At 37.1% G+C, this 288,358-nt stretch overlaps 1 protein-coding gene and 1 non-coding gene across 10 annotated transcripts; one reads left to right on the top strand and one right to left on the bottom strand.

The window, feature by feature from the left end:
• Positions 1–46,484: 46,484 nt before the first annotated feature.
• LOC131066905 (varicose-related protein) lies at positions 46,485–193,342 on the top strand. 9 transcript variants are annotated; one of them, XM_058001800.2, is made up of 14 exons: positions 46,485–46,982; positions 47,541–47,819; positions 79,648–80,147; positions 113,460–113,509; positions 113,747–113,897; positions 114,051–114,275; positions 115,758–115,886; positions 121,231–122,772; positions 122,962–123,297; positions 123,692–123,796; positions 153,876–154,043; positions 187,341–187,478; positions 187,705–187,839; positions 191,929–192,286. In XM_058001800.2, the coding sequence occupies exons 3-14, from the start codon at positions 79,848–79,850 to the stop codon at positions 192,058–192,060; spliced, it is 3,411 nt and encodes a 1,136-aa protein (XP_057857783.2). In that variant the 5' UTR covers positions 46,485–46,982; positions 47,541–47,819; positions 79,648–79,847; the 3' UTR covers positions 192,061–192,286. The 9 variants fall into 9 exon arrangements, with proteins under 9 accessions (XP_057857783.2, XP_057857782.2, XP_057857777.2 ...); XM_058001794.2 differs by lacking the exon at positions 191,929–192,286 and adding an exon at positions 192,314–193,342 and having other exon boundaries at positions 46,489–46,982; XM_058001795.2 differs by lacking the exons at positions 46,485–46,982; positions 191,929–192,286 and adding exons at positions 47,001–47,311; positions 192,314–193,342.
• On the bottom strand, positions 162,003–162,073 carry TRNAT-AGU (transfer RNA threonine (anticodon AGU)). The gene has a single exon. It is a non-coding gene; the product is annotated as a tRNA-Thr (tRNA).
• Positions 193,343–288,358: the final 95,016 nt, after the last annotated feature.

Here is a 288,358-nt window from a genome sequence, read left to right as displayed (position 1 = left end):
TAGTTACTCTCAAATAACCCTATGCATACTTGGGTAACGTCTCTATCCAGAGGGTTAGGCAATAATCCTAGCTAGAGGGAGAAGTGAGACCATGACCAAATGAAAATGGTAATTTAATAGCTAGCATGATAGAACTTATCTATTCATTAAGAAATATAATGAATTTGATACCCTATGTTGACTAAATGTGAACTTCGTCCAGTTAAATCTTGTGTGACCCATTATTGTTAATTAACAATATGCAAAGTTAGAATGTTTGGATAATTCCACCAAGTCAAGTTAGCCAGAATTTGAGTAATTTTGTAAAAAGTCGAGTGGAGTGGTGAACAATTATTGCACATTCAGCGTGCTTTGCAATTATATAAAAACCTTTGGCCAAGGTGGACAATGTTTTGAAAGTGCTTGTTAGTTCACTATATCTAGATACACTTCCTAGTCAAAAGGTCACACTAGTTAGGAGGTACCTATAGTGTGTGACCAACTACAGACTTATAGGTCTAAACACTAGGCTCATATGGCAATTAGACCTAGTCTTGTGTTTTCACCCTCATGAAGGGTAGAGCCACTTTCATAAGGAAGGTGTGTGGGGGACCACCAGGTCTATGGTAGGAGGTAAATCACCATGATGATGCTCTGCCTCCTACAAAATAAGTTGAGACTTGTACAAGATTTCATATTTGAAAGCAAACATTTATAAATTCGAACCCTTCTCATTTACCTATTGCATAGTAATTTGTATTAGAAGAAAAGTAGAAGTTAATTTTGTTGCTTATGTCAGTTGATGCTTATGATTATTTAATATCTCTTGATTTAAATTAGTTACAAAATATTTTAAATGTTTTAATTCATGCAAAATATGGCAATTTTGTTTATGTAAATTGAAAATTATTTTCTTATATTTTCATCTTGAATTTTCTAGTATGTTACACCCATGTCTGCATCCCTCTCCCCAATGATACCCTCCCTCTCCTCCTAAAGGGTAATGAGACTTGCATCTACTTAGATACACAAACGTAGTTAAGCCCTAACTTAAAACCATATCAAGAACTGTAATGCCCGCCAAAATACCCTAGAGCAATAAAGCTAACTAACTAATTTTTTTTTACATCTACCAATACATCATGTACAACCATCTACACCTATGCATTTAACATCCATTAACAAGATAAACACATATTCATTCATGAACATCATCATAAGAACACATACTACACAAGCAGAATTAAACATATCAATCCATCCATTAATTTCTCCTAGGGTATCTCAACGTCACTACTTAAAGATTAACTATTTACTCAACTACAATCTATCATTAACCAATTCCCCATTAAACCTTTAAGGTTCAGTTTAAAGCACTAATACCAAATGTTCCTAATCCCAATATTACCTTTTATCATCATTAACTCATTACAAACATTATCTTTAACTAGACTAATCCATTCCATAACTTAAGATGCATGTAGAAAAAATCTAATAACAACCGTTATTCAAACTTATATCCCAATATTTAGATACACATAATGAATATCCAATTAAAACATAGATGCAACAAATATTATTACAACATAACCAAATTACATCATATCCTAACATATGTGATTACAAGATTCTCTTATGGAAGATGCATAGTCTCCAAATACAATATTAATGTCTCATGATACATTAGTGTTTCCTAATCTACAAAATACATGTGCCATAAGAAACATTTACATCAATTTGCTACAAGTATCAATCCTTAAACTGAGAGATAAGAATCCACCTCCATGCACAAGAGCATCAAACAAAGAACATCCCAATGGAAGAAGGCATCAAACCACCCGACAATGTGGAACCACAAGGAACCACCCCCCGTGCTAGGAGATGACACAAGATCCCATATACACTCTAAATCTAGGCTAACAGCTAACAACCAAAGGATACAACAAAAACCACAACACAAGGCTAACTTAAAGCTCAAGGTAAACATAAGACCTCTAGAGGCATCTCGCAATCCAAGACTCAAGGTGTTAGGACCTACATGTATGGAAAGAGTGTCATCGCATGCAACCACCATGGGAACCTATCTCGACATCCATGATACCCATGTGGAGCCATCTCAACCTTTAAGGATATCTAGGGAGTTTGGCTTACCTTGATCACCAAGGTCTACCCAACCATTCTCAGATCCATATAATCATCCCAAGGACATGAGTTGATGCCACAAATATATTTCTTATCTTGTTATGGTGATTTACCTCTACCCATCCCAGATTGATTAATTACTTATATTATCACTTGATTACAAGGTAAACTTCCAAAGAGATATTATGGCAGTCTAGACCCTAGATAACCTAGTAGTCTAATCCTCATAACCCCAGTCACCCAATTGGAAGCCCACTTCCCCTAACATGCACCTAGACGTTAGGTTAACAATAATGTACAATACATAAACATGGACTCTCAATTCAATCTAACCGGATAACCAAGATTTATCAATCAATATAAAATTATGAGACATGAATAACATATGTCTTCAGCCATATAAACAACATGGAACATGCATCATGCATATAATATCAACAAAACAAGCCCAAAGAATAATAACAGCAAGGCATAGCACTTCTTGCTAAATTTACCAAAAGGTGATGGTCAATTTAAATCAACAATACAGTCTCGGTATAACTCAGGCCACTTAGAACACACTAGCACAACCTTTGGACAAACAACAAGAATAGACTGGAAACCTAGAAATATGATTTAGAAAACATCAAAGTCAAAATATGTACAAAATAGTGCTTTTAACCCTTGGAATGACGCTTTCATTAAATAGATTAGCGTCTATATTGGACAGTATAGTGCTTTTACTAAATTAGACATTGCTTTTATATAATGTTTTGACGCTTTTATCAGACATTAGCACATTCACACAATAAAATGATGCTTTTGAGAAACAGATTAGCGCATTCATAAAATAGAACAACTCTTCTGATAAATGAAATAGTGCACTCGTTGTATTAGCGCATTTGCACAAACACTCAGAAACGGAGAACGAAAAATACGATGGGGATAAATAATTCATCGAGTCTTCAATAGAGGTCGAAATCATGATCAAAAGAGACGCCAAGTTAAATAAAAATTAAAAGGAACAATCTAAACTGAGAATGAGATCAAGATATGAAAGCAAATCGAAGTTCACAGAAACGGCCTTCTAGTAGAGTCGAGTAAATAAACAAATCTCAGACATTAATAGAACTCCCTCACGAGATGATTAAAACTCAAATCAACACAGAACCAAGCAAACTCTCCCATAAGAAATACAATCCAGGAAACCAAAATATGCATAACACTCAAAGAGCAATGGCATAAAACATACACAGCAAACACATACACCTCCTATGCAAATATTTTTCCCCAGTACTATATATATATATATTTATTGAAGCTATAAAATATTTCCATAACATTAATAATCCCAGCCTAGCAAGAAAGCAATCCTTCTCAGACGAAGTAGACAGACTTTTTCAAAAATAAAACGCAAAGAAGGTGTGCTCCAACTTGGAAGTTGATGAGATGGTCTGAGAAATCCGATGAAGAGCCACGAGCGAGATCCAAGTCAAGCAAATCTCCACAGTCCAAAATCCAAAATCTCTAGCAATGCAAATTTTCCGTGCATGGCCAACCCCCGTGAAATCTCAGGAACTCAATATAAAAAAAATAAGCCATAACCATGAAATAATGTCGACCAATCAAAATATTGCATAAAAACATATAACTTACCAACCCTTCTCAAAAACCAAGGTAAGAATAATAAAATATTATTTAATCAACTTACCCCAAACTCACAGCCAATAGTAAAATAGGGTAGGTAGAGAGAATATATTAATTAACCCAAAAGGCTAAAAAGGGGAATTATAATATAAACAACCGATGATAATTTAAACCATGGGCACAATTAAATATAAAAGCCCATTAATAAAATAACCAAAGGTGTATAGACAGATATCCCAAATTAATAAATAATAAATATCCAATAATCATAAGTCAATAATATAAGATCTCTTATTAATATTAAATATTAATATCAACTATTTATTTAATTTATTATAAACTATGTAATTCTATTAATTTAATTTAACATTATTAAACTATGTAAATCAATTAATTAATTAATAATCAAATCAATCAATAATCAAAACACTACAAACCAATCCAACATAGGATAACTCAAGATACCACTGAAGCTAAACAACAACTCACACCAAAACACTAAACTAACAAGGGTAATCAACTTAAACCTAGAGTGTAGAATGGGTTTTAATGTCATCACCAATCAATTTGCCATTGGGATAAGACACGCTCAAACCTATGAAGCCAAGTGGAGTAGATGTCTAGTACCTGCAAACCCGTCACTTACCAACACAAGTGCAACAACATATACCATAACATATATCATAAAATAGGTAAACAAGTGAAGAGAATTTCAGCATGCTCGCGATGAGTGATATGACATTGTCTCTATCATGAATACAATAGAAGACACTCACAACCAAGCAAGCACTATCATAACCATCACTGCATCCAATATAATCATCAAATAGGGTTAGTACATAATAAAATACCATCAAATCACCATAGCTAAATATCATCCATATGAAATCATAATGTCAAGTGCAAATATAATATGTCTATCATCCATAATGAAGCATCCAGATTAGAAATAAATCCATGAACAACTAGCAATAGCATCACAAGGTAGTCTAAGCTATGGCACTATAGTCTATCGATGCACAAAAAGGAAAGATGAATCAGGGAGGGGCACTACATCCTCCTCCCCTTGTCCCAGGCTTACTCCTAGAAGCCTGAAACAAGTAGGGAAATAACTATCTGAATTGCGCTACATCCTCCCGAATCATCAAAAAATTATCACTTGGGTCCCATTGGACCCTTACCTACTCTATGTCATGACCCCTGAGGATAAACTCCTGATGTTGTAGAGCGTGCATGGTCACCAAATAAAGTTGTTCGACCATGACCAAAAACTCCACGACGGCACTTTGACGCTCACCCTAATGGTTATCCACCACTGCAAATATGCAATTAGATCTCCCTGCATCACCAACTATGGGTTTTCAAGTTGTTGGCTGCTGAACAGATGTCTAAGTAGATCCTTGAGGACAACTCACTACATAATGTCCATGTTGACCACAAGTGAAACAACTCCCTCGAGTGAATCCATAGCTAACTATGGGTGCACTGGGCTGCTAAAAGCTACCTCCACTAGAGTTATGTTGAGAACCCTGCATTGATTGAGACTCCTGAAAGCGAATAGCACACTGCTTGCTATGCTCCCTATCACTCTGTGATCTATACCTGCAAGAAAAATTCTAATTCTAAGAGCTCTCCTTCTGCTGGAAACATTCACCCTTAGACGATGGAGGGTCACTCCTAGAAAATCCTGACGCTCGCGACTGCGCACCTCTCGCCACTTATCCCGAAACTGGAGAACTAACAGTCTACACACTAGGCATACCTCCTAAAGTCAAAGTCAGGTTCTCCTCAACCAAGTACATCTTCTCCATACCTACCTCCATAGTCTTAGGCTCGTGAACCCAAACCTCTCCATTGATGCGGTCACTAAGACCTCTAACAAAATGTTGCACTAAAATCACCTCATCATTCGCGATCCCAGGGTATTGCTTAAGCTTGAAGAAGTTATGCTCGTACTACTCAACCATCATATCTTGTTGCCTCAAATTGTGAAACTTATCAGCCTTCCTCTGCCTCCAAAGATTAGACATGAATTAGGCATGAAACCACTCCAAAAAAAACTCCCAAGAAATTGTCGCAATATCCAAATGCAACTGTTGCTCCTCCATACGCCACCAAGTTAAATCAAAATCATGTAGATGCATAATCACACACCTACTCTTGGTGTTACTACTATACAGATGCATAGAAAAACACCTTCCCATATCCAAGAGCCAAGTCTCTACCTCCATGCCATTGGTAACACCATCGAAAGTGGGGGGACGATACCTAAGAAGATCTCTCATGTGAACTTTTGCAACCGTATCTTGATCAAGTATTGCATCAACTCTCCTTCGAGGCAAATGTGAATGCTCCCTCACTCACTCCTGATGTACCTCTCTATCCTAATGACTAGCAAGGTGAGATCCCTCTTGCTAATTCTCATCCTGCCCAACCCCAAATGATCAAGAAGTCCTTGAAGTACATTAACCAATTGCTTAATCGCATCACCACCTTGCGCTCCTTCCACCTGTTGATCATGTTGCTGCTCCACATGACGTGACCCTTCAAAAATCTCAGGACGAGGATTCTATCGGGTTCCCATACGACCACCACGACCACGACCTCTACTTGTAGCAGGCATCTTGTCTAACTAGGACACAAAGAACTATAATATAAAATCTAGGGCAACTAAATGCAAGAAAATAACAAGTAGGGATAAACCACTAGGCTACCCCATGCTAAGTGTTATAATGCATAATGGGCTCATGTGAAACAAAAGTACCCAGTGTATGAACATGGGCTCTAATACCAAAAGTAATTCCCTCCAAAATCCCTAGAGAAATAAAGCTAACTAGCTATTTATTTTTTACATTACCAATGCATCGTGTACAACCATCTACACCTATGCATTTAACACCCATTAACAAGATAAACGCATATTTTTTCATGAACATAATCATAAGAACATATACTACGCAAGCATAATTAAACATATCAATTCATCCATTAATTTCCCCTAGGGTATCTCAATGTCACTACTTAAATATTAACCATTTACTCAACTACAATCTATCATTAACCAATTCCCCATTAAAACTTTAAGGTTCATTTTCAAGCACTAATACCAAATGTTCCTAATCCCAATATTACCTTATATCATCATTAACTCATTACTAACATTATCTTTAAGTAGACTAATTCATTCCAAAACTTAAGATGCATGTAGAACAAATCTAATAACAAACCTTATTCAAACTTATATCCCAATCTCTAGATACACATAATGAATATCCAATTAACACATAAATGTGATAGAGATTATTACAACATAACCAAATTACATCATATCCTAACATATGTGATTACAAGATTCTCTTATGGAAGATGCATAGTCTCCAAATACAATATGAATGTCTCATGATACATTAATGTTTCCTAATCTACAAAACACACATGCCATAAGAAACATATACATCAATCTGCTAGAAGTATCCATCCTTAAGTCGAGAGATAAGAATCCACCTCCACGCACAAGAGCATCCAACGAAGAACATCCCAATGGAAGAAGGCATCAAACCACCTGACCATGTGGAACCATAAGGAACCACCCCCCATGCTAGGAGATGACACAAGATCCCACACACACTCTAGATCTAGGTTAACACCTAATAACCAAAGGATACAACCAAAACCACAACACAAGGCTAACTCAAAGATCAAGATAAACATAAGACCACCAGAGGCAACTCGCAATCCAAGACTCAAGGTGCTAGGACCTACATGTAGGGAAAGAGTGTACTCATTGCATGCAACCACCATGGGAACCTGTCTCGACATCTGTGATACCCATACAAAGTCATCTTATCCTTTGATAATATCTAGGAAGTTTGGCTTACATAGATCACCAAGATCTACCCAACCATTCCCAGATCCAAATAATCACCCCAGGGACATGAGTTGAGGCCACAAATCCATTTTGTATCTTGTTATGGTGATTTACCTCCACCCATCTCATATTTATTACTTACTTATGTTATCAATTGATTACAAGGTAAACTTCCAAAGAGATATTCTGGCGGTCTAGACCCTGGATAACCTAGCAGTCTAATCCTCATGAGTCACCCACTTGGAAGCCCACTCCCCCTAACATGCACCTAGACCTTAGGGTAACAATAATGCACAACACATAAACATGGGCTCTCAATACAATCTAGTTGGATAACCAAGTTTATCAATCGATATAAGCTCATGAGACATGAATAACACATGTCTTTAGCCATATAAACAACATGGAACACGTATCCTGCATATAATATCAACAAAATAAGTCCAAATAATAATAACAACAAAGTATAACACTTCTTGCTAGATCTACTAAAAGGCGATAGTCAATTTAAATCAACAATATTGTCCCGGTATACCTTAGGGCACTCATAATACACTAGCACAACCTCTGGATAGATAACATGAACAGACTGGAAACCCAAAAATCTGATTGAGACGTCGACAAAGTCAAAATACATAGAATAACGCTTTTACCCCTTGGAACGACGGTTTCGTTAAATAGATTAGCGCATATACTGGACAATATATCGCTTTTACTAAATTGGACAACACTTTTATATAATGTTTTAATGCTTTTATCAAACATTAGCACATTCACAAAAATAAAATAGTGCTTTTGAGAAACAAATTAGTGCATTCATAAAATAGAACAACGCTTCTAATAAATAAAATAGTGCATTCAATGGATTAGTGCATTTGCGTGAACACTCAGAAATGGAGAACAAAAAATATGACAGGGATAAATAATTCATCGAGTCTTCAATACAAGCTGAAATCATGATCAAAAGAGATGCCAAGTTAAATAAAAATTAAAGGAACAATCTAAACTAATAATGAGATCAAGATATGAAAGCAAATCGAAGTTCATAGAAACAGCCTTCCGACAAAGTCGAGCAAATAAACAAATCTCAGAGACATTAACAGAATTCCCTCACGAGATGATTAAAACTCAAATTGACATAGAACCAAGTAGACCCTCACATAATAAATACAATCCAGGAAACCAAAATATGCACAACACTCAAAGAGAAATGCCAGAAAACATACACAACAAACGCAGACACCTGCTATGCAAATATTTTTCCCTAGTACTATATATATATATATATATATATATATATATATATATTCATTGAAGCTATACAAATATTTCCATAACATTAATAATCGTAGCGCAACAAGAAATAAATCCTTCTCAGACACAAAGTAGACATTCTTTTTGAAAAATAAAATGCAAAGAAGGAATGCTCCAACCTGGAAGTTGATGAGATGGGCTGAGAAATCTGATGAAGAGCCACAAACAAGATTCAAGTCAATCAAATCTCCACAATCCAAATTCCAAAACTCCAACAATGCAATTTTTTCCTGCATGCCCAACCCCCATGAAATCTCAAGAACTCAATATAAAAAAAATAAGCCATAACCATGAAATAATGTCGGCCAATCAAAATATTGCATAAAAGTATATTTCTTGCCAACCCTTCTCAAAAAACAAGGTAAGAATAATAAAATACTATTTAAACAACTTACCCAAACTCACAACAATAGTAAAATAGGATAGGTAGAGAGAATATATTAATTAACCCAAAAGGGTAAAAAGAGGAATAATAATATAAACAACCAATGATAATTTAAACCATGGGCACAATTAAATATAAAAAACCCATTAATAAAATAACCAAGGGTGTATAGACAAATACCCCAAATTAATAAATAATAAATATCTAATAATCATAAATCAATAATATTAAATCTCTTATTAATATTAAATATTAATATCAACTATTTATTTAATTTATTATAAACTATGTAATTCTATTAGTTTAATTTAACATTATTAAACTATGTAAATCAATTAATTAATTAATAATAAAAACAATCAATAATCATAACACTACAAACCAATCTAACATAGGATAACTCAAGATACCATTGACACTAAACAACAACTCACACCAAAATGCTAAATTGACAAGGGTAATCAACTTAAACCTAGAGTGTAGAATGGGTTTTCATGTCATTTTCGATCAACTTGTCATTAGGATAAGACACGCTCAAACCTGTGAAGCCAGATGGGGTTGATGTCTGGTACCTGCAAACCTGTCACTTACCAACACAAGTGCAACAACATATACGATAACATATATCATAAAATAGGCAGACAAGTGAAGAGAATCGCAACATCATATCATGCTCGCAATGAGTGATATGACATTGTCTCTATCACAAATACAATAGAAGACACTCATAACCAAGCAAGCACTATCATAACCATCATTGCAACCAATATAATCAGGAAATAGGGTTAATACATAATAAAATTTCATCAAATCGTCATAGTTAAATATAAAACACTCATATAAAATCTGTACATATAAGAGTCTATCATCATAATAATCTATGAATGTCATCACCCATATGAAATCATAATGTCAAGTACAAATATAATATGTCTATCATCCATAATGGAGCATCTAAATTATAAATAAATCCACAAACAATTATCAATAGAATCACAAGGTAGTCTAAGCTATGGCAATATAGTCTATCGATGCACAAAAAGGAAAGATGAATCGAGGAGGGGCACTACAAGAACATACATATGAAAACATTATATCACATTTTCATTCAAACAAAAATTCATTCATTTCATTGTAACTCGTCTAATTGATGTACTCACATATCTTCACATATATTGATCACATCTCTATTATGTAACAAAAGCAAATTGAATTTGTTCATCAGAGAGAGTGGTGTAACACCTCGTGACCCTTAAAGTTGAAATTTGTTGTTTTCATTGTCTTTTCAACGGTGTTTGACAAGTGGGATATGTTAGTAATAACATATCTCAACCTTTGATATTTTCTAGTATGATTATTTATTTTCTTGTATTATCATTTATGTGCATATAATGATGTCATTTTGTTGGAGTGGCACTACGAATTATCATCCCTACACATAAGGAGGCTAGGATGACATGTTTCCTATTTTTTAGGAGAAAGCACCCGACTTTGTAGGCCATATATGTTAATGTTTAATCAAGCCAAAGATAGAGTAAAAAATGGAAAGTTGCTTTGTCAGGCATGAGTTGTGCTTGTAGGTGGTTTGCATGCGAATGTGCTTTACAGGTTGAGTTTTGTACATTGCATGCAAGGAGGTGTTATGCGTGCAATGTGGAGTTTTGCATGCATGCAATGTTAGAGATTTTACCACATGGTCTTTTATAGGCATGCACTTTAGAAGCTTCCTTATTTGCATTTGCAAACTCTATAAATACATTTGTTAGGATTGGAATTGTAATATAAGATTATTTGCAAGTGTTGTTATCTGCTACTAGAATTACTTGTGTACTCTTGGAAGAAAGTTGCTTTGAAAGTGTATGTAACTAGATTGTTTACTACAATACATTGAGCAAGCTTTTGGAGTTATGGGTTTTTTTCTCTCAAAACAGTTTTCCCCACATACATTTTTTGTTCTTCACATTTATTTGTGGTGATGTTATTTATATTTCTTTTAATGTGTATCTTCTTTATAGTAAGTATTAAATGGTTTATAAAATTTACATAACTTTCTTGGTAGATTGGTTTAGGAAGCTTTTTTTGTATACCTTTCTTTCTCGCATACGTTGCTTCTTTTCACGTGTTATTTTATTTTCTTTCTTTAAGAAAATGTTAATCAAATGTATCTTGAAAATTAAATCATGCATGAAATATTGGATGACTCCCAACTTGCTTAAGAAAGATTGAAATAATTTTAATAAGTGAGAGGGAATGTGTGTAAAACAAATTTAACCTATATCATCATAGATTGTATCCTTATACAATTTCGTCCTCGGGCCTCAGTTTAGCATTTTGACCTTTCGTGTTTTGACCAAGTTTGATTATGCTCATACCAGCTTTAAATTTAAATCTTCATGCTCATGTAGCTTAGTGGTTAGGAATTTAGCCCTGATAGGATGGACAAGGACGTTCTAGACGCCCTTGTCCCACTTAAAGGAGCCTAATTTTGGACCTAGCAATGGCTATAGAATTTGAGCAGGAATTCCCTTCCCATATCAATCTATCTTGAAATTTGGCACATGTTTGATGAGTTGAGATAAAAAATAAATCCTTACCACCTCATTTGAATAGATATTTAAGAAATAGGCCTAGTTCCTTGTTTGCATGGATAAATTTGTGAACACTTATTTTTCACCTTTACATTTTGGTGAACCCAACATAGTGCTTGCTTTAGTTATGATTTTCATTTTTCAGATCTGATTTGTATACATTTAATTAATTTAAATTTGCAATCATTTCTAAAATACATCATTTATGCACTTACATTACATAAATTTAGAGGTTTAATTCACAAAAAAACCCTTTTTTTTTCTTATAAAACTAACTTGTGGGTTACTTAATTTCTGGTTTGTATGCTCAGATCTAATTATTATTTTATATTATTTACAAATTTAGAAGCATTTATTGATCACATTATCATTTTTTTAGTGAATTTAGTTTTTTAATCAATCATTCTATTAGGAAATTCAATTGTTTAGTCATATGCTTAGTTTTCATTTTCAATTGGATAAGAGGCATTATGCGTACAAATTCATTTCATTAGCTTTTTCCTCTTTGTATAAGTTTTATCATCCTCTCTCCCACATCCAACATCTTGGTGAGAATAATTTATAGACTTATGGCTTCCCAAACTTTAAATACTATGGGGTGTGAGCCTGGCTTGAATAACCTATTCCATGGGAACTTGGGTGAATCCTCCATTCCTACACAAGATATACCTAACATCATGGAGAGCTCCCCTCACACTTCTCATGATGAGGATGGCTCCTTAACTTGAGTAACTATTGACTAATTCTGGAAGCTTGACCATGAGTTGAATAGGCTTCAATAATGGATGAGTCAAGAACACTCAAGTAGTGATGCAATCCCCTTGATTGAAAGCTTGAGGAGGATGATTCAAAGTGATAAAAATGGCATCGTTCATATTGTTGATTCTAATATAATGCCAATGAAAAGTTGTGCCAAATCCCATGGTATTTATAACCCTCAAAATCAAGTTGAGAATTCCATCATTATGTCTACATCTTTGTCTAATGTGCCTACATGTAAATCTTCCATCATGGCTACCTCTACACAATATGTCAATCTACACATGTTAGCAATGGGGGTAACTCTATTAATTAATACTCCTACATACCTCCTTCCACTAGCTTTCCATTTATTTCACAACCATCTCCCATATCCACCTACCATAATGTTCCACCTTCCTATTCTCCAGATCCACCTATTTATCCTAATGTTACACCTCCATCACAATCCAACATGCCCGGTTCCACCTCATCTACTGAAGCCACTATAAATAATTTATCTCAAAGTGTCTCATCCATACAACAACAATTGGCTTCTTTATAACCCAGTCTAGATTTAATTTTCCTACATGTGATGTAGCTAGCTCGTTGATGACATTGTATGTGTTATTACTCCTCAATACATTGATTTTCCCCATTTGGAGTTATACGATGGAAAAAGTGAACCCCAAACTCATGTAAAAACATTTCAAATATTGTGTAGTGACTTCTCTCATGATTATAAACTTATGACAAAACTATTTACTTATACCTTTAGAGTAAGGCTTTGCAATGGTATTGTTCCTTTCCTCCTTGAGCCATTGATTCTTTTCAACAATTGGCTAATGCACTTGTGCAACATTTTCAAAACAATATTGGTCCTCATATTACTTTAACCGATTTGATGCATTATAAAAAAGGAGCTAAACATTCACAAATTTATTATATTATGTTTGATTATGATTTTCTTAGAATTTTCATTAATAATTTGCAAAATGATCTTAGATATAAGATTTTCTTTTTTTCTGATTTCCAATCTTTCACACATTTATGCACAGTGCTTCGTAATTATCAGCTTCAAGTGAGTCAATTTGAATTTGCTTCATCAATGGCTCTGATTGATAACAATGAGGGTACCTAGAAAGAATCATTTGAAAAGCTTAAAAAACAAAGCAATAATTTCATCAAGATCAACAATAATTCCCAATCACATTGATACATAAGTGGTGCCCACAACTTAAGGTGTGGCCCCTTTATCATCAATTTTTACATGTCACAATTTTACTTTTGTTGAATCATTTCATAGTATCATGCTTAAGTTTTAATGATAATGTGATGAGGCTTCCTCTCATCGAACCCATAGATCTCTCCAAGTCTTTTCCATCTACCTTTGATCCTAAAGCCTTTTGCTAATACCATCGCCAACTTACCCATGATATTGATAAGTATTATAAGTTGAAGCTTGTGATCTAAGACCTTATTGATTCAAATACCATAAATGTGGAGGGTGTGAATGATAAAGGGAATTAATCTATAGCACCTCCTTATCAAAACCTGTAAATATTTTACCAATCCTTTGCCTTCTCATTATACCAATATCATTGAGCATAAACCTCTAGTTAATATATCGTGTAGGGGCCATAAATGTTATGAACCTTATTGTGTAGTTAAAACCTAAACCTAAACCTTGCATTACCTTTGGCTCAAGGGATACTATTGACGCACCCAATGGACCATTATACATTATTGCAAAAAATAAAGGAAAGCTCTCACGAGTAGTGTTGATTGATCCAATATGTATGGTGAATGTTATTAATGAAGAACATCTTTATACTCAACAATTTTATCAAGATACTTATGACAAATATAGTGCTATGATTAAGATGCATGATGGCTTTATTTTTTCCACTACAGGTTCCATCACTCTTCTTGTTGAGGTTGGCATTAAGTGTTGGGATGTCACCTTTGTTGTTATCCCCTCCTCTAACCACTTTTGTGTGAAGTTGGGGCATCTCTGGGTCTCTATTATTAAATTAATATTTTTGACCATCCATAAATGTTTGAAGTTCCCTCATGATGGGTGTATCATCATGATCAACCATAGTCTTCACAAGCCCTTAGCAAGACGTGGAACTTCACCTTAGACTACTTTTGGCCTCAAAAACCTGAACCTTTAGAACCCTAAGAATATCTCCTTTTTCTATCTTATAAAAAAATCAAACATGAATTGGATATTAAGCTTGAGTAAATCTAAGGATCCTTCACCTATGGATATTCTTTCTACCCATCCTAGACCTGGACTTATTCCTACTCCTTGTATCCCTCCCATATATGCTATGGTCCCACCTCCTACATCATATAAAGGAAAACACCCAGCATCCTGCATCCCTCAACCTAGTGAGGTTTCTTTCATTTCTCCCCTACATGAGAAGAAAATAAGCCTATGTTGTTTGACCCCAAACATCCATAAGTTTCAAGCAAAACAAAGATAAATCATTTTGTGAGAGAATGTCAACAAAGATGTTGTCACAAGGCTCATGAACTTGCTTTCCAAACCATATCCTACCCTAATATGCCAAATGTTGACTTGATCCCATTTGTCCAACTGTTTCCTATCCCAAGGGAGGAAGTTCATCATAATCACCCACGTCAAAAGTTTAAAATTGTCTAAGCAAAATTATGATTCATTTCATGTGCGCATTAAAGATGCTATTATGATTTTAAAATTTGGATGATTTGATGATGATGCTGAAGATAATAATGTTAATGATGCTAACAATATTGATGCTAATCATTTTGAAGATACATATGAAATTATTTAGATTAATCATGAGCTATCTTTGGGATTTTCAAAAGCATTAATACTAGCTCCTTGTGACAAACAAAGTGACTTATCATTAGAGCATGGTCCTTGTTTGGAATTTTCTATAGCTCCATCTACCGTGCTTGTTGTGGCTCCTCTTGCATCTTGTCCACTATACCTAAAAGGTGTTGAACAAGATTGGGAGGCTGATGATTTGCTAGACTAGCTTCACATGTGTAGTGGATTCTCTTTTATGTGTTTTCTTGTATGTAATGTATTGCTTGATATATATGTTTTATGTTAGTTTCTCTTTGGATGACCCTTATTACTCAGTTGGCATAAGGTAATAAAGAATTTGGATCTTTTGTGACATTCTTCTATTTATATCTCCATTCTTCTATATGTGGTATTCATGTTATGTCGAGTGAATGTGTTGTTGTTGTAAATCTGCCTTTATATTGTTTACTTGGGGACAATGCAAAGCATTGAGATATCTATTTTTGGTATCTTCCATGTTGACCCAGAAATACATTTTGTGTTCATCTTATGTGCTCTTCTTCCATTGTGCTTTCTTGCATTTTCAGTACCTTTGGGGGATGAGGTTGATTCAATACAACTATACTTTATTTATCAAATGTGCATACTGACCGCAATTAGTGGATCCCTTATGTGCTCTATTTGTGTCATGTGCTCCATTTTTTTTGTTTTGTCCTTGCTTGGGGGAATATTATTGTGGCAACATGCTTGTCTTTTAGATGCATGTATGCTACTTTAAAGAAATTACTCCCACTAAGGTATGTGCAATTGCGTTAACATGGGGGCATACTCTCTACTCTTTTTTACACTTTGTGCACACACCACAAAGCTTGGTTTGCACACTTTGATCACACACCATGATATGTCAATTTATTATTTAGATTACTTTGCAAACTGAGCCTTTTGCTAGTAATATTTTGCATTGATTTTTTTATTCAATTTTTTCTTTCTCAACATGACTCATAGTAAACATAAGCCAACATAGTCACGTTCTCTCTTCTCTTCATGTGTTGTTTCTTTTGTCTTAATATTAGATTGATAAGATCCTAAGTCCCTAGGGGCTTGGTGTGTCTTGCCTCTTTAATATCTTAATAAAAGTTTTTCAATGCTATATAGTATTTACCAAGAGTATGAATGTAGGCTCATACTCCTACTAAAGTGGGGGCTATTTATGTATTGTCGTAAATTGTATCCTTATACAATTTCATCCTCACTTAGGCCTCACTTTAGCATTTTGGCCTTTTGTGTTTTGACCAAGTTTGATTCTACTCACATCTGCTTCAAATTTCAATCTTCATGCTCATCTAGCTCAATGGTCTAGAATGCAACCTTGATAGGCTGGACAAGGATGTCTCAGACACCCTTTTCCCACTTAAAGTGGCCCAACTTTGGACTTGACAATGATCATAAAATTTGAGTGGTAATTCTCTTCTCATATTAGTCCATATAGAAATTTCACACATGTTTGATGAGATGAGGTATAAAAGAACGCCTTACCTCCTCATTTGAATAGATCTCTCCTTAAGTTTCCAATTCAATTTCTCAAGAGCAAGATTCAATTTAAAGTGAGCAAGTGTAGTGTCATAAAATTGCGACCCTAGCAATTTTAACCACATCTGAAGTCCTCACCTTAGTGACAACATCTTCCTTCTCAACCGGGACTTATCTCTGCATTTCCACCTTGAACCTCTCTTTGTTAAAGCCCTGAGATGGCCTCAGGACCCTGTCCAGACCCCAAGATAGCGCAGGACAAGGGCATGGCGCCCCTGTCCCCCCCTCTTAGGGTGGTCCCCAGACATGTCTCCCTGGTCTTATCTGCATTTTGGGATTCCAAACTTCCCCGATGTCAGCATTTGGTGAATTGATCCTCTGAGGCATGTATAAAAGGGAGTTGGTCCTCTCATTTTCATATACATGAATGGGCGATACAAAAGAGACAAGGGAGGAAATATACACAATAGGCAAATTTCAAGCATTCACCAAGTTCTCTCCTTCATGTGTCTTCTTCATTCATCTGTTGGAGCAATATTTACAACATTCATTGGCAAGCAGATGTGTGTGTGTTAGGGTTTTGTAATGTTACATGCCATTTCATACAACATTTGTGATTACATTCAAGAAGAAAAGAAACCATTATCAATAAATTGCAGATCTACAAGGTATACATTTCCATTGTTTACATTTAAGAATTTGCAATTACTTTCTTTCAAGATTGATTCCTCAACCGGGGTTTGATTGAGGCAAACCTCTATCCACAACCCTTCTTCCCCTCTTTTTTGTGTGTTGGTTACAGGTGTTCAGCTGTAATTGCAGGTTTGGGCCTCATTTGCAGAGACGGAGAAACCCTTTTCGTTTCGCAGATTTTTTAGAGGACTGTGGACACTTTCAGCACGCTCCCAACAACTTTTCCTCAAATTCGTAGGGTAGATCTATACCAGTCTAGATATCTCATATCCAAAGTTACAACGCAATCCCGAACTGGTAACCCCTCATTTCACTCATTTCATCTCTCTTTTCTATGTAGTCAACAAGTCATCTTTCTCATTTACAAAAGAGGGTAAATCACACTTCAACCCTTGCAATCCACCTTGAATTCACATCTCTGTTTCACTTGGATTTGGATCTAGTGGATTCAAGCCCCTCTTTTGAATGTAAAGTCCTTCCAAGTGAAAATCATCCTAGTTGCTTCCTTTCTCTCTCCTAGGTGGGGAGTCACTAGGATCCAATTTTCCACTTTACATTTTTGTGAACCCGACGTCTTACACATTAATTCTGAATTCTCATTATTAGATTTGATTAAGTGTAATTTGAATTTCAAATTTTTATTTCCAAGTTTGATCTATTTGCAAATTTTAGAGGTTAATTGCATTGAAACCCTAATTTTTCATTTTATTAAGCTTGTAAAGTGCAAAACTTTAATTACTTATTTTAGATCTAGTTTTTATTTCACAATCGCAATTCAAATCTGTCTTGTTATTCTAAAAATTCAGTGGTTTACACAACAAAACCCTAATTTTAAAATCCTTTTATTTTCGACCTTTGACTGCCAATTTGCCTGATTTACACATCTCTAAATCAACTCTTTTTTTGGATTTTGTAATAAAATCATAATATCTATCATCCCTGAAATTTTTTTTAAAAGTTGGTCGGACTATGTGCACTTTCAGCATGGTCCCTAGCTTTTTTACTGAAATTTTGGGAGACGGAATTGACTGTATTTTTCTACTTAAATCTAGAAAATTGGCGTAATTTATCAATTTTAACACCTCCTAAGGTCGAGCACAAATTCAAATTTCATCAAATTCAAAATTTTAATTAATTTTCATAAAAAGGTCCTAATTTTAGATATTCTTTTCCAACAAATTAAGATTTTAAATAAGAGACTTTCAATGGCAACTAATAAATTGGATTGACTTGCTCTTTCACATATGATCACATTGCTTTTTGCATATATTTACTACAATCATGTGTCAGATAAGAGTTTCTTTGATTTCCTATTGCTTCTCTTTATTCATAGCACTTGGTCATATTATGTTGTTAGGATTTCCAAATTATTTTATTTTCAATTAGATCTCAAATCTTTCATGTATCATTTATGTTTCATTATAGTGATGTTGTTAACAAAATGCATTTCCTATGTTAATCGCCTTAAGGATTTTGTAGATCCTAAACCTAAAGATCCTAGCCCTTGTACCTCTCCTAGGGTATATTATGTGGATGAGATGAGACCTAATGCTTTAACTAATGCTCTCTTTAAACAAGTGCAAGGATTGGAAAGTGACAAGGACCCATCTTCTTCTACACATACCCTTGAGCAAGGGGGCAAAATCAAAACATTAACATTCTTACATCTTTAGATCCTCCTTATTCTCCTAAGACCTATCTTCAACATCAAAGTATATGTAGGGAGGATGATGTCATGCATTTTATTCATGATCTTTCCCCTTGCATAGAAATAACTAAAAATGAGCTTCTAGATGATGAAGATGTTCATCCCCAATCCCCCACAAAGGATAAGCTTGATAAAGGAAAGGAGATTGTCATTTCACATGATACTCCTTATTCATCTACAAATCCTTTTCTTCCCCCTTATACATCAGACTTCAAAGAAATTCATGATCCTGTTCCTCCATCTAGTCAATTGCAACATTCTTATAGTCGTAACTTTCATATCATCACAAATCAAGGTTTTAAAGGACATGGAACTGGGAAATTTGAGCAAGGAATTTGTGTCCCTATAAATCTTCCTACACACACTACTACAAAAGTCCTAGGAAATGATGCTCCTCTTTCTACAGATGAACTCCTTAGGCTCCAAAATTTTGAAAATTATCTTAAAAAATAACAAATCAAAAGAGCCCGCAAGAATGCTTCTTCTTCAAAACATCCTTTTTGTTCATTTCATCAGACCCATGACCATAATGCTGATGATTGCCCCGATTTTCAAAAATATATTCAAGATGGCATAGACAGCGGAAAAATTAGAATTGTGGATGATAAACCTCCTTCTTCTACTCATTCTTCTCCTTTATGTCAATACGATATCTATCATCCTGCAAGACTAGCTGTATGAATCTATTGGGAATTGAAATATGATAGAAACATTTCCTTTCCTCCTCAACATAAAAAACAAAAATCTTAAGCAAGTGAAAGGTATTGAATATTGCATTTTTCATGATTCACATTCACATTCTATTGGGAAATGTTATGGATTTAAGAAATGTATTCAAAAGCAATATGACCTTGCACAAATTTCTCTTACAATAGATCTAGATGTCTTCCTTGACATCAAAATAGGGCCTTAGCACTTATTTTCTCTTCATGTTTCTCCTCACCCTTATCACATAAATAGTCAACTTGTTTGGGGGCTTTTTATCATTTGTCGTGGTGTTGTTTCAACTTTACATACTCCGGGGCAGCAACATGAAGTTCATTTCTCTTCATTCTTTCCATATGTTCATTTCTTTCTTGGTGCATTATACATTATTAGATCTCTTTTCTAGCACAAGAATCATTCCTATGTGAGCATATAATTGTTCTTGGGTTTTTATCTTTGCTGAAGAGAAATTTCTTTAATGAGTAGTGCTCTTTTTCTCTTCCCTTCACTCTCTTGGAAACTTACCTCTTCTACGGTCTTGATTATTAGCAATCAGGATATGCCCCTTGGCATGGAATGATCTCTTGAGAAGCATGTATCCCTTCCTTGAGAGGATTTGTTCCACTAGGAAGGAATATCATTTGCCAATACTCACCATTAGAAGATGTGTAATGTTTCTCTTTGTCTTCCTCACTTGGGGGGCAAGGATTTTCCCTCCTTTTTCTCATGTATCACTGTTTCCTTTAGGGGCTGCATTTTTCATATGTGATTATCATTTCTTACAATGGTACGCTCTTATGATTAATTCTCCTTAGGGAATATGTGATACTCTTACTATAATATTACCACTTCTTGAGACATGTATTTTACATATACTAATGTTTTTTCATGCATGCATTCATGTAAGTACATTGTGCATTTGCTTATGTTTAATCTTTCTCTAGAAGATTCTGTAAGCTCTTCTCATTGTCCCTACACTTGGGGGGCAATGATTTCTCCCCCTCTCTCTATCTCTAAGGATCCACTATTTCCTATGTTGTGGATGGTGTGAGTTTTATTACTTGATGTCATTCCTTGTGTGGAAATGTTGTTGTTTGATCAAGGGTTCTCTCTCATAAAAGAGGTGTAAGTCCTTGACTATAATCTCTTTCACACTTGGTAATATACATCTATAATAAATTCACCTATCCCCATTTGGTTAAAAAGTGAGTCATCCTTCATCAAGAATCCCTTTCACCTAGCAATAGGAGGAAGGATTGCATTCATGTTCTCTACTGTGCTTCATTCTAGAAGATGTTATATATGTCTAAGACAACTCCTCTTGGGGGTAGATGTATTTTGAACAAAGATCTCTTCTCTTCCAAGGATCTCCTTTACACTTGAAAGAAGATATCTCTTTTCAACTATCTTATCCTTGCCTGAAGAGTATTCCCTCTCTTGCTTGGATTTATGACGTTGTTGCATAGCGAATATATTCTTTGTGATGAAGGTAGGTATCCTTGTTCTACTTTCCTTAAGATATCAACAACAACCTATGTTGACATCTTAAGGGGGGGGGACCCACACTTCTCATTTGAACTATACTTCTCGCATGCATTGTATAGTGGGTCATTCTCAAAACTAGAGCACGGACTCTTAGAGCAAGATGACGTTGTTTTTTCTCTTGTATAGTGGGTCATTCTCGGAACTAGAGCACAGACTCTTAGAGCGAGATGACGTTGCTTTTTCTCTTGTACAACGGGTCATTCTTGGAACCAGAGCACAAAATCTTAGAGCGAGATGTCATCACTTTTTTCTTGTACAGTGGGTTATTCTTGGAACCAGAGCATAGACTCTTAGAGCAAGATGATGCCACTTTTCTATTATGCAGGGTGATTATTCTCGCAACCATAACACACATGCTTAGAGTGAGATATCACGTCTTTTTTATACTTGTACTATACATTCTATACAGGTTGTAGCGTACTCGGGCATAGACTCCCATAAGGTGCTTCGAACCTCACTTGCGCACACATGCGCTTGAGGTTGGGTAGAACTAACAGTGTTCTCACTCTCCTCCTTTACATGGATCACCCAGACAGACTCTGGGGGCTATATTTCCATGTCCTTCTCTCTATGGATCACCTAGTTTTAGGGGAGAGATGTCCATGGTTCCCTTTGTTTGCCTTTCTTCTCATGGGTTACCAAAGTGTGTATTCATTTCCTCTCTCTTCTTCCTCTCATGAACCCATGCCATTGTTTGTAAGGTTAATACTATACTATGTTATTGAGCAAAGAACCTAGTCGGTAAACCCTAAGGAACCTAGTCGGTAAACCCTAAGGTTATCGCTATCGGTTAATGAAGGCATAATGTCTACCGAGTGAAGTTTAGTATTTACCAAGTTGCAACCGAGTAATAACAGAATGCATTGAATGAATAAAAGCATTATTTAATGAAGGAAGCTGATGAGCTGGTTATGATTAAATGATTGTTACAACGTGTATAAAGGTTGTTAAGGATCTATGGCAATGAAAGATCAGCAGGAAGATCTACAACTCAGATTGAACCACAATACCCTAGCACAAGTTCCAAGAAATGTATGCAAGTTCCAAGGTGGGGTAAAATGTTTTCAGATCGAAGGATACATTGAACCTGGTCAAGTTTGAAGATCTGATGGCTATGATTGATCATGGGAAATGTGATCAAGGAGATTAAGTGGTTGGCAAATTGTTTATAAATAAGGAACTGTTGATAAACAATGTATGCGGGCAAGTGCAAGCACAGGGATGCTACATAGTGATTACCGAGCATTGAAGCTTGAAGACCTATTTTGATAACAGAGTATAGAGCCCAGCAGAAGGACAAGATAAGTCCTATGACTAGATTGTATTGAGCAAATAAGAATCTGCTTTAGCATTTTTAGATGTAAAGTTGCAGATATATTTTTATTACTGTTATTTTGTAAAGTGACAGAAAATCTCTTAACCGAGTGGACTTAACAATCTTATTTGTAAAACCCTCTAGCAAGGTCACATTTTGATTGAGTGTTTGAAATCCTTTAACAAGGTCACTTCTAACAAGGTAAAGATCCTAACAGATCTGAGGGAAATCCCTTAACCGGGTCACATCTAGCAATGTGTTTGTAATCTTTAATAGGATTTTCTTTTAACCGAGCATACTCCAGAAGAGTATATTTCTTAGTGGGTCCGAAATCCCATAGTGGTTTTTCCCTGTTTGGGTTTCCATGTTAAATCTGGTGTTATGAGTGTTAAGATGTTTATATGCTTATGAGTTTGCATGTTTAGCAGTTTTGGTTATATTATTGAAGTATATGCTACCGAGGTTGAATCTGTTGTTTTTATGGAAGATTAAGTTTGTATGATTCACACCCCCCCCCCCCCCCCCCCGCCTTCTCATCTTGTTAGCTTGCAATTTGTACTTAACATTAAGTATCAGAACTATCAATTGGTATCAGAGCTTTGGACTCCGGAAGAAAAGTTTAAAGGTACTTGAGGCAAAGATCCAAAGATGTATAAGAGGGATGCACTGAAGCTGAACAAGTCAAGTTTCTCTACATGGCAAAAAAGGATGAAGCTAAACCTATCAGGAATTGGAGAATATGTTGTATATTATTTGGAGAATGATTTCATTACACCTACCACCTATCCATTGACAATGGAAGAGATAAAGGAAAAGCAAGAACATATTCAAGCAATGATTGAAATAACATCTTCATTAACCGACTCAGAGTTTAATGATCTAGAAGGCTGCAATGATGCCAAGGCAATGTGGGACAAGCTCATATCTGTGTATGGCGGTGATGAACATGTTCAAAGAGAAAAAGTGGACAGTCTAAGAGGACAACTTGAATCTATGAGGATGAATGAAGGTGAGAACATAACCCAGTATAGTACAAGATTAAAGGAGATTGTCAATCAAATCAAAGGAGCAGGTGGAACTATTAAAGAAAAGGATATAACAAGTAAGTTGTTAAGAACCCTTCTACCAGCTTATGCAATCCGAGTCTCTGCAATCAATGATTAGAGGTCTGCACCCAATATGCCAGTTTCTTTAGATGCTACTATTGGTAAGCTACATACATTTGGGTTAAGTAACTTTGATAACAATGGGTCATCGGTAAATAAAGTTGAGTCTGCATTTAGTTCTTTTCATATTGGTGAATCTGATGATTACAATGATAGAATAAGTAAGTACACTAAAGGGGATCACAGTGGAGCAAGTGAGAGACTTCACAAGAACATGGAAAAAGTGCACAAACTGTATGAGGAAATCAAGAAGAAAGAAGAGTTTGAAGCACTATTAGCCAAAAGGTTTTTGAGAGGCAAAGGTAAGTATAAAGGAAAACTACCTTTGAAATGTTTCAATTGTGATAGGATAGGACATATGGCCTCAAGCTGTCCTGACAAAGAATCTAGTGAAAAGAGAGATTACCGAGATGACAGACAGAAAGATAATCATTACAGAGGACACCGAGACTTCAGGAGAAGAGATAAAAAGACATGCCTAATAGCTAATGAGGAATCTAATGATGATAAATCATACGAAACTGATACAGAGGAAGTTGTTTATGTGGCTATCAAAGATGGATCGAATGAAGAAAGGTATGAAGAAAAATCTTTAATATCTCATATAAATACTAATGATTCTTGGATCATAGATAGTGGATGCTCACATCACATGACAGGTGATAAACACAAGTTTGTTATATTAGAAGATTATGATGGAGGCTATGTAAGATTTGGTAATGATGCACCATGTCCAGTAAGAGGTAAAGGATCTATAACACTTCTTGACAATGCAAAATGCAATAATGTTTATTGGGTTGAAGGTTTGAAATACAATTTGTTGAGTGTAGCACAACTAAACAACACAGGTTACCGAACAGAATTTCAGAAAGGAATTGTCAAAGTTCATGACAAGCATGGAAAGTTAGCTGCTACCGAGAGACAAACAAAAGGTAACACATTTCACCTTGACTCAACTCGGAATAAGTGTCTATATGCAAAGATAGATGATACCTAGTTATGGCATAAAAGGTTTTGTCATGTAAATTTTGATAATCTGATCAAAATAAACAAGAAGCACCAAGTAAGAGGTCTATCGAGTCTTGAAAAACCTGAGAATGCTATGTGTTGAGGATGCCAGATGGGTAAAATGACAAGATCAAGCTTTACAAGTAAGTCCTACACTTCTAAGGGAATTTTAGATCTTGTGCATACTGATCTTTGTGGTCCTATGAAAGATTATGATGGAGGCTATGTAAGATTTGGTAAGGATGCACCATGTCCAGTAAGAGGTCAAGGATCTATAACACTTCTTGACAATGCAAAATGCAATGATGTTTATTGGGTTGAAGGTTTGAAATACAATTTGTTGAGTGTAGCACAGCTAAACAACATAGGTTACCGAACAGAATTTCAGAAAGGAATTGTCAAAGTTCATGACAAGCATGGAAAGTTAGCTGCTACCGAGAGACAAACAAAAGGTAACACATTTCACCTTGACTCAACTTGGAATAAGTGTCTATATGCAAAGATAGATGATACCTGGTTATGGCATAAAAGGTTTTGTCATGTAAATTTTGATAATCTAATCAAAATAAGTAAGAAGCACCGAGTAAGAGGTCTATTGAGTCTTGAAAAACCTGAGAATGCTATGTGTCGAGGATGCCAGATGGGTAAAATGACAAGATCAAGCTTTACAAGTAAGTCCTACACTTCTAAGGGAATTTTAGATCTTGTGCATACTAATCTTTGTGGTCCTATGAAAGATTATGATGGAGGCTATGTAGGATTTGGTAATGATGCACCATGTCCAGTAAGAGGTAAAGGATCTATAACACTTCTTGACAATGCAAAATGCAATGATGTTTATTGGCTTGAAGGTTTGAAATACAATTTGTTGAGTGTAGCACAGCTAAACAACACAGGTTACCGAACAGAATTTCAGAAAGGAATTGTCAAAGTTCATGACAAGCATGGAAAGTTAGCTGCTACCGAGAGATAAACAAAAGGTAACACATTTCACCTTGACTCAACTCGGAATAAGTGTCTATATGCAAAGATAGATGATACCTGGTTATGGCATAAAAGGTTTTGTCATGTAAATTTTGATAATCTGATCAAAATAAGCAAGAAGCACCGAGTAAGAGGTCTACCGAGTCTTGAAAAACCTGAGAATGCTATGTGTCAAGGATGCCAGATGGGTAAAATGACAAGATCAAGCTTTACAAGTAAGTCCTACACTTCTAAGGGAATTTTAGATCTTGTGCATACTGATCTTTGTGGTCCTATGAAAGATTATGATGGAGGCTATGTAAGATTTGGTAATGATGCACCATGTCCAGTAAGAGGTAAAGGATCTATAACACTTCTTGACAATGCAAAATGCAATGATGTTTATTGGGTTGAAGGTTTGAAATACAATTTGTTGAGTGTAGCACAGCTAAACAACACAGGTTACCGAATAGAATTTTAGAAAGGAATTGTCAAAGTTCATGACAAGCATGGAAAGTTAGCTGCTACCGAGAGACAAACAAAAGGTAACACATTTCACCTTGACTCAACTCGGAATAAGTGTCTATATGCAAAGATAGATGATACCTGGTTATGGCATAAAAGGTTTTGTCATGTAAATTTTGATAATCTGATCAAAATAAGCAAGGAGCACCGAGTAAGAGGTCTACCGAGTCTTGAAAAACCTAAGAATGCTATGTGTCGAGGATGCCAGATGGGTAAAATGACAAGATCAAGCTTTACAAGTAAGTCCTACACTTCTAAGGGAATTTTAGATCTTGTGCATACTGATCTTTGTGGTCCTATGAAAGATTATGATGGAGGCTATGTAAGATTTGGTAATGATGCACCATGTCCAGTAAGAGGTAAAGGATCTATAACACTTCTTGACAATGCAAAATGCAATGATGTTTATTGGGTTGAAGGTTTGAAATACAATTTGTTGAGTGTAGCACAGCTAAACAACATAGGTTACCGAACATAATTTCAGAAAGGAATTGTCAAAGTTCATGACAAGCATGGAAAGTTAGCTGCTACCGAGAGACAAACAAAAGGTAACACATTTCACCTTGACTCAACTCGGAATAAGTGTCTATATGCAAAGATAGATGATACCTGGTTATGGCATAAAAGGTTTTGTCATGTAAATTTTGATAATCTGATCAAAATAAGCAAGAAGCACCGAGTAAGAGGTCTACCGAGTCTTGAAAAACCTGAGAATGCTATGTGTCGAGGATGCCAGATGGGTAAAATGACAAGATCAAGCTTTACAAGTAAGTCCTACACTTCTAAGGGAATTTTAGATCTTGTGCATACTGATCTTTGTGGTCCTATGAAAGTTCAGAGTTATTATGGTGATAAATATTTCATATTATTTGTGGATGATTACTCAAGGATGATGTTAGTAATGTTTTTTAAAGAAAAATCAGAAGCTTTTCAAATGTTTAAATGGTACAAGGCAAGAGTTGAAAATGAAACAGGAAGACAACTGAAATGGCTTAGATCAGACAGAGGAGGAGAGTTCACATCTGATGAGTTCAACTTATTCTGCAATGATCATGGTATAAAAAGACAAGTCACTGCACCGAGAACTCCACAACAAAATGGAATTGCTGAGAGAAGAAACAGATCTATCGTGGATTGTACCAGAACCCTGATGATTGAAAAGAAAGTGTCACAAACATTTTGGAGAGAAGCAATAAGCACAACAATTTACACCTTGAACCGAGTACAACTGAAGAAAGGAACTTTGAAGACACCTTATGAGATCTGGTATGACAAGAAACCTAATGTAAGTTATTTTAAAATCTTTGGAGGTAGATGCTATGTTCACAAAGATGATAGAAATGGCAAGTTTGATCAGAAAAGTGAAGAAGGAACATTTCTAGGTTATTCTTCTAGAAGCAAAGCATTTAAATGTCTGATCAAATCATCTAACAAAATAGTAGAAAGTGCAAATGTGAAAATTGATGAATTTGCAGAAAGAAATGATGAAGGAAATTCCAAGGAACCAAAAGATTATGATGAATTTTTCTATGTTCAACCGACAAGTCTTACCGAGAAGACTACTAAAGAAAATGAAGAGAATATCCAGTTACTGAGTGATGAAGAAGATCATACAGAGCCTACCGAGCCTGTATTAGCCAAGTATGTCAGAAGGAATCATGCATCAAGTTAGATTATAGGAGATAAGAATGATCCAATGATGACAAGGAACAAACTGAGACATAACACATGTCTGATATCTGAATTTGAACCAAGAATAGTGAAAGAGGCATTTAACACTGAAGATTGGATAAATGCTATGACAGAAGAGATTGATCAAATCAAGAAGAATGACACATGGACACTGGTCCCAAGACCGAAGGACAAAAATGTAATTGGTACAAAGTGGATTTTCATAAACAAGCTGAATGAAAAAGGTGAGGTCATTCGAAATAAAGCAAGACTAGTTTGCAAAGGTTATGCTCAAGAAGAGGGAATTGATTATGGTGAGACTTTTGCACTTGTGGAAAGACTTGAAGGAGTAAGAACATTGTTGGCATATGTTGCTTACAAGAATTTCAAGGTATATCAAATGGACATCAAATCTGCATTTCTGAATGGTATATTAGAAGAAGAAGTTTTTATTGAACAACCTGAAGGATTTGTTGAAGGAAAGAATAAAGATCAAGTATGTAAATTGAACAAAGCATTATATGGTTTGAAACAAGCACCTAGAGCATGGTATGAGAGATTGCACTCTTATTTAATCAAAATTGGTTTTATAAGAACTAGTGAAAACAGTAACATGTACATGAAGAATGATGAAAATGGAATACTGATCTCAGCCATATTTGTTGATGATATTATCTTTTGTGGAAATGACTCTTTATGCAAGAACTTTGGAAATGAAATGAGCAAAGAATTTGAGATGTCATTAATCGGTGAGATAAAGTATTTTATAGGTTTACAGATACTACAAATGAAAGATGAGATTTTCATTACTCAATCCAAGTACATAAAGGAAATCTTTAAGAAATTTGGAATGGAGGATTCAAAACCAGTAAGTACTCCTATGACTACCAACTGTAAACTATCAAAGAATGATGAATCTGCATCTGTTGATGAGACACTTTACCGATCCATGATTGGAAAGCTGCAATATGTTGTTCACAACAAGCTAGATATAGCACATGCAGTAGGTATAGTTGCAAGATTCTCTGTAGATCCCAAGGAAACACACATGACAACAATCAAGAGAATTTTCAGATACTTGAAAGGCACTGAAGATTATGGCTTAGTATATCAGAAAGGAAATATTTTTGATTTAAAAGTTTATACTGATGCTGATTGGGCAGGCAACATTGATGATAGAAAAAGCACAAGTGGAGGAGCTTTCTTTTTAGGAGAAAGACTAGTGAGTTTGCTTAGCAAGAAACAAGGATGTGTTTCACAATCAACAACAGAAGTTGAATATGTTGCTGCAACATTGAATTGTACTAATATAGCATGGATCAAACAACTATTGGAAGGTATAAATGAGAAAGTTACCGAGCCAGTAACTATATTCTGTGACAATACTAGTACCATTAACATTTCAAAGAATCCTGTTATGCACTCTAAGACAAAGCACATCTCTATCAAATATCATTATCTTAGAGAAGAAGCTCAAGAGAAGAAAGTGGTGTTGGAGTATGTTAGCACAAAGGAACAAATAGCAAATATATTCACCAAGCCACTGCCAAGGGACACTTTTGAGTATCTTAGAAGTCAGTTAGGGGTCCTACCCCTATCTTCCATTCACTGACCGAGTTCGGTGAAAGCATCAGTTCGATGACTCTACAGAATATATTTTAGGAGTTGATGCTGATTTACACACTTTAGGAGGTTTTCTAAAGGTGTGTAGGAAACAATAACAGGGAACAAGAATTGAAGACAAAATGCTCTGACCAAGACTAAGTTGAGACCGAACAACAAAGGAAATCACTTCATACAGGAAGAAATTATGTTTTACTTTTCTTTTTGGCATTGTTGTCAAAGGGGGAGAAGACTAATGTATGGGGGAGAGCATTTCAACAATCTGAATCTGAAACATTTAGGTCAAATCAATTGGTTTTTCCATCAATGCCAAAGGGGGAGATGGTTGGCATTATAACAGATAAAGGGAAATTGTTGGCATTCCAATTACAATGAGAGATTGTTCGCATTTCAATAAGGATATTGAGAAGGTTGTTGATGATTATGGATATAACTGATTAAGGATGTTTATTGTTTTAATATTATTATTTTGTCATTGATGTCAATAAATTGATTTTTTGATTCAGTATGATGTTGTCATATCTTAAGAAGTATGTTTTGAAGATAGTTAAGACGTCGGTAAAAGACACAAAAAGAATGTGATGAATAAGGGGAGGAATAAGTTATTCAATGGGCAACCATTACCGAGTTAGACAATGATGAGATCATGATGTTTAGATTGTTTTTTGATATCCTACATATGCTATTGTTTGTAAGGTTAATACTATACTATGTTACCAAGCAAAGAACCTAGTTGGTAAACCCTAAGGAACCTAGTCGGTAAACCCTAAGGTTATCGCTATCGGTTAATGAAGGCAGAATATCTACCAAGTGAAGTTTGGTATTTACCGAGTTGCAACCGAGTAATAACAGAATGCATTGAATGAATAAAAGCATTTTTTAATGAGGAAGCTGATGAGCTAGTTATGATTAAATGATTGTTACAACGTGTATAAAGGTTGTTAAGGATCTATGGCAATGAAAGATCGGCAAGAAGATCTACAACTCAGATTGAACCGCAATACCCTAGCACAAGTTCCAAGAAATGTATGCAAGTTCCAAGGCGGGGTAAAACATTTTCAGATCAAAGGATACATTGAACCTAGTCAAGTTTGAAGATCTGATGGCTATGATTGATCATGGGAAATGTGATCAAGGAGATTAAGTGGTTGTCATATTGTTTATAGATAAGGAACTGTTGATAAACAATGTATGTGAGCAAGTGTAAGCACATGGATGCTACATAGTGATTACCAAGCACTGAAGCTTGAAGACCTATTTTGATAACAGAGTATAGAGCCCAGCAGAAGGACAAGATAAGTCTTATGACTAGATTGTATTGAGAAAATAAGATTTTGCTTTAGCATTTTTAGATGTAAAGTTGTAGATATATTTTTATTACTATTATTTTGCAAAGTGACAGAAAATCTCTTAACCAAGTGGACTTAACAGTCTTATTTGTAAAATCCTCTAGCAAGGTGACATTCTCATTGAGTGTTTGAAATCCTTTAACAAGGTCACTTCTAACAAGGTAAAGATCCTAACAGATCTGAGGGAAATCCCTTAACCGGGTCACATCTAGCAATGTGTTTGTAATCTTTAAGAGGATTTGCTTTTAACCGAGCATACTCTAGAAGAGTATATTTCTTAGTGGGTCCAAAATCCCACAGTGGTTTTTCCCTATTTGGGTTTCCATGTTAAATCTGGTGTTATGAGTGTGAAGATGTTTATATGCTTATGAGTTTGCATGTTTAGCAGTTTTGGTTATATTGCTGAAGTATATGTTACCAAGGTTGAATCTGTTGTTTTTATGGAAGATTAAGTTTGTATGATTCACCCCCCCCCTCTCATCTTGTTAGCTTGGCATCTGTACTTAACATTAAGTATCAGAACTATCAATAATGTGGATCTAAACCGAACCATAGTCATAACATATAGTGGCAGTATTTACAACACTTATGCCCACTTGAGTAAGACATCAGTAAGTATCGTGTGCCTACTTTTCCTCTGTCGTTACGCTCATCAACATTTCCACTGATTCAATCTTTCAGTCACCTCCTTGAATATCTCTTTCTGCAATTGGCATGACAGGAGAGCCTTCTCAGCAGCATCAATTTATTCATGCAATTCAAAAGAAAGAACATACAAGAACATACACATCTATTTTAATTAATCAAAACATCTATTAATTTCACACATGATATTGCCTAAGACAATCTGCATGGCAACATGAATGAATAACATGGTTGCAGGAATAAACTAGCAAAGACAAAACATGTTTTAAAAGGTTCAAGGTAACATCTGAAATACATATAGTCAACTTTTGATAAATCATTACTATCATGTAAATCAAAATATAAGAAAAAATTAAGAGTTATGGGGATAAAAATATGCTAATGTCTCAACTCATCATGCCCCCTAGCTTAAGGTCTTGTTGATCCTTCAGCAAGAGGAAAATTCTTGATTCTGGCACTAACTCTTAAGTCACCAGTGGTTCCTTGACCTGTTCCTCCTGAAGCTAAATTCCAATAAAACCCCTTCATCTTTTCTAGTCTGGACCATCTGGCCTCTTCTGTAACTGCTTCATAGAGCTTATCTATAACCTTACATCCCAATAATGGCCACATAAGGATAGGGGGCTGAAAGATCAAAGGTAACCAATTATGGTTTTTCATCCTGCCCAGTTGGATATATTTAGGGGCTCTTTGCATAGCCACATGAAAATTTGACAGTGAATGAGGTTCAGCCTGTTTCAATTCCTCTGGCAAATTATTCCAATGCTGTGTTAGGTAGTCAATTGTAGCTGCACTTTCATTCTGAATTAGATGTTCATATGCTTGGAATATTTCTTCCCTCATTGGCAACACTTGATTCCTTACATATGGCCTTACCAATAGCTTCTGCCATTCATAATAAAGAACTCTTGGCTCTTTTGCTTCCTTCCTCAGTGGTAATGGATAATCAAATTCAATATTCTTATGTGTTCTGGCCTGTGCTCCCATGCTGATCTCATTCTGAATCCATGACATTAAGGCTTTTATATGGATATCACCAATGTATAGCAAGGGATTCCACTCACTGTCAGAAGTTACAACATAGTTATGCAAGTAAAGTTCACACAATAATTTTTTCACAGCTGTTGGGGAAGTCTTATAGGCATCATAAAATTCCTTAGGGGTTTCTAAAGAAGGGATAAGGTATCGGATAATGCAGTTTAATTGAAAATTTAAGTACCGCTCCTTCAAATTTAGAGCATAAACTCTTGGCGGTGCCCTACATTGCATTAACTCAGGGACCATATTAGTGATTGTGTCAACTTTCACTTCTAATTCTTCAATTTTATTCTCTTTTTTTCTATTTCCCTATGTTGCTTGTCAATAATCCCCTGTAATCTGGCCCTCTCTATCTCCCACTGCCTATAGAATGTTAATGCAATAGATAAACTAGTGAGAGATGATGGAGGTTTAATAGGTGTTACCTTAGGATGTGGGATTTCTTCAACTGATTCCTCAAGTTGTTCCACCACATATGCCAGACTTGAAAGTCTGCCAACATCATCCTCCTTTTGAATTTCAACCTCTACTGGGCTCTCTTCTTCTGATGCCTCCACTGAAATAACCTCCATTGCTTGTCCTGCTGGATGAACTTTTTGGGTACTACTCCGAGTCCTTCTTGCATAAACCTTTGGAGTGGCTACAGGAACGATTTGTTCCTGTGGCTTTACTGCAGGGGTATTTGTCTTCGGTCTACACCTCTTGGCTGCAGGGGAAACTTGAGTTGCCTGTGGCTGAACCATAGGTTCATCATTTGCATTAATTACTTCTAATTCTTTCCCTGTCGCTTCCCTTTGAAGAAGTGGAGGGCTGCTCAATGTTTGTTTCAACCATCTCTTCCTTTGTAATAGTCAAAGCTCCTTCGGTGATAAGAGATTCATTCCCTCCATAAATTATAGGAGAAGAGGGTTCTCCTATATCCTCCTTTTCAACTGCTAACTCATCTGCAACAGGAGCATCTTCTACCCTAAACTGTAGTATGTCTTCAAATACCCCCCATTCCATCTGTGAAACATCCCTAAGAGAATGTTCTACTAGCAGTTTTATCAGACCATGATGGCTAACATAATGATTTCCATTCTTCAGTGTTTCTTCGACACTTGTGGAAATGAAGTGGTATAAAAAATTTGGAACATTCACCCTCCGGCCATGCCATAAATGACTAAGCAATTTGAAGTGGGTTGAATGTAAATTTGAATACCTCCCATCATAGGTAATATACTTCATTATATATAGGGCCACCTGGGGCTATTCTGTCGGAAGGGATACCCTTCTAGTTCCTTGCTTGTTCACTATTAGAGGTCCATCTGTGGGGCATGTAAATTATGCTCTGGCGCTTCTAGCATCCTTTGATTTGGGAAATAGTTCTCCCTCCTACAGCAACCCCTTAACCTCAACTATTCGTTGCTCTATAGCAATGACCCTTAATCCTTTAACAATAGCCTCCCCTTGATTGAATGAATGCATAAACTCATAGGCAATTTCCTCATTATAATTTGTTATTTTCAAAAAGTAGACAATCCAACCATGCAGTCAGAAATAATGCTCACAAAGAGCATCCTGTAGCAATGCATCATGGATTATTGGTTCATGGCGGATAGGATCTCCACCCATGTCTCACTCTGTTAATGTAACAATTTTTGCAGCTGAAAATGAGCAACTGGAATACTCTACAGGTTGAAAATGTTTGATTGAAACTTCCTTACCCACTTCCAGTTTTGGCGGCATAATTCATTACTTTCTTATGCCAAAAATATCTCATTAAAAGAATGATGGCAAGCAATAAAATCAAGGTACCAAAAAGGATGAATAATTACTAATTTTGGAAATCAGACCATAAAACACCCCCCAACTTATTTTGGCACGTGTCCACACATGCTGAAAGGATTTAGGGAAGTGTACGCGGATTTAGCAAAGGCAATAATCATAATGAAGTCATAAATGCCTAATTAAAAAAAATAAAATATGTACATACCTACAGTCGTGCGAAAAGAATGGCAAAATGAAATGATTTGACATGAATGAAATGACAGATGAAGAAATGAGATGGGATGACGTCGATGGGAAATTTATTTATGGAGAATAATATTTCCATAAGACATGGAAATATCGTTATGAAATGACGCTTGGAGAATTATGAAGTGGCAGGTATGTTCGCTGCAGAGGCTACACGAACCTTACCCCTAATACTTTCTTCTATTGCAGTAGGAACTTGCCCAATTACTGCAGGAACTTGTGTTTGATCCTTGGTGAATTACTGCAGGAACTCCTCTTTGGTGGCAGGCTCATGATAAAGATGCAATCTGTGACCATTTACTAAAAGCTTAAACCGAACTGGGTCAATTGTGGTCAAACGAACAACTCCATTGTTGAAAACTTCCTCTATCTCATATGGGCCTAACCATCTGGTTTGTAGCTTTCCCATAGTATCTTTATATCTTGAGTCATATAACAGTGCCTAGTCACTTGCTTTAAACTTTTTCTCCTTGATGTATTTATCATGCCACTTAGCTCTTTGATTTTGAATTAGTTCTGTCTACTGGACAACCATTTTTCTCCACTCATCCAAAGCATTCAATTGTTGATTACGATCTCTTTGTGCTTCAGAAAGTATCATATTTAATTGTAAAGTTGTCCTTAGAGTTTTATGCTCAAACTCAATAGGCATCATTATTCTTTTTCCATACACCATCTCAAAAGGTGTAAAACCAGTTGGTGTTTTCCAGGTTGTTCTATATGCCCAAATTGCTTCTGAAAGTCAGTGAGACCAGTATTTTTTATGAACAACCACTGTCTTGGTAAGAATAGCCTCTAAGTCCCTATTTGTGACCTCTACTTGTCCATTGGCTTGTGGATGATATGGGGTAGATTTTTTGTGCCTTATATTGTATTCATTGACCAAGGATGCAATCAATGTAGAACTAAATTGTGGTCCTTGGTCTGATACAATTTCCCTTGGTACTCCATATCTTGTAAATATCTCTTCATAAAGGAACTCAACCACCTTATTATCTCTTGCATGTGTCATGGCTCGAGTTTCCACCCATTTGGTGACGTAATCAGTACATACCAGAATGTAAGATTTTCCATTAGAAGGGGGATCAATTGGACCAACAAAATCTAATCCCTATTTATCAAATGGTGCAACTAATATTTGTGGGTATAATGTCATCTCATCATATTTAGTAGGTCTCCCCATGCGCTGGCATCGGTCACATTTCCTTGTATACTGTGTTGCATCCTTATACAATGTTGGCCTATAATATCCCGTGCTCAGTATTTTGAGTGTTGTTCTCTTAGCAACAAAATGTCCTCCACATGGCTCATCATGACATGCATGTAGTATATCACATGTTTCATCTTCTCATGACTTGGTCAGGTCTAATATAAAACAAACAATCAGCAATCCATGAGAAGTTAAAGCTTTTCTCAACTAGCAACCTTCTTTCTTTAGGAGAGAAATGAACTGACATTTTAGCAGTAGCTAAATAATTGGCAATATCAGCATACCGGGAAGTGTGGGATTTTATAAGGAATAAATGTTCATCCAGAAAAGCATCATCTATGGCTGTAGGATCTTCCTGCAACTGAAGCCTTGAAAGATAATTTGCAACCATATTGGACTTTCCTGGTTTATCAATAACTGTGATATGAAATTCCTGCATCAAAAGTAACCAACGAGCTAATCTACCAGTAATTGAAGGTTTACTCATGAGATATATGATTTTAGTATGATTAATATGCACAAATATGGGATATCCTGTTATATAGTGCCTGAATTTGTTGAGTGCATATATAACTGCTAACATTTCTTTTTCAGTGATTGTGTAATTTAACTCAGGCCCCTGCAAGTTCTTGCTAATATAATATATTGCACTCTCCAAGTTATCAACCTTCTATCCTAAGACTGCTCCTATTGCATAATCATATGCATCTGTATGAATTTGAAATGGCAAGGACCAGTTCGGACCTTTAAGAATTGGTGCTTGGGTCAAAGCTTGCTTGAGCTTTAAGAAAGCTTCATTGCATGTGACAATCCATTTAAATTCAATATCCTTGGTCAGAAGAGAATATAAGGGAATTATAATTTTGTTGAAATCTTTGATAAACCTTCTATAATATGCAACATGACCAAGAAAACTTCTGACATCTTTTTGCTTTATTGGTGCATTGATATTTTGAATAACTTCAATTTTTGTTGGGTCAACCTGTATTCCTTTTATAGAGATATGATGACCAAGGACTATACCTTCCTGCATCATCATGAAGCACTTTTCACTATTCAATGAAAAATTATAGTCTTCACACCGTTGCAAAACTTTCTTCAGGTTCTCTAATGCTTCTTCAAAGTTTGAGCCATAAGTTGTAAAATCATCCATATAAATTTCCATGCTGTCTTGGGAAATATCTGAAAATATGCTTATCACTGCTCTTTGAAAAGTAGCTCGAGCATTACATAATCCAAAAGGAAGAACAAAATATGCATATGTTCCCCAAGGACAAGTAAATATAGTCTTTTCTTGATCCTCTGGGGCAATTTGAATATGGTTGTAGCCACTGAATCCATCAAGAAACGAGAAGTATCTCTTACCATCCAAAGAGTCTAATACCTGATCCACAAACGGTGATGAAAAATGATCTTTTCTGGTTGCTAAGTTCAAGGCTCTGTAATCAACACATACCCTCCATTTTCCTCCTTTCTTAGGAACTATTACCAAAGGTGATACCCATTGACTGTCAGAAATAGGGTAGATAAATCCAACAGTCAACAACTTTTGCAATTCCTCCTTAACTATTTCTCTTAATGCAGGATTGATTCTTCTTTGTGGCTATCTAAGTGGTCTACAATCTTATTTTATGTAGATACAGTGGGTATAAACTGTTGTATCAATTCCATGCATATCCTTGTAATCCCATGCAAAAGCATATTTATGACATTTGAGCAAATCCACAAGTGCCACTCTTTGAGCTTCCACAAGATTATTGTTGATATTCAAATATTTATTTGAATCAACCTCTATTTTGATAGTAAGATCAATCGGGAATATATCAGAAAAATGAGAAGTACAAACTTCCTGCGGCAACAAAGTATGCAATATATCAGTGACTGCAGGAAAGTTTGAGTCTGCAGTATTTGGTACTAACTCCTGCAATTATTTCTCTTGTCTTAACTCATTTGTCAAAAAATTATAAAGGATTGAGTCCTCATCATGAAATTGGATGAATGCTCTTCTATTAATCATCGTAAGGTGATTGATAGAGTGAACTCCTTCAAAATTTTCTCCCAAATTAGGCCAAACGACCTATTGATCAAATTGGGGTTGAGCAGGAGAATACAAAGCTAATGTTTTGGTAGAGTTCCCATCTGAAATAGTCATATCCCCTGATCGACATCCAATATATGCATCAGTCGTAGCAAGCCAAGGTCTTTCCAGAATCACTAGATATCCTCCCAATGTGGCCTTTGGAGACAAGATCATAAAGTATGAAGGATATTCCCAAGAATCCAAAGCAACAACCACATCTTCAATCATACCATCAGGTCAAACTATAGAACTGTCAACAAGTTGTAGGACTGTAGGTGTAGGTCTAAGACTAGTGATTTCAAGTCACTGCATTATTTCCCTTGTCATAACATTAATGGCTGCCCCTAAATCAACCAAAACATTTTTTTATCTGAGTGCCATTAATGACAATATTCACAAAAGGACTACCAGGATCAAAATACTTAGGAATTGAAACTTTTCCTAGCATGATATCTGCTAGTTGACCCATTACATGCACTGTTTGCAGATCTTTCCTCTTTCTGCCAGGCTTTTTTAGACATACTTCCCTAAGTCCCTTATTGTATATAGGAACATCCTTTATTTCTTGTAACAATGGAATTTTAACACATACGTGTTTCAGTTGATCTATAATATCAAAACTTTGCTCCTGTTCTGTAAGAACTTCTTTTTCTTGCAACATATGGGGAAATGGGGGTAGTTGCTGATTTGAGGTATTGTGATTGTTGGACTAGATATTTCTTGTTCTTTGGGTATTTCAGTTATAACTGGAGGAGATGGATTAGGCAGAGTTGTCCCAGATCTGAGGTGAATATCACTTATAGATAACAAATAGGTTGGGTATTGATCAGGATCAACTGAATAAACTTGTGTCATTGCTGAGATTTACTATTGGGATTCAACATTGGTTGAGTGGGCAACTGTGTAGGTTTAGGTGGAACAGTAGTGGCTGCAGGGGGAGGCATTATTGCAGGTGGTTGTGGCTGTTGACTAGGCTGTTGATATCCAAAAGACTAATTAGTCCATGGTTGACTCCCCCTCCATTGAGGAGCAGGTTGCCAATTGCCTTGAAATGGCTGCCATTGTGCCTGAGGTAGAGACCAATTTCCTTGTGGTTGCTGCCACTGTAGAGTTTGATTAGAAAAATGATGGCCTTGGCCTTGAGGACCATACCAATTTGGATAACTACCAAAATTTTGAGCATATGGAGATTTCCATTGATTATTTGGTGCATAAGAATTCCCACTATAACTAGAAAAAGAAAGTCAATCCGGAGGCGTACCTTGTCTTTGAAAATTTGGCCTTCTTTGAGCAACATAGAAAACTTGTTCATCATCACCTTGTATTAGCTTGAAGTCAGGAACCTCAATATTTGCAACCATTTTACATCTGCAGTCCCTTTTCCTTTGTCTACAATGAGGGCAAGATTCTGAAAGAACTGCATCATCTTCCTCATGCTTCTTCTTAGCTGAGAGTGTATCCAATTGAGTAGCCATATTGTTTATGATATCCTCCTTAAAGTCCTTCAACAAATGGCTAAGTTCCATTCTAGAAACTCCAGTACTAGATATTGATGAAGAAACTCTTGGCTTGAAATGCCTATTTTTTTTAGAAGCAGATTTGGTTCATACTTCTTAAAAATTTGTCCTATGTCATTCCATGTGGATTGTGTAATGTCATCTCCTCCCATAAGATCCAAAGAATCAGTGCATTCATCACGGATTCCCCTTAAAAATATCAGCTTGAGGGAATCTTCATTTAGAGTACTATGCTTGGACTTTTTGACACTAAACATAAATCTTTCCAGATAATCTTCAAGGCTCTCATCTTCTTTCTGTGTCATTCTAAAAATGTCATCCCAATGGCGATTAGTGCCTCTACAATAATCCTTGTACTTTGAAAGAAACAATCGTTTCATCTCTTCCCATGTAGTAATTGTGCTACTCCTCAAGCTCATAAACCATCTTAAAGATGATTCTTTCAAAGTAGTAGGAAATATTTTGAGTCTATGGGCATTTTTAGTATAATCAAAACTCCTATAGAGAACATCAAACTCAAACAGGAATGTGTTTGGATCCTCTATCACTAATCCATAGAATTTAGGGGGGGAAGAAGCCGAAATGTTCTTGAGATTAGCATTATCATGCTGGTCAGAGATAGGAAACTCAAATGTTGGATCCAAAGGTGGGGGTGGATTATTTCCACCACGAGGTGGATTTCCTTGCATTGGACTTGTAGGGGGGATTACTAGATGAAATTCTTCTTCTGGAGGTCCAAAAAGGAAATGGAGGGTGTTCTCAAGAAAGTCAGATTCAAGGTGGTTCAAATTCTCTGGGGTTTGATAAAGTTCAGCAAAAGGATTTATATCCGAGGAATCAATTTCTGCATGATTAGGATGACTGGGTAGAAATCTACCTAGAATATCTCTTCTTCACCTATACATGCAGGTTCATAAAATATTTTCGAACAATCAGGTCTATCAAAAAGAACAATTAACTGAAAACTAAAGAGATAATAACCATAATAGGTTCTTAGTTTGACACCATCCCCAACAACGGCGCCAAAAATGTTCAACCCAACAATAAGAATAATAATTCTAGTTGAAGTCTCAACCCGAAGTTTGGACATTCACTTTGTGAAGTTACTATTTCCATAGCTGGTGTTCATTTGATTGTCAACCCAAGGACGTAATACTTGAAATGGGTCTACACTATATATGCACTAAGTTCTTGCGATAGCTACCCTGCATTATTGCAACAACTAACATGTATGCGGGAAAGGTAAGCAAGAATTGAAACTATTGAAAGGCTACAGGAAAACTTCTGCACTAACATAATTCATTTAAGAAATACTAGCTAAGTTCAATGTTGCCAAACAGGAATTACTTTGTTTTGGTTTGGCTGTAGGAACAGTCAATGGACCTGTTTCCAATGGCTGCAGGAACAATCAATGCAAGAACGTCTACTGCAGCTAAAGAGGAAAAGTAATTTTAACAAAGGCACATGAACACTCACCAAGTGGGCCCCCTTGGATGAGTGCTTCCAGGCTTCCAAAACAATTCTAGGTGCTTAGAATAACATATCTTTATTCATGGTTCATCAAAAGTCATTACATAATTCAGAATCAAAAGAAACTCAAAACACTTGTAACTTTATTTCTAGAAATCCTCTGCTCCGTTTCTTCTCTTTTCTTTCTAACCTACGAAAAGAGATAAAGACCTTTATTTAAAATAAAACAACTACTTCCTACAACACAAATCACGCCGATGAGAAGAGGCGAATAATTATTCAAGAAAGGAAACAACTGGAGTTAAGTCATTGATAATGTGGATCTAAACTGAACCACAGTCATAACATATAGTGGCGGTATTTACAACACTAATGCCCACTTGAGTAAGACATCACTAAGTATTGCGCGCCTACTTTTCCTCTGTCGTTCCTTACGCTCATCAACATTTCTTCTAATTCAATCTTTCAGTCACCTCCTTGAATATCTCTTTCTGCAATTGGCGTGATAGGAGAGCCTTCTCAGCAACATCAATTTATTCCTGCAATTCAAAAGAAAGAACATACAAGAACATACACATCTATTTTAATTAATCAAAACATCTATTAATTTCACGCATGATATTGCCTAAGACAATCCGCATGGCAATAGGATTGAATAACATGGCTGCAAGAATAAACTGGCAAAGACAAAACATGTTTTAATAGGTTCAGGGTAACATCTAAAATACATATAGTCAACTTTTGATAAATCATTACTATCATGTAAACCAAAATATAAGAAAAACTTAAGAGTTCTGGGGATAAACATATGCTAATGTCTCAACTCATCACTCTCCTTGTCAAAGCCCTGAGATGGCCTTAGGACCCTGTCTGGACCCCAAGATAGGGCAGGCCAAGGGCATGGCACCCTTGTCCCCCTAGGACAGGGGTGTGGCGCCCCTGCCCACCCTCATAGGATGGTCCCAAGATAGGTCCCTCCGGTCCTATCTACATTTCGGGATTTTGAACTTCCCCGATGTCAGCCTTTGGTGAATTGATCCTCTGAGGCATGTATAAAAGGGAGTTGGTCCTCTCATTTGCATATACATGAATGGGCGATACAAAAGAGACAAGGGAGGAAATATACACAATAGGCGAAGTTCAAGCATTCACCAAGTTCTCTCCTTCCCGTGTCTTCTTCATTCATCTGTTGGAGCAACATTTACAACATTCATTAGCAAGCATATGTGTGTGTGTTAGGGTTTTGTAATGTTGCATGCCATTTCATACAACATTTGTGATTACATTCAAGAAGAAAAGCAACCATTATCAATAAATTGTAGATCGACGAGGTATACATTTCCATTGTTTACATTCAAGCATTTGCAATTACTTTCTTTCAAGGTTGATTCCTCAACCGGTGTTTGACCGAGGCAAACCCCTATCCACAACCCTTCTTCCCCTCTTTTCTGTGTGTAGGTTGCAGGTGCGCAACTGTAATTGTAGGTTTGGGCTTCATTTGCAGAGATAGAGAAACCCTTTTCATTTCGCGGATTTTTCGAAGGAACTTGGACACTTTCAGCATGATCCGTGACAACTTTTCCTCAAATTCGCAGGGCAGATCCATACCAGTCTAGATATCTCAGATCCGAAGTTACAACGTGATCCCGACAACGTGATCCCGAATTGGTAACCCCTCATTTCACTCATTTCATCTCTCTTTTCTACATAGTCAACAAGTCAACTTTCTCATTTACAAAAGAGGGTAAATCACACTTCAACCCTTGCAATCCACCTGAAATTCACATCCTTGTTTCCCTTGGATTTGGATCTAGTGGATTCAAGCCCCGCTTTTGAATGTAAAGTCCTTCCAAGTGAAAATCATCCTAGTTGCTTCCTTTCTCTCTCCTAGGTGGGGAGTCACTAGGATCTAATTTTCCACTTTACAACAAGCACTCAATCATTTTCAAGGCATTGAAGGAGAGGTCAAGTAGTGAGATTTCAAGCATTTAAGATGGTATCAATGATCCAAACATTGTGAAGACATCCTACATTCTACATGACAACATCAACCTTTACACAATGACTTCAAGACAAGATCCATCGAGGTATCACATTCTAATTTCAATTCAAATCTAGCCTCTACCCCCAAAAGACACGCCTTACATTTCAATTCTAGTTCAATACATTTCTTTTCAGTTTCAATTATAGGGTTAATACAAAACTCGAGGTTTGACCTAGGAAAATCCCTATTCCCAACATAATTTCTCTTCTTTTGTGTGCAGGTGACAAGTTTAGAAGTTGTAATTGTGAAATTAGGCAGATTAGTCAAAGAAAATTAGATCTAGCTTTTGTAGGAGCGAAATGTGAAGGACAAGGTTGCCCCACAAACCTAAGTCCAACAATTTTTTGAAGAATCTTTATGAGGATATTTAGAGTTACATTATGATCCTAGAAAGAAAAATTTCATTCGCATTCGACATTTCAAGGATAGGATCACTCGGAGTATCCTTGTCCTACACTTTCAGGCTCAGATTCTAGGCACAAGTTCCACTCTGCTCCCTGATTCCAGATTTGTATTTACATTTGCATAGCACATTTGAAATTATCTGTTTATGTTAATTTATGTCAATTTTACGCCTTTAGCCCAAGATCTAGCATTCAATTTACATCTTTCCATAGCTAATTTTCAACTCAAACTAAGGAGACTTGAATTTGTCTTGTCGCTCAATCCTTTTCAATCTGATCTGTGATTGAGCCAAAATGTTCACCCTTTCCTTTAATATAATGTTTGGGAAATAAGCCTAGTTCCTTGTTTGCATGCATAAACTTGTGAACACCTATTTTTCCCTTTACATAACCTTTATTCGATTTTTATTCGATCAATATTGATTCCTTCATAGGAGACAATAAAACCTAGTAATTTTCCATCCACAACTTCAAATAAACTCTTTTTTGGATTTATCTAACGTTATACTTGTAAAGTTGAGTGATTCTTTAGGAAGATTTTAGTTTTAATTTATTTTTAAAATTTTTTAATCAAATTATTTACAATTTGGGATAAGGATAAAGGGATAATTACTAGTAATATAAACAATGTATGCATATAAAATTTGGTCTCAAGGATGTAAGGGCTTCACAATGTGTTGTACATTTTTTGTTTTGAAAAACCTAGACCTATATAAAAAAAATCTTATTTGTAGAAAACTTAATTGTGTGGAGTAAAATTTGAGATTGGTAGATCTAGATTTGTCATTACTAAGCAAATAACTATTGGAAACATTTAATGGCAAAATCCATGTTGTAGGCACCTATATAACTTTGACAAAAATAAAAAATCTAAAATTAATCACATATTTGGATAACTTTGACAAGTTCACCACTTTGTGTGAGTTTAGTACTTTATGAGTAAGAAGTTCACTATGGCAAACACATGTTTGCCACTTTCGTCAAGAGGCAAATGTGTCACCAAGGGTGGAAACCATGACTATTAGGCCAAAAAAACATAATTGAATGTACATAGCAAACACCAAAAGACAAACATAAATGAGACACATTGAGTTTTAGAAGGAAAACACATGACACCTTACCTTGGAGACATCCATTGGATATGACTTATTTTTTAGATATTTAGTCATCATTGGACTTGCCATGTAGGCTCATCCATTTTTTGGTTCCTTAAAAACATCATAGGCGATATTTGGCTTAATGCAATATTACATGATCTAGGATAGGATTGCACCTTTAACACGACCGCCTTTGTGATTCTATCCCAAAACCGCATCTTCTCAAGTTCTAGCCATCTCATCCTTTTGGTCAATAATTCAATCCTAAATTTCTATTTGCAATCCTATGCCAAAATGCTATATTTCTCAATGCTCACATGATCACAATGTATGCAACCCTAATCTCTTGTATTAAAATTGCAACATATGTTTAATCACACTTTCAACTAACTTTATCAACTCAACTTTTTATATATCTAAATTATCAATTACATTTAATGGACTATATTTATTTAACACATTCTAGATATATTTGAAAAATCATTTATTTCCCTTAAAAATTATTAACCTTGATGAAGATAGCTTCAAGATTAGATTGTGTGTTAGTTTTTGCATCAAGGTTTCAGATCACCCCCTATGACCCATCATTGAGATGAAAGATCATTTATTTCCCTTTAAAAATATTAACAATATTAACCTTGATGAAGAGCTTTTGGATTCAATTGTATGTTAGTTTTTATGTTAAGATTAATATTTTTCTCTGCTAGCACTACTTCATCTTGATGATGGATCACGAAAGGTGATCTGAAACATTGATGCAAAAACTAACACACAATCAAATTCAAAAACTATCTTCATCGATTCATGGATTGTAGAAAATCAATATATTTAATATTAACTTTAACAAAATACAACTTAAATACAGTGTTACCCGAGGACACGTTTTTTGGGAAAAATCAGGCGTCCCGAAAACAAAAATGTCCTAAGGACGGGGGGATGGCAAGGGATGCCTCCTCATGTATTAACTATTACATTACATCATTTATATGAATTTATGAATTTCGACTCTCATTTGAACTCTCAATTGATAGATAGATAGATAGATAGATAATTTTTAACGTCCATGAGGCTAAACATAGCCTATGGGACAGCCTGCCAAATTAAACCAACTTCAGTAACTCATTTCTTTTCTTGTGCAAGTTGACGATGAGCACTCCCAACTTCTCAATGTACTCCTCACTGAATAGGCTATGCCAAGAGCAATCAGATAAATATTAACAAATTTGTCCTTGCTGTCCTTGTAAACATCACATTCTAAAATAAAATGTTGTTCAGTTTCCACATTCCTAGAATTACAAAAAGTGCAAACTCTCTCTTCCCAAGCCTCTTTTGCTATATATAATGTATACGATGAATGATTTATCAATGTTATCATATGAATATTTGAAATTTCCTTATGTATTTTAAAATTTCCCTCTTTTTTATATAACCATCACTTTCTCCAAAAATGACCAAAGAAAAATCTGTCTTGAAAATCCGTTTCCCCATCCCTATTCCCATCCTGAAAACTCAAGATAACATAGCTTAAATACAATATTAACTCAACCAAATTACAAATGAGTAACCCAATTGACAATATACTAAATTCAATTTACCCATATCCTAAAGTGTCCTCTTAGTCCGGACAGACTACCAACACCCTTGATTATCTTGTCTAGCTTTTGAGAAAGCCCTTTTAGTTTGTTCTCCAACATTTCCCATGTATTTTCTCGGCTTGTTTAACCATGTACCGTACAAGAGACGAATAAGTTTACCTTGTGAAAGCAAGGAATCAAATCAAGTGAGAAAACGTCATATTAAGTATTGAGTGGACAGAGGAGCTGAAAATGAATGTGGTCGCCAAGGAACAATGGCTGTACTGGTTGAGGTCCCATGGAGGATAGAAAGTGTCCCACAATCGACTTTATAATATCATTATCCTGCTCTCCACAGTGTGAAAGGGTAGACTTTGGAGGAGGCTTGTACAGGGCAAGTAGCCTGTGAGGACGATGGTGACATCAAACGGTCAAGGCCAATTTGAGAAGCTAGTCCACATGAGTTGCCATGTGGTGTCTGTAAAGCGACTTAACTCAAGACCCAGAGCACAGGGATGCAAACAATGGCATGGCGCTGTCGAATGGTCATCAAGATAAGGACATGGCGGACTACGCGGCGGACGAGAGAGAAGAAAACGTGAGTAGTGCAGACAAATGGCCAGCAGCAGCACTCACTATTTATCAGGTGAGTGGGATTCTTTCTGACTTTTGGGTGAACGGGTCATGTCATGTCGTAATCAGTATAGGAATGGTTTCGGTGGCATCGTTCAACAAATTCATCATAATGACGGAGTTACTGAGGGAAGAAGCAAGGAATCAAGGAAGGAGAAGAGTGTACACAGGGGTTCAATTAATAACGTGGCAGAGGCTGCCACCCTGACATCTCAACGTTGAGACATCTTCTGGTTGATCAGATCGTGAATTTCAGCCCTTAACATGATCAAATTTGCAGGCAATGAATAAAAAATATGTTGTGTTTGAGAGAGTTGTTGATGAATTGATGATGATGACGATGTATGGATTTGATTACACTGTTTATTATAGTTTAAATGTCGGGATTTATATTAGGCCCGATTCAGTTTTTCAACTTTTCAATGATTTCGTAGATCGGTTCTTCTGTTCATGACAATTTAAAGGAAAACTAATTTCTAATTTAAATTTAAATTTATTCATTATTTTATAATTTACTTAATATAATAAGTTATTTCTCCGACAAAATATTGATATTAGTCTTTAATTTCAGCACGGCGGCTAGGCTTTGCGGCCGCCACGTTACTCATGATTGTGATGGTGATGTCGATGTCTTGTTGCGAACTTCAAAGACAATTTTGTCGTCCTCCACTGTTCAATTTTTTTCGTCAAAACCCTCGAAAAAACAAAGCAGAGAAGACATGGACAAAGGAGAAGAGTTTTAGACGATTGGCAACATATTACAGCATAAATTCTACATTTTGTCTTTGGGTTGCAGTTAATCGTTTAGTTTTTTGCGCCCAAGATTCGGGTCAGATTGCATTGGTATAAGGTGAATTTAATCAGCTTCCTTATGCATTTAGTCAGCAGTTTCCTCGTTTTAAAATTCTTTCAACTTGTATTGTTCTGGAAAGTCATTGACCAAGGGAATTAGCAGCTCTTGCTTGCATTTCAGTCCCTTCACAGATGGTTTTTTGTAATTTCTGTCAGGTCTAATCGCATGCTCCACTATGCATTCTGCAAATAGTAATTCACAACGATTTAAAAAAATTTGGTACATTATATATGTAAATTGCTGTCTATTTGAATTTTATTTATGGTTATCTGAGAATTAGTTAGAGAAAACTCAAACCGGCTATTTTATGGACGGTCTTAGACTCAACCATTCGATTTTATGCATTTTAGCGGTATTTTAAAAAGCAAAGGAAAATGAGGTTAGATCGTATCTTTTGCTTTTGAGGCCAGGTATGAACTACTTGACATAAGAATTCTGTTTTTAAAATATCAATTGAAATATTTTGTGTTATGGACATGTTTATTTCACAATTAATTCCTGTTTGGTTAGAAATCTTGGTAAAGCACCCGAGTAGATGCTTACACATTGTTGATTTTTGCTTTTAAGCTATTACAGAGTAGTCAATAGAGACGATTGGGCATGTGTCAGATCTACGGAAGGCTTTTCTTTTCAAAATATACAGACTAATTTGGACTATTGTTTACGATTTCTTAGGTTGTATGTGTATTTCTTCAAGCGCATTAAGATTGATAATGGCAATGTGCTTCCCCAAAGCAAAGGACATACCATACTATAAATCCAAACAGTCACTAGATTACAAAAAGCTTAGAGGCTTGTGTACATGTGTTTCAGTTTAACTATTTGCTTACAAGAGGGCCTCTGGTATGAAGAGAGAATCTTGCAAGTTGAATGTGCCAGAGACGTGCAAAATTGAAGTTGATGGTCACATTTTTTTGCCCAGCAGAGAAAGAAAATTCATGAGCAAGGGGAGAGCAACTTTCCTCTTGACTGTCCTACTGCTAAGTGATAGAAGGCATAGTGGTGTGCTAGTGCATAGAAGATGCTGCCACGCGGTGCCCTTATAGAATCATAGAAGGGTGGGCTTTTTTCTCTTCGGGTTTGTCTCTTTTGGGGGTGGTGGGAGTTCAGCTCACTCTTAAATTCTTTCTGTAATTCTTCTTCTGGCATTCTCTGACAGGAGAAGGGAATTGATATCTTGGAGGGTCTGCTTTTGTTGCTTGATGATTATATTCTGCCTATATATGCAAGTATTTGCAGGTTGTATCCTTTGTTGTTGTTTTCCAACTACATGAAGGAGCTTTCCAAGCCCTGTTTTGGGTTTGGGGCTCCTTTGTCTAAAAAGCTTTTGCCTTGAATATCAATAATCCATAAATCTGGGATCCCTCTTAGACCCTTTGTTGATACCATGGGCTCCCCCACCTTCAAACTTGCCGCATTCTTTGCCAAGCTGATCTCTCCCCTCATAGGCCATTCTGGTTCTTTCATAAAAAATTCCACACTTGTGAATTTCATCAAAGACAAAAAGCTGGATGACAATGACCTTTTGGTTAGTTTCGATGTTGTTTCCCTTTTCACCAATGTCCCTATTCCTGATTTCATTGAGTTAGACATAAGACTAATCATGAAGTGGCCTCTCTCGTGGAGTTATGCCTTAGATCCACTTCTTTCACATTCCATAACATTGTCTATAAGCAGCTTGATGGAGTGGCGATGGGTTCCCCTCTCTCTCCTATCATAGCTAACCTTTACATGGAGCATTTTGAAGAAGTTGCCCTCCATTCCTTTCCCGTCAAGGCCAAGTGGTGGAAATGTTATGTAGATGACACTAATGTTTGTTGGCCACACGGTCTTGAAAAGCTTGAAGAATTCCATGCCCATCTTAACAACATAGACCATAGCATTGCCTTCACCAAAGAGCTTGAAACCAATAACCAATTCCCTTTCCTTGATACTTTGCTTATCAGGAAGCCTGATGGATCCTTAGCTCGTTGTGTCTTACGCAAATCTACCCACACCAACCTTTACCTTCATTCTTCCCATCATCAACCAGCCCAAAAAGCTGTTATCCTCAAAACCTTAGCCACTAGAGCTTCGTATCTGCGATCTTGAGAACCTAGACCAAGAAATTGCCCACCTCACCTATAGGTTTCGAAATTAAATGGTTACAAAAGTAAGCAAATCAAGAGAGCTTTCAATCAAGCTCGATGTAAAAGTATTCAAACTTATGTTCAAAAGTTGAATTTTAAGGATTTTGTCTTTCTTTTAATTCCTTAGACAATATCCAATGCTATTAATGTATGCTCTCCAGTTATTTCTGATTATGAACTGAAACTTCTTTGTTTGTAGGTGGCTGTAGATAATATTTATTGATTTCGATATTTCTCCAGCATTCTTCACGGCACATATATATAGGCATTGCCTTGTAAGATCAAGGCATGCCTTGACCGGCCATGTCTCATGACATGTCCGATCAAGACATGTCTTGATCAAGGGTGGTGCCTCTTCATAATGCAAACCGATAACTATCAGTTAATATAAATGCTGATACATAACAAATGATAATTGATGCCAATCGGTTTGTGATTTAATGCGGTTTGATTATTTTTGTAACCGATAATGAATTGGTTAGTTTCTAATGCAATTTGAGTTATCATTAACCGATCACTAATCGGTTTATTCTTAATGCCATTTCATGGTAATCGATGGTAAATGCAACCCAATTATGGATCGGTATAAGAGCAAAAATATGTTAATATGATAACTATTGTAGTTATCATATGACAACACTAATTAGTGTTGTCATATGACAACTAGAATAGATATGCAGAAACGATTACAATCACAACATATAAATGAAATCACTGCATAGCAAATACAATCATATCTCGATCGATGATAAAAATGCTTATAAAGATGATTATGATGTCTACCATTAGCATGTAGATTTATCGATAGGATAGATGATTGAATGAGAGACTTCATTTATCTCTCATTCAATCATTTACCTTACCATGTTAAGATATAGCCCTCGTGAATCTAACTGATGGTAAATCGGTTATTATCTGGAGAGTGATATATTAACAGAGCATACAGTTTGGAAATTAAACATAAACAAACTAATTGTTATGAACGGTTGCCTCCGTAGGGGCATGTCCATATGTGGCAACTGCTCCCTACGTAGGCAACCTTTACTCTTGTATTTAAACCGGATTCAATGATGGAGACGATCAATAACTCATGGCAATTAGTCTTCCAGAATCGTTGTCATTATTCTTCGATCCATATTTCACAACATGGTATCAGAGCCAGCATATTAAGAGAATAAATTAGACAACCATATTACTCATAAGCATTTATCGGAAGTAAATAACAAATCGATGCAGAGGCTATATACGCAGAGGATATATCCGACTAAGAAAATATTCAAAATGTCAAGTAATATGAGAGTGGAAGATAGACTCGAAGGAGCCTCCAACTTCGTTTCCTGGAAGATACGAATCATTGCCATTCTTGAAGAACTAGAATTAGTCTTACATAGAAGAAAATCTAGACATGCCAAATGATGAACCAGAGAAATCTACTTGGAAAAGGCGTAATAATAAAGCAAAGAAAATAATTATTGACTCAGTCAAAGGTCATATTGTTGGTTGAAAATTTTGTACACTTGGGGAAATATACAAAATTGTGGTTTCAACCACAACACACGAGTAAAAACTCTCCTAATTAAGGGAAGGCTCCCCCTATCTAACTACAACTTGGAAAATAAAATGGGATGGGACAGCAATCTTTCTTCTTTTTCCAAGAAAGACAATATCCTTTTCTCTTCACAGAAAAGGATAGCGATTGAATAACAACAGTAACCACTTTTAAGTGAAATAAGAGAAAGGAAATGAAGTTTCCTGAAAGCGCAAAGACTTCCGTCACTTCCTTCGAGACGGGACAGCAATACCAAGCTCAAAGACTTGACTATTGGAATTCCTATCTACCCTTTGCTATACTAAATTTTACAACGAATAAAAGATAACAGCTCAAAGACTGGAATAATCTATTCTTTCAACACAAAGACAAGAACTAATGCAAGCTCAAAGATTTGCTGCTATTTCTTATCAAACAGTAATTTTTCCTCAAGAATAGACGCAAGCTCAAAGACTTGCTGCTCCTTCAAGAGAGTTTCCTATTTTAATTAATCTTCTCTACTTGTAGCTCAAAGACTTCAAATCAGATTGGACTAAGCTCCTTTAGAAACACTTGGCATAGAAGAAATAAAAGATTCAAACTCAAACATGTAGCTCAAAGACTCAAAACTTGAGTAATCCTTTATTATTCTTCAAAAACTTTCAATCCACATACATAAGCTCAAAGACTTCTTGCTGTAAATTTGGCAGAGTTTTGCTTGCTTTCCAAAAGATATCGATTACAATAGACCCCTCAAGTATTTATAGAAGAGGAGCCTTGAGAAAAAGGTGGGAGGATCCTAACTAACTTGAGAGATTCTCTCAACCACCAAGACTCATTCAATAAATAACTGAGACTTCATTAACTAACTAAGAGTTACTCCAACTAACTAAGACTTATTCCAACTACAGTCCTAATCGGACACAACTTGTAGTTGCCTTACATGTAATTACAAAAGTGCAAGTAATGTGTAACTTGCATTTTACAAAAAAAAAAACTTTTACATGTAACTTGTCAAAACTAAATTACAACTAAAGATTACAAAAGAGGGAAAATTCAACTAAGTGTTGAAAAACACTTAAGTTGCATTTTGTGAAAACACAAATCCTTGAAATTTTTGGATGCTTGCTTGTAATTCATCGGGATTTGGTTCATGGGTGTTTTTGGCAACAACCATAGTTTTCACAATAGTGTCGTGACAGCGGAGGAGCGCAAAATTGTTTTTATCCAGGATAGACTGGATTTCATGCAGAAAGGCTTGGTGTTTCATCAATGCTTGAATCGAAACTGCCGAGAATTGTTCGCTCCTCCATTCATTATGAATCCTCATCTGTAAATCAGCAAGAACTTCTTCTTCTGGAATCAGCTCTCCATCCTGACTTACTATGTTGCAAGAGGCCCTTTCACAATGTGAGACAATACCTCAGTAAACTTCACCCCGGAATCTCCTTGCATCACCGATCTCCTCAATGAGGGATTTAAGAACAAGGGTCTTGTTTTCCAGGAGTTCTTCAAATTCCAAGTACATGACCTTGGAAGAGATGATGGCATGCTCCTGCAAAATATTCAACTGTTGTTGGGGCATGGTACGCCAGATTGTCAGACTTTTCTCAACACTTTCCAAGTTCTTTTTGAAAGTATTAGAAGTCTGATCCAGTTTCTCCTCAATAGTCTCTAGTTTAGACATTATTTGAAAAATGTCTTTTATTACTTGTACACATTGATCATGAAGTTGATCAACCCAGGAATCCAGTGCTTGTACCTTTTGAGCAGCTCTTTCCACTCCACGAATCGATTCTTGGGAACCAGAAGAACCTATGGAGTTACTCCCTTCAGCAGCAGGTTTTGTGATTTTATGAATGGCTGCCATAAGCTGTCGGTTTTCCTCTTCTAGCTTGTCTTTCTTCGCTAGAAGCTCATCACACCTTTGCACCAGTGAAGCAATGGAAAATTGAGCATCATGTTTAATGATCTCATGCGTTTGCTTGCCCAACTCTATCCTCGTAACCTTATAATCAGTAGCTGACATTTCATCAAGTGGCTTATCTACAATAGGTTCCACAATTTCAGCTACTTTCATCTTGTTACTGTCAACCGTTACTCTGGAGATAGTCTTGGCCTTCTTAGCAACTTTAGATATGGACTGTTTTAGTTGCTGATAGTCAAAGGCATCAGGTGAGATCTCTTGCTTCTTCCTTTTCAGGGTGAAAGAACTAAGCCACGGAGGCAAAGTCATCAACTCCCTTCCAGTAGCAGCCGTAGGCAAAGGAGAAGTAGTTTTTATTTGAATTACCGTGGTCATCCTAGGAGGAATATCTGTTTGGACAGCGACCACGGTTTGCTTAGTTACCAATGGGCATGAGGATTGCCTCATGAATTCTTCAAAACCAGAAGTGGAAGTATCAATTTCTGATAACTGAATGCAAGTAGGAATATCTTCAGGAACTTTCAACACACTTTCTTGTTGATGATCAGGAGATGGCTCGTATGCTGAAATGGGAATTGCATTATGAGGAGACTCATCCACAAGCAAATCAGGAGGAGAAAGGGGCGTCTCAATGGAAACTGGAGGAATGGCCTCATGAGGCGAGTCTGAAACTGGAGACTTAGAAGCATCATCAGATTGCTGCCCCTCTTCTGGATTATCCAGATCGATCACCTGAACATGGAATCGTGATTTTTCCTTCCCACGAATAGTCGTCTCCTCAGGAGGAAGCACTACTGCACGATTGACTCGTAACTTGATCCTTGTGCCCGAAGATGAAGCACCCTCCTTGTTGTCAATCTAAATCTCAAATTTCCGTCCAAGAGGCCCTGTAGAATCATCTTCTTTACCAACTTTGATTTTGATAAGTCTAATAGCATTACTTTTCAGCCATGCGTTAGTGTTGGCCAAGATAGGCTGAAATCTGTCAAGGATGGAGATGCACTCTTTGTGCGACCATTGGATCAAAGGAAGTGGAGCTTCCTCAACCCTCCGTGAAGTGTATTCAGGATCAAGTATATGCCCGTCATCAATCATCCCTTGTGGGATATCCGCCAAGTTCAAGTCAACAATTTGCTCAACAGTGAGCCTGTAGTAATCCATCTTGAGGACTTCGGCTTCTGTGTGGAGATCTACCCAGATGTCTTCAATGTGATGAACATGCACAAAGGATTTCTTGATCTTCTCCTTCATACCTTTATAATCAAAATCAGCTCTAGGTTTGAACCTTTTAAGCTTGATTTCCTCCAATTCAGCCTCCATGGCCTTAGCCTTCATAGATGTGACAAGGGAGTATCGGTCAATTTTCAATGGGTTTGTGGTAGAGATCCCCATTCCAACCTTGTGCTTAGCAGACTGAAAAGTGTGAACAGCCATGATCTGTCTTCCCAACTCCATAAGAATTATCTTATCGGTTGGGAATCTTTGAAGCATGTATGGCTGACCATCATAGCATCCTATCCTCATATAGGTGAAGGTGGGAAATTGCAGGAACAAACACCCATACTCAGACACCTTGACCCATGCCTCATCTGATACTCTTTTGTTCCTGAGATTTCTGTCAAATTGACACATGAAATATCCGAAGAATGCATCTTGGATCCTTCTGAAATGCAATCTGCTGGGTTTCAACGACAATTGGTCATAATATTCCCAAACTGGTATAAGTGAGCGATCACCCTTGGTAGAAAGACCTGGAAAGTGTCTAAGTGATGCTGCTAAATATACCAAATAAGAATTCATGAAGAAGGTCATGGTGGTAGGAATTGCTGCAAGTTGTTCGCACAAGGCATCGCTGATGACTTCCCCCCATGAAATGTGATGTGACTGCCGTATGAACATAATGAACTGATACATCCATGGCTCAAAGACATTGTAATGCTCAAGGCCCGTCATCCTGCTGAGAAGAGTGATGGTGTCTCCTATCTCCCATTTGGAATCACAACGGTATAACTTTGCCCACCTTGGGAAGGAAGGACGTGGCTCTTGGATCCACCTATTGATGTGCCGTTTGCAATCTTTTTCCCTCTTCACGTAATATTCCGCTGCACTTTCTTTGGTGATTTCCATATAAACAGGTGCAGGAGGTATTCTGAAGACCTTCTCGATTGTATCCGCATCGAGACGAATTATAGCTTCACCATCATCATTTTTGATGACTCTTGATTCCTTGTCAAAATGATGGGCGCATGCAAGAACGAACTCAGGTTCTAGGGCAGCCACTGGGAAGGAAGATGCATGATGGATATGGCTGTCCAACAGCCGCTGCAAGTTATTATCCTGTGGATCTTCTACCCGGTTGATGAATTCTGCCATATCAACGTGCCCTATCTCCATGTCTCTGATGCGATCCAAAGGAGAAGAAACCTGGGAAGGTGCAACCTCATTCTGATATTTGTCATATTTGTATTTCATTTTCTTTGGAGTTGGAGATGCCAGCAAATATGACATTGATTGTGAAGCTGGAATACTGTGATGAAGACTTAAAAGGGTTAAGGCAACATCATAGTCAGCTGCAAATATCATTCTTCTTTCTCCAAATGGGTAAAACTTTGATCCTTGAAGAACTTTACGATTTTGTGAGAGGAAGAGGGGAAATATGTAGAAATGGGAAAATTTCGACTTTGACCAATTTCGGATCTTGGGAGAATTTTCGCAAGTATACAAGTTGGAAAGGACATATATGCAATCGGGGTTTTAAAATCCGAATGCAAGTACACTTGTAAATTCGAAAATGGAGAAATGGACGAAAAATGAGATTTTGACTTATGGGAAATGATGGAAATGGAAAGTACGGATATGGGGAACATGAATGGATAGAGATGGGAAAATCCGGGAAAGTCATTTTCATGAAAATGGGAAGAACTCTTCAACATGTAATCTAGTTTTCAAAACCCGAATTTGCAAGGGAGGGGTATTTCACACTTTTTAATTTGGAATTTTAACCAAAAATGGTTAAATTCCTTAACCGTAGGGGAAGAACAAGAATTTCCAGCGAACTTGTAATCGAGATTAAAAATCCCGAATACAAGTAAAGAGGGAATTTTTAGGGAAGAACAATGCAATGCAAAAATTGCATACCAAGGGAAGAATCCTCTCACAAAAACCGATTTTTGGGGTAAGAACAACACATAATTAAAAATGCAACTAAGAAGGAAAATTAATAAAACAAGAAAATAATAAAATGAAGGAAAGAAAGGAAAGAGAACATACCTTTCTTGAAAATGCAAAATGCTTCTCCAATAATGCAACAATTCTTGGAATGAAGAAGCAAAATCAATTAATAGAAGCAATCCGTAATGCAAAACCTTTATCACGTTTTCGCAAGAATGTCTTATATGGAAAAACGTGGCAGCAAACAAGAGTAAAATGTCATGGAAAATGCTTGAATACTTCTTAACCCTCAACGCCTTGGTACTTCAAGCCAAAACGATTCATCCCTTTGAAGATTCGTGGCATCAAATGCTTCCAAAATGGAGACAAAGGAATCACGTGTTAGCTGAAAAACGTGGTATTTGATGCATTTTAGATGGATCATTAAATCGCTTAAATCTTATCCCAAACTCCACGCCTAGGTGAGAGAAGGGAAAACGATTTAGGAGAATGCAGATTTGTGGAGTGAAAAAGGCCTAAAATGTGGATTGAAGGAACCACGTGTTAGCTGATTTAGCTAAAAAAACCAGTAACAATAAACCCTAAATGGCGTAAAATGTGTTTGTAAATGCATGAGAATAGGATAGAATCCTAAACGCCTTGCATCTCCAACAAATCTCCACAAAAAATCGCTTTGACATCTTCAACAAATCCGTTTTTCTTGCAAATCGGGTTTTTGGAGACAAACAAGTTCGAATTGCCATGAAACAATGAAAATCGGGTTTTGGGGAGGAAATAATAAGTTTGAATTTCACTTTTTCAACTTACAAACCAAAATTGGGATTTTTTAGACAAATGACAAGTTTTATTTTTCACTTTTTCACTGACTAGCCAAAATCGGGTTTTTAGGAGCAAATGACAAGTTTTATTTTGTCAAAAAAGCACTTGCAAGGCATAATCGGGTTTTTTGGAGAGGAATACAAGTTTTAATTACTTGTATAAGGGAAATAAATTCCCTACAACAAGTTAGAAATACTTGCACATATGTAATGGGGATTTAAAATCCCTATTACATGCAAAAACCATTCAAGTAGGGGTTTTTTGACCAAACTGCAAGTTTACTTGTAATTGAGTCAAAAAATCCCTATTTTAACTAAACAAGACCAAAAAACAACAAAAAAGACAAAAACAAGAAAGGGAAATTTAAAATAAATTGCAAGTAATCATCTTTTAATAAAGATGCACATGTAATAAGCTAAAAATTCCCCTACAACAACCAAAACAATGAATATCATTAAAACTTGCAGTTTGAAGAAAATTCTCCACCTGCAGTCGGGGTTTTAAAACCCGAAATTGAAGGAAAGACATAGCAAACGAACCCAGAATTTGATGAAATTCGAAACGTAGTTCGAGGATGGATTGAGGATTAAGCCATCTAAGGATTCGTCAAAATTCTGCCTCGGGAAGCATGCCATAGAGTAAAAATTTTCATTTTTCACAAAAATTTCATGTAGTGGTCCTTCATTTTTGGAAACAAAAATGAGGACAACACATATTCTTCCATCTATAGCCAGATTGCCTAAAGCATATGAAGTATTTAAAACCATTAAAAATACATATGAAGTTAACAATGCGAGCAAAATATTAACCTTGAAACAACAACTTTTAAACATAAAGATGAATAAAGATGATACAATATCTACATACTTTTCAAGGATATCTAAAGTAAAAGACCAATTACAAACTATTGGAAATGAGGTAGATGATCAAGAAATCTCTCTCATAGCCCTAAGAGGATTACCAATTTCATGGGAATCCTACATTCAATGCATTAGCAAAACACCCCCCTTACCCAAATTTGAACAACTTAAGAATGAGTGCATTCAAGAGGAATCTCGACTAATCTCAAGAGGATTAGGGCCAAATAAAGAAGGAGAAATCCAAGCACTTAATACAAATACCTTCAACAAAAAGAAAAAGTTCTCCAAATGGAAGAGAGGAAATAAAAACCATCAGAAAAGAGATATGTCTAAAATTCAGTGTTACAAATGCGACAAATATGGGCACACATAGGAATTGTCCAGAAAGGAAGAAAACACAAGCTACTCTAGCCGAAGTCAAAGGAGAAAACTCACTTTTCTTCTTAGCCCTATCAAGCGAAATAAATACAAATAAAAACACTTGGATCGTAGACAGTGGAGCATCAAGGCATATAACTGGATTTAGAAATCAGTTTGAAACACTTAACGGGCACTCACGTGAAGAGGTTACTATTGGAGATAACTCCACATATCCTGTGAAAGGAATTGGGACCTGTACTATCAAACTAAGAAATGAAGTATCTCTACAACTAAAGGATGTTCTTTTTTGTACCTGGAATAAAAAGAAATCTAGTCTCAATCTCAGGCCTAGCTGATCAAGGATATCGGGTTACCTTCAATGAAGATAAAGTTCTACTCTGGCCTAAAAATACAAATATAAAAAATGCCATAACAGTAGGTTCAAGAGATGGTAGCCTATACAAACTATGCAGTGATCAAAAGGAAGCACTAAATCTTGAAGTTTCAAATAATAATGAATTATGGCACAAAAGATTAGGACATCTAAGATATAGTGCTCTATCCAACATAAAGAAGATTACTTCAGGACTGCCCCAACTAAAATCTGAACACACAGGCATTTGCAAAGGATGTGCCTTGGGAAAGAATGTGAAAGTTTCTTTTCCCTCAAGCGAGCACAAATCAAAAGTTATTTTAGAACTAATTCACTCAGACCTATGTGGTCCCATGTCAACACCATCCCTAACTGGATCCTTATACTACATAATCTTTGTTGACGACTACTCTCGAAAAACATTGATATATTTTCTGAAGTGCAAAGACTCAAATGCAGTACTATCTAAGTTCAAAGAATTCAAGGCACTAGTAGAAAACCAGTCAGGGAAGAAAATTAAGGTGTTAAGATCCGACAATGGGGGAGAATATACATTTGACAACTTCAAAGACTTTTGTAATTCTGTTGGGATTAAGAGGGAGTATACTGTACCATATAATCCACAATAGAATGGAGTAGCAGAAAGAAAGAACAAAACCATAATTGAAGCAGCAAAAGCCATGATGCATGACCAAAACTTACACACTTCATTCTGGGCAGAAGCTTCAAATACAACAGTCTACATTCAAAACATATGTTCGCACTTAGTTCTAGAAAACATAACTCCTGAAGAAGCTTTTACAGGGAACAAACCAGACTTAAGTCATTTAAGGATATTTGGCTGTCCCGTATATATACATGTTCCTACAGAAAAGAGGACAAAACTAGAACCATCCGGAAAAAGAGGTATCTTCATTGGCTATAGTGAAAATACTAAAGGATATCGCATTTACATTCCAGGGAAAAAATCTGTTGAGATAAGCAGAGATGTAAAGTTTGAAGAAAACACTACACTCAAAGAACCTGAGGATGATAACATTACTAAAGAAGAAGAAGATCACATAACTGAGATTGAGAGGGAGAATATCATAGAAAATTCTGAACCTTCAGACACTGAGAGGGAGGACATCATAAGAGCTTCTGAACCTCTTGTTGATGAAAATATTGAAACACTCAATAACAAGAAAAGACCTCTATGGGCAAGGAAAATAATTGAAGAGAATAATGTAGAACCAAATGAAATTTCCAAAGAAAATAAGAGAACAAGAACTCTAAAATGTTATGCTGCACTTCTAACCGAACTCACAAATTCTGAACCAACAAATGTCAGAGAAGCCTTATCAAAACAGGCTTGGAAAGATGCTATGGTTGAAGTATATCAATCTATACTAAAGAATGATGTTTGGGATATAGTGCCTAGACCAAAAGACAAATCAGTTGTCTCATCCAAGTGGTTATTCAAGATCAAATATGCATCTGATGGCAGCATTGAAAAACATAAAGCTCGCTTTGTGGCCAGGGGATTCTCTCAGAAAGTAGGAATTGATTATGAAGAGACATTTGCCCCAGTTGCCCGGTATACGTCAGTAAGAACAATCATTGCAATTGCAGCATCCAAAGGATGGAAAATTCACCAAATGGACGTAAAGACTGCCTTCCTAAATGGTTCAATTGAAGAAGAAGTATATATAGAACAACCAGAAGGATTCACCATACGTGATAAAAATTGCTATGTTTGTAAACTAAAGAAAGCTCTCTATGGGTTAAAACAAGCACCTAGGGCCTGGTATGCAAGGATAGACAACTATCTCTCCAAACTAGGGTACTCCAAGAACCTAGCAGATCCCAACATCTACTTCAAGGCTTCAAATGGCAATATAATTATATTGGTCCTTTACGTGGATGATCTTTTGATAACAGGAGAGGATAATCTCATTGAGAAATGCAAGCAAGATCTAGGGCTTCTACATTATTTTCTTGGATTAGAAGTATGGCAAAAGAATAACTACATCTTCCTAAATCAAGGAAAGTACACCACAAATATTCTAACTAGATTTGGGATGGTGGAGTGTAAGCCATTAGCTACACCAATGGAAACTAATTTGCACAAGCTGAAAATTGAGGCAGAAGATTCAGAACTTACAGATCCCACATTCTACAGACAAATCGTCAGTTCACTTATGTATTTGGTAAATACTCGTCCTGATATCTGTTATGCTACAAATGTATTAAGTCACTTCATGTGTCAACCTAAGAAGATACATCTAATGGCTGCTAAACACATTCTAAGAAATTTACGAGGCACAATCGGACTTGGCTTAAAGTATGAAAATGTTGAGATTCAACTTGAAGGATATTCTGATTTTGATTGGGCCGAAAGTACCACTGACCGTAAAAGTACTACAGGGTGTTGCTTCAAGCTTGGTTTTGATATGATATCTTGGTTCAGCAGAAAACAGTCAGCAATTGCACAAAGCTCCACCGAAGCAGAATAAATGGCAGCCTCCATGGGAGCTCGTGAAGCGGTATGGCTAAGAAAGTTATTATTTGGATTATTTGGAAAAACTCTGAATTCAACAATAATTCACTGTGATAATCAGAGTTGTATCAAGCTCTCAGTAAATCCAGTTTTTCACAATCGATCCAAACATATTGAGATCCCTTATCACTACATAAGAGATATGGTAGATCAAAACGTCATAAAACTAGTGTACATTAGTACTGAAGAACAAAATGCTGATATCTTCACCAAGCCACTTGCAAGATTGAAGATAGAATACTTCAGAAGTAAACTTGGTATGACTAGATTATAATTGAGATTATTAGGATGAAATTCCTACCATGTGTAATTTGTTCATGATTAAATAAATAAAATGTATATTGCAATATTCTAACTATGTTCAAGAAGATGACTATCTTCTTATGTTTAAGGTTACTATTTCAAGGTGACGATCTTGACAATAGTTGACCAAGTGTCAAGATTGACTACATTAAGTTGTTGGCCCGGAGTGTGTTGGATATCTTGATCCTAAAGTATGTGATCATCTCACGATTGACTTCTTAAGTGATTGTCCCGGACTGAGCCAGATATCATGATATTGAGTTTATTGTCATGACAAGACTATATTAAATGTTGTCCCGAATTGTGTCGGAAGTCATGACAGAATATGCTCCCAAGAAAATTACTTAGATCCACTCCTATTAAGAGGGAGTGTTAAGATATAGCCCTCGTGAATCTAACTGATGGTAAATCGGTTATTATCTGGAGAGTGATATATTAACAGAGCATATAGTTTGGAAATTAAACATAAACAAACTAATTGTTATGAACGGTTGCCTCTGTAGGGGCATGTCCATACGTGGCAACTGCCACGTATGGACATGTCCCTACGTAGGCAACCTTTCCTCTTGTATTTAAACCGGATTCAATGATGGAGACTATCAATAACTCACGACAATCAGTCTTCCAGAATCGTTGTCATTATTCTTCGATCCATTTTTAACAACATACCAAAGCTACATTGTTTCAACACTCTCTCTTAGCTAGGGAAGATAAATGGAGATCTATGTAAACATTGAAATAATCATCTAATTATATAGCATCACATTTCTCATAATAGAATGTATTACATGACCTCGTAATACAAAAGATCAAGTCACATATGCTCGTGACATGATGTATCACATAACACGTGATACAAAAATATATCACATCATCTTGTGATATAGAGATATCACATAGCACGTGATATCAATATCCCATAACACGTGATACCTTGGATATAAAATAATTTGAGAATATTGAATTCTCTTATATCCAGGTTATGGTATGTGCACTAACATTACGTCACATAATGTCTACCATAACATATCATGGCACATCCATGAGTCAAGATGATATCAAGTCAGCATGATATCAACATTACAAGATCATCACCTTGTAATGTTCAGTACAAGTGTTCATTATCTAAAAGATCATCACCTCTTAGAAATGGACGCAGGGGGAGGAGCCCATAAAGTCATAACACGACAAAAGAAGTTTACACATTAAACATCTTATATATTAGTACAAATTATAAAGCAAATTACAATTCAATCATACCGAGTACTTTGCTGAAGTGTTCAACTTTTACTCTGGATAGAGGCTTGGTTAGTATGTCTGCTGTCTGGTCTCTTGTACTGATATACTGCAACTGAATCACATTCCTATCCACTATATCTCTCACATAGTGGTAAGGAATCTCTATGTGTTTGGATCTATCATGAAATACAAGGTTCACGGAGAGTTTTATACAACTCTGGTTATCACAATGAATTATAGTAGGCTTCGGTGGCTCACCGAATAATCCCACAAGTAGTTTTCTAAGCCATATAGCTTCTCGTGCAACCATGGAAGTTGCGATATATTTGGCCTTTGTAGAACTTTGAGCTACTGAAGATTGTTTCCTGTTAATCCAAGATATCATGGCTGAACCCAAACTGAAGCAACATCCTGAGGTGCTTTTCCTGTCAATCACACTTCCAGCCCAATCCGAATCAGTGAACCCATGAAGATCCAAATCAACTTTCTCATACTTGAGTCCATAGTTAAGAGTACCTTGAAGGTATCTCATAATATGTTTCACTGCCATAAGATGTATCTCCTTAGGTTCACACATGAACTGGCTCAAGGCATTTACTGGATAACAGATATCAGGTCTAGTATTGACCAAGTACATTAACGATCCAATCATTTGTCTGTAGAGAGTGGGATCTACCAATGGGGAATCTGCTGTTGCCTCCTTTAGTTTGTGAAGATTAGTTTCCATAGGAGAAGACATGGGTCTGCAGTTCATCATACCAAATCTCTTCAATATGTCTAAGGTGTATTTTCCTTGATTAAGCACAATACTGTCAGAGTTTTGCCAAACTTCCAATCCAAGAAAGTAATGTAGAAGGCCTAAATCCTTCATATTAAACTCATATCACCTTTGACTTTCTTGAAGTATAGATTCGGATCTGTATCATTCTTTGAGAATCCCAATCCTTGAAGATAGCTGTCAATTCTTTCATACCAGGCCTTGGGAGCCTGTTTTAAACCATATAGGGCTTTCTTTAATCTGCACACGTCTTTGCATTGTGGATCTCAAATCCTTCTGGCTGTTCTAAGTAGACTTCCTCCTCAATTTTACCATTCAAGAAAACAGTTTTCACATCCATCTGATGGACTTTCCAACCTTTGGCTGCTGCAATGGCCAGTACTACTTTGACTGAGGTGTACCTAGCAACTGGAGCAAATGTCTCATCATAGTCTATCCCTTCTTTCTGTGAGAATCCCCGGGCAACAAATCTGGCTTTGTGTTTCTCTATGCTACCATCTGCGGCATGTTTGATTTTGAATAGCCACTTGGATGAAACAATAGATTTCCCTTTTGGCCTAGGAACAATTTCCCACACATCATTGTTAAGTATGGATGTATATTCTTCAGACATTGCATCTTTCCAAACTTGATGTTTAAGAGCTTCTGGTACACTAGAGGGTTCTGATTTGGAGAGATCATTCATAAGGGCTACATAGCTAGAAAATCTTTGGGGCCTCTTACTTTCTCTATAAGTCCCTGAAGGAGATGCAAAGTCCCTTGCATCCTCCATTGTTTTGTGAGCCCATAGAGGTCTTTTCTTAGAGATTTGTTGGGGAGGAATCTGTACTTCATTTTCTTCTGAGCACTCCCTCTGAATCTCAGGAGTGGGATCCTCTTCTAGGTTTGAAGATGGAGCATAGATTTCAGACTCAATAGAGTATTTAGCCCTTTTGAAGGCTATGTCTTCTTCAAATATAACATCTCTACTAAGTTTGATATTGCTATGTCCAGATACAAAATTCCATAAGCTTTAGAGGTTTCACTATATCCAACAAAGATTCCTTTTCTTCTAGAGGGTTCTAGTTTTGTCCTTTTCTCTTTAGGTATGTGAAAGTAAACAGGGCAGCCAAATATTCTGAAGTGGGTGATATCTGGCTTTATCCCGGTGAAGACTTCTTCAGGGATCTTGTCTTCAATGTGGGAATGAGGACATCTATTTTGTATGTAAACAACAGTGTTGGAGGCTTCTGCCCAAAGGTGAGTTTCTAAGTTCTGATCAAGGAGCATGGCTTTGGCTACTTCTACAATGGTTCTATTTTCCTTTCAACAACCCCATTTTGTTGGGGGTTGTAAGGAACAGTGAACTTTCTCTTAATCCCAACTTCTTTACAAAATTCCCTAAAGATGTCTGAGATATATTCCCTCCCATTATCAGTTCTTAGGACTTTTATTTTCTTTCTGGAAGAGTTTTCAGAGAGGGATTTGAATTCCTTAAATCTCTTGAGAATCTCTTCAGATTCTTTACATTTAAGGAAGTAGATCCAAGTCTTCCTGGAGAAGTCATCAATGAATATTACATAATAAAGGAACCCTCCTAATGATGGTACAGACATTGGCCCACATAGGTTAGAATGAACTAGTTCCAAAACATTGCTCGTTTTCCTAGAACTATTCTGAAAGGAATCTTAGTATTTTTGCCTAGGGCACACCCCTTACATGTACCGAAATGGTATTGTTTTAACTTAGGCAAACCAATTACTAATTTTTCCATTGAACATAAAGCATGAAAGTTTAAATGACCTAATCTTCTATGCCAAATTTCATTTGAATCTAAAATCTCATGTAGTAGGGCTAGGTTAGATTCAGTACATACCTCGTATAAGTAGCCTTTTCTATGCCCTATGGTTATAGCCTTTTTGATGGAAGAGTTTTGTGGCCATGCTAGAACTTTACCATTCATGAAGGTTATTTTGTACTTATTTATAATCTCTATTTGCCCATCAGTGTGAGGGTGATAATTAGTGTTGGGTGTAAGCTTGGTCCCCGTCAAATGAGAAAGTGCCAAAACAGACTAAGGAACTTGCTATCTTTGTTAGACACTATATTTAAGGCAAATCATGAAGCCTAATGATGTAGTTGTGGCTAGGGGACCTTATTAGGCAACCCAACCATGCAGCCCACATTCACACAACAAAGCCATCCATCCATAAAACACAACATAATTAAAATACTTTTTTCGTTGATGCTTTAGAAAATTACATTCCTCTACAGGTTACAAATTTGGCCTTACATTTGCGTCCTTTCACTCTCATACTCTCTTTACCTCTCAGCCCTTTGCCTTTGCTCCGATGCTCTCTCTCTCTCTCTCTCTCTTTGCTTCCCAAAATTCTTCTCGGTCTCGGCCTGAAACTTATTTTTAGCTGGCTAAAGATTCCTAATAGACCATTTCTTCCCCCTCATTATGGTTCCATCATGGGGAAGTTCAACGTTCGTACCAAGAAGTTTAATTGTCATGCAAGCAATTGAATCTTCATAGACTTATAATATTTTGCCACGTGTCGACTTTCTCATTGTGAAGTCTAAACAAATTCCTTCCATGCCTTGTCAAGGTTTGGGGTTTGTTAAGAACCCGAACCTTCAACCCCTTTCAATCGTGCATTAATAGTTTCACTAGATGCATGATGCCATTCCTAGTGTTTTGGGGTGTTGAGGTTTGGTGGGAACCCAAACACCTTTTCATTTGGTGTGGTTGATTCATTGAACTTGTCGATAGCTTGATGTCTTTGTTGCTTGTTGAAATGTTAGGGATCCTTGAAATCCCATGCCTTCACTTTTCGGTCATTGGGGCATGCACCTAGTTGAGGACTTGATGAAAAGCTTTGTGGGTTGGGTATTAGGGTTTGGAAGATACCTCTACCTATTTTTCTTTTGTTGGCTGTTGGGTAAGGACCTTCTTGAAAATTTGATGTAGCCTTGTGTATTGGTATGTTAGGGTTTGGTAGAAATTCAAGCACCTTAACTTTGTGATAATTGGATTAGCACTCTTGTTGATACTTAATGGAACCCCTACTTGTTGGGGTTGTGTGACCAACCAAAAAAACAAGATAGAAAGAGAAGAAATTCCAGGTTGAAATTCGAGGTTTTTCTCTTTCTATCTTGTTTTTTTGATAAGCAATGAAGCCTTTGATATGCTTAAGGACATCATCCTTAATCCTTTTTCCACAAAAATATATTCCTGATTTGCTTATATTTATTGAAGTATTTCAGAGGACTTGCCATTGGTATATAATGGATTGTTCTCAAGACTTTGTTTTTCATCTTTGACTTAGGGATGAGATAAACCCTATCCTTGTGGAAGATGAGTTCATTTGCTACTCTGAACTTGTCATCTTGCAACTTTTCTTCCAAAATGTTAGTAGTAAAAGAATAATTGGTATATTCTACTATAATATCAACTTTCCAATCAACAAAGATGTTGGACACAAAGCATAAAATTGGTTTTATAGCCAAAGCGTTAGCTACTACATTTTCTTTCCATTAACATACTCCATGTTGAAGTCATAGGATTGAAGCTTGCTTGCTCATTTTTGTTGCCTCTCATTCAGGGCCTTTTGGCTAAGGAAATATATTAAACCGTTGTGGTTTGTCTTCGCGACAAATTTGCCACCAACTAGGTATTGCCTGAACTTAGTTAATGCATGCATGATGGCTAACATTTCTTTATCATAAATTGAGAACTTTTTTCTGCTTCATGTAGTTTCTTGCTCTCAAGTGCCTATTTTGTAAAAACACTTCTTCAATCCCTATCATGAAGCATCACACTCTAGTGCAAAGGGAAGTGAGAAACAAAAAACAACTAGCATAGGGCATGATCTCATTACTTCTTTGAGTTTATTGAAATCTCTTTATGTTGCACTAGTCTATGCAAAGGCTCCTTTCTTTGTCATATTTGTTAAGGGTGCTGTTGCCTATAAAACCCTTTAATAGATCTCTTGTAATAACTAAAGAGGCCAAAGAATCCTCTTAGCTGAGTCAATGTCTTTGGAGGAGGCCAATCTGTGATCGTTTGTATCTTCTTGATCTACCTTAACTCTTTGAGCACTGATGACATGCCCTAGATAATCTCTATCATCTTGAACTTGCATTTGGTCTCCTTCGCAAATAATGTCTGTGCCTCTAGAATGCCAAGCACTTCATTTATGTGCCTGTTGTCACAAAAGTTTGTACCCTTGTTGAGCTATCAACTCAGCAACTTTGTGAAACATGGAAACAACCTTGAAGTGTGGGACCTTCCGCAAGGGGGTTGAATCTCCGGAGAAGACTGACTTACTTCTTAATCTAAGTGTAGGTGTTGAACCAACTCACACTCCAAATTCTATTTCTAAACCTATCCTAACAGCCTGTAGAGGAAAAGGGAAGAAGGAAATGCTAAAAGAAAGGAGGTGATACACCAAGATAAGAGATGTTCCTCTCCCCACTCGAAATGACACAAAGAATCAATCGAAATACTTTGGAGATGCACAAACTTTAGTTGCATGAATGACCACAAATGCATGTATGGAGGCTAGGATTAGCTAAATGTCAAAATGGGATAAAGGTTTCCCACAAGTCACAGTAAGAAACAAGTTAACACAACATATACATGAGAGAAATTCACAAAATATACAGTTATAATGAAGGTAAGAAAACATACACAACATGCATAAGTTAAAGAGAGGCAAGAATGATGATTTCAATTCATTCTTAGGCCAATGGCCAAACTTACAGTTGCGGAAATGCAAGAAAATATACAAATCTTCAAGAGAAGTGAAAGAGTCGAGAGTAGCTCAAGCCAGGAGGGAGAGAACCCTTTACAATGAGGCTTAATAGCCTATAGCAAATTGGTCACAAATAAGAGACCAATGGTCAAAGAGGGGAAACCTTGACCTTGGCGTGCACAAGAGAATGTCAGTCTGGGAAGGTAGGGAAGTGCACAGTTTTGACATGGTTGTGCGTGCAAGGCACCCATCCATACCCTGACAAGGCAATCCCAAGAAGGAAAGCACTTCTAGAAGGTAGATTGCCTGACATTCCAAAGTTAGAGTGTATAGACCTGACGTGAAGGCCATCAAGTAATCATAAATAACCATGGCCTTGGACTCCACTTAATGGCAATTGTGCAAAAATCATTAAAAGTGCCCTTGTAGCTCCACAAGTGAAAGTAGACAAGTCACAGGAGTTGGTGGAGCATTAAGAGCCTTGAGTGTTGATTACGCCATTTGGAAGTGTTGATGTCACTAGAGGTCCAACGTCGAGCCTTCAGGAAAACACTGCAAGGGAAGAGGAGGCAGGAACCCCAGAGTTTGAAGGAATGAGAAGGAGGAGGAGGACTCTAGGTTTCGGGGTTTGGGGAAGATGGGATACCTCTCCCCAAAAAGGAAGGGGTAGATTGGTTCCTCGGACTTTGGAATTTGGAAGGAAGGGAAGGCCGAGATTCCGAGGTCCGAGGAGACGAGATACCTCTCCCCAAAAGGGAAGGGGTAGACCGGTTCCCTGGACTCTGGAATCCGGAAGGAAGGGAAGTTCGAGATTCTAGGGTTCGAGGAGACTTGATATCTCTCCCATAAAGGGAAGGGATAGATCGGTTCCTTGGACTTTGGAATCTTGAAGGAAGGGAAGTCCGGGATTCCAGGATACCTCTCCCCAAAAGGGAAGGGATAGATCGGTTCCTCGGACTCCAGAATCCAAAAGGAAGGGAAGTTCGGGATTCCGAGGTCCGGGGAGAAGGGATACCTCTCCCCAAAAGGAAAGTAATAGACCGGTTCCCCAAAATTCGGAAGGAAGGGAAGTTCAGATTCCGGGGTCCGTGGAGACGGGATACCTATCCCCAAAAGGGAAGGGGTAGACCGGTTCCCTAGACTCCGAAATCTGGAAGAAAGGGAAGTTTGGGATTCCGGGGTTTGGGGTCCAAGGAGACGAGATATCTCTCCCCAAAAGGGAAGGGGTAGACTGGTTTCCCAGACTCCAGAATCTAGAATTCCTAAGAAAGAAAAGGGAAGGAGAAGGGACCAACAAACTCCAAGGTACGAGGGCAAGATGCAAAGGGGAAGGCTTGAAGACGCCTCCTGACAAGATAACACTTCAACATTTCATGATTCCATTGGTTTTGTGCTTGATCAACTGGGGCAGTGCTGGTCCATAGAACATATCTTTGACCGACTCTTGCCAATGGACCAATGGTGTCATAAAATGACAATAGTATCTTAGATAATCCTTGCATGTGTTGCTATAGATGAGGATATCATCAAAGAATACCAACACAAACTTCCTCGATTGCTTGTCAAATACTTGATTCATACAAGATTGAAAGGTGGCAAAGTGCATCAGTCAAACCAAAGGGCATGACTAGAAACTCATAGCACCCAAAGTGACACTTGAATGCTGTCTTGTGGATATCTTCATCTTTGACCTTGATTTGATGGTATTTCAACTTGAGGTCTATTTTTGAGAAATATACCACACCTTGTAACTCATCAATTTTCTCATCAGCCTTGGGAATCGGATATCTATTTTTGATTGTCTTCTTATTTAGGGCTGTCTATATACATTCTCATGGTATTGTCCTTTTTGACCAAAACTATGGAAGAAGAAAAGGGACTCGAGCCAGGCCTGATATGACTCATGTTTAAGAGTTTTTTGATGATCTTCTCAATCTCTTATGCTTCTTGGAATGGCGATAAGGATTAGTGTTGATTGGCTTGGTGACTCCCTTAAGCTCTATTACATGTTGGAAACCTTTGCCATGTGTTTGTCTTGGAGCAATATCACTTAAGAACTTGCAATGCTTATCTAAAATAGACTAGATATTAATATGACAAGACTTCTTGCCTTTAGAGAAGTTGTGTTTGTTAATAGACAATGGGTTGCCCATGCAACTTGACCTCAACGAAAAGTTCTCTCCCTTTTTTATGCAAAAACAACTTTGGGAGCTCAATTTGCCATTCCATTGAACACTACCTCTTTTCCATCTACTTGGAGCTTTAATTCCATGGTTTGATAGTTTTGGTAAATTCTTTGAGGGCATGTAGCGATTGCATTCCCAAAACCACATCAGTCTCTCATATGCCAAAAATATAGAAGTGATTGCTAAAGTTATGATTGCCCAAGGTGAGGCTTAATTGTCGAATCTTCTTCGTGCAGGTTTGTTAAGCCATTTGCAACTATCACATTGAATTTTTTGAAGTCTTTTGTCTTTAGATGCCTCTTGGCTACCAATCTTTTATCAATAAAGTTGTGGGTTGCTCCATTGTCCATTGTCAACTATCATAATAATGCTCTACCCACATAGAACTCCTTGGACTTTGAAGAGAAAGTGTGGCAAAGGCACCTCCTAAAGTTTTTTCTTCTTTTCATTTCTCAAGTTCTACCCTTCTCCATCGATCTTTGGCTTAGGCTCTTTGGTTCTAAATTCCTTGTTTGAAACCACTTCAATGTATTGTACCTGGCCTCAACGAAGACATCTATGTCTAGGTATTGTTGTGCGTTGCACACGCTCCCTGTCGCCGACAGGGTCCCCCTTCTTGTTTTTGAGCCTTTCGTCTTTGCCCTGTTGAGTTTCGCGCAGAGTGTCTCGCGTCCTTTCGAGCAAGTCTGCACTTGGTCCGTAAAGTGATGGTATCGAAGAAAAGAGCCGATGAATCCACCCGGCTAGTCTAGCCCTCGGGCACTAATGCCAAGAGTTTGTCCGAAATTTTGAAAATCGCCTTGGATAGGCGTAAGGTGATGGAAATTGGCGAAGCTCGCCAAGCAAGAGCAGTGTGTCTAAAGGTCGCACGAGGACCAAAGTCGCCGTTTCTTCGCACAAAGAGCTATGAAGTAGATTGCGTAAGGTTTGTCTCCGCGATGTTGGTGGGATTTAAGTAAAGGATGATTTTCGCCTACTGGTGAAGGAGCGAATTTTCTGGCTAAAATGCCAAGGCTGCGAAACTTGCCTGAATGCCTTAGAATTCCGAAGCCTCCAAGATCCAAATTTGTAGAATCTAGCGAAAATTGGTTTGAGGTTCGAATTTTTATGTAAGTTTTCAAAATTGCCTTGTGGGCCAAATTTCGGACCCAGAGGCCAAAAGGGTTAAAATTTCACTAAGTTAAAAGTTGCTAAAATCGCCCAAGGGGGCTGAATTTCGTACCTTGGGGCGAAAATTTCAAAATTCGATGTTTCCCATTTGGTCCGAAAATAATGTAAAATGCTTTTAAATGTTGCAAAAGGTAGCTCCAGGTCTGAAAATCACTTAAAATGCCCAATTTCGGACCCTGGGGCGAAAACTGGAGAATGTGAAATAAGGTGAAAGTTGCAAAAGGCTCCTCCAGGTCCGAAATTTGCTTTGAAACCCCAAATTTGGACCTTAGCTCCAAAATTTCAAAATAATGACAAATCGCAAAAGGTGCTGAGAGCTCCGAAGTTTGCAAAAGGATGGTAAAGGTCTGAAATTCGCCTTAAGCATCCATTTTCGGACCCTAGGGGGTAAATGGGAAAGTGTATCGAGTTTGAAAAAACATGTTTAGGTTCGAAATTTCTTTTAAAATTCGCGAAAAATGTTATAAGGTCCAAAAATCACTTAAAGTCCTCATTTTCGGACCCTGGGGCGAAAACGTAAAAAAACATGAAATCTTGCAAAAGGACCCTCTAGGTCCGAAATTCGCCTTAAGTCCTCATTTTCGGACCCTGGGGCGAAATATGAAAATATGAAAAGCGTCGAAAGTTGCAAAAAGCTCCTCCAGGTCCAAAGTTCGCTTTATAACCCCAAATTCGGACCCTTGCTTCGAAATTTCAAAGTGCATCGATTTTGCATAATACATCTTTTGGTTCGAAATTCACATTAAATCCTCAAAATCGGACCCTGGAGCCAAAAGTGAAAGGCGATGAAATTAGCGAAAACATCCAATAGCTCCGAGATTTGCAAAATCATTCCCCAGGTCCGAAATTTCGATAAATACAAAACGCTGAGAACTCCGAAGTTTGTTTCAAAATCGCGAAATACACTTCAAAACGCCCAAAGCTCCAGCAAGTTAAAATCGCGAACTCTCCAAATCATAGAAGGTGTTAAAGCTCCGAAGTTCGAAGGGATGAAAGCATGCGAATATAGGCGTTTAGGTCCAAAGTTTTGAAAATTCGCGAAGCATGCTAAGTGCTCCGAAAGTCTCCAGTTCGAAAACCCCAAGACCTCCGAAATTCGCCAAAGGGTTGGAAATCTCCAAGCTCGCAAGAGACGTTGAATCTCCGAAGTTCACGCGGACTGGGTAAAGGCAAAATTTAAATTTCAAAGGGCCTCCAAAACTCTCCAAGGCTTGAAAATAAGAAGATAAATGCCATTCAAATCTGATAAACCCCCTCCACGCTGCTGCATTTCATAAAGGAAACCACGTCCGATTTTGTAAGGCAAAGGAAGCTCATTTCGTGCAATCCAAGGTAATTCATCCTTTTTGAAGTCTATTTAAGGGACTGGTTTTCCGTCATTTTTGTAAGAAGTTCTTGGATTGTTGCAAAAGCTCTGGTGAAATTTACAGGAATTAATGCAAAGAATTAAGACTGTTTTCAAGTTTCCTTGTGAGTGCATGTTCTCCTTCTCCACTTAATTTAGAAATCTTTCAGTTATGTTTATTTCCTTTGCAAAGCGTTTTTCAAGCAAGCATCTGATAGAATCCTTGCAGTCCACACCATTAGGGAACGGCTGATTGCCTTTCTTTCTGCATGGTTAATCTGGACCTTTCATGCTTAGTTCGGTTATCAAACACATACTATGAATGTAAAAATTCTAATACTGTAATTGATAACATGAAAATCTTGTTTCTCCTTTGAAGATTGCACTGGATTTATGCAAACATTGTGCTTAAGTAGCTGGTGATGTTTAATCTAGTTTCTTGGAGGTGTCTGTCTGCTTGACTGAATTTGCTATCTTAGTTAGAATTTACATTTCATGTCTCTCTCTCTCTCTCTCTATCCTTCCCTCCTTTTTCCCCTTTTTTAATCCAGAAAATCTGCAGTCCCACCAAAACAGTATCAACTTAACCGAAATCATTTGATAGAAAGATTATGAAAGTTTCGGGGAACCTATCTATAAATTACCCATTCAACGTAAGTCCCCCTTGTGTTTCCAGCATAAACACATCAGACCACTGAGAGATCCCGCAATCAAGACCTGACAAAAGAAACCTTGAGGTCGTCCCCTTTGATCAATACAAAAAAAAAATAGCATTAGGGACTTCCTTATCTCAAGAGAGGATAGGATACTCAATTGGTCATTCTATTCTGCGTTGGCCGTATGGAGTTTGCAGCAATGCGATTTCAGACATGTCATCAGGTACGTATGGTTCCTTGCAAGTGAAACATAGCTTCGTTTGGCTCAAATCATTCTTGGTCTCTTCCTCTTTTTTTGGATGGCATATTCTTTGTTGGAGTAAATCCTTTTTGAAAAGGCTTCTTTGATGGAGGGTCTTTTGTTTGGAATTTACTTTTAGGCATTGAAGTCTCTAATGTCAGGGCTTTTGGTGATCTCTTGCAAAGAGGGTGGTTCAAAAGCCTTTACCAAACCCTTAAGAGGTTTGGATAGACCTTCCATAAAAAGTACAATGAGCCTTCTCTTGGAGACATTGCGAACTATTACAATCATTCTCTAGAATTCTACCACATAGTTTTCCACAATTTTGTGCTGTTTTAGCTAGGTAAATTCCTTGAGATGAATCTACGGGTCCTTTCTGTCAAACCGTTCAATTACTCTTTTGCTAGACTCATCAAAGGTATTTATAAAGCTATGACCCTAGTTGACCAACCCATGATACCACCATTCATGTGCTATGCCCTCTAGATGAAGGTTGGAAAACATAACTAGTTTCATCTTCAGACATGGATTTAAGTTACATATTGTGTCTAATTTTTGAATTTAGGCATGAGTTGTACACTTATTTGAGCCATCAAAAGTAGGAAGAGTTAGCTTTTCCAATGTATGTTGTAAATCTCTATTATGTTGATTTTTCATAGGTCTTTATTCATTCCTTGGTCCACTTCTCATCTTTAAATTGTAGAAATTTATGAGGAATATTTCTCCCTGAATTTCTGGTGTGAAAGATTTATAATCATTGTAGCAAGTTGCAGTTCCATCTACAATTGTATTTTTCTCTTCAAAGTCGTGTGGTCCTTCTCTTCATTGGAAAGCAGGTTGAGAAGGATTGGTTGTAGGATCAATTATGGTTTTGTTGTTGTTGTTGTTATTATTTTCTGAGGCATTCTCTTCACTTGTATGATTTTGGGCTGCTTTGGGTACATTAAGATTCTTCATGGTTTGCAAAAATTGTTCCATTAAGATATCTTTAGACTCTATATCTCTTTTGTGTGATGTCCCCTTTTTTGAACTGAGTCAAATTAGACGACTTGAAGCCTATCTTTATTCCCCATAGGCTTAAAGGAATAATTGCAGGGGATTTATATAATAATAATTCATTAAGCTGTTCAAATGCACCATATCTTGGAAAAGGATACTTAATTTATTATTATTAAATGGGGCCAAAAAGCTAATAAAATCATAAAGTGAAAAATGGTGAATATTCAAATAAAAGGGATATTAATTACCTAAAAGATGATTAATAATTGAAAAGGAAAAATGACGAATATTCAAATAAAATAAAAAAAAGTAAATTTTAATTACTTTTAGGGTTTGTTGGAAAAAACATAAAAAAATTAAACTATTGGAAAAAGCCTAAGTTGCCGGTTTGGGTTTGAGAACATAGTACGTCAGTACAGCAAAATTTTGAAAAGGGGTTTGGGTTCGTTAGTACAAAAACAATGTAATATATATATATATATATATATATATATATATATATATATATATATATATATATATATAGGCCTAGAAGCATGAATTAAGATTAGAATGCCACATAGCATCATATACATCAAATTCAATATCAAAATGACAAAATAATATTATCGAGTTCAAGTATCATTGTTTCAACAATTGGAACTATAGTTTTAATTTTTAAAGTTTAATCATCAAATGGTTTCTCTAAATCATCATCTTCATTCTCATCCTCCTCATCATTGACATTGACATTAGATGAACCAATGCCAATACCACTTGCACTTGCACTATTAGTTTGCTCGCTTTCCAAGTCATTAAATGCAACAAGCTGAGAAGTGGAAGCATTCAAGTCAGTTTGCTTTGGCTCTATATCCCACATCTTTGACTCCCCTTGCTTGTAGTCATGTTGCTTGTGTGAAAGAAGACGCAAGTTGGAATACACATATACTAAATTCTCTTCTCTTTTTGATTGCAATCTATTGCGCTTTACTGAGTGGATGAAAGAGTATGTGCTCCATTTTCTTTTTGATGCAGATGAACTAGCAACCTATGAAGACAAAGTAAACAATTAAAGCTATAAATTTATAAAATTAAAATTTATTAGCAACCTATGAAGACAAAGTAAACTCTAAATAAAAATTACTTGTGATAAAACTTTGACTGCGAGGGGTTTTAGGTTTTGGAAGCATGTTCCATGGAAGTACCACCAACTATGAGCATCCTTCTTGAATCTATGATGAAGAGCGTCAACACATAGATTATTTCCGTTTGCAAATTCTACGAACTTATTTGTAATCACATCTCGCACATCATCTTCATGGTAGACTCTAAGGAATGTTGCTTTGTACCCATCAGACACTTCTAAATTTCTCCATGGTGCAAGCCTTCTTGGTTGATCAAGAAACTGATTGCTATAGTACTTTGCTATCAAGGAATAGGCAAGAAGATGTAAGGGAGTGGTCGTCTTATTCCACCTCACTACAACAATTGCTTGCACTTGTTTGAAGAATTTCTCCTTAGGGTCTTGCTCTTTTGCATTTATAATGCACTTCATCTGCTCAAGCATTGAGTCAATGCCATCATAAATCTCTCCACTGCAAGGCCTATCCATGTCAGTGTAGTGAATCATGCCTATAATGGGCTCGGTAAAACTAAGGAGATATTTCTCAAGATCCCACCATGAGTCATCCAATATTCTTTGCCTAATTCTTGTTGCCCTCTTAGTGTTGCTTTGCTTCCATATAGTCCAATTTTGGCTGATCACCATATTACAAAGTGTCACTTTAACTTTCACAAGTCGTCTCAAGATGATTGTGTTAGATAAAAAATGGGTCTTAGCAATGTATAACAGAAATTAAAGCCAAATTTAAAAAAAAAAAGACAAACTTTAAAGAAGAATACACATTTTAGCTTACACAATCAAATTATGAACATTGAAAATAAAAAAATCAGAAAATGTAAAATTAAATTACTATTTCACTTGCCTTCAATAGCTCCAAACTCAAAAAAGATCTTAAAATCCCTTGAGACATGTGGTGGTTTGTGATGAAAATCTAGATGTCCTCAACATCTGCATACACCTGTTTGATCTGATCAATTTTATTCCCAATCTTTTGTAGCATAAGATTGAGTGAATGGACTGCACAAGGTGTCCAAAAAATGTGGTGATAGCGTTCCTCAACCAACAAACTAACAACTCTACAATTTTTTGCATTGTCCGTTATGACTTAAACAACATTATGGGGTTCCACTGTTTCATTGGCAGAGATGAGAATATCTGCAATAAATTTCCCATCTTTTACTTGGCCCTCACAATCCACAACTTTCAAAAACATTGCCCCTTTAGGGGACACTGCTATGACATTGATCAAGGGACGATTTTTGCAATCTTTCCACCCATCTGAAACAATGGATACACCTGTCTCAACCCATGAATCCCTATGGGCTTCAATGCATCTTCAACCCCCTTCTTTCCAACAAGGTTCCACATACCTTCTCATAACCTGGGCCCTTATACCCTCTTGGAGCTTCATTAACACTTTCCAACATCTTTTTCCAATATGGGGAGCGAACAACATTGAAAGCCAACCCATTTGCATATATGCATCTTGCTACATCTTGGTCGGCAATGTCTTGACTCTCATTTTGAAATGCAGTTTCTAAAGGTCCCTTTGATCTTTTGCATGCAATGGGTGCTTCACTTTTAGGCTCATTTGTGAAAAAAAAGGGTTGGTTTTCTACTACAATATTGGGATGAGATAGGGGCTGCATTTCCTTTGTTTTTTTTTGGAACTGTTTTATTTAATCTATGGGCTTCTCTCTCTTTTGCTTCTTCATGCTCTCTAATATATTTCAACACCGTCTCTTGTGGTATAGGCACACCATTTTTTCTAGGGCATTTTTTGATGCCTCTTCTTGATTTTCCACACAAATGGCCTACCACCAGATAATATGAACTATTACGTTCTTTATCACATCCTTGGCATTTCCAACGGAATCCCCCACCTCTTGGAAGCAGTTGTATCATGTCAACATACTTCTATAGGGGATAATTTGGATCTGATCTGTTTTGTTTGTTCATTTGTGCCTATGGAGGAAGAGGTAGATGCCATTCTAGTTTCTATGGCAAGAAGTTATGTGAACGCATTAAAAAATAAAAACAAAATAATGAAAAAAAAGGTAAACTAAACAAATGATGTTTCATGTTTGTGAAACAAAAATGGTTGAAAAAAATGTACAAAAACCTACCTCTTTCAGCCAATGGAAGCTTGCAAATGTGTGGAAATGATGCTGCAACACTTGTTCAAGCTTCAAAAATTGATCTTCAACTCCTTCTATTTGATGTTATAACCCAAACCTTGCTCAACTTGGAACGAAAAAACTGATGTTTGCAAAACAAATGAGGAAAAATGAATAAAGTTTGTGTTTTGAATGTCACTTTTAGGGTTTTACTTTCCATTTCCAAGTGGCGGATTTCAAAAATTTGGTAAAATTTGTGAAAAAGAATCATTTTTGGGGCGCCCAGCCATCTGGGTTTGCCCAGGCCGAATTGGCTTGCTCGGGCAATGACCCTGGCCGGATCCGCAGGTGAACTGTACCAAGATCCAGACCTGGACTGATACTAGGCCCCATACCTGCTAGACCTTGCAACATAGTTTATTATTAAATTATATTTCAAAGTGGGGACATTACGTAAACACACACTCACTCGCTCACACACACACACTAATAATATGGACACACACACAAACACACCCCAGATTAGTGAACCAAACCCTTAAACTCAAACCTGAACTGGTCACTCACACACACTCACTCTCTATCTCTCTCTCTCTCTCTCTCACACACACACACACACACACACACACACAAACACACACACACACATAGACAATAATGATATGGTCACACACACCCCAAATCAGTGAACCAATCCCTTAAACTCAAACCTGAACTGGTTACACACATTCACTCACTCACTCTCTCTCTCACACACACACACACACATATCATGCCCCAACAATAATATGGACCCTGTCCATTATGAGACTTCGCTTGAATTAAATTTACATTTTTTGCGTCCATTCCCAGGGAAATCCATTTACAGAATAGATATGCCCATTACATCTCATACAAAAGGCTTTGTATGCATGTATTCAAAATCTTATACTGATACATGCATTTAACATGTAAAGCAAAATCAAAATGAAGAGCTATTTGTCACAAGAAAACTTAAAAAGTTAAATCCAATATTAAAATTTTCAAGACAAGTCATAGCTGTTTTCATGTGCCAACAATATATAAATTTATCCTTTACTTCGATAAGAAATGCTCAGATTTTCAGCATGTGAAGTAGATGCTTTTAAAGTGATAAAAATGAGAACAAATTGAATAGTAAGAATGGATGCAAAGACAGCTTTTTGGTTTAATCTGTTTATGTTTACACTTGCATACTAATATTTTAGGTGCTTGTATAACTGTAGGTATCCATTTTGCTAGAATTTCAACAGCATCAAACACTATCCGTTGCTTCCTTGGACAGACAACTAAATTTCTACACCCAGCTCCATTTTTGTCATAATAATTTGCTGAAACATCCATGGTTAATGAGTCTCAGCCTCAGTGAAATGATTTCTTTTCAAATTCAAATCCCACACATTTCTTCTCAGCATTATCCAAGCATATGAAGCTACCCATTCAATATTGTTCATCTATAAATATGTCAGGCAGTAAGAGTCCCAAAGGTTGTTATCTTTCGGGAGAGCATGTGGTGTATTATGTTGACGACTGGCTCCCTGTACAAGTCAATTCAGAACTGGTACTTTTTCCAAGTAAAGTTTTACAGCATCAAGATCGAACTTTAAAGATTGGGAGTCAAATTTCAGCAAATAAGCAATATATTGGCTATTGCATTCAATCGGGGACAATTTGCATCTATAACAGGCAAACAGGACATCAATGCCTCCTTCAAGGGCATCAACAGGTTTTTATTTCTTTTAGCCTTTTCTTTGCAACAAAAAAATTAATATTGTAACTCTTTTGAAGGTCTAAGCAGTAGCACTTGTGGATGTAGTCCTAAAGAAGTCATGTTCATTGAGTTTTGCACTGCCTGTGCCCTAAATAATCTTTTGAAAATTTCAAATTTTTACATACATTGTTGGCACACCTCTTGGATTACCTTCTGCTCTTCATTTATTTGATTAAGTCTTAGGTTGAATATTCAGTTTTACCAAATCCTTTCTATGATATTCTAAGTATTCTTGAATTCTTTTCCATGGATATGATGATTTGATTAGATTTTGGATTATCCATTTATGTTTTTGGCATTGAGAAAATTAAAAATTCAATCTCGGGAAGGCAAGCAATTTTACTGAACATTTAGAACTAGCTGGAGAAAGGAAAGTAGATCAACATAAAGGTGCTAGAGAATTTTAAACTATAGGTTCAGCATTCTGTAGTAATACTGTACTTGTTGTGCCGACAAGTGAAAGGAAAAATAGTAAATAGTAATTACCAACCACCATTTGTAGTCTAGAATCACTTTAGTCAGATTCCATTTGAATAATTAAAGATTACCATAATGACAATGATGGAGACCCCAATACCTATAGAAATTAATTGTAGTAGTCATTCCCTGGACAATCAGTAAATGCTCCTAATCATCTCAAGACACATTGCATCCTTAAGGGATGACATGCATGAAGAATGTAGCTTTACATAAAAAGAGAAATATCCTATTTAGAATGATTACAATTGTGTGTTCCACCAACTACTGAAGTGCATAAATCTACAAAAGAAAATTATATTAAGCAACCGGCATGCCATAAAAGAGAAAATAATTTAGATATATCTGTGCTCCAGTAGTAAGTAATGCATAAAGAAAATAAATCTTGGTTCTTGTAATGTCCCCTACTGGGTTTAGGCCTGTTTTAACCATAACTAATCTATTTCAATATACTTATAACTTAAAACTAAATTGATTAGGAGACAAATCTATCATAACATGAACCAACTCTGTGATATTCCATAGTTCAATTAATTTATCAATTATTAATAAGTAAATTGTTCATCTACCATACTAGATGATTAATTCTATCATACCAGATAATTAATTTTATCATCCATAATTCTTAATGCAAGTGTCAACCTTTGTTACTACTTAAGTTCTAAGGAAGAAGAGAATATTTATGTTACCAAAGTGCTTAGAGACCAAAATACAATAGGCTCCCTCAAAGTTTACGGATCCAAGCCCTTACCCTATCTAGGGACCATGCCCGCAAAGTTTTCAGGACGTTGACCCTTACCCTATCTTGGGAATCATCTTATTGAGTGGATTTAGACTGCCCCTCTTTGGAAACAACTTTATCCCTAACTTTCTTAAATACTGACAGTAGTAACAAGCATTATATATAAACATATTCTTCTTATTGTTATTAACTTAAGAGTTCTTTCTGATTTACATTCTAATATTGTTATTTGTCTGATCAAACATTATATCTATACATATATATATTAGTATGACTGTCATACATATTGCAGTCTATATTAATATTACTATTAAAATCTGCATAAGAACATTATCAGGCTTCATATATTAAGCATACATATTAAACACATCCCCATGCATACCACCAAGAACAAATATGCTACTGACTGTAACTTAATAACAGTTCTGATCTGATTCGATCCATGGTGATGTTACTGGATGCTTTTGATTCCTTTCCTTTCTATCTCTCAGTGTGAGGGAGAGGTCACACCTCTTCATCATGTATGCCCTTTGGCAAGAGACACACTCTTTCACCATTAACACCCTCTGAAAGAGTGCAACTCTTCATTATTTCTGCCCTTTGAAAGGGACACAACCTTTCACAATCAGATCTGCACTTTTGATTCTCCAATTATCCCCTTCTCAAATGCTCGTCTCCCATTTATACCTCATATTTGGGGGAGTCGCAACTTATCATTTCATGCCTTTTGACCATTCATTAACTTAATTAAATTTTAATTATAATTAATTATATTCTTTTATATTTTTAATTTAAATTTTATTTTTGTTCTTTTGTATTTGAATTTTATTATTATTATTATTATTATTTATTATTAAATTCTATTTCAAAGTGGGGACATTACAGTTCACTCACTAACCCTTCGACCACTTGTTTTCTATCTTCCTTTGTCACGACCCACAAAATAATACAGAAATTCTAACACCAATCTGAAATCGAAACAAACCCCTAAAACATTCTATCTTCTGCAAACTTATAAAAGCTTCAGAACTAAAGAACTTTACCCACAAATCTGATGAAACTGAGCAAGAGAAAACTCTCAACTTTGAATCCATAAAGTTAGTCCATTTTAAATAAAATCTGAACTAGATTAATCATTCACAATATTAAATCTACTATATACTATTAACCACATAAACTATATATGCAGTTACATAAATAAAAGTCATAACTACCATAAACTGTTAGTTTTAAGCAATCAGATGTTAATCTTAAATAATCAGGTTATAACAGAACAGTAACAGCAATAAAAACACAAAACAAGACACACCAATACCCTGGGAAAACCTCCCTCTTGGAGGTGAAAAACCCAGTCACAAAGTACAATGTGTATTATCTCAAATGTAGGCAATTACAAGGCAAGTGTGCTTATCTTAGATTGCTGTTCAACCAGCAAGATAGCAGATCTGAATTCCTCTTTATGTGATAATGGAGATTGCAGCCCTTATCATCAACATCAAATTCGCTCAAGGCAAGTCTTCATTAGCTTCGCAAGATCTTGATAGCATCACCTAACAGCCAGCCTTCACACAATGGATGAGGAGCAAGTTCGCACAAGAGAGAGAGAGAGATCGCCAAATGTTGGAGAGCAGATTACATGTGTTGACAGCCTTAAGAATGATTCGCCTTGTATGTAAATTGATTCATTATGCTGTGCAAATGACTTGCTTATATACTTGACTTGTGGTGTCAAGTCTCAAGTCGACTTGCCTTGTTAATTTAATAATAATATTATGTATATCGTCCAAATAGGTCTTGACCTATTAAGACGATATTGCTTGATTGCCTTTACCACACGCTACATGAGTTTGGGCCCAACCCAATTACATAATCGCTCAAAATACATATTGGGCCTACCCTATCTACAAGTTACATTCAATATAGGACCACAAGTTACATCGCCCAATTAGGGTCAGACCAAATTACAAGTTACATTTATAGGGCCTGTCCTATCCACAAGCTAAATTATATATAGGTCTTGCTCAAGCAAGACATAATTACAAGTTACATGTATTTGGGCCCAGCCCTAAGTTCGATTTACATAATAGATAATACATGTGTATTTTAATTGTCATTGACAACATTAAAATACAATAGATAGGTATCCAAGCTAGCTACTATTTCAACACTCCCTCTTAGCATGACCTTCATCTTGCATTGCCCGCAAGGATGAATGCATAAGCTCCATAGAGTATACCTGCAATAAAACACATAAATATCATGAACTCATTTCATGATGTCCATCTTGCATTGCCCGCAGAGGATGGAAGAGGTATTACACCTCAGCCTTCTCCCAGAGAAGGATACACTGTCACCTTGCATTGCCCGCAGAGGGTGACTCCACCTTGCATTGCCCGTAGAGGCATCACTAGGATTGAGACTCCCTCTCAATCAATATTGTGTTCTCTACAATTCCAAGCTTCTCTCTGAAGTACTCAAACTTCATTCGAGCTAGAGGCTTGGTGAGAACATCAGAAACCTGTTCATCAGTGTTGATATATTTCAGCTGGATGGCACCTCTTTGTGCCATATCACGAATATAGTGATAATGAGTTTCCACATGTTTTGACTTGTCATGAAACACGGGATTATCAGACATTTTAATACAACTCTGATTATCATAATAAATAACAGTGGATTCCCAAGGTTGTCCGAACAACCCAGCAAGAAGCTTGTGAAGCCAAATTGTTTCTCTAGTTGCCACACTTGAAGCAATGTATTCAGCTTCTGCAATACTCAATGCAACTGAGGATTGTTTCCTACTGGCCCAAGAGATCATAGCAGAACCCAAGTTGAAACAGATTCCTGAAGTGCTTTTCTTATGAGTAACACTTCCCGCCCAATCAGAATCAGAGTAGCCTTCCAAATTGATTACTGTGTTGATTGGATACTTCAGTCCATAGCCAACTGTTCCACACAAGTATCTCAGGATGTACTTGACTGCCACCTAGTGAACATGCTCTGGCTTGTTCATGAATTGGCTAAGTGCACTCACTGCATAGCAAATGAGTGTTGACTAGATACATCCAGGATTCAATCAATTGCCTGTACTCTGAAGGATTTGTAAAATCAGAGTTAGCTGAAAAAATACTCAACTTCTTCAAGTTAGTTTCCATCATACCAAATCTCTTCAATATATCAATAGTATATTTTCCTTGACTTAGAATAATTTCATTAGGTTTTGCCACACTTCTAACCCTAGAAAGTAATGCATTAGACCTAGATTCTTCATTTCAAATTCAGTAGCGAATTCTTTCTTACACCTAATGATGAGACTATCTTCACCAGTTAGAAATAAATCATCCACATATAAAACCAGAATTAGCATTTCACCATTAAATACTTTAAAGTAAATGTTAGGATCAACATCATTCTTATAAAACCCTAAACTAACTAAGTACTTATCAATTCTTTCATACCAAGCCCTAGGAGCTTGCTTGAGACTGTAGAGAGCTTTCTTCAGTCTGCACACATGAGTTTCTCTATTATGAATCTCATTACCTTCAGGTTGTTCAATATAGACAACATTAAGAAAACAGTCTTTATATCTAACTTCCAGCCTGCAGCATTAGCTATAGTGGTCCTAATATTAGTATATCTAGCAGCAAAAGCAAATGTTTCTTTCTAACTACATCTAGCTTCATATTTTCAAAAACTTCCATATGGAACTCTCTTTTGATTCTTAATATAAAATTGTGGTAATCAAGTCTCATGAAGATTGCATAAACTAAGAATCAAGGAAGCCATAAATCAAAGATGAGAAATGCCAACCTTTTCCCTACTTCACTTTTACGAAATGGACCTATAGTACAATCATTATGATCAAGGCATACGTTCAAGTGAAGAAACCAAGCTCCCTCTTAAGCTTGAAGGCATGGTAGTTCAAGAAACTCTTGAAGAGAAAATATCCCAATAGAATGAATTAACATGTAAAGTAACTTATCTAGACTTCCACCATTGATAACATATGTCAAGATTGCTCAAAAAGATATTGCCAGTCTATTATCAACTTTAGCCATAGAGTAAAGCTACACAACATTCTAAAATTGCTTTCCATAGTTGAATAACAGAGAGTTAGCTTACTTCAAAAACATTTTACAAAATCCATAAGCAAGGTATATAAGCCTAATTGTCTTTCCAGCTAATGCGTAAAATCAGATATGAGTATCGACCACTCAAAAGGATACACATTGTAGTTGAGCACAAGCGTATGATCGAAAGCCAACTTCAATAAGTTAGATACCTCATTCATCTTAGGTTTCATCATCAAGAGAATACTTACTTCAAAGAATGTAATAGGCAGTATGCTTAAATTGAAGAGATAGTGTCGCAATGAATATTATGTAAGGATGATGAAAGCCATGACAACATGAGGGCCTATAGCTGAAGAGAACCAAGTGTTACACAGTCACAACCCTACATGACAACCTTATCCAAAACATAAAACAGAACAGAAAATGCAGTCCATACGATGTCAAGAGATTTGATGCAAATCAAGAGACACACCATAAGAGTGTATAATTCCAGAGCAACAATACTATTGAGCATTTCAAGACTTACATAGAATACAGTGCATCAAAACTATGCAACAAGTATCATAAGGGATCAGATCATAATATGAAGATAGTAAGGTCAACATTGGGCATAGATACTAAGTAGGATGTCGATCACACCAATGACTGAGGTTCCATGTTTTTGAATCTCCTATAAATTTATTCGTCTTTCTATTTGTGCTTGCCATCATAATACTCCTAGATTTATATTTGAATACACATGTTGAAGTCTTAAGTGCCAAGGATGTATTTAGATCAATGCATCAATTCAGATAACCACATCAAATAGGTTGAGAGCTAAACATACTTAAAAAAAATAGAGAGCAGGGCATAACTATCTTCAATAGTTCAAACTGGATTAGAACAAATTCTTAACACAAGAACAAGGCTCCAACTAGGGTGATTATTCCAAACCTTAGGAAGAAAGTTAGGCAATACTAAGATCTGAAAACAAGTGCACAAACCGACATATGAAAGTACCCTCAGATGAAGTAGTTAACAAGCAAGAGAACCTTGTGCACTAATAAGACACTAATAACAATAAGGTAATCAGATGCAAATCTCCAACTAGGTGGACCCTATAATTGAGAATAGAGGAATGAGGGCACCTGAAATCTTATTCTTGTTATCGTCCCATCGATGTCTTTAATTTGTCAAGCAGACATTGCTGTTGAACTTTCTGATTCACGGTAGACTTCTTGAATTGCTTTAGCTTATCCAGATCCGAAGGCTCAGTCAGATCCTTATCTTTCACAAACTGTAACGAACCTTCCATGGTGTAAAATTTAGGGCACCTTCAAGTCTGTCCTCGACTTTCAGACCTGCAACCATCTTGCAAAACTAACAACAAAATGAAAGTGAAGGACAACTAATAATCAGATTATTTAGAATTAACCTAAAGCTCTGATACCATGTTAGTTGTTGTCCTCAATTTTTGATTTCAAAAATTGGACTATCACATGGAAATTTTTATTAAAAAATGAAAAATTTTATTCTATGGCACGCTTCCCGAGGCAGAAATTCGCCCCATCCTTGGATTGGATCGATTGTTGATCCATCCCCAAGCTACGTTTCGAATTTCGTCGCGTTTCGAGTCCGTTTGCTATGTTTTTGCTTCAATGTAGGGGAATTTTTCGATAATTACCAGTAACTGGTAATTTGTTTTTCAAAACCCCCTTGAAGCTTTTGGTCTTGTAGGGGAATTTTTCTCAATTTACAAGTTTTTGGAAACTGGTAAGAAGGGTTTTAAAACCCCCTTTATTAGTAGAATGACTTTAAGTGTTTTGTAAAACTTGTAAATGGGTTTTTAAAACCCCTTTACATGTTTTTATGACTTAAAAGTTATTTTTATTTTTAAATAGAACTTGTAAATGGGATTTTAAAATCCCTTTACATGTTTTAAGTAAAATCACTTGTAAAGGGAATTCTATTTCCCTATTACAAGTAATTTAACTTGTATTCCTTTTCTAAAACCCGAAATTTGCCTTAGAGGCAAAAATATGAACATTTTGAAAACTTGTTGTTTCATTTCTAAAACCCGAAATTTCTCCCATGCCTTTGCAAATTGATTTGGGTTTGAATTTTTTGGAGGAAGGATAGGGATTCCTTCCAAATGCGGATTTGCTGCAACTTTGAAGGATTCAAACCCTTGTTCTACGCATCTATTTGTTCTACGCATCTATCAAACTGATTTTCGCCATTTGTCTTCTTCAACGTTTTTTCTCTGAATCATGTATTTGTGCCATTTGCCATGGTTTGGAGGTTCGAATCTACCCTTTCCTAAGGCGTTTTTGATTTAATCATAAATGCGTTGGATTTCAAACTTCATTCAAACCGTTTTGTGTGCGTTTTGGGGAATCGATTTGCAAAAACGCCCTAAAAACCAGTCACGTTTTTTGCAAGTTTCACACCTTTCTCATTCAAGTTATGCTTTCAATTCTAAATCATTTTTGCTTTCTCTTGTATTTAATGATGAATCAAATCATTTTCGAACTACTTCCTTGGCATTTTTCATGGCATTTTTATAGCAAATCGGTTTTTCTTTGGTCACCATGCGTGGCCAAGTTTCTTCCTTTGTTTAAATTCTATTTAAAGGGTTTCATCTTCCATGTTTGGTTGACTCTACAAGCTTGGATCTCTCCTCATCTTTTCAAGGTAATTTTTATTTTTGTATTTCTTTCTTGTTTCTTTCCTTGCATTTTCTTGTTTAAGTTTTGGTTTTGTTCATGTTCATATTGGGTTTATGAGAGGAAATTCCCCATTTTACAAAGAAATTTGTAAAGTAAAAGTTGTTCTTCCCCATTGAAAATTCTCCTTCTTTACTTGCATTCGGGTTTTAGAAACCCAATTGCAAGTAAGAGGAAAATATGTGTTCTTCCCTTTTTTGGACAAAGACTTAACCTTCTTTGATCCAAAAGATCAAGTTTCAAAACAAGAAAAATTTGTTCTTCCCAATATGTTCTTCTCAATTTGCAATCTTCCCAATTTGCAAAGAAATTTGCAAGTGTGAAAAGTTCTACCTAAAAATGTGTCCTTCCCTTTGTTGGACAAAGACTTCACATTCTTTAGTCCAAAAATCAAGTTTCAATGATGAAAAAATCAAGTTCTTCCCAATTTCGGGTTTTGAAATTTGGATTGCAAGTTGAAAGTCCTTCCCATTTTGGCATGACAAAGTTCCAAGTGATCTTCCCGAAATTCATTTTTACCTATCTGCTTCCAATTCCCTCATCCGTACTTATCATCTTCGTCATTTCCCGCATGCCTAAATACCTTTTTTCCGTCCATTCCTTCGATTTTCAGTTTGTAAATAAGTTTGCATTTGGATTTAGAAAACCAATTGCAAATGTGTTCTTCCCAACTTCCAAACTGAAAGTTCATTCTCCTTCCATTTATTCATGCTTTGTGTTTTGCAAGTATAATTGCATTCGGAATTTAAAACCCGATTGCACGTTTGTAATTCCCTCTTGTGTACTTGCAAAACATGTTTCAAAACCCGAAATAAGTCCAAAGCTTATTTTTCCACCTCTTATATCTCCTCTCACAAAACCAAAATACGAAAGTTGAACTTTCTCATTTGGAGGAGTGAAAATGTCTAAAGATACTGACTTTGATATTGCCTTGATACTCTTGGATTTACATTGCAGCATTCCCAGTTGTTTCCAGATGACAGATGTATCATCATCTCCCACTCCAAAAAAGATGAAATACAGGTATGATAAATATCAGAATGAAGTTCCGCAGTCACAGATCTCCTCCTCTCTTGATCATATCAAGGATACTGAGATAGGGCATGTTGACATGTCCGAATTCATACAAAGGATTGAAGATTCGGAGGAGGGTGATATGCAACTGTTGCTGGACAGCCATATCCATCATGCCGCATCCTTTCCAGTTGCTGTCCTAGAACCATAATTTATTCTAGCATGTGCTCATCATTTTGACAAAGAGACACGAGTCATTAGAAATGATGACGGGGAAGTGATCATTTGCCTGGATGCAGAAGCTATAGAGAGGGTTTTTAAAATACCTTCCAAAACCATTTATATAGAGATCTCTAAGCAAAGTGCAGCTGGATACTTTGCCAAAAGGGAGAAAGACTGTAAGCGTCATATGAACAAATGGATTCATGAACCTCGCACTGCGCTTACCAGATGGACAAAGTTATATCGGTTTGATTTCAAGAATGAGATCGGTGATACTATTACTCTTCTTAGCCGTATGATGGGATTGGAGCATTCCAATGTTTTTGAACCTTGGATGTACCAATTTATTATGTTAGTAAGGCAGTCTCAGCACATCTGTTGGGGTGAAATCATCAGTGATGCTTTGTGTGAACAACTTGCGGTTGTCCCTACTACCTTCACCTTCTACATGAATTCATATCTCGTGTATATTGCTGCATCACTTAGACATTTCCTAGGTCTTTCCACCAAGGGTGACCGCATGCTTGTACCGGTTTGGGAATACTATGATTAGTTGCCTCTAAGATCAAGTAGGTCTCATTTCAGAAGGGTTCAGTATGCTTTCTTTGGTCATTATTTGTGTCAATTTGACAAGAACCTGAAAAACAAAAGAGTCTCAGATGAAGCATGGGAAAAGGTGAAAGAATATGGTTGTTTGTTTCTCCAATTTCCAACTTTTACCTACATGAGAGTTGGATGCTATGGCGGGCAGCCTTACATGCTCCCACGGTACCCAACAGATAAGATTATTCTCATGGAGTTGGGAAGGCAGATCATGGTTGTGCATACACACCAGTCAGTTAAGCACAAGGTTGGCATGGGTATTTCTTCCAACAACCCATTGAAGATTGGTCAATATTCTCTAATGACTTCAATCAACGCCAGGGCTATGGAGACTGAGTTGCAAGAAATCAGACTCAAAAGATTCAAACCTAGAGCTGATTTCGATTACCGAGGCATGAAGGAGAAGATCAAGAAGACCTTCATCCATGTACACCGGATAGAAGATATTTGGGCTGATCTTCGTACCGAAAAGGAGTTTCGCAAGATGGATTACTGCCGACTCACTGCAGAACAGATTGTGGATCTAAACCTCGTGAACGTGCCACAAGGTATGATTGATGATGGTAACGTTCTTGATCCTGAGTTTGTCAATCAAAATGTTGATGAGGCTCCGCTTCCTTCTATCCACTGGTCCCACAAGGAAGGCACTTCTATCTTGGATAGATTTCAGTCAGTTCTTGCCAATACCAATATTTGGCTAAAGAATAATGGTGTCAAGCTCATTAAGATTAAGGTTGGGAAAGAAGATGATTCTACAGGTCCTCTTGGGCGGAAGTCTGAAATTCAACTAGACAACAAAGAAGGTGCATCCTCTTCTAGTACGAGGATTAAATTGTGAGTCAGCCGTGCAATGGTGCTTCCTCCTCAGGAAATAACAGTTCAAGGCAAGGAGAAGCCACAGTTGGAAATTCATGTGATTGATCCTGAAGCTTTAGAGGAAGAAACTCAATCTGATAATGCTCCTCAGTCACTTTCTACAGAGTCTCCACATAATTCTCTTTCTTCACTTCCTATTGAGGTACCCATGTTTCCTCCTGTGATAGATGTGAGCTCTCAATCTGCCCCTTCAGTTTCAGAATCTTCGCAGAACGTCCTCCCACTTTCAGCAGCAGAACCATCTCAAGGCCATCCTCAGGAAAATTTGTTGAATATCTTTTCAGAAGATCCTTCATATGTACCTGTGTCTGATATTGATACTTCTATGACCTGTTTTGATGAGTTCATGACATCTTCATCACATCCTGTCGTCACTTAGCAGACTATGGTGGCTATCCAGACGGACACTTCTCCCAAGGTCACCACTGTTATTCAAACAGAAACTGCTTCTCCCTCTATCCCAGAATCAGAGTTAATGGCTTTACTTCCATGGCTTAGTTCCTTCACTGCAAAGAGGAAGAAGCAGGTGATCTCACCTGATCCCTTCGACTACCAACAGTTGAAACAATCAAAACCTAAAGCTGTTAAGAGGGCAAAGACAGTTTCAAGGGTGATCGTTGATGAAAACCGGATGAGAGTGGCAGAGATTGCTGAACCAATATCAGATAAACTAGTTGAAGAAATGCAAGCAGCTGATTATCGGATCACCAAAGTTCAATTGGGTAAGCAGACTCATGAGGTGGTCAAGCACGATGCTCAACAAACAGTGGCTAAATTGGTACAACGGTATGATGAGGTGTTGACCAAGAAAGATCAACTGGAAGTAGAGAATCAAAGACTCATGGCAGCTATCCAAAGTATTACTCAACCTTCAAGTGGAGAAGGCCAAGTACCTATTTCTTCCAGGGTCAGCGAACCAATCCAAGGTATCGAGAGAGCCGCCCAAAAGGTTCCAGCCTTAGACACCTGGGTTGATCAACTGCATGACTTATGTTCACAAGTCATAAGACAGGTATTTGAAACGATGGTTAAATTGGAGATCATTGAAGATAAGTTGAATCAAATCTTGGGTGCTTTCAAACTAAATTTGGAGAAGGTTGAGGGAAATTTAGTTTCTTGGCGAAAGATGCCTCAACATCAGTTGGGCGTTCTTCAGGTGCATGACGTAATTCCTTCCAGAGTCACGTACATTGAATATGAGGAACTTCTGGAGAACAAATCTCTTGTTCTCAAATCATTCATTGAAGAAATTGATGAAACCTTAAAGTTGCGTGAAGCAGTCTTTCAAGATGTAACCTCCCATTGCAAAAAGGCATCCTGCGACATTTTAAATCAGAATGATGAGCTGCTGCCCGACGAAGAAGTTCTTGCAGACCTGCAACTCAAGATTCATGATGAATGGAGAATTGAGCAATTCTCAGTCGCTTCCATTCAAATATTGATTAAGTATTAAACTGAGTTGCAGGAAATCCGGTCAGCATTGGAAAAAGGCAATTCCACGCTATGCCAATGCCATGATGTCATCGTAAAAACTAGGGTGGTGGCTATGAACACTCATGAACCAGATCCTGATGAATTGCAGAAAGTTATTCAGAAGTTCGAATTGTTCGTATCTTCAAGAGTTGCAACTTAAGTGTTTTTAACACTTGTTGTAAAATTTTAAAATTGTAATTTCAGAATTGTAGTTTCCCTTTCGGCAAGTTGTCATCACTTGCATTTTTGTAATTACTGGTAAGGCAACTACAAGTTGTGTCCGATTAGGACTGTAGTTGGAATAAGTCTTAGTTAGTTAATGAAGTCATAATTAGTTGTTGAATAGGTCTTGGTGGTTGAGGGAATTTCTCAAGTTAGCTAGGATCCTCCCACCTTTTTCTCAAGGCTCCTCTCCTATAAATAGAAGAGAGGGTCCTTTGTAATCGATATCTTTTGGGAAAGCAAGCAAAAACTCTGCCAAATTTACAGCAAGAAGTCTTTGAGCTTATGTATGTGAATTGAAGGTTTTGAAGAATAATAAAGAAAGATTACTCAAGTTTTGAGTCTTTGAGCTACAAGTTTGAGTTTCATTCTTTTTATTTATTCTATGCAAAGTGTTTCTAAAGGAGCTTAGTCCAATCTGATTTGAAGTCTTTGAGCTGCAAGTAGAGAAGATTAATTAAAATAGGAAATCTCTAGAAGGGTAGCAAGTCTTTGAGCTTGCGTATGTTCTTGAGAAAAAATTATTGTTTGATAAGAAATAGCAGCAAGTCTTTGAGCTTGCATTAGTTCTTGTCTTTGTGTTAAAAGAATAAATTATTCCAGTCTTTGTGTTAAAAGAATAAATTATTCCAGTCTTTGTGTTGTCGTCTTTTATTCATTGTGAAATTTAGTATAGCAAAGGGTAGATAGGACTTCCAATAGTCAAGTCTTTGAGCTTGATATTGTTGTCCCGTCCCGAAGGAAGTGACGGAAGTCTTTGTGCTTTCAGGAAACTTCATTTCCTTTCTCTCATTTTACTTAAAAGTGGTTATTACTGTTCATATTCAATCGCTATCCTTTTCTGTGAAGAGAAAAAGATATTGTCTTTCTTAAAGAAAGAAGGAAGACTGCTGTACCATCCTGTTTTTATTTCAGTTTTAGTTAGATAGGGGGAGCCTTCCCTTAATTAGGAGAGTTTTTTACTCGTGTGCTGTGGTTGAAACCACAATTTTGTATATTTCCCCAAGTGTACAAAATTTTCAACCAACATTAGTTTTAAGCAATCAGATGTAAATCTTAAATAATCAGGTTATAACAGAATAGTAACAGCAATAAAAACACAAAACAAGACACACCAATACCTTGGGAAAACCTTCCTCTTGGAGGTGAAAAACCCAGCCACAAAGTACAATGTGTATTATTTGAAATGTAGGCAATTACAAGGCAAGTGTGCTTATCTCAGATTGCTGTTCAACCAACAAGATAGCAGATCTGAAGCAGATCTGAATTCCTCTTTATGTGATAATGGAGATTGCAGCCCTTATCATCAGCATCAAATTTGCTCAAGGCAAGTCTTCATTAGCTTCGCAAGATCTTGATAGCATCACCTAACAGCTAGCCTTCACACAATGGATGAGGAGCAAGTTCGCACAAGAGAGAGAGAGAGATCACCAAATGTTGGAGAGCAGATTACATGTGTTGACAGCCTTAAGAATGATTCGCCTTGTATAAAAATTGATTCATTATGCTGTGCAAATGACTTGCTTATATACGACTTGTGGTGTCAAGTCTCAAGTCGGCCTGCCTTGTTAATTTAATAATAATATTATGTATATTGTCCAAATAGGTCTTGACCTATTAAGACGATATTGCTTGATTGCCTTTACCACACACTACATGAGTTTGGGCCCAGCGCAATTACATAATCGCTCAAAATACATATTGTGCCTACCCTATCTACAAGTTACATTCAATATAGGACCACAAGTTACATCACCCAATTAGGGTCAGACCAAATTACAAGTTACATTTATTGGGCCTGTCCTATCCACAAGCTAAATTATATATAGGTATTGCCCAAGCAAGACATAATTACAAGTTACATGTATTTGGGCCCAGCCCTAAGTTCGATTTACATAATAGATAATACATGTGTATTTTAATTGTCATTGACAACATTAAAATACAATAGATAGGTATCTGAGCTAGCTACTATTTCAACATAAATAACTACATTCGTCAATACCATCATGGTTGTTAATTTACACAACCAAATAAAGCAAGTATGCAAACTTGTCATCATAGAAATTTAGGGCTAACTGTTATGGTAATTAGGTTTCATAATCAGATGAACATATATTACAAGAATGTCATCACAAAATTTAGGGCCGAGACACAATTAGGGTTGTGACAAAAAGGATCATACTTTCGTGTATCTGAATGTTGGGCAAGTGTACCTTCAACCATCTTCTCTTCATTAGGCTCTTCTAGTACATTTTCTTTAGGATCAATTTGCATACCAGGAACCCAAGGCTCCTTGTATGCAAAGCATAATTTCTTCCTTCTCACTTCATTTTTCACCTCCTCATCTAACTCAGCGGTTGAAATCTTTGGCTGATTGTAAGTTTTTTGGAATGGCTTTTTGGATGGGAAGTTCTTCTTTTGAAACTTGTTCTTAGGAAGGGTAGATTTAAGAGCTAGAGTCGTCTTGATTGCTTCTTGTAGAGATGTAGGATTGAAGGCTTTGACTAAGTTCTTAAGTGTTTGTATGAATCCTTTTGTGAACAACATAAGCAACCTTCTTTTTGTGACATTAGGGACCATGACAAGAAGTTTTTGGAACTCATTAATGTAACTCTCAACTGTACCATTCTGCTTAAGTTGGTGTAACTAACGGAATTGCACCTTTGGGTTCTTTCTGGCAAATCTCTCCTTTAATCTCCTACAAAACTCATCATATGAATTTATGAGAGCATGACCTTGAGTAACTAGCCCATAGTGCCACCATTAATGGACACCTTCAAGATGAAGGGTTGCAAATTTAATGGCCTCATCCTTTGCCATGGGTCTCAAGGATAAGTATCCAGCATTTGAATCCATGTATGTGTTGTGCTCATCTCACTTCCATCAAATGGGGAAAGTGTTAGTTTTCCCAATCCTTTTTGGTAGTCCGTTTGTTGAGTTTGGGGTCTATGCTCCTGTCTAGTCCCACTTTTGGATCTCTCCTGGTTCATAAATTGATCAAGGAACAATTCGTTTCAAATCTATTAAGGACGAACTCGATACTCAATATAGTGTGCATTGATCTCATCAACCATCAACCATCAACACTTTCACTTCTGGCTCATGGATTTCTTCTTCTCTTTTAATAAAGGTAGGCTGAAATGGCCTAGCAGCAGAACCAATAATAGTTCAAGTGGACTAATTTATATTGTCTCTATGTTGATTTGTAGTTCTTGATGTACTTCCTTCACTATTTTGTTGCTGAGGCATGCTCGTATTTTTGTCCATCTTCATGAGCAATTGTGGCATCATGTCCAGCATTATATCAAATTTCCTTTCAGTCCTATCATGAGGACTATCACCCATATTTATCTCCTTGCCTTTATCTACTATATTCTGTTCTACCACTTCTATAACACCCTCTGGGGTATAATTTTGAGTTCTATCCTCTAGAAATGACTACTGCATTGGATTTTGAGGGAACTGAAACTATTTTCTGAACTCTCTCTATCTGTTTTCTCTATCACTGGGAAGCATGAGATCACAAACTTTGCATGACACGATTAGCTCTAAAATCATAGGTTGGCAAGACCACCAGCTTTGGTACCATTTTAACAAACCTCCCTACTTTTTTTTTAATATTTTTTGGATATAAAATGTATATGCAATGCCTTCGCACTTTTTGTTCACCGAGATCCTGGAGTTGCAATGTGAGAGCAGATGTGCTTCGACCACATTGCTAGCATACAATGTATGCAAACATAATGAATTTGCGGGAAGCCAACCATAGTGCATAGGTGGCACAACCAACCTCAAATCAACACTTTTTTAGTGGTAAGCATGCGTTAATGCCTAAGATACCGGTTCTTCCCCTTTTGGCTTGGGTCCGGGTCCTGGTTCTTGCTCGGTCCTGGTTCTCACCGGGTTCTCCTTGGGTTCCTCCCGGGTCCTTCCTGGGTGGCCGGGTTCCTTGTGTGTCCTGCGACACAGGACCCACAGGAACCCGGCCACCTGGGAAGGACCGGGGAGGAGCCCAAGTCGAACCCAGGAGGACGCAGGACCCACAGGGAACCTGGCCACCTGGGAAGGACCCGGGAGGAACTCAAGTCGAACCCAGGAGGACGCAGGACCCATAGGGAACCTGGCCACCTGGGAAGGACCCGAGAGGAACCCAAGTCGAACCTAGGAGGACTCGGGTGAACCCAGGAGGACCCGCATGAACCCAGGCCTGTGGGTTCCCAAAAATGGGGCCCATGGGTCAAAAAAAAAGAAAAAAAGACTTTTTAAAATATTTTTTTATAATAAAACTCTAATTCGCCCCTTCATGACTTTTTAAAAAAGACTTGAAATTTGAATATTATCTCTTTTGCAAATTATGAATATGATATTAGACTTTAGTTATTAGTTTACTGATTACATTTGTGATATATGAATATTTATTGGCATTGGCAATTGTGGATTTATGATTTATCATCTATCTTTTATGTATGGAAAGTCACACTGTATATTTTATTTTTGTATGGACTGTATATATTGAACATATATATATGTGTGGACGAACCCGTAACTGTACCCAAGAATTTTTTTTTTTTTTGCCGAATCCGCGAATCCGTACCCGAATCCAAACCCGAATCCGAACCCGAACGGGTAACTTAGGTTAATGCAAGCCATTGGCATAATGCCTAAGCTGATTCAAACTAAAATGGTTGATTACACTATCTTGTTCGATGCAAAAACAGGCTAATGAAATTCATTGGGTCTAGCGGTGAACCAAACAAGACCAATCAACATGATATGCATATGAACTGGCAATAAACCATCTATCTTTACAAGATAAAATGCATGCAAATATATACCTCTAGTACTACTACTGTCTGGAGTTTACAAGGCAATCATGAATGCACTACAAAATATCATAAATGATTGACATACTTCTGGAACAAGTTTTATATGATATTTTGATCACAAAATCAGATTGCTGCAATAACATAAATTACTCTAAATGACTTAAAATGAGTATGAAATATCATACCCAAAATGTGTGTACATCAACCTAGCTGAAGCATACATTGAAAATTTAAGCAAGAGGCTGATATAGTACTGATCAAAGAAGCAATAGTCTGCAAAAAATTGTGATTATACCCAGTTAATCTCAAATCTTGGAGCCAATCGATTTATTCCCTGAAAAAACCCCGATTCATGATAAAAACGTTGACCCAATTTTCTATGATTTTTTGCATTTAAATCACGTTAAAATCATGTTAAAAATCCCCAAAAATGGCAATAAAAGTGAAAAAAAACGACGTATAAACCCACAAACCCTAGAAAAACTCATGAAATTACTGAATTGCTCAGAAATAGGGCAGATCCGAGATGGAATCAGAGTCAGCATGGAATCAACGTGAAAACAGTTTGTTATTTTGTCCCTTAGTTTGCTTTCTGACCTCTGAAATTTTCTAAATAGAGGAGTGGGAGGATCAATGGCAGTCATCAACCGAATTTGAAAGGGCCTCAATCTTCCTCAATTGTGGGGGCATATGAGATAGTGTCGAAGCAGCTGGCAAATTTGCTCTAAATCGTGGCTTCAATATGATTCAAGCTCTCTACAAACCCCACCCCATGGATTTTGATGCGGACAAGTATATAATTAATATTGTACACTTTAAAATTAATACTATTATGCACTATTATAGATGGCACTTTGACGGGCAAGGAGTGAACCCCTATAGTTTATAATTAATACTATAATGTAGTTTTAAAATTTAAACTATTATAGACTACGAATATATATTAATAGTTATATATATATCTTATATTATAGGCTTATTCTATTTATATAATCATATGCATATTTATTATCATTTTATTAATATAATCATATGTATATTTATTGTCTTTCTTACCAGAATTAATAGTTGTCAATAAGCATAATTAATCCTTGAATTCATAATGGGCAGATATAGCATACCAATCTGCTGTTTGTAAATTGCTTGCCAATGAATGATCAATCTGAAGTCTGCCTTTTCTCTACTTCATTGATATTTGTTCACATTTGATGCCTTCTTGGATGCATGGGAATGGGTCTCTTATACCCTCCCTAATCGCTGAACAGTCATGTTTCTAATTGGTGGTTATAAACTTATACCCATTGGAGAAGGAGGTGTCTGTTTATTACTAATCCCTATTTAGTTATTCGCTGCCCTCAACAAACCGTTATACTCCCTTAATCAGATTGCAGCATGTAAACATATGATTTAGAATATAATTTAATAATATAAATAATAATATGATCGCTGCCTTTTAATTCATGTATGGTCTATTTAATTGATGCAAAGGCAGACATATCTGACATGTGTTAGATCTGGTCTGTCATTACTGAAGTATGCTGAATATAGATGATTATTCTAAATATTTATTTACTGTTTTGTTGATAATCACTTCTTTTCTGGGATTTAGTGGTTAATTAATGATCTTGAAATATTAATAAGAATTTTAATATAAAGATGTTATTTAATGGAATATGTAATATAATAATCTGTTTATTATTAAGAGGTTCATTCAAATCTTTAATTTGAATGAAGATTAAACTCATAATTAAATAATTTATGCATGAGAATATTCAGATATAGATTAGTATTATTTGATAATATGGGGACATCACACCGTCCTCAAGACATTTTAAGAACACAAGTTCTTGCTTTGAGAGACTAGAAAATGAAAATAACATAGTAAGCCTTCTTCTCATGACCCAATCCTCTCTGATAACATTTTTGTCGCTTTTTCAAAAAAAGCTCTTTTTTGCTTTTTATTTGTTTTTTTTTCAAAAACATTTTTTTTCTTTTTCATTGTTTTTTCAAAAAATAAACATTTCTCCTTATAATATTAAGTGTCCTTATGACCACTTTCATCACCTTGAGCCTAGTGACACTTTGTTTGCTGGTACAACTGGTAAATTAAATATAGAAAATAACAATGTACATGACAATGCATGGTAGACATGGCAGAAAAATATATCTTTATTCGCACATGCAATCATTACAGAGAAGAAGACCAGAGGTGGTCGGCCAAGGATTACAACAGATCCGACAATACCGTCCCCCTTCCTTGGCAGTACACGACATATTTAAAGGACCTGATGGTTGCCGAGAGGTACACAACCGTCAACCAACCGACACATAACTACCTGAGACTGCCAACCCACTCAATACAATTAATTAATACATTGTCGGATAACAAATATTATCAAACATAACAACATACAATTTATGCTGACAACACACTTTATTTGTACACTTAAAATACTCGTTTAAAAATAATTTAATGTAAGCTATAAATTAACATAGTGAAAAGTAACATTTTGACAACTAAATTATTTAAACTATTTTATCTTTTCCAATGCTAATTAGTTTATGGGAAAACTTTGGAAAATAAGCTAATGGCTAAACAATTGCTCACATGTGAGAAGGGGACATTACATGTTTATGCAAGTCAAATAAAGCCCAAAATAGTTAAATCCATCTTTACATTGACAATCTAGGATATAAAAGCATATTTGGAATGTCACCAAACTTATACCCAGTAGCCAAAATACAAATTGAAGTGCTCCATGAGCCATTGTATATAATGAAAACTCTAGGTGCAATGTCTAAACTTGAAATTCTACTCTACAAATGCTAATCTACAACACAGATTATCATGTGTGTATACAATTACAAACTATAGAATGCACACCACACAATGATGGGCTTTTGGGTTTTCCATAATGAGTCTCCGATAAGCCATTGTTTTAGGTTTTCAACTTAATGGGAGGATTCTATAAGCCGTCCTCAGGAATTTTCAACATATAGAACTTTTGTAAATATGGACCTCTTTAATTGCCCTACCAAATCATTAACAACAGGAAAACATCAATAACCATGGCCTCAAATACAAATTAAAGGATTAGACAAATGACTTATCCATACTATTGCTATACATCATACTCAAATAGGAGAGATATTTTGAACCAAAACAACTACCATGCCATAATAAACTCCATTTAAAGTTTACATAAAAAACATCACCCTAATCAAAATTTAGTATCCTTTCATTGAAATGAATACAAAATCCATAGGAAATCAAAACACCCCCGAAACACAGCAAAAAATATCCAACAACTGACATGGACTACATACATTTGTATCCCCAATCATCAAACAACTAAAATCCACAATATATGCACCAAGCAATCAATTAGGTTCTTTGAACACCATCTCATCCACAAGGCAAGTATAACTTACTCAATCAAATCACTGGAGAGAACAAAATCCTTGGTAAGAAAACATTTAGTCGCAAAATGCTGAACTAAAAAACCCTCAATACTCAAAAATACAAATCTACCATATGTTCTAAAAAAAGACAATTATGTGTGGATCTGTGTTACTGTTAACTCTTTCATATGTTCTGCAACTGTCCTCTTATCAAATATGTTAAAACTTAAGACCTATATCAATAATATCATTTAGATCATCAAAGCAAGGATGATATGCATCAATATTATCTAGACTAGTATTGTAAGGACCAATATCAACATCTTCAACTTTACTAGTGAACTCACAATGAATAGTAGACAATGATTTGGTATTGTTCTTCATCATCAACAATTAAATGGACTCTTTTCTAGGATTTGGACAACAGTTGATTCTCATTGCAGTGGTCTTGCCACAAGAGATCCAAAGATGTAGATTTTGCATGAAGTCCTATTTTGCCCCAAGTTTCCGGGATGGGGAAGGAGGGAACCATTTTTCGGGGACCGCAAGGGGATGACTATTAAAAAAATAGAGAAACTTTAAAAAATAAAGAAAATTTCAAATATTCATATGATAGCATTGATAAGGAAATCACCATATACATCTAGAACCTTAACACATAATATTAGAGTTCAATTGAGATTTTCATTTCATAGAAACTGACAAATAAATTAAGTTTTAATAAAATTTAATTGCATCCGTTGACAATGTGCATATATGTCATATAAAAGTTACAACAAAATTCCCAAGACCTGCAAGTTTCAACTACAAAATGACAAAAATAGAGAAAAATGCAGCTGTCCCTAATCAACATCTCCCAACACTACATCAAAATTGGAGTCTGAGTCATTGCCACATGAAATGGTATGACATTGGCATAGAAATTTTTGGCAATAGAACTATTAGCTTCTTCTCATGATTGCATGTTAAACATGCTTGCAACACTAGTGGACCTTTTCTTTCCCGTTTGACTCTCAAGCTCAACAGTAGTAGTGCATCAGCACTAGACAATGATGCACTAGGCTGTAAACACTCTATTGATATCCCTTTTTTTTGACTTTACCCAACATGTGCAACCTAGTCACCTCGGCCTTCTGACCTAATGTTATGGTTTTACAAATTTTACCCCTTGACATAGCCATACTCTACTCCCCTCAGACTTTTTTTCTTGACATCTATGGCTGTTGCAAATTGTAGAAGTTGTTTTTTTGGGTTAAATGGTCCCTTTGCATAATCTTTCAAGAGGCTAGAAGGGCATTGAAATGGATTGTTTGAAACACACACTCCTTGAAGAACTCCTATCACCTTGGCATGCTTGTTCAATTTCAATTTTTTGACCCTTGCTACCCTCATTGATGCTGCAAGTGCTCATTGTTTTTAATTTTTTTTGGTTGAAAATGTGAATAACAGCTGCAAATGCAAACATAGAACACAAACAAGCAAAAAAATCCTCCTAAGTATATGAAACTTTTGACAAAAACAATTTTTTTTTGTAAAAATAAACAAAAAATAATGAACTTACCTCAAATGATGGAGACTTGATCTTCTTTTGCCCTTTGCTCACTTCTCTTTCCTTCTTTCACTTGGTTTCTCACAGCTGTACTCTCCTTCTTTCTCTCTTCACACTTTGCAAAATGACACATATGAGTTCTTTTTCTTTGTTTTGGAAGTTACAATGCTGTTTTTAGGTTTAGGTTTTGTGCAAAGGGGTGTGGGGGTGGCCCCTCACACCCCTTTATTTTTCATTATTCGAGTGTTCTTTATTTAATTGAACATTTTTCTTGGCTGGGCCGTAGGGGATGGCTAGCCATCCTTGGGATGGTCAGGGGTGTCTAAGTGTCCTCTGGCTGTCCAAGGACCCCCACACCCCTTTATTTTTCATTATTTGAGTGTTCTTTATTTAATTGAACATTTTTCTTGGCTGGGCCGTAGGGGATGGCTAGCCATCCTTGGGATGGTCAGGGGTGTCTAAGTGTCCTCTGGCTGTCCCCAAACATTTCTAGCAAATTCCAAAACATCTGCCGGGGACATTTCCGACTTGTCTTTGTGTCCCTGGGATGTTTTTGAATGGGGATGGCCCCTTTTTGGCCGGAGATGCATCCCTGGGTAACATAAACATGAACTAGGGGTATGACCTTTTTTTTTATGACAAATAAATATAGAAGGAAATCAGGATTGCTTAATAATCAATTTCTTAATCCACAATCCCTGACAAGCATCATTATGCCATGGGTCGTGTATTTTTTTCATGTTGCAGGATGTCCATATGAAGGGTATGAGGCAAACAATATTGACAAACATAAGATAAAAGGTTTTTGTTACCAGCATGAGTCTGATGCATCCCCTCTTACAACACATTTGTATCTAATGCTTAAAAAAGGAGCTAAGAGACAACTTGTATTCTCAAAAAGAGGCATAATTGCCTCATTAAAGATACTACTTACACAAACATCTTTAAATTCTCAAACTATCATTTGAATATCAGACCTTCTTTTTTGTCGGGTAATTAAGCATTAAGGTAAATTGTGTTAGCATCGGCAGTTAACCCGTTGGTTATTGGCAGTTGGCATCGGGTAACTGACCAGACTCCTTTATATTGTATTTGTTTCTAGTCTTTGGACATGCTATTGTAGTCGAACATATTGCTATCATTGTATGTACTGGCTTATTATGAATCAATAGAACACTTGTGAGTTCCATATATTCTGTGTACTTCTGTCATTTATGCAATGTCTTAACCTGACACCCTACGGGGAAAACATCTAGTGCCATTGCCTAAGTAAAAACCTGGGAGCAACGGGGAAAAGGACGTACTACATGGCACACACATAATGGGATGACCATTACTAGAAGGAACGAGTGACCCTGACAGAGAACCTGAAGAATTGTTCGAGGGGGAAAAGACACTCACGAAGGATTTCTCCTGCATCCTACAGGCGGCAATCGAAACACACGTACGGAGGGAAGCCACCGCCAAAGATGTCCCAGAAGATGTTGTGTGGAGTTCGCTCGGAGTAAGCCCCGCTGTGAATCGGTTGATGAGCGAACTACCTAACCTTTTGGCACAAGGATTTTTGGCTCTCCAGAACCGAAGGGAAGACATCTACCGAGAGAACCGACAACAGCAAATTCTACGGGAATTTAGGGAGCGCCAAGAAGATGAGCGCAATACATGAACTTTGACGGTCAGAGAGAAAAAATAAGAACACCCCCATTGTAATGAGTATGTCAGTGACTTACATTATGTACGAGGGATGAAGTAATAAAAGTGTTCTGTTTTTTAATTTGATGTCTTGTTTTAACCCATGAAGAAAGAGTAGAATTAATGCCCAATCTGTTAAATAAAGACAAATACAAAAAAGAATACGTAGGGGACGTGGAAGCCGCCCAACGAGCACTAATTCTTGAGCAACAAGCCGAATGAAGGAGAAGATTCAAAAAGGTCGCCGAGGAAGGAAGTGGCAGCCATGGTTCTGGCAAGGATCAAGAATCTGTGCTAATCGAAACCACGAGGAAACGGTTGGGGGATTTGTCCCTCACATTGGAAGAGATCGGCCACGGAAGTACGGTGGACCCGTACACACCGTTCAGAGGAGATGAGACTAGGATGGAGACGAGAACCGAGACCGAAAACAGGGAGACTGTGGGTACCGTTGCAACCAAAGGTGTTCGGGAGACACAAGGGCACGGTACGAGAAGTAACTTGTTTGGTTCGGGGTCATCAAACCCTGCCAGTCAAAGTAACCCGACGGTCACTAACGTGCCAGTTTTTGTAGCACCAACGTCCGAAGGGGTAGGCTCGGGAGGCAGAGGCTCAGTAGGCACAGGTTCGGTAGGCGCAGCCGCAAGAGGCGTAGGAGTAGCAAAACCCAAAGGAGGGATGGCAAGTAAACAAAAATTGCCAAAGTTCACAGGGGACGGCAAGGAAGACCTCGTACGACATTGCCGTACATGTGAAACTATTTGTTTCGCCAACGGAGTGACGGACCAGGATGACTGGGTACAGTAGTTCCCAACCACGTTATGTGGAGTTGCCATAGATTGGTACTCCGATGTTGACAAGCAAAAAGTGGCCACATGGGCCAATCTACAGAAGGAATTCAAGGAGGAGTTTCGGTTGCTCCGTGATGACAATGAAATCGTAGCCAAGATATACAGTATCAAACAAGGTACCAAGGAGATAGTACAAGCATACAACCGAAGGCTGAAAGAATTGTTGGGTGTAATGGAAAGCCAACTGGCAGATGGATTGAAGAAACGATGGTTCGTTGAAGGGTTGAAATCCTCCCTACCGAAGAAGATGAAAATTGTACCCCCGACGTCATATGACGACGCCTATAATAGGGCGATGGACCAGGAGAGCGAACACAAAACGCCAAAGAAGAAGAAAAGTAATAAATCCTCATTCGACGATGATGAAGACTCTGTCGGGGAAAGCAGCAGTGGTTGCGAATCGAGTAAAAAGGTGCACGCGCTCCAAAAGGATATGGAGCGAATGTTGAAGGAATTCAAAGCCATGAAGGGGAGTACAAGTAAGACTGAAGAAAATGACGTGTGGTGTATGGAGTGTAGGAGTGACGGACACACTAAGGGGTCCTGCCCCAAGAAGGCTTTTTGCGACATTTGTCAGATTGCCGGACATTTGACAAAGTAATGTCCCTACAATATGAAAACTAGGAGCCAACAAGTTCTCTTCACGCAAGAGCAGCCGACTGCCGGAACTTCGCAAACCGCCAACAATAATGCATCATCTGGCGGATACCGGAACAACCGGCAAGGGGGGAAGACCAATAATAACAATAATAATAGGAGCCGGATCCAATATGATGCGAAGGGACGACCAATGATCCAGTGCCGAGCCTGCAATCAATGGGGCCACTTTGCCAGGGAATGCACCTTAGAAGAAACTCCACAAAAACTATGCAAATGGTGTGGGCTTGGAGACCACGATGATGGAACTTGCCAAGAGTCTGGAGTGAACTTGCTCAACATTGACAGGACAGAGGAACGGGTATTGGCAATCACACGGTCACAGGCAAAGAAGGCCACATACCCGAACCCTCGCACGGAGAAGCAGTGGGCGCTGGAGGCGAAGGTTGAAGTGGCGAAGGAAATTTTGGCACAAGGGAACACTCAATAAAGCGGCAAGTACTTCCCACTCTGAGGCTGAGGAAAATATCCTGAATCAAATGCTACAGATTGAAGTACCTGTGAAGATGAGGGACCTCCTGGAAATGATGCCACAATTACGTACGACACTCCTACGTACGTTGCAAGTAACTCCACAGAGTCGGGTGTTTGGAATACGGATGTTCCTGGCAGAACACCAACAGACCCATTGGTCTTGACACTATACAGTGGTCGGTACCCGACGGTGGTAGAAATGGGAATACTTGGCACCATTTTGACTGACAACATTGTTGACGGCGGGTTGGGAGTGAATGTGCTTCCGGAAGAAACCTAGAAGAAGCTTGGCAAGCCGACATTGTGGTCGTCAACCTTCAACTTACTGGGAGCGGATCAACATGGTATCAAACCTCTTGGAACGCTCATGGCGCAACAAGTGACCATTGGGACACAACCATTTGTCCTCGACTTCGTGGTGATTCCGCTCGCGAAGAAAGGATACGACGCCATTCTTGGCAGAGGATGGTTGGTGGCGGCTAGAGCGAATCACAACTGGAAGCGTAACACGCTGTCCATGGAGAAAGCCGGGCGAAAATTCATTATCGACCTGAAAACACAACTCATGAGTGAAGAACTCGCATCAGAATCGGAATCGGATGATGAGGGCGGAGTTGACGAAGGAAAGTACAAAAGGGAACCGGATGAGGAGGGCGTCCTGGGAATCCAAGGATGTTCGGAAGATGAGACCGATTCCCTTAATGGGCTCTTCCACTGGCAAATGGAAGACTACGAGCTGCTGTATGGGTGCAACATGTTGTAGGTTGACGAGGAGCCAGACGAAATGAACTTCCGCCAGCGTACGGGGAATACACGGAAGGGGATGCTCTTGTCAACGAGGCACCAGCACATAGGTTTGACATGATGAAACCAATCCGATATGAAGAGTCCGTAAAACCTACAAACCTCGACACGGAAGCAGAGTCAAGGAACATCTTGGTTGGAGGGCGATTGGAATCTAGTCCTGAAAGCCGCCGTGTTTAAAATATTAATGGAATACAAGGATGTATTCGCCTGGACGTACAAGGACCTCAAAGGGGTGCCGCCAAAACTGTGTGTACACCATATTCCACTCGTACCTGGGGCCGTACCTGTACGGAAGAGGCCGTACAGAATGAATAAAAACTATGCTATGAGAGTGAATGATGAAATCAAGCGTATGCTCGAAGCCGGGATTATTTTTAAAGTGCAGACTAGCGAGTGGGTGTCGCTCATAGTGTTATCCCTTAAAAAGGAGGCAAACCAGATCCGAATCTGCGTGGATTTCAGATGCCTTAACGCGGTCACCATAAAGGATCCGTTTCCAATACCATTTACGGATAGCATCTTGGAGGAAGTGGCTGGTCATGAAATTTATTCATTTATGGATGGATTTTCTGGATATAACTAGATATCCATTGTCGAAGAGGACAAAAAAAACGACCTTCGTAGTGGAAGATGGTGTGTACGCATATAACCGAATGTCGTTCCGGTTATGCAACGCGCCAACGACATTCCAGTGGATAATCCTTCACATATTTGACAAGATGTCAGTAGGGAACTTCAAGGCGTTCCTTGACGACTGGCCCATCTACAGTAACCAGGATGCACATTTGGCCACACTTGGCGAATGGATGGAGAGATGAAAGTGAGCCCGCCTAGCACTCAATCCCCCAAAATGCAGATTCATGGTGCCTCAAGGGAAGTTGTTAGGACACATAGTGTGTAAGGCTGGACTCAAGACTGACCCGGACAAGGTTCAGGTGATAGTGGAAATGGAGGCACCGACAGATGTCACGGGAGTCAAATCCTTCCTAGGACACATAGGGTATTACAGGCTGTTTATCAAAAAATTTGCTCAAGTATCCTGCCCTCTGGACAAGCTGATGAGGAGAAGTGAACGGTACGCATGGGGGACGGCTTAGGAAGAAGCCTTCCAAGAATTGAAGTCACGGTTGGTAGGTGCGCCAATCTTGACATATCCGAATTGGGACAAAGAGTTCCATGTACACGTTGACGCATTGCCATAGGGGCCACACTGGCGTAGGTTGGCGATCACGGGCTAGATCACCCGGTATACTTCGCGAGCAGACTCCTGTCAAAGGCGGAAAAAAACTAGAGTACAACAGAGAGGGAAGCCTTAGGGATGGTGTACTCCGTCCAGAAGTTAAGACATTACTTACTGGCCACACCGTTCACATTCTATGTGGACCACCAAGCGTTAATGTACCTGGTGAATAAGCCAATCATTCAGGGTCGAATCAGCCGATGGTTGCTATTTGCTGCAGGAGTTTACATTCAACATTATTGTACGACCTAGGAAAAGCAATGTGATAGCCGACCAACTATCTAGAATCAAGTCAGGGGAACCGGCGGAAGGAGTAAATGAAGACTTCCCGGACGCCCACTTATTCCGCATTGCCGTTCTTCTTAGCTGGTACACAAGCATTGGAGAATATCTGTCGACATCACAATTCCCTAGAGAGATGCCACCAGGGGAGCGAAGGAAGCTCATACTAAGGAGTAAGACGTTTCAACTCATTAATGGCCTTTTGTATAAAATGGGACCTGACCAGGTCCTACGGAGATGTGTCCTGGAGGAAGAAATTCAAGGTGTTTTACGAGAAGCACATGAAGGCCTGGCAGGAGGGCAGATGGGGCCCGACACCACGGCCAGGAAAGTTCTATTGGCAGGGCTATGGTGGCCGACACTGCACAATGACGCCCGAGAGTGGGTGACGAGTTGTGACACGTGCCAACAGGTAGGGAGGCCGTTGAAGAGGGATTTTATGCCCCTCAACCTGTCCAATGCCCAGGAATTGTTTGAACGATGGGGGCTGGATTTCATTGGACCTTTGAAGGCAAGTCGAGCCCGACGGTGCAGATACATCGTGGTGGCCACAAAATACTTGACAAAGTGGGTCGAGGTACGGGCTCTGCTAGACAATTCGGCCATCAGTACGGCAAGGTTTATCTACGAGCAAATCATTACACGGTACGGGATTCCAATCCAATTGACGAGTGACCGGGGAGGACATTTTGTCAATCACATAATCCGGTTGCTCATGACGGAGTTCAAGATATTCCACTCCTTATCAAGCCCCTACTATCCTTGGGCGAATGGGCAAGCCGAGGCGACAAACAAAATAATCGTCTCTGTGATTTACAAGTCTTGCGGAGTGGAGAAGGAAGATTGGGAGGAACGCTTACCGTCGGTACTGTGGGCATACCGAACGACGTATAAGGTCACCATAGGACAGACCCCCTTCCAGTTAATGTTTGGGCAGGAAGCGGTGGTGCCAGTGGAATTCATGGTGCCGAGTCTTTGGATCGCCATTGACAACAGACTAGGCGACATGGAGAGTCTCCAAGAGCGGTTGTACGCCTTGAACAAATTGGATGAGCGACGAATGATGGCTTAGTGGGCGACAAAGACGACATAGCAGAGGCGGAAAACGTGGCACGACAAACACCTGCGAAGAATGCAGTTTACTCCCGGACAACTTGTGCTGAAGTTTAATGGACGCAATGAAATAAAGCCTAGCAAGTCCAAGGTAAAGTGGCTGGGTCCATTTAAGGTTCACGAAGTTGGCGCAAACAGAGCCATTAAACTGTGGACGCTCGATGACAAGGAAATACCCGATGCAGTCAACGGCTCGAAATTAAAGGTTTACCAGGAACGACCAGAACGCCCAGACCGTGAAAATTGAAAATTTTTGGAAAAAACAAAAAAACATTTTTGATATTTCTTTTACAAGCAATGTTTTTAATTTTGGCAAATATTAAAATGGGACTTAATTAGTGGAGACATGAAGGAAAATAAAGTGCAACATACATTGGAAATGGCGAAATAACAGTCTTAATTCCGTATGGACTGGGTCCAGTGAGAAGGAAATTTCCGTATGGAAATCATTGCCAGGTCGACGGAAAGCATTGCCAGGCCAACGGAATTACTAGTTTTAGTACGAAATTACTTGTTAGTACGGGATCGCTTGTTAGTACGGAACAATTCCGTACGAAGTTGTAGAAGGACACCGTACGGACTCGGGCATTTTCGTACGGAACAATTCCGTACGGTCACAAGCGCCAGGAAAGAGAAAAAGCCGTACAATTCCATACGGTCATTGGTGTCAAAAGAAGGCAAAAGGGCCGTACAATGGCAAATTAGTCGATCCGCAGGGAAAGAGAAAGGTTAGTACGGTTTTGAATTGACAGATGTTTTGATTACCAGGTGCATATTCCGTACACCATTTCATCCAACACTATACATGAGGAGCGAAATCGACCATAGTACATGAGCATAATCAGGGAAAGAAGTCGAAACATCCTGCAACCGTCCAAGAGCAAAATTTGCCACGCCGTACACACTAAGGCAGCCGTACAACCATACCGGAATTGGCGAAAAAGACAGTTAGGACACTGGGAACGGTTAGCATTTGAACCCCAGGAAACAAAATTCAGTTGATGGAGCAGGCAACTAGAAGGTTGAAGAAATTAGATTGGCGAAGGAGGCTATAGGAATCCCAGAGAGGACAACATGGAAAGGATTCAATGGGTGACCAACAAGATATGAGCTGGGGGAAGGCCGTGGTGCAGGATGCACGCACGCACAAAGTCACGCCAGACACTGTGACGTTTGAGGGACTAACTGACAGTACGTGCAGACAATGGTGGGAAACGACCCTAACCCCAGCCGACATTGAGGTCAAAGTAACCCTTGCCAAAGCACGCGTCCATGACGCAGTACAAATGCCCATCTTTTCTATTAAGGAATTTGAACCATGCTTGCGCACTATGATCAAAACCTATGATCCAGAGTTGCGTACGTCGTCATTGAAGTTTCAGCATACAGATATCATAGTTTCTTTCAATCCAGATGATTTTGAGAGGGTTTTTTGGCATCCCGGATAAAGGGAGAAAGATTGACAAAAATGCAACGAAGATGTCCCAAGAACGGAAAACGCAACTGTTAAAAGAAATGTGTCGAGATGACTTGACGACAACTGACTGGGCAAGGATTCTAGCACGACAGGGCAGAGGGTTAAAGAAAACATTCCTGAAACCTGGCATCTGGCAGTGCTTGCTCAATTTGATGCAGAGTCGATTAAGTGGCGCAAGTAGGGCGTCGGATGCAGTGGTACCTATGATTGATTGATGCAGGGCCTGAAGAAAGGTATGGTATATGATTGGGCGAGTTTGTTATCCGATAGAGCCCACGATTTCCTGATGCTGAAGCACAAAGTTTTTTACATGCCGTACCATGCCATCGGGTTGTTTTTGGACTCCGTACGAGTACAGGTACTAGCCAATCTGAGAGTGTGGCGACCACGAGACTGCATTGATTCCTTACAGCCAGCTATTTTCTATTGGATAGAGTTGGACGCACTCACGGCTGGTGGAGAGGGTTAGACCAGCAGGAAGAGAAGAAGGCAGGTCCCGGTGGTGGTGTCGGCCAACAACATCGATTCAGGCTAGGCAGAGAGTAGTGCAGACGAGAGTGTGGAGTTCGAGGAGACATCGAGGTGTTCTGGAGGGGACACTACTTTCCGATTCTCGAAGCTGGCCGAAGTAGAGGTGGAGACAGGGACCCTTGGTACGGAAGAGGGCGGTTGTGCAGTGTCTTTTGGCCAGGTACCACGTGGAACCCGCAGACTGCCAGCAGGGGGTGTGGCATGACCTCCAGGAGAGGGGGTTCGAGCAGGGCAGTTCTTATTCACACCAGCATTCCTGCACGTGGATGGGGAATTGACACCACTTTCCTCGTCTGGGGTGACGACGGGAGTCCTTCCTGGGGCAGCCATTCCAGCATTCGGGTTGATGCATCCTTGTCCTATAATGCAGACACCTGCAGTGACCACCACTCCTTGTATTCCAGTGCGCTCACCTGTCACAGAACAGGAAATAGGGACGAAAGGCATGGGGCAAGCAAAGGACAGTGGGGAAGCAGTGGAGGACACAGACACATGGTTGGACCGGTATGCTACCCCACCCATAGTTCCGGTAGGGCCACCACCTGCTACACCTCACTATCCTACATAGGCCGAGGTAGTCGATTTGGGGGAGCATCCTACACAGGTAGAGGTAGTCGAGTTGGTGGAGCATCCTACAGAGCTGGTTTTGCCCACTAGTGGCAAGGAGGAGATACCTTCACAGATGGGCCTTCAGGACAGAGGTGTAGGGAGGACCCAGCCTACTGCCATAGCACAATTTTTAGCTGAGATGGAAGGGGCAGTTCAACGGTTGGTAGCCTCCACAGTTGAGGAATCCATTGTTCAACCAGCCTTGGAGAGCCTACGTGATTTTGCTACTACGGGGGTAGGAGAGGCATTCCAGAGGTGCTTTGAGGCATGGGGATGGCCGACCATAGACCTACTTGAGATGAGAGTAGAGTGGTAGTGTCAGGTTGTGGCCGGAGAGAGTTGAGTGCAGACTTTGGTGAGACAGATTGAGCAGGTTGTGCGGGATGGCTATTACCGACTCCGGGAGGCTCAGATCCAGGCAGATAGAGCTGCGGAGCTGGCCGCTCGCATCCCATCGTTGGAGACGGAGTTGGCCTAGCAGCAAGCCCGAGCCAGTCGTGCAGAGGAGGTTCTAGACATGGTGAAGAGAGAATTGAGCTCTATGAGAGTAGCATTGGCGGCTGAGTCAGAGATGAGGACCATAGCAGAGACCCGCGTTACCAGCCTTGCGGTAGAGTTGGAGGTGAAGCAAAAGGAGCTCATGGAGGCTGCATTCAGGGTGAAGCGGTCACGGGAGCACTAGTTGGTGGCCGAGCGGGACCTTGCTTATCGAATTGATCAGGTGATGCGGTTGCGGGCGCAGTTGGCTTCGACATCAGCGACCCCTTCTTCTTCAAGGACGCCCTCTTGCCCTCCCCAATGATTTGTTGTTTTGGGTTTCAGTTTTGCTTGTACATCATTCCCATTTTGGTTGTCTGTCGTCTGGAGACGACATTTCTTTTTGGGGGGGATGATGTTGTCGGGTAATTAAGCATTAAGGTAAATTGTGTTAGCATCGACAGTTAACCTGTTGGTTGTTGGCAGTTGGCACTGGGTAACTGACCAGACTCCTTTATATTGTATCTGTTTCCAGTCTTTGGACATGCTATTGTAGTCGAACATATTGCTATCAATGTATGTACTGGCTTATTATGAATCAATAGAACACTTGTGAGTTCCATATATTCTGTGTACTTCTGTCATTTATGCAATGTCTTAACCTAACACCGTACGGGGAAAACATTCTTGGCATTTTGTTACTGCAAGTAAGACATATCATGTTTGATTTACACTTTTTGCTCAGGGAATCATGGTCCTTAGATGCATGGGTTTGTTTGTATACTTGACTTTGATTTCTTAACTTTTCATGCTACATTTAGTGAAACATTGAATAATTCGCTAATGTTTGCTATTAATCTATTTTTTCAGAGAGTTACTGACATGGCATTTTGTGGCGATCAAGTGGGCCTTTTAGCAAGGTGCATCTTTAGCCTATGGAAATGCATATAAAATTTTCAAAATTTCCACTCTCTTGCATGTTCTTTCTAATGAAGGTTTATTCATATTCGAATATGTTAAAGACGTAACATTTTTTTCCTCCTTATCTTTCTTCTTTCATTTAACCAGAAAAGAATGGTTTAGCAGATAGATGGTTGTTTCTCTTCTATATTTTACTTGTCCATTTGAATATATAACCAATCTGGGTTTCTTGACAGTGCAAGCTCAGATGGCTATGTTTTCATTTGGAGCATTACAGAAACGTCTGGAAAAGAAGGTGACCAAATAATGAGAGGGCAAATCTTGTTCTCTATACAATTCCTAGGCGAGTGGGAATCAGTTCACCCACTTGTTTGCTGGCGTAACCAGGTCTAAATTACAGCACTTATCAAAAGAAGTCTGTGACGAGGAACTGATGTGGGCTGTCTTAACTTTTTCATGCACAGTGGTACTGTTTCATATTGGGAATAGTTTGAGAGTCATCTATCACTTCCAATAAGGAATTTAGCTATTCTTATGCAGGATTTGGCAGTTGGCATCGACAAATATGTTCTAGCCTTAACAGCAGAGGAGCTGAAGAAGAATTTCATATCTTGTGGTTTTGCATTTGACAATCCCATGAGATGTCATGTGGGAAATCTTATGAGAGGCATTAAATTTGCTGGTGTGCATGACCTTGAAGTAACAGCTTTGGCAGTCATCTCCAGGTGCCCCACTTTGATTGCCTCTGCATCCAGAGATGGCACGGTATGTATTGGTCAAATTTAATGGTCAATGAAAAAAATCAAAATGAAAGTATTTTAGCACATTCTCACTTAGTTGGACAGAGAGATGAGTTGAGGGGATTTCTTTGCTGAAATTACTACATTGTTGATTTTTTTTTTCATTCTGACATGTAACAAATGCTTCACTTGATCTGTTCAGAGGCTACTCATCTAGATGGGAGATGCTAAGTAACTGTTTTCATAAGGCTATGACTAGATTCATGATCAATGGTTTAGTATTATTTTCTGCTCTTTCTTTGTTTCTTGACCTTGTCTTCTTCACTTGCATTTCTAAATTTTCAGGCCTAAAGCTCACCTTATGCTCAAGGTCCATGATTGTTTTCCTTACTTCCCCCATGCGCTGACATTTATATGCTCCCTAGCATTTGAAAGTAAACCTATTTGAAATTCCTAAAACATCTTTAAGCTGTATAATATCCTAGATGAGATAGCGACCACTGCTATTTTAGAACCATATTCCATATATTAGTGACTCAATGTATTGTCCTGACTTCAGAGAAGTAATAAGTTCAGATTTAAAGGGTATGTTTCTGTTGCATTTTATATTCCAGATATCTATGAAGCTTCTAGCATGTTTTACCTTGTCAAACTGATCCACCCAAGAACAATTAGAGGCATCAAAGACTATAAAGGGTCTAAAGGTTTTGCAAGCCATTTTAATTTGAACAGTAGGATGGTTCAATGCATTTATCAATTAGGTTAGTTTATTCTTACTGATTCTTTCTGAAACATCCTGGGCGAATCCAGCTTGAATCTGGTTTTGCTAAACTATTTGAACAATTTATTATAAAGTACATTTGAACTATAACATGGATCTACAATATAACCCTGCCTACTTTTTGATATCTGACAGACCATCAATGGTAGTTTATGGTATCTCTCATAAGAAATCTTTAGCTTAATTTTCATTTCCTGTGAAAATTTTTAAATTTCTCTCCATTAAAGAGTTTTGATGCATTCTGATCTGTATTTCTTAAATTCATCTTAGCTGATGTCTTGCTTTATAGTGATTCACTGGCAGAGCCGTTCATGGTTAATCCATCGTTGTTTTACATTGCCCTTTTGTTTAACAGGACAAACACATGCTTATGACATTGTTTTTCTTCACAGTTATGATTTGGCTTACATTGTTCTCATGAGTGAGCTTGGCCTTGGATTCAAATTTTCCTTTTATGTAGGCACTTTATAGTGTACACTTGTTGACCCCTCTTTTCACCATCCAAACTATAAATAGTTTTGAATCAATCTGTCTTCATATAAAATGCTTTTATAATTTTATTTCTCTGTTTTTCTCATATTTTATCATCTGTTTCTTTTGTTCTATTATATAGCAAGAGTGCAGTATGGTAAAGTTACTTGCACGTATCCTATGGCATACACACTCTTCTATGTATGAATGTTTTCATACTAGGATTAATGGCCTTTTTGATGTTTTTTAACTCAGGTCAGAATATGGAGAGATCAGGAACCTGTTCCAGTTACCAGATTTGCACCTTATGAAGGATTGCCTGTTGACTCGGTTTCATGTTTATCTCCATTTGAGAATGATCTGCATATGATCCTTACATCTGGGGTAATAATCTTTCTTTTGGTCAATGTCTCTTCAAAGAGGCAATTCACTTAGATTGCTTGTTCTGTTTTTCTGATTGCCACATAAATATGTGAATATAGCTGCAGGGAACTCTATCCATATTGAAGTGGTGATATGTCAAAATTGTTGAGGGCTAGTTCAGTGTGCTCAGGGTTCAAAATATTGTGCTTATTCTCATAGGTCTAGATTGTCATTTGGGAATCTGTGCTTGTATTTCATTTCATTTGCATTGCTTCTTAGAATTGAAAATTGTATGCCATTTTGGTTCAAGTCTTCCTTTGTGGAAAACATGCAGAAGACATGGTTCCGTTAAAATTACACATGATAAGTCTATATTTATTTTTTTCGTTACCAGTTAAGCCTACTTGTTAACATCAAACAATTATAGGATCTTGAAGCACGAAACAGTAGCCCTTATTTTGCAGCAATGCTTCTAATTGATATTGGGTATTTGTGTCATATGCTTAATGGATCAGTAAAAGCTTACATTACCATTTATTTTGATAAAAGGTGAAGTATATTTATATTGTAAAGAGAGCCTATGACAAAAAGTTCCCCTTTAAAACAAAATAAGGAGGGGACGAGTGTGGGAAGGTACCCCATTGTCATAAAAACAGGACTAAAGCGTATTTAACTTGGAACAAAGCTACAGCAGCAGCATAGATCTAAATTTCTAAAAAGATGTATTTCTGATTATGTTCATATTTGTTATGCACAAAATAGAAAACAACAGCAGCTGCATCAAAGAAAACTAAGCAGCAGGCTTCCCAGGGGTTAGTAGTGGCTAATTGAAAGATCCCCAACCCAATTCTAACCAAATCTGATCCAGACCAACTGTTTGTTTTGCTGATAAAGTCTTTGGCCAGCGTATGTTAAGTGGGGGTTTGACTGATTTATTTGTTTTGTTTGGGTTTTTGAGAGTTTTGGAATGATGTTTTGAATACTAAGTGAAAGAAATAGCCGATACAACATAGAATAATGCATAACACATTAAGAAGGCAATTAAGATAACTTTCTTTCACTTAAAAAGACCGATGTACATACCTTTAATTGAGCGTAAAAGTCTGATACAAATTTCCAGCAGATAGAATATAAGAAATCAGCTCTAATATTAGCTACAAATCCAAATACACTCTAGGGTTTGATACCCTTGTTTCCAAAATGGAGCGGCTGGCTGAGAATAAGCTGGAAATGAGTGGTGATCACCTCTAGAAGGTCTGCCCTGCAATTAATTGATGGAAACCTGCCCTCAAATTGATAAATCTGCACTAAAATCCCCAATGAAGGCTGCCAAATGCACATTGAAGCTAAATACTGATGTAACTTGTTACCAGGAGAGATGGGTTTTCATCCAAATCTCCAAATTCTTCCAGAAGTTTGCGTTCTTGGAAGCTCCAAGCTGCCAAAATCCTCAAGCTAGCTGCTGATCTGAAAATTGGAAGCATAAGAATGAATCCAATTGATAGACAAAATGCCTTTTTATCTATTTTGGGGTTACTATTTGGCCTTACAAATCATAAAATATCATTGAGGGTCTAATTCCTCATTGTGAACTTGGCCCCCTTTTAAAAACAACTTAAGTTACTAGGATGGGGGCACTTTTTACTATTCATCTTATGTTTCTCTGTTACTATTCACTTTTTACTATTCATATAAGTTCAACTTTAGTATTACAATTTTAACCATGGATTCTCATTCAACCCCATAACTCCAATCTGAAAGGCTCGAAAAGCTCCCTACTGAGTTCCACAACCCTCAGTTGGGTCCCCAAACCACACTACTGACCTACGGGACCCTAATAGTAGGCCAACCTCCGCTCAAGTCTAAGATGCCTAAGAAAGGGACATTACACTCATTGGCTTAAATGATTTGTTTGTCTTTGTTGTTGCATTTTGGTCAACTGCCCGCAATTGTGAGGCGGCAGGTCTTTGAGAGGGCTTAAAAAGAGTGAAATTACTATTCTTTGCTAACTTGCTGGTTGCCTGAAGTTTGATGACAAACTTTTTGGTCTTTATCGTATATAGTTTGCTATATAACATCATTGAGCTGACCCTTTTGCTTCACAGTGGTGAAGGTGTGCTCAATGGCCTTAGTTTTGTGCTACAAAACTTTGAAATTATGTGTAATATAACAAAGGCAATCAACTAACTTATCTTGGCGGTTTTGGAGCTGCTGGAGGCATTGAGATTGTTATTGAATACATTAGATTAGGATGCTCCTAGGATTACCTTGCATTTCATATTCCACCCTGTGTCTTTGATTTCATTTTTTGGGCTATCTCAAGAATGCTAGCATGGATGCTCTTCAAGACACAATGAAAGCTGGTTTCAATTTGTCCTTACGACGAGGGCTTGAGCCTTGAGGTGGCTTTCAAATTTGTGTTGGGAAGGCTTGAATTGGATCCCAAAGAGGACAACTCTTGGTTCATGTTGAAAGGTAGGTAATTAGTGACAAGGGTAATTCTTAACATTGCCATTAACCAATCATATATTGTTAGGCATAATGATGCCCTTATGGAAATCATAATCTCTATTACATAAAAATCTTTAATGTATGAGTGGATGGATTATTACTCTTCGACAATAAAGTGGATTTCATATAAAATCAATAAATAAATGAAATTATATGAATTTTAATATCCACAGGTGATGACTAGAAGTCAGCAATGGAATTTTAATGAATCTACAAGCAAAAGGAATGCTAGAGGCATGTTTGGTTCATCACCAATAAAATAGTAAATGGAAAGAAAACAAGAGGAATACCAATAGAACCTCAAATACAAGTAGCCATTATAAAGGTGCAAAAGACGAAAGAAGTGCTGGTCAGATCAAGTAAACAAGAAATATAAAATCACAAATTTACAACGCAATGCTTGCTTTTCATTCACTTTAGTAAAATTACACTCAACACTAGAATATATTATTGTTGTTTTAATTTATTTTCTAATCCTCTGTGCATTGCTTTCATTTTACAACTATTATACATTTTACTCATCAACTTGCTATTTCACCTTGTTTGTACCATAAGTATACTTAACTATATTTTTGCTTACTCATTATCTTGCTTATTCTGTGGCTTCTGTAATTTACCATCCTTTTTCCTTCAATTAATCCAACACTTATTGGCCTTTAATTCTTTCATCAGAAATTTGTCCGCCGTCATTTGGTTGAGTGGCATCTGCACCCTATTGATAACTTTCCACTAGACCTTCCACCCAACTATGTTGACCCCCCCACCAACTTAGCATCAATACCACTTATTCACGATGTGCGGACCGACTTGCTACTCGAAAGCCTCATCCTTTTTTGTCATTGATTTTAGCATGGTTTTTTTCGCCGCGGATTTGGAGATGGGAACGGGTAGGGGAAGGCCCTACTATTTCTATTTGCCATCCTTTGCATCTGGGGCGCAAGAGCTATATCCGGGAGCTTAGCTTTCAGATCGTGGTCGGCCCCTACTATTCTAAGCGTAGCGGATAATTTTAGGCCGACTTTTGCTCGGAAACAAGATATTAAAGAAAAACCGTTGAATCGAGAAATCGATGTGCTGGTTCCGAGGCGCCCTACTATTCTCTATGGTTCCATTCCCGGAATTCTAGGGCCCCGAGGGATGGGATAAGTCATAGATGGTGGGGGCACATGTGTGCACCCACCTCCCTCCCTGATGCCGACCGAGGGAGAGGGGGACGGATAGACCGCCTTGGCCGGAGACCGCCGCTTGCAGGTCCTCATTTGCCCCTCTGGGGCAAGGGTGGGTACTTTCTTGCCATAGAATTGGGCGGGCCGGGAGGATAAATAGAACTAGTCCTTCCACACCGGATGGATCGGTCGGAAAGAAAGCCCTCCAGGGGCAAGCACATCACTCTCTATCCACATTACTTCTATTTCAATAACCGTGTAATTTGCCCTACCTCGTATTATTTATGAGATAATTCGTTTCATACCCACTCTTGTGTTTTACATTTGTCCCTATTTAGTATTTATTGTTTTGCTATCTATTGGCTTAACCTTTTCTCATTCACATAATTATGTAGAGTCTGGCAAATCCCATTTCACTACACACTGCCAAGATTCCAGATTATGGGGATCCTGAAATGGGAATCCCCCACTCTCCCACAAGCTGAATTGTGTTGGGGCCTACTTTTGTTTAATTGTTTGAGCCTTAATGCAGTTTTTTTTTTCTAAACATGATATATTTGAACTTTCTTAAAATAGAATTATGTTTTCACCCAGAAAACTGGCAAGGTAGCAGACTCACAACAATGTAGACGATTATTTTTGAGCATATCCTACCTACACGTGAAACTGTAATCTGCGCCACACTGAAGATGTCAGGGAAATATAATATGCTATCTATCCCACAGGAATGATGTTTATGGAGTCAAGTGTGAAGACTTGAGGTTCCTTATTTGATTTTCTATCAGCTTGCAGACTAGCGGTGTATTCTTTCTAGGTGGTGCTAAGAAGATGGCTTCATCAATTAAGGGCAAAAAGTACTGAAACATGATCACCCATAAAAAGCAACAGTGCAGGATATAAATAAATGACTTTCAAATATGAACTTCCACATTTGTCAATGGCAATTTAAAACATTTTCTTACTGCATTTCTTGGATGTGCTGTTCTTGAATTAATTTTGTCTTAGTCCTCCATATATGACATAATTTATGATATATGCCTTCTCTGTAATCATTGTGATTTAACGAATTTTGGACATTTGCTGTTTTTCCTGATGAAGCCTTTTACATTTAGGAAGCTTCTGTTTTAAATGCACTTACATTGATTTGGATTTTATCTACAAGGTTAACATTCAGATTAGTAAGCAACACATTCAGAAGTTCTATGACCTCAAAATTTGTATTTTGAATGGATTGAAGAGTTTGAAGTTCATTATAGATGATTGGATTTTCAATTTCATTTCTCTTGCTGATGAATGTTATCTTAATTTATGTAACTCTTGGTAGTTAGACATGTTTCAATTTTAAAATTAGAGAGTAAAGTAAAGAGTACATTTGCAGAAGATTCTTTTCTTGTAGAAAAACTTATGTAAATGTTCTTTTTCCTGTTGTATGAATCCTTCCAAACAAAACTGGAATTTAATATTTTTAAGTCGTAATCAGAGCATCAGAATTCATTTTTCGAATTCAGTGTAAATGCTCTGAGGAATATTTCTATTTTCTTCTGATAACCAGCATACATAATCATGAGGTCAAGTAACATAAGAATCATGCTATTCAGCTTGTATCCTCGATATGAATTCTCTGTAAGCACATAAATTTGCAGTATGATGCATCGTCTTTTTCATTTTCTTTTTTTTTTCCTTTCCAGGGTCCAGAAAATCGAGAACTGAAGCTCTGGGTTCCTTTTGATTCTTCTTGTTTAGTTCCAGCGGAAGTAAATGGAAAATGGAAATGCATAGAAACAGTGGAGTTGAAAAATTCAACAGATAGAAGGCCATGCCAGTTGTATTTTAATAGGACATTAAGAGATTCTGAGGCAAGCTTACTTGTTGTGGGTGGTACACAAGATAGTTCAATATATGTGGTACATATAGAATTTGAGGCCCACTCTGCTTATATGGATTATTTATCCAAGTTCTGTGTGGAATTACCCATTTCCAACCTTACTGCAAGAAGTGATAGTTCAGGTGATGGGGAAGGGATTGTGGAGATATTTTGTGTGCATGAGGAATCTATACAGCTGTATACTTTGCACAGGTCTCAATGTGCTCCCCCAGCACATAATGGTGTACCAGACAGTTTATCACCATCAGGGTGCTATGGTCACCAACAGGAGCTAGACTTTTCAGACTCACTTGGTTTCTCGCCTGTAGAAAGTATTGATTATTGCACACTTAAAGTGGATGAGAAAGCAGAATCTTTATCACCAGTTTCAAGAGATATTAATTCTTTCTCAAGTCAATCCACAAGCTCAGGTTTTGGGAGTTGGATTGAAGTCCCTGGTTTATTTGATCACCTAAAGGATGTTGGAAGTGCTCAGACTACAGAATTTGTTTTGCAAGATCAAAATTCTGCATGCTTAAGCCAAATGAATACTATTGCAATGGCTTCACTTTCTCAGCAAAAGCCTGTTTTAGATCTGACGAGAAACACTTCTTTGAAGGGCATCAAATATTCTCCTGTTGATTCTCTTGGAAAGCTTCCTGAGACAGAGGCCGTGACCAACTTCGTAACATGCACTGTTCCAAGTGTACCTCTAGGCCATACAACTCATGAAATCCTGACTCCCAATGACAAACAGAATGCTAAAATACCTACATTTACAGATTTGAAAGGCTACAATCATGGATATCCATATGCTATTGATGCAGCATCATCGACAGTAGATAATACAAATCTTTTTATAAGGAATTCAGTTCATTCATCAGTTACAGACCAAACTATAACAGGCAATACGCATACAGTGTTATCATCTGACTTTAGTGATAAGAAGACTGTGGCTATGGAAACCCAGGAACTCCAGGAAATGGGACAAACGTCAGAGTTTAGCAACTGGAGGATGTCATCAGATATGTTATCTTTAGGGAATATTGAGCAAGTTGGAGAAGACATAGTGTGTTTGAAGCGTATTATGAACACAAGGGTAATTGAACTTCCAGAATGCTCTGACTGGAATTACATTCATGCCAGGTCCACTTCTACAAATATCTCTTTGCCTTGTGTTCTAGGAAAATATCCATATGATGGAAATACAGATCCAATTCACATACATGGGGGGAAAGCTGTAACTAGTGCTGCAGCAGGGGGAGGAAGTTCCTATTTTGGAGGACAGAGCAGAAGGCCAGTTAATTTCAATCATTTTAAAGAACTGGGTCTGAGAACAGCATTGGTGCAGGATTCGCTACACAATGTAAATTCTATTTAAATTTTTTGTTTAAAGAAAAGTAGAAGTCGTACCTAATGGTCTTATTCCATTAGCGAATCAGATCAGTTCTCATAATTTAGTGTTACTCTTCCATTTGTGTAGGATGGAAGACATATTCTATCTCCATAGAAAATAATTAGCAGGTTTTTCTTACTGATAATCTTTAAACTGCAGCTGGCCAACATGCATGCAGAATTTCAGAAGCATATTTCTGTTGCTGTGGAAGGTTCAATGAGTGAAGAGAGCAATCGACTTGAATCATGCATTACAAACCATCTTGAAAGATGTATTGAAGGATATGCTGATGAAAATTATTCGGAGTTTGAGGACACTAGCACAAGAGATTATGAGCACAATGTTATTGAGCATATGGCATCAACAATTTCCAAATATGACTTTTCTTCAGCAGTCTCTGAAAATATTAACACAGTTCTGGGGCCTGCAATTGCCAGATCAATTTTATCACATGCTAATATGATGGAAACAAATGTTCTGAGAAACTTGTCAAAGGTTAGTCTTGCTTCCGTAATTATTTCCTTTCATGTTGCTGCTTCCATTCTGTTGCTTACTTCCAATGCCTGAAATCTGCACTACTCTTTTAGTTGAGAAGGGTAAAAAGATGTAAATAGAAACACAAAATCATAACGAGTATGCAGTTGTTTTTTGTTCTTTTTCACTTGCTTGGTATTGACTCCTACCTACAGGAATCTGGTGTTATTTTCATTGTTTACTTGATTTCATACATAACTATTTAGTTTAATGGCATGTGATCCTCAGCTTGTAAATATTATGAAATACTAAAGTTTTTAATTTCTGCATTCATCAATTGCAATTTCCAATACAAGTTCTCGAGGAAGCTGAATTTCAGTAACTTATTTAGGTTTTGTATTTTGTAAAATTGCAGAGGCAAGAAATTATTGCTGAAAAACTAGAGAAGTCCTTTGTAACTGCTGCAGGCAAGCACATCATGGAGCATCTGCAGGATAATTTATGGTCTAAAACATTGCAGGTTTAGTAAGTGATGTCTCTTCCTCATGGAATATCAAAATGTTTTCTACCACATTTGCTGAAATTTTAAAGCAGGGTGATTTTCACCTTTTTCTGTATAAAGTATGCAAAACAATCCCAGGATGGATTGTCAAATGTTCAAACTTCACAAATAATGAAAAATTAGATTGTGAAATTACAAAAGATTTTGTAATTTTAAAATATTTTCAGCGCTGTTGTGTGATATTCTGTAGGACCCTCCTTGTGCTATTTGTCACCACAACAATTTCATTAAAATACTGGCTTGCTTTATCTTATACAAGTAACATAAAACTTTCAAAGTCCCATGCTAAATACTGAGTTTGATTTTGCTTCCTTCAAAGTAACATAAAACATTCAAAGAGCCCTATACCATTTATGTACATGGCTGCAGACATTCAAAGTCCCATGCTAAAAACTGAGTTTGATTTTGCTTCCTTCATTTCAAATGGGGTACACAAGAAGCTGGTGGAAATTAAGTTAAATGATAAAGCTGTAAATTTCAGATGGTAATCCCTACTATGCTACCTGCTACTGTATGGAGGAAGAGCGAAATAGGACAAGGCTCTCCAAATAAAAATGACTGATGAAAATGTTGAGTGTCTGCCAGAAAAGTGTTGGAGTTATGTGTGGGACAAGCATTGGCTAATTCAAATTATGTTATCTTTGAAAATCATTTTGTCAAAAAGGTTTTGGGCCATATGCAAAGAGAGATAGAAAGATTGCCTGGTGAGGTCTTGAACCTTTTAAGACCAAAAGAAAGGACTCCTGAATGAGTATGCACAGCTGGGGAGATTGTTATTTCCATACCAATACTACTGCTATCAGAGTTTTTGGGTGCCCTGTGGCCCCACATGTATAGCCAAAATTTTACTTTTACTTTTTCAACTTAATAACAAAAGCACATTACTTAATCCCAAAGCATATTCATTTCATATAAACATTCACATGAAATTTAACTACCATGTAACACAAGTAGAACACAAGATATATACATGGAAACCCTTACGGGAGAAAACCATGGTAAAATAGCTTCCTTATATATAGAAAACTTATTTTACAAATTTGTAGGTATCAACCCACTAGAGACATCAACCCCTCATTCTATATGTGAGAACCTTTCCCACTAGAGGCACCAACCCCTCATTCAATTTGTGAGTTCTTTACCCACTAGAGGCACCAACCCCTCATTCAAATTTCCACCTTTTAAGGGATGTTGGATGATCCTATTCTTCACAAGTTTGCTATGGCTCACTTCTTCAAACTGTCATAATCTCCTTCTCAAATATGCCATAACTTGGTCATAAATCTGCCACAAAAATGGTCACAATCTTCACTTCAAAATTTGCTATGAAAATGGCAATAAGACTGCCACAAAACTGATCTCAATCTCTCATGAAACTCATTATAAATCTGCTATAGAGTGTTCAAAAACTTAACTTGAAAACCTGCTACAATCTTCTCATTAAATCAGCAAATGATTTCTCTTAACAAATCTGATGTATTCTCTTTGCAACATACAACTCTCTATCACATTCATTATATCATTACTTTCCTCTTTCCATGTTTTATTCACCAAATCTGCTTATACACTTCTATTACTCATACATTCTTCTTTGCACCAAATCAATGCTGGTGTATAATAATATTCTTCTTTATTTCACTCACTCACACTACACAACCTCACCCTTTTTTTTATTTCAATCTTTATTTATATCTTCTCTTTTTAAGAGTCATACTTGTTGATGAGGGAAAATATGCTTAATCTTTCGGTCAATAGAGAATAGAATGCTAAGTATCCTATTCTCTCTTGAATAAGGAAATCCCTAATGCTGTTCTGACTTATCAAAGGGGATAATGTCGAGGTTCCAACTGTGAGGTCTTGACTGCTCAGGATAACTCGACGGTGATGTGTTTTGTTAGTAAATAAATAACAAAAGGTATAGGGTTAGGAATCCTAAGGACAATGATAGTAATAGTTGGTGCTGCAGGTAGACAGACTTAAAATAAACTAATTCCTGCTTAGCTAGAGATATACTCACAACTCCACAGGAATAGTGGAAGCTCCTAGAAAATAAAAGATTTTCAAACTATGGATATTCATTCTGACACCCAATTTTGGCCCAGCTTGAGACAAACACCTACAGTTGAACTAAGAACAGTATTGGGTTCAGACTAACCATACACAAAGACCTACAATTAGCAAGCCCCCAATGGTAGGAACCTGAAATCAAATCAGATACCCTCACACTTCACCATTAAAATCACCGAATTCTAATTAACCAGATGAAGAGAAACCATGCAAACAAACTAGGACAAACAACAAAACACTATGCTTCAATGTTCCATTTATTTGTTCTAACTGCCATTACAACAATTTATTTCTAGCAGTCCTATTCTACTTCTACTCCTAATCTATTGGCTGTCTAAAATTTCTAACTATCTAACCTTTTACAAAGAGAGAGGCATTGGCCTTTTATAGGTCATTTTGGATCAAAGGCCAGGATTGAAACCATCCAGTGGCTGTGATTTGCCTTCTAGAACCCTGACAACTTTAACGCATACCTAGTAATTCTCATAGCTTCCCAACTGTCTCTTTTCAACCACTTTAGCTACTTGCAACTATTCTCAATCAATTTTGCTAGAAGACGAGACTTCATTGGGCTCAACGTAAATCAGGTAGCCGAGAAATAACTGACTTGTGCCCCCTTTTTGCTTTGAGTTACATTAATGGGGCCCACAGGTAGTTATTTTACAATGAAGTAGTTCTGCTTTTACAAACAAATTGTTTTTCTGTTTCCAGCTGTTCACTTTTGATTTTGCATGTCCTGTAGCATTTTGAGTGTTTCGCTGTCTTTCAACTTGTTGCCGGTGGTGGTATCTTTTATCTGGTCGAATGGCACGTCATTTGCTAGCTTTGTTCTGTGATCACACTCTTAGTCTTTTACGTTGGACCTCACCAACAAATTTCATGGATCTCGCTATCTGAGCTATTTGACGAGGTAATCATTCACTCTTTGTAATGTCCCTACTAATTAGAGATTACTGTCCTGCAAAATAGATTGTTAGAATACAACAACATATATATATAAAACTAATTTAACTTGCAATCTAACTTTAAAATACTTAATTACATAATCACAATTCTCATCTAATAAAAAGGATACGAATGCCATACGAAGATATGTCCTTAGGCGGCCGTGAGGCTTGCCTTCTTGGAACCCATCTTGGTTCCAAGCCCTCCAAGAAGTCGAGGGTGAATTCAACTCCTGTCTTGAATGTAATTTCTTACATCCAAGCTCTCCAGGAAATCGAAGGTTAATTCGATTCCTGTATTGGGTGTAATTTCTTACATCCAAGCCCTCTAGGAAATCGAAGGTTAATTTGATTCCTGTCTTGGGTGTAATTTCTTACACCCAAACCATCCAAGGAGGACCCTATGTTCATTCCTTGCCTTGGGTGATGCACCTCATCACCCAAGTCCTCAGAGGGGACCGGCCAGATCCGTCTCTTCTTAGTTGAACTTAGTCAACCAAGTCATACATATGCATATAGATCCTCAGTATATATACTGCCCTAGGGATTATCATAATCCCTCCCTTAGACTAAGGGAGTTTCCCCTCCTATAGCCTCCATCATGTAATCACATTTATAATACATTTTTGCATTTAATTACTATTTTCCATTCCACAATCCGCATTTACATGTATTTCCTAACATATATTCATAAAAATGTTCATTAACCAATATTCACATTTATTTCTTAACATATATTCTTACTATTCATTGATATGTATTTATTACTTATGTTCATACATATTTATTAACATCTAAAAATCATTCATTACATATGTATTAAACTGTTCATTACTACATTCCTTAACATATGTATTAAGCTGTCCATTACTATACTAACATATGTATTAAAGTATTTATTTTATATTCATTAACATATGTATTAAAATATTCATTAATATATATATTAAAATATTCATTATTAATATTCATTAATATATATATATATATATATTAGAATATTCATTATTAATATTCATTAATATATATATTGAAATATTTATTATCAATATTCATTAATATATATATTAAAATATTTATTAAGTATATTCATTTACATATACATTTGTGACATCCCTTACCTATTTATTAATTTACCAAATATTAATACATTTGCTAATTACCTTTTTGTATACATCACTAATACCATTCACTAATACCACTACTGCCTAAAAAACATAAGTTGGTAGTATAATTTTGCCTATAAAGGCAGACAGATCTGACATGGGTCAGATTTGGTCTGCCATTATATTAAGTATGACTGTCGTACTTATTGTAGTTTATATTAATATTACCATTAAAGTCTGCATAAACATTATCAGGCTTCATATATAAGTATACGTATTAAGCCATCCTCATGCATACCACCGATAACAAGAATTGTTGCTGCCTATGGCTTGCCTGATAGTTCCGATTTTCCTCCCCTATCTGGCCCCCACCTCCTCCACATTGCACGTTCTTTATATACTTTTTATATGTCCATTGAATAGGATCACATCTTCTCATGACAACGGTTATGACTTTTTATAATTCCCTTTCCTTACGTAATAGTCTTAATCTCTTAGTATGATCGAAAATAATTAACTAATAACCATATTTTTATTAGCACCGTTTGAAGTCACTTTGCATGTGAAATGACCCCCGATTGATAAATCATTAAATTGTTATTTGTAAATAATAAATAAGAAATAAATAATAATTAGTATTATAAATAAAAAATAATATATTATTGGTCATAAATTATTATTTGTAAATAATAAATAAGTAATGCATAATAATTATCGTAAATAATAAATAATAAACCATTAGTCATAAATTATTATTTGGAAATATTAAAATATAAATTAAGTTATATAGTTAAATAATAAAAGTAGCGATTAGAATGAGACATTAATAAATAAAGAAACAAATCGAATTATTAAATGAATAGGAGTATAAACAAATAAAAGGTTATGCGTAAAATGAATTAAATCGAACATAGCAAAACCAAGAGTCACGATCGCAGAGGAAGCATCTCAGTAAAATGATTAGAATGAGACATTAATAAATAAAGAAACAAATCGAATTATTAAATGAATAGGAGTATAAACAAATAAAAGGTTATGCGTAAAATGAATTAAATCGAACATAGCAAAACCAAGAGCCACGCCCAGGAGTCACGATCGCAGAGGAAGCATCTCACGATGCCTATGAATACTGCATCGATGATACATGAAGTGGAGGAAAGGAGGGACGGACAGGGTGAAGGACTAATAGCAGGGGTGCGTCAAACACCTGTGAATAAGGAGACGCGAATATATGCTCGGATGCGTATGGCCTGTAGCTCCCTTGTACAGGCAAACGATAGCTACGTTAGAAGCAGAGTCGCGGAAGGAGAGGAGCGCACCCAGCACATCCAGGCTTCGCCACCAGCAAGCAATCTATTGTAGAGATACACTCAGAATTAAAACAGAGGAAATAGAGATTGCTACAAAGACAATTTACAAGAGCTAGGGATCATTGAGGCATTTCAGAACAGAGTTGAATGCCCCAGATTCCAAGAGGAATCCAGAGAGAGAGATTCATAGGGGATCTCTTAGAGACAATATATATATCGTAGAGATTAACCATATGCATATGTTAGAGCTAGAGAGGCTTGAGCAGGGGTGGGATCTCTGCCAAGCTTTTAGATGCATTAATGATTTCACTCATTAATAGAGATCCCAAAAATAAAGACTTTAGGAGGACGACATCCTGGATTGTTTCCTAACTGAGAAATGTTTCTCAATAGAGGGTTGGGTCAACCCAGGTAAGGTCCAACTAAGTATTGTATCCTTTTATAGATAACACTAAATCAATTTAACATTAATTGTTAGATATGTAGAATAACGTATCGCATTCTTTTGTGTTTAATTGCACAAATAAATATATATGTTTAATTACCTTTCATATTGTTTGTATACTAACGTTTTGTTTGCAGGACTTGGAAGCCAAATAATCCAATCCCCAACTGAGAACGTTACAGCATGGTACATGGTATTTGACTATTCCATATCTCTTAAGGACAAATACTCATGCCTATCAGATATCGTTTCACCTACTGGATATAGATCGCCGACTATCGACCCTCCATCCATTACAATAACCTCCGTCTTTAGCCCATACATAATACTTAGGAATATAACTTTATCGTTCTTCCTTTCCCGATATCCATCTTTCTTTGATTGTCGCCAGCTATGACTCTTTAATAGTAGATTACACAATACGGTTAGAGCATGATGAGTTGTAATTATCGATGATGATATGGCTACTGGTGTTTAGAAGTGGTCGGTGACTTTGACCACCAATTGTAATTTTTAATGATATGGAGCCAAATGTATGTTCATAATAATCGATTGATCATACCCAAAGTTGAACACCAACCCATGCCCCTCTACCCCTTACGGGTTCACTGTTATTTAATCGAGTAATATAGCTAAATTATATATTTATTATTTTAGATATATAAATCATGTTTACATTTAAGAATAAATAAATTATGTTTATATAATTTATTTTGATAAGAATATTATTAATAATAAATATTAATAATAATGTTTAATAAATTCCAAATAGAAATTTGTTGTTATTATAATATTAATTAATAATAATAATTACTTCATTAGGATGCATATAACGATCAAGGAGGGGACATGACACTCTTTTGCAGACGATCCCCTTCTTATATTTGCGAGGAAACCAATTTCCATTATCATTTGTTCATGTTAAAAAGATTTATCAATATCCTCCTGTGAAAATGAAAGTTTGTAATAATCAACATTACTAATCTTTAAAAACATGAACGTTGACGCTTCAAGATCACCCCCTGATGCCTTGTTGAAAATATTTTTAGTGTTTTTATCGGCTCTATCAAAGAAAGAAACAAATGATTTTAACTCTAAAAGACGCCAAACTGTAATTCTTTCGTCGTTTTGTACTTTGACTTTTAAAACACCATATTCCTTTCAGTATTTTGTTCGGTGTTTTGAAAGGGGGGGGGGGGGGGAGCACGATATCTCTTTGCCATCTTTCGCTTTGCTTAATAATAATAATAAAAAAAACCGAACTTTTCATTACCTTTACGCTTTGATCATCATCACTTTTGAAAGACGAGATAGCAAAACCGCTAAAGAAAGTTTGAACTTTATATTCTTTTAATTTTTTAAAACCTTTGATTTATGGAAGCATTTGAAATGCCTTTCAGTATTTGCCTCAGGCTTTTCATCGGGCTTATACAAGACCTTGAAATGAACGCTATTTGCCTTGTAAAAAAATGCGGGCTCGAGTTTTATTTGTTTTGAAAAACATTCAACACTCGGAAGTTTTTTTTTGGTGCCTTATCGTTTGAAGAGAGTTCAAACTTGATTCTTTTTTCGCCTTTTAACACTAAGCAGTCAGTATTTTTCTCGGCACTGACAAGGGGTGGGGATCAAAAGCAAAACGATTTCATTTTGCCTTCCTAAGCGATTCAAAACACGAAAATTTTACCGGGGCTATTCTTAGCATTTGCAGAGTCAATAAAAAAAACGATTCACCAGAAGGCTCGAACTTTACCTTTCGATTTGCTTTTCTCATTATATTGGCATATGTTCGGGGTTCTTATCAGGCCTAGCAAGGAGCGATAGAACACAAAAACCATTTCATTTAAATGAAATATCCGAACTAAATTCGAATCTATGTTTGCTATTTCTCGGGATTTTTATCGGCTTCAGCAACGCATGGGAAGGCCACAAAAAGGGTTTGACTTCATCCTACAGAGCTTTCTCCCTCTCTCTCTTATGCGGAGCAGGATACAGTCAAGGGGGTCCTCATTAGAAAAGAGGGGATGTGTGTGCATCGCACAACAGTACCCTCTTAGAGGAAAGAGACATGTCTTGTTGTTTCATTAATTGCTGCTTTTCATCCTTTACAAATCTCACCCTTCCATGCTAAATCACTCACTTTTGTTAATGCTTTATTTTATTGATTAAATCACACTACTTAATAATGAATTGTAACTTGCACCCATTCATTTATGAATAGCTGTTATATATCTTAATGAATTGTGGCATTCTTCAATGAAAATAATAATTAACAAACATGATGCTTGTTTATTAACTCGCACCTCTTGAGAATCATTACATTAGGGATAACAATTAAATCTTTCTTCATTAACAAATCTTTTTTGCATATTGTTTTATTGCTGCATATTGATTGGTGTCTTGTCCTATCACCACTTCTCATCACTGCTATATTACTAACTCTATATTAATTTTTTTGCCACATTAACATTAGTCAGTTTCCATTTTCCAAATCTCTGCATTTACACCAGTGTTAGAACTTTTGGATTTATCTCCATCTAAGATTTCATTCAAACACCAGCACTCTGTACATATTGCTGGATATCGAGAATTCAGTCTTCTTTGCTCTTGTTCTATTCAGTGACAGATAATTATACTTTATTTAAATACTTCGACTTCTTCAAACGCCACTTTAATAAAATAATCCAAATCCAATCAAATTTGGTTAGTCGCTGTGTCTATATACATTGGTTTTTTTGCGGATGTCGAAAGGTGATCGACTCATTATGTTATGAAGTTGGCCTTGATACTAGTCAGCCAATAGATTATATATGTTGCAAACCATATTAAATTATTGTGCACGTGAAGTCGACTTTCATCTCTTGAATAAATACACCTCTTAAAAAAACTCCACCTTTGTATATAGTCGGTTGTCATATGTTTTGTTATTGCTGTTCTTTCAAGGTTATTACTTCCTTCATTATCTTAAACGTGGTTCTCTCACTATCATTTAAGCACTCCTCTAATACCATCTGCAAGATGATATATCTAATGCTTCTGCTTCTTGATTCATTTTCTATTGCCCAGTCATCTTTTGATTGCTGTTATGGCTCACACAAGGATTTGGGTGATGATTGTTTATATATACTTTATTGCCATATTCCAATATGATCATCTTCTTCATTTCTCCATGATTCCATATAATTGGATGAACTCTTCATATCTGCTATATATTTTCACCAAATAATTTAACTTTCACTCTCAGTCCAATTTCTTTGACATCAATGATAATAACCTCATTCAGTTGCTTTCACACCAATGGCAATATTTCCATTTGGATTGTGTATTAAGCTCTTTGATATAAATGACAGCTATCCAATTCCTTAACAACTAATGGCATTCTCACCTTTGACATCAATGACAAGATTCTAACAAAAGGTTCAAAGGGGTGAACAACACATAAAGAGGGAAAGTCCTAGTTACAAAGGGGCATTTTTAAAATTGAAAACCCCGCTGCCAAAATAAATAAAATGATTGAAAATGTTGAAAGGTTAGCTAGCAAAGGTCTTGTGGTTGAGAGTAGGCCAACCTATCAACCACGCTTTGCACCTCAAATATACAGATCAAAGGGAAAGGAAAATAAAACTGTAGATGTTTAGCATGCACTGCCACAAAGCCCTCGTACAAGTACAACATCCTCAGCGCAACCACCAAAAAGAAGAGTTGAACAACCTCATTTGGTTGCTATTCAATGGCTAAGGGATAAGCAGAGTCAAGAGACATTTGGAGAAAGCACATTGCCTAAGGAGTCAAAAGTTAACCAATCAATGCCATCACCTCCAAGAGTAGATACTGCACGGTTCATCAAAGCATAATGGGCATGATTAAGGAGGTAGGCAGGGATGACACCGATGATATTAGGGACCTGGCTTGCTCACAATTTCTTTAAGATGACAATTTTGTTAAAACACAAGAATTCAAAGATTTTGTGATGAGAATAAGAAGAGATGAATATGTGGCAAGATTGGAGAAAAAAAAGATGGGAGTGGATCCTTCTAGATATGTTGAAGTTTTTGCCTAAGTCCTAAAAGAAATCAATTTTGATCCTAGGAATATTATCCTTGAAGAAGGTAGAAAATTGGTCAAAGAAAGTGGATTGCTTCTTCTCCTAGAATGGGATATTGCTTCTACCCTTACATTAGACACAATAAGAAAGCAAAATGATGAAGTATTCTCCTCAGATGAGGAAGTAAGAGAGCATTGTTATGGTTTGGCTATATCCCTAAATGGGAGACCCTGCCGATTTGGGCAATGGCCCCAAATACAAATAAGCCACGTGGTAGAAGTTACTTAGGAAATCAAAGGGAGCTTGATAGTGAGAGATTGTCAAACACAATAGACCCTTAAGAAGCATCATTGGTATTAAAGTAATCATGTAATGTTTCTATAATGGTCATTCGGTTAGTTAGTTTAGGATATTTCCATCGTTTTCCATTAAATAAGGTCTTGATTCTAGCAAGGCAGCGTAGCAAAGGGGTGTGGAAGTAGAGAGGGGACCTAGTGTGTTGCTGGCGAGAAGATAGAGGACACGAAGCTCCACTAAATAGGGTCTCGGTTCCAGCAGAGAAGGGACCCAGCATGGTGATCTCGGTTCCAACAAAGAAGGGACCCAGCTCCACCGAATAGGATCTCTTTCAACTCTCAAAGTGTTTGTCGGGCTCAGACGAAGACAAGGTGTGCTCACTGTTTCTTTTCTTATATCTCTACTTATTTATTTTGCATGTTCTTCCAGTATGAAACAAAACCAATGCAAGTCAATATAACAGCGCTACACAAATCAATATGGGTCTCAACCTTGGTGAGTCAGAGGGAAACTTAGTAGTGGTATGCTAGGAGACCGATATGAAGGGGTCCCATTTTTTAGTACGAAACAATATTTTATATCACCAAGGGGCATTGGTGGGGGTAGGGATAAATAGTAATATCCAAGCGTAGTTGATGGGCTCAATGTTAAACTTTCTTTGCCAAGAGGGCCAGATGGGATTTGTAGTACCTCAGCATATGGCATCTTTAGAAGGTTTAACAGGGTCCTGGGAATCTGTGATGGCAGATTCTCTCCAAAAACAGGCAGGCAACACAGATGAAAGATTGATACTGGTAAATGGGAAACAGTTTGCAATGATTTTGTCGAGAGTGAACAAGATTTCTAGCAAAACTTACCAAATTGATGTGGAAGAATTGGTGCAGAAAGAGAAGGAAAGTGAGGGGTCACAAGAACAAACAAAAGCTAATGAGAACCCCAAATCAAATTTGTTTCAAGCAGAAGTATGCACATCAAACAAAGATGACAGCATGGAAGATAAACAAAGCAATTTTTTGTTTTGTAGTCCCACATCTACACCACTATTGTGGTCTTTTGAGCTTTACGTGGAGGAGCTCATGGACATAAAAAAGGGGCTCGAGACTCTAGAAACAAGAAATTGGAAAGAGGAGAACAAAGTATACAAAGAAATAGAGTATACAAGCAAAATAGAGAGAAGAACAAAAGTCTTAAAGAGAAAATCTCAAACATGCAGATCAAAATGGAGATAGGATAGCAAGAGTTGGACACCATAAAACAGGAATTGGAACAATGGAAATCAAATAGGAATAAGGAATCGGAATTGATAAATGGAGAAGACACAATACAAGAAAAGGAAATTCAATTAGCCTTAGCTGAAATGGAGACTAAAGAGTCTAAACTAAGGGAGCAAATAGAAGAGGCTAAATCTTGGTCATAAGTTGTAAATGGATCAACAAGCAAACAAAAAGGAACCATTGAGCAACAAATAAAAACACAAATAAGGGAAGAACAAGACAAGAGAGGCAAGGCTGCATCATTATCAAAGGACTGAAAGACTTCAGAGAAAAAGAGAGAACCGACATTCTAACAAGGGACTTTCTTGGTGATAAGCTGGGGTGGACAGGGGGTATTCAGCAAGCAAATAGGATAGGAAAGAAGATAGATGGAGGAAGAGATAGGCATATAAGACTTACCTTAAGAAACATAGAGGATAAGAATATGATTCTTAAGAATAGAAGTCTACTTAGAGGCTCACAATTCTACCTAGATGAAGATTTGACTTTTGCTTAGTAGGACAAACAAGGATGGAGTGGGATAAAGGACAGCAAGAAATGAGGGAAAGTGGGCATGGTTGAAGAATGGGAAAGCTCAGATTAGGGAGCGTTTCTCGAATAAAAAATAGGAAATAGGGGCCCCACAGGACTGCGTAAGTGTAGTGAGTTGGAACTGCAGAGGCTATCCATGGAGAAGAGGTCCTGGGGTGGGGCCCCTAGTAGAGGGGAAAGATATTATCATTTTTGTTGAAACACATGAGCATGACGGGTGCAAGGTCCTGGATTTTGAAGGCTACTAGAAATTTTCAGTTTGGGACAAAGGGAATGGGACAAGTAAAGGACACGGTGGAATCACAGTACTTATAAATGAGAAGTGGTATGGAATCGTAAAAGTTGAAAAATAGGACCCAAATAAACAATACATTTGGCTTTAAATAACAGTGAATGAGATAATTTTCAGATTGGCTGCTTGTTACTTCGCTCCTAAAAACTCTGAAGTTTTACAAGAGAGGGAATTCAGACAATGAAGGCCCATATGCATCTTTAAAAAAAGATATCTCCCTATTCAACACCTTAGGAGAAATAATGCTAATAGGTGGCTTCAATGCAAGGATAGTGAATAACCAATCTTTACAATTGAGTAATGGTGAAAAAGGAGAAAATAATCCTTTATAGTTAGAAGAAGGTGGGGATCAATCTTGGGAAAGAGCCTCACAAGATAGTAATGGGGATGTCTCGCACTTTGGGGCAGAATTATTAGGGATGTGTAGTTTGTTTGGCATGGTTATTTGCAACGGCATGAAAGGCTGGCCAACTTCAAGGGGTATCACTTGCAAAACCTATAATGGCTAGTGTGTGGTAGGTTACGTTATTTGCTCACAAAACCTTACATCTAGAGTGTTGGAGTTTGACATTGGAGAATGCCCTATAGAAATGAAATCAGATCATATGCCTCTTTTTGTTAAGTTGGACTTTGTTCCAAGCAGCTGCAAAAGAAACAAGTTCTTTACATGCAAAAGAAAACAGCTACTAAAGGCAAAATCCTCATAAATCAGGAAAACAAGGACATCTTCAAGGCTGTTCTTAGGCAACAATTTCACGAAATAAATAATATTTTGGCTGATAAAAGGTTCAATAAGGAGAGTGGCCATGTTCATAGTAGTTTGCTGATCCCTATAATGCACAAGGCTTTGAGTGCATGTAAAAGGACTTGCAGTAGGAGGAAGGTCACAAATACTTTTTCGGCAAACCCGTGGTACGATGAAGAGTGTAAGGCAGCCAAGAGATCATTAAAGGGGAAAGATTCGAGCAAAGATAACAAGAAGTATGCAAAATTGATTCAAGCAAAAAAAGAAGAATATGTAAGTGCAAGAAGGAAGGAATTAATCTATCTTGGAAAACACAATCCCAAAGAATTTTGGAAGGAACTACAACAAAGGAGAAAACAATCTGAGAACAGTATTACAGATGCTCAATGGCTAGAATATGCAAAGCTTCTTTATGAGTGGATACATGAGAAGATTTTTTCTCCCATTGTGAGCAGATCGGTGGAGCTATTTATGGTAGATGATATCAAATAGGGAATAAAGAATTTGGCAATTGGGAGGGCTAGTGATATTGATGGGCTTCAAGCTGAATTTTTAAAATGGGGAGTTGAGCTCCTTGCTCCTCACATAATGAGGATCTTCAATAGGGTCATTCGAGATGGTTTCCAAGTGGATTGGACAACTCGTGTGGTTATTCCCCTCTTTAAAAGTGGGGATATCAATAACCCATCTAACTACTGCACTATTATGGTCAACCCCTTTCTAGGCAAACTTTTTGGGAGCATGGTGGAACATAGAATCAGCAGTTGGGCAAAAGTTGAAGGAAAAAGGGCAAAAGATCAAGCTGGTTTCAGGCCTAGACATTCCACCATTGATCATTGTATCAATCTTCGACATTTGATAGAGAAAATATGGGACAATCAAGGAGAAGAAGCTTATTGCTGTTTTCTGGACTTCAAGAAAGCCTTTGACATGCCTAGAGACAAACTATGGAACAAAATGGAAGAATTGGGTATCCCGGACATGTATAGGGTGACAATGCATAAACTATATGAGAAAGTTAGAGCTAAAGTTAGAACTAGTGAAGGAATGTCCGAATGTTTTGGTAGTGACATTGGTGTTAAGTAGAGATGCCCTCTAGCCCCCACTTTGTTTGGTTTATACATTGATAAGTTAGAAACATTGTTAAACAAAATGGATGGAGAAGATGTCCACCTAGTAGGCTATGTGGTGAAATTACTTTTATACGTAGATGATCTTATCCTAATTTCAAATACGGATCATGGATTAACAGATCATTTAAGGGCCTTAGAGCACTTCTGTTAGGAGGTAGGAATGCAAGTGAACATTACCAAAGCCAAAATCATGATTTTCTCTTTAAAGAGGAAAGAAAAACAAATTACCTTCCTTTTTGATGGTAGTCCATTGGAAATTGTGAAAGAGTACAAATATCTTGGGATTGACTTCCACTATAAACTCAATTGGGAGACTTGTAGAGTGAAAAGGCTACAAGGAGGGTGGAAAGCATCATATCTAATCCAAACTAGGTGCAAAAAAGCTGAATTGTGGGACTAGAAAACCAAGAAAACTCTTTTTGGTTTGTTGGTCATGCCGGTTGTTCTTTATGGTTGCGAAGTTTGGGGAGGCAACATGTCAAAATGTGGATGGAGACAGTTAGAGAGAATTCAAAAACACCTAATCACAAGCAACCTCAAAGTTAAAACTTAAGTACCATATGAAATCCTTTTAGCGGAAGCAGATACTTTTTCGTTGGAGGTGGTAGTTGGAACCTGGTTAATATGTTATCTAAAGAAGGTTGAAAACATGGATAACCAATGATGCCCCAAATTTGCGATGAAACAAGGTCTTGAACGTAGGAAGAAAACATGGATGAAACAAAACAAAAACTGGTTGGACAAGTGGAACATCAAGCTGCACGAATGTCCTAATACCAATGAGGAAATAAAAACATTTGTCATAGAAAAGTTTCAGACTGCCATGTGGACTAAACACATTGGACATAAAAAGGTGTATTACATCAAAGAGTTTAACCCAACTTGGGAACACAGAGGGAAAGCCTATTCAGGGGCAGCTATTAAAGGGAAAGCAATGCTGTTAGTGGCACAATTGAGGACCAATTCGCATCATCTCAGGTGCGAAACAGGTCGTTGGAAAAGTTCCAAAGAGGTATGGAAAGAGAGAACTTGCTTGTTCTGCAAGTTGGGTGCAGTCGAGATAGAATGAGTGCACAACGGTATGATGATATCCGTGCTCAGTACGAGATCATCTTGAAGGTTGATAGCATGCACTGTTTATTTGACGAGGATAAGATCAACCAAACTGCTAGCTTTTTGGTCAAGATACATAGCAGGAGGGCAAATATTGAAAGGAATATACAGATAGTTTAAGGATGTGAATATCTGGTCCCATAGATTGATCAGTCTCATGGACGTCAGTAAAATTGTTAAGTTTCGATCAGATTTGAATAGTAGGTAATTTTAATTTTTGTTTACACCTTGATCACAATCTAATATCAATAGATGATATCAATTGAATCCTTCTAATTTGCTGTGTGTGTAATTTTGAATTCACTGAGTGTATAATCCATGATATGTTGTATGTGTGATTTTGAATTCATTGAATATCTATCTTCCACGATATGCTGAAGGTAACAATCTGCAATATATATCTATATGCCACGATCAGTATATGTTCATGGACTGTAGTATATCAATTTCCCACGATCTATATATTCACGGATGCTTGTGTGTTATTCGCTCATCACCAAGTGAGGGAGAGACGTATAATAATATATTGAATTCGAATGGCATCCTTCTAGAGATCATGACTCTTCATAACATAAGACATCTTTCTATACAAACCCGATAATAATGATTAATACTGATCACTAACACAAACCCGATAATGATAATAATCAACCCGATAAATAACATACCCGATAATAGTAAGTTTTGGTTAAGGCAAATTTAATCATAGAAACCCCAAAAATATATAATCAGATTTAATAATAATATTAAGGGTGAATGCAGATTGATTGATATAATCAAATGTGTAAGGCCGATAGGCCACTTACACATTTGATCTGCATAGTGGGCCTTATCGGATTCCAACTGAAGCTATATAATCAACACTCCCTCTTAGCTAGGGAGGAATTTTTCTTAATGTTTACAAGTTACATCATGTTATTGTGATGATTGACCACAATGGCTACATCCATATGTGGAAAGGAAAGATATCACCTCTCTATGATATCAACCACCATGGCTTATCCATAGATATCACCTCATGTGATATCCACCAATATGGCTTATATATAGATATCTCCTCACGTAATATCCACCATTATAGCTTATCCATAGATATCACCTCACGAGATATCAACCATTATTGTGAGATCATCACCTCACAATGATGGTAAGATGCACAAGTGTTCATCATTGTGAGATCGTCACCTCACAATGATATTCACCATGGCTCATCGAGAGGGTAAACACACAAGTACAAGAAAATCACCACGAACTCTCTCACATGGTGTTATCATGGCGTCACACACATGACATCCACCATGAACCATATTAGAGGGTGGAGATAAGGGCTTACACCTCAAGTCTCTCTCAAAGAGAAATGCATTAACAAGAGTTTACACTTTAAACATCTTTTGAAGAGAAGAATACATTAGTATATATATAAACAAATCAATGACGCTGAGACTCAATCTCAGCTAGGGCTTCATTCTCCACCATACCAAGCTTACCTCGAAAGTACACAAACTTTATTCTGGAGAGAGGCTTGGTGAGAATGTCTGCCGTTTGCTCATTAGTACTAATGTATCTCAACTGAATAACATTCCTTTCCACCATGTCTCTAACATAGGGATACTTGATCTCCACATGCTTCATTCTGTCATGAAACACAAGATTGACTGAAAGCTTTATACAACTTTGATTATCACAATGGATAATTGTAGGCTCTAAGGATTGTCCAAACAATCTTGCAAGAAGCTTCCGAAGCCACATTGCTTCTCGTGCTCCCACACATGCTGCAATATACTCGGCTTCTGTGGAGCTCAGTGCTGCTGAAGACTGTTTCCTGCTGCACCAAGAAATCATAGCAGAACCCAAACTGAAACAACAACTAGAGGTGCTCTTCCGATCAGTGTCACATCTTGCCCAATCGGAATCAGTATATCCATGCAACTTCAAGTTCATATCAGAAGAATATCTCAGGCCATATCCAATTGTACCGCGCAAGTATCTCAGAATATGTTTTGCTGCAACTAGATGTATTTGCTTTGGTTCACACATGAACTGGCTAAGTGCACTCACTGCATAGCAAATATCTGGTCTAGTATTGACTAGATACATCAAGGACCCAATCATCTGCCTGTATAGTGTAGAATCTACCAGATCCGAATCAACTGCAACCTCTCTTAACTTATGCAAGTTGGTCTCCATAGGTGTGGACATGGATTTGCAATCCATCATACCAAATCTCTTTAGAATGTCAATGGTGTACTTCCCTTGACTTAGAATGATCTCATTAGATTTTTGCCCAACTTCTAACCCAAGGAAGTAGTGCAATAAACCAGGATCATTCATCTCAAATTCAGAAGCTAACTGCTTCTTACATTTGATAATAAGATGATCTTCTCCAGTGATAAGTAAGTCATCAACATAAATAATCAGAATTAATGCTTCCCCATTAATTACCTTGAAGTACAATTTTGAATCTGCATCATTCTTGGAGAAACCCAAGCCCATTAGGTAACGATCAATCCTTTCATACCAAGCATGTGGAGCCTACTTGAGGCCATACAATGCCTTCTTCAGCTTGCAAACATGAGATTCCTTCCCATGTACCACAAATCCTTCAGGTTGTAAATATACACTTCTGCCTTGATTATACCATTTAGAAAAGCCGTCTTTACATCCATTTGATGAATCTTCCATCCTTTAGATGTTGCAATAGCTATGATGGTTCAGAATGAAGTGTATCGGGCAACTGGAGCAAAGGTTTCCTCATAGTCAATTTTCTCCTTTTGAGAGAATCCTCTAGCCATGAACCTAGCTTTGTATTTCTCAATACTACCATCAACAACATGTTTGATCTTAAAGAGCCATTTAGAAGAAACAATAGATTTACCTTTTGGTCTAGGTACAATGTTCCAAACATCATTCTTTAGAATTGATTGATACTCTTCTGTCATGGCATCCTTCCAAACTTGCTGACTAGTAGCTTCCTCAACACTGGTAGGTTCTGAGTTAATAATTTGACTCATCAATGCAACATAGCTAGAGAACTTATGCAGTCTTTTACTTTTCCTAAATGTTCCTTTTGTGGTTGCAAAACTTTCAACCTCTTGCATCATTTTCCTCACCCAAAGAGGTCTTTTCCAGTTTACAACAATATCTCTGGGCCCATGAGTAGGATCCAAGGGCTCATTTGGATTATCATCTTCTTCAGGTTCATGAGTCTCCCTCTAAATCTCAGGAGTATGGTTTTCTTCCATATTTTGAGGAGGCTCTTGATCTTCACTATCCATCTCATGGGTGCCCTTGGATTTTCTGAATGCAACATCCTCTTCAAATGTCACATCCCTACTTAATCAATTTCTGACTTGGAATATAGATTCTGTAAGCTTTTGATGTTTTACTATAGCCTACAAATATTCCCTTCTTGCCAAAAGGTTCTAGCTTTGTTCTTTTGTCTTTGGGTATATGTACATACACTGGACAACCAAAGATCCTTAAACGACTTACATCCGGCTTCACCCTTGTGAATGCTTCTTCGGGTGTCTTATTCTCCAAAATGTGGTGAGGGCATCTATTTTGAACATAGACAGTAGCTCTAGAAGCCTTAGCCCAAAAAGAAGTTTGAAGATTTTGATCATGGATCATGGCTTTAGCTGCATCCACAATAGTTCTATTCTTCCTTTCTGCTACACCATTCTGTTGAGGAGTATAGGGAACACAAAACTCCCTCTTAATCCCAGCTTCAATGCAAAAATTACGGAAGTTACCGAAGGTATACTCTCCTCCATTATCGGATCTCAAGACTTTGATCCTCATCCCTGATATGTTCTCTACTAGAGCTTTGAATTCCTTAAATCTCATAAGTACTTCATCAAATTCTTTACTTTTTAAAAAATAGATCCAAGTCTTCCTAGAGTAGGCATCAATAAAATAACATAATACAAGAAACCACTCAAGGAAGCAACAGACATAGGACCACACAAATCTGAATGAATGAGCTCTAAAATACATTTGGATCTACTTTCACTATTATGAAATGTACCTTTAGTGTTCTTCCCAATGCGCAACCTTTGCAAGTTCCTTCATGCTCTTGGTTGAGTTTTGGAAGGCTTATAACCATCTTCTCCATTGTAGGTAGTGCACGAAAGTGAAGGTGACCCAATCTTCTATGCCAAATCTCACAAGTACTTGATGAATCATGAAGTAAGGCTTGATGAGGAAGAGTGCAAAGTCTATAAAGACATCCATGACGAACTCCAATGACTTGAGCTCTCTTGATATTCAATTTCTTTGGCCATGCAAGGACTTTGCCATCTGTGAATGCGATTCGATATCCTTTGTCTTCCAAGGCTGATATGGAGACAAGATTTCGCTTAATTTTCGGAACGAATAGTACATCATTCAATTTCAAGGAAATGCTTGAATTTAGGTAAAGAGAGGAGGTCCCAACTCCTTTCATGGAGTAACTAGTATCATCTCCAATGGTCACTTGTTCATTTGAAGTTCTCTCCACCAAATCTTTTAGATGTTCTCTAAATCCGGTAATGTGGCAAGATGCACCACTGTCAATTATCCAAGTATTGTGGTCGGTAGGCACATTACTTGAAAGGGCTGAATAGAATATGAATCCATCTGAATCCTTTTGTGTAAGAGTCTCACCAACATCTGCAATGGAAGCTTGAGGCATAGTCCTAGTTGGACATTTCATTGCATAGTGACCATATTTGTCACATCTAAAGCATTGGATTTTTGAAATATCCTTCCTTCTTTTGAATGTAGAACCACCATTGGATTCCTTGTCTTTCTTCCTTTTGAATTGTCCTTTCTTACCCTTCTTCTTTGAGGAGTGTGACGCAAGAACATGAATATCTTCATTTGTAGAACTTTGACCAATGCCTCTGTGACCAATCTTGACTCTTCTTGAATGCAATCTATCTTCAATCGATCAAACTTAGGAAGTTTTGATCTTGCGCTTATCCCTTGAATAAATGACTCCTATGATGAAGGGAGACCATTGAGTGCCAACATGGTTAACTCTTTGCTCTCTATAGTGTGTCCAATGGTAGAGAGTTGATCTCTCAATTCAGTAATCCTCATGAAGTATGAGGTGATGGATTCTCCTTTCGTCATTTTGATGTGGTGAAGTTGTTGCTTTAATGCAAGAGCTCGGCTTGTGTTGTTGATCTCATACATTTCCTCTAATGCTTTGAACATGTCATATGCCGTCTCCAACTTGGAGATAATTGGCACAATGTGATCTTTCACAGAGTCAACCAACATCTTCATTGCTTTGTGGTTCTTTCTCTTCCATTGAAGCTTCTCATCATTTTTGGTTGGTTCCGGTATGGCTTTCTTCACGAATTCGTCTAATTTGTTTTCACCCAAGGCAAGCATAATTCTAAACTTCCAAGATATGAAGTTTGATGCTCCCTCAAGTCTGTCTTCAACTCTGATTCCATTCACCATCTTGATGTTTGGTAGAAGTAGTCAAACTTGAAGACAATAGTGGAAGATAACCTTGCTTCTATAAATCTGATCTGATCTTTCCTTAAGCCTGCTCTGATACCATGTTAAGTTTCGATCAGATTTGAATAGTAGGTAATTTTAATTTTGTTTACACCTTGATCACAATCTAATATCAATAGATGATATCAATTGAATCCTTCTAATTTGCTGTGTGTGTAATTCTGAATTCACTGATTGTATAATCCATGATATGTTGTATGTGTGATTCTGAATTCACTGAATATCTATCTTCCACGATATGCTGAAGGTAACAATCTGCAATATATATCTATATGCCACGATCAGTATATGTTCACGGGCTGTAGTATATCAATTTCCCATGATCTATATATTCACGGATGCTTGTGTGTTATTCGCTCATCACCAAGTGAGTGAGAGACGTATAATAATATATTGAATTCAAATGGCATTCTTCTAGAGATCGTGACCCTTCATAACATAAGACGTCTTTCTATACAAACCTGATAATAATGATTAATACTGATCACTAACACAAACCCGATAATGATAATAATCAACCCGATAAATTACATACCCGATAATAGTAAGTTTTGGTTAAGGCAAATTTAATCATAGAAACCCCGAAAATATATAATTGGATTTAATAATAATATTAAGGGTGAATGCAGATTGATTGATATAATCAAATGTGTAAGGCCGATAGGCCACTTATGCATTTGATCTACATAGTCGGCCTTATCGGATTCCGACTGAAGCTATATAATCAACAAAAATCATTCATTCATCATTCATTTATGTAGTTTGTTCTTGTTTAGAATGTTTCTTTTCAATTTTTTCATTTTTGTTATAGAAACTTTGCTTGTAATTGCTTATTTAAGGAGCTTTTGTCTCCATTGTTAATATCAAACAACATCGAATTATCATTTCATGGTATCAAAGCTTAGGTTCTTTTTTGGCAGATTTTTTTAGTAAAACAATTCGTGGGTTTTCTGATTCTTTTCAATAAAAAATCATGGAAGAGTTTTGCTTGATTTTTTCCACAAAAATCAAGGAGTTTTTACTTCTGTTTACTACTTGTGATGGCCCCGAGTAAAGTTTTTGAACAGATTGAGGGGTTTCGTATGATTTTCTCCTAAAAAATCGTGGATGGGTTTTTTGATTTTTCTCCACAAAAAATAATGAAGTGATAGTTTGTTCATGTAATACCTATATTACAAATCTTTTAGTCTGAATACTGTATAAATTATATAGTTTTCTATTGCAGTTGTCTCCATAATATTGTACTCATTATCTTTTAAAATATAATGAGCACAGTTCATTTGTTTTAGCTTTGTGATATTTTGATGGTGTATGTTATGTTCTCTGCATCTTTTCAAGTAGAAGATTAAATTGCTTTAAGTAGGACCTAAGGGTATGGGTAAAATATTAAGGATCTAGAAGAAGAATTGTGATGGAATTCATATTTGGGGGTGTTGATGTAAGGTGTTAATGCTTTGAACCCACCGATTAAAATCAAATTTGTTGGATAGGTGTTATTTGCTTTTTGTTTATTGACTCTACGGTCCAAGAAATCTCGTGTTTCTTTTTTAGGATCAAACTCAAATCGATAAATCTCAAGTTTACTTTAGTATGTTTCTTTGTTTGAAGTTGAGATATATGCTCTCAAGACCAGCAATATACACTTCCCAATAATAGAGCCAAATTTGTTGCATATATTATGTTTTATTGGTCTGATTGAGTGAGAGCATTTTTGTTTTGCAATACCCACATTCTCAAGTAAGTATATTATTAGGTATTGTTAAGGGTTCACCCTCCTTGGCCTTGTAGAGCCAAAAGTGTAGAGGAAATCAACCGTGTGGTTGTTTCTTGTTTGTTGGCAACCCACTCAAGATCTTTGAGCATGAGAAACTGGTGAATCTCTAGAGGATTTTGAACAATCAGTTGGTGGAACCAATAGGGTCCATGAATCCAAGAATAACAAAGTACAGTACCACAATGGGATGTGCTTATACATTTAATTCGAGATAGTTTATCTGCTGATTACATCTTTAGGAGTTGTTACAAGCCTACATATGCTGTTAAACTTGAGGAAATGCTCAAGCATGAAGTAATGAAGGAGAGTTCTCAATTGAATAAGTGACAAACCAATACTGATAAGCTAAGTTCTGTTGACGTGGCTAAAATCGTATCGCTACAACTCTCTCCCGCCAATGCAAAATAGAATGATCTCGCTGAGTATTCTATCCTCTCTTGTATAAGGAATCCCTAATGCTGTTTTAGTTGATCAAAGGGGACAACCTCAAGGTTCCAAATGTCAGTTCTTGACTGTTGGACAACTCAACAGTTGATGTGTTTTGCTGGGAGCACAAGGGGCCTTACGTTTACAACAAGCTAGTCTACATTCTAAGATGTTGCGGGAAGAATAAATGCAAAAGGATAGGGTTAAGAGACCTAAAATTAATAAGACCGGTGTGCGAGTAGACGGAACCAACATAACCAATCCCTGCTTGGCCAGAATAACTCACAACCTCACAAGAACGGTGCAATCTTCAAGGGAGACTTAGAAGATTTTCAGACTGCAGGTGCATGCCTAAGCATCCAATTCTGAAGCAGCTCAGTCGAACACCTGCAATTGAACTAAGCACAATTTTAAAGGATCAGACTAACCATACACGGGATACACAATTAGCATATCCCCAATGGTATGAACCCGAATCCATCAAATACTTGCACACTAAAAGGATCTATCTAAACGTGTGAAAGGAAACCATGCAAACGAAAGAGAACCAAGATAACAAACACCATACTTCAATGTTCATATATTGATTTTGGCTATCATTACAACAATTTTTGCAACATTTCTACTCTATTCCTAACTACTAAATTCTAACCCTTTACAAAAACTCTAACCTGTTCTAACTCTAAAAAATCTAACTAGAATCTAACAATCTAACAATAATCTAACCCTTTACAAAAGAAAGGCCTTTGCCTTTTATAGATTTTACAATTTGAATTGATGGCCAAAATGGACTGCATCTAGGGGCTTTGGTTTGCCTTCTAGAAGCTGGCAACTTTAACCCATGCCAACTCAAATTCTCAGTTATCTACCCAACCACTATCTCAACTACCTACCACTATTTGGCTTTAATTTAGTCAATTGGGTAGTTAGACAGAACTTATCCACAACTAAACTGTCTCCCCTTGTTTCAAAATATCTTGAACGGGACCCACAAGCAGTTTTACAATAAACAATTTCAGTTTCAGAAACTGAACTTCTGGAATTAAATCCAGCTGTGTATCCTGAGAATGCACGCACTCGTTGCATTCTGAATATTCTTTGTCTTCAATCTTGTTTTTCGGTGGTCTAGTGAAGGCGCGCTTCCTCATGCTTCGTCTTGTGTTCTATGGTGTGTTCTGCATTCTCGCTTCCTAGCGTTGCCTGCATCTCCAATTTGCACTTCAAGTTGATGCTCTAGCTCCTCTCGATGTCGTTCGCGATCAAGGCTCTGATTTGCGTTTCAGGCTTTCTCCTGGTTCTTCCCGATGACGTCGTCGACCTGCAAACAATCAATTTTGATCCACATTAATCACTTTGAAAAATTAAATAGATTAATTTAACAATCACTAAATTTAACTTTAAATGCTCCTCGTGAAATTAGGGTTTATCAGTTTGATTTGTGAGACTTCCCTCACTTTGGTTGGTAAAATCGGCTATCTCAAGGAAAATGAGTGACTTTGAGTTTAAAACTCCCCCTTACAAATTTCGCCCCTTTATCTTTTCACTTACTTTCGTGACTAAGGGAGAAATTCGGCCTTGAGAGGCAATTTGCAAGCTTTCATTTTCGAATTCTATTCCCCCCCCCTCCTGCTTTGCGAAACTCGGTCTTTGCTCTTAGTCTGGGTGAACTTCTTTCAAAACATGCTAAAATGTCGACTCTTTTAGAATTAAACTCGAGACTCTGATACAAAATGAGCAAACCTCCTTTTACAAAAAATCGGCTACTTAACTTAAAAGACGTGACTTTTGTTTATAATCGCCCCACGTCCTATGAAATTCGACCATTTTCATTAAAATGTGCGATTTAGTTATTTGGCTTTCTTTCTCGCAAAGCTTAAAAAACTTTGAACTTTCACCTTATGTTATCATTTCATACTTTATACTGTGCGCCTTAAGGGATGAATTCAGGCATAATGTTGAGAAAGTGCGATTTTTGGTCTAATTACTCCCTTTGCTAGGTGAAAATTGGGCTTAAAGGCTTGAAATGCGCGATTTTTCCTTTCTTTCAAATCTAACAAAAGTGCCGAACTTTACTTATTCGCCCCGCTTGTCAAATGAATTCATTTCATCTTCTTGAATTTGGGCGAATAAGGGTGAAATTTTGACCTTTAGGCGATTTAGCTTCAAAATTTCAACGCCCTCTCTTTGTTTGTTTTTTTCGAGGAACTTCGGGCTATTGGGATATGTTGAAACAATGTAGCTTCGGTAAGATAAATGATTGAATGAGAGATAAATGAAGTCTCTCATTCAATCATCTATCCTATCGATAAATCTACATGCTAATGGTAGACATCATAATCATCTTTATAAGCATTTCTATCATTGATCGAGATATGATCGTATTTGCTATGCAGTGATTTCATTTATATGCTATGATTGTAATTGGTTTTGCCTATCTATTCTAGTTGTCATAGGACAACACTAATTAGTGTTGTCATATGATAACTACAATAGTTATCGTATTAACATATTTTTGCTCTTATACCGATCCATAATCGGGTTGCATTTACCATCGATTACCATGAAATAGCATTATGAATAAACCGATTAGTGATCGGTTAATGATAACTAAAATTGCATTAGAATCTAACCGATTCATTATCGGTTACAATGATAATCAAACCGCATTAAATCACAAACCGATTGGCATCGATTATCATTTGTTATGTATCAGCATTTATATTAACCGATAGTTATTGGTTTGCATTATGAAGAGGCACCACCCTTGATCAAGACATGTCTTGATTGAACATGTCATGAAACATGTCCGGTCAAGGCATGCCTTGATCTTACAAGGCAATGCCTATATATATGTGCCGTGAAGAATGCTGAAGAAATATCGAAATCAATAAATATTATCTACAGCCACCTGCAAACAAAGAAGTTTCAGTTCATAATCAGAAATAACTAGAGAGCATACATTAATAGCATTGAATATTGTCTAAGGAATTAAAAGAAAGATAAAATCGTTAACATTCCACTTTTGAACATAAATTTGAATACTTTTACAAGATAATTTGTGCGAACTGTTTATTCCTCACAAAAACATTAGAAATGCCGAGTTTAGGTTTAGTCTAAGTTTGCAAAATGGTAGAAAAGGTTGAACTTCAGGGGAGAACATGCCGAACTTCGGCCTCTTTAAATTTCACTTCGTCGTTTGTTAATGATTTTCGGGTATTTGTATGATTCGTGTGACTTCATGTCTTGCAAAATTTTCAGCATACTTGGCTATTCTGAAAGTTTAACCTCTTCTTTAAGATTTTTGGGTTATATGAGCATTTCGCGTGACTTCATATCTGGAGTCGTTTTCAGCCTAAAAGAGGTTTTCAGCTTATAGAGTTATTTTGCAAACTTAAGTTGCTTCCCCGTTCCGGCCTTTAAGTTTACCTCTTCACGATTTTCGTTTGCTTTCTAACTTCGGGCTCTAAGACTAGAATGCGCGACATTTTTTTCTTTTCGGATTCTTAAACTATTTTGCGAGACTTTACATCTTTCAACTTCGGCGTCCAATTTATGTTCTTTTCAGCTTACAAGGCTATTCTGTGAGTTTTAGCGATTTTGAACTTTGTTACCTTTTCTTTTTTGATAGATGAAATTCACGTGATTTGAGGAATGGTTGTGTGAGTTTCCTTTACTCAGGCTTTGCTTGATATGGAAGAAACTCGGGGTTTTCAACAAAAATGCACGAATTCGCCTTAGCTTTCCAGTGAAACCTCGGGCCTTTTCAACACATTGTGGTTCTTTCTAAAAAGGAGAGATTTTCGGCTTTTGGAGAGCAAGATAGTGGTTGCATTTTACGGCAAATGTTCGGACTTTCCTTGCTATTCACTTAGATGCTCGACCCCTGACATTTTCATTGGGCTTTACCGAGCTTTACCGACGATTATAGAGTTGGGGAGAACACAAATTATCGATACCTCAAGAAAAAGCTCAAACTTCACTACTATGCCTTCATTGGCATTGTGAAGGCATTTAAGAGCAATCAAGTCGTGCTTCTTTCGGGATTTCTCTTAGTATTTACGTAGAAGTGATATCAAATGACAAACCCCCATGCGCTGGTCAATATCATGGGTAAATTCAATGCTTTGTTGATTTTGGTTTCCTATCGCACTTTCTTTTTCGGGCAAAACAAAGAAAGGGCCTCCCCTATCTGGGACAGGTTGGGGTGTGCAATACGCACAACAAGTTCTAAGTTTGATAGTGAGCAATAAGGAAAAAGTCATCAACACCATACTAAATTATTTGGGCAGCTTTGAAGTAAACTTCTATTGATGAAAAGCAACGGACAAAGCTTCTTGTCTAGTGCAGTGCCTGCAAGATTGTTAACAACCCATCCTAGGATAGAGTTAAACAAATAGTGGAAACAAAACCCATTGTTTACAACTGCAACCACTTAGGTAACCTAGTAACACCTTTAGATCTACATTGTGAAGAAGCAAAGCCATTTTGATATATGAAATTTGGATACAAGGTCAAGTTTTGCATTACATGGTAGACATTGACAATCAGTAAGCCTAACATTCCTAGATGTTTTCAAGAGGTGTAAATTTCCATTGTGGCCTTGCCTTTAGCCTATGCAATTAGATGGTGAATTAGGAAAAACATAGTTGAAGAACATAGACTCAAACTCGGCTCGGTTGCCCAAAATTTTGACTTTGACTTAGGACTCGGCACAAACTTAGCAAATAATCTGACAAAAAGAAAACCTCTTAATTACACACACAAAAAAGAAATCAATGCATTTAGAGAACATAAAAGTTCAATTTGACTATCAATTTTTCATAATTTAAACATTAAACATGTAAAATGACCCTCAAGCTCTCAAAATTTGAAAATTTCAGTTGCTATGTCTATTTTCAAGTGCTAGAAGAGTCCAAGCTAAGGATTTGAGAGTCTGAGCCCAAGACTTGGGAGCCTTGGAGCAAGACTCGCTTGAGTACTCGGCTAGACTTGACCAAAGTCAGCTTGGGAGTATTGATTGATTCGCTTCGGCCTCCCTAATGACCTGCGAGTTGGGCGGGTCTTGCCAAGTACTCGGTGAGTCTTGAAACTATGAGGAAAAGGAAAACACATTTCTCATTAAGATCAACCTCTCATATATTGTGTCTATTTCCTTGTTATTTATTATGTATTTGGCATTTTGTTGAATAAATAGAGAGTATGTTTTTAAAATGCCATTTTCCTATGCCTTTTCATTGGATTCAGGGGAGATGTACAACCATCCATGAAACTCATTTTCTCTAGGAAGCTTGGTGGAAAATCCTCTGAATACATCAAATTCAAATCCTCAAGGGTACTGAAACTAGGAGATCTCCTTAATCTAAATATCTTGAGTTGCTACTGTCATGCTATGTATTAGCATTTTACTTTGTCCTTTTCAGTGCAACTCAAATTGGAATAGTGTGCGAGGGAATCCTCTCTTCAAATTTGCAAGGTAAGCTTCTTGATTTAAACAAAGAGTGTATGATTACATGATATCAAAGCCACTATCAGTCAAAAGATATTTCAAAATATGGACAAATATCCAGGGATGTCTTCATGGCAGAAATGAAAACTTGTAGAAGATAAATTTACCAAGACTTGATATGTTGGAAAGCAACCCCAATGAAACCAATCAATGTCATTACATTACATTATTCAGCCTTGTAATCAAGAAATGAAATAACAAATGCAAAACTGTTCAACAAAATTCTTCTAGCTTTTGGTTTAAGGGTAATATTTTGCCTATTAGTAAGCAAAATCGAACAGCAATATTGCCTATTTTTTCTAACGTCATATGATCTAATAAATTGTGGTTATGTGATTCAATGATTTATGCACATTGATATTCTCTATCTTTGCTTGTCGGGACTTGGAATTAAATTCTGAAATTTGGACAAGGTGTTTAGCATATTTACTAGGAAACTTAAGTACGAGTATAGGGGCATGCACAGGGATAGAGATCTGCTGGTGGCCACATATATATACCTGTTGCCTTACACATAGCTCACATCTTAAGGTGACTATCTTCATTTTTGCTCCGTTGCTTGCAATTTCCTTAAAGTTGATGTGTTGATTCTTGTACTTGTTTTGGTTCCAAGTCTAGATAAATATGGGTTGTACTTAGTTCAAGCATTATAATTTTAAGCTTTATAGGATTTCCCATAGCTCAACTATCTTTTATGTTGGTTTAACATGATTTCTTGTCTCAATTCTTGTTTGAGTTATTGAAGAATCCCATTTCTAGCATTCAAAATGAGCAACTCACAAGATGGATGCATGCAGGAATAACTGTGAATACAAGTGAAAACTAAAATATATATCTAGAGTTAGCATTGTATTGAGGTAAATTAGGAATTTAATGAGCACTTTTAAAATGATTTTTTAACCAACACTATAATCATTTTTATGATTCCAAAATTTACTATAATATTAATGATTAAAAATTAATTCCATCTTGTGACTAGGATTAATTGATCAAATATTGATAAACATGAACTTAAGCAACTGAGATTTACAAGTAAAGCAATAGTTTCATTTAGAGTGACAAAATTCTAGGAACCATCCATTAGCAACTTGCAGAGGGCATATAGATTATTTATGGTTCAACCATTTGTATTAAGTAGGAGATCAGTTCAAGTTCTTCATACTTGAATACGAAGCCATTTACACAATTTATATGTTTAATGGAAATATTGACTGGAAGTCTGATAAAATTGTCTAATTTTGTTTTTGTCAGTCATTATGCATTTTCTTTATGGCATATGAATCTTTTCATTGTAATTTCATTGCCCCCTCTCAAGAAGTGTTATGCATATCAAATATGTTAGTGATGTTAGAAAGAATGCACAAAATCTTCGGTAGTCACATAATATCTTAACAAGTTGATGATAGTTGAGTCAGCTATTCTCATTGACATTCTTTAAGCTCTATTTTGTAATTAATAAAGATAATCATAGCATTTTGATTTGAAGGTTTTCTTGATCTTTGATACTTTTAATATTTGCAGGAAAATATTGGGTCTTATTTTCAAGAGAAAACATTAACTTTATTTGAGCACTTATTAAGTAAAGTGATAGAGAGAGTAAATACAATAATCCAAGAGGAGCATGACTATTCTTTTGAAATACCAGGAGATCTTGCAAATAATTTGATTTTAGTGGCATCCACTCTTAAGGTAATCAACAATACCAATGTTCATTACGGCGCTGTGTGAGCTTTTCAATTGTATGAATGCTGAAATTATATAACATTTTCAACAAAATGGTTGCAAGAAGCAACCTGCTTTACTTTCAAGTTGGGAGACATTTCTCATAGGAACACCTTAGATGTGATTTTTCTCTAACAAAATTACCTAGATTTATTACTCTAGTCAAAATGGTGCACTTCAAAATCTTGAAGAATTCCTTTTGTTGATAATATTGCTGAAATCAAAATTGTTTGTGTGTTATCTATTTGTAATATTTGTTACCATTTAGTTTCTAAATGCCAAATGTAATTATGCAAGATTGTTCATATGATAAGTTTCTACATATGTGTGCACTGATTTACATTCTAATCCAGGAGGATTGTTTTTAAATGTTCTATCCTACTTTTAAGTCATATTGCATATTTATGAGACATTGTATTAATGTCTAAACCAAAAAAAAATCCAAGATTTGGTGTGTATCCTTACGTATCAGGTTGAAGCTATTTTAACAAAGACTAGTGATCACCTTGAATAAAGTTATACTCTATTGGTAGAAATCAATCACTTGACACACAAGGTATGTTGTTATATATAATGCCTTACAAACAAGGTGCTTTAATATCTTCTTAATGTCCAAAAGCTTTTTTTGTTTTTTGTTTTGTAAATATTATTGAAAAGCCATCACGATTAAATATTAACAAAAGATCAAAAAATAATGCACAATGATGGTTACAATAGAAAAGGGTGACCGATAAGCATTAATGGTTTGTCAAGACTCAAAGCAATGCTGCCAAAAACAATGAAGTCTCAAGGACTTAAAAGGGCCACTACATCATACAAGAAAAAGAAAACTTAGGCGTAACCTTTTGCACCTAAAGGAGGAGAAGCATCCTTTTGATGGGAGAGAATCCCAAGTTGGTTGCTCCACAGAAGGAGGTTGTAGGGCCTCCCACCTATCTTGTGGGTTAGTGTTTGTGGGAGCCAAAGAAACCAAAATGTCCCAAATAGGTCAAGATGCAAGCTTGCAAAAACCCATTGCCTTAGGTGCCCAAGAAGTTCACCAAGATTGTGATCCATAAGTAGGTTACCTTTAGGTGGACTAATGTTATGTCCCTGTAAAATCCCCTATTGATTTTTCAGCAAAATTTTCACTCTTTTCTCATGAGCATTTTGTCAAACAGTTTGCATAACTGAGATTATGAAGGTAGTTTTCTGATTTGCAATGTATTTGAGATTTGTAGTTTGATGCTTTCATATACTTATGATCATATAGAATCATAACCAACTTTAACATAATTTTTTAACAAAAAGAAAACCACATGCAGCTGTAATAGCAGAAAATAGATGAATTTTCTGAGTATTAATAGGCTGTTTCAACAGCAGAAACAAAGTTAAAGTTGGAACTTTATAATAATAAAGTTAATGTTGCGAAAAGTTAATAATAATAACTACAATTGAGTTGATGTCAATATTGTTTATATAAAGAATGTTTAAGTCCTGGAGTGTGTAATGAACTTTTAATGTTTTGGAAAGTAATTTGCCAATGAGACGATATGTTTGTAATGGTAACATAAATGACAATGTAGTTACCAAATAGGGGTAAGCAGATGAAACAATCCAAGCAATGGATTAATGATGTTGAATTTTAGCTTTAATAGGTGCATCGACTGGTTAAATATTTGATTACCTAACAAGAGGGTTGAACCGTTAACCCTAAATGGATGGTTGCTAGCTAACATCTTGTTCAAGTGATATAAAGGAAGAACCTGAACTGTCATGGGTTTGGTTAGACCTAATGCAACAATGTTTTTTTATTCAAAAAGAGCTAATGTGGTAGTTATTTTATGGTTGTATCAGCATGAGGAATGCAATCGCTTGAGTGGTTTAGAGTCATCATACCTTTCTGAGGATCAGCACTTTGTTTCTGCCAAAGTTGCAATTTTGTCAGTGTCAACATATGCCTTTAGTGGTTTGAGAGTATTTAGTTGTAGGGCTTTAACCAGTCAGTTGTATTCAGCATGTATATATCTTGATTTTGGGGTTATTTTGCATGACGGTGGTATGGTGAATCTATTTGAGAGATTCAGAAATTATGCATGTGTATTCTTCAGTATTTGTTAATAATTTTGGGATCTCAAGTTCGTTCGTGTTTCAGATTTATTATACTTAGTGGGTATCTCCTTTCAGTTTGGATTTTATCCAGTGATCGCATTGATTCTTGAATAGGATCTATGTCCTCTTGTCACCGACGTGTTCTAGAGGACAGTACTGTCATTATAGACTGCTTCTTCCATGATTTTATGACTATTGTCCTCTTGCTATTGTTAGTCAGGAATATATTGTGAATGGCTATCATTTTTTTGACAACATTCTCAGCATATTACCTTTCATATTTTATGACAATTTATAGGCAAACTTACTATGCTCATCAAGTTCTCGCACTATCATTTTTTGGTGTTTAGGCATTTGTATTCTCACACATTCTTCCTTCCTACCCTCTAACATACACCCTATTTTAAGAATATAGCTCTTGAAACATTTATAAGGACTTGTTGATGTGTTTTTTAGGCACTTCAAACACAAAATAAAATACCAAAGTATTTTACCCTCTCTTGAACAAAATCACCAGCATAGATGCTAAATATCTGATCAACTAAGACGATTCCAAGGTTTCTATGGTGAGTTCTTGACATGTGGGTAACTCAACGGTTTGATGTGAATTGTTGTTTTCACTTGGGGACTTACACGATTGTTCTCAAGATTTCAAACTTATCATGAATGGAGTAGGCTTGCTGATGATTTCAAATGACTTATGATTTTACAATTTAGGCTCTCAATTTACTTCTAACAAAGATTTTAAAATAAATGCAAAAGGATGAGGGTTTAGAAGTTCTAATCTAATCCTATCTTAAACCTAGAATGCAAGAGATCGTGGCTAGGTATTGCCATCAAAGAACAACTCTACACAAGCTTAGTGCAATCATCTAAGGTGAATTTATAAATTTTCAAATTCATACTAAACAACATCAACACCATCAATTGGATGCATATCAATGAGTAAGCACAAATTGAAGTTAAGCTCAATTCAAATTCTAGTTGACCACACAAGGCAAACTTACAATCAGCAAGAAGCTAGTGGTATGGATTAAACGAATTTAATTCAAATACATTAAACACTTCTTTCATTCAATCTAAAATACTTAAAACAAATTTTCTAATCTAGATTTTGGAGGCAATGAGAGCCACACAATGCTTCAAGATCTCATAAAATCACCAAACTTCAATGATTGAATTCAAACTTTCATCATATAGGCGACAATTCTCAAAAGTCTCTCTTACAAATGAGAGGCAAATGGGTTTATATAGAGTCTCATATGGAAATGAATGGCCAAGATTCATTTGGAATCAAGGGTCGAGATCATGCCAACACTGCCCTAATTAGGGTTTACATAAAAAAGTGGAATAAAAAAGGAGGTCCAATGGGATGATGCCTAGTCATCAAGTAGGGAATCTTCTAGAAGATTCCGACCTGCATCCCCTCTCTCTAGCTGCATATTCAATGAATCTAGCCAAGATTGAATTGAGTTCCTCCATCGTAACACTGGGTAGACCTTCCTCTTGCAAATCAATCACATCCAAGGCATTTGAGCAAGCATAAAAAATGCTCTTCCAATCCGGCATAAGCTTCTGCAATTTGCTGATGTGAATCATGAGAGAAACCAAGTCATCTAGCTGATTCTTGCTTATAGATTCCAACTGTTTGAAGTAGATAAAATTCATCTTCTCTTTCAATTCTTCCAAGTTCAAACTGCTAGAAGCGTGGACATCTTGTCCCAATAACTCTTCAATAGATGTATGGATCTTAGATTGTATCTCTTGAATGTATCTTTCCATCTCAATGCATTCTTGCTTTGTATGATCATACATTGACTTTTGCATGGCCAAAGAACAATACAAACCTTGGAAATCATAAACATTGCCTTCTTGAACAACTCCCTCCTGGATCAATGTGGACATGGGAATTCGCTTCAACACCCTAAGGCGAGGAATAGTCTTCTCCTACATTGGTTGGAAATCTTCCCAAACTCCTTCCAAGTAGTGCATCTTGAATATGAGAATCACTGTCTTATAAATGCTTGGATAAACTGAGCTAGGAAATCATCTGCTTGTTTAGAAACATCCTCTATCCATTTTCCAACCTCCTGATATGTATTCCTCATTGCCTCATGATCAAAGGGGGATCCATGAGCAATAGCAATGGGTGAGACAAAGGTAGGATCCTCACGTCTTAGGGAATTCATCCCTTCAATATACTCCGTGAGTTGCTTGTTCTCACTCTCAAGCATCTCTTTCTTCTCAATAGTCTTGTCCAATCGTGCCTCAATTGCTTTGACTGTATCATCAAGCTCCTGAAACTCTTGTTTCTTTGTAGTAGGTCCAAGGTCAACTCTGGTAATCTGATAATCCATAGGAGTGACCACATCTTTGGTCTTATCACCTGTCGGGATAGCCACTTGTGCAATGCGTGCTCTTGTATCATCTCTAGTAATCCTAGAGAACATCTTGGCCTTCTTCTGTTCCTTTTCCTTGCCAACCTTGGCTAGAAAGTCATCAATATCTTCTGCAAGCTACGCCTCTATCACTTTCTTGTTTTCCATGCTGCTCAACAACCAATCGGGAATGGTAGAAAATTCCATTCCTTCTTTGAGGTGTAGATCTTGATCGAGTCCTCTCAAGGCTGAAATAACATCATCATCATCATCTTTATCCTTAGTCAAATCCACTAGGTTGTTGCCCAAATCGACCTCAAGTTGAACTGTGGGAGATCTTGGCTACTCTTCATCATCTTCATGTGGTGCCGATTGTTTTGTAGCATGTAAATCTGAATCATTCTCCAGTAGGATTTCCGTGTCAGAACCCCGTTCGGACTCATTAACCTTCTCTATCATATCATTCTCCTTCATAGATGAGGAACTCATGGTAGATTGAGGAGTGTTAGACTTGTGTTTTTTTGTGCCTTGATTCCTGGCTAACAATCTCCTTGCCTTTTATTTGTGATCCTCCAGGCATACCTTTCCTTCTTTTGGGAGCCTGGCTCTCCTCATCATTGTGTGCTCTAACATTGCTTATCATGCTCTCATCATCATTGAGAGAGGACTCCTCATTTCTCATCTTCTCATAGGTAAAGGTGACCTTTAGTTTTCTCAACTCATTAACATACTTGTCTACCCATTCCTTGGAGTAATCATCCACATCTCTCATCAAAACATTTAAATCTACGAACTCAGGTTCCGTCCAGCTAGGCAACGTGATAGGCTTGTCTTTCTCCTTTGCATACTGCGGATGGATGTGATCCCCATCATCTTGCACCTGATCTAGAATGGAGAAGAGGTTACACTTCCTCATGAAGTCCTCTGACATCCGAGACCACATCTTCCTTCTAGTTGTGAACTCATCCATGAGATTAGCCCAATAGTCTTTGATGTCAACTCTGTGTATAAACTTCCCTCCCTTAATCGTTGCAATTCTCTGAAATGGATCAGATCGATCCCTACCTCTATAGATTCCAAGATGATAGAATTCCAATTCCTCATTAATTGTCTCTGTTGCAGCTGCAGTGTGGCATACCTCCTTCATCTTCCCAAGCGTGATAGGAAAAGTTATCCCTGTTCTGTACTTTGCCTTCTAGATGAAATCATATTCTAAAAGCTGTCTCACTACCTCAAGAAAACCATCTTGTGTATTAGATACCTAGGAAGCTTGTATGGTTCTGATATGAATCCTTGAATCCTTAGGTACGTGAAGGTAGGAAACTGGATATACCATGATTGGTATTTCTCTGTGAGTATCGTTGCCTCTTTAGACAACTGTGTATGTATTTTGCCTTGCAGCAACCTTGTGATGTACATGGTGAAAGCATCGTTCACCCTTCTGTAGTGTTCAATTTCATGTAGGTGGAGTTGCAGATAGCACTCGTAAACTCTATATTGTCCTGGCCTGTTCCCAACTATGCTCTTGCATATCAATCCTTTGTACACAATATGTCTGGCAAGTATTTAGACTAGGTAGGAGGTCATATTAAATGTCCTTGTTTTCTCCAAACCTCTCAATTAGATGTCAAGGTTGTCACTTATAATCTTCGCCCAATTGATCACCGTTCCTCCTGCTATCTTTTCAATAAAATAGTACATCCATGTCTCAAATAGCACCCCTTGGGGTGCTCCCATGACTTGGTTGAGTAGAAATATTAGATCACTGTACTCCTCCTTGAAGTCTAAGCATAAGAGTCTCTTGGGTAACCTAGAGTGGTGAAGCCTTGTCTGAAGAACCCACTCGTTGTTGATAATTGTCATACATGACTTCAATCTTCTTTCAAATTTTGCTTGCCTTTCCTCCTTGGTTCTCTCTTGCATTTCTGTACACCTGGGGATGCCGAATGCCTCCCTAATTGACTCCTCAGCCAGGTATGCAAGTAGTGAGCACTATCCCCTTAAGTGATTTGATCATTCTGGTTTGTGGATCATAATGCTTTGCACACTCAACTATGAGCTCATTGCACTGAATGGATGGTGGAAAACCAGCTGTGTGGTAGATTCCACTCTTTATGATATTAGCCACCAAAGTGGATGAAAGATGATTATTTGTTCCAAACATTCTTCGCCTCATCCTCTTCATGTTCAGGTACTCCATGTTGGTATCTCTCACCTTCTTCCATCGGGATGTTATCTGCGATTCTGGATAGTAGCCTTCTTGCACAATCTTCAATTGATTCTTCCTCGCTGATATTACCGCCTTCGACATGGCACCTGTATGAAGCTGGAAGTTAATATCATGGTAAAAATAGCTCTAATAATTCATTTTCAGAATTTTCTAAGTTCTGATTTTTTTAGGATATTTTCAAATTTGTGAGCTTAACATAAGAAATTTTAACAATAAGTAATACGAATTCTGAAAAATGAGTGAACTTCAATCAAACAAGGCACATTGCCTCTTCACAAAACTTGATTTTCAGACTTAGGACAAGTCTGACTATAATTGCTAAGTCTGAAGACACCTTGCTATACTCAGAAAATGGGGTATTTTGATGTCAACCTGAAAACAACCCTGAAAATGCAACCTCAATGACTGGGATCAATCCAAAATCATGGCGCCACACCAATAGGCACAGCGATTTGCCCCAATCAGATGGAAATAAACATGCCTGGGCATAAACAATGGCTGGGCACAATCACTGGACCAGCAAACAAGGGCTGAGAACAAGTTAATACAAATCGATGGGGCTGGAAATGATGTTTGGTCTGAGAATGATGACTGGTAATGATGTTTCAGACCTTGACCAGCAATGTTGCCCCTCTTGGATGCTCACAAACTCCCTCAATGGTGGTGCAATCAGCCCCCTAGGCAAAATCACACCCCCTGCAACAATGGCGCCACACCAATATCAGCCCTTCCAGCCACCCAACTGTCAAATCAGTCATAATATAAATGGCGCTAGAATGTGTCTTTATTCATGTTTTTGCCTTGTAAATTCACCACACAGCCAATGTGGGATAAAAACTTGCCTTTAACTGTCTAGTGGAAAATCGATTTGATTCAACACTTAGCATTAGTTTCACCTTGTTTGATCATTAAATGCATGTGGTAAGGTAAAATCGATGCCATTTGGGATATATTAACTTTAAAAGTCTCACTTGAATCCAATCTTCAGCCACTTGGGGAAAATCGCACCCCATCTGGACACAAGAATTTCACTTAAGTTCACCTCAACTTGCAAATTATAACCTTGAGGGGAAAATTGACCCTCATTTGGACAAGTTATTTTTCATCATTTAATTCATTTTCATCCCCAAATCCACTCCACGGGTAAATCGATGGCCATCTGGACAACTAAATTTGATCATTTCATGTAAATACTCCCTGGTGGAAAAACGTCCTTGTGTTGAGACATGGACCAGCTAGGACTTGAACCTAGGACCTTCCATCACTGCTGGAGTGCTCTACCACTGAGCTACTGGCCCCTCTTGGACTATTCCATCGTCGGTCCGGGTGTGGCTTAGTTCTAACACCAACACCCCCCCTTAAGCCACACCTCTTGTGTGCTTGGGGCTCCTAGCCTGGACTTGGCTCTGATACCATGTTGAGTCATGGACCAGCTAGGATTCGAACCCAGGACCTTCCATCGCTGCTGGAGTGCTCTACCACTGAGCTACTGGCCCCTCTTGCACCAGTCCATCGTCGGTGTGATAACCCCTACGGTATCACAAGATGTAAAATCACTTGCATGGATAAGGATATTGTAAATGAATAAATTAAAATAATAATCTAAAATAAAGGAAATATATTTAATTTGTCTTAGTAAAGGAAATGTTATTTAAATAATTAATATATATTTAAATGGAAAGATATTTAAATATATTTTGATATGTAATATTGAATATATTTAAAAGAAATGTTATGTAATATTTATTATATTTAAAAGGAAATAATATATAGTATTTTATATATTCAAAATGAAAGGTAATTAATATTTAATATATTAAAAAGAAATAATATATTGTATTTTATTTAAAATGAAATGTAATTAATGTTAATATTTAATATCTTAAAAAAAGGGAAACAAGATATAAATACAAAACATAAAGGTAATCCCAAAGAGGGCTGGGTTACCTCCACACGAAGTGGTGCGTAGGTAACCGCGGCCTAGGCTGCGATTACCTCTGCACCCCTTCATGCGGAAGGGGCCCGTGGGGGGGCACAACCCCTCACGGGTTATAAAGAAGGCAATGGTCAAGGCTAAAGGAAAAGGAGGAGGAACGGACTGCAGGGAGAGGGAAAAGGTGAGCAGACTGCGAGGTTAATGATCTCTAAATAGTAGGGACATTACAGTGGTATTAGAGCATAATCCTGCCATCCTGTGGGAAAGGTTCCTTGTTTATGATCACATATCGGAGGAAGAAAGGAGCAAAGGCAATGGATGATCAACTAGCCGAACAGTTCCAAACTTTCATGGAGCAAACCAACGAGAAATTCGAAAGAATGAGCCAGTTAATCCTCCAAAGTACCAACAACAACAATAGAGATGTGTCAAACCCTAGAAGAGAGACACACTCTAATCACGTTGACAACGAACGATTGCCTCAGAACATGTGAGGGAGGAGGAGGAACCAGCCATACTTGGGGTGGAAGAAATCTCCCAAATTTATGCTAGGTTGGAACCAGAAGTTCAGAGGGTGGTGTCCTTCAGGGATTTCTGTGAGTCCAAGACTAATGAGAGTAGAAGGAAGAAACCTATGGGTAACAATCTCAAAGCTAAAATTAACAAAATGTCCCTACCCTGTTTTGATGGGGTAGGGAAGGATGTGGCCCAAGCCTGGGTACAAAAATTAGACACCTACCTATCATACAGTCCAATGACCGAAGGAGATGCTATAAAATTTGCCATACTACATTTAACGGGCAATGCCCATAATTGGTGGCATAACGGTCTCATTACCCTAGGACACAAAAACGTCTCCACGTACAATGAGTTCACCCAAAGGCTCATCAGCCGATTCGACCAGAAAGATTCAGAATGGTACTTCCAAGAGCTAACACATCTTAAGCAAGTAGGAACCATTGAAGATTATGTAGATTGATTCCAAAACTTGTCAATAATGGTCCCCGACCTATCCCAGAAAAGGCTTACCTACATGTTCTTAGAAGGGTTGAGGGACCCCATTAAGAATTTTGTTAAACCCCTAGAACCACAAAACTTAGGGGAAGCCATTAAGAAAACTAGGATGGTCGAATTTAATGCCCCCAAGAATACCTCAACCAAAATTCCATACAGGAATGAGGGATCCCAGAGAGACCGCCGGGAAAAGCCTTGCCACTTGTGCAAAAAACCTTGGAGCTTTAATCACCAATGCAAGGAAAGAGACGAGCTCATGGAGAAAGGGTTATGCTTCAAATGCAAGGCCCCATGGGTGAGAGGCCATGAATGTAAAAGAGGACAGTTGAATAACATAGAAGAAATACAGGAGGAGGAAAGACCTTATAAAAGAACCAGATTTGAAAACAATGCACCTAGTACCTTGGCAGTAATCACGCAAGGAAGTGAGAATAGATGTTTCAAACTCAAAGGAACTATCAAGGGGCAGAAAGTAATCGCATTAGTGGACACCAGAGCTTCCCATGACTTCGTTAGCAAACATTTAGCAGCAAAGAGACGATTAAAGACCCAAGAATTTGAAGGATTTGAAGTGATCATGGGCAACAGAGTCTTGGACAGGTGCACTCAAATTATACCCCAATTGGAAGTCACCCTGGGAGGACATACCATTACAAGGAACTTCTTTGTGGTAAACCTAGAGAATGATATCATTTTGGGAATGCCATGGATAAATTTATTAGGAAGATTCACCATGGATAGTCCAAATCGGGAGATATGCTTCCAACATGAAGGAAGAGAGATAACATTGAAGGGAATTCCCAACGGCTCTCCAAAGATAGTATCATGCAACAAAATGGAGAAAATCCTTAGACACGATCAAGGAGAGTGGGTCGCCCAATGTATTATCTTGGATAAATCTCCAACCGAAGGCCAAGTCATTCAAAGGGATATACAACCTATCCTGAGAAGACACAAAAAGGTCTTCGAGGACATTCCCCCGGGGTTACCCCCAAAAAGGGGATTTGAGCATTCCATTGAATTAGAGGAAGGAGCAAAACTTGTCATTACCACTCCTTACCGCCAACCACACAAGTTCAAAGAGGAGATTGAAAAAACCATAAAGGAAGTATTAGAAATGGGGCACATCCAACCAAGCAGCAACCCTTTTGCTTCATCAGTAGTATTGGTTAAAAAGAAAGACGAAACTATGAGAATGTGCATAGATTACCGGGCCTTGAATAAAAAGACTATAAAAAACAGATACCCTATCCCAAGGATTGATGAACTAATGGACGAACTCCATGGAGCAAAATACTTCTCTAAAATCGATCTAAGGTCAGGATATCACCAGATTAGAATGAGGGAAGAGGATATTCCCAAAACAACATTCGGATGTCACTATGGACATTTCGAGTTTTTGGTCATGCCGTTTGGTCTCACTAACGCCCCAACCACCTTTCAGTCATGTATGAATCATACATTCAGGCAACAGTTGAGGAAATTTCTTCTAATATTCTTTGATGACATACTCATTTACAACAAGACATGGGAAGAACACCTCCTGCACATCAAAGAGGTATTAAACATTTTGGAGTCTAAATCATTATATGCTAAAGCCTCCAAGTGTGAATTTGGGATGAGAGAAATCATTTACCTAGGTCACAAAATTAGTGAAGCGGGAGTAAGTGTAGATGAAGAGAAGATCAAAGCCATCAAGGAATGGCTCACCCCTAGAACCTTAACACAGTTAAGGGGATTTGTGGGACTATGCAGCTACTATAGATGCTTTGTAAAAGGGTTTTCCAAAATTGCAGCACCCCTTACCGATCTAACAAAGAAAGGGCTTTTGCATGGAATGACCAGGCCCAACAGGCCTTTGAACAACTCAAAATAACCATGAGCACTTGTCCAGTATTAGCCATCCCCGACTTCTCTATACCGTTTGAACTACAATGTGATGCATCAGGGGAGGGAATTGGGGCCGCACTCATGCAAAAGAAACACCCCATAGCTTTTGAGAGTCGTAAACTTACCGTAGCAAAAAGACTCTATTCCATCTATGACAAAGAAATGCTAGCCATAATGCACGCCTTGGCCAAGTTTCGCCAATACCTTGTCTGTGGGAGGTTTGGTGTGAAAACTGATCATAACAGTCTACGCTTCTTCCTGAGCCAAAAGCACCTTAATGATGGGCAACAAAAATGGGTGAGCAAAATACAAGCCTATGACTTTGATATAGAATATGTGAAAGGGGTGAATAACGGGGCAGCAGATGCACTATCCCGACGGGTTCATCTTAACATCATCACCAGTATCTCAAAAGACTGGAAGGAAGAAATCCTTAATGAATATAACCAAGATCCACAAACAAAGGAAATCCTGGCGGGAAATCTTCCAAATGAAGATTTTAAAGTTAAAGGAGATCTCTTGTATAAAGGAAGGATATACTTGAGTCCTCAGACCAGATTCAAAGGCAAAATTCTCAAAGAATTTCATGATAACCCCTTAGCAGGACGCTCGGGGTACTGCAAAACTTATAAACACGTTAGGGAACGATATGCATGGAAAGACCAGAAAAGAGATATCCAAAAATATGTACAAGAATGCCTAACATGTCAGCGCAATAAAACTGAACTCACCCACCCCGCTGGGTTACTTCAGCCACTACCTATTCCTAATCAAAAGTGGGAGAGTATTTCTATGGATTTCATAACTGGGTTGCCAAGGACACAAGGGAAGGATAGCTTTTTTGTAGTGGTAGACAGACTCACGAAGTATGCCCATTTTCTTGCAGTCTCCACGGAATACAAAGCCTACCAAATAGCAGATCTATTCTTCAAGGAAATTTTCAGACTCCATGGACTCCCTCTAAATATTGTCAGTGACAGAGACAGCAAGTTTATTAGCCAATTTTGGCAAGAACTCTTCAGAATGGCAGGAACAAACTTGACCCCTAGTACCAGTTACCATCCTCAAACCGATGGGCAAACTGAAATAGTAAACGAATGGATAGAGGGCTACCTAAGGAATTATGTTACAGGGCAATAGACTGCTTGGGTTAAGTGGCTACACTTAGGGGAACATTGCTACAACACGACACACCACATGTCAATAAGGATGAGTCCTTTCCAAGCCTTGTACGGCTATGAAGCCACAAGATTTGGGGAACTAATAACCCAAGAGAGCAAAGTACCAAAAGCACAAGACTTTGTGTAGTAGAGGAGGGACATCATGAAGACCTTGAAGGAGAATTTACACCAAGCTCAAAACCAACAAAAGATCTATGCCGACAAGAAGCGTATAGAACGGTTATTTGAGGTCGGAGATCTGGTGTTTCTAAGATTGCAACCCTATAAGCAATCATCCCTCAAAAAGAATGGGACTGAAAAATTGAAACCCCGATTCTATGGACCCTACAAGGTAATTCGGAGGATCCGAGAAGTAGCTTATGAGATTGAGCTTCCCAAGAGCAGTAAAATACATAATGTGTTCCATGTTTCCTGACTTAAAAAGGTTCTCGGACAACACTTGGTTCCTTGCAGCGAACTACCCCCTCTAGATGATGAAGGGAAACTCACATTGTACCCAGAGATCATTCTAGATACACGGAAAAGAGAACTCAAGAACCGGACCATTACCGAACACCTGATAAAATGGAGGAATCTCCCAGATGAGGATGCCACTTGGGAAAGGGAGGAAGATCTAAAGATGCTTGAGGACAAGCAAAATTGAGACGGAGGGACTGTGATAACCCCTACGGTATCACAAGATGTAAAATCACTTGCGTGGATAAGGATATTGTAAATGAATAAATTAAAATAATAATCTAAAATAAAGGAAATATATTTAATTTGTCTTAGTAAAGGAAATGTTATTTAAATAATTAATATATATTTAAATGGAAAGATATTTAAATATATTTTGATATGTAATATTGAATATATTTAAAAGAAATGTTATGTAATATTTATTATATTTAAAAGGCAATAATATATAGTATTTATATATTTAAAATGAAAGGTAATTAATATTTAATATATTAAAAAGAAATAATATATTGTATTTTATTTAAAATGAAATGTAATTAATGTTAATATTTAATATCTTAAAAAAAGGGAAACAAGATATAAATACAAAACATAAAGGTAATCCCAAAGAGGGCTGGGTTACCTCCAAACGAAGTGGTGTGTAGGTAACCACAGCCTAGGCTGCGATTACCTCCGCGCCCCTTCATGCGGAAGGGGCCCGTGGGGGGGCACAACCCCTCACGGGTTATAAAGGAGGCATCAGTCAAGGCTAAAGGAGAAGGAGGAGGAGCGGACTGCAGGCTGTGGTTACCTACACAACCCTTCATGCGGAAGGGGCCCGTGGGGGGGCACAACCCCTCCGGGCTATAAAGGAGGCATCGGTCAAGGCTAAAGGAGAAGGAGGAGGAGCGGACTGCAGGCAGAGGGAAAAGGTGAGCAGACTGCGAGGTTAATGATCTCTAAATAGTAGGGACATTACAGTCGGTCTGGGTGTGGCTTAGTTCCAACACCAACACATCTGGACTGAAAATCTCTTTAAAACTTGTCAAATTTCATCAAAGCACTCTCTAGGGGAAATTTGAACTCCATCTGGATAGGTTAAACTTAGTCATAATTCATCATTTTGTCCCCAGTGGAAAAATGCACCTCATCTGGACAACATAAATTCATCCACATTACACTTTGTTTGACTCATTTCCCTTTTTGGTGGAAATTCGGACCTCATCTGGACACACAAATTGCACTTAACTTGGTCATTTACCTCCTAGTGGAAAAATGTGGGTCATCGACACTCACTTTCCTTGTACATTTTCGCTCTTGAAGGCTTGGTGAAAAAACAACCTCCATCGGGACAAACTCAGTGGAGATTCTAGATGCATCGATATTTTCCCGAAAAACACTTGCAAAGTTGGTCCATGAGGGGAAAAACGCACTTCATCGGGACTGAGACCATTTTCATCATAAAATCAACTCTTTTCTCTAAAAAATGGAGTGGAAAATCATGCTCCATCAAGACAAAGTCCATTTTCACCTTTATTGCTCAGTGGAAAAACGCCTCCCATCAGGACAACTCACTTTTATGCCTTAATTTCATGGGGGAAAAATGTCTTCCCTCACGACTATGATGATTTTCACACTGTAAAAGCCCAAACTTACCCAATTTCGTCATTTTTTGCAGTGGAAATTCTATTTCCATCGAGACTTCTAACATTTTAACTGGATTTGAGGGGTGGAAAATAGGGGTCCATGAGGACTTTGTGCACATTTGACTTATTCTACCTCATAGGATTAGAAAAACGACTCCTATAGAGACTTTTGATGCTCTAGCATAGAATTCACACCAATTTGCAATACTTAAAACACATTTTGCGCTCACATTTAAAGCAAGTTGCAACCTTAACACTTAGACAAATTTGGGATCACCTTGACATTTTAACATTTTTGAGACACTTTGTTGATACATGATAGCCTCGGTAAGATAAATGATTGAATGAGAGATAAATGAAGTCTCTCATTCAATCATCTATCTCATCGATAGACTATGATAAGACTTCATTTATCATTCCTTTGTCTGATGATTATTATAACTACTCTTCTATATGTTATTTTCGGTTTTTCTTATACCAATAATGATGATCGTATGCATGATCATTTAAACTTATGTTGATATTCACATATACGATCTTGCTGTGATCGTATTTCTCGATTTATATATATATATAACTTTGCAAACAAATCCCGATTAATATTGGGTTCTTAACCAATGCTTAAATACCGATTAACATCGGTTATAAATTGTAATGCACAGAACACTGATTAGTATCGGTTAACTACGATTATGGTTTGAAGAGGCACGATCATGTAAGATCTTGATCGGTCATGTCTAATAGACATGACCGGTCAAGGTATTACTTGATTCCCTTTGGTTGCATGTACATATATACCGATCGGTGAATGTTGGAAGATCATCGAAATTTATTAATGCTCTTTCGCCATCTGCAACATACCATATAATAATCAGAGTTATTATATAGTGAATTGACAATTACATGAAAGATACAATAACATTATATATCTTGCTCATTGAATAGAAAATTGAAAACATTTACACACTTTAATCCTATTGACTTAAAAATTTAAAAAATTTAACATTACACGCACATTGAAGACCTTCGGGCATGGTCATTTAAAAAATGAGACTCGGCCATGAAAGCTCAAAAAAATACCACTTGACTGCCAAAAACCCTAAACTAACAAAAGCGTAAAGTAGGAAAGAGGGGGTCCCCGTTTGCAATGGGGCGATGTGTGAAAAGGTCACAACATGACTCATACACATGGAATAAAATTGTTGAAAACACATTAAACATGATGCGAAGCATATTCAAGACATATTAGGAAGGCACATACACATGAAGTAATCATGCTGAAAAGATGACAAACATGGGGCAAATACATAAATATACGTAAGATACAAAGCATACATGAGAAAGGCACGCATATAAAACACACATGGAGTAAACATGCTGATAACATATCAGACATGAAGCAAACACATAAATATGCATAAGAGACGAAACATATCCATAAATACACATGAAACATAGACATAAATACATGTAAGGTATGAAGCAATACACATAAGGCATGAAGTATACACGTAAAGCATGAAGCGTAAATACATGTTAGACATGAAGCAATGCACAAAAATACATGCAAGTCAGGTTGCATACATGTAAGGCATGAAGCAATATATGCAAGGAATGAAGAATACATGTAAGGCATGAAGTACTACAGATAAATACATGCAAGGCAGGAAGCATAAATGTAATGCATGAAGCATGAAGCAATACATTTGCAGGCACACACATATAGAAGTAAAAAGTTGGCCTATTTGATTGTTTTCTTTGATTCACTTAAGAAGGGGATGGATAGTTAACAACTTAACCCTAATTGTATGGTGGTTAAGTAGGTTTATTCCGTAGGTTGGCAGGATTAATGCTCTGATACCAATTGTAATGCCCCCTATTGGGGTATACCTAATTTGTGTCCAAAGTAACAATTCCAACAACATAATTTGTTTTTGAATAGTATTTTTATAATTCTACAATTAAATCATCTAAAAGCTATTAAACTTTTAAATTAAATTAGCAATTAACATTCAAGAAAGGATAGACAATATCTCCAATTTGGATCCATTCTATAGTTTCCTGTTCCAACAACCAACCATATAGGGATCGGAGGGGAAAGCATGATAGGGCACCCAAAAAAGTGTTCGCCACAACTAAGCCCAAGGGCGTGAAACATCTAACTAAGACAATTTGAACCCTTGGCTCACAAGTGGCAGGAGCTCATGCTCATCCAACATGGGGTGGTTTGCTTAGATTGTGGGAACCGGTCTGCTGCCTCTCCCTAACATGTTTCCTTCTAATCCATATATGATTGCTTGTAGGGGAACAAATAAATTAATCTGCTAATTATAGGAATCTAAATAGATTAGCAATTCTAATAACTAGATCAAAGATATATAAAAGATTATATATCAGACAATTTATTCAACCACATTGCATACCAATCACTGCTAGATCACAGGTTTGTTGTTTTCTGAATGCAGATTGTACATACAAGATCTGATCTAGTTTGATTCCTTTCCTCAAAGAGTAGGTCCTCTTTTGTGGCCCTCAAAAGAAACGTAGAGTCGCAACCTTTACTAAGAATATCTCTCTTCATAAAGAGGCATCCTTTCTAAATTAACTGCTGTATCTTATTGTCTGGTAATTCAGATTCTTATTGCCTGATAATTCAAATCAGATCTCTTTTTCTGCTGTTCTACCTTATTCCACATCTGATTTCAACTCAGATCTAAGAATTCTTATTCGTTATTTCTGCTTCATCCTTTTTAATCTGACTACAGATTCATCACATATATTTCGGGCCTAATTCTGCTCTGGACTTGCTCTAACTCAAAATGTTTTTTATTGTATTCCTTTTTCATTCCATGCCCTTCAAGTGGGGTTTGAACTCCCTTTTTATATCTTTAATTTGGGAAAAGGATACATCCGTTTGAAGAGATACACCTGATGTCTTTTCATCATACCTGCTGCCTTTTCATTTAGTTGGCCTAATTAAAATAAATTGCTATCTAATTAATTATGGTCGGCCTTACAAATTGCTGTAACCCTACCTTGTTAGTCGGCTCTCTTAGGAAGAGTTATTTCCTTAGACGTGGCAGATAATTCCCTAAACTAACTCGGCCCTAGTTACTTTGTTTATTTCACTGCTTAGGTTATCCTATCAGGTTGGTCCTAGAACATCCGAATTTCATCTGTTAAAGCATTTGATTTGTTCAAAAAAGGGTAGGGGCATGACAAAAGCAAGTAATTTAATTTTAAAAACAACCTATACTAATTATTTAAAAAGGTGGATATAAGTGATTAAATAAAGTTTTGTTAGACCCAAGACACAAAATGGTGAGTGAAAAATACATTTTATAATTTTGAGGAGATAATTATCAAAATGAAAATAATATTACTTTAGTTCCTTGAAAAAACTTATAAAAGAGAGGAATGTTTTCAAAAAGCTGCTTCTTGCTTTTTGAAACAATTTCATCTCTCCAGAATGAACATGCATTCTTTTTTCTTCATTCTTTAGAGAGAAATATCTTTGGTATTGTTGGTTTTGAGGATGATTACCCTCTTAGCCTTTCAATGCATTTCCACACAAGTATTGCAGTTTTGTTTTATCCAATAAATATTTCTAGTGCTTAATTATTGTTTTTAGTTTGGTAAACTTCCAGATTTTGGTGAGAAGCTTCAGTGGTTTTCAATTATTTGTTTTGGTGTGAAGACTTTTGAAGTTATAGCTTTTTGATGTTGCTTCCAACTTAATAAATATTGATTCTTTCGAAAAATAGAATGTTTCTCCAAGAAGTGTGGAAGACACTCGGAATGTTGAAATTGCTCTCAGAAAGAACCAATCGATTCATTTTGATCTCCTGAAGACAACACCACTAAATCCAATTTGAGTGGGTTGATACGCTCCAACTCCAAGAAAGTTGGAGCTTCCAAAGATGTTTGAAAGGCTATAAAAGGGGGACATTGCATCCCTATAGCTGCACTACAAATTAATTAGATTGCGTAAGAAATAATATAGAAAACTCATCAAATTTGAAATTCAAACTCATGAAAATAAACTCTCATAAAAAAAATTGGAATGACACAACAAAATGTATTCTTTATGAATTTTCTAAATATCCAAACCACAAAATCAACTAGAAATCAAAGGATCTTCACAATATGAAAATATACCAAAGCCACAACCAAAATATGGAACCCAAACAACAAAGAATAGAATAGAATAGAAGACTTTTGATGTCCATGAGGCCACAATGGCTTGTGGGACAGTAGACCCTGCTATTTTTGCTTTGTGAAGTTCTGATCGTATGCTATTCAATTTATAATTATTACCTATATTCTTTCAAGTATGATTTTTTAGAATTGTAATACCTACAACTATTTAATTCCCTTCTATACAATTCTATGTTATGTTTTTATAGAGGAATATTGATAATTGCACGAATTTTATTGAACGAAAGGTTGTTGTGAAACATTAAATTTGAATCTACATAGGACCTAGTTGGCATATCCATTAAATCAATGCACTAAGTGACTTTCTTGCATGTGGGGAGTTTTTTCACTTATTCAACTTGCTTAAACCTAATTCAAGGAATTGTTTTTGTAGTTGATGTAAATTCAATCTTGATTGTCTACAAAATGCTTCTAAATTTCTTTGCATGCATTGCAATCTAGAATAATGTGTTTTTCTATTTTGGTTGCCCCCATTGTGCAAAAGACACATACACTCTCTTCCCAAACCTCTTTGGCCTTTCCACCTACATGTTTCACACCGAGGACAAGGCAAGTTAGTCCTCAATTGGGCAATGAGAATATTTGAGCCCCATGGTATATTGGTCTTTAAATAAGTCTTTTGTTGATGCTTGGAAGTGGGCTTAAATTCTTCAAGCAATTGGATGCATTTAGCACACTAGTGATGTCTGGATGAGATCACTCAAATGGCTAGGAGGGTTTTCATCCTTAGGTAAAAGAAGAACTCACATTCATTCTCTAGAAGTCAGAAAATGAGCAAGAAGATTGTTCTTTTTTTTCAAACCTCTTTTTTATAACTTTTCAGAGGAAAATAATATAATTTAATATTCTTTTATTTTATTTTTCCTTAAAAGCTATAAAATATTAAAAGTGTCTTTTTAATAATCCCTTTAAGGACCTTGGTCCTAGCGACACTTTTAATCCACAATTATAACAATTTTTTTCAAATAATTAAATATAAGTTATCTTTTTAAAATATAATGTAAAGTTTATTTAATTATTTTCCTTTTCATCACCTAGTTAGCCTATGCAAAAGAATAAGGAAATAGGTTAAGGGTCTTCATTAATTTGATGCTTCAGAAGGCAACATGACAATTGTTGACTGTTTACCTCACTGGGTAAACAGGAAGAATACAGAAACTGAACAGCAATGCACAATGCAATTACAAAGGAAGTACCAGAATAAGCTTTCCATTAATGTCAAAAGATGTTCATATTATAATCTGTCGTCAGCATTACATGTCCTCCAACACCCGGAGGTGGTACGATATATAACAGCCGAAGGGGTGCGACACAACCGTCGCGACTCCAACTACCTACCCGTCTGCTAACTGACTATCAACAATTCACATTCCTAAACTATACATATTTTCCGATAACATCATCCCCCCCAAAAAAGAAGTCTTCTCCGACGACTAACAACAAAATGGAGACAATGCATATATACACCCAAAACAAAGTCAAGGAGGGGGCTGAGGAAGCGTCCCTGAAGTCGAAGGCTGGGATGTCGGTGTCTGGGCCGCTAGGCGGGCGCGGAGGTCATAAACCTGCTGAGTGCGTGCTGCCACATCCCGCTCCGCCACCAACACCTTCTCTAAAGCCGTCTTCACCATATGCGCAGCTTCCAGCAACTCCTTCTCCTTGGTATCCGTGGACTCTGTCATACCAACCAACTGAGTCTGCAACAAACCCCGCTCTGCAGTAACAGCATCCAACTCCTGCTGCACAAGGCTCCGCGCACTTTTCTCCTCCGACAGGCGGATGTCAACCGCAACCTTCTCTGCACGGGCTGTCTCAAGCTGTGCTAACAACTGCGTCCTCTCGGCTGCCCACGAAGCCTGCTGTCTGGCGAGATCTCTCTCTATCTCTACACGAGCAGCCTCGTGGACCGCGGACTCATGCTGCTTCTGCCGCAATGCATAGTAGGCATCCCTGTAAACCTGCTCAATCTGTCGAACGAGAGTAGTCACCCTACTCTCCACGACGGGCTGAGGCACACTCCAAGCCTCGAGCATCGCATCTGTTTGAATAGCTGGCCACCCCTGTGACTCAAAGCATGTAGCAAAAGCTGTCGAACAGCCTACCCGCATAAACTCGAGGACCTGCTCTAATTCCTCCACAACCTGCTGCAAAGCTCGCGTCTGAGCCGTGGCCACCACTCGTCGACCCCTCGTCACCATGTCTGCTAAGTAAGCCTCAATGTCCTCCCCATCCTGCCCCGGAGTTTGGGACCCCGATATAGGTGCAGGAGGCTCAAGTGGGACCAAAACTGCTGCATCCTGCTGGCACAAAGGTGTCTCCTCTACCCCCGCCTGCTTCTGGATAGCAGGGACGACTTCTCCTATCTCATGCCCTACTGCTGGTACCGGTGTCTCACCCGATGAATCCTCCAAGTCTACCACCTCCATCAGAGGCTCTCGCCGAGGTGAGAACACAACAGCTCCCACTGGTGGCATCACCGTCATCTGAAATCGCCGGGTCAGCCAACTCCCCATAGCCACCACCGATGGATCCGTACTCAACACCTCCGGACCTCTCTCCACCTCTAAAGTGTGTCTATCCATAGGCTCCTCCAACAAAGAGGCAGACACAGTCACTACTGCCTCGGATCCCACAACGTCCAACCGCACTTGAGGCTCTGCGTGGACCACCTCCCTGTGCTCCTCCTCTGCCACTACTTGCTGCGGTGATCCACATGACTCCGCCATGCCTTCTGTACGTCCCTCTATGGCCGGAGGCGGTCCCGCGGGTGGCGCACTAGCCTGCGGAGGTGGTACGATGGAAGGTGATGCCACCTGCTGCATGGGCCCAAGTGCAACGGGCGTGCGGCCCTCCCCAAAAGCTGGAATCGACGTGCCTCCCACTCCCGCGGATGACCTCACAAGTGTGCCAAGTGGTAGTGAGGGTGGCGCAAACAAGACTCGCTCCCCCGCAGGATCCATCCTCCCCTCTTCTGTCGCCCTACTGCTACTATCCTCCGCCGAATCCTCCTCCTCCGAAACCTCTTCGCTGCTGGAAGTCTCTCTTCCACTATCAGGTTCTGCCGAGGGGGTCTCTACTATCCTTTTCTGTTTCGCCGAAGAATGGCCAATGTCAAGGTGTCTCCAATGCATGATAGGAGGCTCACCTACAGCCAATGGTCTCTGCGGCTGTATCTCCAATTCTGCCTCCGGTACTACTTCTCGCGTGGCCTCTAGAAACAATCCGATGGCATAGTGGGGCATGTAAAACATGCGCTGCTCCATCCTCAAGAACTCACACATCCGCTCTGATAACAATGTAGCCCAATCATACACAACGCCATTCAAAAGTTCATTCATCAATATGATCTGCGGTAGAGCGATATCCGATGCCCTACCAGACCCCGTCAACCTGTTCTTGATGACATCAATTATGCACCGCCAATGGCCCTCTGCAACAAAAGACCTACGCATCCCACGGCTCTTCGTGGCATCAACAATGCTCTCCAATTCTGCTGTGGTCAAGTCTCGGGATACTCGTTTAATCCAATATTCTTTTTCCTCTCGCGTCATCTTCTTAGCTTTCAATTCCACTTTCTTGCCATGTACTCTTGGAATGCCAAACACTCTCGTGAAATCTGCCGGTTTGAAGGATATCGTGATATCCTTCCCAAGGTACTCAAAAGTACTAGTCCGTGAATGGCTATCAAAAGTGTCTACCATGAACCGTAATGCTCCCTCATACTCACGGATAGCAAAGACAGGCATTCGGATGGCCCAATCCACTCCTGCTTTACGGAGGCTCTTCTTCACCAAATCATCATCTGGTGTATCCTGCCACCATTTCCTGCATTCCGACCCATTCAATCCCTCGAAGGTGATATTTTGTGGAGTCAATGTGTTCTTCCTTCTTGCGGCATTCTGCTGTGGTGCCTTTCTCTTCTGCGTGGCGTCCATTGTGCTACTTGCTATTCGAACACCCGAAGGGAGAACTCTCGAATGACTGGTATCCTGCAACCGCTTTTTCCAATTTCTTTTACCTGCGGACTCCATTAACTCCTTGCTGGTAACTACCTCCTGGGAGATAGGACCTTACGACGGTGATTGCTCCTGCGCGGGATATCTGCACGGTGGAGTCTGGAATGTAAGTTGAGATTGAAGAATTCAGATGACAAGATATTTGAGGTAGACTGTGCCGTGGCCGAGCAGTTGAAATTCTTAAAGAACCTCTTGGAGGACCTAGGAATGGAGAAAGCCGTTCCTTTGCAGAATGTTCCAGCGAAATTCTGGTGAAGGTGATCGAGTACTGCGAATATTATGTCAATGCTGCTGACATCTCGGAGGAGGATGTGAAGATGTGGGATCAGGAGTTAGTGAGGCAAATGGATCAGGCAACCCTTTTTCATCTCCTCAAAGCTGCCAAGTACCGCATGGTGGAGTCTGGAATATACTTAACGCAGCAGCTAGGAATGTTTGGGATTTGCTTGTTTGTATACTTTATTTGTTTTGTGTGATCACCGCACTTGTTTTCCCTTGGGACTTGCTTACATACCCCCGCACTTGAACGCGTTGCCGTTTGGATGTGCCCACCGCACGGTAGCTCCTTAGCTCCTTTCGCGCTGTCCGTTGGTATTTTCATTTAAATGCTTGACCGCACGGTAGTGTTTTTGTTACGCTCTATGCGCTGTTCGGTGAGGGTTGTAGGTGGTGCGGTGGACACCGCACGGTGGTTCCACTGCGTGGTGGTCACCGCACGGTGGTTCCACCGCGTGGTGGACCCAAAGTTATTTTATTTTTTATTTTTTTTATTTTTTTATTTTTATTTTTATTTTTTTTAATTTTTTAATTTTTAATTTTTTCAATTGTCGAGCTGCCTGCTCGCCTCCAGCCTCTGATGATATACTTTAAGTTTTGAGCCATTGACAACCTCCGGAATTTCTTGTCCGTTGAGGGTCCAGAGTTTGACGGACCCGTTTGCTACGACCTCTCGGACCCTGTACGGGCCTAACCACTTGACCTTGAACTTGCCAGGCTTAATCTCGTTTTGTCCATTATATTTCAAGACTAACTGCCTCGGGGTGAACCTCGCCCGCCGAATGTGTTGGTCGTGCCAATGTTTCCTTCGTTGCTGGGCCACGTCTGTCACCCATTGTGCCATCAGCCTTCGTTCATCGAGTTTGTTTAGGGCATACAGGCGCTCCCTCAGGCTCTCCATATCGCCAAGTTTATTCTCAATAGCAATTCGGAGACTTGGCACCATGAACTCCATCGGTACTACCGCTTCCTGTCCGTACATTAATTGGAATGGTGTCTGGCCCGTCGTTACTTTGTAGGTGGTACGGTATGCCCATAACACCGACGGTAGTCGCTCCTCCCAATCTTCCTTTTCTACCCCGCACGACTTATAGATGACCGAAACCAGAATCTTGTTGGTCGCCTCCGCTTGACCATTGGCCCTCGGGTAATACGGACTGGACAAGGAGTGAAAAATTTTGAACTCCGTCGTAAGGAGTCTCACCACATGGTTCACAAAATGGCCTCCTCTGTCACTGGTTATCTGAAGCGGAATTCCATATCTCGTGATAATTTGTTCATAAATAAATCTGGCTGTACTCACCGCGGTGTTATCGGGTAGGGCCCGTGCTTCGACCCATTTTGTCAAGTATTCCGTAGCTACCACAATGTATGTACATCGCCGCGGTCTGCTAACTTTTAAAGGCCCCACAAAATCAAGCCCCCAACGTTCGAATAACTCTTGTGCCGCTGAAGGGTTTAATGGCATGAAGTCTCGTTTTAGTGGTTTTCCGGCCCTCTGGCATGTATCACAGCTTCCGACCCATTCTCTGGTGTCGCTGTGTAGCGTCGGCCACCATAGTCCGGCTAACAGTACTTTCCTGGCTGTCGTGTCCGGCCCCATATGACCTCCTGCGGGTCCTTCGTGTGCTTCCTTCAAAATCCCCGGTATCTCTTCCTCCATCACGCATCGGCGGAGTACTTGATCTGTCCCCATTTTGTAAAGGAGTCCATTGATCAGTTGGAACGTTCGGCTCCTCAGAACCAGTTTACGTCGTTCCCCTGGTGGCATGTCCCGAGGGAACTGGGACGTCGATAGGTACTTGCCAATACGAGTGTACCATGATGGTAAAACCGCAATCCAGAATAAGTGCGCATCCGGAAAATCATCATTCACCCCCTCCGCTCGTTCTCCCGACTTGATTCGTGACAGTTGGTCAGCGATCACATGGCTCTTCCCTGGCCGTACTATAATGTTGAATGTGAATTCTTGCAGTAATAACAGCCACCGACTCACCCGTCCTTGAATAATAGGTTTATTCACCAAGTACATCAAAGCTTGGTGGTCTACATAGAAGGTGAAGGGTGTCGCCAACAAATAATGTCGGAACTTCTGTACTGCGTAAACCATGCCGAGCGCTTCCCGTTCAGTTGTACTGTAATTCCTCTTAGCTTTCGAGAGTAGTCTACTCGCGAAGTAGACCAGGTGATCCAACCCATGATCCCCAACTTGTGCTAATGTTGCACCTATTGCATAGTTGGAGGCATCGACGTGCACATGAAATTCTCTGTCCCAGTTTGGGTAGGCCAATATTGGTGTCGCCAATAGTCGTGATTTCAATTCCTCGAAGGATTCCGACTGCGCTGTTCCCCATACGTACGGTTCCCCTTTTCTTGTGAGGTTATCCAGGGGGTAAGATATCTGGGAGAAATTTTTTATAAACCTTCGGTAATATCCGATGTGTCCCAAAAAAGATTTTACCCCTGAGACATCCTGTGGGGGTTCCATCTCCACAATCACCCGAACTTTATCCGGGTCTGTTTTAAGTCCCGCTTTACACACTATGTGTCCGAGTAGTCTACCCTGAGGTACCATGAATCTGCATTTCTTAGGGTTCAGTGCGAGTTGTGCCCTCCGGCACCTGTCCATACATTCTCCGAGTGCCTTCAGATGCGTCGCCTCCCCGCTGTAGATGGACCAATCATCTAGGAACGCCTTGAAGTTACCCACGGACATCTTATAAAAAATGTGGAGAATTATTCGTTGGAACGTTGCCGGAGCATTGCAGAGACCGAAGGGCATCCGGTTGTAAGCATATACTCCGTCCTCCACCACAAATGTCGTCTTCAGCGTATCTTCCTCCGCTATTGATATCTGATTATAGCCGGAAAATCCATCCATAAATGAATAGATTTCATGGCCGGCCACCTCCTCAAGAATAGAGTCCGTGAACGGTATGGGAAATGGATCTTTGATGGTAACTGCATTGAGTCGCCGGAAGTCGACACAAATCCGGATCTCGTTACCATCCTTTTTGAGAGATATTACGATGGGGGATACCCATTCGCTATTCTGCACCCTAAAGATAATCTTGGCCTCCAGCATTCGTTCAATCTCTTTTTGTACTTTTGTAGCATAGTTTTTATTCATCCTGTACGGCCGCTGCCGTACTGGTACTGCGCCTGGTACCAGCAGAATACGGTGAACACATAACTCCGGTGGGACTCCCTTCAAATCCTTATAAGTCCATGCGAATACATCTTTGTACTCGGTGAAAATCTTGAATGCGGCCGTTTTCAGCACTGGGTTCCAGTCATCTCCTACCAGAATGATTTTCTTATCCGTCTCCGTACCTAGATTCAAAGGTTTCACCGTCGGTTCTTCATACTTCATGGCCTCCTTGTTTCTAAATTGATGTGCGGGTATGGTGTCCATTGTAGCTTCTCCTTCCTTATACTCCCCGTATTCTGGAGGATATTGATCTGGCTCCTCTCCTTTGACGCTTAATACGTTACAGGAGGGTGAGAACATCTCATAGTCCTCTTGTTGCCAATGGAACAATCCATTTAGTGAATCTGTGTCATCCTCCGAACAACAACCTCCGATTTTTAATATGCCTTCGGCATCTGGGTCCATCCCCTCTCTCCCTTCGTCTCGTGGGTCATTTTCCCTCTCGGATTTAGATCCCGAGGAAGAGGCAAGTTCCTCGCTCACCAACTGCGTCCGGAGATCAATAGTGAATTTCTTGCCTCCGCTCTCCATCGAGAGTGTATTTCGTTTCCAGTTGTGGTTTGCTTTCGCTGCCACCAACCATCCTCTTCCAAGTATGGCGTCATACCCTTTCTGTTTCAATGGAATGACCACGAAGTCGAGTACAAAAGGTTGTGCACCCACGGTGACTTGCTGTGCCATAAACATGCCGAGGGGTTTAATCCCCTGCTGGTCTGCACCTACCAGATTAAACGTAGGTGGCCACAGAGTGGGCTTTCCTATCTTTTTCCATGTGTCCTCCGGAAGGACATTTACTCCGGAACCGCCGTCTACTATAGTATCCGTCAGGATGGTGCCCAGGATGCCCATCTCCACCACGGCTGGGTGTCGGCCATTGTTGACGGTAAGTACAACTGGATTTGTTTCCAAGCTTCCTAGTATGGGAGCGTCCATGTCTCTCGGTTTGGGTTTATCAACCTTTGTGCCCAACAACACTATCCCCAATTGCGGTATGGTGTGTAGGAGGTCTTCCAGTTTCACAGGTACCTCCATTTGGAGCATCTGCCGTACAATTTTCCTCTCCGCGTCTGTGCAGTAGGGTCCAGATGACTCGTGTGTCTCTCCCCGTTGGGCTTTCATGGCCCTTTCTATTTCCTCCCTTGCCTCCGTCATTCTCTGCTTCTCCGTGCGGGGATGGGGGTATCGGGCTTCCTTTGCTTGCCCTCGGGTAAGAGCAAGGATGGCTTCTTTACCCCGTGTGTTGCCTTCGATATCAATCAGATTGGCCCCTACGCCAGACTTCGGACAATCGGCATCTTCATGGTCACCGCGGCCACACCACCGACATAGCTTTTGAGCGGTGTCATTGTTATTACACTCTCGTGCGTAATGACCCCATTGATTGCAAGCCCGACATTGAATCATCGAGCGTCCCTTCGCATCGTATTGGACCCTGTCTCTGGTGGAATTATTATTATTCCCCCGTCCGCCTCGTCGGTTTCCTCGGTAGCCTCTGGAAGATGCATTATTGTTTGAATCCGATGTGGAGGGCTGCTCATGTGCAAAGAGCACTTGCTGGTTACGTGCCTTCAGATTGTATGGGCATTCCTTCGTAGAATGTCCCATGATCTGGCAGATGTCACAGAATGCCTTCTTGGGACAGGCACCCTTTGTGTGGCTGCTCTCCTTACAATCCGTGCACCACAGTTCATCATCCTTGCTTGTGGTCCCCTTCATTGTCTTAAACTCTTTTAACATCCGTTCCATATCCTTCTGAAGGGTCGTGACTTTCTTCTTCGGCTTCTCATCACTGCTACTCTCTTCTTCCGACGTATCATCTTCAGAGGATGACGAAGATCTATTCTTCTTCTTTTTGGCCGTCTTATTTTCACTTTCCAAGTCCATGGCCCGGTTGTATGCATCATCGTAGGATGTCGGAGGCACGATTTTCATCTTTCGTCGTAGCTTAGGGTTCAAACCCTCGACAAACCACCGCTTCTTTAAGCCATCAGCCGGTTGGCTTTCCATCTTTCTGACTAATTCCTTCAGCCGGCGGCCATACGCCCGTACGGTCTCCTTCTTTCCTTGCTTTGTTCCATAGATTTCGGAGACTATCTCATTATCATCTCGGAGAAGCCGAAATTCCTTCTCGAATGCTTTCTTTAGTTCATCCCATGTAGTTACCCCGGTTTTATCCAAGTCTGAATACCAGTCAATAGCCACTCCTCTCAGTGTGGCGGGGAACTGCTTCATCCATTCATCCTGGTCAGTCACCCCGTTGGCTGTCCAGATGGTTTCGCATGTACGGCAATGCCGTGCGGGATCATCTGTGCTATCCCCGTTGAATTTGGGCAACTTCTGTTTGCTCGCCATTGATGGAAGTCGTCCACTTGGAGGTGGTTGTGGCTGTGTCTGCCCTCCGGCGCTGCTCCCTCCAATGCCGCTGATGTCTCCTGTGGTGGTGACCGAAGGTACGGTGTTCTGCCTTGTACCTACCGTGCGGTTAGCTTCCCCTTCGTCGTTACCCGTGCCCGGCTCCCTTCGGTGATCCTCCCTTTGTGGCGTGAGAGATAAGTCTATGAACCGATTTCGAGTCTCTTCAACTAGTTCTCTCCGTAACCTAGTTTCCTCTAGAAACTCTTCGAGGCTTCTCGCTCTACAGTAGTCTGGCGACGCGTAGAAATTCCCCTCGGCTTCTGCACCTTCCGTGACACCTCCTTGGTTCCCTTCGGGCAACCCTTCGGCAGGTCGTCCTTCGGCAAGTTGCCTTAGCCTCCGTCTACGTTCTACACGTTGTTCCAGAATCAAAGCCTTCTGCGCAGCCTCCCACTCGTCGGTTTCTAATTTCTTATTTCTGTCTTTATTCAATAAATTGGGCATTAATTGTGGTACAATTTCATGTTTCACAACACATAAACCAAAACACAACACGTCTTTATTAATTCATTCTTTTGTATACAATCAACATAATTCTTCTGCTTCTAACAGTGTTCTTTATTTCTCTCCCTTCACAATTTAAGGATTATTTGTCCTTCGTCGGTCGTCCGTCATCCCGGCGCTCATGAAATTCTCGTAAGATTTGCTGTCGTCGGTTCTCACAGTAGGTGTCTTCTCTGTGGTTTTGAAGAGCCAAAAATGCTTGAGCCAGAAGGTTAGGCAAATTGCTCATCAACCGATTCACCGCCGGGCTTACACCAAGCGCGCTCCACACAGCATCCTCTGGAACAGCCTCAATGGTGGCTTCCCTCCATACGTGTGTTTCGATGGCCGCCTGAAGGATGCAAGCGAAATCTTTTGTGAGTGCTCGTTCTCCTTCGAACAGTTCTTGGTGATCTTCATCAGGGTTACTGCTCGTCCCCTCGGGCAATGGTTGTCCCATTATCCCTGTGCCATGTAGTATATTCCGTCCCTCCCGAAATAATTTCGGCAGCGGCGCCAAATGTTTACCTCACTGGGTAAACAGGAAGAATACAGAAACTGAACAGCAATGCACAATGCAATTACAAAGGAAGTACCAGAATAAGCTTTCCATTAATGTCAAAAGATGTTCATATTATAATCTGTCGTCAGCATTACATGTCCTCCAACACCCGGAGGTGGTACGATATATAACAGCCGAAGGGGTGCGACACAACCGTCGTGACTCCAACTACCTACCCGTCGGCTAACTGACTATCAACAATTCACATTCCTAAACTATACATATTTTCCGATAACATTGACTCATTGATGAAGTCTATTAGTACGAAGAAGTTTACTTGATGCAAGAAATCAATGGGCATGGCTGCCCTTAGCGAACAACTTATGAATGGTTGCCCCCCATGTAAAGTATTCAAGAAGTGGAATATATGTTGTATCCTTGCATGTTTTACACCCATTGTGTATTGTACACAGCACGAATATGTACTTCATACCCTTTTTGGGCCCTTTTTAAGATAGTTTTTTGGCCCAAAATTTTATATCCATTGTATTGTAATATTGCTGAACAATTTCCTTGAGTGATGTGCCTATAAGTACTTGAATATGGATTAGGGTTAAGCACAAATGAGAAATATCTGATTGAATTGTGAACGGTTGAGTTAATATAGTGATTGTTGTTTTTGTTGGGTTATTTCTCAAAAGGGTTTCCAAAGGTAATTAATCTTTTCATATTGTATGTCATTTTTCCACATGCATTTAAGATTCTGTTAGCATTGGTTCTCTTTTATAGGCTTGTTGATATTATTTCTTTGCTTGAAACACCAATTTATGGTGATGTAAAAATGCCCAGAGTTCTTAGGAAGATTAGGTAGTTGCCTATGGTTGCTTTTCACAGCTTTAGTTTGCTTCTGTTTATTCATAGGCCCATGTCCTCATCATTAGAGTACCCATAATTTGTCAATAGCTAAAAATAGGGTATTACATTCTCCCTTTGCTCAGAATATATCATGAAAAGAATATGATGGATGTATATCGAGGATGGGGAGCAATGAAAGGAAGGATGCTCAATTCCCAAAGTTCTGCAAAACTTTGGAAGATTTGTCTCCAACCTTTGAGTGAAAGAAAGTGGGCATGGATTTGAACGCCTTTGATTGCATGTATTTCCACAATTATAAGCTTGTATTTGAGAAGAGCAATTGGTGACTGCAAATGGACATCAAGGGGGTTAGACTTGGGCACAAAGGGAACTCTTGAATATTTTTAGAGCCAAATTTGCTCATTTATAAATCCTAGCCACTTGTTTACCATATTGTCGAAAAAAGTAAGCAATATAGGAGATGCCTTGTTTCCACCACTTGATCCAACTAGAGGTATATGAGAAATAAGGGCCTAAATTCTATGATTTGGCAATTAGTTGACTAGTGCCTTCATGTTATAGAAAAGTGTGTTCGTGAGAAACTTTCTACAAGCCATCATCCTAGACTAGCTGGAAAGTGATAGGATAATTTCCATAAATAACTTACTTTGATTGAACTTTGACAACAGGACTGCAAAAAGAATGAAGCAAAAAAGTGCTGCTCAGAGAACATGACATGATCCCGCAGTTTGAGTGCATGATCTGACTCATTGTGAAAATTAGACCTCTTGAACCATGGTTCTTTATAGTCAAACTGCCACTGATGGTCAAGGTCTAACATCCCCTTATAATTTTTATTTTATTTTAAAATAAGCCTTACATGTGCCTTACTTGCCAGTACATGAATGCATTGGACGAATGCCATCTTGATCCTTAGGTGAGTCAGCCATATTAAGATTGATACATACAACCTAGCTGGACAAAGGAATATAATCATTCAACTTTGAACCATACCACAACTCCACATGATCTGGAGCATCATCAGGTGCATAAATGTTTACCAGGCCCAAGGAATGACTTCTGATATCATGTTTGGTCCACACGGATTGGTATGAAGTGTCTTGACTTGATGAAATCAATAAATCACTGTAGAGGAAAGAGCTGGAAAAAAGAGAATGATGTCATTGTCATACTCATCTTGGTGAGAAGTGGCAAATTGAGATGCAAGATTTGATGAGGTCTGAAATTGAAATTTGAGATTTTAATTTCTTGCAAAAAATGATAGCTAAGTGTCCAAGTTGTGCAGACTTGAGAGGTGCCCCATACTGAGAGATTTTGTTAATGCTTTGTATTTTGTAAGATCCGATACATTCCATGAAAAGGATACTAATGTGGAAACTGGAAAGAGTCCACAGATATCTTTCCTCTATCTTTCTTTGATTCAGTGAGCATGGCAAACTGGTTTACCAAGAGACCATGCTGATTAGGTTGCAGATGATTATCTAGAAAATTATTTTTATTTAATCATTTGGGTAACTTTTTGCATGTATCCTAAATGCAAAAGGAATTTGTTGAGAAGTAAACTCTGTAATTGAAGATGTTAAAAATAATTTGTCTTAAAGTATCTAGTCTTTATTATACCCTTGCATTCACTTAATTCTGTTTAAAAGCATAGCCTTGGCATGCAAATCTTCCTTGACATTTCTTTCCGAAGTAACATTTATAGAGTTCAGGTGAGTTTTTTGAACAAAATTATGTGGTTAACTTCTGTGTATTAGCTCCAAAAGGTGCAATTGTAGAACTGTTAGGCTGATTTTATTTTCAATAACAACCACATGGTCAAATTTAGGCCTTCATAAGTTAAAACAGAACCGTAATTTAATGTTTATGAGATTATTTGTAATTACAATTGTTATGTCCATTTGATCACAAATAGCTTGTTAGTTTTTTTTTGTTTTTGATAATTGAAAAATAAAAAAATTACTATATAAATATAGATGAAAACAAATTTGCAGAAAGAACTCCGCCAGAACTAGTTGTTGAACAGATAACTTCCAATCTGTTTCTTTTTTAATTATCAAATGTTACTTTTTTAGTATCCAAAATTGTCTGAAGTAGGTCAATGGTTCTAGAAAGTACCAACAGAAAAGATGACCAATGTTTTTAAAGAATTAACCGCAAGAGAAAAGAAGAAATTGAACAAAATAAAGTCTAATGTATTAGAACATTTTCTAAAAGACAAAGTATTTGTTATTTAATTTACCATAGAATTTTGAAATTGTACAATATGATCATAACATTTCTTGAAATTTGGTTGAAATCCAGTTTTTTTATTTTATAAATGAAAAATAGTTGTTTACAAATAGTGCTACACATTTTGTGAAACTGTGAACATAATATATTCTAAATATCAAAGATTGATTAGTTCTTTCAAATAATATTTTTGGCTCTTAGAAGCTGCAATATTTATCTTAAATTGGACAGGAAATAATCTTGTTTGCAACAATGGATTTAAGATCCATGGAAGAAGAACTTAGAGAGGGGCTAAATAGAGTATTGGATCTCATGCATTGTAATGCAGACTACGTTTTCAAAGGATGCAATGATAGCAATAATACAGAGGTAATATTGTGGTATTTCTGATTTGTAACTTTGCTCTAATACTTATTTCTCTAGTGTATGTTTGTTCTGTTTTCACATCATTTTCTAATCTTTTTGGAAGTGTATGTATTTCTAGGTTGTTTCTGTTTGTATCTGGATCAAAGTAATGTTCTTTGGAAAAAACACTCAAATATATATTTACATTACTGACAGTAACTTATCATATTCATGCCAATTTTTCTTGCAGGTAAATGATTATAATGATAGAACATTTCAATCGGCTTATTTCTCTAGATTGGTTGTAGAAGGAAAGTTTGAAGAGGCATTTATGAGAATACTCTCCCTAGGAGATGTCAATGCTGTTTTTTGGTTATGCAATCAGGTTGGACTGTTATGTTTATTTCAGTTTTTTTCTTTTCTTTTCGAGTTAAATTCAATTATTTCATGGAAGATATCTCTTGAACTAGGAATGGCATATAAAATAGGCAGAAAAGATCTATTGTACAAGTTTGATGCTTTTGCCTTTTTTTATAGAGAGAGAATAAAGTATTTATAGAAGATCAAGAAAAATTTCAGACATAAAGAAATATTGGACACTCAAATTTGTATAAGCATAATTTAACCTTGAGATTGAGATTCTAGGCAAGAGGTCAGACATTTGTTACAATGTTGTAAATAAATAAGACGATGTGAAATTACCATTTAAAGCTATAATTAATGGCTATGTAATTTCTGCAAGTTTCTCTAATTTTGAGTCATCATTCATGGGATTTTCAGGTGTTTTTATGTAATTGACTTATGGTCTTATCCATTATGGCTGACTGTATATGAACATCATTGATCATTTAAATTGAGATACATGTGTTTGGTTCTATACATATTGTATTACTTTTAACTATCACTCGTATTTTGGAGACACCATACATTACAAATGTTCATAAATAGAATAATTCTATTATGATGTAACAATGGCCGCTTGGTTGCTACTTATTTATTATTATTATTATTTCACAAGTACCAACTCAATAGACCAAGCTTCTTTGTTCTAGCTTAGAAGCATCGACTTTATAATTACTTCAATCACTGTGGTGGTTACAACTCTATGCCACCACTTATGCTTACACACAAGGTGGTAAGCTCCTGAGGTCAAGGTTCCCTGTAGACCTAGACCTATGCTTCGAGGGTTCATTCTTGATGGCCTTGCTACGTATCCTCTTGTAGGAAGTTAGAGGCGGTTTCTAATCTCTCTTTAAACTAGGACTTTTTATTAAACTTAGTCCAATAACATACATAGTTACACAAGGGTCGTATCCTTTCCTAATTTTCCAATTCCATAGAGAGTGACTCAAGAACACATCATGTATACACAAGATGACTATCTCATACATAAGTCACATATACACAGTGACTAACATTTCCATGGTAAGAGATTGACATATCCACAACGGCTAACTATCACTTGCCCTCAGTGCATCCCATATAAAAGGAATGTTGGTGCATTGTGCACTACACCGTGGGTCACATTCTTTTCCCTGGTCTTCTGCACCAACTAGCAAGTGAGAATAGGATTTGATGTATCCCATACTACACCAAGTGTCCATCCTCATCCCAACAAGGTCAAGTATACCATTTCCATATCAAGATATGCCCAAAGTTATGCTATGAGGTTGGTGCAATTATTACCTACCTATTCTTCATTAGAGATTTTCTTCCCAACAATCCATCAGATGGCTAAGCAACCAAGGACATCCATCGCCATCATGTGATTGGCCCCAAAGCCCACATGCTCTTGCAGAATCCATCTTGCTATCTATGTGGTACGGCTAACAGTCTACCGACAATGTATGCTTCTTGACTTGTATCAATCTCAAGTGTTCACTCCTTGACTACTGTCAATCTCAAGCATACACCTCTTGACTGTTGTTAATATTGAGCGTCGATAAGCTTACCTCTAAATGGGTCATAGGATTTCCATCGTTGATTACCTCAAATGGAAAAGAGTAGCCTACATATTAGAGGTATAGAACCTCTAACTATGCCCTCACAAGGCCCTTACTCCATCCATAGATGTAAAAATTAGCGTCTATACCTTGCTCAACACTATAACTGGAAGAGAGGTTCCTTATTCGAAACAAGTAGATCACAATTGAGTGGTCTAGGAGTATATACACAAAGTCTTGTAGGTTTGGGATTAAATTTCACAAGCGCATAAAATCACTTGGATCCAACACAAGATGGCCTCTACTCAATAGATAAACAAACTGACTAAAGGTAGTCAACCCATTCACTTTATTCGACTCACTATTCAAAAACACTATATATTAAGTTCAAGTTATCAGGTTTTCGTATCTCTTTCAAAACCATCTAATACCAATTTTGACCTCATTTGAAGCCTAGTGAAGAGAGAAGGTCAAACCAATTAGGAACAACCCCACAACTTGGGAGTTATCCCTTCAAGATCCTCCCCCTATGGACTTGAGGTCACAGGGACATCTTTCACCCAAGGACCGCCTACATACCTGCTTCCAAACAGATCAAAGTCACACGTAGTTTTTCTCATTAGGTCTCTCAAACATCAAAGGACCTACACACAAGTTCTTCATAATTAGGATTTCATTACTTAATGCCACATAACAATAGTTGGGAAATCATAATGAACTCCATACTTTACCAACCCATACTATAACACTTCACTTTAAGGATATTGAGGTTTTGACTCAAAGTTCAATCGTTATTATTTATAAACCAATTTGAATGCCCCAATGTTGGTTATATCAACCTAGGGGCCAAACTTATTACTCAACCTAAAATTACCCTAGTTGACACAAACCCATAGAAACATTTCCTTTCAAAATTCACACAATAGATTTTAATAAGGAGGTTCTTCTACCCCAGGGGTCAACATATATCTTATAGTCATTTTAAACCATTTACCCCAATAAGACAAGCAAGAAGCATATGTGCTAAGTCAATATAGCCATGAATTATATGACAAAATTGAAAGGCCTAAAATACTAACACAATATTGTCATAGTTTGCGACTAAGCCAAGAAACTTAAAACACAAAATCTTGCACAATACAGTCAGTTTTTGACTAAGCCAGAAGGCTTAAATGCAAAAACTAACACAATGCTATCATAGTTTGTGACTAAGCCGAGAGGCTTTTGTACAGAAACTAACACAATACTATCACACTTTGTGATAGATCCTTGAGGCTTAAATACACAAACTAACTCAATCATAAACTAAGGTTAGTCATATGGCTTAACAAAGAAAAGCAACAGTCACCTTTATTCAACAAACCGAAATTTCTTTTACATTATCAACACAGTCCTATTCATATAACAAGCTGAATGGCTTTTTAAACCAACTGTCAAGGTCATTGCTATATGACAAAGCTGAATGGCTCAAGCCGAGAGGCTTATAAACCAACCAATCCAAGTCTTTAATCAAAGATTAAACTAAATGCTTCGAATTAAGAGTGCTTGAAAGTCAGAATTTAAAACCTTAGCTTGACATAGCATAAATTGCTATTCCATGATTACAGTATAAAACAATGAATGAATTTCTCATTTTCTTCATGAAAACATTTTCCAAACAAATTCCTTTTTCATAAAAACATGACTGTGCGTAAAGGGTGTTACATACCAAGATTCCAAGCTTCCTCTGCGTTTCTTCAAGAATTGTATCCTTGCTGGTGACAGCCCCCCTCTTCTTTTCTCTCTTTACCTTTATTTCTCTCTCCTGCCCCTGACTTCTCTTCCAGATCTGCTTCCCTCTCTTGAGTGATGCTTTCCCTCCTCATCTTAGAGGGGGAAAAATATCTCGTGCATCCATCTCATCAAACCAACGAGGTATTAGTCCGTTAAATCATATCATTAAACATAATATAAATCATTCATTAATCATCACATGTTGGTAAATTTCACATGTAAATGAATGATAAACTACATCAAACTGATATGAGTCTGAATCATCATCATAGCATAATTGTTCATAAAACAAGTTTGACATCATCAACAAAATGCAGGACAAAATATAACGAAATTTAGAGGGCTCAAAACGGGATGTGACAAGAATATTGGTGTGACAATTCCAGCCATAGATATATGTTGTCTTTGTGTGTAGCTGTGTTGGGATAAATTTCAATTGAATAGCATTGATATTTTGTTACAGCTGTGCAAATTGTGGTTAGATCGAAGTAAATTAATTTCTTGCATTTATTTAGTTCATGAACATTTTGTCAAACATACAAAAAAATCAGCTAGGGATATTTCAGGAACAACATGAAACAGTCGGCACAAAGTGAAAAATAATAGCAAACCAAAGAGTATATTATCTTTTATTTTTATGTGAAATGTTTACTTAATTTAAAATTTCCCATCTTGCATTTACCATGACATTCAGATTTTATGTTTCAGTCCACAAATATTCTTAAACTTTGTTTTAAGTTATATCTTGAATATTTCAGGAAGAGGACATTGTAGTGCCCAAGATCGTTCCAATTCGAATGGCCAATGATTCCTTACAGCTCCTTGCCACAAGTCCATATATACATTATGGAAAGGCTTTAGATTATTTGGATTTTAGGATTCGTGTATGATCATAAGTTCTTGAACATATTTGTGTTTGATTGTATTACATTAAAAAAGAAAATTGTCTCAATTAAACAATTATTAAAACTACATATTTCCAATGATTGTAAGACAAGCCTCCATTTTTATTTAACTATATGCCATGCATTCAGACAGTGTGCTTGCGTGTATAATAGCAACCTTTCAAGTTCAATATGAATGCATTCATGAATCAAATTGAAGTTTATTGATAAATAAATTGCTTTTAAATTTTTGTAATAGGTGGATCCATCAAATATTTTTACAAGCAACCCTCTTCCTGTAAGTCAAATTGTGTTGCTTTTTCTTATCCAACAATTAGCTTGTGATCTGGAAAGCAACATGGCAAAGAAATTGTTATGGATCCAGGAGGCTGCCACTGCCATCAACCCAAATGATCCCATACTATCTGATTACATTAGACCAGTACTGAAGCAAGTTTATCAGAACTTACAGAGGCAGCTCATAAAAATAAATCCAGGCAGTACATTATTAAAACAGGTTAAGGTTATAATGCATGTCATCAATTCTCTACTAATGTCTTGCGCATAACAGCTTGTTTAGAAACATGGTTTACTGGAACCTGAATTTTGATACCAGTCAAGGTCCACTCATGTTTCCTCTAGATCCCAATACATTTTCTTGAGGACATTAGTGTCCCAATGTTTTTGGATATTGGCAGTTGAACTACAGTACTTCTCATTTGTTAAGGCACCACTACCTTACATTTGTGTACATAGTATGGGGGAATTCATACAATCAATGTTTGGGTTATGCAAAATATGGACAGAATAAACACAATTGTAAAGTTGTGATTTGGGAAGGGGACACAGATACCAGTACAGTTTCACAAAGCTAACGAGGCGGGGAAATCAGAGTATGCTGAACTTTTTATACTGACACCATTCAAGTCCTAGAGCTGGTCGATTGGTTGATTTATAAAGGCAGTTGTAAAGACTGAGCATAAGAAGCACATTGGTGAATGGTATGCTTTATGCTTATTTTGCAAATGTAACTTGCCAATTTGTCAATACTGATAAATTGAGTTATTCAGTGCTTATTGTTATAATGCTTTCACAAGGATTCTGCTCAAGTGACCTAGCACAGTGACGTTGCTGTATAAACATTTTCAAGTTTCTGTTTTTGATGATTGTTTCTTGATACATCATCTTGAACAATTGTACAGTATGGTCTGATTACTAAAAAATATGGTGTATATTGATGTTTATAAATTATTATCAATTGGGGCATTGGTGTATACTGCCATTTGAAGCTGTTGGTACTGGTTATATATTTTCTACAGGATGCAATTTTGGTTGATCGCTACTATAAATATGACTAACATATCGCAGTTGCGAAAATACATGGATGTAATAACTGCCTTACACAGGTGCTCTAGCACAAGTTCAATATTAAAATTTTAAAAGAATAAAGTTTTTTAACATTACTATAGCCAATAAATAGAGATAAATTGGACTTTGGACTGTTATTATGGAATATCAAACATATAAATTGCAGTTGTGAGGTAATAATAATGTTTAACAAAATACTGAAGAGAGCACAAGTTCAATATTAAAATTTTAAAAGAATAAAGTTTTTTTACATTACTATAGCCAATAAATAGAGATAAATTGGACATTGGACTGTTATTATGGAATATCAAACATGTAAATTGCAGTTGCGAGGTAATAATAATATTTAACAAAATACTGAAATACATTGCAACGGATGTTACTAGCAATATTTCTACCTCCTTTTAGAAGTCGGTAAGCAGTTTTGAAATGCTTCCAATCTTTTCAATCTTAAATTTTACAGAATTTTAATCTTCCATTGATGCTCAAAACACCAGGATCCATGCAAAATATGCATGGAAATGTAATAACAACATATAGGTACACGAGCTAGGCAACAACATATGCATATTTTGACTGATAACAAATAGTTTAAACGATAAGAACCTTTAGTCATGGTTTAAATTTTGTGGTTATGGACAATGAACTTCAATATGTATTTAATGCTTTATTTCTTTTCATTTGCAATGTTAAAAGAGTGCTTTGTAATAAGATGATTATACCATTCTTAACTTACGAACATAGATTAACGAGTATGTTTAGGTTTAACTTATATATGATGCAAGTTAACATGAATATGTCTAGATTTGACTTAAATATCGTGCAATATATTTAAATTTAACTTATATATGATGTAAGTTAACTATTATGAATTGGCATGGGAAATGAAGATAAGTTGTGATGAAATAGATGAGAACACATGGTAGGAGGGGCATGATATATTTTGAGAAAAATTAATGTGTGAAAACTTCAACAACTTTGGGTCGTACCTCTTAACGTCAATGAGAAGTTAAAAGACCACATAAAATCTCCAACTACACCATGGGATTTTGACAACACTCTTAAAATGCTTATAGTTTACTCTTTTAAACAACCTCTATATATCTTACATAGCTAGGTGGAATACAAAACTCTAAATGCTTTAGTTTTGCTCGATAACTTCAAGTGTGACTTAGAATACCTCCATGGTCTCCATTTTCTATATATCTTACATAGCTAGGTGGAATACAAAACTCTAAATTCTTTAGTTTTGCTCAGTAACTTTAAGTGTGACTTAGAATACCCCAAACAATACTCCATCTCAATAGATATGTTCTGAAATACCATGGTCTCCATTTTAGGCTGTTAACCTTACATATCGGTTAAACAAGTGTTAAAGAGAAACATGCATAATTTATTTTCTTTCATTCTAAAGCAGGTTTGTAAATAGTTGGCTCTATATAATTTATTCATCCCTTCTTGACTCATATGTTTCCAACTTTCCATTGAGGGATAAGTCAATGGCCATAAAGTTTGTCTCATAAACCTATGTTTCCATTGTGACAATCCCAAAGGGGGTCTTAAAAGGGTTTGAATTCGAATTTATTTACAATCTTTCATCTTTATTTGGTCATGCTCAATTGTATGGACATAGAAACCTTACAATTGAATTAATTCTCAATGGTCATAAATTACAAACAACTTACTTAAAATTGCACATTTCTAATAGGGAGGCTTATAGTTCCCAACAACATAAGGACTTAAAAATGAGAGCACGTTTCCTTTATTCTCAAGTAGCTGGTTTGAATAAGGTACTTTATCTAAGTAATTCACTTAGTTGGTCCTATTCACATGTTAAGTTTAATTAGGTTCTAAGAATCTTTCTACAAGTCTTAGTTGTTAGATCTTATCTTTTTGCTTTTATTTACTTGTTCTAGATTATTTAATAATTATCAAGTTAGTTGTCTCATTGCAAAGGATTAAGACACTTATTATGAATTGTCTAATTCTATCTCTAAACCTTGCCTATATAAGCAAGGCATCATATGTAAAATTGTGATGTAGTATCCAATTCAATCTAATCCATTGTGCCCATAATTAGACATTAATTTGCTCTTGGTACTCTCTTGTGGAAGGCATCTTTTTGGTTTTGTGGGATATCTTGGAGGGTTCAGGCCATTGGTACATGGTAGCAGAGCTTTAGATCTACAAGTCTCTTCTTAAATCTAGGAGATAATTAAGCTTGAGCTTTTGTTGGGTGCACTTTGGTGGGAATTGGATCTCACATTTTTTTTTTCTTAGTGGTTTTATATTGCAAGTTCATTTTAGAGCATGCTTGTGCAAATTGAAGCTCACTATTGAGTTTAGAGTGTCCAAGGAAGTTGTCACTGTAGGCTAAATTTAGCCATTTAATTTTTTTTTGATAACTCTTAATCTAAGAGTCAAATTTTTACAAATGAGATGTTGTTGGAAAATTGTGATGAATAATGATGAATGACAGATACCCTAACTGGTACTGAGAGGGGGGGTGGGGTGAATCAGTACATACAAAAACTTCTTATCAACTTATCAAGTTAAAATAATACTAACCGGTTATCTTCATTACTGAACTTAACCATGGCAATACCGGTTAAACACAGTAAGACTTCAGACAACATAAACCAGTAAAACTGAACCCTTCAAATACATTCAATACTTGATAACTACTTCACCCATAAACATATGCATGTGGTATATCAACAATACCATAACCATTAGCTCTGCATACATAATTACTCAAACAAAGAATACTTAATCATCACATGAAAAATGCACAACTCATGATAGATTTTTCACGTGGAAAACCAAATGGGAAAAACCATGGTGGGGATGAATACCCACAAGCTTGTTTTGAACTTTTTTGAAGCTCGCTTTGTTAGGAGCCTAGTCCGGTTAAAGACTTTACAATAAGGTTCTGCTAGGAACCGATCCTGTTAAAGATCACCCGGTTAAGGGATGGCTATATACCCTATTAAAGGTTGAAACCCTGTCAAAGGTTACCTTGCTAGAGGATTTAAAGAACTCAATGATCTTGAGTCACCTGGTTAGAGGATTTACAGTAAGCCTGTTAAAGCTACCCGACAAAGGGATTTTCTTTCTGTTGAAATGGTTAGAAGACAACAGGTAAAACTTTGATCTGATAACAACACTATATGCTAAGGCAGATCCTTTTCAGTTCCTCTACTCTGCAACCACACTCTGCAGTTTTCTCTCACTGTTCTGGCAAGTATCTCATCACTCGGATACACACATAACTTTTGCCAACAACTTACAATAGCAAACATCATCGACCTTATAGACAACAATTAGGTCGATAGCATAAACCCTAAACCCTATGCATTTAGGTTTACAATTAGTCAGTCAAATTTTGATCGTCCAAACACTTTCCATAGAGTGAAGCAATCTCAAACAGATCACAAGTCATTCTGCATCGTCCATTCTTCAGCGTACGTAGAAATCAGTATCTCATCACACTTTCTTCTCATACCGCTAAGAAAAATGTTCATTCCCGAGGTAGACATTTAATACAGTTGATCTTCACATGCAAGATCCTCAAGGAAATCCTTCACGTGCACAAAACTGACGTGGCATCTCGATCTCATCTTCATCTCTTAGCTAACTCATCACAGAATGTCACCGGCTGCATCACACAAGTTGGATTGCCAAACTGGAAACCCTAGATCTGAAACTACCAACCGGTAGTCACATTTAGTGAAACCCATACACCAGTTTACTACAACTCTTCATACTGGTTCACTTGCACTTATTGACATCAATGGCAACATACATTATCATCATATCATCATACCGGTTCACTTGCACTCATTGACATCAATGACAACATACATTATCATCATATCATCGTACCAGTTCATCAAATGCCAACAATCTCCCCCTTTGGAATTGATGGCAATACTCAGTGTAGCATTGCAACTAAAAACATCATAGACCAGTGCATCTAAAATATCTTTTCCCCTATCTCATAGATCTTCTCCCCCTTTGACAACAATGCCAAAGTGGAGGCACAATCTTCCATACTCCACTATGCTGCTCCCCCTATGGAGTAGCATCCTTCAACACATCAATCCTGAAAGATTTGACAATGTAATATCTGACCGAAGTGGAGCACACATCTTTAGTTTACTTCATGAAGGGGCAAAACCCCTAATTCACCTCTCAAATAGGTAAATGTAGTCTTCGGTAAGGGCTTGGTGAATATGTTTGCTAGTTGCTCCTTACTGGAAACATGTTGTAATACAACCTCTCTGTTTTGAACGTTCTCTATCAAGAAATGATACTTGAGCTCAATGTGCTTAGTTCTAGCATGCAATACCGGATTCTTGGAAATATTGATTGCACTAGTATTGTCACAAAATATACTCATTGGTTTAGATATAGGTGCTTTGAAACCCTCCAATACATGTTTCATCCAGATTACCTGAGTGCAGTTCATAAATGCTGCCACATACTCCGCTTTAGCTGTAGATTGAGAAGTACAACTTTGCTTCTTGCTTGTCCAGGAGACTAATCTTCCACCAAGAAAGAACGCTCCACCAGTTGTGCTCTTTCGGTCGTCCACATTACCTCCCCAATCTGCATCGGTAAATACCTTGAGATTAAAATCACCATTGTATGGATACCACAATCCATAGTCAACAATCCCTTTCAGGTATCTAAGAATCCTCTTGACTACTACCAAGTGGGATTCTCTTGGACTTTTCTGAAAACGAGCTACTATGCCCACTGCAAAAGCAATATCAGGTCTGTTGTGCACCACATAGTGCAGCTTACCGATCATTGACCGGTACTCCTTCTCATTCACCAATGTTGAATCATCTTCCTTAGTCAGTTTACAGCCGGTCACCATCGGTGTACCAACCGGTTTGCTCTCCTCCATGCCAAAGGTCTTCAATACCTCTTTGACATACTTGGATTGGGTAATAGAGATACCCTCTTTCATTTGTTGAATCTATAAACCAATGAAGAACTTTATCTCTCCAATCAGAGACATCTCAAACTCTTTTTTCATTTCATTTGCAAAAGCATGACTCATTTCATCATCTCCTCCAAAGATTATGTCATCTACAAATACTTCACAGATCAGAATCTGATCACCTTCGGATTTTAGGTAGATGTTGCTATCCTCACTTGTTCTCTGAAATCCTATCTTCACAAGATGAGAATGTAACCATTCATACCATGCCTTAGGTGCTTGTTTTAATCCATAGAGGGCTTTGTGTAATCTACACACCATGTTACTATCTTCTGATAAGGCAAACCCATCTAGTTGCTCAATATACACTTCCTCTTCTAGGATTCCATTCAAGAACACAGACTTCACATCCATTTGATAAACCTTAAATCCCTTGAATACTGCAAATGCAAGTAGCATTCGAACACCTTCTAGTCTAGCTACAGGAGCAAAGGTTTCTCCATAATCTTCTCCCTCTTCTTGAGCATATCCTTTGCATACAAGTCTTGCCTTGTTCCTCACAACTGTGCCTTCTTCATTTAGCTTATTCCTGAAAAACCCATTTGGTACCTATAACATTCTTATGTTCTGGTCTGGGTACCAGGGACCATGTTGCATTCTTTTCTATCTAGTCTAGCTCCTCTTCCATTGTCTTAATCCAGTCTTCATCTGTAAGTGCTTCTTTGGAAGTCTTGGGCTCCAATTCAGAAATCATGCAAGAGTTTTCTTTCACCTTTCTTCTTGTGAGTATCCTTGCATCTTTATCTCTTATGATTTGCTTCGGATCATGATGTAGTTTCACATACCTAGGAATGACTCTAGCTAGTTTTTCTAGCTTTTCCTCTTCTTCTTCACCTACTGCAGCTTCTACTAGTACAGGAACACTGAGATCTTTACTTGTTTCTTTCTTAACCGATTTCTAGAAGGCTATACTCGGTTCATCTTCCACTTCCTTGTTGCAGGTTTCCTCAAGTTCCTCAGGGGATTCATCAACCCTGACGTTGATACTCTCAACAATTTTCTGTGTTCTATTGTTGTAGCACTTGAGAGCTTTGCTCTTAGTGGAATATCCCAGAAATATTCCTTCATCACATTTAGCATCAAACTTGCTCAAATGCTCACCTCTCTTGATGTAACACTTACTACCAAATACTTTAAAATAACTCATAGTGGGAGTTTTCCCGGTCCAATACTCATAAGGGGTTTTAACTCTACCTTTCTTGATGAGTACCCGGTTCATAGTATAGACTGCAGTGCCCACCGCTTCTCTCCAAAAAGCGTGAGCAACCTTTCCTTGGATCAACATTGTTCTGGCCGCTTCAACTACAGTCCTGTTATTCCTTTCTGCTATGCCATTCTGTTGTGGTGTCCTTGGGCCAGACAATTGCCTCTTGATACCGCTATCTTCACAGTACTTGTTGAATTCATCAGAAGTGAATTCACCTCCTTGATCAGTTCTTAGGAATTTTATCTTTTGACCACTTTCCTTCTCTACTAATGTTCTAAAGACTTTGAATTTTCCAAACGCCTCAGACTTGTCTTTCAATAATGTGACCAACATCATTCTTGAGCAGTCATCAGTAAGAATCATGAAATACCTATCTCCCTGAATACTTCTAGTTTTCATAGGACCACACAAATTAGTATGCACGAGATCAAGTAAGTTTTCTGCTGAAAAAGACTTACCTTTGAAAGTTGAGGAAGACATCTTCCCAAGTTGACATTCTCTGCACAAAGAATTCTCCGGTTTGTTCAGCAAAGGTAATCCTCTTACTGCCTTGATCTTACTAGCCTTTACAATATTATCAAAGTTCATATGACAAAGTCTCCTATGCCATATCCAATTGTCATCAAACTTCGTCATCAGACATCGACTTATCTTGGCATTCAACTGAAACAAGTTACCTCCGGTCTTCTTATCGGTGGCAATAAGTTCATCGCTCTTTCCAATTATACTGCAGACTCCACCTTTGAACTCCAAAACGAGTCCTTTATCATTTAGCTGAGCAACACTCAACAGGTTATGCTTAAGACCTTCTACCTAGTAGACATCATCCGCACTTCTCCTTCCATTCAGTGAGATGGATCCTTTTCCTTTTACCAAGTATGGTGCATCATTGCCAAATCTGACAACACCTCCATCATATTCTTCTAGAGACATAAACTTTCTCCGATCACTAGTCATGTGGTGAGAACAACCACTATCAATAATCCACTCATTAGAGTTGTCAATGTGAGAGACAAGCGCTTTCTTGTCAGACACTTCTTCCTTTACAACTACAAACACTATGTCCTCATTCTCTTCATCCTCAGATTCTTCATCAGTAACACCTTCATCCACTGCAACAAGACAATTTCTTCTATTTCCTCCTTTATACTTTCTAAACCTCTTTGGTTTATCCTTATTGTCATTGTTAGGACAATTAACAACTATATGTCCTATCTTATGGCAGGAAAAACATTTTAAAGGAAGCTTACCTCTGTATTTACCAGTGCCTTTTGGAAGTCTCTTGGAAAGAAGAGCTTCAAACTCCATCAGAATCTCTTCATCATCCATACCTCTGCTTTGCATGGATTCATAACTGGTACTTACTTCTTTTACTTTTCTGGATGGTGCAACAAATGCTCTAAAAGCTGACTGAGTCTTCTGAACACTGCCATCATAGCTATTCAACTCATATGCAGTTAACTTTGGAATGATAGAGTCTAAGGATACCTTGGTTTTTTCAATAGACCTTAGTTCCTGAATAGCAACAACTCTGATTGCATAGATTGGTAACAATGATCTCAAGACTTTACTGACAATGGTGACATCATAAATTGTTCAACCAGTGCTCTTGATATCTCCAACAACAGTCTTGATCCTTATGCCATATTGGTGTATGGTCTCACCTTCAACCATCCTTATGTCTTCAAATTTTTCTATAAGGCTCTCTTCCTTAGCTTTCTTTACATGCTCATCACCGCCATAAACAGTTTCCAATGTGTCGCATACATCTTTAGGAGTATCCTTATCTTGTACATCAATGAACTCGATATCGAACAAACTACTAATAAGGGCTTCCATGACTTGCCCATTTTCTTGAATCTCTCTTTTCTAATCATCGGTTAGAGTGCCAGCTGGGATTACATAGACATTCTCAACATAGCTCCAGTGTTGAGCACCCAAACTCTTGATATATATCTTCATTTTGTCCTTCCATATTTTGAAGTTATCTCTATTGAACTTAGGACCTTCCCTCTTCATCATTAAGGTAGGATCTTTTTCCTCAAGCGGTTAAGCTTATATCACCGAGGACCTGGAGTTGCTCTAATACCAATTGATGAATAATGATGAACAACATATACCCTAACTGGTATTGAGAGGGGGGGGTGAATCAGTACATACAAATTTTTTTTATCAACTTATCAAGTTAAAATAATACTAACTGGTTATCTTCATTACTGATCTTAACCATGGGAATACCAGTTAAACACAGTAAGACTTCATACAACATAAACCAGTAAAATTGAACCCTTCAAATACATTCAATACTTGATAACTACTTCACCCATAAACATATGCATGTGGTATATCAACAATACCATAACCATTAGCTCTGCATGCATAATTGCTCAAACAAAGAATACTTAATCATCACATGAAAAATGCACAACTCATGACACAAATTTTTCACGTGGAAACCCAAATGGGAAAAACCATGGTGGGGATGAATACCCACAAGCTTGTTTTGAACTCTTTTGAAGCTCTCTCTATTAGGAGCCTAGTCCGGTTAAATACTTTACAATAAGGTTCTGCTAGGAACCAATCCTGTTAAAGATCACCCAGTTAAGGGATGGCTATATGCCTTATTAAAGGTTGAAACCCTGTCAAAGGTTACCTTGATAGAGGATTTAAAGAACTCAATGATCTTGAGTCACCTGGTTAGAGGATTTACAGTAAGCCTGTTAAAGCTACCTGACAATGGGATTTTCCTTTTGTTGAAATGGTTAGAAGAGAACAGGTAAAACTTTGATCTGATAACAACACTATATGCTAAGGCAGATCCTTTTCAGTTCCTCTACTCTGCAACCACACTCTACAATTTTCTCTCACTGGTCTGGCAAGTATCTCATCACTTGGATACACACACAACTTTTTCCAACAACTTACAATAACAAACATCATCGACCTTATAGACAACAATTAGGTCGGTAGCATAAACCCTAAACCCTAAGCATTTAGGTTTACAATTACAGTCGATCAAATCCCGACTGTCCAAACACTTTCCATAGAGTGAAGCAATCTCAAACATATCACAAGTCATTCTGCATCGTCCATTCTTCATCGCACATAGAAATCAGTAACTCATCATGCTTTCTTCTCATACCGCTAAGAAAAATGTTCATTCCCGAGGTAGACATTTAATGCAGTCGATCTTCACATGCAAGATCCTCAAGGAAATCCTTCACGTGCACAAAACTGACGTGGCATCTCGATCTCATCTTCATCTCTTAGCTAACTCATCACATAATGTCACCGGCTGCATCACACAAGTTGGATTGCCAAACCGGAAACCCTAGAGCTGAAACTACCAACCGGTAGTCACACTTAGTGAAAACTAGACACCGGTTTACTACAATTCTTTCATACCGGTTCACTTGCACTTATTGACATCAATGACAACATACATTATCATCATATCATCATACCGGTTCACTTGCACTTATTGACATCAATGACAACATACATTATCATCATATCATCATCATCAAATGCCAACAAGTTGGTTATGTGTACTTTCTACAGGTGCATGTTTCATTATGAAATTTGGTTGCTGGTGAAGGTTATTGTTGTTTGAAGTCGGATCTTCATTTTTGGTTTTCAAGCTCATAAATGGTGGTTATCAATTGCAATGAAAGAGAAAAGGATATCATTAATTCTTGTCTTGAAAATGACAATGGCCAACAAAGCTAGTTGGATCCTATATTGCAACTAAAATGATCGTTATTGAACACAGACAATGAAAATCTAGGGGAAGCCTATTTATAAATAAGGTTGTAATTTAATGGTTCAAAGGCTTAAATAAGGGTAATTGATCATATGATGATAATATGAGGATATTAATATGTTGACTAGAGGCCTATTTTCACGATGAAATTTTTAGACTATGGGCTTGAGATACTATTTTCAAGTTAGCATTTTGCCTTGGATTGGATAGTAATAGGGAAAGTGGGTGCAAACCTTCTTGAAACAGTATATAATATTCATTATATTAATCCACCAATTAAATATAGATTTATTGAGCATGTTGTGGAATCCATGCAAAAACAATTTTTAATAATTAAAGGAGGCTCCACTCCCAATTCCAACACTAAGACATTTGGGTTCACAACCTTATTATGCTATTTGTTTGTAGTGGATTTTGGTGAATTATTTTTGGACAACAACTTTCAAATTCATCCCTATACTAATGACAAGGAAAAAAAAAATGATTTAGCTACACGAGTAGACCCCTAGAGAAGGATACCTGATAATTGAAGAAACTACACTGATTTATAGACTACTTTTTGGCTCCATTGTATAAAGCAATTACAAATACTCCAACACCTATATTGTTCAAGTCTTGTAGAAATTGCATTCAAATGAGATTAAAAATATAATTAGCTGACTGGTATTTCATGGAAGAATATACAATACTAACATTTTATCTAGATTGGGGTTTAAATCCCTACAAACTTCTAATACATGTGACAAAGATGGTTTTTGCATTAAAATATATATGATAGATGCATGGTACATATCAACTATACTTTGTTAGCTAGCAAAGGAACATATTTTCTTCATTACCTTTTTCATGTGGAGTGTTCTCACTTGAGAGAAAAGAATTCACTATGGTAAATAGATTTTTAAATATTTAAATTTTAAAGTTGACCCCCACTAGAAGTATGATTCATGTGACATGATTAAAGCAAGGCTTCTGGCCAATAAGAATGTTGGAATTAGAATTCAACATCAAAGTAAATCCTTTCTAGAAAAATTGAAATAGAGGAATTATTGGGATGAGGTACAAAAGTAATGGAGGAAATTGTTGCTGAGAAAGGTATTTCTTTGAAACAATTGCCAATAGAAATAATGAAATTGCACCCACAAAAAAGCAATAGAGATGCTAGTTAGGAGGTATGAAAATTTTTATAAAGGAGTTTTTCAACCATCTACTATAGAAAAAATATTTGAGTCTCTAAAAGTAGCTTGTATAGAGGTAGGGTGTACATGTTAAAAAATAAATGCCTTTTGATCTATGAGGAAAGATCTAGGTGATCCAAAAATTATTGTAGGTTTTAAAAGATCTCAGAAGATCAAGAATTTAGGAATTTTGTGATACAAAGAGTATCCCCATGGTGAAACCAATGATGAATTTGATGATAATAGCGAAACAAAAAAACAACCTTTATATTCTATTCCTAGTATAGATAATTCATACAAACTTGGCTTGAGTAAGACCATTGAACAAAAATATACTTTAGGAGCAATCATAGTTGAAAATTTGGGTTATGAAGGTATGAGTTTGGGGTCTAAAGGATAGTGTAGTATTTGGTTGGTAACACATGTAGACCCTTGTAAACTTGGTGAATTTTGAGGCATTGAAGCTAATAAAAAAAAAAGGACATACAAGGATAGATGATATAGGTCAATTGATTGCAACTTCAAATTAAGACGATTATTTAGAATATATATAGAATGTTTAGAATATTGTTGTAGAGAAATCAAGTTAAGATGAATTATTTTGTGATCTTCAACCACTTCCCACTATGTGCAAGCATGGTGGGGGAGCCATGCTTACACATATAAAAAGTCACATTGCAAATGTCAGGAGAAGGCCTAAAAATCAAGGATAACAATAAGGTGGATTTAACATAGAATGAGTAATAAATTTTGGTCTCCCCCTCATTAGATATTCAGAATCCTACTCATAGAGAGACTAAAGAAAGTTCACTTATGCCCAACCCTTGTCTTCCCTCTAGCATCATGTACTTAGATGGTGGTCCCAAAAGGAGTAAAGCCTTAAAGAAGAGGACCATCCCTATATGGGGAGCTTGCAAAGCCTTTCTAACCAAATCTAAGAAGGCCTCTAGGAAAAGGAAACGATCCAGGAGTGCCAAGGCTGAGACCAATAATAATCAAATGGATCAAAATAAATCAAAGGAACAAGCCCTCTCAGAACTCCTTTTTGAAACAGAAAGCCTAAAAGAAGATACAATACAAGAATTGAATGATTCTAAAAGAGATGGCGCTCTACTTCAGAATATGGAGATCCTAAATAAAGACAATCAACAAGGCCCACATCAAGCTTCGGATTAACAAAAGTCCTCAGAGCTTCAAATTCCTCAATTCAAAATGGCGGAGTTAGATAATTCTACAAATTCCACCTACTTGAACCCACCATTCCCATATACCTCCCCTCTCAAGAATGATGTATGAAGACTAGGAATATCAATCTTTCTTCAGAGAATCCAAATCCCTTTGTTGATTCCCCAAATTTCCTATTCGCTTCTCCAGACATGGGGATAGATTCCAACACTCATAGTCTTGTAAAAGTATGGAAGAGGATGAGGTCTCTGAATAAGTTATGGAAACTCCTCTTGTTTCCCTTTACTCATAAGTGAAAGAAAAGAGGAAGATGGGCATCAAGCAGTTGATTGATTGCAAAACTAAGCCTAACTTTGGTATTGCCTCACCTAAGAGAGGAAGAAAATATTTGAGTGAGCACCGATTAATAGAGGGAGACGATGAAGGTCAAATCAAGATAACTTAAATTCTAAAAGTAGGAAGGGATCATCCCTTCCTGAACTAAAATGAAAATCCTAACTTGGAATGTTAGGGGCCTTAACGCCCCTAACATGAAATACTTGATCAAAAGAAGAATCCTTTAGATCAATGTAGAGATCACCATGCTCCAAGAAACTAAATTCAACTTTCAACAAGTAGAATCCTTTGGAGAAGGTCTTAGGAATCAATATAATGGCTACAACATGTAGTAGTTCAAGAAAATGGTGCTTCCGGGGGCCTACTTATTATATGGAAACCTTCTATGGTACATATTGAAAGGGTAGCTTTAGATAAAAACTGGCTGATGGTGGCAGTTAAGATTCTCTCTTCAAATTTTTTCGTTTCTGTTGATTAATGTCTATGGCCTCAAAGAAAACCTTTTGGTTAGATTTGGATGGAGTGATATCTCAAAATCAGATCAATGAGAACCTGTTCATTGGAGGGGAATTCAATACTATCAAATGTTTGAAAGACAAAAGAGGTGGGCTGATTAGGCTTGGTAAATCCCAATAAGAATTCAATTATTGGGTCAAAAGAAATGGCCTCCTCGAGGTGGAATCGGGGGACAACATCTATACTTGGAACAACAGGAGAGTAGGCTTCAACAACATTGCAAAAAAAATAGATAATTTTTTTTGGATTGGGGACTTCTCCTCCTTCCCTTTCTCTCTCAAGTGCAAAGTCTTACTATACTCGGGGTTAAACCACTATCCACTCATCTTAAATTTTCAAGGAGCTTCCAACATGTCAAAACCACCTTTTAGATTTGAGAATATGTGGATGAAAGATCCGAATTTCCTACCTCTTATAGACCAATGGTGGAAAGAAGGTATTTTGGAAGGCTCAATACTTTCATGTTTTGTTTCAAAGTTGAAATATATCAAGAGGAAGTTGTCAGGATGGAATGTTGAACACTTCAAAAACATATTTGAATCAAAAGGAAACTTAGAAACCCAACTGGAGGAGTTGAATGAAAAAGTAATTAAGGATGGTATGTTTCAAGAAGAATTCATTAAGAAAAGGGAGCTATTAGTAGAGTATAAAGATATTCTCACTAAAAAAGAAATCTTTTGGAAACAAAAGTCAAGAGAGGGCTAGTTTCAAGATGGAGATAAGAACACTAATTTTTTTCATAATGTCACTAAGCAAAGAAGAAATATAAAACATAATTCTCTAATTGGAGGGTCGGGGGAATCAGCTCATCGGGATCCACAGGCTATTTGGAATGAAATCATACGAATCTTAAGTAACTTGCTAAATAATGATGAAGGGTCAAATTTAAGGGAACAAAGCAAGTTTCTTTCAGTCATTCCCAAAATTATTACAAATGATCAAAACAGGCAGCTAAATGAAAGCATTTCAATGGAAGAAGTTTCTATGGCCCTCAACCAACTTCCTTCTGATAAAGCTCCCGAGCCAGATGGTTTCCTCACTGGTTTTTTAAATAAGTGATGGCACATAATAGGGACAGACTTGGTGGCGTCTTTAGAGACCTCAAGAAAATATGGAAATATTCTTAAAGAAATCAACAGTACCTTCATAGCCCTAATTTTGAAGAAAGAGAAAGTTGTAAGATTGGGGGATTTCAGACCAATCTCCCTCTGCAACACTATCTATTAAACTTTCCAATGTAATGACTAATAGACTTAAACCACATATGGATAGTATCATTTCAGAAGAACAAATAGGGTTTGCTCCATGGAGATCAATATTAGATGGGGTGATTGTTTCTCAAGAGACCATCCATACTCTTCAAAATACAAATAAAGCTGGGATGATCATAAAATTGGACATATCAAAGGCATATGTAAATGTAGACTAACGTTTTTTCTGCAAGATAATGCAAGTTTTTGGCTTCAACAATCAATGGATCAGCTGGGTTTTTGAATGCATCTCAACACCAAAATTCTCAATTCTGCTAAATGGGAAACCTGAAGGCTATTTTTAATCCTCCAAGGGTATCAGACAAGGAGACCCAATGTCTCCTTATCTCTTCATTATAATGGAAAAAGCCTTGGGTACTATTAAATATATGCAAAACCGAAAGTTAACAGAAGGAATCAAGATTACTAGTGTATATGGTGAAAATATGATGATGAAAACTTATTGTAAAACCATAAAGATTCAACCACAAATAATCTAAGTCCTACAATGAAACATCCACCATACACCAATAGAGATAACTAAGATCATGCAAATCATCAAAATAAAGCAATATTACCATTCACATGTCAAGTAGGGTTTCAATCTCCATTGATCTTGCTTAATATATTTGCTCTCAGATTTTATGTGTGCACAAGAGCTCAATAAAGAATGGATTGTGGTTGATAGCTTGATCGCAAGAAGGCTTGATTGCATAAGGTTGATTAGATGCATTGATTAGGTTCATAATGAAGGAGAGTATCCTCTTATATAGAAGACACTTTAGGAAATTGAAGGATAAGATTAAGAGGTGTAAAGATAAATGGCCGTCTAGGAATAGAGGGTAGGTAGAGGAAATAATTAATTGATGAGAGGGTGGGTAGTGTAGGAATTAAAAGTTGAATGACATGCGTCGTAGAAGAAAAAGCTAATGAATTAATTAAATAAATAAAGATTTATTGAATTAATAGAAAAAAGGGAGTAACTAAATAAATAAAATATTTATTAATTTGGGAGAAGGATTATTTAAATAAATAAAAAATATTTATTTAAATTAGGAAAGGCTAAATGAATTAATTAAATAAATAAAGATTTATTTAATTAATAGAAGACTTAGGATAAAATAATTAAACAAATAAAAATATTTATTTAATTAAAGAGGACAATTTTAGGTGTCTACATTTTGCCACTCTTTGAGACAATGCAACTTGTTGAGTTGGCTCAAAGAAAATTTGATACAAAGTTGCCCCAAGACAAGAATGATATGCCCCCTTGAGAGATTGGATGGAAAAAAGGAAAGGGGTTGTAGACAATCTCTCAAAAAGAGAAGAAAGACTATCAAGATAAGGAATAACGCAGGGAGAAAAGAAACTGACTCAGAAAGGAAAGACTGACACAGGAGGTTAGGGCTAAGCAACCTATATGTATAGGCCACAAGGAAAACATCCTCATTTGCATCCACACACACTTAAGAAAATAGAGTGCAGAGAGAGAACTTAGAGAGTAATTAGCAGCGATGGAGAGGATTCCAAGATTTGATCGAGTCCCACGGTTCTAGAGACCATATGACATGGGTGATCCAGTGAGTACCTCAAACCCACTTTGTACGTTTATGCATTTATTGCACTTTAGAGTAGAAATGCAAAAATGTGGAATCGGTAAAAAGTTTCCTGAACACATCTAGGTTAGGTTTCAACACGTTTGTGTAAGACAGGCACATCTATAAATAGCATGGTCGCGTCTATGCAAATAATCACATCTAGGTAGTGAAACGAGTGCGTTTGTGTGCAACAGGTGCATCTAGGTCTTTTAGGCGTGTTTGTGATAAACAATTGTGTTTAGGTAAAGCACCTTCGTGTCTGTGGTGAACAGGTGCGCCTAGGGAAGGAAAGGACATTTATGCATGCTAAAACCGCGTCTACATAGCAAAAACACATCTATGTTGTAAAAGGGCATTTAGGTTAAAAAGTCCCACGTTTGTGATGAACAAATGCATCTATGTCCACTCAGGCTAGAATCAGTAGTTTTGTGATGAACATACGTTGTTGATTGGATAAACTGCAAAGAGGATTCACTCAATAGGTGCCCTGGGGAGACAAGCTAAAGGATAGGCTAGAATTGACAATTCTGTGATAAACATACTTTTCCATTTGGATAAACTGCTGAGAGGATTCACTCAATAGGTTCCCTAAAACAAGTAGGTTTGCTAAGATGAGTATAGGATAAGCCTTCAAATTGATAAAATCCAACGAGTGCTCTAGCAAGATAGATATAGTGCAATGTGATAAACATATACACTAGGATGCAACACCATGTGATAAACATAAGCACTAGGATAGAAGTAGCACTATGTGATGAATGTGAGTACCACTAGGATTGATATGATTGTTTTTTTGGTTGCTAGAGTACTTGCCCTAGTTGGAGTTGTGGGAGATATTTCCTGTGACACAAAGCTTACACACAGAGTTGACCTTTGAGGAGTGCGCAACTATTGAGGCGATGGGAATTAGATATATCATGTACATACTAGAGATCTGAACGAACACTAGGTTGCTGACTCCTTTAGCAGAGAGGTGGCACTCTGAGACCTATTCATTTCATGTGCTGACTAGCGAGATGTCAATAACATTGGAGGATGCATACAGGATACTGTGGATTTTGATCCATGGGGATCTCATAGTTTATGATAGAGAGGGAGACAGGGATGTGCTGAGATGGGTTTTTGTAGACCCAAAGCTAGAGATGAGACCAAGTCATGTGAGCTGGGAGGTGATGGCTAGCAACGGACAAAGGTTAGCAATTGTGGTCGGAGGGGTCATTAGTGGTTATTTATGTCCCGACAAGGTGACATGAGAGTTAGCCATTGGATGGGGGAGGACACTGGAGATTCTAGTGACCGAGCACAAAAGATTTGCATGGGGTCCATGCGATCTAGCTAGTCTATACCATGAGCTACATTGGTTTATGTACCTCGATGGCTTTGGGTTGGGTTACAAGGTGATATTTCTACAAGTGTGGCATACGAGCACATCGCAGTGACTAGGTCAATTCACTTTAGAGGCAGAGGGCACAAACAACCTTTTATGCACTTGTATAGTATGATCACTTCCCAACCATGGATTGAGAGGCTAGAGTAATGGGGTCGGGTTATTGATGACATTGATAGTGTTATATGGACATCGTACTTAGACTGCAAGGCCTAGGAGGAGGTTGCAATAGAGCTGCCGTTTTGCTTCCAGAATAGATATCCGATTGGGAAGAATCCCTACATTATGGATAGACATCTGATTGACAAGGTGTGCAAATAGTTTGGGCATCAATAGAGGATGTCGCAGGGTTCTAGGGAGTTCGCATGGACAGTGCGAGAACAAGCTCAGTGGGGGCAAAATTTTTGATATGATGCGATAGTATCATAGTTTGAGCAGATGGCGCCTATGTCATGGGGTATTTTGCTAGATGTGATTGACGTGGGTATGGATGATGAGTATGTAGCCTATTTTGTAGCTCATCCTTTCCCTAGATTGATAGATCCAACATAGCCCATTCCTGCAGCAGATGAGGAGGATGATGATGAGGATGGTGGTAGAGGTCGACAGAGGAGGCGACAAAGAGAGGGAGATAGGAGGACGGTGAGAGGGAGAGGTGTACCTAGGGATGGAGGGAGGGTAGAGGGCACTATGGGAGGTGGAGATGCAGGGCAGGGAGGCAGGCCACCGAGACCACAAAGGGGCAGAGGGGGATAGGAATTATAGGTGCCAGCCCAGATACAGGTACAATAGGGACAGTGACAGGTACCACCCCAGGTACAAGGAAAAAAGGGTAGACAAGAGGAGGGTGCATAGGGAGGGGATGAGGAGGAGGATGAGATGATTATGCTACGGGAGCTCACAATAGGGAAGGCTAAGAGATCGAGGATCTCGAGAGAGATGTGACTCGATTGAGGTGACAACTGGTTTAGATGTAGCGGGAGAGAGATGAGGCCATACAATGATATATGACTGCTGAGGAGACCATACAAGTGGCCAGTGCTACAACTGCAGGGGACACGACAAGAGGATTGGCTTTCTGCCTTCAGGCAAGTGATGAGATAGCCTATTGGAGGAACCTCTACTATGCAACGGTAACACCAAAGCCACGGGTAGGGAGCTATCGGAGAGCTTCACGCTCTACGACTATAGGGAGAGATAGGAGAGAAGCATCTAGTGGTGGTGTCATGGGTCCACCAACACCACCAGGGGGAGGAGGGAGTAGACGAGGTGATCCAGGGGCTGGATCTTCTGGAGCTTAGATTCCTTCGAGACCTGCCGACTCTGAGGGAGGGTCTTCATTATAACTCTCTTGGATCCATTTTGTATCAGTTTTTATATGATGATTTAGACACCTACAGGTGATTTTGTAGCCATGTGATATTTTGACATCATTGTATCTTGACACATTATTTTTTGATATATATATATGAGATGAATCATTCCTTGCGATAGCTATATGCATGTGTTCCTATGTGATCTATGTGATATTATTTCATGATATATGCATCTATTGTGATGATGAACTCTTATGTATGTATGCATTATTATGATGTTTATGATGATTAATGAGATGGATACATACATAATGAAATGCAATATATATGTTATATTCTAGATGTATATGTATGTTATGTATGATGCAAGAGTGAATGTACTAAATTCAAATGGATGTATGATAATGTTATGCCATGATTATTTACAATATGGGATGCATGATACCTATATTTTTATCTTTTTTATGTGTTATATGAGAATGCAAATGCTTTAACGAGTGGTGTGTGCATGATGTGATGCTATTATGATTTTTATATGTATGCATGAAATGAAATGTTCTAACGTATTCATGATGCAGGTGCAGACTACATGAAATGCATATATTTTTGGCATGTCATCATACTCAGTCATGTAATAACAGGCTACATGAACTCAGTAAGGGACAATGGAAGACAACAAGAAAAAGGGGGGTTGAAGGTAGAGGATATGGAAGTGAAAGAGATTCTTGTGCTTTATCACCATTGAGCTTTATTATGGAAAAATATGCTATGACAATCTAGGTATAGGTTAGACCCAGAAAGTCATTGTACCCGTTTGCATGGAGATTAGACAGCCACAAACGAGGAATGCCCTAGTTCATACTAGACTCATAACATCCTCATATCCTTGGACAAGCCATAACATTACTAAGAGACAATCCACAAGTAGCAAAATAGGTGAACATATTCCATCCTCGCCTTTCTAGTCAAAGACATCCTGGAGATATAATCTCTATTCAGAGACATCCCAGAAAAGATAAAAGACATATCACCAAAAAGATAAAACCAAAAGAAAACCAAGACTTGACACCAACATACAATGAAATCCTCACGCTATTTGTGTTTCTTGCCACATATGCCAACCTGTTTGATTTGGTCACAATGTTGTTATTTTGATAAAGGATAGATAATGCTGAAAAACCCTATTATTGCCAAAGTGTGCTGAAAGATTTGATTTGTTGAAAGCTCGCTGTTGCTTATGTCTCATTTGAAACTGACTGAATCAATGAAATTGATACCTTTATTGTGGAGATGAACAAAAATTTATTGCAGACTGGCGATGCAAGTGATCTTTTATTACTGATTGTGCGTGAAAAGGAGGAATGAAAAGACGATGCTCCTCAAAACATGCGATGCTCAGGGTACCACTTCCACCACTAGATTTAGGATTTTGCCCTAGTTGTAGATTGGACCTGATTTATTATGGAAGGAAAGGGTGTAAAGGGAGGTTTATTATGAATGGCTAACTAATCTTAGGTAGATCCATAACAAGCCATGATGGGAATGGGTAAATTTATTATGGAGGGATAGGCTGTGAGTGTGTGTAAAGTGAAGGATGAGATTGAATCCTGAAGGAGGGAGGAGCAATGTCTCTACACATGGCGTTGGTAACTCGGTTTTCACCATGGTACTTGCCTAGGGTGCCACCAAACTGGTTTTCACCATTGGACGGATTTATTTCTCTTTACTTTTTTTGATTTTTTCAATTTTTTTTGTCACAAGGTGCCTGTTTGCCAGATTTTCACCAAGTAACGATTTTTCTCTTTTTATGATTTTTTTTTGTATTTTTGACATTTTTTGATTTTTTTGTATTTTTGACAATTTTTAATTTGATTTTTTTAATTTATTGGGAGACTCTAAAAAACTATATGTAAAACCTGCGAAGGTGCATGATGTTGATCGGATCCTCCAAAGGTTCTCCATCTAGTATTGAGAGCTGATATGCACCTGATTTATAAACTGTTGTGATGATGTAAGGACCAAGCCAATTTGGTTCAAACTTGCCCTTTTTCTTTCTGTCCTATTGATTCTAAGGATTTTCTCTGAGAACTAAGTCACCCACCTCAAATGTGCAAGGCTTGACCTTATGATTGTATCTCTGACTCATTCTTTGTTGATATGATTTGAGATGATTAAAAGTAGTTTGTCTACGCACATCCAATAACTCTAGATCTTGTAAGTGAGAGACCCTGTAATCTTCATCATTTATTAGTTTGCGCAAAGAAATTCTCAGTGATGGTAACTCGACCTCAATATGTAAGATAGCTTCAACACCATAGACAAGTGAATAAGGTGTAGCTCCATTAGGTGTGTGAAAACTTTTGCAATAGGCCCAAAGTACAGGGTAAAGTTGGATATGCTAGTTATGGCCAATGTCATCGACTATCTTGTTAAGGATTTTAAGAATGGTTTTATATATTAGACGCCTCAACTTGACCATTACCTTGAGGGTAATAAGGGGTGGAAGAGAAATGATGGATATGGAAACAATCACAAAGTTCCTGAACATCCTAGTTCTTGAAAGGACACCTATTATCTGTGACAATGGAAAGGGGAACATCGTAGCGGCAATATAATATAATTAAGGATAAAAGTTGCAATCTTCTTTCCGATGACTTGGGTGAGAAGAATGAATTCAATCCATTTTGTAAAATATTATGTAGCTATGATAATGAATTTATGACCATTGGAAGAAGGAGGGTGAATCTTGCCTACAAGGTCGAATCCCCACTGGCAAAAGGGCCATGGAGTAGCAATTGGTTGAAGTTCTTGTGTTGGTGCATGAATAAGGTCTCCATAAATTTGACATTGCTTACACTTTTTGACAAACTGATATGAGTCTTTTTCCATATTAGGCTAGTAGTATCCAATTCTCAATAATTTCTTGGCTCAGGTTGGACCACTAGAGTGAGCACCACATATACATTTGTGAACCTCACATAACGCAATTTTAGCTTCGTCACTCTCTAAGAATCTAAGAAGAGTACCATCTAGACCCCGACGATAAAGGGTATTGGCTAGGATGACATAGCGGGAGGATTGGCGAATGAATGCATGATGTTAATTGTTGGAAAGGTCAGGTGGAAGGCCATCAATGTTCTCAAAGTCGACGGGGGAGAGGGTAAAGACACAAGAGTCTTCAGGTATCTCAATGCGATCATCGGGATCATCTCTAGAACTCTCCTCATCAACCTCAATCGTGTACAAATCCAAATCGACATCACTAGAGGGACACTCAACAACGAGAGTCTTCACTCTTCGTAGTTTTAACTTAGAGCCTTGAGATGTTGAGGGTTTGGGATCCCAAAATGTCTTTATCCATGGATCTCCACTCTCATTCTTTTCTTGTGATGTAGACTTTGATAAAGTTGATTGACCAAATTTGAATTTTCTATTAAACTCCTCTTCTTTTATGGGTTCACCTAGTTCTCTGAATGTTTTGGTGAGCTCATAATCACTAGATGACTTATCTGAACCCCATTCCCATTCATTAGAGTCCATGGAATATCGTTTCTTGTCTTGTTGGTCATTATAGTTTGTGATTTGCAATGCTTCTTTGGAATTGTGAGTGCCTAATTTGAAGGGTATGAAACCACGTCCTTTGGAGCGTTGTTTTTTGAATGTTAACTCTGCTTTCAATGGTTCAATTCTTCCTTTATTTTGTAATCCAAGAGGGATTTTTCCATCATATCCAATTTTTTGCAAAAAATTGAATCCTTTGCCATATTTTTCACATGGTATTTTGACATGATCTTTTGTAGATTCTTGTTCAGGTTCTTTATAAAGCATTTTGGGGAGATCTTCTTCTTCCATCTCACCCCATCTGAAGAATGTAATGGGATCCCATTTTATGGTAATAGTAGATACTTTTTTAGAGGGATGTGGTTGTCCATAATCTTTAGAAGAATCCATTATTTGCCTTAAATACATGGTTTGGTTCAAAGTATATTCTCCCATACCTTTGTCCTTATATTTTCCTGTAAGCTCACCTTGTTTTGATGTGGAAGGTTTTAATGATTCTGGATCCACATATGCCGATGATGGAGTTGCTTCTCTATTTATTGGAATTATCGTCTCTAACCTTGGTCGTAGGTTATGAAGGGATTTAGATGACCTTTGACTGTTACTTCAACTCCATTATGAGGAAAATTTATGCATTGATGATATGTTGATGGTACTTCTATTATTTCATGAATCTACAAACCTCCCAAAAGTATGTTGTATGTGAGATCCAAATCAAGGACTTGACAAACCACATCCTTGGTTACTGGCCCAACGCTTAAAGGTAAGGTGATTGTTCCTTTAGATGAGCATTCTTCGTCATCATATTCTTTGATGGTGATTTTATTTCTTGAATCTACATCATGTTTAGAGTATCCCAATTGTTTAATAGTGTTTAATGTACAAATGTTGAGACATGTTCCTCCATCTATCAAGACTCATTTGATATGGTTTCTATGGAGAAAAGCTTCAATATGAAGAGGTGCATTGTATGGTTGGCATATGGATGTGTCATCAACTTCTATGAAAGTAAGGCAATGTGGAGTGGAAAGATATCCCACCATGGATTGAAACTGGTCCACATTCAGATCAGTGGGTACAAAGGTCTCTCGCAATGCTTTGTCAAGAATGGCCTTATGTGAAGGGGATATATGCAAAAGCTCAAGGATGGAAATAAGGGTAGGTGTCTTCCCTAACTGGTCTAATAGATCATACTCGATCTTGGTAGATGATGAGGTTGTGGTCTTGGATGGAACGCCTTGCAAGGTGACTTTACCTCGACGAGTTATGACATTACATTCAAAGATTTCGTCTTTAGAGGATGAAGAAGATGGTCCAATGCCTTTTAAAATGACTTTGCTTCTTTGAGTAGAACCTTGGGGAGTTTTATCTTGTATGATAATGGTAGAAACATAATTTTCCATTTAAATGTGGTTAATAGTCGAGTCGTAATCATAGGTAATCTTAGTATAATTGGCTTGATTATTTGTTTTGGATTTTCCTTTATCATGTTTAGGAAATGGCTCCCTAAAAATCTCATGTTCCTCATTGGAGGTGTGACCATCAACTTCTATGTCACCTGTGTCAATAAGATCTTGTATAACATCCTTTAATCTGTGACAATTGCTAGTTTTGTGTCCTTTGCTTTTGTGATACTCACAATACTCATCATCATTCCACCATGCTAGTTTCACTTTGGGTTCATAAGGTAGATTATCTAGTAGGGTTATGAGCTTGTTTGCAGCCAACTTCTTGAATGTTATCTCAATTGGATCTCCCAATGGAGTGTATTTCCTTCAAGGCTTTGATGACCTTTGAGTGTTCATTTGATTGTTTGTATTGGATTATCTTGCACCGAGGAAAGTCATTTTTGGTTTTACAACATTTGCCTCTACTACCCCATCATTGACTATGTTTTTCTTCTTGTTCCAAAATGGGGTTTATCTTTCCCATTTGACTCCTCTTTGTTATCTTTGAATAGATTTATGACATCTTGTTCAATAAGGACTCTTTCTGTTGCCATTCCTTTCTCAATGATCTCTTTAAAGGTAGACAAACAAGCCTTTCTTAGCTCATATCCAATGTCCTTGTTGACATTTTGAGTGAACATTTCTACCATTTTTTTTCGTGGGATATTACAAGAGCATCTACTAGCAAGACCTCTCCATTGCTGTAAGAATGAAGCAAAAGATTCCCCATTTTTCTGCTTAGTGTTTCACAAGGAAGTTACTAACACATCTGTTTCAATGTTGTATGAGAATTTTTGTATGAAAGCCTCTGCTAAATCACTCCATGATTTAATTCTAGGTGGGAGTTGGGAGAACCATTCCATTGCTCGTTCACCTAATCTTTGTGGGAACAATCTCATCAAGTATGTTTCTTCTCTCGCTACCTCAATGCAAGCTGTGAAAAAATGTCTTATGTGTGCCTTAGGATTCCCTTTTCCCTTGTACTTATCAAATTTTGGTGTCACAAAATGTGGAGGGAATGGAGGCATTGGAATACTTCTGTAGTGTCATAAAATTGTGACCCTAGCAATTTTTGACCGCATTAGGGTCCTCGCACATGCAAGTTTGAATCCTCTAACTTGATTGGAGACTAGAGATTGCTCAGCCCTCAGAAACAACTTCTTCCTTGGCCTCTGCTTCACCCCGTCTGCACTCTGCCTTGGAGAAAGGGGTAGGACAGTGGCATGGTGCCCCTGTCCCTACCCTATTTTGGGGCATGACCCTTCCTAGTGTTGCATTGTTGGTTGTGCATTGGGCAGGAAACTCCCCCGATGTCGGTTTGTGATGAAAATCAAATCCACCAACATGTATTTAAGGGGCATTCATCCTCTCATTTGCATAAGAAAGAGTGGGATAAGCGGGAAGTTTACATGTGATCAAGCATTCAGAAGCATTCAAGCATTCAAGCATTCTTTTCCAGCATTGAGCATTCTCAAGTCTCCCTTGAAGGCTAGGTGTTGAACTCAAGTCAAGAATTCAACCATTGAAGAGGAGATTGATTTCATTATTCAATTCCACACAAGCACTTCTATCAACATTGCTATCACAACCTTCCTTGAGGTGATTTACAATTCAATCTTTCATTTACATCTACTTGCAAGTACTTTCTTTCATTACTTGGTTAATTCCAAAACTGGGGTTTGACCTAAAGTCAAACCCCCAATCCCAACCGATTTTCCTCTCTTTTCTATGTGTAGGTTGTAGGTGCGCAGTTGTAGTTTCGGATTTGGGCTCCATTTGCAGAGGCAGAAAAACCCGTTTCGTTTCATAGATTTTTCGAAGGATTGTGTACATTCCCGCCACGGTCCGGGCAACTTTTCCCCAAATTTGCAGGGCGACTTCGTCTCAACATATTACTACCAGAGCCAAGTGCACGAGTTCATCCCATAATCCGATCTCAAGTTATAATCAGTTCTTTGTCACTTTTGCACTACATAATTCAATCAATTCCTTTCCATTTCAAATAAGGAAGAGGGGATCAACTTATCATTCCCATTTCATTCAGAATTCAATCTTCATCCTTGAAGGTTGAATCTAGTGAATTTCCTCTCGTCTTCCAAATGTAACTTGGTGAAAAGTGTTTGAAGGGTAATCAATAGTGAAACTCTCATCTCTCTTTGAGGGAAAGGGTAGTTTTCCTCTTGATCTATCATTCACCATTTTTCCACCATTACATTTTGGTGAACCCGACGTCTTGCATGCTTTCCTTTGAACAAAATTGCATATTTTTCATTTACAAGTATCAAATTTCTACAAACTTAGTGGTTAAATCATTAAAAACTCTAGTTTTTAAAATTAAAATTGAACTTGTAATTTATAAAAATTTCTTGTGGTTATCTTAGATCTAAAAATTGTTTTGTTTGTCAAATTCAATTTCCTCATTATCTTGTTCAATTTGCAAATAAAATTTTACAAAATTAAGAGGTTACTTGTTAAAACCCTAATTTTCAAAAAATCATCTTGAACTTGCGCAAAAATTGGATTTCCATTTAATTTTTAGATTTATGAATGTTCTCAGATTTGTCTTCACTCCTACAATTCAAATTTTCAATTTCCCCCCTTCTTCCCAAAATTCAAATTTTAAAATTAAGTGGTTAGGTCATAAAACCCTAATTTTTAAAATTAATTGGATTTTGTGCAAATTTCAAATAAATTTCATTTCAATTCAGAGTTCTAAACATTTTTCAAGGTGTCCCTATCCATTAGGTTTGAACTTTTTCAAAATTGCAATTCAATTCCTCTTTTTCTTCAAAACCCTAATAGGGTCCTATCTTTACATTTGCACCTTCATTTTGCCCATCTAGAGATCATAAAATTCACCAATTTTTTGGGGTTAGCTTTGAAATCATCGTAATATTCATCCCTGAAAATTTCAAAAAAAGTTGCTCGGACCATGTGTGTTCACGCCACAGTCCTTAGATTTTTTTCCGAAATTTCGAGAGACTGTTATGACTATATTTAATAGCCTAAATCTAGAAGATTGGCTGGTTTTGTCGATTTTTGATCCCTCTAGAATAGGAAATACCTCCCAAATTCAACATTTCAAATTTCAAGAAATTTTTTAAAATTAAGAGGTTAATTATAGTCTACGCCGATTTTAAAAATTCTGATTTTAAAATTAAGTGGTATTTCCTTGGCCCTAATATTATAATTTCAATTTCCTTTCATTTTTGAAAATTGTGTCATCCTCTTCCCCTCAACAAAATTCAAATTGTGTAATCATTATTTTCTTAAATTTTGCACTACTCAATTTTGTTAGCTTTGTTTCAAAATTCAAAATTCAAATTTTCCCTCTAGTGCATGAGTTTTACCACTATTAGTCCTATCTATCCTATCCCCGTTAGATGAAGCATTAGAATTAAGGTTTCCCATGGTTTAATTACCGAGGAGATGGAGCCTAATTTGGGTGACTTCTTTAAAGAGCATCATGCTAATTCTTCCCATCTTAATCGTGTGTCTATTCACCCCATTAATGAATCCCATGATGAAGATGAAGCTTTAACTAGGGTCTTTATAGATCAACTTTCCACATTGGACAATCAATTTGATAACTTTCAACAATGGATGTCCCAAGAATACCCTAATAGTGAAGCTCTTCCATTAATTTAAGGCCTTGAACACATGATTCAAAGTGATAAGAATGGAATTGATATATTGTGTGGCATTGCAAATATTATTGATTCTAATGTCACGCCTATCAAGAGTTGTGCTGAAACCCTAGGTTACTCACAACCTCCAACACAAGTCAATCCTTCAATTCCTTTGTCTACTCTTATGACTAGTATTCATACTTTTACCTCCAACACCATGGCTACATCAACTCAAAGTGTCATTCCTACAACCATTGGTCATGGGGGAAATCCCTCTTCTTCATTTAATCTTCCATCTTTACCTATGTCTTCCATAAGTGTTCCTATTCCTCAACCAATCAGTGTGACACAATGGGGCAATTCCTTCAACAACTTTGTTCCTCCTTTAAGTGTCCCTTTTCCTACCCAATCATCACCTATGCCTACTTATCATAATGTCCGACCACCTTATTCTCAATCTATTCCTTCTTCCAATAACATCACACCACCTTCCCAATCACCTATGTCTAACATCAATTCTTCTACCGAAGCAACAATTAACAATCTTGCTCAAACCATGTCTTCCTTACAACAACAAATTGATTCCATGAGTCAATCCAAGTTTAGTGTGCCCACCTTTGATGTTGCGAGTCCACTTTCTCTTGATATTGTTAAATTTGTGGCACCTAAACATGTTGAGATCCCTCAATCGGAACTCTATAATGGAAAAGGTGATCCTCTTACTCATGTCAAAATATTTCAAACCTTGTGTACTGATTTTGCTTATGATCAAAGATTGCTTGCAAAAGTGTTTACAAGAACACTAAGAGATAAGGCTTTACAATGGTATTTCTCTTTGCCTTCTTATTGTATCACTTCCTTTGAACAATTGGCAAATGCTTTCATCCAACAATTTCAAAACAACATTGGTCCTAAAATCACTTTGACTGATTTAATGCATTGTAAACAAGATGTTAAAGAAAAAGTGATTGATTTCATTGGTAGATATAAACATTTGTGTGCTCAAATTTCTTTTCATGTACCTAATAATGATATTCAAAGAATTTTCATTTCTAATTTACAAAAAGATATTAGAGAAAAACTTCTTTTGTTTGAGTGTACTTCCTTTCCGCAGTTGTGCGCAACACTCCACAATTATCAACTGGATGTGAGTCAAATGGAGCAATCCACTCCTATGACTCCGAGTGATAAGGGGGAAAGTGTCCAACAACCATTTTCAAAGTTCAAACCAACAAAAAGCTTCATCAAGTTCAATGATCCAATCAACAACAACAATGTGAATGCTACAATAGGTGTGCCTTCTATTTCAAAAAATTTCCAAAGAGAAAGACAATTTACTCCTTTGAATGAATCTTTACATAGTATTATGTCTTAGTTGTTGCACATAAATGTTATCAAACTTCCTCCTATAAAAAAAATTGATCCTTTTAAACTTGCATCCCCTTATTTTGATAACAATTCTTTTTGTCAATTTCATCATCAACCTGGTCATGATACTGAGAAATGTTTTGCATTAAAGAATAAGATTCAAGATTTGATTGATAATATTACTATATGTGTGGCAGGTGTGAATGATAAAGGGAATAAATTAGTAGCTCCCCCTAATCAAAATCTTAAGATTTTCACTGATCCCTTGCCTTCTCATACCTCTAACGTTATTGAGATTGTGCCTAATTCTCTCTCTTTTGAAGAATTCACCTCTATGGATCCAAACTTGGTTAATATGGTAGAAACACAAGATACGCCTAAGGATCCTTGAATTACATTTGACCCTAGTGAGACCATTAGAGCACCCGATGGCCCTTTATACATAGTTGTGAAGGTTAAGGATATCACTTTCCGTGGTGCCCATGTCAAGAGCATTCAAACATTCAAGCATTCAAGAGCATTCAAGAGCATTCAAGAGTGGGCTAAGTGGAAAGTTTACATGAGATCAAGCATTCAAGAGCATTCAAGCATTCTTTTCCAACATTGAGCATTCTCAAGTCTTCCTTCAAGGCTAGGTGTTGCATTCAAGTCAAGGATTCAACCATTGAAGAGGAGATATTCCAACATTCAATTCCACACAAGCACTTCTATCAACTTTGTTATCACAACCTTCCTTGAGGTGATTTACAATTCAGTCTTTCATTTACATCTACTTGCAAGTACTTTCTTTAATTACTTTGTTAATTCCAAAACTGGGGTTTGACCTAAGGGCAAAACCCCAATCCCAACCCATTTTTCTCTCTTTTCTGTGTGTAGGTTGCAGGTGTACAATTGTACTTTCGGATTTGGGTCCATTTGCAGAGGCAGAAAAACCTTTTCGTTTCGTGGATATTTTGGAGGACTGTTGCCACGGTCCGAGCAACTTTACCTCAAATTCGCAGGATGACTTCGTCTCGACATATTATTTCCAGATCCAGGTGCACAAGTTCATCCCATATTCTGATTTCAAGTTATAATTAGTTCTTTGTCACTTTTGCACTACATAATTCAATCAATTCCTTTCCATTTCAAATAAGGAAGAGGGGATCAACTTATCATTCCCATTTCATTGAGAATTCAATCTTCATCCTTGAAGGTTGAATCTAGTGAATTTCCTCTCCTCTTCCAAATGTAACTTGGTGAAAAGTGTTTGAAGGGTAATCATTAGTGAAACTCTCATCTCTCTTTGAGGGAAAGGGTAGTTTTCCTCTTCATCTATCATTCCCCATTTTTCCACCATTACAATTTCTATCAAATGGGTAAGGACATATATACTTCATTGTATATTATTGCTTTGGTGTATTCATGTCTGCCATTTGCTTTTGCAAATCCTTGATTTGTTGTTGCAAGTCATTCTTGGGTGGTGTCTTTTCTCTTTGAGGTAGTCCCATGCTTGATCCATCAGGTGGATGAGGAGGGATATAATGCATGTATGGATGGTATTGATCACAAATGTGTTCATATGGAGGTGGGACATAGTTATAATTTGGATATGGACCACTTGGTATGGTATTGTAATGAGGAGCACTAGGTCTAGGTCGATACATGTCATGACCATGAGGATATGAGGTATCATAGGAGTGATCTTGAGTATTTCTCCCAAATCTGAGATGGGGTTTCCTCGTGTCATGATTTTGAATATTCACTTGAGTGTAATTGTATGCATTGGTATGATCCTGGGTATTATCATGGTCATGTGTATTAGCATTTCTTCTCCATGGGAAAGGACGACTACGGGTTGTTCATGAGAGTTCCTAGTAAAATCAACATGAGCATAAGTATTGGGAACTTCTGGTTTTTGAAATAAGGATGAAGGTGACTTAGGCACGAAACGCTCTCTCCTATTATCACCATTAGGTCCTCTAGGATTTGCATTTGTGTAAAATTTCATTGATTAGGAACCTCTTCTATAATTTGCAACACATCAAAATCATGAGGTAGCTTCATTCCAATTTGCACCATGACTTGGAAGAAGTATTGTCTATCTCTTCTCATGATTTCCTCAACCAATATATTGAACCTTGGATCTATGATATTCTTTTCAATGTCCGTGGAAGTGATAGATGCATTTTTTGTTGTCATTGTTGTTCTCATTGTCATTATCTGGTATATTACTGCGATTGTCAAAAGGGTTGTAAAATTAATCTCCATCAAACTCATAGGTACTCATGTTGAGAGATATTAGAGATTCTTCGACTTCTCTTATAGACCTTTGGGAATAGGTTTGAACCATGAATTTGACCTTAGGTAAAACGATGAAAGGAAGAAAATGTGAAGACTATGGAAGATCAAGAAAGGATATGAGATGGAAATAATCTAGGGTTGTCTTACAATTTCCAAAATGTAGGTTCAAGAAATGTGTGATCTAAAGAAAGGTGTGGCTTTCAAAGAGATGATAGATCTCTTGATGAGGTAAGTTGACCTTGGCTAAAGAGGACCAAATGGGACCCTAAGATGATAGATTTGATGTTGGAACCACTTAGTGATATGTTGTAGCAAGTTTGCAAAATATGATGATGACAACAAAGAAACCTTCTGACTCTAGTTTGGAAAATATGTATGATGGATTGCAAATGATGACAAATCATAGACAAATGTGTGACCAAGACTGGTTGATTGAAAATGATGAAGCCCTATAGGAAATTCCTTAGAATATTTTTAAATCTCAAAACTTAAGCCCATTTTCTCTTGACAAATCTTTTGCAATTTCTTAGTTCTAAACTTAGACGCAATTTAAGTAAACCCAGACATGATTTATGATCAGAGATGTAGTTATAGTGAACACAAACATAGTTTCTGATAACAGTGACAATTTTGAGTTTGAAAATCACAGATGCAATTTTGCCCTGCATAGACGCGTTTTTGCAAAAAGACGCGATTTAAGTTGACACATGTGATTCTGAAATTGTTTTGCAATTATATCCAATTTTGAAGTTGAATGTGACCAAATCTCAATGTTTTGACTTTTAGTGACAAGAAAACACAACAAACAATGAAGACACAATGTCTAAAGGTGTTTGTCTGATTTGACATAAAAAACATGCAAGTACAAATCTTAAAGCTGGCCAGGACAATAGTTGTTGGATCTCACTTGGTTTCCCAACTAGCTTAATCAAAACAAATACTTAGATGCTTGACCCCACTGGCTCAACTCCATGACACTCACTTCTTTGGAGGAGCCAAAAGCACCAGTCCCCATGAAAAATCCCCATGGCGAATTCTGTATCTCTACTAAGAATTGTAAGTATGTGAAATGACATCAGAGGTTCGACCTCCTGTACCAACAACTAGAAGGTTTTTGGCTTCTAAAACAAGGAGTTTCTAGTAAGGGCATCCGTTTGAGTGGCCATAATCAGCAACATGTTATGCTCCATTAAGGAATGCCTCCCAGTCTTGTAGAGGTTACGCTCCACAATGTTTTACGTGTCATGCAGATACTAAGGGAGTCATAACGTTGTTATGGAAACATGTAACACTTATTGCTTGCAACTATTGTCACAAACACTTTTATTTATAGTGGTTCAGAAGAGCTTAGCTTTAGCTTGTTACCACTTGGGTCGTTCCCTCTCACTTGGCCTTATGGTCTACTAAGGAGATAGGCCCTCCTACCTAAATACAAGATGCTAACAATTTCTCTTACACCCAAAGATCCAATGGAAGGTGAGGGGAGAGGATACTTTTGTTATCAAGTTCTAGGGTTGTAAACATTAAATGTGCAAAGCGCACCAAACACTTCAAACACGTTCTTTAACCCCAAATGAAAAAGGGATGTGATCCTAATTAGACTAAAATCCAAAGACACACACCTAGATTACCCCTAAAACAAATGATTAGTAGTTTTGATAGATTACCCCCACCCGCAAACACACTAATTAGGTATATTTTAAAAATCTAAATCCAAATGTGAAAGGAGGGCCTTCGATAAATGTTATTTCTTCTTTTTAACAGCTATGCCACTTCGTTAGTCCAATGTAAGCAGTTAGAAAAAACCCTAAAAATGATAAAAATGCCAAAAACTTAAATAAAAAATGCAATTATAAAGAACATAGACACGATTTCTAAACGCAGACGCAAAAAGATGAGATAAAGACGCGGAATCACAGACCTAGAACCTGCGACAATATAAAAAAACAGAAACACAAAAAGATTTGACACAAACACGATTTAAAGTCACATACGTGATTATATGATGCACAAACGCTGGTTTAGGATTTGGAACCTGCAAAAAAACAAAATGTGAAAATAGAAAACACAGACACTGAAACATGACATAGACGCAGAAAAACCAGTCACAGACATGGAATAAATCAAAATGGTCACAAATCCAACCTGCAACTTTTCAAAACAAGAAATCTGCGAATAAGATGTGAAAAAAAGGGACAAGGGTCCCACCGGGCGTGCCAAAATGCATACGGTGAAAATATGATGATGAAAACTTATTGTAAAACCATAAAGATTAAACCACAAACAATCTAAGTCCTACAATGAAACATCCACCATACACCAATAGAGATACCTAAGATCATGCAAATCATCAAAATAAAGCAATATTACCATTCACATGCCAATTAGGGTTTCAATCTCCATTGTCTCCTATCTCCATTGATCTTGCTTAATATATTTTCTCTCAGATTTTGTGTGCACAAGAGCTCAATAAAGAACAGATTATTGTTGATAGCTTGATCGCAAGAAGGCTTGGTTGTATAAGGTTGATTAGACTCATTGATTAGGTTCACAATGAAGGAGAGTATCCTCTTATATAGAAGACACTTTAGGAAATGGATGGATAAGATTAAGAGGTGTAAAGGTAAATGGTCCGCTAGGATTGGAGGGTAGGTAGAGGAAATAATTAATTGATGAGAGGGTGGGTAGTGTAGGAATTAAGAGCTGAATGACATGTGTCATAGAAGAAAAAGCTAATGAATTAATTAAATAAATAAAGATTTATTTAATTAATAGAAGAAAGGGAATAATTAAATAAATTAAATATTTATTCAATTTGGGAGAAGGATTATTTAAATAAATAAAAAATATTTATTTAAATTAGAAAAGGCTTAGAAGAGGCTAAATGAACTAATTAAATAAACACAAATTTATTTAATTAATAGAAGACTTGGGATAAAATAATTAAATAAATAAAATTATTTATTTAATTAAAGATGACAATTTTAGGTGTCTACAACTAGAAACGCCATTGCCACACATCAACAATTTACAAATGATAATCTTTTGCTAGGAGCAACCAAAGTTAAAGAAGCAACACAATTTCAAAGCCTCCTAACTTCATATGGTAAAGCTTTGGATCAGATCATTAATGGGGAGAAATCATAAATCTATTTTTTCTCAACCCCTCAGCCAATAGAAAGAATTTTTTTAAAAACTTTTAATTTTAAGAAGGGTAGTTTTTCATGTATCTATTTAGGAATACCAATAGACAAAGGTTTAAGGAATTCAAAATTGTGGGACCCTTTGAAATAAAAAATAGAGCAAAGCATCAACTTATGGAAAGGTAAATGTCTCTCATGGGCCGATAGATTGGTTATGCTACATGCGGTTATTTTAGCACTTCATATTTATCTCTTGTCATATCTGGCATTAACAACAAGGATGGATTCTTTCATCATTCAGAAAATGAGAAACTTTTTCTAGTAAAATATGGAGGAGAAGCATAGAATATCTCTAATAGCTTGGGATAACTTTTATAAACCAAAAGGCTTTAGGTAGTTTGGGGATTCATAATCAACAACTTCAAAATCAGGCATTGGGGGCTAAACTCGTTTGGAAAATGATAAAGGATCCAAAAGCAAGATGGGTGAGATTAATGCAAGCCAAATACATCGCAGATAGAGAACCAAGAAATTTCATGAGAGTAAGTAATCTGCCTAAAGGATCCGAGATCTAGTATGTTATACTCAAGAGTAGGTTCCTAGTGGCAGATTATATTTCTTAGGATGTTCATGATGGCTCTTCATGCCTATTCTAGGAAGACTCTTGGGGTGGTTACCCAAGTTTAGATAGCTTTTATATCAATTTAGAACACAAGAGCTTGGCTAAAATAAAATTGGGGTATCCTTATTAGAGATTATGTAGTATTTTCAGAGGAGGATTCTACTTTTGGATGGTCTTGGAAGAGCTTCGAAGGTCTCCCTCTCCCTTCTAATGAAATTGATTAGCTACTAGAGGTTATCAAGAATAGGTAGTTAGTTTTTAGAAATGGTCAGGACTCACTTATATGGACTCCTTCTAAATAAGGTCAATACAATGCCAAGGAAGGTTATTATCTTCTAGCTAACCAAGCTAAAAACAATGACTTAGGAATCCCACAAAAGTTCTTTTGGAGCAGTAAACTAATACCAAAAGTCGGGGTTTTCACTTGGCTAGCAACTAGAAAGAAAATATTAATAGTTGAGAAAGTCAAGAAAATGGGCTTTGAGGGCCCTTCAAGGTGCGTCCTTTGCAAAGCATCGGAGGAAACTATAGATCATCTCCTTCTCAATTGCCCTTTCTTAGCCAAGTGTTGGAGATGGCTATGTGCCAACCTAGGGTGGATCACTGCTTTTCTCAATGCTATTGTCGCTCTCTTCCAAGGTTGGCCAATTAGACCAAATGATGGTCTACTTAGTCCTCTATGGGAAATCAACCCTTCCACCCTCACATGGGAAGTATGGAAAGAGTGCAATAGGAGAATTTTTTACAACAAAGCAAGGAAATTAGAATCAGTCCTCAATTTCATTGAAAGCTCAATTGTGGAGAACACCAACTATAATATAGTATTTAATTCCAACACCAAAAAATGATTTCACAGACTGGAATGGTAGGATTAAATTTAGATGGAATGGTATTAATGTCCCTCCATTTATAGGCAAGAAGGATCTAGAAAGAAACCGAGCTATTTGGACACCCCCCCCCCCCCCAAGATAGGTTGGCTAAAATTAAACTTCGATGGTACATCAAAAGGCAACCCAGGCCCTTTTGGTGTTGGATGCATTATCAGGGACTACAAAGGAATCATTAGTGAGAAATTAGCTATCTCCACTCCACCTGATACCAACAACATTGTTGAATTCAATGCTCTCCTGCTAGGTCTCATTAACTGCTGCAAGACAAGAATTAAGAATCTTGAAGTTGAAGGGCACCCCACAAATACTATCAATGCTATCAGAACAACAAGAACCACCAACTAGAGATTGCAAGCATTGCTGGAAAAAATCTTATCAACTTTGGAATTATTTGAAAACTTTTCTTGCATGCATATCTATAGGGAAGTGAACTCAGAAGAAGATCTTCTTTCCAAATCAATGTTAGATGGATTGGATTTGAGATGGTGGGTGGATGAATTTAAGGACTAAAGGAATCAATGATGATTCCCTTCTGAGTGACCTGGTAGTATTTACCTTGGCTTTTAATTTGAAGGCAGACCATCAAACTCTTTTTCTCCTACCACAATTAGACATTGCAAGGAGCTATCTAGAAGAGAAAAGTAAGAAATATTCTTTGTCAACTATCATCAAGATTGAAGTTTAAAATTCAAATAATCTCCAAACAAAAGACAGTCTAGATGGAGGTCAAAATTATCTTTGTATAAAACAAAATATTCCCCTCCACATCATTTAGTCACTACAAAGGTCAAAAAATTTCAATAGGTAGTAAGGGAGCACAGCTAAACCTATGCAGAGAGTTGTTCCAATTTTGAATTTTAAATTTGAATTCTGGATCCATTGAGCACTTTCTAATGGTTGGCCGTAGTAAATTCAACTATGATGCCAGTGTTGAACACTAGATGTCACTGAGAGGGGGGATGAATAAGTGATTTCCAAATATTTTCCCTTTTCTATCCTATGTGTATATATCGGTTAATTGATCTAACATAAAGCAAACATACCGGTTAGATGGGAGGCTAACACAAAAGCAACGACAAATAAAAGGGACATCACTTAACACTAGATGTATGAGGAAAACCCAAGATGGGAAAATCATCAGTCAGAAGTGCTGCTGGAGTCTACTGCTCCAATCCAGCCTCACAATGAAAACCTCGGTTACAACATTTAGGGAACCAACCCAAGGAGTACCACTCCTACTTTAGGGCACCAACCCAAGGAGAACCAACCCCTACGCTGAGCTCCAACTCAGTGATTACAAGATCATATCATAAATACAAAAGTAATATTCCTGTTACAAAAGAACTTTGTAACTCTCATGTATGTCTCTCCACCGGTTCACCTCTACACAGATCTCTGCCAGTTCTATGCTCACCTTCTCTCTGCTGTAACCTTATCTCCTACTGAAACTCACTCTCTACTTCAACCTTATCGCTTCAACCTCTGCTTCTTCTTTGTCGGTTCTACTCTATGTCGGTTCTCCTTCCTCTCTGTCACAATACTTCTAGTCACCACTAGTCTTCTTCACTCAGTCAGATGTCAACTCTCTATTTATTTTTGGTTCTCAACTTACTGGTTCTTCACTGCAATCTTTTGTGGCTCTTCTCTGTCAGTTCAGTCACCACCGGTGTACTCCTATGTCAAACATAATGATAGGCTACCGATTGTCTCACTCTCACTGGTTGAACTCTTTAGACCGGTTCTCTCTCACACACTCAATCTCTTCTATGATTGACATTGAGCACTTGATTGATTGGCTCTCTTCACTACCCTCACTTTATCATCCAGCAACATCATCAATCTTTTTCAATAATGAGTCGACATACTTATACTTGAGTTTTCCCGCCATGATCGACATTCAAATTTCTGGCTTGCTAGGGTTTCTTCATCGACCCCAAGCTAGACCAAATCCAATCAGATCTCCATCCAGATATCAATCACCTGCAATAGATCAATTAGACTCCACCAATCCTGCTATGTTCAGAACACGTTTGCCCTATTTGGCAAACATGACACCTTCTTCAGTCTGCACTTGTCAAACACTTATGAAGCGATCATGCAGATAGCTTCACCTACCCTGATCAACACCTGGACACTCATCCTCGATCATGAAGTCATCAAATCAGATCTCTATCCTTTGATCAGTCTCAAGATGCATTCTTCTACTCTCAACCCGTGAAACACACTATCAACATTAATGTCGACCAGTCACCACCTACCTCATCGATGACACTTCACCGACCATAGTGTGCATGACACCTATCTCCTATGTGTCATCATAGTCGGCATCCACCTTTGCTAAGTCTTCTGTGTTTGTCTAGACAAGATCACCAACTAACCACACAACTGGGTTCATCTACTGGTTCACAAACCCTATCGGTTATACCCTAACCAGTCTGTTTTTAACCTTGCACTTTGCTTCTCTTCAGGTGGAACACCTAAATCGGATAGCACTCTTGCCAACCTACCTCATGCACATCTTTAACAGATGGAAGCCTTATGCATCTGCACTTTGTCATCTTACTGGTTGACATCTATATCGGTAGTATCTTCTGCATGTATACTGGTAAGATACCATGCACACCGGTGGCACCAAAATTCATCTTGATTCTGACAACATTCTCTGTCTACAACTGTTTCAACTTTGACTTCTCCATCAATAGACCAATTCTCCTACCAATTGGTTTGTCAAAGTGACAAACATATCTTTCCTTCTGTATCGGCAACTCATCATGTCTACCAGGCTAATCTAGTGCATATCTTTGATCTCATGCACCTAAGGCAACATAGTGTTTCACTAGATGATTTGGTGTGAGCCTTCAATCACCTGCCTTCTACTCTTCTATCTTATCTCAGAGAACTGTGATGCATTCTATGCATAATAGGAGATAAGATCTACTTACCGATGGGAGTGGATCCTTGTCATCTTCATCTGGCATTGCACCAATTGGATTCCCTGTTTGAGCTGGCATATCTTCAAACAGACACATATAATCCGATTGGCCATACTCTCTGACAGTCTTCTCATCAACTGGTGACTGCATCTTTATCCGATGGGAGTCCTACTATTTTACATCCAAACATTCAACAACATACCGGTGGCCCGCACATACTTCACCTCTAGCGTTGATGTGATTTTTTTAATATTCCATCTCTTCATCACAATCAACATCCCAAAATATTTCTCTTACAAATGTCATCATTTACTGGTTGTTATATCATACTGGTCTCCTATCCATTTCTTCAACACAAGTCAACACTAAGTTGTGTACCGATGACTTGCTAAGCTAGGTGACATCAAAGACATCACTTTCGGTATGCATCAATGACAATACTGCACATACATCTCCCATATCGGTTGCCATCCTATACCAGTTGACACAACACAATACCAACAACCAACTCATTCTTCATATCAATGTGGGCCTATTCTATGTTGAGTTGGAAGTTAAGGTCACATCATACTCAACCCAAATTAACCATGACAGGTGAAAATCTAGAAAGTACTTGAAAAATGTCATAAACTTCAGTTAGATCCAAGGACAATCATTCTTCTTACTCCCCTCGAGATCAGTTAGCGGTGTTCAAACAACTTTTGTCCTCATCTAGCTTTAATTTGACAAAAACCTAGCTAAAATACTATTTAAATGTGGCAGGTGACTATACCAAATTTGGTGGTATCGATAGCTCCCCCGCCTCAATCACATCAGTCAGGAAAATTAAATGGAAATGGTATGGCTGGCAATGGTGTAGCTCTCCATGATCTCAAGCAATCTAAGCAAGTGTATCTCATAGTCTAGACATATTAACGGTTTCCAGCTACAAGGAAATAATATTGGCCACTTATCATAGAATGTGAATAAAGCCACTCCAAATCAATTTGCACCCGATGGGTAGATCATATCAATGAAAATTTTTATTGTAAAAGTGGCAGGCAGACATTGGGGGTGACGAAAGACCTCATTAATGAGGGCAGTCCTTTCAAAATTGCAAATCAATTAGATCCATCTCCTCATTTTCACCTTTCAACCTTTCTTCCTTGGTCATTTTTTCACAAATTAAGACGTTTGGTTTGGTCCTGGGAGAGTGAATAGCATACCTTCTCTCCTGAAAGTTGTTAATGGCTGCCTTGTTAAGACTTATTGCCAGTGCATTCCCTAACCTAGTTTTGTGTTTTAGAGTAGATACTTTGATGTCTTTGGCCAGTCCCAAACGACAATCCATCTTCAAGAAAATCTCAGACCAGAGATTAAGTAGCTCATCCACAACACCAAGCCTCTAGTCCAATTGGAAGTGAAAATGATCCTAAGATGGGGACATCTGGACAAAAATGAGTACTTCAAGAACAATACTCAAATTACTTCTAGATTCGTGGCCTCCTTGCTGGATGATCATGTCGCTAAGGATGAGGTAAAAGAGCAAGCAACCCATCTATTTGAGCCAGATTTATTGGTTGGTCTAGATAAAGTTTTAAGGTATGCATTACGTGGTACTGGTATACCGCGGCCTGGGGACCTAGAATTATTAAAAGACCCAGGAGAAACAATCAACTTTTACCCCTTTCTCTTGGATTTCAAGGGGTCAGCCCCTTATGAGACACATGGCCATTGTTGTCATGGTGCATAGGTATCTAAAATGGAAGTTCTTATTAGATAATGTTGAAGACCCAGATAGGGATGATGAGTTCAGAGATTATGCCATATTAAATGGCTTCCATAATCTTAAGGAAGAGAATGAGTCTCCCCATTCAAGTGGAGATGAACCAGCTGGCCCACAGAGACACTGTGGATGTGGATGAGATCGTTGTCATGGCAGGGGTCATGTTCATGGACATGGATGTGGTCATGGACAACACAACCCTCACCCTAGGTCCCCTGTCTAGGGGTTGAATTTGCTAGAAGAAAATGAAAGATAAACATTTTTTGTTATTTTGACTTCAAATTTTTTGAATAGTCTTTATGCATAATCTGTATGAAGACAATATGATGATAATCTCCTAGTATGGAAAAAGATAGGATGATATCTATAATAGCTTTTGATGAACTTTCCCAAAATTTTGTGTGATGAAAAATAGCTTTCATCAGGGATAATATCCTCATTTTGAATTTTCTAGTTCCAGGGAAGGCCCAAAAGGGCTGGCAAATTGTTAATCTCCATGTATATATGAAAAATTTTCTCCTTAATATTAATATATATGGCTCTACTGTTTATCGACCAAAAGAAAAAAACAATAAAGTAGACCTTCTTCAGATGTGTAAGTCTATGATTGACATTTGTGATGCTAGAGATGTAACACAATCATGCTCAAAGATAAGCCTAAACATGAAACTATAACATTCAACTAATTAAAGAGGAGCGATGTGGGAGCGGGAGAAGGGAGCGATTTTGAATTTGAACTTAGGATAGGGCGAGAAACCTTGTAATGGACAGGTGAACCGGGGGGAGGGTGGAAAGGACGAATCATGGGACTGCCTTGATTCCTCTGAGTCGAATGGAAAGGACTTAACGGATGGGGACCCACAAGATAGCAACAAGCCTCTCGATCCTGATGGGGGGAATGGAGAATCACGTTCTGGAGACAAACCAAGGTAGGGATCTGTTCAAAGGGACAACGGTCAATCGTGGAATTCTCTATTTGGTGTCAAACCGAGTGGAAAGTCCTCGTTCCCTCCAGTTTGTAATATCTTAGAACCAGAAAAGGGTAGATTTGCTATTGAAGTTCCAGAACCAGTGATTGAGCATAACATTAACCTTATGGCAATGACTCTGATTGGAAAATTTTTGGGCCCGAGGACGAATATTGATGTTGTCAGGGCATTTACTAAACACAAATGGGTGCTTAAAGGTCAAGTGGAGATCGCTGCCATGTCCAAAGGTGCATGTTTGATGGCCTTTTCATGTGAGGAAGACATGTCGAGGGTGCTTTGTGATGGTCCTTGGTTGATTGGAAAATCTATGCTAGCACTACAAAAGTGGTCGCCTAAGATGGACTTAAATGAATCTTTTTTTGTATAAGCTCTTGTTTGGGTCAGATTGTTGGGCCTTCCCTTGGAGTTCTGGGTTGAATATATCTTTAAAGGAATTGCTAGTTCCTTTGGGGAACTCTTATCTATGGATCCTATCACAACAACTAGAATAAGACTTACCTTTGCTAGGATTTGTGTGGGAGTTATGCAAGGCACGTATAGGCCCTTATCTATCGAGATTAACTCCAGATTGGGGAAGTGGGTTCAACCTATGGAATATGAAAGTGTCCCTTTTGCATGTTTTCACTGCAAAAAATCAGGGCATACTACTAGAAAATGCCCTCTTCAGGCCATCAAAGGGAAAGAAAAGAAAGACGAGACAATGCAATGGAGAGAAAAAAAACCTGCTGAGCAACTGGAGATTGCTGAAAAAGAGAAAACGGTAGAAGAAGCCCAGAGTGTTATCATCTCTGACACCTTCAAGCAACAGGGAAACATTAATGTGGAAAACCTAGAAAACCAGATGCTTGAAGAAGGGAAAGAGGATCAAACAGAAAAAGATGAGAGAGAATGACAAAACACCAATCAGGAGGAACAATGAAGTGATAACCTGGAAGATGGAGAAATACAGGTGGTGTTATAGACCAAGGAGGAAGTGGATTCAAATTGCATTATGGAAAACACTAACAAAGATGGCCCTAGATCCGACTATGAGGAAGCCCATAGGTGTTTGATCCTTGGAGGGATCTCGTCATCAGAATCACAACAATTGGTGGATATGGTGAAATCTACCTTCCAACAGTCCCCAATGATCTCACTGCTTAATATAAGTTCTAGGTGAGCTGAGGTTGATAATGTCAAGCAGAAGACAATTACCCAAAATATCCAAGAGGAAGATAGCTAGAATAATGAAGTAGCGGAACAAAAAAAAGTTGGAAAAAAGGGGTCAAAATCCACCCCTTAGGCTACTCCGATCAAGACTAGAAATCAGAGTAAATCCGATACGGGTTTTATCCCCTCCTCTTGGAAAAAAATCAACAAGCCAGATCAGAGATCAAGAGGCAAGCAAGAATATAGCGGATGGTACTTAAATGATCATCCATGAGGTATGTTCCCTAAAAAGAAAATGAAAATTGTTTCATGGAATATACATGGATTGAATAGTCCACATAAACATGATGTTCTTAGAAATTTAGTTAGAGAGCATAAACTAGACATTGTTCTTATCCAAGAAACTAAAATTACTAAAGAGAAAGTTGAGAAGATTAATCTTTTTAAGGATTGGGGGGTTTTAGTTGAGAAGATTAAGCAGGATAGCAATTTGGCCTTTGTTAGATTTCATCACTCAGGGGATGGTACCTCATGGCTCTTGACTAATATTTACGCCCCTAATAATAGACTCGATCGATGTAAATTTTGGAAGAAGACGGAGGCCATTCGGTCTCTTTTTAAGGATGAAACGTGTATGGTCATGGGGGACTTCAACACCCCTCTCCATGACAAAGAGATGTTTAGAGGTGTCCCCACTCAGTTAGAAAGTAGAATGGATATGTTGAACTTTATTAATAACCAGGGTATACATGATATTGATCTCCAAGGTGCCAATTTTACCTAGACCAACCATAGGGCGGGGGAAGATCTTATTCAAGTCAGACTTGACAGGGCCCTTATTTCTAATGATTGGTTTAACCATTATCTATGCTCCCTATCGGCTATTTCTTAGATTGGTTCTGACCACTTTCCTATAATTTTTGTGGTAGAGAATATAAGTGTTAAAAGAAACTTCCCATTTAGATTTGAAAGGATGTGGTTGGACCATCCTAACCTTGAGAAGGCCATTGAGAAGTGGTGGTCTATTGATGTCAAAGGTACCGCAATGTATAGAATGGAGAAAAAATTAAGGCACATGAAATATAATATAAAGAAATGAAACAAGGATGTTTTGGGGGATCTTTTTGTTGCCAAGTCCAAAACATAGCTTGAGCTAAAGGAAATATAGGATAAAATCCAAACCAGTGGATATAATGAAGTGTCTATCAGGGAGGAAAATGAAGTGCTTGTTAAGTATCATAAGATTAACAAAAGAGAAGAAGAATTTTAGAAACAACGGTCCAGATCTCTTTGGCTTAAAGCTTGGGACAAAAATACCAGGTTCTTCCATATGACTGCTATGAAACATAAGGCTGCTAATAGGATCTCAAAGTTGAGAATTGGTGGAATTGAAACAAGGAAGGACGATGAGATTCAGAATGAAGCCAGGAATTTTTTAAAATCTCTTCTCTCAGCGGATTGTGGTCTGGATGATCTTTCTTAGAGTGCCCTCTTAGAGACCATTCCTTCCATCATTAATGATGTTCAGAACAAGGCTTTGGTGGCCATTCCCTCTGAGGAGGAAGTTAAGAAAGTGGTTTTCTCCTTTGATGGCAATAAAGCCCCAGGTCCGGATGGGTTCCTGCTGTTCTTCTTTCAAATTTTTTGGAACATTCTCAAATGTGATTTGGTTAAAGGAGTGCAAGAATATTTTGGGGCTAGGATTATCTTAAAATAACTCAATGCTACTTTTCTGGTTTTGATTCCCAAATGTCCTAGGGCTGATTCCATGGATTAGTTTCGTCTGATAAGCTTATGCAATTCTTTCTATAAAATTATCTCGAAGGTTGTTACTGGCAGACTGCTAATGATTATCTCATCTATAATATCTCCCCAACAGAGTGGATTTGTTCCTGGCAAAAAAATCCTTGACTCTATCATTACTATTCATGAAAACATACACTCGCTGGTGGAATCGAAGAAACAAGGCTTCCTGATGAAGTTGGACTTGTCTAAAGCCTATGATCGTGTGGACTGGGGCTTCTTGGGTAAGGTGCTTGTTGCTTTTGGCTTCTGTGATAGGCTTATTCAGTTGATTGACCAACTTATATCAACTCCTTCTTTCCCTTTCATTGTGAATGGTGTGCCTTCCCCCTTCTTTAAAACTTCCAGGGGCATCAGGTAGGGGGATCCCATCTCCCCTATTCTCTTCATTATTCTGGCTGAATGTCTGGCTAGATTTATTAGCAAATTTGTTTCTCAGGGTATTTTGCTAGGAGTCTCTCCCTCTTCTATTTTCAAAGCCTATTTCCACTAGCAATTTGTCGATGAAACCATCTTAATGGGCACCATCGATCAAAGAAGCTTCCACTATGAAGAGCCTTCTCAAAATTTATAGTTCCGCTTCGGGTCAAATAATTATTGGGAGAAAAGCTTTGTTTTTTTCTTCAACACCCTGGAGGACAGACATAATAGGATGGACCGGATCCTTGGTTGCCAAATTGGAAAGCCCCCATCTATTTACCTAGGTCTTCCTTTGGGTATAAAACCTACAAAATTCATTAGGAAGCTAGCTGGTTGGAAAGGGATCCTTCTTAGTCAAGCTAGTAAAATCCAACTTTTCAAATCTTCTCTCCAAAGTCTTCCGGTTTATGCTTTAAGCCTATTCAAAATTCCTAGAAAATTTTTAGATGCTATTGAGAAAATTCAGAAAGCTTTCCTCTAGTCCAGGATTGAGGAGAAGAAGAGAGTTTCCCTCATTGCCTGGGAGAATGTCTGCAAACCCAAAAAGGTGGGGGGTCTAGGATTAAGAAATATTAGAAACCTGAACAAGACCCTTCTGGCCAAACAAATCTGGAGAATCTATTAGGGAAATGGAGAGTGCAATGATATCTGGAAGGCTAAATACTTACATGTGGTCCCTATCATGGAATATTTCCTTTCCTCTGATCAGATACCGAGTGGCTCTACTATTTGGAACAGTGTTATCCATGCTAAAGGTATTGTAAGTATAGGAAAAGTTTGGGCCATAGGTAATGGCAAGAAGGTGGATTTGTGGGATGATGTCTAGATTGGAGGAGCTCCTCTCAATAATAATTGTGTTTCTCAGATGATCATCCAGACAAGTGAGGAGAAGTTCGGTGTTAAAGTTGCTGACTATTGGAGAGATAAAAAGTGGGTGGACCTCAGCTCTATTGATCCCAACCTAAAGCAGGAAAACTTAGTGATCAACCATGCAATTTTAAATCCTAGAAGGGAGGACCACCTGGTGTGGAGCGGTACCTCTTCAGGGATTTATTCTGTGGCATCTACTATCCTTATGTTGGCTCAGTCTCAAGACCTTATCCCTTGCTGGGCTAAGGCCCAACATCTAGGTTTGACCCCTAAAATTAATATTTTTGTATGGATTCTTTTGAAAAATAAGATACTAAGCACATATAACTTGAGAAAGAGGGGTTTTTGCATCCCCAAAAGATGCTATCTTTGTCTCAACGATGAGAAATCCGTGAACCACATTTTTATACACTATCCTTACATCCAATCTATCTGGGCTATGTTTTTTCAGCATTGGGGTTTGAATTGGGTGTTCCCAGAGGAGATTCAAGATTGTTTCAGGAGTTGGTACTGCAATACAAACAATTTGACCATAAGAAATTTATGGAAGTATTCCTTTCCACATATCCTTCAGGGTATCTGGAAAGAGAGGAATAATTTTTTTTTCAAGAATGATATTAACCCCTCTGAGGTGGTTTGGGCCAAGATAAAACATAATTTTGTTGAGAATGTGATGGCTAGGGGAGATCATTATTGCAATAGTAAGGAGGATTTTGATGTTCTCAAAAGCTGGAACATCCCAGCCTACATGGACATCAATACCAACCAACTCAAAAGAAGTAGGTGCAGCTGGTCTTTTCCTCCTAATGACTGGTTTAAGGCTAACTTCGATGGGGCTGCTAAAGGGAACCTAGGGCCTGCTGGCTATGGTGGAGTTATCCGGAATGGTGCTAGCTTTTGAATTGGGGTGGTGGCCTTTCCCTTGGGGAACCAGACTAATCATCTGGCTGAAGATATGGGCGCCCTCGAAGCTATCAAATTAGCACACAATCTAGGAGTCAAAATGTTATGGCTGGAGGGGGATTCTAAAAAATTTATCAATTTCCTCCTTGGTAAACACCAACCCTCGTGGATGATTAAAAATATCATTGATTCGGCCAGGGAGATGCTTGAGGGGTTCAATCAGTGCTACATTTCTCATGATTACAGAGAGGCCAACATGAGTGTTGAGTGGGCTGCCAATGAGGCAGTACAAAGCGGGCAAATCAAGATTTGGAATAGCGAGGGGAAGCTCCCTCGAGTAGCACGTAACATCTTAAGTTATGAAAGATATCATGGTAAGTAAGGCCGTATTTGAAATCATTTCCTAAGATGATAGGGGAGGTTGTGGCATCATGAAACAGTTTTGTATGCAATCAAGAACGAGGTACATTAATAATTGCTGGATCACCTAGCATGCTTTGTGGGTTCTTTTTTCCTTTTGGAGCGGAAGCTTTAGAAATATCCATTGGCTTCTAGTGGTTTCTTCCCCGCTAATTAGAAAGTCCACAACAAAGAGTGGTATTTGTAGGAAATCACAGCTGACAGAAATCGATAAGAAAATGGGAGGAAATTGCAAGAGAACGGAGGCAACCAAAATTGATAAATGGTAGGACCGTCCTCAGGTCTGGGTTGTGTTGTAGGAAGCTAAAATGACTGATTTTATGAGAGAATGCAAGAGAAACGACCAAAAATTACAAGGATTTTCAAAAAGGGATGGAATAAGGACACCTTGACCATTGGCACTAGGAAGGTCAAGGTGAATGAGACCATGATCACTGAGGCTATGGGTCTACCGATGGACGATATCAAGTTCTCTAGGGATAGGAAGTTGTCAGATGCTGCAGTGAAGAAATTCCCTAAGGACGAGGAGGAGAAAGCCAGGCTGGTAGAGGGAAGTCACACTTACTACTCCCCTAAGGTAATTAAGTTGATATGGCGATGGGTTTTGTTTTCTATTATGGAATTTATCACTTTAGATAGGAGATTTACTAGGGATTACAACTATCATTTTGTTATTCTCAACCATTTTCGGTATAAGGAGAAAATTTCCATCCCATATTATTTTTTCTGTGCCCTAAATGATGGGATAAAAGATGCTATCTCCAACCCCAAAACCAATCCTGCTATGCATGAGGGTCTGATGGTGATTTTGTACAATCACATCAAGACTACCAAGGTTCATCTGAACATTGCAGAGGTTTTTGAGTCGAACGCCGAATTGGAAGACTCGGATAATGATGATGGTGAAGGTTACGACACTGAAGCTGATGTTGAGGATGATCCCCACATCTCTGGGTCGAGCAAGCAAAGAAGAAAAATAGGGCAAGAGGATCAGAGTAAAGGGTCAGCTAGAAGGAAGCAGAAGGGGGAGGATGATGAAAGATGGTATGAGGAGGAAGACGAGACTGAAGATGATATGGAGACTGACAGCGAGGAGGTCCAAATCCTCTCTAGCCAGAAGCATAAAAGGAAAAATTTGAGAAATGAAGATGTGGGAGCTAAGAACTATTCGTCCTTCTCGACTAGTTCTAAGGATAAGGGCTTGGCTGGGGAGGAAACCTCCATTAAGGAAGCTAAGAGTGCAGATTTGATGGAGGTGGGTCTAGATGTGAATTTAGATCCTACAGGAGACAAGGCCCAGGATGGCTCCCATTTGGATATATTGACCTTTGTTTCAAAAATGGCACGGATAGCTTCAACAAGGTTTTTCTCTGGGTTTAGAAGGAAATAACAAGCATAAAAGCTAAGAAAACCCAGAAAGCCAACAAAATTGAGACTTTAGAAGCTATTGGCACTGGTAAATTTAGCTCCCTCCCTGATTGTTTAAGTGAACTTACCAAAGCAATTAGTAATGCTGAGGAGATCATTAATTCCCAATGTAATAGCTTCGAAATCTTGGAGAACAGAGCTGGGGCTACTGAAAAAAGGCTGGAAGGGGTTGAGAATATGCTCAAGAAGATTGGGGAGTAGAGTCATAAGATCTTAAAGGCCGCCTCTACAAGCATGAAGGTTCTTATCAACAAGCTTGATAGTGATCAAGGGGAAAAGGCCTCTAGGGACATCACTGAGGTGAAGGAAGACACCCTTGAAGATAAGGAGACCGGTCATGGTAGAAGAACTCACAGGAGCACTAGAAAAAAAACAAAGCTAAAGCAAGGAAATTGAGGAAATTAAGCATACTACTGAGAACATGGATCAACTAGAGCTGGAAGCTGCTGAGTTGCTTAAGAACTTTACCTAGCCTTGGTTTTTTCTCTATTTGGTCTTGTTTGTTGTCTTTCTGTTGCTGGCCTTTTGTTTTTTGGTCAGTTGTGTTTCTATGTTTGTTTTCTCTTTCTTTTTTGTAGTGCTTTAATGGCTATCTTTTGATCTTATGTTATAATCGGTTTCAGGGGCCCATAAAAACCTGTTTTCCCTTAATAAAAAACATTCAACTAAAGAATAAATTCATAAAATCTCACAACAAACTCTTTCATTATTATTGATGAATCACTCAATTTACAATATATGTACTCAAATTAACTTTACAACAAATAAAATGGAAAACTCTACCATTAACATAGACTCTACTCTAATCTACTGCAATCTTTGTTTACATAATCTATGCCTTCATTATTTTTTCTATTATGCCCTCCTTATTCCTAAATAGCTTTGTCAAGCTTTTCTCTTATCTTTCTCACTCTTGGAATATCTATAAAGACCAATCCACACACACCAAAATCCTCTATCCAAATGGCCATGCCTTCTTTCTTTCTCTTCTATGCACTCCCTTACTCCGTACTCTCTTTTTGTGTTGGCTTTGCTCTGAGCCGCTCCCCCTATTCCTCTTTTGTTTCAATCTTTAATTAAATTATTTTTTATTTTTTATGTTGTAATTCCTATGCTATTCACCTCCTCCTTGCTTCAATTGTGCCCCCCTCTCTTTCATTGTGCAGTCTCCCCTTTCATCTGTGCTTCCTTCCTTCTTTTTTGCTCCTCACACTAACTACTCTATGTTTTGCTAAGAAAAACCCTTTCCTTATTTCCAATTTCCTCCTTTTTATTTGATCCCTACACCTACATGTTTTTTTTTTGTCTTTTCTTCTTACCATTGTCATGCCTACTCCCCCTCTCTCGCTAGTGCCTTGCCTCTATTATTTTTCCTCCCATTGAGCCCAAAGATTTGATTTTTTCATTTAAATTAAATGGCGCCTAGTTCACTTTAGTGCACCTCTTTATCTCTCCCTTCTTACGTTGCCTACACAAATCTTTGCACTATCTCCTTTGTTGCAAACTATTTTGGTTTCTTTTAAATTTTCTATTTTCTTTTCATGTTCTCATGGACCTTGCACTTCCTTTTCAAACCATTCAATGGGAAGGTAAATGGACTTTCCATGTGTAGTATCAAATCCATTAATTTGTGGTTGCACTGTTATTGTTTCTGCAAACTTATAGTTTTCTTCACTTCCTTTAATTTCAATTATTTAGGGATCATCATCTGTTTGGTGGACCACGTGATACTTTAAATCATACCCTCTTATCTGCACCTTCAGATACTGGACGAGCTCAAATCAAATAGATACAATTAAACACTGAAAACAAAAACAAAAACTTCAAACATTTTTGACTTAGTTTCTCGGTTGCTCGTACATTAGACATGCTGGATAAGAAGTTTGTGAGGGTAGCTCATACAATGGAGTTGAATGGTTGAACCATCCTTTTAGATTGCAAACAATCTATAGTGAACTTCATCTCTGAGACAATTACTTTGCAACACTTTTTACTTTTCTTCCAACACCTAATTGGAACAACTTCTTTTTTCTTTTGTCAAATTTTCTCCTCACCAATCTCTTTTATGCTTATAGTTTTATATTTGTTGTTTTCTAGCCTCTTCTTCCAAATCACTATCCATCATATTTTCTTTCCTCTTGTATAGAATTTGATTCACCATGAGTTGACCACCTCCACCACATTCCTCTTTCATCTTCCTCTATTGTGATAATCAACTCACCATAACCCATCCTCCTTTGTATAGAATATATTTATTTCTTTTCCCTCTCTTTGGGATTAGACCCACTGCATTTCGTCCACCTCCCAATATGCATCTACACTAACTTCATAGAAATATTTCTCTCTTGCAACATTTTCATACTGGTCTACACTTAACTCATCATCACAAGCATTATGGAAATCAACAATTTCCATTCCCCCCCTTGCACTTAGATATATTTGTGCGCAAGAAAATTGGTTAGAATCATCAACCAAAAACCAATTGAACACATACAACAAGGTCATCAAAGGAAGTAAAATAAACTAAAGAAAATTAAACCAATTTTATTCCATTCGACGAACGCCTCACTCCTCCTTCTTTCTTCTCTAATTATGCTGGTATGTTGGCTCAATCCATTATGCATTCAAACGAAACAAGGGAAAAAGCATGATAGGTGAGAATACTTGAAGACATGAAATTGAAAGCAAAAGTACGAGAATAATCGCATATGTAAAGTGTTCGAAGTTGTTTGATAAGAAGAAAATGACTCAAATTTATAGAGGAAGAAGATCAAAATGGATGGTTGTGATCGAAAAACGATCAACGACTCATGTTAGTCAGGAAGAAGAGTTAAGTGGAGGTAAATGGGAAACCTTCATTTTCAAACAAAAAGCAAAAAGATAAGCTTTTATTTTCAAACAAAAAGCAAAAAAGAGAAGCTTTCATAAATGAAAAGCAAAGTGAGGTGCTTTTTGGAAGGTGGAAGAGTTAAGTGAAGAAAAGGAAATGAGGTGGAAATTAGTAATTTTTCATCATTTCCAAATTAGCCATAAAAATAAATAAATAATTTAATTGTGAACTTAGGATAAGAGGAGTAAATGAGTAAATTCATTTACCTAGGAAGAAATGTTAATAAAGATGACATGACTGAAATGAAGAAATTATTATAGGATTCCAACCCCAATATTGAATTAGGCCCAAATTATGATTGAAATAAAATGACTGATTGACAATATTAACAAAATTGATGGCAATTGATAATGATGATAAATATACCATAATCCAAAGGTGTTTTGATAAAACGAGGAAATTGATAATGATGATAATGACAAGATGATTGAACGCAATAAAGGAAAATGAGATGTCAAAATGATTAATTCTAACAATGGAATTGATTTAAATTGATAATGTTGATTGATAGAAGACTAAAGGAAATTGATTGAAGATAATTGAAAAGGATTTGATAAAAAGATTGAAGAGATTGATAATTAATGATCAAACGATAAAACTGCCAATCATGATGATTGGGGGCCAAGTATGATTGAATAGTTTTGTTAGGGTTGGAAAGGAATCAGATAGAATAGGAAGAATGATCCAAAGTCGACACATGATGAAAATCAAATGTGACATAGAAGACATGTTAAAAATTAAGGTTTAGCGTAACAGGCATAAACCAATTTTTAGTGTCTATAATATCATTTCTTTCAATCATTATGTTCTCAACCACTGCAACATCCCCCTTACCAATTGCCTTAACAATTTACTTCTTTCTTCATCCTCTAACATGAAGGTTTCTTCTTCTTTTGTGCCATCCACATGACATGCTGCTCCAATTTCTCTATTAGCTACATTGACAAGAATGTTAATAGAATCATGAGATTTATTTTCTCTTATTTACACCTGTTTCCTCTCTTCATCTATCCTTTCCTCTGTAATAAATTGATCTATAATTATCATCTCTTTCAATAGGGAATCATTATCATTTTCCTGAGGTCCCACATCAAATTTAGGACTCTCTACATTCACTTTCTAAAATTCTTCCTTTTCTACCTCAACCTGTGAGGTACTATCACCTCTTTTATAGTCTCTACTTTCATTAGCTAATTGATAGTCCACATCGACCATTTTCTCCTCTCTTTTCTCTTCATTTCTCTTCTTCTCATTGTGTTATTTACGCTTATGTGGAATGTTCTCTTAACTTTCTCCTTCCATTTTTCTTCTATCCAAAGGCTACAATATTTCATTTCTTCAAACCTCTTTAAATTGTCATGTTTCAAGAAAAAAATTCTTCTTTTTGAATGTCTCTTCCAATCTTATCTTGTTCATTTCAACTTCTTTGTACTGGTTACTTTCCAATGTTGAAGTAAATATTATTTACTCATGTTTAAGTCCAACTTAGGCATTTATCATTTAATAGTTTTAGGTTGCGTTTAATGTTTGTAGCAGGGTAGTTGATGGTAGTTGGTTTCTACCTACCCTCACATTCTATTGAGACGTGTTCACATCCTATGTTCTCTCATCTCCTGCTCTTACCTATTTAAGAAAGGCTATTGTACATTGTAAAATATCTCAACAATAATATATTATTTCCGAGTGAAATATTCATCGTTCTTTCTATAGAAGTTGTTGTAGTCGTGATCCTGGCTTGAGAGCCTCGCTCCAATGTGATATTAGAGCCTTTCATCCGTGTCTCTTTCTAGAATTGATATTTTTTAACAATTTTGTTGAGGTCCTAGGAGTCTATAGATTGGTGATATATTTGTGCCATTTCATTTGGGACAACCCAATCTGCTTCATATTTCACTCTTGGTTAATTGCATCCGTAATTCTCCATTCTGTTTGGTTAATTGCATCCGTAATTCTCCATTCTGTTTGTGAGCCTGCATTATCATCTCCTTCTCCATTCTGTTTGTGAGCCCGCATTATCATCTCCTTGTGATATTCTAGACTGAATATATTAGCATTAGATGCATATTTTTCCCTATTGGGACTTTGTTATCAGTGGTATCCCTCACTAGTTTGGTTGTGTTCTATGGACACCCTTTACCTGCACGTGTGTGGAAACATGTGCCTCCTTTGTCTCTATAGTGACTTGTTGAAACCTTGGTGATTTGTCGTGCGGTGTGGGCCATGTGATTTGGTTGGTGGCTTGTGGACTCTAGTTGACGTTGGTGCTATTGTGGTGATTTGGTATTTCGTAGAATGGGCCACCACCACTCATCAATCTATTGTGCCCTATCTAAGTCTCACGTTTTATTTGTTGCTCAAATTACCTCGACTTATTAGATCGTGATACTCATCCATTCCCAGATGATCCTCTTTTAGATTGCAGTGTGCCTCTTCATCTTTTCGAGAAGATATCCTATGACTGTGATACTATTATAGAATTAGATTCCTTAGACTATTTTGAAACTTTAGACAATGTTAAGATTGCTTCATAGATTCCTGATTCTTCTTCAGAGAAAGTTGATACACCTTCACTTACATTGAATTCTTATTCATAGTCACTTGAGATATCCATCATTACAGATCACCAAGATCATCATTGTATTTTAGACTTGGTTGGAGGGCATTCAATTTTTTCAGATTTGTGATTTGAGGATGGCTTCAGCTCTGGTCTATTAGACTTGGTTTGTAAGTATTACCTTAGATGTTGACGATGTTGGTGTGGCACATGGTTTCATTCGATGGTGGTGAGGTACTAGGACAACATCGATTTTTCTAAAAGATGCCCCTGGAGGGGACCTTGGTGCTCAAAACTTAGAGGAGTGGTTTGTCAATGAGGAAGAGGTAGGAGAGTAGGCTACAGGAGATGAGGAGAGACCTAGAGTGTGAAAACTGGTAGCACCTCCAACAACAACTCCAACAGCACCAACAACTCCAACAGTCTTAGTAGTTGCTACACATATTGTACTTCCTTTGCAGTTGCTACTAAATTGAGTGCGACATCGAGTAGCATGCCGATGCCTTGAGACCAACATTGGCAGCTCGAGGACCTAGGTAAGAATTTGATCATGCTATAATTTTTTTTATGATCTGGAATATAATATGATGTAGAGTAGATATGGTTTGGTTACTATGCATCATGTTTTATTTTTGCAATATTTGCATGAGAGTGGGTTGAATTCATTAGTTGAGTCATTGTAGAGGTGGTCCTAACCATCCAACTCAAGGCATTGATATTGGATTCTTATAGATCATACATAACTATTAGTCATTGCATCTAGATCTTCAAGCCCATAGCACAATTTAGGATTGTAAATAAGAAAACCTAAGTGTAGTGACTTGTAGAGCTAGCCATCGTGATTGGACATTGAGATGAATGGGGTGTTGAGGTACAATCTTTGATAGTGGAGAGAAACCAGGCCATGGCAAAAGACGACATGACACTCTATATACTTAAGTCGATGATCTCTTAGCTTACATTTAGAGAGAACAAAGTAGCACATCTACCGATCTTGAGCGTCCAAAAGTGTAACAACTCATGGATGATCTAGTGATAGCATGAGACTAATAGATGAATTTCACAAAAAAAATCAGTGAGTTGAGTAGGAAGCTTAGAGGGCTATGGGTAACATCACACATTGTGTCTAAGAAACATTCACGATTGCTAGCCTCCATCAGAAAATTACTAGCTCAAGGAGAAGATTCGCTAGCTCTAGAGGGCTCAAGTTTGCATGCCCCATGATGCAGATATTTGTATCATATTTTTTATGTATATATAGAGACACCATATTTTGTGATAGTGATACGATTATATATGTACATTGACATTATATGTAGATATTGTATATTTTTAGATGTATATGAGATGATGTTTATGTGCTTTATGCACATGTCTTGTTTGGTTGTTTTATGAATGTACACATATTTGTGATGTGATCTATATATGTTAGATTAGATGTTATTGTGATTTAATCAAACAAATTTGGACGATTTGTCTAATTAAATATAATGATGATCTAATATAACAAAGTATTTACGATTATATAAAATGCAATAATAATTATTCTAATAAATTGAAATGACGTGATAAAAGTAAACTGAATGTATTGGAATGAACATAACAATAAACACAATGCATTTAACTAAAAATATTCAGATATGCTTGACTAAATTGCATTTGATGAAAATGAATGAATATCGTTACTTAACTAAAGACTAAAATGTTGCATAAGATAAATGGACAATGTGCTACGTTTTCACTAATGAGAATCAAACAAAATACAAAATAGTTGAAAAGTAGATAATTCAAGGATATATATAGATTGTATACTCTATGGAGATATACAATGCTCACACATGTAACATAATACAAAGAATATGTGTTAATGAAGGAATGAAATATGATAAAAAAAAATCAATTGTCATAAACAAAATGGAAGGTAATTCAAAGCAAGAAATTGTGTTTTCTAGAGGAAATCTACACATTGCTTTAGTTGTAGTGGATCGAAGCGAGGTAGCTTCTACCCATGACTTCATAAAGTAATCTATAGCTATAATGATGAAGTTATATCCCTTAGAAGAAGGTGGAGATATCTTACCAATGATGTCCAAGCCCCAAACGAAAAAGGACCAAGGTGAAGCTTGGGCACAAAGTTCTTAGGCAAAAGCTTAAATTAAATTGCTGTTGTTAACATTAGTAATATTTCTTGACAAAGGGAAATGAAATTTATTCCATTATTTGCAAATAGTATTCTATGCATAACAATTTATTTACCACCAAAGTGTCCACCTCTAGGGCCTAAATTAGCTTCTTGAAGAGCAAGGGGTATTTAAAATTTAGTTAAACATCATAAGAGAACACCATTATAAGATCTATGATAAAGAATGTTTGAAAGAATGTTATAATATGCTAAAAGTTTTTGGATTTGAATGTGAGTGTTTTTAGTAACAATTTTAGGAATAGTTCCATTTTTTAGATCATGAAAAACAATACAAACATTAATACAACCATCAACTTTATTGACAACTAGATATTCAAAATCTAAAATGAATAATCGTAGAAAAGATAAAAATAACTTTTAAAAGCTTTTCTATCATAATCTTACAAATGTAAAAGATCAAAATGCAATTTAGATTCTTTTGAAAAATACATTTAGCAATCTTAATTACTTTTCAAAAGAATTGGGGTCCATAAATAAGATTTGGTAGTATCTCCCATTGGGAGCGTACTATGGCCCACATGATCAGGAATTCAAATAAGCTTGGGTATTCAACTGACAATTATGATGATAAGAAAGCAAAGTTATATTCAACTTTAGAGTTCAATATACCTAAGAATTCAATATTCATTTGCTTTAAGAGTTCGTTATACATGGCCAAAATTAAATATTCAACTTTAGAGTTTTGTTAGTAATGGACTTTGATAAAATGGATGATAATTTATATTAGAGTTTTTGGACAAAATGAAAATCCATTATAAATTACTATGTCTAGTATTTAAATACATATTTTTGAGTGTTGAACATTTTTTTTATTTTTTTTATAAATAAATTTTGATACAAATTTTTAAATTTTTGTTTATGTTTCATTAATTTAAACATTATTTTTCACACAATGCAAAAAAATCATTTATATTTATTCTAAATCAAATTTATGTGAATTGTTCATGAATAGTTTGTTAAAAAATGTTAATAATAGTAAATACTTATCTTTAGAGGAATATAGATAAATTATGTCGAAAACATCATATTTGTTCATTATTCCACTTAAAAAATTATTATATTACTCTATTGTAATTAATATTAAATTATTATTAAGATAACATTATATTATTATGTTTCAAGGTATTCTTGTTATTTTATTTTTTATATTTTCATTAAACTCTTTACAAAAGGAAAAAAGATTTAGTACCAGACTATTATTATTATATTTTTATATTTCTATTAAAATATTGACTAAAGTTAAACCACAAAAAGAAAGATAGAAGTGGTGTGGTATGGAATTGGAGATACGAGATAAATTTTGATAGAGCAGCAAAAGAGAATCCAAGACCAGCAGGAGCTAGGTGTATTATCCAAAAAGCTTGAACTAGCCACAAATAACGAAGTGGAGATGGAAGCTCTTACACTAGGAGAATATCATGGATGTCGAAATTGAAATTGAAGGCGACTCATTACTCAGAATTCAATCATATCTAAGAGAGACACATTGAATTGAAAATAAAAAATATGGATATAGAAAGCATGGCGAATTTTGAACACTATAAGGAACTTTCCATCAACTTGAATATACAAAAAAGCAAATAGAGCAGCAGATTAATTGGCAAATCATGGTGTGAATTAGAATGAAGAAATTATAATAGATTTAGACCCCAAGAGATGGGACGGATTGAAAGATTTTCTAAGCCAGGAATCTAAGACTGAAAGATGTCAGTATGCAAGAGATGAACACACAAAACATAATATGAAAAGAGGAATATCAGATTTGTGGGGGATTGTCCTAATTTTGTCAATGAAAGGCCAGGGGAGGATCAAAATGACACAGAGCTGGCTAGGGAGAAAACACATGAAGTAGACAAGATAATGGGAAAGTAGGATTGCAACTTACTAGTATGCAAGATTGACAATAGTTTAGGAGCCAGTTTAAGATATACAAGAGTACTAAAAACCCTTAGACAACAAGTATTTATGCTTACAACAAGTAGAGTAGACTGCATGGTCAGCAAAGAAGATAATTGGCCTGCAGAAATAACAGATACATAGAGATCTAAGGGATGGGTTATAGATCTCCGAGAAGGATCGAGCAGATATTTTAGTAGGAAACAATCTAACAGGGGATCTACAGAATCTTCGATAGGCTGGCTGAAGTATATAAGGGCAAGCATTGGTTAAAACAAGGTAGAATAATTGAGTTGTATACAAGCTTAGAGGAAGAGCCAATATGATAGGAAGAGAAGGCCTACAAATTTAAGAGATTTGAGACAGAATGGTGTTCATATTGTTAGCGCACAGTAAACTTTCTGTTCTGGCCATGATTTACGGAGAACAGGTATTTCATGCATCTCATGCATAATTTCTGTTCGTGTGATCTATATATCATTTGTAATTCATACAGATTTGTAATAATGAAGATGATTGAATTGCATTAATTCAGTTTTGATTTTCTTCTTTAATTTGTTTGCAAGTTTTGCTTCTTTCTTTTCTGCTAGATCTGAACGCCTACAGATTTAAGAGATTTGAGACATAATGGTGTTCATATTTGCCTCAATGAACCTAGTTTTTGCCACAGAGGGCTTGTTCTCTAATGATCAGATGGAGAGAATCTATGATTTTGGTGCAGTAATTGGCTTCTTTGTGAAAAAGTATACAGGTCTAACGTGTCTAGGGTAGAAAGAAGCAAATTCAGTGCATTTACTTTTAAATATTATACATAAAGGGAGCTATCCTCATAATGGTAATATTTATCTTAAAAAACAAAAAAAAGTTGACTAAATAAAAATAATCTATGAAGACTACATTATTATTGTTATATTATTGTAATATTATATATATTTTTTCTATCATTCTCTTATATTTCAATCCCCCATTATGAATAATATTATTCCTAATCTACTATTATACTACTATTTTATTATATTATATATTTAAAACAACGTAAAAATATAATTTATTTTTATATATATTTATTAGGAATATTATCCTACTAATATTGTAATAAAAATAATATAAAATTAAAAAAATAATAATAAAATATTTTTTTTGTTTTTCATTTTAAGTGTTAAAAGCATGTCATTTAGCATAATTGAAAAAGTTACTAAACAAGCACACATACATAAGAAATATAGGTAAAGTATGCAAAAGATATCATATTTGTTCATTATTCCACATAAAAAATTATTGTATTATAATTAATATTAAATTATTATTATTAAGATATAATTATATAATTATATTTTAATATATTCTTATTACTATAATTTTATATGCAAAATGAAAAACCTTTTAGTATCAAATTATTATATTATTATATTTCCATTAAACTCTTACCAAAACAAAAAATCTATTAAGACTACATTATTATTATATTATTATATCATTGTATTTTTATTTTATATTCTTATCCTTATCCTTGAATTAAAAGTAGATTTTATGTGGGGAGATTTGAATCCTCCATAATTAATAACAACTTATATTCTAAATAGAATTAACATGAGAAATCATTATTAGAACAAATAGCATTGTAAATTGCTTTAGCCTTGGTGTTTCACCACACAGTACCATCTACCCAAGTGAAAGTAGAGATTCTATTATAAACCATTGAGCATTGCCTAGGCAGGTGAATACTGTTACAGGCTTCCCGTAGCATAGTGTAGGTCCTTCATTGTGATTGAGGCAGTTGAAACTTAGCATTGAGATCATTTCAAGAATTTAATTTACCATCAATAATAACATCATTAAAAAAAATACCTTTAGCATTCCAACATTTAGTAGAGCAACCTTGAAGTAGGGCAATCGATCTATCTTTGTGGAACAAGTTCCACCAGATAGATATTTTGCATGAGTTATCATTACCAAGGATACTGTTGTTGGAGATAAGGCTTTTAACACATTCCTAAGCCTTCCATATCACTTTAAATACACTAGATCTAGTCGGGGAAACAAGAAAAGAACCAATTAGAAGGTCACTAAGAGGGAGGAACTTCCATGACCTGGCTTGCCTGGGCACCGTAAGCTGAATATTGTTCCTAATGAGGAATTTCCATGATTCATCACTTTCCATAGCATGAAGACTCCATTTCACAGCCAGTGCAATACACTGAATCCAGAGATCCTTCAATCCCAAGCCACCTAAGTGCTTGCTTAAACAACACCAATCTCATTTCATCGGAATGAATCTTCTTATTACCCGCACCATCTGACCACATAAAATTTATGATGATCTTTTAAATATCATTAATTTGATAATTGCTAAACATCCACACAGAGGTGTAATAGAGACTATAGGATGAGAGGATTTTCTGGTAGACTTGAATCCTTCGAGCCATGGATAGGTAATGTCTATTCTATTTAATCAATTTGTTCTCAATCTTCCCTTTAATCCAAATCCACATATCTTTTAAGCAAGGATTGACTGCAACAGGTATACCCAAATATCTCACCTATTTAGTTGCCCCCACATTGGCAGCTATATTTACTGAATCAGTCAGGGGTGACTCATCCCACCCAAGCAAGATGGATTTGGAATCAAACACATTGGCTCCTGAGGCATCACAAAAGAGCTTCAAATTTGTTATTAAAGAATTCATATTATCTTCCTTGAGCTTGAAAAAGAGGGTTGCATCATCTACAAATTGGATATTGATCAGATCCTCCTTATTAGGCAAGGTGATGCCTTTAATTCTAGGGGAGATGGTGCAATCTCTCAGGAGGTAAAAAAAGGCATTAATAGAAATAAAAAAGAGGGTAGGGGCCAATGGGAACCCCTGCCTAATGGATCTCTCTAGTGTGACGGGCATAGTCCAAGAGCCATTAACCTCTACTTGAGAGTTAACATCTTTGAGTAAGACATGAATCATCTGGCAGAACTCCCTAGGGAATCCGAATGCATCCAACATCATGAGAAGAAAACCTGATTCAACTTTGTCATATGCCTTCTCAAAATCAATAAGGAGCATAGCCACTTTTTGGTCTGTGCAATTGGCCCAATTCATGGCCTCCCAACTGGTGATCTAAGGTTTTCTAAAATATATCTTCCCTTGATGAAACTGGTTTGGGTGTTGCTTACAAAACTCGACAAGATATCCACAAGTCTGAGGGTAATGATCTTGACTAAAATTTTATAGGAGACATTGAGTAGGGTAATAGGTCTCCATTTTTTAATAAGAGAGTTATCACCCTCCTTAAGGAGAAGCTTGATAATTCCTTTATTAATATTTGCTCCAAGGGAGCCTTTCTCTAGTGCCTCATAGACTTGCACTAGATCCAATCCAATCCATTATTTAGCAACTTTATAAAATTCTACCATCTGGGTCAGTGCTTTGTCATTATTGAGACTGCCAATGGCTTTGATGACCTTATCTATTGAAATAGGTTTCTTGATCAGGTTAGCCTCCTTACCCGAGATCTTCTTAGAAATAAGAACTCTACATCTTTCCCTAGCAAATTGACTAGCCATAGAGTTCCCTTCAAATGAGAACAACCTCTGGTAATATAGAAAGAAAGATTCTTTGATATTATTATTGTCCATTAGTTCTTTTCCGTCTTCCCATAATTTGTCAATTCTCTCCTTTAACTCCTTATGTCTTAGGAGGTTAAAGAAAAATTTGAAGCCCTTGTCACTGTGGTCTACCTGGTCAATTAATCCCAGCCCTAACCTTGATGCCTTGAATCTTAAGGTTTTGAATGCTCCAAAGAGAATCCCTAGTTTGTGAAATTGAGAGCACCGAATCTTGATTAGTGGGATCACTTTGGGCTTGAGCTTCCAACATCATAAGGTTATCTGTTAAGCCTCTTTCAAGTTTCCTACCATCCTCAACTTTCTTCTTTCCTATTGTCTGTATAAGGTTCTTCCAACTAAGCACATTTGTATTCCATCTATCAACTGTTGAACTAGCTTGACTATCCCACCTATTGATCTGCCAAATCATATCGAAAGAACACATAATATCCTGATCCTTAAGGAGATTACTATTAAGAAAAAAAATATCATCTCTTAATAGGTGGACCACCATTAGTATTTATTGCAATCTAGGCTTTAATAGGGTGGTGATCAGATAGGGTATAGGGAAAAACCTTCACAATGGAGTCATCATCCTCCTATTGGAAGGAGAAGAGGTCCCTATTAGCGTAGAACCTATCCAATCTGCAATATATCCTTTTCCTTCCTTGTTGAAAGTTGCACCAAGTTTACCAAATGGATTATATTCTCTCTTCAAGCCTTCAAGTGGGTCAAACAATCTAAGTTTATTTCTTCATTCTGGTCCAGTAGAGATTTTCCCCACATTTCCATTCCAAGTCCAACCCTCTTGATTTATCATCCTGGCTCTCAATCATGTTAAAATATCCACCTAAAATCCAAGGGACATCTGGGAGGGTACACATCCAATTCCATAGATCAATCCTTTCTTTGTAGTCATTGGATGCATAGAGGGAACAAATCCCAACTTTCGTATCTTGATTATTGATCATGGCCCAAACAAACCTATTACAAGGAGAGCAACCATTCTCCACCACTTTGTCTCTCCACTTACTACCAATCAGTATGGTTGCTCGCCCTTTGTCTCTATCATGATTAGTATAGAAGGGGTTATCATCCTTCCAAATATAGTGATGATTCACATCTAATGTGAATTTGATGGCTTTAACATCTTGCAACATCAAGATATCAATAGATTTATGTTGCATAAGGAAACGTTTAACAATGTGTTTCCTATCTAGGGTCTCTAGCCCCCTAACATTTCAAGAAATGTATCTTAGACTCATGAAATACATTAATAAGTGATGTCCATGGCAAATTTAAAGTTGTCAAAACACTTGGGAAGCTCTTTATGGGTGTCCTTTTTCTTAGGCAACAAAGATTGTTTACCATTGGGTTTGCCCCTTTTCCTCCTAGCTTTAACAAAAAGAACATTTCCCGTGGGGACAAGAATCTCGTTATCATCCTTCATGGTCCTGGAGGATGGAAATGGAAGTTGTTCCTCCTTAAGGGCTAAATCATTATACACTAACCTGCTTTCCAAGTCAAAATCTAATGGGTGATCTTCTATTGTGAGACTCCCTTTGGAACTATCATATGGGACAATGACTAGGCCTTGGTTATTATCTGAGGCCTTATTTCCCATAGTAGGATAAAAAATAATGATATCAAAAAATTCATCATCCTTGTCACATCCATCAGTATGGTTATCATAGGAAGGGGATGAATCTCTACGAAGTTGAACTGAGGGAGTAGCCTGCATATCCCTAAAGAGAGGGGAGTCGTTAATAGTTTCACCATCTTGTGAATTCTCCAAATGAGGATCCTAAAGAATACTGAAATTATTAGTTAGTTTCATTGGAGACACCTTCCCATTAACGATAGGTAGATCAATTGGGTAAGTGCACCAAGATGGTGAATAGAAAAGTGGCCACATGCGAAAAAAAAATGAATTTTTTCATAACCCGTGTGTGTTCTGAAAATTCAAAAAACAAAAAGTTTGGGTTTTGAGGAACATTATATTTTTTTGTAACCTGCGGGTTTTGGCCAATTTTCAACGCCAAAACCCATGGAACAGTAGTAAGAGGAAGCTAAAAAAACACAAAACCCATGTAGGTTTGGTATCATTTTGGATTTTCTCAGGATTAAGAGCAATTTTCAACAATGGCACCTCGTCAAACAGGTAAGATTTGATTGGTTTGATTATTTTTGTATACATTTTAATTGGAGTAGGGTTTCTAATTGATTTAAATTTTATTTTTATTAATTTGATGTCAAATTCTATAAGCAATCCCCAAAAACAAAATAGACAACAAAGACCTCCTCCTGCACAAGCAACACAAGCAAACCTTGTAAACATTGCACATGAGCAACAAGAAAACCCTCAAGACATTGCCCCACAACCACAAAATGTTGCTTCTCAATAACCACCCCCGCCCCTAAACCCTCCATGTCCTCCATTAGATCGTGTAGATGCCACACAAGAGGATCTCATTAATCACCTTACACAAAATAGTGCCCAAATTTCTATATTGGTGAATAGGTTGAGGTCCTCTAGTCTTGAGCACCACTCAACCCTCGCCACAATGCTAGAAATAATGGCCAATAGTGCAAATGAGGTATCTAGGGAGGTTATGAAATCGGGTTCATGGAGGGATAGATGTCGAACATTTTATGTGGACGGGTTGTCATATGATCAAGTGAAAAAAAAAGGGCATACTTAAAGCTGACATATGTGCTCTTTTCACAAATCCTATTACCACTAACAACCTAGAACTAAATATGACTTGGTTTCTTATACATTGGTGTGTTCATGCTAGGATGAAAGAAGCTTTTTGGGATAGGTGGTATATGGTCTTTGACCAACCACCTTGTAATAATTTAGAGGTGTCTCTATATTTTTTGAGAAAGTTGTATTGTGAGTTTATCCTCTACGAGAAGCCGAATTACTTTGATATCCGACAATTTCAGGGTAGAGGGAGAGGCTCTACGCAGGATAGAGCTAGGGCCCATAGGGTGGTACAATCACACCATAGGAGGCATACAACTCCTAAACTCATGGTTCATGTCATTGTCCCTATATCCTTGAAGGAGTCTATGGAGTTACAAACTCTTCATGCAACTACATCATTGACTAATTTCATTGTTCAACATGGCACACAGTTGGTCGAAGCAGAGGATGTACTAGCACCTGTGACACCTCCTTCATCAACGGTACCTCCTTCATCAATGTCACCTCATGCATAATTTGACATGAGCCATCCCATTCACCATATGTGCGCCACGTTCCAGGTTGTATGTTATGGTGTAGACACTGACGCGGATGAGGATGGTTCAACATCTCATTCATGTAAATGTTGTGGGAGTAGATGTCATGTTTCCACTATAGAGGATGTGGCTCTCACCGACGAACTGATGAGTATATTGTTCCCTCGCTATCAGACACATGTGCGTTTAATTCTTGTTTATGACATGTTATCAATTAAGTGACTAAATCTTATAAAAAGAAATTAATTTTTATTTTTTTAAACAATTTAGAGTGACATAAATAAAATGCATTGCAGGGTGCAGCAGGTGGTGAGAGTACACCACATAATTTTCAGTCAACTCCACGATCACAAGTAGTTTCGCCACCAGAGGTAAAGATTTGTAAATTTGTTAAAAACATAATAATACATTGGTTTCAAAATATCTTTTGTTAATATATATGTATCATTACTTGGTGTTTTATAGGGCTTATCAGAGGTTGAGATGTCCCAACTTGATGATATCACACTTTTGGCCATTGACTTTGGCCTAGATAGCTATGCGGTACCATTTATATTTATATATTTTTTACTTAGGTGATATATTAAATACATGCTCTTTTCCCTTATGTTAATTTTTCACTTTGGATTGCATTCTTGCTTGTTCGAAATAACTAGATCTTTTTATGTCTATATCATATGCTATCATTTTTCATATAGGAAATGGTAATAGCTGCATTAGATTTGACTATGTCTTCTAAGGTTACATGAGAACTATACGAGGCTTTGGTGTGCATTTGTTCTACATATGTTAAAAATATTTGTTCTATCTAGTTTGTCAACAACTTTGGGTTATTAATTTGTATAATTGTCTTTAACCTATTACAGCCCCCTTCCAAACTTCCTACTGATGTTCTACCATTTCATTATAAGTCCTACATGTATAATATGGGATCCAACACGATAAAGGGAAAAGGTATGTTTGTCTTAGATCAACTCCTTTTCATTAAGTGCACAACGGAGTTGAAACCCTCTTGTTAACTCCTTTTGGATTACTTACCATGGACATAGGAAATGATCGTAACTGGTTCATCTGTGACTTTGCCTCCTATGACCATAGCACATCCATCTGAGGCTCTGATATGCTTTAGTTTTTTAGTGTATTCTTTTTTAGTTATTATGTGTTATTTGACATATATGTTATTAACTTGTATTATGTTGTTTTACCAGTTGCAGCCCCCTTCAGGAATTCCTACAGATCCTCAGCCTCACCCAATTGCAAAAGACAGAGATGAGGTAATCAACATTTCAACTTCAAACAATTTAGAGTTCAGTATTTCATTATTTTGATGTTATATTGAGAAAATATATCTGATTCGACATTTGAATTGTTCTTCCACAACCACTTGCAGAGCCATGTACTGCTTCGAAGAGGCTTGATTTTGATGATCTACCATAGTCATAGATACCGATAGAGACATATAGTTGTAGTTTTAGTCATTGAAGGACTAATTTTTTTATATATTCGACATTTGTATATGTATATATCGACTTTGACAGACATGGCACATGCCACATTTTTGTAACTATTATTGATTTGGCATCTATGCCATTTTTTGATATGTACATGATTATTGTTCATTTTGATATATATTAAACTTGATATTCAATCCAATTTATTCATTGATATATGAAAGTTGATATTCGATCCATTTTGATATATATGAAACTTGATATTCTTGAAACTTAGTTATTTTCTATTTAAATGTGATCAAACGTGTTCATTGTGTATATGTCTTGAAATGTGATCCATTTTGTTGATTACATGTAACTCATATGGCATATACTTTTAAACTAGGTTGCTCATATTGTGTATACCCATGTACCCAAGTAATGACACCGGTAATGCTCATATTGTATATTTTGATTGAGTGAATTTGCTTTGAGTCCTTTTGAGGATTGATGGAAGTAAGCATGAGTTTGAACATTTGAATGTGCAGTGAAGTAATCTTTAGCTCTTTCATAATTTTCCTCACCTCTGATTCTATTTCAAAATTTTGCTTCATGACTTCACCTTTGGAGCGAACTTCAAGTGTGATATTATGGAGCGAAGTTCATCATTTCAAGAATCAATTAAGACAAGATTTGAGCGCCTAAAGCAGATTTAAAATTTATTTAAGGATGAGTAGACTTAGGTAAGGTTTTAATTTAAATTTTAATCCATAACAAGTCGACCTTAGGGTAAGAGACACACCTATTCATCCAAATTGCCTATAAAAGAAGAGTTGAAGTAATCATTTTAACATCAAATCAAACCAATTATCTCTTCTTTTGTCAAAAACCGTAAAAAAACATCAGTAAGAGGTGGCAGAATAGTGCATCATTCATTCTGCTTGTCATGGGAACAAAATTTCAGCATGAGCACATCCAGGTTTACGTTAGGTGTGCCCTTGTCTCAATCTCCAAGACGTTCGATTGTTCCGAGCCACCTCGTAGCGACGCTTTCCCTTGATTGCTCAAAGTGGAAAAAATGCTCAAACTTTGACGTCGTGTAACTTGGAGACTGTGGTACTTATGGACGAGCCGTTCAAACCTACGGGGTTGTGTTGTTGTTGCCTAAAAAAGCCTCTCTTGGTTTTGACAACTCGATTCCCTTTTCTTGTGGTGATATTTTTTCTTTCGCATCAAAAACTATCAAAAAATGTCAGTGAAAGGTGGAAGAAGAGAGGAAGAGAGAGAGAGAGAGAGAGAGAGAGAGAGAGAGAGAGAGAGAGAGAGAGAGAGAGAGAGAGAGAGAGAGAGAGAGAGAGAGAGAGAGAGAGAGAGAGAGAGAGAGACATGAGGTAGAGAGAGAACAAGAAGGATAAAAGGGTGAGAGACTCAACAAAGAGAGAAGTGTGAGGGGGAGAGATATGAGATAGATCTTAAGGAGGACAATTAGGGCTCAGAATAGATAGAGACGATGATGGGGAAGGAAGACGGGAGAGAGAGAGGAAAAGAAGAGAGACATGCATGTATACAAACATATATACATATATCTATATAAATATATGTATATATAAATATAGATATGCATATATACATACATAAACGCATATTATATATGTATGTCTATAAATATGTGTAAATGCTAAGTTTAAAAGCATACATTATTATGTCTTCATAACCCATACGAGTTTTGTGAAACACAAAATAATGGTTTTAGTTATACATAACTCATACAGGTTATGTAGAATTGTGAATAGTACTTTTTGTTTTTCAAAACCTGTGCGTGTTTTGGCTTGGTAAGAGGGTTGGAAAATGACCCTAAGGCTTGCAAGCCCATTTCCCCCCCATTTTTGTCCCTTTACACGTTTTTTCATCTTCCAACATGATTTCTTGACTTCATCATCATCAGGTTTACAAATGATCAAGTGGGTATCTCTAAAATTGCCACAATAATCTCACACATCTTCTCAGTATGCTGACCATATAAATTTTCCTATTTTTGGACAAAATTAGCATAGTAAACTTTAATTTTCTTTACCAGTGCCTTGATAGTCCTCACAGACATATGTCTACCATTTTTTTAATAACATTTGATATACTTGACCAAATTCAAAATAAATTACATATTATTGTTCTACACTAGATTCTATACACTTTAAAAAAAAGAAGTTTGCATTTTCGATTATTTTGATGCAAGTTATGCCTAACACACGACCATGTACCAAATTTTTAGGATGCGGTCAATTCACAAAATCATAAAAACAATACTCAATGATAAATTACAAAAAGATAAACAACTTCTAGATCTCACTCTTACCTATCATCCTACCAAAGGGCTTTGCAAAATACTAAATCTAACTATATATTTTTGTGCAACACACAAAATAACTATGTTATGTTTTTCTGAAAAAATCAGGAACAATTTTTCATGCATGAGAGGTTTGACCTTGTTAATCTTATCCAATTTTAAAAAAACTTTAGTAGTTTAGAAACTAGATTCAGAGTACTACAGTTCTTATTCTTTTCTCAGTTCCTAGTTTTGAGTGCATGACCTTCAAATATCTCTTTTAAGTTCAGGTTTACCTGTTTTTAGAAAAAAAAAAATGGCCACTTATACCCCCCTTTTTGTTCACCATATTGGTGCACTTGCCCAATTGCCTCACCCAACATCGCGAAGGACAATCTACTTTCCTCAATATCCTTAACCATGGTTTTGACAATAGAGGATAATATTTTTAGTCACTCCAAACTTTGACGGTAACGATTGAACATCATCATCCATTGAGATTGAGTGGGGTTCGATGGTTGAGGTTTTGATAGGATCTTGAGTAGTATCCATCAAACAACCTATATTCATCTTAAGATTATCAATTGCTAATTATTGAGCATTTTTGCGCCTAGAATTGTGGCCTTTAGAGTGGGTAAACTACTCATGAGTATCCTTTTTGCCATGATTGGTTGTAAATTTGCCAACCTTAAAAGATTCATCAAGCAAGGGAGGAGTAGACATAATAGCCTTGACAAATTCCTTCAAATAATTAAGGTAGTCCATCAACTAAGTCTGATAATCAATAGCAGAGTCCTCATGAGGAGGGTCGGACTACAAAGTCATATTATCATCCAATTTATTTGAGGGAGCCTCTTCAAGATATCTCCTAGGCTTAACATGGGGGTTATGCTTAGGCAAAATTGGGAAATTTCTCCAAATGTGGCCTTCTCTTCTACAGAGAGAAAACTCATTCAATCCCCCAAGTGTCTCAATTAAGAAAACCATGGGATCATTATCCAAATTAATTTTGAGAAACCTAGGGAGATCTTGCCCAAAATTGACAGATAATAAAACCCCAACATCCATATGTGGGACCAAGGATTGGGTATTATCCACCCTCACAACCTTGCCAATGGATTCCAAAAGTTGGGGTAAAAAATTCTAGAGAAGCGAAGGTAGATTTTTCACTATAATCCACCTAGGGCACAACAAGGCCAAAATTTCATCGGGAACTGCCTAAGGTGTAATAACCCACTTCACTTAATCCAAAAACTCAACTGATTTTTTTTTTAATATATAAAAATATTGATTTCTTATTTACTTTTTATTCAATCACATACTCAGGTACATCTATCCAAATGAGATAGGCATCCATCCAACCGGGATGGACATCTAACCATACGGGTTAGGCATCTATCCATACGGGACTAGGCATTTAACCATACAGGTTAGGCATCTAACCATACGAGACATGAGGTTTCATCTATCCAATCCGGGATAGGCATCTACCCAAATGGAGTAGGCATCTATTCATAAGAATAGGATATGCTCTAGCCAGAGACTTTAGACTCATCGGGACCATCCAGGTCCTGAGCCACTCTCTAACTAACATTACTCATAAGATTAATAATAATAATAATAATAATAATAATAATAATAATAATAATAATAATAATAATAATAATAATAATAATAATAACTAGTCCTATCAAGAGGGTTATGACATCCTTCCCCCCTTAAATTGTGCATCGTCTCGATGCACCTATTTTAATATAACCTTAAAAAGAGTTTATTGAAAACATCTATTGCATCTCATTCATTTCTTCCCATGTAGCATCATATTGATTCCATTATACTTTGCATTGATCAACCTCTTTTTTCCGCAATTGGTACTGGCGCCTTTCCAAAACTTTGAATAACTCTAGATCATTATTTCTCTAATTCATAGGAGGATTATTCCTTACTTCATCGAACCTTGGTAGATAAGTTATCCTATTTGTTGATCATTTCCATCATAATTGCCCCTTTTATTATTGTATTCATCCCTTGATTTTTATTAGGGATCACATTTTAAATCTCGCTTTTATTTTTGAATATTTTTCCTTGCTCTAGAACACTGCATTGACTGTCCCATGGAGTTGATCTCATCCCTTTGCTTAGTTAACATGTTGATTATAGTTTTGACTTATATTTCATTATTCCCTTTCCATCATTCGTAGCTTCACTTTGACTCCTTGAAGTGGTCTTATGCTTTCTTCTTCCACATTTCCTTCCATTTAGCTCTTCTTCAAATTTGAATTTATTATTAAATTCTTGATTTAAGATATAGTGATTTACCTCTACAACCTCCAAATACTTCCAAGATAATCTTCAAGACTGCACAAGTTGAAGTGATCTCAAGGCCTACACTTGAACCTTCTCTTTGATACCACATGTAATAACCCACTTCACTTAATCCAAAACATCAACTGATTTTTTTTTTTAATATATAAAAATATTGATTTCTTATTCTTACTTATTCTTATTTACTTTTTATTCAATCACATACTCAGGTACATCTATCCAAACGAGATAGGAATCCATCCAACCGGGATGGACATCTAACCATATGGGTTAGGCATCTATCCATATGGGACTAGGCATCTAACCATATGGGACAGGAGGTTTCATCTATCCAATCTGGGATAGGCATCTACCCAAACGGAGTAGGCATCTATTCATAAGAATAGGATATGCTTTGGCCAAAGACTTTAGACTCATCAGGACCATTCGGGTCCTGAGCCACTCTCTAACTAACATTACTCATAAGATTAATCATAACAACAACAATAATAATAATAATAATAATAATAACTAGTCCTATCAAGAGGGTTATGACATCAGGCATCAATTTAAGAGCCCTAAAAGAACAATTGCCAATATACCAAAATTGTTTATCAACCACTGCTTCCTATGATTTAGGATCATTGATTTTTTTTATAAAAATCCTTTTTTGAATCATTCTACAGAAACAAAAAATGAAACCCTAATTTTTTTATCCAGACATTTTACAACCATTCATCAATAAATTTAAGGGTTGGACATTTAGATGCATCCATGACCGCTAAGAATACAACTACATTTTTTAAACAAATTTTTTCATTATATAAAGAATTGAGCATATCTGAATTCGGAGAAATAGAGAGACTAGATAAGGGTAAGGTAGATTTCTTACGTATTCCTCCTCCTGAGTTGCCATTACTTACAGAGAGGGAAACAAAATTAGAATCAAATTTCACAAAGTTAGGCACCGAGAAAGGGGTGTCTATCAACGCAATTTTGAAAGATTTATTTCCAATACAAAAAGACACATCTTTATTCAAGCCCCGAGGAGCCGAGTTAATGCCCTCGTCGCAAGACGCATCTTGCATATAAGTGCATTAAATGCACCAACCCTCACAACAAAAACAAAAGGACAATAAACATGAATAAAAACTAAATGCAGAGAATGAAAACACAAAAAGCTTACCATAGTGGAGGAGTTTGTATGGCCTCCTCCACATCTTCATCAAGGACCCCCGCGATCGAGGTGGAAACCCTAGCCTTTCAATCAGTTGTAGAGGGATCCTCCTTTAAGTCGATATCATCCTCTCTCAAATTTATAATTTTTTTTACCAAAAAATAGATCCATTATATCCATTAACCAAAAAATCTTATACTAACCCTACTTCTTTGTGAACATTAAAGGCCACTGCACCATCAAAAATCATTGAGAAAACAAAATGTTAACTAATATTTTTAAGCTTTATACCCAATTAGATTACTTTGTCTTGAAAAAGATAAATTCTTAGCATTTTAATATAAAATATATATTATGTGTGGAGGTAGGTCTTTGTTTGAAAGAATTGCCTATGTCTTGATCGAAGGACATACACGATCTATAACTTAATCATAATCCACGTCCCAAGTTACTAAACCTATACCATTTGACAAGAGAATCCCCTCCCTACCAACATAGTCATAGCTCTTGAAATACCAAGATGCATAGGATGGTTTTAAGAGTTTATTCAACTATCCATAGTAGATTTGAATAATCAATTATATTAATTACATTCTATTATTTTTGAGGTAGGACACAGTGGTGGTAGATAGGGATGGTAGTCTATAAGGGTCAATACAATAGTAACTTTTTCGATTAAGGTGTGTAAATATTTTTTCATCAATATTTTTGCATTAAGCAATGTATAGAGAGTATAATTGAATTTCTTTTCATCTTGATGATGGATCATACAATATGATCTGAAACGTTGATGAGAAAAACCTTTACACAACTTAATTTAGAAAATTATATTGTATTGATGTAACACCCCACCTTGCATATAGCTAATAGAACTCTAAATCGTTACATTCTTTTCTTTAATAGATTGTTAGTTAAATTGAGGGATTATAAATGAGATAATACTATGGAAATATTCTTAGTATTCCCTAGTAAACTTTATGAAAATTTGATATCAAATAATATGACTTATTATTGTGGTCTAACTATGCTTGTGAATGTGTTGGCTATGCTTAGGAAAGTAATGAGGATTATGGGAGAAACAACTATTTCAACACATTTTTTTATCTATGAGAATTTATAAATTAATCATTTTTAACTTAAAAGAAAATGAGGTTTTATTGTTTGATATAGATGTATTAATGAGGTTTATCAGTGTGGGTATTTAAATGGTTAGATTTGATCAATTTCATTGTTTAAGTGTGAAAATAAACCACTAGGGTATATTCTCTTAGGGTGGGGGCCAATCAGATGCATAATAAAATCCCCAAGACTTGATTTACCACTTCAAAAGTGCTCATTAATATGAGTGACGATTTTTGAGTATAGGTGGGGTTAGATGGGATAAGAGTACCAACCCTACCCCCATACCTCATTTGTGAGGGAAGACCTAGGGGATGGGGTGTCCTAATGTTTTTCTCCTCTTAATTGAGAAAAAGACCCTCATGAAGGAGGGTAGAAGAGGGTGGCAAGTGTCACCTTTCCCATCCAAGGATTCAGGTTGAAGCTTCCTGTATCTTGTTGCACAAATGAAGGATGGGTTGTTACCCACTTCTCCATTTTGGAGAACTCTTATAGGATTTTGAGAAAGAGGAGAGATTTGAGAAGTGAAAGGAGCCCTTGCATGTAGATATGGAGGCCAATGATGCATAGATTTGGAATAAGTCTTCTCTACTCCCTCTAACCTTCTTGTTTATATGTATTGTAAGATTGACATAGGTTGCAAGATTCATTTCTAATGTAATAGGAACAAAATATAATTTGGGATGTTGAGTGAGTGGTATATTTATATTTATGTGAATCTATTAGTAGTCATTTAGATTTTATGTTATCTTTAGTCATTTTGTTGTATATGAGAAGACTCCATGAAATTGACATGGGTCTATTAATAGTTTCCTTTAATAGGGGTATGGCTAGAGCCTACGAGGCTCCATGACGCCATTATGATAGGGTGGAGATAAATCCTTGTTAATTATTTTCTATGAAAATAAATTTGATGATGATCATGCGTTGTTTTGAAAATGGTAGTTTGAGATATACTTTATGGTGTTTTTGGCTAAGAGATTTATTAAGTAACAAAAGAGAAAGCCTTGTTTTGTGATTTTACCATTGGCTTGTATGGTTGTTTGAGATGGGAGTTTGAGGGATCTTTCAACGTGCTTGGTTAAAGACTGCCATTGTGTAATGAAAGAGCAAGCTGTGTAAGATTTGCATTGTGTTAAGAGAAAGATAAGTAAGATTCAACTTTTTGTGTTAAAAGCAAGATCGTATCCATGGCTTGACATTTAATTCATCATTAGATACATGATATAGGTTCTTGGAAAGGCAGCTCAATTAGTAAGGAAAATATTTTACATGTAATGTATGGTATAAAACATCATTTTCCAATAAAGTGAAATAGACATGTTTAATTTCCTTATTATCAAATGCTTGTGATAATAGAATAAGTTATATCCCATTGACATGTTTTATATTTCAGCTTTTATCATTATTCTTTTTAAAAGAAAGCTTTAATGTAATTAGAGGCTAGAGGCTAGTCTAAATCACTTGTCTCTTTCAACAAGTATAGGCATATATCCATGTAACTGCATTTCGTTTCAAACTAAGAGTATATGGATTTTCAAATTTTTGTTTAAACATGCATACACATATGTTGCTACTAGTTTATTTTACCTTACAAGATATTTATCTAATAATGATATGTAAAACAAATAGGAAAGAGGATCAACATGATCAAATAAACAATCAAGTACATTATAACATAAATATATAAAAAAGAAAAAGAGGATGATGTGCTTAATTGTATAAGAGTTATAGCTTGAAGTCAAATTAGAGGTATTTCATCTGATTTTTCTTATAGAATGGTGTATAGAATTTAGGATGCGCTCTCATTTCCCTACCATATCAGAGAGGGAAGAGAGTTCTTGCCTCTCTCATGGATTGCGGCCCTTGTAGAGAAGATATTGTCCCTTTTTATTTAAGCAAATTTTAGGAAACAAAGTTGACTCAAGAAAATAAAAGCTCACATATCTCAATCCCAATAAAAAAAACTATTTGGTTGTGAAGCACCATGGAAATGGAATATAGAAAAGAGAGATAATGTTTAATGAGTGGCTATAAGAACTTACTGTAGTTTTTGCAATGTCTCTAGGGGTAACACCCTTATAGAATAACATCTTTTAGAATGAATGAATACAACAAAACTTTATTTAAATACATGCATGATGTAAAAAAAAGGCAGTGAATGAGATCAGCTAGGAACTGATTCGAACTTTGAGTAATGGTATTCCTTGTATTAATCTAGTGGCTTTGTGTATCTTGCCCAATATGCCAAGTTGGGGTAGGCAAAATATATTTCTTGCCACCCTACATATAGAGTCATAGTCCTTGTGGTATGGAGGGTTGTGTAGAGTTTCCAACCATCTTCAATTAGCTAGTAAAGCGTACTACTGGAGTAAATAAAAATAAGACGTATTAAATATGCTTAGGTGGGTTGCATACTCCCAAATATAATAAGCTGAGTATGAACACAAATTTTAGTTTAATGTTGATTGGATTGTGTCAGTGAATTTTTTTTTAAGTCAATATTTGAGAGCCATAACATAGTTGGTGGATGCCAAGGATATGGGGAAATAAATGTAGGTCCAATATGTGTATGCTTTTGAAGTTAATGCAGCTAACAAGCACAACGTCTACTCTTCTATGACAAATTTTTGGTCTAAGGAATTTTTGGCATCTACTCTTCTATGATGGTCAGTAAATCACACACACTAAGAAACATATTAAGTATAGAAAATTTCAGTCGATTCTGAGTGTTAACACTTCTAAGACTAAAAGTCAAATCTAGTGTGTGTAATTTAAGAGTCCGCTCTATTGACAAATATTTAGAAGGTAGTTGGATAATGGGGATAGTCAGAAAATGCTCCAGTCTTGGACGAATTGAAGTTTGTTCTAATCTTTATCGCTACCATCTTCATTATGCCAGGCATGATTATAAGATTTGATTTGTTTATTTATTTATTTATACACAAACCAAGCATCATAAATATGGAGCTCATAAATGCACATCTACTCCGTATATTATTTGAGGAGGCAAGGATATATTGACATTTCTAACTATTATGTATGCTAAAAACCTATATGAATATAATTTCATCACAAGGCTTAGGATAAGTTACTATAATAAAAATTTGGTGAACCCAATTATACTGAGGGACATGTTTCAAGCTCTTCCAATAATTGGAACAATCAATTAGAGAAATAAGTAGATTTATTGGTGTGATATACAGATTTTCCGAATGTTTCTGATTGCTTCAAGATACCTCCACTATTTGAATCAAGCGTATGTTACTCTAATCATGTGATATACATTAATACCCCAATATATATTAATCATGTGAGATGCATTAAAATTAATATTAGTGTAAAATTCTCTTAAAGTCGGGCTCCGCATGTATCAGAACAGTTGGATGATGTAACACTATAATTTTGTGTATTTGGAACAGTTATGTTATTTTTAATGATAAATAAGATATTAATGTGGACAATATGTTACTTGTGTTGTTTCAAAATTTAAGAAATTGAATATTTGTTGAATGCTGCAATAAATTATGTATGTCTAGTGAATGTGACAATCAAAGCCAATGCCATGAAATGAGGGTACAATATATCTTGACAATCAAAGTGTTTCAAAGAATGAATGTATATTCGGGTGTTTAATATCCTGTACAATATATTCTCTATCGGTGAAAATAGGGGGGTTTTTAATTCGGGCTATGAAAAATGCAATATTTTGTGAAAATAGGGGGGCTTTTAATTCAGGTACAATATATCTTGACAATCAACGTGTTCCAAAGAGTGAATGTGACAATATAATTTTACTGAGACAAAAATATACCATTGTTATGTTGTCAAACTTCAATACCAAGAAAATATGCATATCCTCTAAATCAGTCATTTCAAATTCTGAAACCATTGTGGCTCTAAATTTAGAAAACAATGAAGAATTATTGCTAGCGTAGATGAGATCATCCACATATAGAACAACAATTAGAACATCTTCACCAAAATCTCCAATATGAAGATTAGGATTAGACTAACTTTTGACAAAACCTTTTTTTTCAGAAGATAAGAATCAATTCAAGAGTACAATGCTCCAAGTTCTTGCTTTAAACTATATAAAACCTTCTTCAACCTATCATTTTTTTTTCTTTGCATAGAACTTCAAAACCTTGAGGTTGAGAAACATAAAATTCCTCTTCAATATAACCATTGAAAAAACACTTTTAACATCTATTTGATAAACGTTTCATCCATTTTGAGTAGCCAAAGATAGGACTAGTCTAATTATATCCATCCTAGCTATAGGAGCAAAGGTTTTAGTATAGTCAATACATTTTCGTTGAGTGTATCCTTTTGCAACTAGTCTAGCTTTGTATGTATCAATAGTCCCATCAAATTTACATTTAGTTTTGTAAATCTACTTTGTACCAACAACATCCTTACCAGGAGGCAATTCAACCAACTCCCAAGTGTCATTTCATACAATAGATGTCATTTCACTCTTCATGGTTGCAACCCACTCTTCCTTTGCACTGGCTTCTGTGAAATATTTTGGCTCGTTATTCTGCATAAGACATGTCATGAGACCATAGTTAAACTTTATATGAGATCTTGTAGTCATTTCATCAAAATTAGTATCTAACATGAGAGATGGAGGATGATTTTTCTTGGCTCTTCTTTGATATTTCTGATATTGCCTAGTCTCCACATTTGAGCATGAAGGTTCTACATTATCAACTTCTAATTCATTAGACACAAGAAAATGAGAGTCCTCTTCACCTACATAACTCATAGGAGGTTTAGATTTATTCAAATAAATCTCAATATTCTTAGCCTTTTCATCTAGTGTATACTATGCTCTTTCATCAAAGATAGCATCTCTACCATACCCAATAATTTGTAATTTTTTACTGAAAGGATCATATAATTTGTAAGGTTTGTTTTCAAAACCATACCCAATAAAAATGCATTTGATGCACTTTTCATCTAACTTTGTTAATTTTCTTTAGGAATATGTGCATAAGCAACACAACCAAACACCTTAAGATGAACAACAGATGGTGTCAAACCAGACCAATCTTGTTTAGGATTCATTCCAGGAATTGCTTTTGTGGGGCTCCTATTCAACAAGTACTAAACTACTACAATGACTATCTCTCCCCAAAAACTCTTATCTAGGTTCTTTTCTTTTATCATGCTTCAAGCAACCTCATTTTGTTGTGGTGTAGGAAGTGGTAAAATCTCTTTGAATCCCATGTCCTCTACAATAATATAGAAACATATTTGACCTATACTCTTCCCCATTATTTTATTTGATTACCTTAATGAAATGACCATTTTGTTTTTCAACTAATTTTTTGAACTCAACAAATTTATCAAATACTTTTGATTTATCAGCCAAACATTAGATCCAAGTTTTACGAGAAAAATTAATGAAAGTGAGAAAATTACTTGATTTATTTAGTGAGGGAGTTACCATAGGACCACATAAATTAGTTTGAATAACTTCAAGAGGTTTTCATGCTCTTCTAAACAAGCATTCTTCACAATTTTTTTGATTAGTCTTAAGAAATGACAATCCTTCTACCATATGTTTACTCTTAAGCAAAAGTAAACCACCAAAATTTAGATGCCTATACCTTTGATACCATAACTGACTATCATGCACCTCTGTAGTACTCAAGACTTGCTTGTGTGGAGAAAATTGAAGAGGAAACATCCTATCACCTGTCATATGTGCTTGGGAAACCACTGCATATCTTTGTGGCTTATCTCTAATGATACATTCATTCCTATCAAAAGCAACTTGATAATTCTATTCAAGCATCTGACCAACTGATAACAAATTATTTTTTGGTAAGAAGGTTTAGGAGCTTATCTGACAACTAATTTCCACTACCAACACATTGATTTTGGTTAATGGACCGCCTTCTCACTTCTTTCAGTCTTCTAGGGGCATAAGACAAGGGGACCCCATTTCTCCTATTCTATTCACTATCATGGTGGAAAGCCTTAGAAGGTATTTACAAAAGATGGTTAGAGATGGAAGTTTAAAGGGTCTCTGCCCTTCGTCTGATGCTACTATCTGTTCACATCAACAGTTTGTTGATAACACCATTTTGATGGGAAAATCTACTATTGGAGAGGCTAGAATTTTCAAAAAAGTCCTTGTTATCAATGAAGAAGCCTTGGGACAGTTTATAAATAGAGGTAAATTTTCTCTCTTCTTGCTCAACAGTCCCATTGAAAGGCAACAAAAAATTGCAAATTTATTGGGGTGTTCTATTAGAGACTTCCCTTCTATTTATCTGAGGCTTCCTTTAGGATCCTCACCACTAGATTCTTTCTGGGCTTCTTTGGTGGAGAGATTCAACAAGAATATTGCTGGTTGGAAAGGTTCTATCATCAGTCAGGCTAGAAAAGTTCAATTGTTGAAGGCAACTTTGTAGAACCTTCTTGTTTATGCCCCGAGTCTTTTCAGAATACCTGCTAAATTTTTAGAATCATTGATAGTATCCAAAAGAGGTTCTTATGTTCAAGAGTGGAGGATAAAAAGAGAATTTTGTTGATTACCTGGAATGAAGTGTGTAAGCCTAAGAAATTAGGAGGGCTTGGTTTGAGGGATATCAGATCTTTTAATGAGGTGCTACTGGCAAAATAGGTGTGGAGGATTTATTTGAAGAGAATGGAATGGAATACTATATAAATACTTAAGTCCAGTTACCTCATTCAAAGAATTTATCACCTCTGATTGTTTACCTCGAGGATCCTATCTTTGGAACAATATTATTAAGGTTAGAAGCTTTGGTGCTAAAGGTGTTGGTTGGAAATTGGGTAATGGATCAAGCATCCTATTCTAGGAGGATATTTGGATTGGTGATGAGCCTATTGTCCTTAATTATTCATTTAACCCCTTCAAGGAAGAATGCATTAGAATATTTGGTCACTTGGTTGAAGACTATTGGAGGAATGGTTGTTGGGTCAACTTGGTTCAGATTAGCCTAGCACTACTCCCTTTGCAAATTCTCTTGAACTTGGCTTCAATGGTTCAATCAGATGATGTGATGGTGTGGAAAGCTGATCGGTTTGGTAAGTTTTCAATTTCCTCAGCTTTTGCTATGATGTTTCTGAATCAGAGCTCTTCTAGCCCTGTGTGGGCCAAGGCTTGGATAAAAAACCTTACCCATAAGGTCAATATTTTTTCCTGCATTCTCCTCCAAAACAAAATTCTGACTACATTTAACTTATGTAAGAGGGGATTTCAACTTCCCAATATTTGCATCCTCTATGTGGCTGATGTTGAATATGTCCCCCATCTCTTCATACGCTGCCCCTTTGCTCAAGAAATTTTGGGGAGAATGCTTCAACTTTGGGACCTTTTCTAGGTCTTTCCTTCTACTATGTTGGATCTATTCAATCAATGGAGAGCTCCTAGTAACAATCAAGTTATCAAAAGACTCTGGTCTTGTTCTCTTCCACACCTTGTTTGGGGTATATGAAAAGAGAGAAATAACCAGATATTCAAAGACTTTCCCTTATTTGTTGAGATTGTTTTTCAAAAAAATCAGAGGGCTATAAAGGAATATTTTAATTGCCTCAATGGTGCCTACTTGAGAAAAGAGACTCAGAGCTGCACTGACTATGATTACAAGGTTGCTAATGCTTAGTAAATTCAGGTGGATATCTCAAGAGTCTTTAAACAGATAAGAAAACCCTGTGATGGGACTTATTGGTCTGTTCCTCCTTTGGAATGGATCAAAATTAATTTTGATGGGGCGATGAAGGGCAATCTGGGTCTAGTTGAGTGTGGGGGAGTCATTAGGGATAGTAATGGTGTTTGTATTTCGACTGTAGCACTCCCCTTGGGTATCCAGACTAACCACATTGTCGAAGCCATAGGAGCCTATCAAGCCCTCTTGATTGCCAAACAGATGAATTGCACTAAGGTATGGATTGAAGGGGATTCTAAAAATATTATCCAATGTCTTAAAGAAGAAGTAAATCCCTCTTGGAATATTGCTAATTGGATAAATTTATCTCATTTAGTTATCAATGCTTTTCAAGAACGTGAAATTTCTCATACTTTTAGAGAAAATAATAAGGTGGCGGACTATTTTGCTAACCTAGTAGTTAAATCCCATGAAAAGCTAATTTTGTGAAAAGGGGACAAGTTGAACGATGAAGTGAGGGGGTTAATTTGGCTAGACAACCTTGCCAGCCGAGAAGCTATGTTGCAATGATCATTGTAATAATTTCTAAATCGCCCTTGCGATTTTTTGAAAATAGAATTAATTATGCATGGTGTTGGGTGAATATTTTGTCACCAGTGTACCAATGACAAAATATTTATTTCACACACAGCTATGTTGAGGAATATAATTATCTTTTTTCATAATTTACGTATATCCCCTTACTTGATGAAACTTCTTACAAAATAGGCAACTAAAGAAACTTGCATACAATGATTAAATTATCTCTAAAACCGCATAAGCACAAAGTCTTATGTGATTACCATCTAACTTTCAATTCAATTACAATTATAACTAATATAGCTTGTAGCTCAAAGTCTTCATGATATATATATATATATATATATATATATATATATGAAACTTTTGATAATCTAAAGCAACCAGAAATAGTACAAAGCCTACTACCTAATCACTGTATCACAATACTAATTCCTAAATATGAAAAAAGCTCATAGTCTATTTGCCACAATTTAGGTGCTCCCTTCATCACATGAACAAAAACGCCATCGATATCAAGGAATTAAAGAACATATATAAGCAATGAACATAGGAACATCCACTCATAAAAATAATCTTCGACCCAAAACAAAGTTTGGAATAAAAAATAATTGCTCTCTTTATTTGCTTGATTGAATCTTCACAACAAAAAGCTCAAAGTCTTAGTTGAGGCAACAATTCGACAAAGTTTTTGCTTAGCATATAAAAGATAAGTTTTTACAAATGAGGTTCCTCCTTTTATAGGAAAGTAGTTGAGAAAAATGTGGGCACAATTGATTAATTCAAGTGCAGAGTCCCACTTGAATACAACTATTGCATAAAATAAAAATGCAACTGCAAGAAAATTTGTAGTAAGAAAAAATGCAACTACATGAATTCTACTTAGTGTCGATGACACTTTATTCTTCATTCTCCCCCTCATTGATCTTTTGGAATTCTTTGAATCTAGCCAGCGTAGCTTGCATCTCGGATTTATCTGGTGCTATTGTTGAACTGGCAATGGCGTGAATGCGGGAAATTAAATCTCTGACTTTCACATATGCTCTTTTAGCTTTCTTCAATACAAATGCAAAATCATCCAAGTTAACTTTGATTTCAATCAACTTGTCGCATGATGACAAAGAGAATTCATCATCGACTAACTGGTTTATCATTGAAGTGAATTCCTGTAAAATGGTATCAAAGGGGTAGAATATTTTGTTCATCATCAAATTGCTAGCTTCAAAGACTTAGAACAATGTCTAAAAGACAAAATGATCCATAGACAACAAAGACAGTAAAATTAGTAGATTGGTGAAACCCGATCTGCACCATTTTGTAGACAAAAATGCACTTCGGGTTTTAAAACTTGACATTCAAGAAAAAATGCACTTCGTATTTTAAAACCCTACGTGCAGGAAAAAATGCACTTCGGATTTTAAAACCCTAAGTGCAAGCAAAAATGCACTTTGGGCTTTAAAACCCTACGTGCAGGCAAAAATGCACTTTAGGTTTTAAAACCCTACGTGCAAGCAAAAATATAGTTTGGGCTTTAAAACCCTACGTGCAAGCAAAATAAAAAAGAACAACTGCATTTTGGGTTTTAAAACCCTACGTGTAGACAAAAGCTTGACTTTAAGGAAAAAACATGAAAATGACAAAAATGAAGATGCAAACCGACATGACTTACGAGGGAAGTCGACTGACCTTCAAGGATGTAGGCTACAAAATGGACAAGTTTCGTAGAGGTTGTCCCATGATTCAGGTTAGCTGAAATTGGTGAAAACACATGGTGTGTGGAGGACATTTCATGGGAGACTAGAAGTAATTGCTATTCTAGAGCCTTCTTTCCACACACTTTTTGGGTAAATTTGGGATCAAGATGCATTCACAGATAGATTGGTATCAATTTTTGGTTGAAGAATTGCAGTGGTTTGGCTATTCACAGAGTGGTTTTTGGGCACAATGGTTGTGATAAAATGGGAGGAGATTCGAAGCGTTTGGAGCCAATGGATTGTATAGCGCTAAAAAAAATCAAACTATATGGTGAATTTTGGAGAAGGGTGGCTTTACTATTTACATCGAGAAGTTACATGGGGTGAAAGATAAGGTTACTAAAGATTTTGTTAAAAACTATAAAAAGGGCTTTGTCAACCTCTTCGGTAGAGAATTTGTCATCAATGAGGACCTAATCACAAAGGTCACTGGTCTCTCTATTGATGGTGCCAAATTCTATAAAAACAAGAAATTCTCTGAGAATGTGGTAAAACTCTTCCCTAAGCTGGAGAAGGAAATGAAAAATTTGGTGAGAGATGGGACTACTAGCTACAAACTATGAAGATGAAGTCCATATGGGGTGTTGTCCTGAAGGTGATTATGGAGTATGTCACTCTTGATGGGAGGTATACCAAAGCCTTTGCCTACCATTTTTCTCTCCTAAACCACTTTCGGCATAAGGTGAGAATTTTATTTCCCTTTTTTCTTGTGAGATCTTTAAATACCAACATTGCTTATTGTAGAGGGATTAAGGTCTCTTTGTTAAGGGTCAGTGCCCATTTTAATGCTTCTTTTTTAATAAAAAACATTGCTGATCATAAGAAGAATCCTGTCAAAAACCCTATTTTGCATGAAGATCTCATCCTTATTATCTTTGAGCATGTGAAATCTATGTCGCCAATGACTTCCCCTCCCTGTGAGGTTAATTTTGATACAAAGGACTCTCATTCTTTGGAGGATGAGTACCATACTGAGACTGAGGATGAGGAATTCATTCCCTTTTTGGCCACTCCTAAAAATAAGGGGAAAGCTAGTTTTGTTAAGAGCCCTAATTCTAAAAACCCTCGTAAATCTGGCTCCCCCTTGCTCACCAGATTGATCCTAACCTTGTTGGTGCTTCGGTTGATAATATTCATAGTTAGGATAAGATTCCTTCTCCCTCTACTTCTAGTGAGTCCCTTCCTAATCAGAACCCTGAGAAATGCTAGCCCTTCCTGAGCTCTCTTGATCATTCCTCTCTTTTGCTTCAGTTGGATAAGGAGTCTGTTAATGATGTTCTTGCTCTAGCCAGAAATGGGGCTGTGGATACTTTTAAGATTTTTAAATGGATTTTTCATGAGGTTAAGGACATCCAACATAAACAAAGAGCTGGTAGCAACAGTTTGGAAATTGTCAAAGATAAAGTCAAGAAGATGGAGAAAGTGTAGGTGGTGGATGAGATGACCCCCAAGGCTGAGAAGGATATGACTTCTATTATTGAATGTCTTAAAACTACTATGGAGGATTTTGACAACTTCAAGAAGGGTTATGAAGCGAGGATGGAAACTCTGGAAAATGAAAATGCTAAAATCAAGGAATCCATCAAAATGGTTGTTAAAAATAGCCACAAAGTGATTGGTTCCACTGTGGAAAGCTTTAAGAATATGATTAGCAACTTTGAAGAGAAGTTCCAGCTGAAGGAAGTGGTGGATGTGGATGCTAATACTGAACATGATATTTCTTCGGGACCCAACAAAAGGACCAAAGGTACATTGAAGAGAAAGGCAACTAGACCTCCTCCTGACTTTCAGAAGATCATTGACACAATGATCACGATTGAAAAAGGGATGGAATAGTCCATGAATTTGCTGGACTAGGGTTGTTGTTCTGGTTATGGTTATCTGCTAGCTTTTCTATGTTTTGTGCTCTTTTCTTTCTCTTTTGTTGGTTTTTTTCTTCTATCTGGTCTTTGCCCCTTTGATGTAATGTTGTTTATTTCTATTATGGGGTTGTTCAGTTTTTGTGCTCATTGTTGGCTTAATTTCTTGTTAAGACTTTCACTGAGATTTGATATTGTTAAAGGGTTTCAAGTCCCTTAAAAACCTCTTTTTACCTTAATAAAAAAAAATGTATAACAAATCTCATTTGCGACTTCAATGGTTCCTATTCCTTTATTCCCATGTGAATTATTGTCTCCCAACACAACATTACTATCATATTTTTCATTCAATTTAATAAAGAGATTTTCATTCGAAGTCATATGTTGGGAGCAACTAGAATCAATATACTACAAAGGCTCTTCATTATAATTTGCATTCAAACAAGAAAGAAATAGATTTTGTTTATCTTCTACAACATAATCAGCAGATTGCTTATGCTAATACTTAGACTCATTATGGCCAAATTTGTTACAATGGAAACATTGAACATGTCTTTTGTCTGTACTAGTATCCATGCTTCTACCTTTTCTTTTACCTCTATAATTACTATTTCTTCCTTGAAAACTAGAACCTCTTCCTCAATCATAGCCCCTACCTCTATAATTGTGACTAGACTCACCTCTATGTTCATTTTTGGAATCATTGCCATAACTAGATTTGTGATACACCTTGGAAAAATTATGCTTTTTACCTCTTATATTTACCTTAGATGCAAATTCTTGTTCTAAAGGTTTTTGATTGCTTTTTATTCAATCTTTTGTTGTTAATAAAATCCCACTTAACTCATCAATTTTCATGGATGGAAGATCTTTTGAAATTTCAATTCTGGACACAACCTTATCAAATTCAAAAGGCAAACTTATTAATATATTTTCAATCACATTTTGATTCCTTACATCATCTCCTAGAATTCTCATCTAATTTAACTTTTGTTAAAAATGCATTAACTGATTAATTTTGATTCATTTTAATATTTTCAAAAAATTTCCTTAATGTTTGTAATTTAGTTGTGTGAGCACCTTGATAAGTATTTACAAGAGTATTACATGCCTCTTTAGAATGAACACCAGTTATTCGAGAAAAAAATGATTGGCTTAATACACCTTGAATTAAAAATAAGGCTTCATAATATTTTTGTTTATTTCACTTATGTTCTCTTTGTTGTCGATTAGTCAATGCATGGTATTAATATTCTTCATGCCCATAAATCAATGGATGGTATTAAACTTTTACAGAAAACTAAACAACAACAAATAAATCAACTGTTATGATGATCTGCAAATCATCATACAAAATTTCAAGAATAAAATCTCCAAAAACATTCTATCGATTATAAAGATAGAATATTTATTTATACATGTTTTCCTAATACTAAATTCAATAAATTCTATATAATCAGATATAAACTAATTGTTAATAGCAACTATTGAACACAATGTTTATTATCTTTTAATTCGATCCATTGACTTTATTCCATAAATATTGCATGTGAATCATATAAAAAAATCAAACTTAGAAACAGGTTTTAAGAAAAAAGAAAGTTGAACTTAGATATCCACTTTAAACAACAATGGAAGACCAAGAGTCGCAACTTAGAATTCTACACAAAGGTGTCGCTCATGAGAGTTGAACTTGGGTCTCCACATTGAGAACTCAATGCTTTAACCAACTAAGCTCAACCCCTTGGACATAAAATTGATATTTCAAAAAAAGAGGTATATATAATGAATATGATACATATAATAAATATAAAAATATGTACATAATTCTATTAGGTGAATTTTGTATTATAATATAAATCAATTTATCTATATTATTTTTCATTAATACAATTATTTTGAAATTATAATTATAATTGTGTGTATATATGAAAATATAAATAGATTATTTTTTTAAATGGCCTAGAGAATATTATAAGTTAGGTTTTCCTTGATGACTAGAGTCATAACATTTTAAACTTCTTATGCTAATCAATATTTTTAAATGATGCAGACATCAATCATATATTAGATATCACAATTATCACAACCATTCTTCTAATAATAAATCTACATTTGAAATTGGTTAAGGTATGTCTTTTATAAAATATATGAGATAGTTATAATCATTTGCTCTTCAAATAATAAAGTTTATGTTAATTGTGTATTTTGTGAATAAATTATTGGATCAGTGATATGATTATAATTACTCTACTTACACTTATGTTGATATTTTTGGTTACATTTAGAGTTAGCAAATCATAGCTATATTCACTTAAAGGAACATATAGACTTCTCATCATAATATATACAACTCCTCGTAAACAAAATAATAATCTTGTAATGGAGTATATTCTTACATGCATATGAGGATAGTTTTTTCTTCAAGGAAAGTATTTGAGTTTTCTTGTTGTAAAAATTTGGATATTACGATTGATCTTTATGGATTGTGAAAACTACATGAACTTAGTGCATCAGATTGATATTAAATTTAAATGACTAAATTGATCTGAAGAAATTGCATTAAATGAAATCCATTAAGAACGAGAAAGTAATCACTTGCAAACTAAAAATAGTTAATTCAGACGACTAGAGAATTTAGTATCCACTTTTCTTTCAATTCAATGATAAAATTTACTTGCAACAATATGAATCTTACAACTAACAGCTTATAATATTCAACATTTTTCTTCTTATGCTCTCTATCATCATAATGATTTATAATATTCAACAGTTTTCTCCTTATGCTCTCTATCATTCCTAGGTTTCCCTTCTTCTATGAAGGATGGCTTGCTTATCAATTCTCAAACATATGTTGGTCCGGCTGCTCATTGTATGGAATCTTTCCTTCCTGATGATGACTTAATCTCTAAAGTTCAGAAAGTAGTTTTTGATCATAACATTACCTTGAACTCGGATGTCATTGACAAAGTAGTTGAAGCAATTGATCAGGATTTGGTTAATTTAAACTATTCTTTGGTAATTCCCCCAACTGGTAATCCTTTTGATATTGTCTCTGATAAAGTCCAAGAAGTTGAAATTGCCTTGGGTTTAATTGGGGATGGGGATGGGAATGTGGGTTTTATTAATAAACCTCTGGTTCAATTCCCTTTATCCCCTACTTCACCATCTCCTCCTGCGAAAAGAGGTAGGAATCCGAAGGCTTTCTACACACAAATAGAGATTGATGTTGGCATTCAGTCTACACTCTTGAGCCCAAAATCGGAGTCTGGTAAGAAAAAGACTAAATTTAGTCTACCTTTTACTTGGTCTGTGGCTTCCAAGTGTAGCTTGAGGACTGAGTTGGAGAATGTTGATTTTGCAATTGAGAATAGGGGAGAGATTGCATCCCCTCGAGTACAATGAGGATATTGTCTTGGAATGTTAGGGGCTTAAATGCCCCTAACAAAAGGTGCCTCATTAAATCATAGTTGGATTTAATGGAGTGTGATGTGTTACTTTTACAAGAAACTAAGTTAAGTTGTCAAGGAGTTGATCTTTTGTTTTCCAAATGGAAGCCTTGGAATTTTTGTGTCTCCCCTTCTGCAGGGGCATCTGGGGGTTTGGCTTTTCTTTGGAAGGATGTGTCTATTGAATTGAAATTGGTTGTTTCTACTCCCTCCTAGATGTTGGCCTTGGTTAAAAGTTGTGTTTCGAATGTTAAATTTTGGTTGTTCAATGTGTATGGACCAATGTCAATTGGGGGTAAGAAAGCCCTTTGGGATTCCTTATCTGTCACCTTCTCCTCCCTTCATGACCAGTTTGTCATTTTTGGAGGGGACTTTAATGCCATTTCCTCTGATGATGAGAAGTTTGGGGGTATTTTGCCTAATAAGCATATCTTGGAGGATTTATCAGCTTTTATTTTTAATAATGACATGGTGGATTGTAAAACCTTGAATGGTCCGTTTACTTGGATTAATAGGAGAAAATATTTCTCGCATATTGCTAAGAGACTTGATCATTTTCTAGTTTCTGACAATAGGATTTCCTCTGATGTGGATGTTGTGGCCTCGGTCTTGCCTTATGTTGGTTTGGATAATTTTCCAGTTGTGTTATCTATCTTGGATGATAGAGCTCCTGGTCGTTCTTCTTTTAATTTTGAACCAATGTGGTTTTGAGATCCATCATTTCTTTTGCTTTTACAATCTTGGTGGTTCTTGACTCCTTTTGTTCATGGTATTAGGATGTTTAGGTTTGTCAAAAAACTCTCTTATCTTAAGCAATAAATTAAGAAATGGAATGTACTGCATTTCAAAAATATTTTTTTCTGAGAAGCTTAAGATTTAGGAAGAACTTGAAGCTCTTAATGCTAGGGTTGTGAACTATGGCATGGATTCTACTACTTTTTAGAGGCATAAAACTTTGAATTCTCATCTAGAAGAGATTCTCTCTAGGGAAGAAATCTATTGGCTTCAAAAATCCAGAGATTTATGGTTGTGTGATGGTGATCGAAATACTAAATTCTTCCACACCTCAGCCAAGATGAAAATACAATGTTGTAGGATCTCTTGTATTCAAAACCTTGATGGAGTTGTTATTTCCAAAGAGTCTGAGATTGTTGTTGAGGCTGTCCGGTTTTTCAAGTCTTTGCTATCTGAGGAGTCATTTGTTTTCAATGATAATTTTGCTTCTTCTATTCCCAAGCTTATATCTGATGAGGATAATGCAATGCTAATGGCTCCTTTCTCTATTCAAGAAGTAAAAGAGGTTGTCTTTTCAATCTCACCTGATAAGGCTCCTGGTTCGGATGGTTTTACTGCCCTTTTTTTCCAAAAATACTGGTCTTTTCTTGGGGAGGATCTTCATCTTGTTTTAGAAGAGGCTAGGTGCAATAGGTCTATGTTACGGGAACTTAATTCAACTTTGATTGCCCTCATTCAAAAAAAGTGAGAATCCCAAATGTTTTGTGGATTTCTGCCCAATTGCTTTATGCAACACCTTATACAAAATTATTACTAAGGCTATTTCCTTAAGGCTTGCCAAGCTCATTCCTAAAATTGTCTTGGGTGAACAGGGGGGATTTGTCCTTGGTAGGGAAATGACAGAAGGGGCCATTGTGGCCCATGAGATTCTGCATTCTATCTCTTAGTTGTCTATTCTGGCTATGATTCTAAAGTTGGATATGATGAAGGCTTATGACATGGTAAGTTGGCAGGCGCTCTTGTGTGTGCTTAAGAAATTTGGGTTTGGAATAAAATGGATCAAATAGATTCAGGCATGTATTAGCATGGCTAGGTTCTTAGTAATTTTGAATGGTTCTCCAAGTGGTTTTTTTGCCTCATCTAGAAGGCTCAGGCAAGGGGATCCATTGTCACTTTTTTTGTTTATTATTTTGGTTGAAGCTCTTAGTAGAGCCATCTTAGGAGCTAGGGATAGTGGCACATGGAAGGGGATTTCCATTCCTCATATGGCTGCGAGTCATACTCATTGTTTATTCGTAGATTACACATTGTTGTTTGGAAAAGCTACCATGGGGGAAGCTCGGGTCATTAATAGGATCATTATGGATTATTCTTTGTTCTCTAGACAGAAGGTCAATTAGGCCAAGTCAAAAAATTTATTTCTTAATGTTTCCCCTCTAGTGTAGTCTAGATTGTCTCGCTTTTGGGGCTTCTATGTTGGCCAGTTCCCTTGTAAGTATTTAGGGATTCCATTTTTTACTAGTTCAGAGAAGCATAATTTTTGGGAGTGGATCTCGGGGGCTATTTATTCAAGAATTCTTTCTTGGTCTCATAAGTGGTTAACTTTTTCTGGAAAAATTGTACTTATTAAAGTTGTTTTAAATGTGGTTCCTATCTATCTGTTATCTATTTTAAAGGATCCAAAGAAGACTGTTGTTGCTCTACATTCATCTTTAAGGTCTTTTATATGGAACGATAATGTTAATAAGAAAGGTAGGATCCCTTTGTTGGCATGGGATAGGGTTTGTGCTCCTAGAGACAAAGGAGGTGTAGGGGTTAAGGATCTTGGTAAGTAGAATTTGGCCCTTGGTGCTAAATTAGTTTGGAAGCTATATAAACAACCCTCCTCTAAGTGGGCATCTATTTTGTCTGCAAAATACTTGAAAAATTGTTCTAGGGAGGCCATCTTTACTGCTTCTTCACTACCTAAAGGGTCTGTAATCTGGAATTTCATGGTTGAGTGCAGATCTGTCATTTTTACAGGGTTGTCCTGGCTTATTCATAATGGTCGAAAGGCTAGATTTTGGGAGGAAGTATGGAATGTCTTCCCTGCTCTCTCTAGCCTTAAGGATTGGTCGTCTCTTAGGTCTTCCCTTAAATCTTCTTGAGGTATATTTGTGGCTGATTACTTTTTTGTGAATTCCTCGGGCCTCTTTCCTGTGGCAAGATTGAAATCAATTGATTCTCTTCCAGTGGACCAAGATGTTAAGTCCACTTTTGTGGATGAGCTAAAGAAACGTCCATTACTCTTTTTCAGAGAAGGATGATGAGCTTATTTGGACCTATTCAAAATTAGGGGAGTGCTTGGTTAAAGAAGGGTATAATTATTTGTCTTCAGATGTCAAGAGGGAGGACTTGCCATATAAGTTATTTTGGCACGCTGCCTGTTTGCCCAAGGTGGGGGCTTTTGCTTGGCTAGTCGTTCAAGATAGAATTCTTACTGGCATGAGATTGGATAGGTTGGCCATCACTGTTGTTTTCCCTTGTGTTATGTGCAGAGGGTCCCTTGAATCAGTCGATCATCTCTTCCTTCATTTCCCCTTTGCTTCTCATTGCTGGTACTGGCTATCTAATAAATTAAATTGGAGCTCTGCTCTTGGTAGGGACCTCAGGTCTCACTTCATGAGTTGGCCTTTGTTATATACATCTTTATTCTATGCTTGTCTTTGGTTAATTGCTCCTTCTGTTCCAATCTGGAAAATTTGGCTTGAGCGAAATAACAGGATTTTTAGGAAACACTCTTCCCCTTTGCAAGATGTGCTCTTCTGTATTGAGAAATCGATTTCAGAGACTGTTCTGGCCTTTATTTACAAGGGTAGTAGTCTGCACAATACTTTCACACCATGGGACAATTGGGTTGCCAGACACTGGTCAACTTTACAGTCTCTCCCTCTAATTGGGGCAATTTCTAAAACACGATCTTTATTAAATAGGGAAGAGGTGGTCTAGTTGCCTCCTCCGACTTTTAAGTACAAATTGAACTTTGATGGAGAATCATGCGGTAACCCTAGAAAATCTGCCCTTGGTATTGTGGTTTCTGATAACAAGGCTTGTATCATAAAACCACAGTGTCAGTGTATTGTTAGCGAGACTAACAATGTGGCCGAACTTCATGCCCTTTCTATGGGGCTTGATTTGCTCCTTTCATTACATATATTGGATGTTGTTATAGAAGGTGACTCTCAGGTTGTTTTTTACATGGTCACTAATCGCTTATCACACTCCTGGCATTTAAAATATTGGTTGGACAAGATACTTGCTCAGCTTGAGTTGTTTAATTCCTTCTCTATGGTCCATTGTTACAGGGAAGCCAATAAGGTGGCAGACTTCTTGGCCAATAAAGCATTAGATGAAGATATACAATCTTTGGTTGATGTGGATTCCAGTTTTTTACCACCTCACCCTATTTAATTGATTCTAACCTATTTGCAGAATCACGACCTCGTACCTTGTTTGGTGATTATATTCAGGCATGCAGTTTAATGTGGTGTTGGTGGCCTTTTTGGTCTTCATATCCTCATTAAGTCTACATTATTGTGTGTAATCTCAGTCTAGGTACGGGTTGGGGTTTTTTTTTCAATTGGTTGGAACTTGTGGTGCGGGAGTATCTGGTAATCATGCTCTACACAGTTTAAAACTTCAAATCTGCCCCGTGCTTAACATTGTTTGCAAGTGGTTGTGGCTTGGGTTTTTGTTTGTCCAAAGCATGATTCCTGCACAGGGTTTTTATTTATGATGATTTTTAATGATCGTACTTCTGTCCGGGTGGCTCACTTGAAGTTTTAATGATTGATTTCACTTCTTCTCTTGTGGTGGCAAATTTTGAGTTATTTATTTTCATGTGGGGGATTTCATTCGTGTGGCTATCTTGTTTTATTTCTGTCAAGTTTATGTCAATTTATGGCCATGAGTATCATGCAAAAGTTGTCATCATTTTCTCTTAAGGTGGCGGCCTGTGGTTGTTTTTTTGCACGAATGTCATGAGTTTGCTTGAGATGATATTTTTTGTTGTGTCCTTTGGTGGCTGAGCTTGTTCTCTAATAATGGCATTTAATCTCTTTATATTCCCGTGTTCTCTTATTAATATATTTTCAATCACATTTTGATTCCTTACATCATCTCCTAGATTCTCATCTAATTTAACTTTTGTTAAAAAGGCATTAACTAATTAATTTTGATTCATTTTAACATTTTCAAAAATTTTCCTTAATGTTTGTAATTTAGCTGTGTGAGCACCTTGATAAGTATTTACAAGAGTATTACATGCCTCTTTAGAATGTACACCACTTATTCGAGAAAAAAATGATTGGCTTAATACACCTTGAATTAAAAATAAGGCTTCATAATCTTTTTGTTTATTTCACTTATGTTCTCTTTATTGTCGACTAATCAATACATGGTAATAATATTCTTCATGCCCATAAATCAATAGATGCTATTAAACTTTTACAGAAAACTAAACAACAACAAATAAATCAACTGTTATGATGATCTGCAAATCATCATACAAAATTTCAAGAATAAAATCTCCAAAAACATTCTATTGATTATAAAGATAGAATATTTATTTATACATGTTTTCCTAATACTAAATTCAATAAATGCTATATAATCAGATATAAACTAATTGTTAACAGCAACTATCACAAAATGTTTATTATCTTTTAATTCGATCCATTGATTTTATTCCATAAATATTGCATGTGAATCGTATAAAAAAATCAAACTTAGAAACATGTTTTAAGAAAAAAAAAAAGTACTTTAAAGCTTTAGCCATTAGAATCCCGTTTCCTTAATCAAAAGAACCAATTAAAATATTATGAAAGCAAAGAGGTAATAGATTCTCATGAATAACTTTAAATTGATATTTCAAAAAAAGAGGTACAGATAATGTATATGATACATATAATAAATATTAAAATATGTACATAATTCTATTAGGTGAATTTTTTATTATAATATAAATCAATTTATCTATATTATTTTTCATTAATACAATTATTTTGAAATTTTAATTATAATTGTGTATATATGAAAATCTAAATAGATTATTTTTTTAAATAGTCTAGAGAATATTATAAGTCAAGTTTTCCTTGGTGACTAGGGTCATAACATTTTAAACTTCTTAAGCTAATCAAAAAATTTAAATGATGCAAACATCAATCATATATTAGATATACGTTTGAAATTGGTTAAGGTATGTCTTTTATAAAATATATGGGATAGTTATAATCATTTGATCTTCAAATAATAAATTTTATGTTAATTGTGTATTTTGTGAATAAATTATTGGATTGGTGATATGATTATAATTACTCTACTTACATTTATGTTGACATTTTTTATTACATTTAGAGTTAGCGAATGGTAGTTATATTCACTTAAAGGAACATAGACTTCTCATAGTAATATATACACCTCGGCTTAAATAAATTAATAATCTTGTAATAGAGTATATTCTTACATGCATATGAGGATAGTGTTTTTTCAAAGAAAATATTTGAGTTTTCATGTTGTCAAAATTTGGACATTACAATTGAACTTCATGGACTATAAAAACTACATGGATTTATTTATTATGAAGAATATCTGTAAATAAGATAAGAAGGAAATATTGTTTATTGGCTTTCAAAGAATAAGACTATAATATCAACTTCTTTAAAGTCTTAACCAGTTTTTCAACATTTAATACTAACATTCTCAATGGTAGGATTTCAAAAGGATTAGGAAAATATAATAAGATTATAGGAGATTGAAGTGAGGT

Source organism: Cryptomeria japonica, chromosome 9 (genome assembly GCF_030272615.1).
Source record: "Cryptomeria japonica chromosome 9, Sugi_1.0, whole genome shotgun sequence".
Taxonomy (NCBI): Eukaryota; Viridiplantae; Streptophyta; class Pinopsida; order Cupressales; family Cupressaceae; genus Cryptomeria; species Cryptomeria japonica.
Note: the sequence above shows the minus strand (reverse complement) of the source record. Positions and strands in the feature narration are given on the sequence as shown.

Excerpts from the sequence above, each read along its gene's own strand:
- LOC131066905 (XM_058001797.2), top strand. The coding sequence starts at position 79,848 with ATGAAGCTACCCATTCAATATTGTTCATCTATAAATATGTCAGGCAGT. Across the intron at positions 115,887-121,230 it reads ATATGATCCTTACATCTGGG|GGTCCAGAAAATCGAGAACT; the intron begins GTAATAATCTTT and ends TTTCCTTTCCAG. Across the intron at positions 123,298-123,691 it reads TTCTGAGAAACTTGTCAAAG|AGGCAAGAAATTATTGCTGA; the intron begins GTTAGTCTTGCT and ends GTAAAATTGCAG.